This window comes from Salmo trutta, chromosome 11 (genome assembly GCF_901001165.1).
Source record: "Salmo trutta chromosome 11, fSalTru1.1, whole genome shotgun sequence".
NCBI lineage: Eukaryota > Metazoa > Chordata > Actinopteri > Salmoniformes > Salmonidae > Salmo > Salmo trutta.
Window position 1 is genome coordinate 21,473,124 of NC_042967.1, and position 283,714 is coordinate 21,756,837.

General features: G+C 43.2%; 3 protein-coding genes and 2 long non-coding RNA genes across 5 annotated transcripts; 1 reads left to right on the forward strand and 4 right to left on the reverse strand.

Annotated features, from left to right (window-relative positions):
- Nucleotides 1-24,146: 24,146 nt before the first annotated feature.
- Nucleotides 24,147-222,752, reverse strand: LOC115202448 (fibronectin-like). Its single transcript, XM_029766599.1, has 17 exons — nucleotides 222,636-222,752; nucleotides 217,321-217,497; nucleotides 201,764-201,854; nucleotides 196,597-196,866; nucleotides 191,800-192,054; nucleotides 190,976-191,245; nucleotides 92,246-92,515; nucleotides 33,524-33,793; nucleotides 32,731-33,000; nucleotides 31,907-32,176; nucleotides 29,155-29,424; nucleotides 28,437-28,706; nucleotides 27,493-27,576; nucleotides 27,286-27,411; nucleotides 27,055-27,197; nucleotides 26,117-26,211; nucleotides 24,147-24,170 (listed from the first exon to the last, which is right to left on the reverse strand). Exons 2-14 carry the CDS (start codon nucleotides 217,462-217,464, stop codon nucleotides 27,389-27,391), a joined length of 2,757 nt encoding a protein of 918 aa, XP_029622459.1. The 5' UTR covers nucleotides 217,465-217,497; nucleotides 222,636-222,752; the 3' UTR covers nucleotides 24,147-24,170; nucleotides 26,117-26,211; nucleotides 27,055-27,197; nucleotides 27,286-27,388.
- LOC115202459 (CD209 antigen-like protein B) lies at nucleotides 54,842-59,204 on the reverse strand. The gene is made up of 7 exons (XM_029766616.1): nucleotides 58,974-59,204; nucleotides 58,513-58,588; nucleotides 58,294-58,395; nucleotides 57,432-58,208; nucleotides 57,173-57,315; nucleotides 56,215-56,309; nucleotides 54,842-55,534 (listed from the first exon to the last, which is right to left on the reverse strand). The coding sequence occupies exons 2-7, from the start codon at nucleotides 58,571-58,573 to the stop codon at nucleotides 55,387-55,389; spliced, it is 1,326 nt and encodes a 441-aa protein (XP_029622476.1). The 5' UTR covers nucleotides 58,574-58,588; nucleotides 58,974-59,204; the 3' UTR covers nucleotides 54,842-55,386.
- Nucleotides 72,230-168,731, forward strand: LOC115202473 (uncharacterized). The gene is made up of 4 exons (XR_003879992.1): nucleotides 72,230-72,289; nucleotides 72,642-73,026; nucleotides 165,947-166,606; nucleotides 168,669-168,731. It is a non-coding gene; the product is annotated as an uncharacterized LOC115202473 (long non-coding RNA).
- LOC115202472 (uncharacterized) lies at nucleotides 156,888-157,165 on the reverse strand. Its single transcript, XR_003879991.1, has 2 exons — nucleotides 157,073-157,165; nucleotides 156,888-156,987 (listed from the first exon to the last, which is right to left on the reverse strand). It is a non-coding gene; the product is annotated as an uncharacterized LOC115202472 (long non-coding RNA).
- A 25,746-nt stretch (nucleotides 222,753-248,498) lies between the features above and the next one.
- On the reverse strand, nucleotides 248,499-250,505 carry LOC115202477 (C-type lectin domain family 4 member E-like). Its single transcript, XM_029766629.1, has 3 exons — nucleotides 250,278-250,505; nucleotides 248,760-248,899; nucleotides 248,499-248,641 (listed from the first exon to the last, which is right to left on the reverse strand). The coding sequence occupies exons 1-3, from the start codon at nucleotides 250,330-250,332 to the stop codon at nucleotides 248,528-248,530; spliced, it is 309 nt and encodes a 102-aa protein (XP_029622489.1). The 5' UTR covers nucleotides 250,333-250,505; the 3' UTR covers nucleotides 248,499-248,527.
- Between the last annotated feature and the right edge of the window lie 33,209 nt (nucleotides 250,506-283,714).

Here is a 283,714-nt window from a genome sequence, read left to right on the forward strand (position 1 = left end):
ATCTAACAAGTAATCTACCAATTCCACAACAACTACCTTGTACACACAAGTGTAAAGGAATGAATACGAATATGTACATAAAAATATATAAATGAGTGATGGCCGAACGGCATAGGCCAGATGTAATAGATGGTATAGAGTACAGTTTTTACATATGAGATGAGTAATGTAAGTTATGAAAACATTATATAAAGTGGCATTGTTTAAAGTGGCTAGTGATACATCTAATTACATCAAGATGGCAAGATGCAGTAGATGGTATGGTGTACAGTATATACATATGAGATGAATAATGTAGGTTATGTAAACATTATCTAATATAAATAATATAAAGTGGCAGGTGATAAATTGATTTACATACATTTTCCCATTATTAAAGTGGCTTGAGTTGAGTCAGTATGTTGGCAGCAGCCACTCAATGTTAGTGATGGCTGTTTAACAGTCTGATAGCCTTGAGATAGAAGCTGGTTTTCAGTCTCTCGGTTCCAGCTTTGATGCACCTGTACTGACCTCGCCTTCTGGATGTTAGCGGGGTGAACAGGCAGTGGCTCAGGTGGTTGCTGTCCTTGATGATCTTTTTGGCCTTCCTGTGACATCGGGTGGTGTAGGTGTCCTGGAGGGCAGGTAGTTTGCACCCGGTGATGCGTTGTGCAGACCTCACTACCCTCTGGAGAGCCTTCCGGTTATGGGAGGAGCAGCTGCCGTACCAGGCGGTGATACAGCCCGACAGGATGCTCTTGATTGTGCATCTGTAAAAGTTTGTGAGTGTTTTTGGTGACAAGCCGAATTTCTTCAGCCTCCTGAGGTTGATGAGGCGCTGCTACACCTTCTTCACCACGCTGTCTGTGTGGGTGGACCATTTCAGTTTGTCCGTGATGTGTACGCCGAGGAACCTTAAAACTCTCCACCCCCTCCACTACTGTCCCGTCAATGTAGATAGGGGGCTGCTCCCTCTGCTGTTTCCTGAAGTCCACGATCATCTCTTTTGTTTTGTTGACATTGAGTGCGAGGTTATTTTCCTGACACCACACTCCGAGGGCCCTCACCTCCTCCCTGTAGGCCGTCTCGTCGTTGTGGGTAATCAAGCCTACCACTGTAGTGTCGTCTGCAAACTTGATGATTGAGTTAGAGGCGTGCATGGCCACGCAGTCGTGGGTGAACAGGGAGTACAGGAGAGGGCTGAGAACGCACCCTTGTGGGGACCCAGTGTTGAGGATCAGCGGGGTGGAGATGTTGTTACCTACCCTCACCACCTGGGGGCGGCCCGTCAGGAAGTCCAGGACCCAGTTGCACAGGGTCCCAGTTGCCCAGGGTCTCGAGCTTAATGACGAGTTTGGAGGGTGCTATGGTGTTAAATGCTGAGCTGTAATCGATGAACAGCATTCTTACATAGGTATTCCTCTTGTCCAGATGGGTTAGGGCAGTGTGCAGTGTGATGGCGATTGCGTCGTCTGTGGACCTATTGGGTCGGTAAGCAAATTGGAGTGGGTCTAGGGTGTCAGGTAGGGTGGAGGTGATATTGTCCTTGACTAGTCTCTCAAAGCACTTCATGATTACGGAAGTGAGTGCTACGGGGCGGTAGTCATTTAGCTCATTTACCTTAGCTTTCTTGGAACAGGAACAATGGTGGCCCTCTTGAAACATGTGGGGACAGCAGACTGGGATAAGGATTGATTGAATATGTCTGTAAACACACCAACCAGCTGGTCTGCGCATGCTCTGAAGACGCTCTGAGGACGATGTCACAGGAAGGCCCAGACGCGGATGCCGTCTGGGCCTGCAGTCTTGCAAGGGTTAACACGTTTAAATGTTTTACTCACGTTAGCTGCAGTGAAGGAGAGCCCGCAGGTTTTGGCAGCGGGCTGTGTTAGTGGCACTGTATTGTCCTCAAAGCGAGCAAAAAACTTGTTTAGTCTGTCTGGGAGCAAGGCATCATGATCCGCGACGGGGCTGGTTTTTCTTTTGTGATTGACTGTAGACCCTGCCACATACCTCTCGTGTCTGAGCCGTTGAATTGCGACTCCACTTTGTCTCTGTACTGACGCTTAGCTTGTTTGATTGCCTTGACGAGGGAATAGCTACACTGTTTATATTCGGTCATGTTTCCGGTCACTTTGCCCTGATTAAAAGCAGTGGTTCGCGCGTTCAGTTTTGCGCGAATGCTGCCATCAATCCACGGTTTCTGGTTGGGGAATGTTTTAATGGACGCTGTTGGTACGACATCACCGATGCACTTATTAATGAACTCGCACACCGAGTCAGCGTATTCGTCAATGTTGTTGTTCGCAGAAATGCGGAACATATCCCAGTACACGTGATCGAAGCAATCTTGAAGCGTGGAATCCGATTTGTTGGACCAGCGTTGAACAGACCTGAGGGCGGGAGCTTCCTGTTTTAGTTTCTGTCTATAGGCTGGGAGCAACAAAATGGAGTCGTGGTCAGCTTTTCCAAGGGAGGGCGGGGGAGGGCCTTATATGCGTCTCGGAAGTTAAAATAACAGTGGTCTAGGGTTTTGCCCGCCCTGGTAGCACAGTCGATATGCTGATAGAATTTGGGGAGCCTTGTTTTCAGATTAGCCTTGTTAAAATCCCCGGCTACAATAAATGCAGCCTCAGGATATGTGGTTTCCAGTTTACATAGAGTCCAATGAAGTTCTTTCAGGGCTGTCGATGTGTCTGCTTGGGGGGGGGGGATATACACGGCTGTGATTATAATCGAAGAGAATTCTCTTGGTAGATAATGCAGTCGGCATTTGATAGTGAGGAATTCTAAGTCAGGTGAACAAAATGACTTGAGTTTATAAGGCATACACCCCCACCCTTCTTCTTACCAGAGAGATGCTTGTTTCTGTCGGCGCGATGCGTGAAGAAACCAGGTGGCTGTACCGACTCAGATAGCGTGTCTCGAGTGAGCCATGTTTCCGTGAAACAAAGAACATTACAGTCTCGGATGTCTCTCTGGAATGCTACCCTTGCTCGGATTTCATCTACCTTGTTGTCAAGAGACTGGACATTGGCGAGTAGTATGCTCGGGAGCGGTGCGCGATGTGACCGTCTACGGAGCCTGACCAGAAGATCGCTCCGTCTGCCCCTTCTTCTACGGCGTCGTTGTTTTGGGTTGCCGGCTGGGATCCGATCCATTGTCCTGGGTGGTGGGCCAAACAGAGGATCCGCTTCGGGAAAGTTGTATTTCTGGTCGTAATGTTGGTGAGTTGATGTTGCTCTTATATCCAATAGGTCCTCCCGACTCTATGTAGTAAAACCTAAGATTACCTGGGGTAACAATGTAAGAAATAACACATAAAAAAGCAAAATACTGCATAGTTTCCTAGAAATGCGAAGCGAGGCGGCCATCAATTCCTTTCTTAGAAAATAATGTTATCAGCATGTTTCTCTGCTTGTAACCGAACGACCTCCCGCACACAACCCCATGGGGGGGTTGGGGGGGGGTGACATAGGTCATTAGCTCCCCCCCGGATGCTACAGGTCCTTGTCAACACACACACACACACACACACGGAGAGAGAGAGACAGCAATTTCATTCATTGAAGTTAAATCACAATACACCTAAAATTGGTCTAGGAGCCATGTTTTATTTATTTCTTCTTTAGAGTCTCTGTGGTTTATCTCTCAAGGTTTCTTGTCGCTCGTAGTGTTCACAGCTCTTTACTTATACTGACCAATACCCTACCGCCCCAAACCCCCACCCACCCATGGAAATAACTGTTTTATATACAATGTCACCAAACAGCAGAGACATAAGCTCACTACCACAGTGCCCTACTCTTTACATGTTTTCAAACACATTACACATCAATCACCTTGACAACTTTAATGCAAACACATGCTTTACCCTAAACAGATGCACTATCAGGTTACATAAGCACTCACTCCATAGCGTGAAAACGGAAGGACCGGATGTACATATATGGGCATAACCACATGACACAAAAAATAGGTCATCAATCATTTTTTAACACAAACCGTCTACTATATTCTCTCTTACATACTATTTAGAAACGTACTGTTTAGTAAAAATGAATGCAGTAAGTAACAAATATTAACATACTAGGCTCACATTTGGGTACACTGCATCCCCTTATCTGGTAACTAGCTGTCAAATACCTGTGTCTTTAACCTGTCTGGGCAAGTCAACAGCCAGTGGAATCGCGTCGCGCGAAATACAAAACCTCATAAATGCTATAACTTCAATTTCTCAAACATATGACTATTTTACACCATTTTATAGATACACCTCTCCTGAATCGAACCGAAACGTTGTCCGATTTCAAAAAGGTTTTACAGCAAAAACAAAACATTAGATTATGTCAGGAGAGTACCCTGACAAAAAAAATCACACTGCCATTTTCAAAGCAACTAGATGCATCACAAATACCCAAAACACAGCTAAATGCAGCACTAACCTTTGACAATCTTCATCAGATGACACTCTTAGGACATCATGTTACACAATACATGCATTTTTTGTTCGATAAAGTTAATATTTATATATAAAAACAGCATTTTACATCGGCGCGTGACGTTCAGAAAATATTTTCCCTCAAATGCAAACAGCTCTACAATTTACAAAATTACTATTCGAAAACATTGTTAAAATGTAAAATTGTCATTCAAAGAATTATAGATTAACATCTCGTTAATGCAACCGCATTGCCAGATTTAAAAATAACTTTACTGGGAAATCACACTTTGCAATAAACTACGTGGTATGCTCAGAAAAATAGGCTAGGTGATACATGTTAGCGCCATCTTGGAACCATCTAATATCAAAAATACTATCGTAAATATTCCCTTACCTTTGATTATCTTCATCAGAAGGCACTTCCAGGGATCCCAGGTCCACAACAAATGTAGTTTTGTTCGAAAAAGTTAATAATTTATGTCCCAATAGTTCCTTCTTGTTAGCGTGTTCCGAAGGCTACTCATAATGTACTGAAGTGCGCGGGACTTGTCGTCACGAATGTGCAAAAAATATATATTTACGTTCATTCAAACATGTCAAACGTTGTATAACATAAATCTTTAGGCCTTTTTCAACCAGAGCTTCAATAATATTCAAGGCGGACGATTGCATTGTCTTACTTAACGTTTCGAAAGGGGAGGGTAGCCATGGGCGCCCGCGTCATAGTAGTAAATGACCCTCCCCCTGTGACCAACTTCCCAAGCCTCTCTTTGGGTCTGTTTCTACCATAGAAGACTCAAACCACTTTGTAAAGACTGTCGACATCTAGTGGAAGCCTTAGGAAGTGCTAAATGATTAATAAGTCCCTGTGTGTTTCAATGGCAAAGGTTTGAAGTGATTCCACACATCAGATTTCCACTTCCTGCATGGAATCTTCTCAGGTTTTGGCCTGCCATATGAGTTCTGTTATACTCACAGACACCATTCAAACAGTTTTAGAAACTTTAGAGTGTTTTCTATCCAAATCTACTAATTATATGCATATTCTAGTTACTGGGCAGGAGTAGTAACCAGATTAAATTGGGTACGTTTTTTATCCGGCCGTGCAAATACTGCCCCCTATCCCCAACAGGTTAAAGAGGATTATCTTCCTCAAGTGTGGAGCGAAATCTTCCAAAGCCGAAATTCTGCCATTTAAAGCACAACATTTAGGAAATTGTTCATTATTTTCCAAATATCACATAATATAACATTTCCTATTTTAGCATACCTAAAATGCCTACTAATTAAACGCAAGTATGGGTATTCGGCCACGGACACTGTAAAAATGTAACGGAACTCAATTAGGCCAATAGCGCACTCAATGACATGACCGCTTATCAAAGTTGTGAAGAAATAAACTACACAAGATTGACTATTGTTTCTTTCAACATAAGAATATATTATTTTAGGATAAATATATTAATATATCGGCCTAATAGATTACATCTCAGCGTCAGATCGCTGTTTAAAAAAGAACACCTTTCGGAGACTTATTAACCTACCATTTGTCCTGCTGTCGAGTAGCCTAGAGTGAAACCACATGAGATGTCGTATTTACTTTCAGTTTCTTTCAGGAAAGAACTTCGACAAACAACTCCCCCCCCAACCGTTTTCTAAGAGACAGAGTATGTAGTTCTGATATTTTGCGGTGTCAAATATTGATAGTGTCAAATTAATTAAAAACATCTGGAAATAACAACACATTAGATCAGTCTTGCAGTACAACACAAACTCTATTTTAAATATTTATTCTATATGAAAATATTTGATAAAGTTGAAATGCTGTTAACATGCAAACAAACAGACCAGAAAACATACAGTATTCTTCCTAGTTTTTTTGTCATCCCTGTGACAGTTGTAGTAACTCCTTTGTTCCTCCAGGTAGAAGCAGAGGTCTTTGCGGAGCTGATGGTCCTAAAACATTGACAGAAAGCAGACATGATAAGAGTGAAGGAGCTCAGGGATGATTTCAAAGTGGTACAGAGACCCAATAAAATATTCATTATATTCAATGTGTTTATGAAATAAAGAGATTGGTCACAGAGATTAAATGACAGAATTTATTTTCTCACAACCTGCTCTTTCTACACCTTTCTCCCTCTCTCTCTCCCTCCATCCTTTTTCTTTCCATTCCCTCTATTTATGTCATGTCCTGGCCATAGAGAGGTTTTTATTCTCTATTTTGGTTAGGCCAGGGTGTGACTAGGGTGGGCATTCTATGTTCCTTTTTCTATGTTTTTTCTTTTCTATGTTTTGGCCGGGTATGGTTCGCAATCAGGGACAGCTGTCTATCGTTGTCTCTGATTGGGATCCATACTTAGGTAGCCCTTTCCCCTCCTTGTGTTGTGGGAGGTTGACTTTGTTTAGGGCACGTAGCCTTTAGCTTCACGGTAGGTTGGATAGTGTTTATTGTTTTGTTCGGCATCTTTCTAAATAAAAGAATATGTACGCTTACCACGCTGCACCTTGGTCCTCTCCTTGCAACAGCAGTTACAATTTATTCATACTTATTGTAGCTTATTTGGGAACATTCACCACAATTAGAAATAACGTTCATGAGTTGTTTTTATTTTTTATGTGTTCATTTATTTTCCAATAAACAATTGTTATTTTAAAAAGTATTACATTTTAAATCTTGTACATCTTGGTTTGTTTAATGTTTAACAGATGAATCAAGATAGATTTCATGCCCTTTTCTACAATAAAAGAATGCTGAGATTTTGAACAAATAATCAATCCACTGTTCTCTCCCATACTGTATAGTTGTATCATTATGCTTATATGAATCAGAGTCCTTGCAGCAATAATCCGTATATTCAAACAGCTCAGTGATTGCAGTGCTATAATACCAAACACAGTTGAATGTACAGTGCCTTCAGATAGGATTCATAGCCCTTATTCCACATTGTGTTGTGTTACAGTCTGGATTCAAAATGAATAATAAAAATAAATCTCACTAAACTACACACAACACACCATAATGACAAAGTGAAAATATGTTTTTAGAAATGTTTGCAAATGTATTGAACGTACAGAACTATCAATTTGACATACGTATTCACACCTCTGACTCAATACATGTTAGAATCACCTTTGGCAGGGATTACAGCTGTGAGCATTTCGGGGTAAACTGCCAAGAGCTTTGTACACCTGCATTGTACAATATTTGCACATTATTCTTTTTACAATTGTTGACCATTGCTGGAGAGCCATTTTCAAGTCTTGCCATAGATTTTCAAGCCCATTTAAGTCAAAACTGTAACTAGGCCATTCGGGAACATTCAATGTCATCTTGGTAAACAATTACAGTGTATATTTGACCTTGTGTTTTAGGTTATTGTCCTGCTGAAAGGTGTTTGTCTTCCAGTGTCTGTTGGATAGCAGACTCAACCAGGTTTTCCTCTAGGATTTTGCCTGTGCTTATAGCTATATTCCATTTATTTTTATCCTAAAAAACTCAGTAGTTCTTCGCCGATGACAAGGATACCCATGACATGATGCAGCCACCACCATGCTAGAAAATTTTAAGATTGGTATACAGTTGTGTGTTATGTTGGATTTGCCACAAATTTAATGCAGTATCATATCTGATCTTATAAATTACAATATATCTGACCTCATACAGTATCATATCTGATCTCATGAATTACCATATCATATCTGATCTCATAAATTGCCATATCATATCTGATGTCATGTATTACCATATCAGATCTCATACATTACCATATCATATCTAATCTCATAAATGATCATATCATATCTGATCTCATAAATTACCTTTATCTGATCTCATAAAGTAACATATCATATCTGATCTCATACATTACCATATCATATCTGATCTCATAAATTACCATATCTAATCTAATAACAGCTCCTTTTGGAGCTATTACAGCTTCATGACGTCATTGAGCAGCACTTTCTTAGGACATTTCTTTTCATCTTTTTAATGACAGAATGTAGAAATGTACCCAGGAAGGTTGTGGGTGGTGGAGAACAGATCCCCTAATGCCGCGCTCAAAACACCTGGGAACTCGGAAATCTCTGACTTCAGGTCTTGCAAACTATCACAGATTACAAAGGGAAACCCAGCCGCGAGCTGTCCAGTGATGCGAGCCCACCAGACGAGCTAAATTCCGTCTATGCTCGCATCGAGGCTAGTAACACTGATCCATGCAAGCGAGCACTAACTGTTCCGGACGACTGTGTTCAAGCTCTCTGTAGGCAGTGTGAGTAAGACTTTTAAACAAGCTAACATTCACAATGCCGCAGGGCCAGACGGATTACCAGGACATGCGCTGAACAGATGGCAAATGTCTTCACTGACATTTTCAACCTCGACCCTGACCCAGTCTGTACTACCTACGTTTCAAACAGATCACCTTATTCCCTGTGCTCAAGAACACCAAGGCAACGTGGCGGGCTGCCCCAGGTGGTGGGGGTAGGCAACAACACATTCGCCACGCTGACCCTCAACACGGGGGCCCCTCAGGGGTGCGTGCTTAGTTCCCTCCTGTACTCCCTGTTCACCCACGACTGTGTGGCCGTGAACAACTCCAACACTATCATTAAGTTTGCAGTTTGCAGACGACATGACGGTGGTAGGCCTGATCACAGACGACGATGAAACAGGTCAGGTCAGAGACCTGGCTGTGTGGTGCTAGGACAACAAATCTAATCCAAATCAAATCAAATTTAGTGGTCAAATACACATTTTTAGAAGATGTTATTGCGGGTGTAGCGAATTACTTCTGTTTCTGGCTCCAACAGTGCAGTAATATCTAACAATTCACAACAATACACACAATACACACAAATCTAAAAGTAAAATAATGGAATTAAGGAATATACAACAACAACCTCTCCCTCAGCAAGGCAAGGTAGCAGATCTTGGACTACAGGAAACAGAGAGCAGAGCACGCCCCCATCCACATCAACAGGGCTGTAGGGAAACAGGTCGAGAGCTTCAAGTTCCTCGGTGTCCACATCACTAAGGGATTATCGTGGTCCACACACACCAACAGTTGTGAAGAGGGCACGACAATGCCTCTTCCTGCTGAGAAGGATGAAAATATTTGGCATGGGCCTTCAGATCCTCAAGAAGTTCTGCAGATGTACCATTGAGAGCATCTTGACTGGCTGCATCACCGCTTGTTATGGCAACTGCTTGGCATAACCTCAAGGTGCTACAGAAAATCTACAGAAAATCAGCAGACCGTCTTCTGATCTGCATGTGGGGAAAGGCGAAAGCTACTAAGTTGAACAACTGAATGCGTTCTTCCGCTTTTAACCAAACGCCTCTGAATGAGAGAGGTGTGGGGGGCTGCCTTAATCAACGTCCATGTCATCGCCGTCCGGGGAGCAGATGTTGTTGGGGGTTTAACTGCCTTTCGGTTACTGGCCCAATGTTCCTAACCACTAGACTAGCTGTCGTCTCTAGTGTGTTACTGGCCCAATGTTCCTAACCACTAGACTAGCTGTCGTCTCTAGTGTGTTACTGGCCCAACGTTCCTAACCACTAGACTAGCTGTCATCTCTAGTGTGTTACTGGCCCAACGTTCCTAACCACTAGACTAGCTGTCGTCTCTAGTGTGTTACTGGCCCAATGTTCCTAACCAATAGACTAGCTGTCGTCTCTAGTGTGTTACTGGCCCAACGTTCCTAACCGCTAGACTAGCTGTCGTCTCTAGTGTGTTACTGGCCCAACGTTCCTAACCGCTAGACTAGCTGTCGTCTCTAGTGTGTTACTGGCCTAACGTTCCTAACCGCTAGACTAGCTGTCGTCTCTAGTGTGTTACTGGCCCAACGTTCCTAACCGCTAGACTAGCTGTCGTCTCTAGTGTGTTACTGGCCCAACGTTCCTAACCGCTAGACTAGCTGTCGTCTCTAGTGTGTTACTGGCCCAGCGTTCCTAACCGCTAGACTAGCTGTCGTCTCTAGTGTGTTACTGGCCTAACGTTCCTAACCGCTAGACTAGCTGTCGTCCCTAGTGTGTTACTGGCCCAACGTTCCTAACCACTAGACTAGCTGTCGTCTCTAGTGTGTTACTGGCCCAACGTTCCTAACACTAGACTAGCTGTCGTCTCTAGTGTGTTACTGGCCTAACGTTCCTAACACTAGACTAGCTGTCGTCTCTAGTGTGTTAGTGGCCCAATGTTCCTAACCACTAGACTAGCTGTCGTCTCTAGTGTGTTACTGGCCCAACGTTCCTAACTGCTAGACTAGCTGTCGTCTCTAGTGTGTTACTGGCCCAACGTTCCTAACTGCTAGACTAGCTGTCGTCTCTAGTGTGTTACTGGGTAAACGACCAGCCAGGCTTTTGAGTATCCCAAGAGGAGAGTTTCTTTCTACTCTTTGTAACAAAGAGAAAATGGTGCCAATAGTGCAAAGGACATTTAAACACATCTTGACAATGTATTCATGTTGACATTATCCAAATTAAACAGAGTTGACCTTCAAATCAAATCAAATTGTATTTGTCACATACACATGGTTAGCAGATTTGAATGCGATTCTATAATAATCCTTTTTCACACTATCATGCTGACTGACTCACACTCCAACCATACTATGTACAAACTGTCCTTATAATATTCACTAATGAAGTCATCATAATGAATTCTCAAATTAGAATAATTTTTAATTTAGGCAATAATTAAAGCTCATGCTTCTTGCGTATCATGAGTGGTCCTATACTCGCTGTAGGAACGTGTCACGACTTCCTCCTTGTTCGGGCTGCGTTCCCGGTCGACGTCACCGGCTTTCTAGCCACCGCCGCTCCATTTTTCATTTGTCCATTTGTTTTGTCTTGTTCCCTGCACACCTGGTTTTCATTCCCCAATCACACTACATGTATTTAGTCCTCTGTTCCCCCTCATGTCTTTGTGTGTGATTGTTTCGTGTTACGTGTCATTTTTGACATGCTATATTCTGGTGCGCATTTATTCCGTGTTTTATATCACGAGGTATGTTTATTTGATGGTACTTTATTATTGGGACTGTTTGCGCGTTTTTGCACTTTGGCATGTTGGATGGAGGTTTCGACGCAGTGGTGTCCGTCTGTTGGTTTCTCCTGCCTAAATAAAGTGTGCACCTGTTCACAGCTCTCCTGCACCTGACGTCGCTCCCAGTACGCACACCATTGACAGAACGCATACAGAAAATTACAGTCCTTTATAGGACTGTTCCAGCAACTTTGTAAATGCATAACCAGGTCAGCTCAGTGTTTGAAAACGGTTTGAGATACAGTGTCCTCTAATTATTGGGATAGGGAAGCATTTTATATTATTTTGTCTCTATACTCCAAAAGATTGTATTTGAAATCAAACAATGACTATAAGGTTAAAGTGCAGACTGTCATCTTCAATTTGAGGGTATTTTCATCCATTTAGAAATGACAGCACGTTTTGTACATAGTCCCCATTTTTCTATCTATAACACCTAGGGCTCTATTTTAACAAACCTAACACAATGGTAAATCTAAGGGCTTTATTTTAACAAACCTAACACAATGGTAAATCTAAGGGCTCTATTTTAACAAACCTAACACAATGGTAAATCTAAGCGCAGGTGGTAGTGCTATAGATTCAGGGGTCAGAGATATTTGGGCTATTTTCACTATTGCAATTATCGGTGCACTTGCTGGAGTTGGCGCGGAAGGGCTGTTTTTTTTTAATAAACAAGTTGTGGGTGTGACTAGGCTTGGCCCTTCACTGGTCAATCAGAATGTGCTCCGTGACGAAATATGTGGTTTCTTCAGGTTGTGTATTTTCGGTCTTTTATGTATTGCCTTGAAATCAACTCCAATTCCAATGTCAGTCTGTTATAGTTTGTTAAATGGCTTACAGAAACAAATAACTAAATGTAGACCTACGTCACGCCTGCTCCCGCTCCTCTTCCCTGGCACTTGAAGGCGCCAGGCTCCCCAGCATTACGCACTCCTGCCACCATCATTACGCACACCTGCCTTCCCCCATCACACACATCAGATATTATTGGACTCAACTGGACTCAATCACCTGTGTCATACCTCCCCTACAGTATATCTGTCTGTTCCCAAGCTCTGTTCCCGGCTTAAGGATTAATGTTAGTATGTCGTTATGTTACCTGGTGCTGACGCTGTTCCTGTCCTGTTTAATGTCTGTGCTATATTAAATATTGACTCCCCGTACCTGCTTCTCATCTTCAGCGCCGGTCTTTACAACCTATCCAATCTTTGCTAAATAGGTTAACTTGACCCATTTGCAGTCCACATTGTTCTAAGTAATTGCATGGCTTCAATAGTATTCACACTGATATAGGTGCTAGGCCTACTGTAAATTGCATTATGGCTAAGCATGGACATGCCAAACATTGTCAATAAGCAAGAATATTTATATCAAAACCAGCTTTTTACATTAGCATGTGATGTTCAGAACTAGCATACTAGCAGGAAAACTTCCGGTGAATTTACTAAATTACTCACGATAAACGTTCACAAAAAGCATAACAATTATTTTAAGAATTATAGATACAGAACTCCTCTATGCACTCGATATGTCCGATTTTAAAATAGCTTTTCGGTGAAAGCACATTTTGCAATATTCTCAGTAGATGGCCCGGCATCACAGGGCTAGCTATTTAGACACCCAGCAAGATTAGCACTCACCAGTCAGCTTTACTATAAGAAAAATGTTATTACCTTTGCTGTCTTCGTCAGAATGCACTCCCAGGACTTCCACTTCAATAACAAATGTTGGTTTGGTTCAAAATAATCCATAGTTATATCCAAACAGCGGCGTTTTGTTCGTGCGTTCAAGACACTATCCGAAAGGGTAAATAAGGGTGACGAGCATGGCGCAATTTGTGACCAAAAATTTCTAAATATTCCATTACCGTACTTCGAAGCATGTCAACCGCTGTTTAAAATCAATTTTTATGCCATTTTTCTCATAAAAAAGCGATAATATTCCGACCGGGAATCTGCGTTTAGGTAAACAGAGGAAAGAAAATAAAGCATTCGGTCGACTCGGGCACGCGCCTAAGCCCACAGTACTCTGAGCAGCCACTTGCCAAACGCGATAAAGTGTTTCAGCCAGAGCCTGCCTCGATATCCTTCAGCTTTTTCCCGGACTCTGAGAGCCTATGGGAGCAGTAGGAAGTGTCACGTTAGAGCAAAGATCCTAAGTCTTCAATAAAAACAGCCTAGATGAAACACATCTTGTCAGACAGGCCACTTCCTGCATGGAATCTTCTCAGGTTTTGGCCTGCCATTTGAGTTCTGTTATACTCACAGACACCATTCAAACAGTTTTACAAACTTTAGGGTGTTTTCTATCCAAAGCCAATAATTATATGCATATTCTAGTTACTGGGCAGGAGTAGTAACCAGATTAAATCGGGTACGTTTTTTATCCGGCCGTGTCAATACTGCCCCCTAGCCCTAACAGGTTATAGCATTTTTAAGGTTTTTGTATTTTGCGCCACGGTCTTCCACTGGCTGTTGAATAGAGTGGGACGCTCACGTCCCACGTTTCCCATAGAAGTTAACCTCTCTTGGGTATGTGGGACGAAATCGTCCCACCTAGTCAACAGCCAGTGGAATCCCGTGGCATGATATTCAAATACCTTAGAAATGCTATTACAGTTAACCAACTATTCAGAAAATCTCCCTGAAATATGATATATGGTTCTGTGTAGAACCCTTCTTGGCTTCTAAAGAATCATGAAAGAACCCATTCTTCCAAAAACGGTTCTTAGGATGTTAATGCTCTATTTTTGGCTGGCGTTAAGACGGCGCTAGTGTCAAACCCACGTTAGTTTGCAATTTGCTCATTTAAAAACTGGCGGACTGGCATTTTCCAACCGAAGACCAACCAAAAACCAACAAAAAGCTGGTTTTAGCGGTAATGCAGTTAGTTATGTCATTAATTTTGACAGTAGAAACGCAGCCTATCCAGCCGTGACTCAAACTGCCCATATGCACATGGAACAATAGTTGCCTAATGTGCTTTTGGTGCCTGTATACTTCATATTTAGAAACATACAAAAACAAATCCCCATTTCGTTTTATTTGATTAGAAACCAAGCATAGCCTCCCCTCCTTTCAATGAAAGCTTTGTTTTATGTCTGCCCAATGCAATCGTGAAGTAGTCAATACTGTTGTTAACCTCTCTAGGGTAGGGGGCAGTATTTGCACGGCCGGATAAAAAACGTACCCGATTTAATCTGGTTATTACTACTGCCCAGAAACTAGAATATGCATATAATTGTTTGATTTGGATAGAAAACACCCTAAAGTTTCTAAAACTGTTTGAATGGTGTCTGTGAGTATAACAGAACTCATATGGCAGGCAAAAACCTGAGGAGATTCCTTACAGGAAGTGCCCTCTCTGACCATTTCTTGGCCTTCTACACTCTCTTTATTGAAAACTGAGGATCTCTGCTGTAACGTGACACTTCCTACGGCTCCCATAGGCTCTTAGAAGGCGGCAAAACGTTGAATGATGACTTTGCAGGCCATGGCTGAAAAACAGTAGCGCATTTGGATAGTGGTCGATCAGAGAACAATGAGACTGGGGGCGCGTGCACGAGCCGACACCATGTTTTTATTTTTTCGTCTTTGAACGAAAACAGGGTTTCCCGGTCGGAATATTATCACTTTTTTACGAGAAAAATCGCATAAAAATTGATTTTAAACAGTGGTTGACATGCTTCGAACTACGGTAATGGAATATTTAGAATTTTTTTGTCACGAAACGCGTCGGGCCCAATACACCCTTCGTCGCTCTTTGGATAGTGACCTGAACGCACGAACAAAACGGAGCTATTTGAACATAACTATGGATTATTTTGAACCAAACCAACATTTGTTATTGAAGTAGAAGTCCTGGGAGTGCATTCTGACGAAGAACAGCAGAGGTAATCCAATTGTTCTTATAGTAAATCGAAGTTTGGTGAGGGCCAAACTTGGTGGGTGTCAAAATAGCTAGCCCGTGATGGCGAGCTATCTACTCAGAATATTGCAGAACTCCTTTATGCAATCGCTATGTCCGATTTTAAAATAGCTTTTCGGCAAAAGCACATTTTGCAATATTCTGAGTAGATAGCTCGCCATCATGGGCTAGCTATTTTGACACCCACCAAGTTTGGCCCTCAACAAACTCCGATTTACTATAAGAAAAATTGGATTACCTTTGCTGTTCTTCGTCAGAATGCACTCCCAGGACTTCTACTTCAATTACAAATGTTGGTTTGGTTCAAAATAATCCATAGTTATGTTCAAATAGCTCCGTTTTGTTTGTGCGTTCAGGTCACTATCCAAAGAGCGACGAAGGGTGTATTGGGCCCGACGCATTTCGTGACAAAAAAAATCTAAATATTCCATTACCGTAGTTCGAAGCATGTCAACCGCTGTTTAAAATCAATTTTTATGCGATTTTTCTCGTAAAAAAGCGATAATATTCCGACCGGGAAACCCTGTTTTCGTTCAAAGACGAAAAAATAAAAACATGGTGTCGGCTCGTGCACGCGCCCCCAGTCTCATTGTTCTCTGATCGACCACTATCCAAATGCGCTACTGTTTTTCAGCCATGGCCTGCAAAGTCATCATTCAACGTTTTGCCGCCTTCTGAGAGCCTATGGGAGCCGTAGGAAGTGTCACGTTACAGCAGAGATCCTCAGTTTTCAATAAAGAGAGTGTAGAAGGCCAAGAAATGGTCAGAGAGGGCACTTCCTGTAAGGAATCTTCTCAGGTTTTTGCCTGCCATATGAGTTCTGTTATACTCACAGACACCATTCAAACAGTTTTAGAAACTTTAGGGTGTGTTCTATCCAAATCAAACAATTATATGCATATTCTAGTTTCTGGGCAGTAGTAATAACCAGATTAAATCGGGTACGTTTTTTATCCGGCCGTGCAAATACTGCCCCCTACCCTAGAGAGGTTAACAACAGTATTGACTACTTCACGACTGCATTGGGCAGACATAAAACAAAGCTTTCATTGAAAGGAGGGGAGGCTATGCTTGGTTTCTAATCAAATAAAACGAAATGGGGATTTGTTTTTGTATGTTTCTAAATATGAAGTATACAGGCACCAAAAGCACATTAGGCAACTATTGTTCCATGTGCATATGGGCAGTTTGAGTCACGGCTGGATAGGCTGCGTTTCTACTGTCAAAATTCATGACATAACTAACTGCATTACCGCTAAAACCAGCTTTTTGTTGGTTTTTGGTTGGTCTTCGGTTGGAAAATGCCAGTCCGCCAGTTTTTAAATGAGGAAATTGCAAACTAACGTGGGTTTGACACTAGCGCCGTCTTAACGCCAGCCAAAAATAGAGCATTAATATCCTAAGAACCGTTTTTGGAAGAATGGGTTCTTTCATGATTCTTTAGAAGCCAAGAAGGGTTCTACACAGAACCATATATCATATATCAGGGAGATTTTCTGAATAGTTGGTTAACTGTAATATCTGTGTTTTTGCATTGATTGGTTGTGTCACGTCCTGACCAGTAAAGGGGTCATTTGTTATTATAGTTTGGTCAGGACGTGGCAGGGGGTATTTGTTTTATATGGTTTTGAGTGTGGGTTAATGTAGAGGGGTGTTTTATTTATGTTTCCGGGGGGTTTTGGTTTAGTTCTTTGTTGTACAGTTCTATGTCTGTTTCTAGGGTGTTTATTTATATGTTTAGTATTTGGGATTGGGGCCTTCAATTGGAGGCAGCTAGTTATCATTGCCTCTGATTGAAGGTCCTATAATTAGGAGTTTGTTTGTTTTGGGGATTGTGGGAGATTATTCTTTGTACTGCTGTGTGAGCCTACAAGACTGTTTGTCGTCCGTTCATCGTTTTCTTGTTTTGTTTTCGTGTTAAATAAAATGAGCATTCACATACCCGCTGCATTTTGGTCCATCCATTACGACGACCGTGACAGGTTGATTAATTTTATGCTACACAAAGATAAATAACATAATATTTCCTAAACTAATCCAATCTGTTAGTAAATGTATTTATTGTACCTATTACTGAGATGGTTGTTCCAGTTAAGATTATTGAGGTAGTCTCAGTATTCAATCTTCATTACCCTGTCAGTCATTCTGAATGCAGGTTGCGTGTGAATAACAACCCCACTTGTTGGATTTCCTAACTCTGGTTGTATTCCAATTCGAATTACACATCACTTTGCAAGCCAGCATAATGTGACTTGCAGGCCTGATGTGGCTTGTAAACCAGGAGATTCCTAACACCACTGTGTCAGGGTATAACTAGGCCCTCGAAAGGCCTTATATACTGTATGTAATATATTGTCATAAATAATACAAATTGTATGGCTAATATGGATTGTGAGTGCTGTTATCAGTGACTTTCAACGTGGCCATGTGCAATGCCAAGCATCGGGTGGAGTGGTGTAAAGCTTGCCGACATTGGACTCTGGAGCAGTGGAAACGTGTTCTCTGGAGTGATGAATCACGCTTCACCATCTGGCAGTCTGACGGACAAATCTGGGTATGGGGATGCAAGGAGAATGCTACCTGGCCCAATGCATAGTGCCAATTGTAAAGTTTGATGGAGGAGGAACAATTTTCTTTACTGTTTGAGCAAGACAATGCTCCCATGCACAAAGCGAGGTCCATTCAGAAATGTTTTGTCGAGATCGGTGTGGAAGAAATTGACTGGCCTGCACAGATCCCTGACCTCAACCCCATCGAACACCCTTGGGATGAATTGGAACTCCAACTGCGAGCCAGGCCTAATCGCCCAACATCAGTGCCTGACCTCACTAATGCTCTTGTGGCTGAATGGAAGCAAGTCCCTGCAGCAAAGTTCCAACATCTATTGGAAAGCCTTCCCAGAAGTGTCTGACACACAGGAGTTTGGTAGCAAGTCCTCAAAGTATGAGGGAAATCACTGCCCTTTTAACCAAATTCAAGAGGAAATGCACCCCCAACCTGAACAAACATTTCTTAGCACGTTTCTAGTAAAGATAAAAGACAGGAACACACATCCAGATTCTAATCTAATCAATTTGAATGTTATGACCAGACAACAGGGATTTGCCTGATAACCAGTCTACCCAACATACAATTTCAATCCAGTCACTTTAAAAATACATCAACCAGAAAACATACAATTGAATAAATATCCAAATGTGCAGCTCTTTAATAAAAAACCAAACGCAACAATTTGATTCACACTGTAATATACATTTTATCAATTAAAGTTTTCATGACTCATTACACCTCTCCTGGCATCAGTGACCCCAGGACTTCTGTGGAAATGTCTCTTCCCCGAAACCTGGTCTCAGAGCATTTTGTATTATTCTTAATGTAAATCCGTGACATTTAGTATGATATGTTATGTTAGGTATGGATAAGTAATATAGATGGTTACTTAAGGCATAAACTAAAATAGGGTGGTTGGTTAGTGTGGATAGGTAGGCAATCATCTAGCAACCCAAAGGTTTGGATTTGGACAACTTTAGCATTTTCATCATGGACAACATTTGCATTTTAGCTAATTGGCAACTTTTCATCTACTTTCATCTACTTACTACATTTTAGCTACTTTGCAACTACTTAGCATGTTAGCTAACCCTTCCCCTGACCCTAACCTTAAACGTTTTAGCTAACCCTTACCCTAACCTTAACCCTTTTAGCTAACCCTTCTCATAACCCTATCATTAACCTTAATTTCAGCTAACCCTTCCCCTAACCTTAACCCTTTTAGCTAACCCTTCACCTGACCCTAACCTTAACCCTTTTAGCTAAACCTTCCCCTAACCTTAACCCTTTCAGCAAACCATTCACCTAACCTTAACCTTTTAACCCAACATTCTGTAAAAGGGAAAAGTTAATGAAACACTAACTATCACACCATTGAATCTGAGAAATGGTTCAGTCAAAACAAACAGTAACTCACTATTAGTGTATAGCAAACTTGCAGTAGACAAACAAGACTATGACCCCAGTACAGAAACTCCAGAGGGTATCTTCCCCCACAGAAAATGTTCTGAATGACAGAGTATTATAACAACAGATATTTGTGGCTTTTCTCTGGTTGTAAGGGTTTAGTTGCTATATTGATCAGTAAGAAACATTATTTACTGCAGTACTCTCACCTGTTAAAGTGTGTGTTTCCATCTGTGTGCATTGATTGCTAGTTTAATATTTAACACCATCATCCCTTTTCCTGGGCTTGTTGGCATAAAACAAGTTGTATTTATCCATTATTTTACCAGGTCAGTTGACTGAGAACACATTCTCATTTGCAGCAACAACCTGGGGAATAGTTACAGGGGAGAGGGATGAATGAGCCAATTGGAAACTGGGGATTATTAGGTGACCATGATGTTTGAGGGCCAGATTGGGAATTTAGCCAGGACACCAGGGTTAACACACCGACTCTTACAATAAGTATCATGGGATCTTTAATGGCCTCAGAGAGTCAGGACACCCATTCAACGTCCCATCCGAAAGACAGCATCCTACACAGGGCAATGTCCCCAATCACTGTCCCGGGGTATTGGGATATTTTATTTTAGACCAGAGGAAAGAGTGCCACCTACTGGCCCTCCAACACCACTTCCAGCAGCATCTGGTCTCCCATCCAGGGACTGACCAGGACCAACCCTGCTTAGCTTCAGAAACAAGCCAGTAGTGAGATGCAGAGTGGTATGCTCCCGGATATGTATGTGTCATCATCAATATCCAGTCTGCGTTGTTGGATTCTCCACTTCCTCTCCACCTGCATTTGCATAGATCGTCGTTTCTATGTATTTCTTATGTAAATAATTGAGCTTGACTTAGCTTAACCAGTACTAATTGTTAGGTTCTAAAAAGAGTAAAGACTCGACGGACGATTAGTAAATCTCAAACCAAGTTTATTCCACCACTGGGTCAGACAGCTGAACAGACCAAGACATACTATTCCCACAAGCACTGGTATTTAACCCTTCCTCCTATGCTGAGTCTCCTCCGTACACATCTGAACAGCCAATACACCTCTGTTGCTAGACAGGGCTTTAGAATTAACTGTTCTTCCTCACTTCATCTGACCTAACCTCGGCCCAAATTCCTCACTCCTCCCCAACTCACGGTGGCCCTGTTGACCTGTATCAGACTGTGGCTCTTCTCCTTCCAATAGGATTCCTGAAGTCTAACAATAACATTTTCTGACAGAATGTACATGTTCTGCATTTCCCTCTCTCCCTCAGTGATATGAATAAGGATGTTTCATATTTTCAAGTTTAGAACCCATCATAAGAAACCAATGGGATAGTCCCAAAAGTGCAAACTCTGCGCAACTGTCAACACAATACTGTTATTGAGTAAAATATATTTAAACCACTTAGTTCTACATCTCTAAAACCGATTGTCCTGTACATATTCTGCCCCCCAATCAAGCATATTCAGTATTTGACATAGCTATGTACTTTGGCCGTAGCCATGAAGTGCTTTGAAAGGCTGGTAATGGCTCACATCAACACCATTATCCCACAAACCCTGGACCCACTCCAATTTGCATACCTCCCAAATAGATCCACAGATGATGCAATCTCCAATGCACTCCACACTGCCCATCACCAACAAACTATAATGGTCCAAACACACCAAGACAGTCGTGAAGAGGGCACGACAAAGCCTATTCCCCCTCAGGAAACTAAAAAGATTTGGCATGGGTCCTCAGATCCTCAAAAGGTTCTACAGCAGCAACATCGAGAGCATCCTGACTGGTTGCATCACTGCCTGGTACGGCAATTGCTCGGCCTCCGACCGCAAGGCACTACAGAGGGTAGTGTGTACGGCCCAGTACATCACTGGGGCTAAGCTGCCTGCCATCCAGGACCTCTACACCAGGCAGTGTCAGAGGAAGGCCCTAAAAATTGTCAAAGACCCCAGTGATAGACTCATAGACTGTTCTCTCTTCTACCGCATGGAAAGCGGTACCGGAGTGCCAAGTCTAGGACAAAAAGGCTTCTCAACAGTTTTTACCCCCAAGCCATAAGACTCCTGAACAGGTAATCAAATGGCTACCCGGACTATTTGCATTGTGTGCCACCCCCTCCCCCGCCCAACCCCTCTTTTACGCTGCTGCTACTCTCTGTTTATCATATATACATAGTCACTTTAACTATACATTCATGTACCTCAACTGGCCTGACCAACCAGTGCCCCCACACATTGGCTAACCGGGCTACCTGCATTTTGTCCCGCCACCCACCACCCGCCAACCCCTCTTTTATGCTACTGCTACTCTCTATTTGTCATATATGCATAGTCACTTTAACCATATCTACATGTACATACTACTTCAATCAGCCTGACTAACCGGTGCCTGTATGTAGCCTCGCTACTGTTCAACAAATACCTTTTTTGCACTGTTGGTTAGAGCTTGTAAGTAAGCATTTCATTGTAAGGTCTACACCTGTTGTATTTGGCTCACGTGACAAATAAACTTTGATTTGTCCCAGTTGTGGTTCCACCTGCTAAGTCCCCAAGAAATACTAACACATTACAACATAATCAGACAATGCACAACATTATCATATCTGGTGACATGGAGAAAATACATCTTACCAGTCCTTTAGAGTTGGAGAAAAAAAACATACTTTTTTGTATATTGGTGTTTGTCAAAAGGAAGATAAATTGTACTGAGTGAGGAAGAAATGTAATATTGGAGTAAATTGTCTTCTGGGTCAATAGCCTACACTGGGTGTAATATTGGAGTAAGTGTCCTTGTGGGCCAGTAGCCTACACTGGGTGTAATATTGGAGTAAGTGTCCTTGTGGGTCAGTAGCCTACACTGGGTGTAATATTGGAGTAAGTGTCCTTGTGGGCCAGTAGCCTACACTGGGTGTAATATTGGAGTAAGTGTCCTTGTGGGCCAGTAACCTACACTGGGTATAATATTGGAGTAAGTGTCCTTGTGGGCCAGTAGCCTACACTGGGTGTAATATTGGAGTAAGTGTCCTTGTGGGCCAGTAGCCTGCACTGGGTGTAATATTGGAGTAAGTGTCCTTGTGGGCCAGTAGCCTACACTGGGTGTAATATTGGAGTAAGTGTCCTTGTGGGCCAGGAGCCTACACTGGGTGTAATATTGGAGTAAGTGTCCTTGTGGGCCAGGAGCCTACACTGGGTGTAATATTGGAGTAAAGTGTCCTTGTAGGCCAGTAGCCTACATTTTTTATCTCTAAAACCCATTGTCCTGTCCTGTATGTATTCTGTCTGCCCAATCAATCATACTCATTATTTGACATAGCTATGTACTTTGACCCAGTTGTGGATCCATCTGCTCAGTCCCCCAGAACCCCAAACACATTCCAAAATAATCAGATAATGCATTAAATGATCATATCTGGTGAAATTGAGAAAATACATTTTACATTTTATAGTCTTTGAGGGTGGAAACTGGATGAATCCAAATATGGTATATTGGTTTGTAAATAAAACGAGGGTAACAAAATGTACTGAGTGATCACAAAATGTAAGACTGGAGTTGTTTCCTCATGTGTTATTAAAGACCAAACAAGCCCACATTCTGTCAACATCAGTATAGCCATTACCTTATTTGGACAAACAATTATGAACTAATAATAACTAATATACCACTGGACGAAAGGTTCAGATACAAGGTAACATGTGGTTAATTTGGGCTTCTCCAGAAAACGTGTGGGTGGTTGGAATCAGGAAGTATGAGGAACTAAAGTTCAGTCAACTGAAAGTTCATGTTACAGAATATTGCAGATTTTTAAATGTGAATATGTTATCCAACAGGAGTATTGTGTTGCTGGTTGGGCAGTTTGCACTTTTGGGACTATCCCATTGGTTCCTTTGTAATGGGTAAGCTAAGTGAAAAAGATATGCTAACATTACCAGAGAGGTCAAAGACCAAACTGATCCTAGATCAGCATTCTTATTACTCTGGGACGCTTTGTGAATACAGGCTCTGGTCACATGTCCATGCATGACACAACACATCTAGTGGTCAATTCTGGTACTGCTATAACTTTACTGATAAGGACTATTTTCTATCTATTAACTAAAGTGTTTTTACTGTGCTATGTCAACTAGTAACTGACACCATTTAGAAGAAACACACTGGAGTTACTATTAGTACATTACAACACTTAGTAATACAGTATACCTGACGAGTAAATCAGATTCCTGGATCACAGTATATAGATCTATTTAATCAGTAGAATGAACACATGGTACATATGGAACAGAATGGAAGCAAACATAGAACACTGCTGCATTTGAAATGTATTGATAGCTGTAAAAACTTCAATGAAAACAGTATCTTGTTAACTTGTTATGTGCACACCATAATGGTAAAAATTGTAAATATGGTAAAGACATTTTTTTATTAACCAGAGTTAGAGCCAACTAGACCACAGTTCCACTCCCCTGGGCCTGATGAAGGGTGGACAAACCACATAGACATGGTCTCTTTAAAGACATCAAATACATCTTTCAATGTAGTTATACATAGAAACAAAAACAGGTTCAGCCTAACACAGGGAAAACCAGTTCAACTCCATAAGATAGGGAATTACATTTAGCTATTATAATTAGACTACGGGGTGAACGGTTTTTCACACACCCAGTGTTTTGGAGTAGCACATGGTGCAACCTTCCAATTCTTCAATGGGTCTGATGCCGTCTGTGAGATCTCAACACACTCGTCATGCATGTTATTTGGTTCCCCTTCCATCCAATAGCTATAAACAACACAGAGAATCAGAGTTGAAAATCATCCAATACAACATAGAGAATATTAACCTAGTCCCCAGGATCAGTTGTTACCATTCTACATAGAGAATCAGACAGTTAACCTAGTCCCCAGGCTCAGTTGTTACCATTCTACATAGAGAATCAGACAGTTAACCTAGTCCCCAGGATCAGTTGTTATCATTCTACATAGAGAATCAGACAGTTAACCTAGTCCCCAGGATCAGTTGTTACCATTCTAAAGAGAGAATCAGACAGTTAACCTGGTCCCCAGGCTCAGTTGTTACCATTCTACATAGAGAATCAGACAGTTAACTGATCCTGGGGACTAGGTTAACTGTCTGATTCTCTCTGTAGAATGGTAACAACTGATCCTGGGGACTAGGTTGTTACCATTCTACATAGAGAATCAGACAGTTAACCTAGTCCCCAGGCTCAGTTGTTACCATTCTACATAGAGAATCACAGTTAACCTAGTCCCCAGGCTCAGTTGTTACCATTCTACATAGAGAATCAGATAGTTAACCTAGTTCCCAGGCTCAGTTGTTACCATTCTACATAGAGAATCAGACAGTTAACCTAGTCCCCAGGATCAGTTGTTACCATTCTACATAGAGAATCAGACAGTTAACCTAGTCCCCAGGATCAGTTGTTACCATTCTACATAGAGAATCAGACAGTTAACCTAGTCCCCAGGATCAGTTGTAACCATTCTACAGAGAGAATCAGACAGTTAACCTAGTCCCCAGACTCAGTTGTTACCATTCTACAGAGAGAATCAGACAGTTAACCTAGTCCCCAGGATCAGTTGTTACCATTCTACATAGAGAATCAGACAGTTAACCTAGTCCCCAGGCTCAGTTGTTACCATTCTACATAGAGAATCAGACAGTTAACCTAGTCCCCAGGCTCAGTTGTTACCATTCTACATAGAGAATCAGATAGTTAACCTAGTTCCCAGGCTCAGTTGTTACCATTCTACATAGAGAATCAGACAGTTAACCTAGTCCCCAGGATCAGTTGTTACCATTCTACATAGAGAATCAGTCAGTTAACCTAGTCCCCAGGATCAGTTGTTACCATTCTACATAGAGAATCAGACAGTTAACCTAGTCCCCAGACTCAGTTGTTACCATTCTACAGAGAGAATCAGACAGTTAACCTGGTCCCCAGGCTCAGTTGTTACCATTCTACATAGAGAATCAGACAGTTAACTGATCCTGGGGACTAGGTTAACTGTCTGATTCTCTCTGTAGAATGGTAACAACTGATCCTGGGGACTAGGTTGTTACCATTCTACATAGAGAATCAGACAGTTAACCTAGTCCCCAGGCTCAGTTGTTACCATTCTACATAGAGAATCAGACAGTTAACCTAGTCCCCAGGCTCAGTTGTTACCATTCTACATAGAGAATCAGATAGTTAACCTAGTTCCCAGGCTAAGTTGTTACCATTCTACATAGAGAATCAGACAGTTAACCTAGTCCCCAGGATCAGTTGTTACCATTCTACATAGAGAATCAGACAGTTAACCTAGTCCCCAGGATCAGTTGTTACCATTCTACATAGAGAATCAGACAGTTAACCTAGTCCCCAGGATCAGTTGTAACCATTCTACAGAGAGAATCAGACAGTTAACCTAGTCCCCAGACTCAGTTGTTACCATTCTACAGAGAGAATCAGACAGTTAACCTAGTCCCCAGGATCAGTTGTTACCATTCTACATAGAGAATCAGACAGTTAACCTAGTCCCCAGGATCAGTTGTTACCATTCTACATAGAGAATCAGACAGTTAACCTAGTCCCCAGGCTCAGTTGTTACCATTCTACAGAGGGAGAGAGAGAGCTAGCTGAGGATGAGATTATCTGACTGTAAAAAGTCATTTATTACAGCATAAAAAAGAGTGTAAAAGTCCTCCAGAACCTGTTCACTCACGTAGTGTTAAATGGTGTGTTGTCAATCCACTTCCAGATTCCATCTTTTTTATATGTACCAATCCAGACATTCTTCTTAAATCCATGGATAAATATCTATAATATAATTTTAGAAGAAAAACAATGGCCGTTATTTAATCTCCACAGCAGAGAAACACTTTTACATTTTATAAATAATAGTAGTAGTAGTCTAATAGTAGTAGTAGTAGTAGAATGTACTCAGCCTGGTAACTAGAAATACAAGGGGGTTTAGGATGTTTGAAAAGGTCCTAAGTACTTCCCTTTATTCCTTCCTCGGCGCTCACAATGTTTTTATTTACAATTTTGCCGAGCACTGGTGCAAACTCATGATGCTCGAGGGGAAACGTGCTCAGACCAAGCACTCTGCTCTGACGACTGCACCACGGCAGTTCACAATGATCTAGCAAGCTGGGAGAGTACTTGATGGAAACAGCCCATAGCCCTAACCCCGAACCATTTGAGTTGTTTCTGTTTCAACCCTGTTACCACACAGAATTAACCCTGTAACCACACAGAATTAACCCTGTAACCACACAGAATTAACCCTGTAACCACACAGAATTAACCCTGTAACCACACAGAATTAACCCTGTTACCACACAGATATAACACTGTAACCACACAGAATGAATGCGTCAAAACTAGACTTTCATCCAGATTAGGTCGAATTTCAAAGTGAGACTATTAGATCAAGTTTCAGCCTCAGCTACTATACTGTAGTATAATTAGCGATATCACAAGCGCACTTGCTTTGCTGACAGGAAGTATATTTTATAAATTGACAGTGACATGAACATTAGTGATACAATTGGTTACACATGTTGAATACTAGTCAGAGAAGTAGATAATAATAATAATAATAATAATAATAATAATGAAAAAGTAGTATTATAGTATTACTAATGTATTATCTATTACCTGTTCTTCTCTGCTGTTTATAATAACCAACTCTCCACCCATTGCTCTGCACGCCTTCTGACCTCCCCCGCCTGTGTCCATCGTGGAGGAGACAAAGTAACAGCTGGTGCCAAACTTCCACCATCCGTCCAGACAGGGTTTCTCTGAGATAAACACAACAGAGCAGCAGGCATTTAAAAGTATGAATTAAAATTATACTTCTAAAATAAGAAAATTAAAGACTGCACTCACCATAGAACCTAAGCCTGGTCTGTAACTGGTCTCTCTCAGTGGTCCTGGTATTTAGACTATTCTGTAGCTGGTCTCTCTCTTCAGTCAGGGTGTTGTAACTGGTCTATAGCTGGTCTCTTTCTGCATCTGTAAAAGGGAAAAGTCAATCAAAATGTGTAACAGTCAAAACATTGACTACAATTATTTTTAATACATTTTTTCACTTACAGGAATCCCACAGGCCTATGATCACAGCCAGTAGAACACACACTGCAGCAACTCTGGAGGGTCTCTTCCACCACTGAAAATGTACTGAATCAGAAGTTATTAAAATAAGACAATTGGTAATGTGTTAATGTGTTTTACTGTATCAGTGTTTTATTTGAGCTGGATCCTGCAGAAACAGGAACAGCACCTGTTTTGGACTGATGGATTCCAGAACCAATTTGGCCAGATCCTCTACCTTTCATGGCATAAAAAATTATTGTTACTGTTTGCAATGTAAAAATGTAAATTAAGGCGCTCAAAGTTAATTTGAGTTTCCTCAATATTAAGAGGGTACTGTAGGTAGGGGTAAGGTAGAGGCAGGTAGCCTCAATATTAACAGAGGGCACTGTAGGTAGGGGTAAGGTAGAGGCAGGTAGTCTCAATATTAACAGAGGGTACTGTAGGTAGGGGTAAGGTAACAACAGGTAGTCTCAATATTAACAGAGGGTACTGTAGGTAGGGGTAAGGTAGAGGCTGGTAGCCTTGAGGTTACAGTGTTGGGCCAGTAACCGAAAGGTTGCAGGTTTGAATACCGGAGCCCGGAGACAAGGTGAAAAATATGTTGTGCCCTTGAACAAGGCACTTCATCCTAATTGCTCCAGGGGTGCTGTATGTTGAAGCCATTGTGATCATTGTCAAGAAGTCACACCCATCCCACTGGAGTTAGAAGTTCAGAGTGAGAAAGTTTAGACTATATAGAAATAATTACCCTCATATTGAAAATCATGAAATGAGGAGGATTTCTACCCTCTTTAACAGGAGGAAAAGTAGAATAGTAGTCAAAGATAATGTACCTTTACATCCCATGCTGACACATCCATTATGATTACTTCAGTCATTTGATAACTAGTTCAAATTGAATAAACTTTGACACCAAACAATACTTTAGTAGGGTAATTCCTTACTTGTGGTGAGGGTTGTTGACACCAGTTTACTTATCTTTCCATTTTCCAGCACAGTGCAGACAGTGACAGAGTACTGAGTACCACATTGCAGGTCAGACAGAGTGATGCTGTGTGAAGATGTGGTAGTGATGTGTGGTTCTGTCCCTGGACAGTGGTAGGAGATCTGGTAATGATGTTGGGTTTGGTCCAATCCTGGTGGCTGGTTCCAGCTAACAGCAGCTGATGTGGTGTCCACTGAGTCAACATTCAGCTGGTCTGGAGCAGGAAGTACTAAGGGAAAATACATTATTGTCAGTGTTACAGATTAACTCCAGAAATATATTACAGGAGGAAAAGTAGAAAAGGCCAGCTTCCTTTTGATATGGAAAGAAATAAGCAAAAAAAATATAAGTCACACAACAGAAGTTGGATTTGTAAAAGTAACACAAATTTGGAGTTTCTGTATTCATTTAGCAACGTTGCTGCTCCGCTGCTAAATTTTGATGAAACACCAATTTTTTAAATATAAAATAAAAACAATGATTTGATTATAAATCCTCTCCACAATAACACGTGTTAAACACTGTACTACTGATAAAAGTTAAAGCAAGCAGAGACTGTACCTTAACATCCCATACTGAAACATCCATTATGATTAGTTCATAGTTATTTCAATAACTAGTTCAAGTTTAATCAACTTTGACACTAGACATAATAATTAAGTAGGGTACTTCCTTACTTGTGGTGAGGGTTGTTGACACCAGTTTACTTTTCTTTCCATTTTCCAGCACAGTGCAGACAGTGACAGAGTACTGAGTACCACCTTGCAGGTCAGACAGAGTGATGCTGTGTGAAGATGTTGTAGTGATGTGAGGTTTTGTCCCTGGACTGTGGTAGGAGATCTGGTAATGATGTTGGGTTTGGTCCAATCCTGGTGGCTGGTTCCAGCTAACAGCAGCTGATGTGGTGTCCACTGAGTCAACATTCAACTGGTCTGGAGCAGAGGGTACTAAGGGAAAATACATTATTGTTAGTGTTACAGTTTAACTCCAGAAATAAACAACAGGAGGAAAAGTAGAATAGTAGTAATAAAGTAGAAAAGGCTGCTTGCAATTCCTTGAGATATGGGAAGAAATAAGCTAAAAACAGACGTCACAACAGAAGTTGGATTGGAAAAGTAACAAAAATGAAGGGTTTCTGCTATATTCATTTAGTAACGGTGCTGTCCTGCTGCCAGATTGTTGCCGCCACACCAAAAATAAATTAATATAAATGAAAAGAATGTTGTTATTATAAATCCTCTCCACAATAGCAAAGTGTTTATACTGTACTACTGATAAAGTTAAAGCAAGCAGAGGCAGATCAACTCCTTGACATAATGGCTCACAGGAATGGAAGAAAGCCTTGGGTTTATCTATCCATTTCGAGGTTTACTAGGTTGGGTGCTCTGATTGGAGTCACCTCGTTATTCAGTATGTGTTACAACTGTGCTGACCCTTCTGGTGTTTAAAAGCCGCTGGCCCAGCTGGTATTTAAGAGCCGCTGACCCAGCTGGTATTTAAGAGCCGCTGACCCAGCTGGTATTTAAGAGCCGCTGACCCAGCTGGTATTTAAGAGCCGCTGGCCCAGCTGGTATTTAAGAGCCGCTGACCCTGCTGGTATTTAAGAGCCGCTGACCCAGCTGGTATTTAAGAGCCGCTGGCCCAGCTGGTATTTAAGAGCCGCTGGCCCAGCTGGTATTTAAGAGCCGCTGGCCCAGCTGGTATTTAAGAGCCGCTGGCCCAGTTGGTATTTAAGAGCCGCTGGCCCAGCTGGTATTTAAGAGCCGCTGGCCCAGCTGGTATTTAAGAGCTGCTGGTCCAGTGCATCAGATGGAGAGATGTTGGGAGACCTACACCTCATGTTAGGGTTGTCATGGCATTTAGACAGAAACTCCTGTTTATTTAGCTCCATTTCCTTTTTACTCCAGATCCTAAGTTGATGTGGGTTTTTCTTTTAGTTTGTCTTTTCAGAGGTAAACCTTAGTGGGCATCCATGGTAGGTGTCTTTAGAACCCCTTACTAGTGGCTTTGCCATCTTTCAGTGGGAACCCCCATGGTGTCTTTAGAACCCCTTACTAGTGGCTTTGCCATCTTTCAGTGGGAACCCCCATGGTGTCTTTCAGAACTCCTTACTAGTGGCTTTGCCATCTTTCAGTGGGAACCCCCATGGTGTCTTTAGAACCCCTTACTAGTGGCTTTGCCATCTTTCAGTGGGAACCCCCATGGTGTCATTAGAACCCCTTACTAGTGGCTTTGCCATCTTTCAGTGGGAACCCCCATGGTGTCTTTAGAACCCCTTACTAGTGGCTTTGCCATCTTTCAGTGGGAACCCCCATGGTGTCTTTAGAACCCCTTACTAGTGGCTTTGCCATCTTTCAGTGGGAACCCCCATGGTGTCTTTAGAACCCCTTACTAGTGGCTTTGCCATCTTTCAGTGGGAACCCCCATGGTGTCTTTAGAACCCCTTACTAGTGGCTTTGCCATCTTTCAGTGGGAACCCCCATGGTGTCTTTAGAACCCCTTACTAGTGGCTTTGCCATCTTTCAGTGGGAACCCCCATGGTGTCTTCAGAACTCCTTACTAGTGGCTTTGCCATCTTTCAGTGGGAACCCCCATGGTGTCTTTAGAACCCCTTACTAGTGGCTTTGCCATCTTTCAGTGGGAACCCCCATGGTGTCTTTAGAACCCCTTACTAGTGGCTTTGCCATCTTTCAGTGGGAACCCCCATGGTGTCTTTAGAACCCCTTACTAGTGGCTTTGCCATCTTTCAGTGGGAACCCCCATGGTGTCTTTAGAACCCCTTACTAGTGGCTTTGCCATCTTTCAGTGGGAACCCCCATGGTGTCTTTAGAACCCCTTACTAGTGGCTTTGCCATCTTTCAGTGGGAACCCCCATGGTGTCTTTCAGAACTCCTTACTAGTGGCTTTGCCATCTTTCAGTGGGAACCCCCATGGTGTCTTTAGAACCCCTTACTAGTGGCTTTGCCATCTTTCAGTGGGAACCCCCATGGTGTCTTTAGAACCCCTTACTAGTGGCTTTGCCATCTTTCAGTGGGAACCCCCATGGTGTCTTTAGAACCCCTTACTAGTGGCTTTGCCATCTTTCAGTGGGAACCCCCATGGTGTCTTCAGAACCCCTTACTAGTGGCTTTGCCATCTTTCAGTGGGAACCCCCATGGTGTCTTTAGAACCCCTTACTAGTGGCTTTGCCATCTTTCAGTGGGAACCCCCATGGTGTCTTTCAGAACCCTTTTTGAAACCCTTTCTGTATTTGGTTGTTGAAGTGATTATCTTTGTTAGTTCCCTTTTCTGGGAGCGATGACATTGTGTTTGTCTTTTGGGAACGTAAAACTGACACATCCATTATGATTTGTTAATTTGCATTAGTCTTTTTGATAACTAGTCAAAGTTTTGCACTAGACATAATAATTAAGTAGGGTACCTCCTTACCTGTGGTGAGGGTTGTTGACACCAGTTGACTTTTCTTTCCATTTTCCAGCACAGTACAGACAGTGACAGAGTACTGAGTACCACATTGCAGGTCAGAGAGAGTGATGCTGTGTGAAGATGTTGTAGTGATGTGAGGTTTTGTCCCTGGACAGTGGTAGGAGATCTGGTAATTATGTTGGGTTTGGTCCAATCCTGGTGGCTGGCTCCAGCTAACAGCAGCTGATGTGGTCTCCACTGACTCAACAGTCAACTGGTCTGGAACAGGAAGTACTAAGCGAAAATAGATTATTGTGAAGGCTACAGTTTGACTCCAGAAATAAACAACCGGAAGATAAGTAGAATAGTAGTTGTAAATTAGAAAAGGCTGCTTGCAATTCCTTTAGATATGGGAGGAAATAAAAACAGGAGTCACAACAGAAGTTTAGGGGTTTCTGCTGTATTGCGCTGCGCCGCTGCTAAATTGTTGCCGCCACACCAATTCTTTTAAATATAAAAGAAAACAATGGTGTGATTATAAATCCTCTCCACAATAACAAGTGTTTTACACTGTACTACTGATAAAGTTAAAGCAAGCAGAGGCAGATCAACTCCTTGACATAATGACTCACAGGAATTGGGAGCAAGCAGTAATTCAAATATTATGAAAAAGGTTTAATGATTTAAGCATCAAATTGCATGATGAGATCTGGGGAATTCACCATCACATATTTCACACCAGGGAAGATACTGTACCTTTACATCCCATGCTTATACATACATTATGATTAGTTAAATTAAATAAGTATGTTGTCTAGTTATTATAATGATTAAAGCAGGGTACTTACCTGTGGTGAGGGTTGTTGACACCAGTTTACTTTTCTTTCCGTTTTCCAGCACAGTACAGACAGTGACAGAGTACTGAGTACCACATTGCAGGTCAGAGAGAGTGATGCTGTGTGAAGATGTGGTAGTGATGTGTGGTTCTGTCCCTGGACAGCGGTAGGAGATCTGGTAATGATGTTGGGTTTGGTCCAATCCTGGTGGCTGGTTCCAGCTAACAGCAGCTGATGTGGTGTCCACTGAGTCAACATTCAACTGGTCTGGAGCAGAGGGTACTAAGGGAAAATATATTATTGGTAGTGCAGCTACAGTTTTACTCCAGAAATAAATTACAGGAGGAAAAGTAGTCAAAGTAGAACATTCCTTTTGATGTGGGCAGAAGTAAACTAAAAACAGAAGTCATATACATTACAAAACAGCTTCTGTTGTAACAAAAATGAAGATTTTCTGCTATATTCATTAATTAATATAAATTAAAATAATGTAATTATAAATCCTCACCACAACAACAAAGTTAACACTGTAGTACTAATAAAGTTAAAGCAAGCAGAGGCAGATCAACTCCTTGACATAATGACTCACAGGAATTGGGAGCAAGCAGTAATTCAAATATTATGAAAAAGGTTTAATGATTTAAGCATCAAACTGCATGATGAGATCTGGGGAATTCACCATCATATATTTCACACCAGGGAAGATACTGTACCTTTACATCCCATGCTGATACATACATTATGATTAGTTAAATTAAATAAGTATGTTGTCTAGTTATTAACATGATTAAAGCAGGGTACTTACCTGTGGTGAGGGTTGTTGACACCAGTTTACTTTTCTTTCCATTTTCCAGCACAGTACAGACAGTGACAGAGTACTGAGTACCACATTGCAGGTCAGAGAGAGTGATGCTGTGTGAAGATGTGGTAGTGATGTGTGGTTTTGTCCCTGGACAGCGGTAGGAGATCTGGTAATGATGTTGGGTTTGGTTCAATCCTGGTGGCTGGCTCCAGCTAACAGCAGCTGATGTGGTCTCCACTGAGTCAACAGTCAGCTGGTCTGGAACAGGAAGTACTAAGGGAAAATACATTATTGTCAGGGTGTCACGACTCCCACCGAAGGTGGCTCCCCCTCCTGCTCGGGTGGCGCTCGGCGATCGTCGTCACCGGCCTACTAGCTGCCACTGATTCCCTTTTGTTTTCCCCCTTTCCGTTATTGTTTGCACCTGTTCTGTGTTGGGTTGATTAGCGGGGCTATATTAGCCAGTAGGCCCGCCTGCTCTTTGTGCGGGATTGTTTCTCTATTGTATTGCTTGTGTACACGCTGTTGGTGTTTTGCGCTAGTGCATGTTTTTGCGCTAGTGCATGTTTTTGCGCCGACTGTGTTTGTCCCCTGTGTTTGGGGCACTTTGTTTTGTGTGCGCTCATATTGCTATTTGGGGTGGCTTGTGTTTTCGCCGTTGGGCTCATTAAAAGCCATTACCCTATATCGCTGCTTCCTGCGTCTGATTCCTCTCCCACAACGCTCAAGCCTTACACAGGGCTATAGTTTACCTCTAGAAATATATTACAGGAGGTTGAAAAGGCAGGCTTGCAATTTCTTTTGATATGGGAAGAAACAAGCTAAAAAAAATAGAAGTCACACAACAACAAAAAGCAATGTTTAAAATCCAAAAACAAGGAGTGGATACCAAAAGTTGTTTTCAACTGATTTCAGAAGAAATAGGGAATTATTTAACAAAAGTGCAAAGATGCCAATATATCTGGCAGCAACTTTATATCAATTAAAATAATGCTGTGATACATCCTCTGCACAATAATATTATAATTTTAAACAATTTCATGGCATTTTAAGGTATTTCAAGGCACGTTATATTTATACTATAGATGCCATTGTCTAATAAGGAGAGGGCTGCACGGCACAGACAAAAGATTAACGTAGATCCAGTTGCTAGGGAGGAAAGACTAGCCAGAAGAAAAAGAAGGTATTGTTTTCATGGTTTCATGCTACTGTCAGCAACAGAATAGGATATAATAGGATATAAAGCTGGGTGGATAACGCTTAGCTTAACATTAAGTTGCACTATTGCACTGTAGTTAATGTTTTACTGAACTGCAGTTAACGTATAACTAATGGATTATATCAGTTAACATAATATTACACACACACACACACACACACAATTATGGATTAAAAATGGATCATGAATTATATTAGTTAATACCTACTTCACAAATACACTAGATATACAAAAGTATGTAGACACCCCTTCAAATTAGTGGATTTGGCTATTTCAGCCACACCCGTTGCTGACAGATGTATAAAATCAAGCACAAAGCCATGCAATCTCCATAGACAAACATTGTCAGTAGAAAGGCCTTACCGGAGAGCTCAGTGACTTTCAATGTGGCATTGTCATAGGATGCCACCTTTCCAACAAGCCAGTTTGTGGAATTTCTGCTCTGCTAGAGCTGCCCCGGTCAACTGTAAGTGCTGCTATTGTGAAGTGGAAAATTCTATGAGCAACAACAGCTCAGCCACGAAGTGGTAGGCCACTCACTACCGAGTTCCAAACTGCCTCTGGTAGCAACGTCCGCACAAAAACGGTTCATCGGGAGCTTCATGAAATGGGTTTCCATAGCCGAACAGCCGCACACAAGCCTAAGATCACCATGCGCAATGCCAAGCATCGGCTGGAGTGGTGTAAAGCTCGCCGCCATTGGACTCTGGAAGAGTGGAAACACGTTCTCTGAGTGGAAACACGTTCACCATCTGGCAGTCCGACGGACGAATCTGGGTTTAGCAGATGCGAGGAGAACGCTGTTTGCCCCAATGCATCATGCCAACTGTACAGTTTGGTGGAGGAGGAATAATGGTCTGGGGCTGTTTTCATGGTTCAGGCCAGGCCCCTTAGTTACAGTAGTGGGAAATCTTAACGCTAGAGCATACAATGACGTTCTAGACGATTCTGTGCTTCCAACAGTTTGGGGAAGGCCCCTTTTCTGCTTCAGGATGACAATGTCTCCGTGCCAAAGTGAGGTCCATAAAGAAATGGTTTGTCGAGATCTTGTGGAAGAACTTGACTAGCCTGCACAAAGCCATGACCTCAACCCCATTGAACACCTTTGGGATGAATTGGAAAGCGAACCGGGAGCCAGGCCTAATCGCCCAACATCAGGACACGACCTCACAAATTCTCTTGTGGCTGAATGGAAGCAGGTGTCACAAAAAGAGCCGTGTTGAATAGACCAAACTGCAGCGGGAATATGGATGCTCATGTTTTAATTCAAAAAAGGAGTAAAGCATCCACTGGAAAAACAATACACACGACAGGAACAGTCTTACAGGCATACAAAAACGCAGTGCAAGAACAACTACCCACAACCCCAAAGAAAAACACACACCACTATATAGAACTCCCAATCAAAGGCGACTCAACACACCTGCGTTCAATTGGGAGTCTAATCACCAACACAAACCCCTTAACATACAAAAAACCTGCCACATCCTGACCCAAAACTGATACCATACCTCCCTCTGCTGGTCAGGACGTGACAGCAGGTCCCCGCAGCAACATCTAGTGGAAAGCCTTCCTAGAAGAGTGGAGGCTCTTATAGCAGCAAAATGGGGACCAACTCCATATTAATGCCAATGATTTTGGAATGAAATGTTCGATGAGCAGGTGTCCACATACTTTTGGTCATGTAGTGTATATAATACATACATTTGTTTAAGTTAATGATGAATGCAAAAGAGAACCTGATCATTCAGAATTCATGTTCAAAGGGAAGTTTACTGATGTATGTAATGCTGCATTTAAATTCTTAGTCTACTTGCGAGAGCTAAAAAGTTATTTTAGCCAAATATAAAAAGTAGGCAACAACACCAGCCTTGTTTAAAGCACAGGCCTATGATCTGATGGAAAAACATTTCTTATCCCAGACCATTATTGTCCTTGTTTTATTCTCCTTATATCCTCTTGATACATTCATAAAATTATATTTTACGTGTAAAGGCTAATAAGCATACTGTCCTCCTTCACGTCACACACAGGTGAGGCGACGGGCGTTTTCCTTGTCATGGAGTAATAACAAATGTTAGACTTTGACCCTGTTGCAATGTCTGTTGTCATGGTTACCCAACTGCTACAGCATATAGACAGTGCAAAATACATTTCTACTGTGGAATGCCCTGCTTTTATTTCGTCACACAAACCCAAGCCTAACCTATTTTCTGTAATTAGCTCATCATTACCTTGTAAATAATGACATTGTTATCAGTTTCTTTTCCAGTAATAATGAATACAATGAACTTAAACATTGTTTAGAAAGTTGCTTTTAGTTGCCTGGCTTGCTGGATTGACATATATTATACTGAACAAACATATAAATGCAGCACGCAACAATTTCAAAGATTTTACTGCTTAAAAAAAAAGTAGTGGTGTGAATCAGAAAACCTGTCCGTATCTGGTCTGACAACCATTTGCCTCATGCAGCCAACACATCTCCTTTGCATAGAGTTGATCAGGCTGTTGATTGTGGCCTGTGGTATGTTGTGCCACTCCTCTTCAATGGCTGTGTGAAGTTACTGGATATTGGTGGGAACTAGAACACGCTGTCGTACATATCGATCCAGAGCATCCCAAACTGCTCACTGGGTGACATGTCTGGTGAGTATGCAGGCCATGGAACAACTGGGACATTTTCAGCTTCCAGGAATTGTGTTCAGATCCTTGTGACATGGGGCTGTGCATTATCATGATGAAACATGAGGTGATGGTGGCGGATGAATGGCACGACAATGGGCCTCAGAATCCCGTCAGTGTATCACTGTGCATTCAAAATGCCATTGATAAAATGCAGTGGTGTTCATTGTCCATAGCTTATGGCTGCCCATACCATAACCCCACTGCCACCATGCAGATTTTGTTCACGACTTTTACATCAGCAAGCCGTTCTCGCACACAAAACCTACACACTGTCTGCCATCTGCCCGGCACAGTTGAAACCGGGATTCATCCGTGAAGAGCACACTTCTCCAGCATGCCTGTGGCCATTGAAGGTGAGCATTTGCCCACTGAAGTCTATTACGACGGCGAACTGCAGACAGGTCAAGACCCTGGTGAGGACGATGCGCACGCGGATGAGCTTCCCTGAGATGAGAGAAATGATTTAGTTGTGCAAACCCACACGTGGTCTGTGGTTGTGAGGCCGGTTGGATGGACTGCCAAGTTCTCTGAAACAACGTCGGAGGCGTCTTATGGTAGAGGAATGAACATAAAATTCTCTGGCAACAGTTCTGGTGGACATTGCTGCAGTCAGTGTGCCAATTGCACGCTCCTTCAAAACTTGAGACATCTGTGGGATTATGTTGTTTGACACAACTGTACATTTTCGAGTGGCTTTTTATTGTCCCCAGCACACTACATGTTGCATTTATATTTTTGTTCAGTGTAAATTCATTTTTAAAATACAGCAGTTTTTGTGTTTTATACTTTTTCATAACGGCAAGGACAAGTTTAATGTCATATGACAATATAATGTTCATTATGTCACTGTGAAAACTGGCTCCAGACATGTCGATAGACCAACTGTAAACCAGCCTATACTTATAACCTTTAGTTTAGAAATGCTTATTAATAAAACATTTATGACAGTGTTACCAAGTCATATGTTATTAAAAGTGGAGTATGTCGTGGCAACCATTTACATTTTAGTCATTTAGCAGACATGAGGTGTAAGGCCAATGAATGGAGCTGGTATGAAGAACTATAACAGGAGACAATACCTTGGGATGTTTCCCTGTTTCCTCCTGAGAATGCCTCCTCTGGTTTCGACTCATCTCTGACTTGTTTCAGTGGCTTTTCCTCTTTAAAGTTCTATAAAAAGTAGAATTCACAGGTTAACATGTTTAGTACATTATGATGTTGAATTTACAACTCCAGGTCTGTTGAGAATAAAGCACAACAGGTTCAGAATTAGGGATATTGTCACAACTTCCGCCGAAGTCGGCTCCCCTCCTTGTTCGGTCGGCGTTCGGCGGTCGACGTCACCGGCTTTCTAGCCATCGCCGCTCCATGTTTCATTGTTCTATTTGTTTTGCCTTGTTCCCCGCACACCTGGTTTATATTCCCCAATCACACTGCATATATATATTCCTTTGTTCCCCCCGTGTCTTTGTGTGGAATTGTTTTGTGTTACGTGTTTGTGTGACGCGCCAGGCTGATTTCCCAGTTCCGTGTTTAATTCACGAAGTATGTTTATATGGTGAACCATTGCTTTTGGAACTGTTTTCGCACTTTGCACTTATTGCCATTTGGCTGGAGGTTTTGACGCAGAATCCACATTTTAAACTAAAATAAGTGATATTTCCTGGAGACAGAAAACGCAACGCATTGTAGAAATGACCCAGGCCTAGGCTGGACACCAATCCGCCCGTCATGGCTAGATGGGATACAGTTTATGTATAATTGCCATCAAAGATGTATCCCTTCTAGCCCAAACTTCCCAACCTGCCCCAACCATAGAGCATGATAGAGGCCTCTAGTGGCCAAAAATCTGTTAGAATGGCAGTGCCATTTTTATTTATTTAACTAGGAAAGTCAGTTAAGAACAACTTATTTACAATGACAGCCTAGGAATAGTGGGTTAACTGCCTTGTTCAGGGGCAGAACAACAGATTTTTACCTTGTCGGTTTGAGCCACCAACCTCTCAGTTACTGGCCCAACACTCTAACACCTAGGCTACCTGCCATTCCATTGAGGGATGCCATCATATTAATGTAGTTAACTGGGTGGGACTTCCAACTTCACTGGCTGAAGAAGAAAATGTTCTACTTTAAATGGAGATGGCCTTATTGGTGCTGCCCATGATATCAGAGATGATAAATGGCATAGATACGAAGATGAGTCCTCTATCTCCATGGTCCCAACTTAAATATAGATGGCAGTGTTTACCATTTTTTTTCACATCCATTTTGTCCGGGTTGACTGGGAGCACCTGCTACGGGAAGTCATTGTCCATGTCTGAAATCTGTATTGTCAACTAATTACTAAAACTACACAGTGTACTAATCGTACTACATTCTATTTAGAACGTACTGTTTAGTAAAAATGAATGCAGTAAGTAACATTATTAATACTAGGCTCACCATTCATTTGGGTGCACTTCCTCAAGTGTGGAGCTTAATCTACCAAAGCCTAAATTAGTATAAAATCATGGCATTTAAAGCACTCGATTTTTGAAATGTTACATTCTTTTCCAAATTTCACAAAACTCCCTATTTTCACATGCGTTTAATTAGCAGGCATATTAGGTAAGTATGGGTATACGGACAGCACACTGTAAAAATGTCATGAAACTCAATTAGGCCTATAGCGCACTCAATGACATTACCGACTATCAACGTTGGGAAGAAATAAACTGTATACACACGAGTGCCTATTGTTTCTTTCAACATAAGAATGTATTATTTTAGGATAAATATATGAATATATCGGCTTAATAGAATACATCTCAGCGTCAGATCGCTTTGTAAAAGAGAACACCTTTCGTAGACTTGTGCGCCCCCCGCCATACTGGGCCTAGTTAGGTATTTACCTGCCGTTTATTAGAAATAAGTTGAAAATCGGCCTTATTATCTTCACATTTCGTTGGGATAAATAAGAATTGACTCCTAAATTATCTTACACCTGACTTAAATAATGAAAATATGAACTTACCATTTCTCTTGCTGTCGAGCAGACTCACTAGAAGCCACAATAAAGAGTTGTCGAATTTACTTTCAGTTTCTTACCGCAAAGAACTTCGACCCGCCCCCCCTTTTGGCATATGCCGCAAACTGTATTTAAATATATTTTCTCCATTAAAATATTTGATCAAGTTGAAATGTATTCAACTCGTGGTTAAATGCTGGTAACACACAAAAAAACAGAGACCAGAAAACAACATACAGTATTCTTATTAGCTTTTTGTCATCCCCGTGACAATTGTAATCACCCCTTTTTCCTCTAGGTGAAAGCAGAGGACTTTGTGGAGCTGATGGTCCTAAAATGTTTTCAGAAGGTACAGAGACCTACAAATCATTATGTTCATTGCATTTATGATAAAAAGAGATTGGTCACAGAGATTAAATTACAGAATTCATTTTCTCTCAAGCTGCTCTTTCTACACCTTTCTCCTTCTCTCTTTCATCTCTCTCTCTCCCTCATCCTAGTTTCTATTCCCTCTCTATTTGTTCATACTTATTGTAGTTTATTTGGGAACAATCACCACAATTAAAAATAATGTTAATTCAAAGAGTTGTATTTATTTTTTATGTGTTCATTTATTTTCCTATAAACAATTGTTATTTAATGATAACTTGTGTACATCTTTCTTCGTTGAATGTTTAGCAGATGAATCGAGATATGTTTCATGCATTTTTACAGAGGGTAGTGCGTATGGCCCAGTACATCACTTGGGCCAAGCTTCCTGACATCTAGGACCTCGATACAAGGCAATGTCAGAGGAAGGTGGCAGGTAGCCTAGTGGTTAGAGTGTTGGATTAGGAACCAGAAGGTTGCAAGATTGAATCCCTGAGCTGACAAGGTAAAAATCTGTATTTATGTGTAACCAATGTGAAATGGCTAGTTAGTTAGCGGTTCTGCGCGCTAATAGCATTTCAATCAGTGACGTCACTCGCTCTGAGACTTGAAGTAGGGTTTCCCCTTGCGTTGCTGTGGCTTTTGTGGCGTGATGGGTAACGATGCTTCGTGGGTGTCAGTTGTTGATGTGTGCAAGGGTCCCTGGTTCAAGCCCGGGTTGGGGCGAAGAGAGGGACGGAAACTACACTGTTACATTGATGCTGTTGACCCGGATCATTGGTTGCTGCGGAAAAGGAGGAGGTCAAAGGGGGGGTGAGTGTAACCAATGTGAAATGGCTAGTTAGTTAGCGGTGGTGCGCGCTACTAGCGTTTCAATCAGTGACGTCACTCGCTTTGAGACTTGAAGTAGGGTTTCCCCTTGCGTTGCAAGGGCTGTGGCTTTTGTGGCGCGATGGGTAACAATGCTTCGTGGGTGTCAGTTGTTGATGTGTGCAAGGGTCCCTGGTTCGAGCCCGGGTTGGGGCGAAGAGAGGGACGGAACCTACACGGTTACATATGCCCCTGAACGAGGCAGTTAATCCACTCTTCCTAGGCTGTCATTGAAAATAAGAATGTGTTTTTAACTGTCTTGCCTAGTTAAATAAAGGTAAAATGAAATAAAAGGCCCAAAAAATTGCCGAAGACTCCAGCCACCCTAGTCATAGACTGTTCTCTCTGCTACCACACTGCAAGCGGTACTGGAGCACCAAGTCTAGGTCCAAAAGCATTCTTAACAGCTTCTAACCTCAAGCAATAATACCCCTGAACAGCTATTCAAATGGCTACCTGGACTATTTGCATTGTCCCCCCACACCCCCATTTTTACACTGCTGCTACTCTCTGTTTATTATCTATGCATAGTCACTTTTCCTCTACCTACATGTACATATTATCTCAATTACCTCGACTAACCGGTGCCCCCACACATTGAATCTGTACCAAAACCCCCAGTATATAGCCTCGCTGCTGTTATTTTATTGTTGCTCCTTAATTATTTTTTATTTTTCTATTTTTCTTATTTTTTACTTCAGTTTGTTTTAGTAAATACTTGCTTAACATTTTTTGGGGTTAAAACTGCATTGTTGGTCAAGGGCTTGTAAATAAGTTCTACACCTGTTGTATTCGATGCATGTGACAAATAACATTTGATTTAATTTAACCTGTCTAAATTTCTATTGCCCCATACCACTCACACCTGTAGCCATGAAATGCTTTGAAAGACTGGTCATGGCTCACATCAACACCATCATCCCAGAAACCCTGGATCCACTCCAGTTTGCATTCCGCCTCAACAGATCTGCATTGTACTCCACACTGCTCTTTGCCACCTGAACTAAAGGAAAACCTAAATGAGAATGCTGTTCATCGACTACAGCTCATCATTCAACATCATAGGTCATCACTAAACTAAGGACCCTGGGATTAAACACCTCCCTCTGCAACTGGATCCTGGACTTCCTGACGGGTGGTGAGGGTAGGCAACAACACATCCGTCACACTGACCCTCAACATGGGGGCCCCTCAGGGGTGCTTGCTTAGTACCTTCCTGTACTCCCTGTTCACCCACGACTGTGTGGCTGTGCATGACTCCAACACTATCATTAAGTTTGCAGTTTGCAGACGACATGACGGTGGTAGGCCTGATCACAGACGACGATGAAACAGGGAGGAGGTCAGAGACCTGGCTGTGTGGTGCTAGGACAACAAATCAAATCCAAATCAAATCAAATGTAGTGGTCAAATACACATTTTTAGCAGATGTTATTGCAGGTGTAGCATAATTCTTGTGTTTCTGTGCAGTAATATCTAACAACTCACAACAATACACACATTGCACACAAATCTAAAAGTAAAATAATGGAATTAAGGAAAATACGCCCCCATCCACATCAACAGGGCTGTAGGGAAACAGGTCAAGAGCTTCAAGTTCCTCGGTGTCCACATCACTAAGGGATTATCGTGGTCCACACACACCAACAGTTGTGAAGAGGGCACAACAATGCCCCTTCCTGCTGAGGAGGATGAAAATATTTGGCATGGGCCTTCAGATCCTCAAGAAGTTCTGCAGATGTACCATTTAGAGCATATTGACTGGCTGCATCACCACTTGTTATGGCTGCTTGGCATAACCTCAAGGTGCTACAGAAAATCTACAGAAAATCAGCAGACCGTCTTCTGATCTGCATGTGGGGAAAGGGGATAGCTACTAAGTTGAACAACTGAATGCGTTCTTCCGCTTTTAACCAAACGCCTCTGAATCAGAGAGGTGTGGGGGGCTGCCTTATTCAACGTCCATGTCATCGGCATCCGGGGAGCAGATGTTGTTGGGGGGTTAACCTGTTATAGCTAGGGGGCAGTATTTTCACGTCCGGATAAAAAACGTACCCGATTTAATCTGATTATTACTCCTGCCCAGAAACTAGAATATGCATATAATTATTGGCTTTGGATAGAAAACACCCTAAAGTTTCTAAAAATGTTTGAATGGTGTCTGTGAGTATAACAGAACTCATATGGCAGGCAAAAACCTGAGAAGATTCCAAACAAGTAGTACCCTCTCTGACCATTCCTTGAGCTTCTTTGCTATATTTATTGAAAACTTATGATCTTTGCTGTAACGTGACACTTCCTACGGCTCCCATAGGCACTCAGAACCCGGGAAAAAGCTGAATGATGTAATTCCAGCCGCTGGCTGAAAAACATTAGCGCCTTTGGTAAGTGCTCTATCAGGGGACCATCAGACATAGGCTCGTGCACGAGGGGATCCCATGTTTTTATTTTCGCTCTCTTTGAACGTAAACACGCTTTCCCGGTCGGAATATTATCGCTTTTTTACGAGAAAAATGGCATAAAAATTTATTTTAAACAGCGGTTGACATGCTTCGAAGTACGGTAATGGAATATTTAGAATTTTTTTGTCACGAAACGCGTCGGGCGCGTAACCCTTCATCACCCTTGGATAGTGTCTTGAACGCACAAACAAAACGCCGCTATTTGGATATAACTATGGATTATTTGGAACCAAACCAACATTTGTTATTGAAGTAGAAGTCCTGGGAGTGCATTCTGACGAAGAACAGCAAAGGTAATAACATTTTTTTTATAGTAAATCTGACTTTGGTGAGGGCTAAACTTGGTGGGTGTCTAAATGGCTAGCCCTCTGATGCCGGGCTATCTACTTAGAATATTGCAAAATGTGCTTTCACCGAAAAGCTATTTTAAAATCGGACATAGCGTTTATCGTGAGTAATTTAGTAAATTCAGCGGAAGTTTTCGGTGGGAATGCTAGTTCTGAACGTCACATGCTAATGTAAAAAGCTGTTTTTTGATATAAATATGAACTTGATTGAACAAAACATGCATGTATTGTATAACATAATGTCCTAGGCGTGTCATCTGATGAAGATCATCAAAGGTTAGTGCTGCATTTAGCTGTGGTTTTGTTTTTTGTGACATTATATGCTAGATTGAAAAATGGGTGTCTGATTATTTCTGGCTGGGTACTCTGCTGACATAATCTAATGTTTTGCTTTCGCTGTAAAGCCTTTTTGAAATCGGACAGTGTGGTTAGATAAAGGAGAGTCTTGTCTTTAAAATGGTGTAAAATAGTCATATGTTTGAAAAATGGAAGTTTTTGGATTTTTGAGGAATTTGTAATTCGCGCCACGCCTATCATTGGATATTGGAGAAGGTGTTCGCTAGCCTTTCGGTTACTGGCCCAGCGTTCCTAACCACTAGACTAGCTGTCGTCTCTAATGTGTTACTGGCCCAACATTCCTAACCACTAGACTAGCTGTTAGACTAGCTGTCATCTCTAGTGTGTTACTTCCCCAACGTTCCTAACAATTAGACTAGCTGTCATCTCTAGTGTGTTACTGGCCCAACATTCATAACTGCAAGACTAGCTGTCGTCGCTAGTGTATTACTGGCCCAACGTTCCTAACAGCTAGACTAGCTGTCATCTCTAGTGTGTTACTGGCCCAACGTTCCTAACTGCTAGACTAGCTGTCGTTCCTTGTGTGTTACTGGCCCAACGTTCCTAACCGCTAGACTAGCTGTCATCCCTAGTGTGTTACTGGCCCAACGTTCCTAACCACTAGACTAGCTGTCATCCCTAGTGTGTTACTGGCCCAACGTTCCTAACCGCTAGACTAGCTGTCATCCCTAGTGTGTTACTGGCCCAACGTTCCTAACTGCTAGACTAGCTGTCGTCCCTAGTGTGTTACTGGCCCAACGTTCCTAACCGCTAGACTAGCTGTCGTCTCTGGTGTGTTACTTCCCCAACGTTCCTAACAGCTAGCCTCTCTGGGCTAGGTGGGACGTTTGTGTCCCACCCTAGTCAACAGCCAGTGGAATCCCGTGGCGCGATATTCAAATACCTTAGAAATGCTATTACTTCAATTTCTCAAACATATGACTATTTTACACCATTTTACATTTACATTTACATTTAAGTCATTTAGCAGACGCTCTTATCCAGAGGGACTTACAAATTGGTGCATTCACCTTATGATATCCAGTGGAACAACCACTTTACAATAGTGCATCTAAATCTTTTAAGGGGGGGGGGTTAGAAGGATTACTTTATCCTATCACAGGTATTCTTTAAAGAGGTGGGGTTTCAGGTGTCTCCGGAAGGTGGTGATTGACTCCGCTGTCCTGGCGTCGTGAGGGAGCTTGTTCCACCATTGGGGTGCCAGAGCAGCGAACAGTTTTGACTGGGCTGAGCGGGAGCTGTGCTTCCTCAGAGGTAGGGAGGCGAGGAGGCCAGAGGTGGATGAACGCAGTGCCCTTGTTTGGGTGTAGGGCCTGATCAGAGCCTGAAGGTACGGAGGTGCCGTTCCCCTCACAGCTCCATAGGCAAGCACCATGGTCTTGTAGCGGATGCGAGCTTCAACTGGAAGCCAGTGGAGAGAGCAGAGGAGTGGGGTGACGTGAGAGAACTTGGGAAGGTTGAACACCAGACGGGCTGCGGCGTTCTGGATGAGTTGTAGGGGTTTAATGGCACAGGCAGGGACCCCAGCCAACAGCGAGTTGCAGTAATCCAGACGGGAGATGACAAGTGCCTGGATTAGGACCTGCGCTGCTTCCTGTGTGAGGCAGGGTCGTACTCTGCGAATGTTGTAGAGCATGAACCTACAGGATCAGGTCACCGCCTTGATGTTAGTGGAGAATGACAGGGTGTTGTCCAGGGTCACGCCAAGGTTCTTAGCACTCTTGGAGGAGGACACAAGGGAGTTGTCAACCGTGATGTTGAGATCATGGAAAGGGCAGTCCTTCCCTGGGAGGAAGAGCAGCTCCGTCTTGCCGAGGTTCAGCTTGAGGTGGTGATCCGTCATCCACACTGATATGTCTGCCAGACATGCAGAGATGCGATTCACCGCCTGGTTATCAGAAGGGGGAAAGGAGAAGATTAATTGTGTGTCGTCTGCATAGCAATGATAGGAGAGACCATGTGAGGATATGACAGAGCCAAGTGACTTGGTGTATAGCGAGAATAGGAGAGGGCCTAGAACAGAGCCCTGGGGGACACCAAAGGTGAGAGCGCGTGGTGCGGAGACAGATTCTCGCCACGCCACCTGGTAGGAGCGACCTGTCAGGTAGGACGCAATCCAAGCGTGGGCCGCGCCGGAGATGCCCAACTCGGAGAGGGTGGAGAGGAGGATCTGATGGTTCACAGTATCAAAGGCAGCAGATAGGTCTAGAAGGATGAGAGCAGAGGAGAGAGAGTTAGCTTTAGCAGTGCGGAGAGCCTCCGTGACACAGAGAAGAGCAGTCTCAGTTGAATGCCCAGTCTTGAAACCTGACTGATTAGGATCAAGAAGGTCATTCTGAGAGAGATAGCAGGAGAGCTGGCCAAGGACGGCACGTTCAAGAGTTTGAGAGAAAAGAAAGAAGGGATACTGGTCTGTAGTTGTTGACATCGGAGGGATCGAGTGTAGGTTTTTTCAGAAGGGGTGCAACTCTCGCTCTCTTGAAGACGGAAGGGACGTAGCCAGCGGTCAAGGATGAGTTGATGAGCGAGGTGAGGTAGGGGAGAAGGTCTCCGGAAATGGTCTGGAGAAGAGAGGAGGGGATAGGGTCAAGTGGGCAGGTTGTTGGGCGGCCGGCCGTCACAAGACGCGAGATTTCATCTGGAGAGAGAGGGGAGAAAGAGGTCAAAGCACAGGGTAGGGCAGTGTGAGCAGGACCAGCGGTGTCGTTTGACTTAGCAAACGAGGATCGGATATCATCAACCTTCTTTTCAAAATGGTTGACGAAGTCATCCGCAGAGAAGGAGGAGGGGGGGAGGGGGAGGAGGATTCAGGAGGGAGGAGAAGGTAGCAAAGAGCTTCCTAGGGTTAGAGGCAGATGCTTGGAATTTAGAGTGGTAGAAAGTGGCTTTAGCAGCAGAGACAGAAGAGGAGAATGTAGAGAGGAGGGAGTGAAAGGATGCCAGGTCCGCAGGGAGGCGAGTTTTCCTCCATTTCCGCTCGGCTGCACGGAGCCCTGTTCTGTGAGCTCGCAGTGAGTCGTCGAGCCACGGAGCAGGAGGGGAGGACCGAGCAGGCCTGGAGGATAGGGGACAGAGAAAATCAAAGGATGCAGAAAGGGAGGAGAGGAGGGTTGAGGAGGCAGAATCAGGAGATAGGTTGGAGAAGGTTTGAGCAGAGGGAAGAGATGATAGGATGGAAGAGGAGAGAGTAGCGGGAGAGAGAGAGCGAAGGTTGGGACGGCGCAATACCATCCGAGTAGGGGCAGAGTGAGAAGTGTTGGATGAGAGCGAGAGGGAAAAGGATACAAGGTAGTGGTCGGAGACTTGGAGGGGAGTTGCAATGAGATTAGTGGAAGAACAGCATCTAGTAAAGATGAGGTCAAGCGTATTGCCTGCCTTGTGAGTATGGGGGGAAGGTGAGAGGGTGAGGTCAAAAGAGGAGAGGAGTGGAAAGAAGGAGGCAGAGAGGAATGAGTCAAAGGTAGACGTGGGGAGTTTAAAGTCACCCAGAACTGTGAGAGGTGAGCCATCCTCAGGAAAGGAACTTATCAAGGCGTCAAGCTCATTGATGAACTCTCCGAGGGAACCTGGAGGGCGATAAATGATAAGGATGTTAAGCTTGAGAGGGCTGGTAACTGTGACAGCATGGAATTCAAATGAGGAGATAGACAGATGGGTCAGGGGAGAAAGAGAGAATGTCCACTTGGGAGAGATGAGGATTCCAGTGCCACCACCCCGCTGGCTCGATGCTCTAGGGGTATGCGAGAACACGTGGGCAGACGAGGAGAGAGCAGTAGGAGTAGCAGTGTTATCTGTGGTAATCCATGTTTCCGTCAGCGCCAGGAAGTCTAGGGACTGGAGGGTAGCATAGGCTGAGATGAACTCAGCCTTGTTGGCCGCAGACCGGCAGTTCCAGAGGCTGCCGGAGACCTGGAACTCCACGTGGGTCGTGCACGCTGGGACCACCAGGTTAGAGTGGCAGCGACCACGCGGTGTGAAGCGTTTGTATGGCCTGTGCAGAGGGGAGAGAACAGGGATAGACAGACACATAGTTGACAAGCTACAGAAGAGGCTACGCTAATGCAAAGGAGATTGGAATGACAAGTGGACTACACGTCTCGAATGTTCAGAAAGTTAAGCTTACGTTGCAAAAATCTTATTGACTAAAATGACGAAAATGATACAGTACTGCTGGCTGGCGGAGTAGGCTAGCTAGCAGTGGCTGCGTTGTTGACTTTGTTAGAACGTGTAGCTGGCTAGGTAACCACGATAGTTTCAGTACTACACCTTGTCATGATACAAAAGCAACTTTGTAGCTAGCTAACATAACACTAATCAAGATGTTCCTTTGTAATGTATTTCGTTTCTACAGTGCTGCTCGTCGGTAAGAGTTGGCTACTTTTGGAAAAATTTTAAAGACAAGACTCTCGTTAATCTAACCACACTGTCCGATTTCAAAAAGGCTTTACAACGAAAGCAAAACATTAGATTATGTCAGCAGAGTACCCAGCCAGAAATAATCTGACACCCATTTTTCAAGCTAGCATATAATGTCACAAAAACCAAAACCACAGCTAAATGTAGCACTAACCTTTGATGATCTTCATCAGATGACAATCCTAGGACATTATGTTATACAATACATGCATTGTTTGTTCAATCAAGTTCATATTTATATCAAAAACCAGCTTTTTACATTAGCATGTGACTAGCATGTGACTAGCATTCCCACCGAACACTTCCGCTGAATTTACTAAATTACTCACGATAAACGTTCACAAAAAACATAACAATTATTTTAAGAATTATAGATACAGAACTCCTTTATGCAATCGCGGTGTCTGATTTTAAAATAGCTTTTCGGTGAAAGCACATTTTGCAATTTTCTGAGTAGATAGCCCGGCCATCACAGGCTAACTATTTTGACACCCACCAAGTTTGGTATTCACCAATCACAGATTTACTATAAGAAAAATTGGATTTCCTTTGCTGTTCTTCGTCAGAATGCACTCCCAGGACTTCTACTTCAATAACAAATGTTGGTTTGGTTCCAAATAATCCACAGTTATATCCAAATAGCGGCGTTTTGTTCGTGCGTTCAAGACACTATCCGAAGGGAAAAGAAGGGTGACGCGCCCGGCGAGTTTCGTGACAAAATATTTCAAAATATTCCATTACCGTACTTCGAAGCATGTCAAACGCTGTTTAAAATCAATTTTTATGTGATTTTTCTCGTAAAAAAGCGATAATATTCCGACCGGGAGTCGTTGTTTTCGTACAAAGACAGAGAAAGTAAGATGGACTCTTCATGTGCACGCGCACATCCGTCTCATTGTTCTCAGATCGACCACTTACCAAATGCGCTACTGTTTTTCAGCCAGAGACTGGAGAGTCATCATTCAACGTTCTGGCGCCTTCTGAGAGCCTATGGGAGCCGTAGAAAATGTCACGTTACAGCAGAGATCCTCAGTTTTGGATAGAGGTAACAAAGAAGGCCAAGAAATGGTCAGAGAGGGCTCTTCCTGTTTGGAATCTTCTCACGTTTTGGCCTGCCAAATGAGTTCTGTTATACTCACGGACACCATTCAAACAGTTTTAGAAACTTTAGGGTGCTTTCTATCCAAATCGAACAATTATATGCATATTCTAGTTACTGGGCAGGAGTAGTAACCAGATTAAATCGGGTACGTTTTTTATCCGGCCGTGCAAATACTGCCCCCTATCCCCAACAGGCTAGACTAGCTGTCGTCTCTAGAGTGTTACTGGCCCAACGTTCCTAACCACTAGACTAGCTGTCGTCCCTAGTCTGGTAGTGTTACCAGCCCCGCTCATTAGGCTTTCAGTGCGTCAGCTCAGTCTTGAGCTTCCGACGACAGTGTCCAGTCCAGAGTATCCAGCAACAGTGTCCAGTCCAGAGTGTCCGGCAACAGTGTCCAGTCCAGAGTATCCGGCAACAGTGTCCAGTCCAGAGTATCCAGCAACAGTGTCCAGTCCAGAGTATCCAGCAACAGTGTCCAGTCCAGAGTATCCGGCAACAGTGTCCAGTCCGGAACCGAATGAGACGGCCTACAGTCCGGAACCGAGTGAGTCTGCCTACAGTCCGGAGCTCATAGAGTCGTCCTACAGTCCAGAGCTCATAAAGTATAGTACAGGGTCTACAGTGACATGTGTCAGGCCGAAGTACTTGGGAGGAGTGGACTGGTCAGGGGGTGGCCACCGTCACCGACGGTTCTTGTGCTACACCCCCCCCCCCTCCCCAACCTCTTACTACGGAGGTGGCTCAGGCTCCGGCCTTACTCCCCAACCTAACATGTCCACCCCCGCTAAATGCTTATTATATTTTACCTCTCCCGAAGTCTCTGGGCTAAGGCGCGTCGCTGAAGACCTCGGGCCGAGGCGCGTCGCTGGACACCTCGGGCTGAAGAGCGTCGCTGGACACCTCGGGCTGAAGAGCGTCGCTGGACACCTCGGGCTGAAGAGCGTCGCTGGAGACTCAGGGCTGAAGAGCGTCGCTGGAGACTCAGGGCTGAAGAACGTCTCTGGAGACTCAGGGCTGAAGAGCATCTCTGGAGACTCAGGGCTGAAGAGCGTCTCTGGAGACTCAGGGCTGAAGAGCGTCTCTGGAGACTCAGGGCTGAAGAGCGTCTCTGGAGACTCAGGGCTGAAGAGCATCTCTGGAGACTCAGGGCTGAAGAGCGTCTCTGGAGACTCAGGGCTGAAGAGCGTCTCTGGAGACTCAGGGCTGAAGAGCGTCTCTGGAGACTCAGGGCTGAAGAGCGTCTCTGGAGACTCAAGGCTGAAGAGCGTCTCTGGAGACTCAGGGCTGATGAGCGTCGCTGGAGACTCAGGGCTGATGAGCATAGCTGGAGACTCAGGGCTGAAGAGCGTCTCTGGAGACTCAGGGCTGAAGAGCGTCTCTGGAGACTCAGGGCTGAAGAGCGTCTCTGGAGACTCAGGGCTGAAGAGCGTCTCTGGAGACTCAAGGCTGAAGAGCGTCTCTGGAGACTCAGGGCTGATGAGCGTCGCTGGAGACTCAGGGCTGATGAGCATAGCTGAAGGCTCAGGGCTGAGGAGCGTCGCTATCGGCTCCGGACTGTGGACCGTCGCTGTCGGTTCCGGACTGTGGGCCGTCACTGTCGGTTCCGGACTGTGGGCCGTCGCTGTCGGTTCCGGACTGTGGGCCGTCGCTGTCGGCTCCGGACTGTGGGCCGTCTCTGCTGGCTCCGGACTGTGGGCCGTCTCTAGACGGGGAACTGTCGCCGGAAGCTCTGGATGGGGCACTGTCGCCGGACACTCTGGACGGGGCACTGTCGCCGGACACTCTGGACAGGGCACTGTCGCCGGACACTCTGGACGGGCCACTGTCACCGGACACTCTGGACGGGGCACTGTCGCCGGACACTCTGGACGGGCACTGTCGCCGGACACTCTGGACGGGGCACTGTCGTCGGAAGCTCTGGACGGGGACTGCGCACTGAAGGCCTGATGCGTGGGGCTGGCTTAGGAGGCGCCAGACTAGGGACACGCACCACAGGGCTAGTGCGAGGAGCAGGAGCAGGACGAGCTGGACTGGGCTGACGCACTGGAGGCCTGGTGCGTGGGGCTGGTACTGGAGGTACCAGACTGGAGACACGCACCCCAAGGCTAGTGCGAGGAGCGGGAACAGGACGTACTGGACTGGGCAGACAAACTGGAGGCCTGGTGCGTGGTGCTGGCTTTGGAGGCGCCAGACTAGAGACACGCACCTCAGGGCTAGTGCAAGGAGCAGGAACTGGATACACTGGGCCATGAGTAGGCACTGGAGGTCTGGAGCGCACCGCCTGCACAACCCGTCCTGGCTAGATGGCAACAGTAGAGCGGAGTGCTGGCACAGGGCGAACTGGGCTGTGCAGAGGCCTGATGGCTGCCGTGCGTAGAGCAGGCGTAGGGTTGCCTGGGCCTAGGAGGCGCACTGGTGGCCAGAAATGCTGCGCAGGCATCCTCCTTCCAGGCTGGATGCCCACTCTAGCACGGCACTTGCGAGGGGCTGGGATCGCTCCCACCGGACTGTGCATGCGCATGGGCGAGATTGTGCGCACTTCCGGCATAGACCAGCGCTCTTCTGATCCGCTGCTCCCCATAATAAGCACGGGGAGTTGGTTCAGGTCTACTGCCTGCCCTAGCCAATCTCCTCGTGTGCCCCCCCCCAAAAAAAATATTGGGTCTGCCTCTCAGGCTTCCTTGCTAGCCGTGTCCCAGCATAGCGTTTTCTGTCCTCTCCAGCCTTCCTCCATGGTCCCTCTCCCGCTAGTATCTGCTCCCAAGTCCAAAACTCCTTATAGCTCTGCTGCTGCTCCTTCCTCCGCTGCTTGGTCTGTTTGTAGTGGGTAGTTCTGTCACGGGTGTCGTAGGGATTGGACCAAAATGCAGCGGGAACGTATAAACTCATCTTCTTAATTTATTTAAAGAAGGAAAAACACAAGAAACACGTATACAAAAAAAACAAATGACACTAAACAGTCCTGTCAGGGGCACAGACACAATACAGGAGACAACTACCCACAAATCCCATAGAAAAACACCCCTCTTAAATAGGACCTTCAATTAGAAGCAACAAGGAGCAGCTTCTTCCAATTGAAGGTCAACCCAATAAACACCACATAGAAATATACATACTAGAACTAACATAGAAAAACATAACACAGAACATTTCCCAACAAACCCCGAAACACTCTAAACAAACACCCCCTGGACGTGACAATACAGATCCAGACCTGATGGACACCGTTGATACATTCAAACCTGAGGAGCCGGAACTTCATGAGACTATATTCAATGTTTAGAGACTGTTTATTCAATATTTAGAGACTGTTTATTCAATGAAGATCATGATAAAAAATCCTGAACAGAAGAGTTATGATTGTGTAGTATTAAACTGCCATCGATGAGTAGAAGATGTATATACATGTAATGGTTTGATTAAGTATGGTTTTATTTTCTAATAAAAAAGTGAAGCATCAGTGTGTAACATTTAGTTATAGGGTAGATTTGTTAATATTGAAATACTTGGATGTAGGCCTAGGATGGTCATTGATGTGTATCGAAGGAAAATACATGTATTGATTTTGTTTATTTTTATGTAACATTTGTGTTTACCATAGAGTTGGATGAATCAGTGTGAATTATTGAGTCATTAAGGGTGGATTGTTGCATGAGATTTCTGCTTGAGTGTAAATGATAAAATAATTATATCCTGAATTTAGGGAAATGGTCTATATAGCCTGTAGAACGAGTAACTAATAGGGTTAAGCATAAGTCTCAGGAGATTGACAAGGATGAGAGAGGAATTGGGGGCTGTGTGTGCACAAATGTTGAAGCCGTGTTGAAGAGACCAAACTGCATGCGGAATGTGGATACTCATCTTTTAATATAATTAAGTAAGGTATACACAGAAAACAATAAACACTCACGACAGGCTAACAGGCTACTTACGAACAAAACTAATAGCAGTGTTAACTCAACCACCCACAACCCCAAGTGACAAACATACTCCTAATTATATGACTCCCAATCAGGAACAACAAAAACCAGATGTCCCTGATCGGGAGCCACACAGACCCACATAGAAACACAACACCCAGAACACACATACACAGACATACTCTGCCACATCCTGACCAAAAACTACACAACAACACCCTCTGCTGGTCAGGATGTGACAGTGTGTGTCACGACTTCTACCGAAGTTGATGCCCCTCCTTGTTCGGGTGGTGTTCGGCGATCGACGTCACCGGCCTTCTAGCCACCATTGATCAGTTTTTCATTTTCCATTGGTTTTGTCTGGTCTCTTTACACACCTGTTTCATATCCCAGTAATTATATGTTGTGTATTTAACCCTCTGCTTCCCCTCATTTCTCTGTCGGTGATTGTTTGTTTGTTATGTACGTGTTGTTTCTGTATCGGTGTGCGACGGGTTATTGTTTTACCCGGATTATTTTTCTACGTTGGTTTTGGAAATAAATACTCCATTTTTAACCACTCTGTTTTCTCCTGCGCCTGACTTCCCTGCCACCTACATACACGGACTATGACAGTGTGTTTGTGTAAACATCAAGAACTGTTAAACTGTGGTTAACCTGACCTTGCTTGAACCCTCCAGATTTCCCTAATCTCAGAGTACTAAAAATGTCGGCAGGATCAGGAGTTACGGTTTTGAGAGTTCTGAGGAAGAGGACAATTAACTCTTGATGTTAGTGTGTAATGTGTGTGCGTAAGTGAGGAGCCTGGTATATAATGATGTTCTGTAAAATAGACGGCAGAACGTTCTCTGAATAAACTGCACAAGACCTTTTGCAGAAAGCTGAGTCCTTGCCTAATTATTATTAACCCAGTGTCTTACAAAACTTGGGGATTAGTCAAGGCTTATTGATTGGTAATTAATAGCATTGGGAATCGAAAATTCCCGTAACAGACATGAATACATCTTTCAATGTACTTACAAATAGAAACAAAAACAGGTTCAGCCTAACACAGTGAAAACCAGTTCAACTCCATAAGATATGGGGTTACATTAGCTATTATAATTAGACTACGGTGTGAACGGTTTTTCACACACCCAGTAACTTGAAGTACATGGTCCAGCCTTCCAACTCTTCAGTGGGTCTGATGCCGTCTGTGAGATCTCAACACAAGTCACCTTGTCATTCAAGTTATTTGGTTCACCTTCCATCCAATAGCTATAAACAACACAGAGAATCAAAGTTGAAAATCATCCAATACAACATAGAGAATCAGATGGTTAACCTAGTCCGCAGGATCAGTTGTTACCATTCTACAGAGAGAATCAGACAGTTAACCTAGTCCCCAGGCCCAGTTGTTACCATTCTACAGAGATAAACAGACAGTTAACCTAGTCCCCAGGCTCAGTTGTTACCATTCTACATAGAGAATCAGACAGTTAACCTAGTCCCCAGGATCAGTTGTTACCATTCTACATAGAGATCAGACAGTTAAGCTAGTCCCCAGGATCAGTTGTTACCATTCTACAGAGAGAATCAGACAGTTAACCTAGTCCCCAGGCTCAGTTGTTACCATTCTACATAGAGAATCAGACAGTTAACCTAGTCCCCAGGCTCAGTTGTTACCATTCTACAGAGAGAACCAGACAGTTAACCTAGTCCCCAGGATCAGTTGTTACCATTCTACATAGAGATCAGACAGTTAACCTAGTCCCCAGGATCAGTTGTTACCATTCTACAGAGAGAATCAGACAGTTAACCTAGTCCCCAGGATCAGTTGTTACCATTCTACAGAGGGAGAGAGAGAGCTAGCTGAGGACAAGATTATCTGACTGTAAAAAGTCATTTATTACAGCATAAAAAAGAGTGTAAAAGTCCTCCAGAACCTGTTCACTCACGTAGGTTTAAATGGTGTGTTGTCAATCCACTTCCAGATTCCATCTTTTTTAAGTGCACCAATCCAGACATTCTTCTTAAATCCATTGATAAATATCTATAATATAATTGTGGAAGAAAAACAATGGTCAATAGTTAATCTCCACAGCAGAGAAACACTTTTACATTTTATAAATAATAGTAGTAGTAGTCTAATAGTAGTAGTAGTAGTATAATGTACTCAGCCTGGTCACTAGAAATACAAGGGGCTTTAGGATGTTTGAAAAGGTCCCAAGAACTTCCATATATTCCTTCCTCAGTGCTCACTAAAACAATACCAAACTGTTGCAGAACACTGGTTTAAACTCATGATGCCCAGAGGGGAAGCGTGCTCAAACCACACAGACCAAGCACTCTGCTCTGGCGACTGCACCACGGCAGTTCACAATACTCTAGCAAGCTGGGAGAGTACTTGACGGAAACAGACTGTTGTGTTTAATCATTTTTGTTTTAAGCCTTCCCCAACCCATAGCCCAAACCTTAACCCCTAACCGTAACCCTTTGAATTGTTTTGGTTTTAACCCTGTAACCACACAGAATTAAACCTGTTACCACACAGAATTAACCTTGTAACTACACAGAATTAACACTGTAACCACACAGAATTAACACTGTAACCACACAGAATTAACACTGTAACCACACAGATTTAACACTGTAACCACGCAGAATTAACCCTGTAACCACACAGAATTATCACTGTTACCACACAGATTTAACACTGTAACCACGCAGAATTAACCCTGTAACCACACAGAATTAACACTGTAACCACACAGAATTAACACTGTAACCACACAGAATTAACACTGTTACACATTTTGAATACTAGTCAGAGAAGTAGATAATAATAATAATAATAATAATAATAATAATAATGAAAAAGTAGTATTATAGTATTACTAATGTATTATCGATTACCTGTTCTTCTCTGCTGTTTATAATAACATCATCTGCACCCATTGCTCTGCACGCCTTCTGACCTCCCCCGCCTGTGTCCATTGTGGAGGAGACATAATAACAGCTGGTGCCAAACCTCCACCATCCATCCAGACAGGGCTTTTCTGAGATAAACACAACAGAACAGCAGGCATTTAAAAGTCTACAAATATATTGCATCTCTTCTAAGTAAGAAATAAAATTGTACTTTTAAATTAAGAAAATTAAAGACTGCACTCACGATAGAACCTAAGCCTGTTCTGTAGCTGGTCTCTCTCAGAGGCCGTGGTATTTAGACTGTTCTGTAACTGGTCTCTCTCAGTGGTCCTGGTATTTAGACTGTTCTGTAACTGGTCTCTCTCAGTGGTCCTGGTATTTAGATTATTCTGCAACTGGTCTCTCTCCCGAGCTATTGTGGTGAGAGTATTCTGCAACTGGTCTTTCGCCTTAGTTTTGGTTGTGAGACTATTCTGTAGCTGTTTTTTCTCTGTTGTCCTGGTATTTAGACTATTCTGCAACTGGTCTCTCTCTGTAGTCCTGGTATTTAGATTATTCTGTAACTGGTCTCTCTCCCGAGTTATTGTGGTGAGAATATTCTGCAACTGTTCCTTCTCCTTGGTTTTGGTTGTGAGACTATTCTGTAGCAGATTTTTCTCTGTGGTCCTGATATTTAGACTATTCTGCAACTGGTCCCTTTCAGCAGTCATAACTTTAAGACTATTTTGCTGCTGGTCCCTGTCTTTGGTCCTTGTGGTGAGACTATTATGTAGCTGGTCTCTCTCTTTAGTCAGGGTGTTGTAACTGTTCTGTAGCTGGTCTCTCTCTTTAGTCAGGGTGTTGTAACTGTTCTGTAGCTGGTCTCTCTCTTTAGTCAAGGTGTTGTAACTGCTCTGTAGCTGGTCTCCCTCTTTTGTCAAGTTATTATAACTGGTTGGTTGCTGATCTCCTTCTTTAGTCAGAAGGCTGTAACTGGTCTGTTGGTCTCTCTCTGTTGAGCAGTGATGATCAATGACACCGTCTGTAAAAGGGAAAAGTTGATCAATTATTCAAATATGTGTAACTATCACACCATTGAAGTTTACAAAACAACATTATAAACTTACAGTAGACAGACAGGCCTATGATCCCAGCCAATAGGAGAACACACAGCAGCCCCAGACACACGGCAGCAACTCCGGAGGGTCTCTTCCACCACTGAAAATTATCTGAATCACAGGGAAATATCATGTAAGAGATTTGAACTCATTCTGGTGTTGTTAAAATACTTATATCATCCAGGATGTTAAGGAACAAAAGCTGTGTGCTTGTACTTGAATTGATACCTGAAAATGTAACACTGGGCTTGTTGGGAGACGTGTCATCATCAATATCCATGGTCTGCATTGTTGCATTTTCCACCTGTGTTTGTATAGATTGTCTCTTACATTTCTAGAAGTTAAATGCTATATTTTCCTCTGTTACTTCAGCTCTAGTGTAGGTTTGTATCTGTGTCTTATGTATCATCAAGTCAAATACTTGAGGTGAGTTTGACTTAGCTTACCCAGTACAAAGGGAACAATAGGATAGTCCCAAGTGCAAACTCTACCCAACTAGCAACACATGCACAGTGGTCAAGCTAAATCAAGCACACTTCAGTATTTGACATACATAGTTATGTACTTTTGCCCAGTTACGGTTCACCTGCTTAGTCCCCCAGAGACACTAACATAATACATAAGAATCAGACAATAAACACTCCTCATAAAATGATGATATGTGGTGTAAAATGGAAAATAAATCTTACCACAGTCTTTGAGAGTTAAAAACGGATGCATCCAAAATGTTATATTGATTTGTTAAGATGAACTTAACGAGATGTACTGAGTGAGGATGAAATGTAAGATCGGAGGAACGTGTCCACATGTTTTTTTATAGTCTGAATGACCCCACCTTTCGTGTCAACATCAGCATATCCTTTCAATTATTTGTCCAAACAATTATGAACTAATGTACCACTGGCTGGTAAGTTCAGATACAACTTAAGATGTGGTTAACAGGCAGTAAGTAAAGCTCAAGTCAAACTGAAAGTTCAAGCTACAGAATGCTGCATGGTACTGTTTCATTTCCCCTCTCTCTCAAGCACATAAGCTATAGGGGTCAAAGGTAAACTTTAGGTTAAAATGAATGGTTGAATGTTCAGCTACTCCAAAATTCTAAAGCGTAGAACACTTGGAAGGCTGAATATCAAAATGTGTTTTTACCTTATTTAACCTATTGTAGGGTTGATTGCTTAATTTACAGCGACTTGGTAGCCTATTCTAGGGTTGTTAGCTTAATTTAGAGTTGCTCGTTAGCGTAATTTACATTTCTGGTAGGTTGATTTGTATCTAAAAGCGGGAGCCCTGCCAGTAAGGCCGGTGAGCAAGTCTGCTGTCTCACTGTCCAAATCATTTTGGAGAGCCACCTGCCTGCTGATTGCTTGTTGCTAACTAGGTAGCTAGCCTGTTGTAGAGCCACCTGCCTGCTGAATGTTGTTGCTAACTGGTTAGCTAGCCTGTTGTAGAGCCACCTGCCTGCTGAATGTTGTTGCTAACTGGGTAGCTAGCATGTTGTAGAGCCACCTGCCTGCTGAGTGCTTGTTGCCAACTGGGTAGCTAGCCTGTTGTAGAGCCACCTGCCTGCTGAGTGCTTGTTGCTAACTGGGTAGCTAGCCTGTTGTAGAGCCACCTGCCTGCTGAATGTTGTTGCTAACTGAGTAGCTAGCCTGTTGGAGAGCCACCTGCCTGCCGAGTGCTTGTTGCTAACTGGGTAGCTGGCCTGTTGTAGAGCCACCTGCCTGCTGAATGTTGTTGCTAACTAGGTAGCTAGCCTGTTGTAGAGCCACCTGCCTGCTGAATGTTGTTGCTAACTGGGTAGCTAGCCTGTTGTAGAGCCACCTGCCTGTTAAGTGCTTGTTGCTAACTAGGTAGCTAGCCTGTTGTAAGGCCTTGTAGGTCCTACTGTAGGTCAACCAAGATCATGTGGTTTACAATAAACTGTATAGGACTTTAAGAAGTCACATGGTACCACTGTGGAGTGTTGGGTGGATTCCTTCTTAATACCCTGACACAGCTCCTCCACTTCTCCTTTTCTCACACCAAACTTTCATATTTTCATCTTTCACTTTCCGTTCTTTTTGTTTCTAGTTTCTGTAGAATATTTGGACGTATGTAAAATCTAAAGAAAGTGCTGCATCAGCAGACTCAAGTCAGGGCCCATATTTATCAAATATCTCAGTGTAGGAGTGCTGATCTAGGATCTGTTTATCCTTTTTATCATAATGAATAAGGCCATGTGGACAGGGAGGACTTGAACCCAGGTCAGTATTCCTGAGATGGTTCATCTCTAGATCTGCATTTGCTTTGCATTGAGTCCAGGTTTGGGTTTATTTCACTGAAGAAGATTCCCTGCACTGTCATTCACACAGACCACATTATTTCACAAAATATTTATTTGAAAGTACGGTATAGACACATTTTGGCATTGAGCCTTTCAGGTTTTCTAACATTAGGGACTTTTGGAGTAGCAGAATATTCAACCATTCATAACTCCAGGTTTGGTGCTTGAGAGACGGGGTTGTGAAACACTTCTGTGCAGCAGTCTGCAACTTGAACTTTCAGTTGGACTTGAGCTTGACTGTAAACTTTAGTTGTACTTCCTGCCTTTTTCCAACCACCCACACGTTCTGTTGTTGTCACATGTCGTATATGAACCCACCAGACTGTGGTACATCAGTTCATTATTGTTTGGCCAATCTTAATAATGCTCCATCACTACTATTGTGTTGTTTGTCTTAACAACAAGCCAATGTAACATATATGGATGAATGCATTTTCACTCTCAAAGACCTTGATAAGATTTATTTTCTTAATTTCACATGATATGATCATTTAATGGATTGTCTGATTGTAATGTGTTAGTGGTTCTGGGGGACTGAGCAGGGGGTGATAAAATAACATGCCAGTTGGGTTGAAAATAAATAATCCAACTAGAGTGATGAAGACTGTGGATATTGATGATGACACGTATGCTGACAAGTCCAGAAAAATGGATGGTGTTAGTGTTACATTTTCTGGTTTCAATGCAAGTACAGACAGACGTAAAGACAGAAATACACGCACACACACACAGACACTTTCTCATTTCATAAGTGGAATAAACACGTGGTCCATATACAACGGCTGTCATTTAAATGTATTGATATCTGTAAAAACTAAATGAAAACAGTTTTTGGTTAAATTGTTATGACACCATAATGGTAAATATTGATATTTCAACATGCTATACATGACGTCAGAGCTCAGGGTCTCACAGTTCTGTGACAGCCAGGTGTTCTGAAATTGACCCCAACTGCTTATTAAATGGATCTAAATTTCCCATTTGAGTCTTATGTACCATTTCAAAGATAGTTTTTTGTACATTTTATAAAAGTACAGACTCAAAGTTTCAAAATGGTATATCATACACTGCAGTTGAGGGACACATAAGGAAGTTATGCTTGTGATAAACTTATTCCATGTTGTAGACAAGTACCAGAAAATATATATAATTTGATTAAAGATGTATGCTGTACTACTAAGTGTTGTAATGTACTAATGCTATAGTAACATCAGTGTTTCAGTTAAATGTTGACAAAGCACAGTTTGAAAAAAAGGACAGAGTGAACAGATAGATACCAATGATTTATATAAACCCCGAATTACATGTATTTAAGTATTTCTTTGTTGTAGTGGGGACAGTAACATTAGTACTCTCTAAAACATATTTTAAGGAATGTTTTTATACAGATGGGTTAGCTGACAACTTCACTAAAACAATGTGTGTGCCTCCATGGGACAGAAGTCAGACTATAGTCTTCCTAAAGAGCATGAAGAAAGGCCAATACACACTGTTCCTATTGGACGGTTGAGTAACTTAGAGATTCTAGAAAACATTGATGTCTTTTTGGCACACTTGTCTCTGGAGGAAAAAGGCGACATTGTTGCACTGCTTTAAAAATATCAGGGTTTATTCTCAGATGTGCCAACTCAGACAAATATACTAGAGCATGATATTGACGATGTGGACTCTGCCCCAATCAAACAACATGTCTATTGAGTGAACCCTGAAAAGAGAGAGAAGCTCCGCAGTGAGGAAGAGCTCATGCTTGAGCACGGCATTTCACAACATGGCAACGGTCCGTGGAATTCACCCTGTATATATTCGGATGGGTCTCTGCTGTTTTGTTCCGATTTTTGGAAACTCGATGCCGTTAGTAAGTCTGACTCGTACCCTTTTCCCAGGGTCGATGATTGTGTGGACAGTGTTGGCGCGGCTAAATACGTTAGAGAGTTGGATCTGCTGAAGGGATATTAGCAGGTCCTTCTAACTCAAAGATTTGTCTGCTTTTTGGCACTCCTGATGGTTTGTTTTCCTACCTTTGTCTTCTGTTCAGGTTACGAAATGCTAAGACTCTTTTGGTCTCTGCACCGGTGCCAGCTGCTGCAGATTTCATTGTCCATTTGCTTTGTACACCGATGCCAGCAATGTAGGACCAGGGGCTGTGCTCCTACAAAAAGATGATAACAATGTTGAGAACCCTGTGGGGTACTTTTCAAAGAAATGGGCCTCATATCACAAACACTACTAAACTTATGAGAAGGAGATGTTGGCTTTAATACTGGCTCTTCAGCACTTCAACGTTTATGTATCGTCTCTACCACTATGGTGGTCTTACCATCATAACCCTCTACCACTATGGTGGTCTATGCCCATCATAACCCTCTACCACTATGGTTGTCTATACCATCATAACCCTCTACCACTATGGTGGTCTATACCCATCATAACCCTCTACCACTATGGTTGTCTATACCATCATAACCCTCTACCACTATGGTTGTCTATACCATCATAACCCTCTACCACTATGGTTGTCTATACCCATCATAACCCTCTACCACTATGGTGGTCTATACCCATCATAACCCTCTACCACTATGGTTGTCTATACCATCATAACCCTCTACCACTATGGTGGTCTATATCATCATAACCCTCTACCACTATGGTGGTCTATATCATCATAACCCTCTACCACTATGGTGGTCTATATCATCATAACCCTCTACCACTATGGTGGTCTGTACCATCATAACCCTCTACCACTATGGTTGTCTATACCATCATAACCCTCTACCACTATGTTGGTCTATACCCATCATAACCCTCTACCACTATGTTGGTCTATACCCATCATAACCCTCTACCACTATGGTTGTCTATACCATCATAACCCTCTACCATTATGGTGGTCTATACCCATCATAACCCTCTACCCCTATGGTTGTCTATACCATCATAACCCTCTACCACTATGGTGGTCTATACCCATCATAACCCTCTACCACTATGGTGGTCTATACCCATCATAACCCTCTACCCCTATGGTTGTCTATACCCATCATAACCCTCTACCCCTATGGTTGTCTATACCATCATAACCCTCTACCACTATGGTGGTCTATACCCATCATAACCCTCTACCACTATGGTGGTCTATACCCATCATAACCCTCTACCCCTATGGTTGTCTATACCCATCATAACCCTCTACCCCTATGGTTGTCTATACCATCATAACCCTCTACCACTATGGTGGTCTATACTCATCATAACCCTCTACCCCTATGGTTGTCTATACCATCATAACCCTCTACCACTATGGTGGTCTATACCATCATAACCGTCTACCACTATGGTGGTCTATACCCATCATAACCATCTACCCCTATGGTGGTCTATACCATCATAACCCTCTACCACTATGGTGGTCTATACCATAATAACCCTCTACCACTATGGTGGTCTATACCATCATAACCCTCTACCCCTATGGTTGTCTATACCATCATAACCCTCTACCACTATGGTGGTATATACCCATCATAACCCTCTACCACTATGGTGGTCTATACCCATCATAACCCTCTACCCCTATGGTGGTCTATACCATCATAACCCTCTACCACTATGGTGGTCTATACCATCATAACCCTCTACCACTATGGTTGTCTATACCATCATAACCCTCTACCACTATGGTGGTCTATACCATCATAACCCTCTACCACTATGTTGGTCTATACCATCATAACCCTCTACCACTATGGTTGTCTATACCATCATAACCCTCTACCATTATGGTGGTCTATACTCATCATAACCCTCTACCCCTATGGTTGTCTATACCATCATAACCCTCTACCACTATGGTGGTCTATACCATCATAACCCTCTACCACTATGGTGGTCTATACCATCATAACCCTCTACCACTATGGTGGTCTATTCCCATCATAACCCTCTACCCTTATGGTGGTCTATACTCATCATAACCCTCTACCACTATGGTGGTCTATACCCATAATAACCCTCTACAACTATGGTGGTCTATACCATCATAACCCTCTACCACTATGGTGGTCTATACCATCATAACCCTCTACCCCTATGGTTGTCTATACCATCATAACCCTCTACCACTATGGTGGTCTATACCATCATAACCCTCTACCACTATGGTGGTCTATACCATCATAACCCTCTACCCCTATGGTTGTCTATACCATCTTAACCCTCTACCACTATGGTGGTATATACCCATCATAACCCTCTACCACTATGGTGGTCTATACCCATCATAACCCTCTACCCCTATGGTGGTCTATACCATCATAACCCTCTACAACTATGGTGGTCTATACCATCATAACCCTCTACCACTATGGTGGTCTATACCCATCATAACCCTCTACCACTATGGTGGTCTATACCATCATAACCCTCTACCACTATGGTGGTCTATACCATCATAACCCTCTACCACTATGGTGGTCTATACCGATCATAACCCTCTACCACTATGGTGGTCTATACCATCATTACCCTCTACAACTATGGTGGTCTATACCATCATAACCCTCTACCACTATGGTGGTCTATACCATCATAACCCTCTACCACTATGGTGGTCTATGCCATCATAACCCTCTACCACTATGGTGGTCTGTACCCATCATAACCCTCTACCACTATGGTGGTCTTTACTCATAACACTATGGTAGTCTATACTCATCATAACACTATGGTAGTCTATACTCATCATAACACTATGGTGGTCTTTACCCATAATAACCCTCTCGTTTTCCTGAAAAAGACGAGCTCCACGAACCGCTGACTCCTTTGCTGCAGTCTCATATTGCCGGAGTCTCCCCTTGAAATCAGACATGTCAGCAATGAGGACAACTTGGTTGCTGGTTGTCTTTCAAGGGTGTTCAGTCAATATGTTTTGTGTTTTGTGTTTAGCCAGTGTGTAGCCCTGGCTCACTACTTATTTTGACTGCACGTTTTGCTGTTTTGGAGATCAGTTTTGTTTTGATTGAGAGTCATAGAAACATACGTGATTTTACCTCTGTCAAAACGTATGAGTTTTAGACAACTATATATTTACAAAAAAATAAAAGATGATATCAAAAAAAAAATCTGTTTTGTCTTGTATTTAGGCGTTGACAGCCAGTAGACATCATGTTTATATTGAAGGAAGCAACACATTTAAATGCAACACATTTAAATGTATCCTATTGTGAGATGGAAGTTACCTCCAAACTTAAGGGGGAAGATGTTGCAGGCTTTGGTTTTTCAATTTCTATTTTCAGGTTGGACGTTAGCACATTTAGCACTCAGGGCGCACCGATTGGTGTCACCTCATTAGTCAGTATGTGTTACACCTTCTTTGTCTATGGTATATTGCGATCACACAATTTAATGTGCTTCCCGTCACCTACTATGCGGGATGGAAACAGGACTCCTCTGAAAAAAAAGGAACTACCAAAAACTGTATAAATAAAACAACTTTTCTGTTAAAAATAAATAAATAAAACAGATCTGATCCCTACACAGGCTCAAAGGGAACCTGGGAGGGAGGGTCTTCCGGTGTCAGTACCCCTTGCAAGTCTTTCAATGTAAAATCCTTGAGACCCTAAAACTTTTTAAAAACTTTTCCGCTGCAGCCACAATAATGTCTAGTTTCTTCGACTTCTTTAAGACTTGTGCTATACAGTTTATAACTGTGGCAATGAACGCAACAAAGTCCACCTTTTTAACACATGGGGTAGTTTTTGTCTGGCAGCAGACATTTACTACAGGCTGTGGTGTATCCACTACCATCTCTTCACTAGCATCATTTGTTTTCTCAATTATTTTAGTCGCCTCCGCGTAGGAGATTCGATTGACAGCTCTAACTTTTGCCAACTCAATCTCCTTCACCCTTACAGGACACTCCAGGAACCAGGATCATGATCTCCACCATAATTGCAACACTGTTGTTCTTCCACTCACCGTTCTTCAGTATACTCTGTTCATCTGCACACACTAGAAACATGGCCAAATCCTTTACAGTTCTTACTCTGCAGTGGTTTGGGGAGGAAAGCTCTTACAGTGTATCTTTTAACCAAGCTTCACATGAGAACGTATTTGTTCTTTATCAAAAAACAATAGGACCGACAGACCTTCTTTTTCTCCATTCACCCAGCGGGTCAGACACCGGGCACCAACCACACCAGGAATTCTCTTCAGGTATTCAACCTGAACATCCGTCATCACCCCTGAGATGACTCCTTTGACCGAAGTTCAAAACACAAAACTTATTTTGAGGCCCACTGCAATCTTCCTCTGCTCTTCAGAAATACAATTAATCATAATGAGACCCCTCCTGATCACTCTGACAGACTCCACTTTTCGAACTCAGCATCCACTTCCGCCATCTTCCTCTCCACAATCCTCCGCCCGGAGACTTCAGAGAGCCATGTGTTACTCCTGTGCTGGCTGGTCCATCTCATTAGTTGAAGGTGTTGGCCCAGGTGATATTTAAGAGTGACTGGCCCAGTGCTCCAGTTGTGTTGAGATGTGGAGGGTCAACCCCTTTAGTTGCTGCCCACTATTTGATTTTTACAAAACATTCCTTTGTCTGATCTTCCCTGTTTTGCTCCACTTTTTGGTTTGCTTCTTGTCTTTCAGTTTGTTGTGGGGTTTATTTTGTTTTCCTGTTCTTGGGCAAATTTAGTGGTCGCTCATGGTGGGTGTCTTTTAGGTCCCAGTTGTTGTTACTAGTCAACTCCCAGTGGACAACCCCATGAACGTCTTTCAGAACCCCTCCTAAAATCCCACCTGTTTCTTTTTGGTTGTGGTCAGCAACTGGCTGTTATTTCCCCCTTCTGTTTGAGCTACATTATTTGGTTCTTGCTGGAGAAAATAAAAGTGGCTGTGATTCTGGATGGCCAGATTGCTAGCAAGAATGACAAACTGCCATGTGTTTCATCTTGTTATTGATACTGTGTTTTGTTTTGAGGTGTTTTGACTGATATCACATCAATACTAATATGGCTAAAATTCACTAGCTGTCTAATCAACAAATGTAACAGTGTATTTGAGACAACAAGGGCTCATTGTTCAAATATATTTATATTCAAACATTGGAGATTAAATATACCTTACGTGCTGTCAATAATCTAAGCCAACCCTGTCAGTTATGCCCCATTGTTGCTCATAGATTCTTTTGTTAAACAACATACCCATCTGTTTTAATATGTTCATGTTCATTTAATAATGTCACAAGTGTCGAAGAGATGAGACCAAGGCGCAGCGGGTACCGGAATACTCATACTTTAATTTATTATTTAAAGTGAGTAACGAAAAAAACAAGAAACAGAACGACAGCTAACAGATTTGCAGGCTAGACAAACAGCAGTGCAAATAAAACTACCCACAATAACCCAAACCAAACACACACCTATATATAGGACTCTCAATCAGAGGCAACTAGAAACACCTGCCTCCAATTGAGAGTCCAACACCCAAACCTAAACATAGAAAAACTAAACTAGGCAGAACGTAGAAATACATACAAAACACAAACCCTCTGCCACGTCCTGACCAAAACTAATACAATTACTCCCTTTGCTGGTCAGGACGTGACAGTACCCCCCCCCTAAAGGGTCAGACCCCGAATGCACCTAAAAGAAAAGACAAAAATAACCCAAACAACAAAAAATATCCCTAAACTAAAGGGAGGGAAGGGGGGTGGCTGCCGTCAACGACGGCACTGTGCTACACCCCCCCTCCCCAAACCACCTATATTGGAGGCGGCTCAGGTGCGGGACGTGGACCCCGCTCCACCCTCGGCGTCGCCCACTTAGGTGGCGCCCCTGGCCGCGTCGGAGGACTGGTGGGCGACCCTGACTTCGCCGGCTGGCGGGCGGCGATGGCAGCGCCCGGCTGGCGGGTGTCCCTTGCTGCGCCCGGCTGGCAGACGACCCTGGCTGCGCCCGGCTTGCGGGCCACTCTGGCAGATCCGGCACGGCGGGCCACTCTGGCAGATCCGGCACGGTGGGCCACTCTGGCAGATCCGGCACGGCGGGCCACTCTGGCAGATCCGGCACGGAGGGCCACTCTTACAGATCCGGCACGGCGGGCCACTCTGGCAGCTCCGGCACGGCGGGCCACTCTGGCAGCTCCGGCACGGCGGGCCACTCTGGCAGCTCCGGCACGGCGGGCCACTCTGGTAGCTCCGGGCAGACGGGCCACTCTGGCAGCTCCGGCACGGCGGGCCACTCTGGCAGCTCCGGGCAGACGGGCCACTCTGGCAGCTCCGGGCAGACGTGCCACTCTGGCCGCTCCGGGCAGACGGGCCGCTCTGGCAGCTCCGGACTGGCGGGCGGCTCTGACGGCTCCTGACTGGCGGGCGGCTCTGACGGCTCCTGACTGGCGGGCGGCTCTGGCGACTCCTGACTGGCGGGCGGCTCTGGCGGCACCAGACTGGTGAGGCTGGGCTGACGCACTAGATGCCTGATGCGTGGGGCTGGTACAGGATGTGCCAGTCTGGGCACACGCACCTTAGGGCTAGTGCGGGGAGCGGGAACAGGCCGAGTCAGACTGGGCTGACGCACCTCAGGGCTAGTGCGGGGAGCTGGCCTGGGGCTCCATCCTCGCCCCGCCAAACTGCCCTTGTGCCCCCCCCAAAAAAATTATTGGGATGTAACACAGCTTAATATAATATCAAATCAAAGTTTATTTGTCACGTATGCCGAATACAACACCTTACAGTGAAATGCTTACTTACAGGCCCTATCCAACAGTGCAAATGTTAAGTAAAAAATTGTTTTTAGGTGAACAATAGATAAGTAAAAAATTAAAACAACAGTAAAAAGACAGTGAAAATAGCAGTAGCGAGGCTATATACAGTAGCGAGGCTATAACGATAGCGAGGCTATTTCCAGGCACAGGTTAGTCGGGCTAGTTGAGGTATTATGTACCTGCAGGTATGGTAAAGTGACTATGCATATATGATAAACAGAGAGTAGCAGTAGTGTAAAAGAGGGGTTGGTGGGTGGCGGAACACAATGCAGATAGTCTGGGTAGTCAATGTGCGGGGGCACCGGTTAGTCGGGCTAATTGAGGTAGTATGTACATGAATGTATAGTTAAAGTCACTATGCATATATGATAACAGAGAGTAGAAGCAGCATAAAGAGGGTTTGGGGGGGGACACACACAATGCAAATAGTCCAGGTAGCCATTTGATTACCTGTTCAGAAGTCTTATGGCTTGGGGGTAAAAACTGTTGAGAAGCCTTTTGGTCCCAGACTTGGCGCTCCGGTACCGCTTGCCATGCGGTAGTAGAGAGAACAGTCTATGACTGGGGTGGCTGGAGTCTTTGACAATTTTTAGGGCCTTCTTCTGACACCGCCTGGTGTAGAGGTCCTGGATGGCAGGCAGCTTAGCCCCAGTGCCTTGTGGTCGGAGGCCGAGCAGTTGCCATACCATGCAGTGATGCAACCAGTCAGGATGCTCTCGATGTTGCAGCTGTAGAACCTTTTGAGGATCTGAGGACCAATGCCAAATCTTTTTAGTTTCCTGGGGGGAATAGGCTTTGTCGTGCCCTCTTCACGACTGTCTTGGTGTGTTTGGACCATTATAGTTTGTTGGTGATGTGGACACCAAGGAACTTGAAGTTCTCAACCTGCTCCACTACAGCCCCGTCGATGAGAATGGGGGCATGCTCGGTCTTCCTTTTCCTGTAGACCACAATCATCTCCTTAGTCTTGGTTACGTTGAGGGATAGGTTGTTATTCTGGCACCACCCGGCCAGGTCTCTAAACTTGTCAAACGAATGTAGACATTAATAAATGCATTTCTGTATCTTCCAAAGTCTTTAAAATGGAGTAGCACCAAAATGAATGTGCAGAGGCTTTAAAGCAGCCCCCTCTGTTAGTTGTCTAGGGTTAATACATATCATTGATAGAAACTGGTCTTTATCAGGATAGTCACAGCAGTACAATAATTGACCAGTAGATGGTGGTCTTAGTACGTCATCTGTGGACATGTGACCAGACCAAGGGGCCTGTTCAGCAGGATGCAACGTTCAGGAACGTTCAGATAGAAATATGCTGTGTAGTAAAACACATGCCTCTCTGACGTATAGAATAAGGAATCATGTCCGCTTTATAGATGGCATTTCCATCTGCAACTTTTGACCAAGTCTGGCTTCTGAATGTGGCCAGAGGCTCTTTCACTATAGTTTCCCTCTTCCTGTCTCCTCCCCTTCATCTGCACTTATTGGCTTCACAGGTGAAAACAATATGGTGGAAGGAAGCTCATCATTAGGTTGGTTTAACATTGACCTGGTCAGCTCTTTCAGATCAGAGGAGGAGAGGACAGATGTTTAGATGACTGAGAAAGAGCCATAGTGTATTGGGTTAGTGTAGTGATGTTGAATTAGCACAGGCTGTGGCTCTTCTAGACCAGTCATGCTTAGTCACACGGAATGGATGGTTATTGGTGGAACCTTATGTTTGGAGGACCGGCTTGTAATGGCTGGTGCAGAATTTGTGGAATGGAATCAAATACATCAAAGGTGTAACGGTCGTCGTAATGGATGGACCAAGGCGCAGCCAGTTGAGTGCTCATATTTAACTTTTAATAAACACTTAATAAACAAAACAAGAAACGGACGACAAACAGTCTTGCAGGCAACACACAGCTATGCAAAGAACAACCTCCCACAAATCCCATGACAAACACATTCCTATTTATAGGACCTTCAATCAGAGGCAACGAAAGACAGCTGCCTCCAATTGAAGGCCCCAACCCCAATTACCTACACATAGAAATGACTAGACAGAACATAGAAATACACTAACATAGAACAATGACAAAAACCCCGGAATACATAAACCAAACACCCCTCTACATACACACACACCCCGAACCATATAAAAAAAATACCCCCTGCCACGTCCTGACCAAACTATAATAACAAATAACCCTTATACTGGTCAGGACGTGACAAAAGGCATGGTTTCTGTGTATTTGATGCCATTCTATTTGCTCTGTTCCAGCCATTATTACAAGCCATCCCCCCCTCAACAGCCTCAAATGATTTATACGCTTTTACATGAATCTCATGCATTCTGTCAATCCCATGGGGCGGCAGGTAGCCTAGTGGTTAGAGCGTTGGACTAGTAACCGAAAGATGCAAGATTGAATCCCTGAGCTGACAAGGTAAAAATCTGTCGTTCTGCCCCTGAACAATGCAGTTAACCCACTGTTCCATTGAAAATAATTTGTTCTTAACTGACTTGCCTAGTTAAATAAAGGTAAATAAATAAAACATGCACACACACACACACAACTTTGATAACTGGAGGCTTTTACATGAATCATACATGAATCTCATGCATTCTCTGTCTCACACACACCATGCTTAAGGCTGTCTCTCTGATAACTGGAGGTAATTCACCTGTCCTATTGTAGTCAGTGATTAGTCCCACTTGTTAGTTTAGTAAAAAAAAACATAGAGACTGTTTTGATAACTGATGGTTATTTATGATCCAACCCTTAATTCTGGTGTTGTCAGCACAAACAGGAAGTTAAGATATTAGTTAAAATGTAAACAGTAACATTCACTCTCTGTACTTAAGTGGTAGAGAGGTGTCTTGTCCTTCTAGATTCCATGTTAATATTAGATAAAGTATAAAACAGAGAGGTGTTGTCACGCCCTGACCTGAGAGCCTTTTTATGTCTCTATTTAGGTTTGGTCAGGGTGTGATTTGGGTGGGCATTCTATGTCCTTTTTTCTATGTTTTTGTATTTCTTTGTTTTGGCCTGGTATGGCTCTCAATCAGGGACAGCTGTACATCGTTGTCGCTGATTGGGAGCCATACTTAGGCAGCCTGTTTTCCCTTGGGGTTTTGTGGGTAGTTGTTTTCTGTCTTGTGTGTTCACCTGGCAGAACTGTTGACTTTTGTTTTCTTGTGTTATTTAAAGTGATTCATTAAAGTTAATATGAGCACTTACAACGCTGCATCTTGGTCCCCTCTGTCAGACGATCGTTACAGGTGTCTTGTCCTTCTAGATTCCATGTTAATATTAGATAAAGTATAAAACAGAGAGGTGTCTTGTCCTTCTAGATTCCATGTTAATATTAGATAAACTATAAAACAGAGAGGTGTCTTGTCCTTCTAGATTCCATGTTAATATTAGATAAACTATAAAACAGAGAGGTGTCTTGTCCTTCTAGATTCCATGTTAATATTAGATAAACTATAAAACAGAGAGGTGTCTTGTCCTTCTAGATTCCATGTTAATATTAGATAAACTATAAAACAGAGAGGTGTCTTGTCCTTCTAGATTCCATGTTAATATTAGATAAAGTATAAAACAGAGAGGTGTCTTGTCCTTCTAGATTCCATGTTAATATTAGATAAAGTATAAAACAGAGAGGTGTCTTGTCCTTCTAGATTCCATGTTAGATAAAACAGAGTAGAGAACAATAATGTAGAGTACAATAATAGACAGGAAATGTCTTTAATCTCAGTTGAATTATTTATTGAATTAGCAGGAAGTACACATTGTTTATGTTCAGAATAATAAAAGCACAAGAAGCAAACATACTGTATACCTGATAAACATATACAGTCATTTTAAATGTATTTAGATGTGTAAAACTTATCAGTAATTGATTGACAGTGGCTATTGAATGATATTATACCCCTATTTTACACCTCATTGTTTGACATATGAATAAATTATTGTGTGTCAGCTTGTGGAGCGGACATGAGTCGGTCATGATTGGTTACTCATGGTCACGTGATGAGGTAGCCCCGCATGCGACTCAAAATCAGTATGAGCTTTCCTCTCAGCCCAAAATTGAATTTCCTATTTGTCTAATTAAGACTTTGGTTTCTCCTGCGTGAGACTCTAGTTCACATAACTGTCTTTTTATGTGTGTGTGTGTGTGTTTGTATGCGTTTCTCTCCTACCTGTAGTTCAGAGTACAATTCTATCAAATCCCACCAGTCTTCAGACCATCATTAACATACAGTAGAGAGTTAATTAATCAGCAGTGCAGAGAAAGTACTTATGAGAAGCCTATTTCTCACAGATCCATTTTTGTGAAAAGGAACAATCATAATCCCTCCATACTCCATGGTCTGGGGATATGTAAGCAATTTCCCCACAGTTCTGGTCTGTAACACCATCAGGCTCTCCACTCCACCAATACCTGCAGTAAAAACAACACATAGTTAGACTGACCACTCTCTCTGAACCTAGAGTATGAACAACACAGAATCAGTCCTACTCACCTTCCACTGTGGTCAGTGTTATTACGGATCAGTAGTCTCTTACCTTGGGGTGGTCAGTGTTATTAGAGAGCAGTAGTCTCTTACCTTGGGATGGTCAGTGTTATTATAGAGCAGTAGTCTCTTACCTTGGGGTGGTCAGTGTTATTATAGAGCAGTAGTCTCTTACCTTGGGGTGGTTAGTGTTATTATAGAGCAGTAGTCTCTTACCTTGGGGTGGTCAGTGTTATTATAGAGCAGTAGTCTCTTACCTTGGGGTGGTCAGTGTTATTATAGAGCAGTAGTCTCTTACCTTGGGGTGGTCAGTGTTATTATAGAGCAGTAGTCTCTTACCTTGGGGTGGTCAGTGTTATTATAGAGCAGTAGTCTCTTACCTTGGGGTGGTCAGTGTTATTAGAGCAGTACTCTCTTACCTTGGGGTGGTCAGTGTTATTATAGGGCAGTAGTCTCTTACCTTGGGGTGGTCAGTGTTATTATAGAGCAGTAGTCTCTTACCTTGAGGTGGTCAGTGTTATTAGAGCAGTAGTCTCTTACTTTGGGGTGGTCAGTGTTATTAGAGCAGTAGTCTCTTACTTTGGGGTGGTCAGTGTTATTATAGAGCAGTAGTCTCTTACCTTGGGGTGGTCAATATTATTAGAGCAGTAGTCTCTTACCTTGGGGTGGTCAGTGTTATTTTAGAGCAGTAGTCTCTTACTTGGGGTGGTCAGTGTTATTATAGAGCAGTAGTCTCTTACCTTGGGGTGGTCAGTGTTATTATAGAGCAGTAGTCTCTTACCTTGGGGTGGTCAGTGTTATTATAGAGCAGTAGTCTCTTACCTTGGGGTGGTCAGTGTTATTATGGTACAGTAGTCTGTTACCTTGGGGTGGTCAGTGTTATTAGAGCAGTAGTCTCTTACCTTGCGGTGGTCAGTGTTATTATAGTACAGTAGTCTCTTACCTTGTGGTGGTCAGTGTTATAGTACAGTAGTCTCTTATCTTGCGGTGGTCAGTGTTATTAGAGCAGTAGTCTCTTACCTTGTGGTGGTCAGTGTTATTAGAGCAGTAGTCTCTTACTTTGGGGTGGTCAATGTTATTATAGAGCAGTAGTCTCTTACCTTGCGGTGGTCAGTGTTATTATAGAGCAGTAGTCTCTTACCTTGTGGTGGTCAGTGTTATTAGATCAGTAGTCTCTTACCTTGGGGTGGTCAGTGTTATTATAGTACAGTAGTCTCTTACCTTGCGGTGGTCAGTGTTATTATAGTACAGTAGTCTCTTACCTTGCGGTGGTCAGTGTTATTAGAGCAGTAGTCTCTTACCTTGGGGTGGTCAGTGTTATTAGAGCAGTAGTCTCTTACCTTGCGGTGGTCAGTGTTATTATACAGCAGTAGTCTCTTACCTTGGGGTGGTCATTGTTAGAGCAGTAGTGTCTTACCTTGCGGTGGTCAGTGTTATTATACAGCAGTAGTCTCTTACCTTGGGGTGGTCAGTGTTATTACAGCAGTAGTCTCTTACCTTGGGGTGGTCAGTGTTATTATAGTACAGTAGTCTCTTACCTTGGGGTGGTCAGTGTTATTAGAGCAGTAGTCTCTTACCTTGGGATGGTCAGTGTTATTACAGCAGTAGTCTCTTACCTTGGGGTGGTCAGTGTTATTATAGTACAGTAGTCTCTTACCTTGGGGTGGTCAGTGTTATTAGAGCAGTAGTCTCTTACCTTGGGGTGGTCAGTGTTATTATACAGCCGTAGTCTCTTACCTTGGGGTGGTCAGTGTTATTATAGAGCAGTAGTCTCTTACCTTGGGGTGGTCAGTGTTATTATAGAGCAGTAGTCTCTTACCTTGGGGTGGTCAGTGTTATTAGAGCAGTACTCTCTTACCTTGGGGTGGTCAGTGTTATTATAGGGCAGTAGTCTCTTACCTTGGGGTGGTCAGTGTTATTATAGAGCAGTAGTCTCTTACCTTGAGGTGGTCAGTGTTATTAGAGCAGTAGTCTCTTACTTTGGGGTGGTCAGTGTTATTAGAGCAGTAGTCTCTTACTTTGGGGTGGTCAGTGTTATTATAGAGCAGTAGTCTCTTACCTTGGGGTGGTCAATATTATTAGAGCAGTAGTCTCTTACCTTGGGGTGGTCAGTGTTATTTTAGAGCAGTAGTCTCTTACTTGGGGTGGTCAGTGTTATTATAGAGCAGTAGTCTCTTACCTTGGGGTGGTCAGTGTTATTATAGAGCAGTAGTCTCTTACCTTGGGGTGGTCAGTGTTATTATAGAGCAGTAGTCTCTTACCTTGGGGTGGTCAGTGTTATTATAGAGCAGTAGTCTCTTACCTTGGGGTGGTCAGTGTTATTATGGTACAGTAGTCTGTTACCTTGGGGTGGTCAGTGTTATTAGAGCAGTAGTCTCTTACCTTGCGGTGGTCAGTGTTATTATAGTACAGTAGTCTCTTACCTTGGGGTGGTCAGTGTTATTAGAGCAGTAGTCTCTTACCTTGGGGTGGTCAGTGTTATTAGAGCAGTAGTCTCTTACCTTGTGGTGGTCAGTGTTATTAGAGCAGTAGTCTCTTACTTTGGGGTGGTCAATGTTATTATAGAGCAGTAGTCTCTTACCTTGCGGTGGTCAGTGTTATTATAGAGCAGTAGTCTCTTACCTTGTGGTGGTCAGTGTTATTAGATCAGTAGTCTCTTACCTTGGGGTGGTCAGTGTTATTATAGTACAGTAGTCTCTTACCTTGCGGTGGTCAGTGTTATTATAGTACAGTAGTCTCTTACCTTGCGGTGGTCAGTGTTATTAGAGCAGTAGTCTCTTACCTTGGGGTGGTCAGTGTTATTAGAGCAGTAGTCTCTTACCTTGCGGTGGTCAGTGTTATTATACAGCAGTAGTCTCTTACCTTGGGGTGGTCATTGTTAGAGCAGTAGTGTCTTACCTTGCGGTGGTCAGTGTTATTATACAGCAGTAGTCTCTTACCTTGGGGTGGTCAGTGTTATTACAGCAGTAGTCTCTTACCTTGGGGTGGTCAGTGTTATTATAGTACAGTAGTCTCTTACCTTGGGGTGGTCAGTGTTATTAGAGCAGTAGTCTCTTACCTTGGGATGGTCAGTGTTATTACAGCAGTAGTCTCTTACCTTGGGGTGGTCAGTGTTATTATAGTACAGTAGTCTCTTACCTTGGGGTGGTCAGTGTTATTAGAGCAGTAGTCTCTTACCTTGGGGTGGTCAGTGTTATTATACAGCCGTAGTCTCTTACCTTGGGGTGGTCAGTGTTATTATAGAGCAGTAGTCTCTTACCTTGGGGTGGTCAGTGTTATTATAGAGCAGTAGTCTCTTACCTTGGGGTGGTCAGTGTTATTAGAGCAGTAGTCTCTTACCTTGGGATGGTCAGTGGGGTGCCGTCCACCCATTTCCAGGTCCCCTCAGTAGCAGAGTCAGTCAGACCAATCCAGGCATATTTGACTGATTCAAACCCATTGATGAATGTCTGTTGTGGCACAGGAAAAGCATTGTTAATAATACATCATAGACAAATACAAAAAGTAGCTCTCTGTCTCTTTCTCTGTCTGTCTCTCTCTCTCTCACCTGTTCCTTTTCACTGTTAATGATCACCAGATCTGCTCCTCTCTCCAGACAGTCCTGTCTACTCTCCTCCCAGGATTTCCCCTCAGTAGAGAGGTAGTAACAGCTGCAGCCAAACCTTCTCCATCCTTCAGGACAGGACCCTAGAAGTTTGACATTTACCATATTTGACACTTTAATGTAATGAAAAATAAGAAAAACATGACACAGATAAAGCTAATGAACCCTTCCAATGAGCTGATTGAGATTCCACCTTGCAGCTTTAGGAAATAATTAATATGTTCTGGTGATTTCCCACAGCAGTCGTTTGTGTGAATTGCCTGTTTGCCTTTAGCTGTTACACTGAACAAAAATATAAACACAACATGCAACCATTTCAAAGATTTTACTTAGTTTCAGTTCATATAAGGAAATCAGTCAATTTAAATTAATGAATTAGGCCCTAATGTATGGATTTCATATGACTGGGAAAACAGATATGCATCTGTTGGTCTCAGACACCTTAAAACCTGTTAAGGTATAGGGGGCAGTATTTTTACGGCCGGATGAAAAGCGTGCCCAGAGTAAACTGCCTAATACTTGGGCCCAGAGTCAAATATTTGCATATTATTAGTAGATTTGGATAGAAAACACTCTGACGTTTCTAAAACTGTTTGAATGATGTCTGTGTATAACAGAACTCATACGGCAGGCAAAACCTGAGAAATATCCAACCAGGAAGTGGGAGATCTGACACTTGTAATTTTTCAAACCATTGCTTATGAAACTACAGTGTCTGTGGGGTCATTGTGCACTTCCTAAGGCTTCCACTAGATGTCAACAGTCTTTAGAAAGTTGTTTGAGGCTTCTATGGTGAATTTTCAGGGAATAACAGCCGGTTCAAACAGTGGACTGTCCGAGGTCATGTAGTCACTTCATGCGCATTCACGCATTGGCTAGCATTTTTATTTTTCTTCTGTAATGAATACGCTATTGTCCGGTTGGAATATTATCAACTTTTTATGTTAAAAACACCCTAAGGATTGATTGTAAACATCGTTTGACATGTTTCTACAAACGGTAATAGAACTTTTGAGCTTTTCGTCTATTGAATTGCGCTCCCGCATCGTGCCTTTGGAATAGTGTTCTGGATGCGCCAACAAAACGGAGGTATTTGGACATAAATTATGGACTTTATCAAACAAATTAAAATTTATTGTGGAAGTGGGAGTCCTGCGAGTGTATTCCGCCGAAGATCATCAAAGGTAAGAAAAGATTTAACACTAATCTAGAATTTTATTGATGCCATGACTTGACGGGTAGCTGTATAGCTTGCATTGATGGCTGAGTTCTGTACTCAGAATATTGAACAATGTGCTTTCGCTGAAAAGCTATTTTAAAATCTGACACAGCGGTTGCATTAAGGAATAGTATATCTATAATTCTTTAAATAATTGTTATATATTTTGTCAAAGTTTATGATGAGTATTTCTGTAAACGAATGTGCACATTCACCGGAAGTTTTGGGAGGCAAACATTTTCTGAACATCATGTGCCAATGTAAAATGTTTTTTTTTGATATAAATATGAACTTGATCGAACAAAACATACATGTATTGTGTAACATGATGTCCTATGAGTGTCATCTGATGAAGATCGTCAAAGGTTAGTGCTTCATTTTATCTGTATTTCTGGGTTTTGTGACGCCTCTCCTTGCTAGGAAAATGGCTGTGTGGCTTTTCTTGTTTAGGTGGTGTGCTAACATAATCTAATGCTTTGCTTTCGCTGTAAAGCCTTTTTGAAATCGAACAATGTGGTTGCATTAAGGAGAAGTGTATCCTTAAAATGGTGCAAAATAGTCGTATGTTTGAGAAAATTGAATTATGAGATTTCTGATGTTTTGAATTTCGCGCCCTGCTATCCCATTGGCTGTTGGCTAGGGGTCCCGCTGGCGGAATGGGGTTCCGCTAGCGGAACGTCTTAAAGGTAGGGGTGTGGATCAGAATACCACCATTTGTCTCATGCAGCGTGACACATCTCCTTCACATAGAGTTGATCAACCTGATTGTGTCCTGTGGAATGTTGTCCCACTCCACTTCAATGGCTGTGAAAACTTGATGGATATTGGCGGGAACTGGAACACGCTGTTGTACATGTCAATCCAGAGCATCCCAGACATGCTCAATGGGTGACATGTCTGGTGAGTATTCAGGCCATGGAAGAACTGGGACATTTTCAGCTTCCAGGAAATGTGTACAGATCCTTGCTACATGCAGATGAGCTTCCCTGAGACGATTTCTGACAGTTTGTGCAGAAATTCATCGGTTGTACAAACACATAGTTTCCTCAGCTGTCCGGGTGGCAGGTGAATTTGTCAGATGTAGAAGTCCTGAGCTGGCGTGGTTACACATGGTCTGCAGTTGTGAGGCCGGTCGGACGTACTGCCAAATTCTCTAAAATGACGTTGGAGGTGGCTTAATGTAGAGAAATTAACATAAAATTCTCTGGCAGCAGCTCGGGTCGACATTCTTGGATTCACCATAAAAATTGCATGCTTCCTCAACTTGAGACATTGATGGCATTGTGTTGTAGACAAAACTGCACATTTTAGAGTGGTCTCTTATTGTCCCCAGCACAAGGTGCACCTGTGTAATTATCATGCTGTTTAATCAGCTTCTTATGCCACACCTGTCAGGTGGATGAACTATCTTGGCAAAAGAGATATGCTCACTAACAGAGAAGTAAACAAATTTGTGCACAACATTTGAGCTGTTTGTGCATATGTAACATTTCTGGGATATTTTATTTCAGCTCATGAGACCAACACTTTACATGTTGTCTTTTATATTTTTGTTCAGTGACATTTTCAAGTTAAACATAACTTTGCAACTATTATTTATTCCCACATTGAATATGTAGGTAGCTTTGCACGAGCCTTGTCTTGTGAGTGGCCAGAACAGCTCATTGGATCTAGTCTTCTGCTCCTGTTTCTGTAGTGTGAGGCAGCTTGATGTACAAGTAAACACTTCCAATGTATCTGACATCTCTAGTCTCTTCTAAAATTACTAATTATAAAACTGGGTCAATGAATTACATTACACTTCAGATCCCCCCAGTTTCTACACAGATCGGAAAATGCCCCTTACATGTGGAACAATTTACAAAAAACTATTAGAATTGATGGTCAAAAAATAGATTTCTGATCTTTTAAATGTTAACTGTGATTGTTTTTCTTAAGGCGTATATGTATTGTGTCTGTGTAGTTGTGCATACAGTGGCAAGAAAAAGTATGTAAAACCTTTGGAATTACCTGGATATCTACATAAATTGGTCATCAAATTTGATCTGATCTTTATCTAAGTCACAACAATAGACAAACACAGTGTACTTAAACTAATAACACACAAATTATTGTATTGATATTGAATACATAATTTAAACATTCACAGTGCTGGTTGGAACAAGTATATGAACTCCTGAGCTAATAACTTCTCCAAAAGCTAATTGGATTCAGGAGTCAGATAACCTGGAGTCCAATCAATGAGATGAGATTGGAGATGTTGGTTAGAGCTGCCCTGCCCTATAAAAAAAGACTCACAAAATTTGAGTTTGCTATTCACAAGAAGCATTGCCTGATGTGAACCATGCCTCGAACAAAAGAGATCTCAGAAGACCTAAGATTAAGAATTGTTGACTTGCATAAAGCTGGAAAGGGTTACAAAAGTATCTCTAAAAGCCTTGATGTTCATCAGTCCACGTTAAGACAAATTGTCTATAAATGGAGAAATTTCAGTGCTGTTGCTACTCTGCCTAGGAGTGGCCATCCTGCAAAGATGACTGCAAGAGCACAGAGCAGAATGCTCAATGAGGTTAAGAAGAATCCTAGAGTGTCAGCTAAAGACTTACAGAAATCTCTGGAACATGCTAACATCTCTGTTAACGAGTCTACGATACATAAAACACTGAACAAGAATGGTATTCATGGGAGGACACCACGGAAGAGGCCACTGCTGTCCAAAAATAAACATTGCTGCACGTCGGAAGTTTGCAAAAGTGCACCTGGATGTTCCACAGCAAAAATATTCTGTGGACAGATTAAACTAAAGTTGAATTGTTTGGAAGGAACACACACTATGTGTAGAGAAAAAGGCACAGCACCAACATCAAAACCCCATTCCAACTTTAAAGTATGATGGAGGGAACATCATGGTTTGGGGCTGCTTTATCGCCTCAGGGCCTGGACTGCTTGCTATCGCCAACGGAAAAATGAATTCCGAAGTTTATCAAAACATTTTGCAGGAGAATGTAAGGCTATCTGTCCGCCAATTGAAGCTCAACAGAAGTTGATGCAACAAGACAATGACCCAAAACACAGAAGTAAATCAACAACCGAAAGGCTTCAACAGAAAATACGCTTTCTAGAGTGGCCCAGTCAGTCCTGACTTCAACCTGATTGAGATGCTGTGGCATGACCTTGAGCGGTTCACACCAGACATCCCAAGAATATTGCTGAACTAAAACAGTTTTGTAAAGAGGAATGGTCCAAAATTCCTCCTGACCATTGTGCAGGTCTGATCCTCAACTACAGAAAACGTTTGGTTGAGGTTATTGCTGCCAAAGAAGGGTCAACCAGTTATTAAATCCAAGGGTTCACATACTTTTTCCATCCTGCACTGTGAATGTTTACACGGTGTTCAATAAAGACATGAAAACGTATAATTGTGTGTTAAAAGTTTAAGCAGACTGTGTTTGTCTATTGTTGTGACCTAGATGAAGAACAGGTAAAATGTTAGGACCAATTTATGCAGGAAGCCATGTAATTCCGAAGGGTTCACATACTTTTTCTTTCCACTGTATGTGTGTTTTTATTTGTATTGAAAACAGGGCTCTACTGCAAATGAGACCTTGGTCCTAGTTGATCCTGTTTAAATAAAATTATTTTTTATAAAGTACACCCGCTGGACGCTAGTCTATCGTAGGACCTTATCTCCTTAATGCTGAGTGCCAAGCAGACACTCATCGGGTAACATTTTTACAGCCTTTCATATGACTCGGTAGGGGATCGACCTCCCAAACATACAATCTCAGGGTGGACACTAACCACAAGGCCACTGGTGAATTCTAAAAGATGCCACAGTGAATGATAAAAGATGTAGAACTACATTATATATATATATATATATATATATATATATATAACTTCCTTGACTGACAAAACAAAATCTGAGGGAGTTCTAGGTAGGTAGTTCTGATGACCTCCTGTGGCATGTCTTGAGCGCCACAGCAAAACCCAGTTCCTGTAATTTGTTACTGTTCCTAATGGCCACAGTTAGCGCTGACAATACTTCTTGAGTATGATTGGGTGTGCAATAACAGGTCAACTACCAAAACGGTGGGGGGGCTGTCCTTACCGTTGATCTTCCAGTTCAGTCTATCTGTCTCCTTCTGTAGCTGGTCACGTTCCATAGTTGTAGTGTTCAGACTCTTCCTCAACTTGTCTCTCTCTTTAGTCCAGGTATTTAGACTATTCTGCAACTGGTCTCTCTCAGTGGTCCTGGTATTTAGACTATTCTGCAACTGGTCTCTCTCAGTGGTCCTGGTATTTAGACTATTCTGTAACTGGTTTCTCTCAGTGGTCCAGGTATTTAGACTATTCTGTAACTGGTCTCTCTCAGTGGTCCTGGTATTTAGACTATTCTGTAACTGGTCACTCTCAGTGGTCCTGATATTTAGACTATTCAGTAGCTGGTCTCTCTCTTTAGTCCAGGTAATTAGACTATTCTGCAACCGGTCTCTTTCTGCATCTGTAAAAGGGAAAAGTCAATCAAAATGTGTAACAGTCAAAACATTGACTTCAAATTTTTATTTTATTTTTTCACTTACAGGAATCCCACAGGCCTATGATGACAGCCAGTAGAACACACACTACAGCAACACTGGAGGGTCTCTTCCACCACTGAAAATGTACTGAATAACAAGTTATTAAAGTCAGATAATTGGTCATGTGTTTTACTGTATCAATGTTTTATTTGAGCTGGATCCTGCAGAAACAGGAACAGCACCTCTGTTTTGGACTGATGGATTCCAGAACCTATTTGTTTGGATCCGCTACCTTTCTTGGCATGAAAAATAATTGTTACTGTTAGCAATGTAAAAATTTGAATTACAGCGCTCAAAGTTAATTTGAGTTTCCTCAATATTAACAGAGGGTACTGTAGGTAGGGGTAAGGTAGAGGCAGGTAGTCTCAATATTAACAGAGGGTACTGTAGGTAGGGGTAAGGTAGAGGCAGGTAGTCTCAATATTAACAGAGGGTACTGTAGGTAGGGGTAAGGTAGAGGCAGGTAGTCTCAATATTAACAGAGGGTACTGTAGGTAGGGGTAAGGTAACAACAGGTAGTCTCAATATTAACAGAGGGTACTGTAGGTAGGGGTAAGGTAGAGGCAGGTAGTCTCACTATTAACAGAGGGTACTGTAGGCAGGGGTAAGGTAGAGGCAGGTAGTCTCAATATTAACAGAGGGTACTGTAGGTAGGGGTAAGGTAACAACAGGTAGTCTCAATATTAACAGAGGGTACTGTAGGTAGGGGTAAGGTAGAGGCAGGTAGTCTCACTATTAACAGAGGGTACTGTAGGCAGGGGTAAGGTAGAGGCAGGTAGTCTCAATATTAACAGAGGGTACTGTAGGTAGGGGTAAGGTAACAACAGGTAGTCTCAATATTAACAGAGGGTACTGTAGGTAGGGGTAAGGTAGAGGCAGGTAGTCTCAATATTAACAGAGGGTACTGTAGGTAGGGGTAAGGTAACAACAGGTAGTCTCAATATTAACAGAGGGTACTGTAGGTAGGGGTAAGGTAACAACAGGTAGTCTCAATATTAACAGAGGGTACTGTAGGTAGGGGTAAGGTAACAACAGGTAGTCTCAATATTAACAGAGGGTACTGTAGGTAGGGGGAAGGTAGAGGCAGGTAGTCTCAATATTAACAGAGGGTACTGTAGGTAGGGGTAAGGTAACAACAGGTAGTCTCAATATTAACAGAGGGTACTGTAGGTAGGGGTAAGGTAGAGGCAGGTAGTCTCAATATTAACAGAGGGTACTGTAGGTAGGGGTAAGGTAGAGGCAGGTAGTCTCAATATTAACAGAGGGTACTGTAGGTAGGGGTAAGGTAACAACAGGTAGTCTCAATAATAACAGAGGGTACTGTAGGTAGGGGTAAGGTAGAGGCAGGTAGCCTCAATATTAACAGAGGGTACTGTAGGTAGGGGTAAGGTAACAACAGGTAGTCTCAATATTAACAGAGGGTACGTAGGTAGGGGTAAGGTAGAGGCAGGAAGTCTCAATATTAACAGAGGGTACTGTAGGTAGGGGTAAGGTAACAACAGGTAGTCTCAATATTAACAGAGGGTACTGTAGGTAGGGGTAAGGTAACAACAGGTAGTCTCAATATTAACAGAGGGTACTGTAGGTAGGGGTAAGGTAACAACAGGTAGTCTCAATATTAACAGAGGGTACTGTAGGTAGGGGTAAGGTAACAACAGGTAGTCTCAATATTAACAGAGGGTACTGTAGGTAGGGGTAAGGTAACAACAGGTAGTCTCAATATTAACAGAGGGTACTGTAGGTAGGGGTAAGGTAACGACAGGTAGTCTCAATATTAACAGAGGGTACTGTAGGTAGGGGTAAGGTAACAACAGGTAGTCTCAATATTAACAGAGGGTACTGTAGGTAGGGGTAAGGTAACAACAGGTAGTCTCAATATTAACAGAGGGTACTGTAGGTAGGGGTAAGGTAACAACAGGTAGTCTCAATATTACAGAGGGTACTGTAGGTAGGGGTAAGGTAACAACAGGTAGTCTCAATATTAACAGAGGGTACTGTAGGTAGGGGTAAGGTAGAGGCAGGTAGTCTCAATAATAACAGAGGGTACTGTAGGTAGGGGTAAGGTAACAACAGGTAGTCTCAATATTAACAGAGGGTACTGTAGGTAGGGGTAAGGTAGAGGCAGGTAGTCTCAATATTAACAGAGGGTACTGTAGGTAGGGGTAAGGTAGAGGCAGGTAGTCTCAATATTAACAGAGGGTACTGTAGGTAGGGGTAAGGTAACAACAGGTAGTCTCAATATTAACAGAGGGTACTGTAGGTAGGGGTAAGGTAACAACAGGTAGTCTCAATATTAACAGAAGGTACTGTAGGTAGGGGTAAGGTAACAACAGGTAGTCTCAATATTAACAGAGGGCACTGTAGGTAGGGGTAAGGTAGAGGCAGGTAGTCTCAATATTAACAGAGGGTACTGTAGGTAGGGGTAAGGTAACAACAGGTAGTCTCAATATTAACAGAGGGTACTGTAGGTAGGGGTAAGGTAGAGGCAGGTAGTCTCAATATTAACAGAGGGTACTGTAGGTAGGGGTAAGGTAACAACAGGTAGTCTCAATATTAACAGAGGGTACTGTAGGTAGGGGTAAGGTAGAGGCAGGTAGTCTCAATATTAACAGAGGGTACTGTAGGTAGGGGTAAGGTAGAGGCAGGTAGTCTCAATATTAACAGAGGGTACTGTAGGTAGGGGTAAGGTAGAGGCAGGTAGTGTCAATATTAACAGAGGGTACTGTAGGTAGGGGTAAGGTAACAACAGGTAGTCTCAATATTAATAGAGGGTACTGTAGGTAGGGGTAAGGTAGAGGCAGGTAGTCTCAATATTAACAGAGGGTACTGTAGGTAGGGGTAAGGTAGAGGCAGGTAGTCTCAATATTAACAGAGGGTACTGTAGGTAGGGGTAAGGTAGAGGCAGGTAGTCTCAATATTAACAGAGGGTACTGTAGGTAGGGGTAAGGTAACAACAGGTAGTCTCAATATTAACAGAGGGTACTGTAGGTAGGGGTAAGGTAGAGGCAGGTAGTCTCAATATTAACAGAGGGTACTGTAGGTAGGGGTAAGGTAGAGGCAGGTAGTCTCAATATTAACAGAGGGTACTGTAGGTAGGTGTAAGGTAGAGGCAGGTAGTCTCAATATTAACAGAGGGTACTGTAGGTAGGGGTAAGGTAGAGGCAGGTAGTCTCAATATTAACAGAGGGTACTGTAGGTAGGGGTAAGGTAGAGGCAGGTAGTCTCAATATTAACAGAGGGTACTGTGGGTAGGGGTAAGGTAACAACAGGTAGTCTCAATATTAATAGAGGGTACTGTAGGTAGGGGTAAGGTAGAGGCATGTAGTCTCAATATTAACAGAGGGTACTGTAGGTAGGGGTAAGGTAACAACAGGTAGTCTCAATATTAACAGAGGGTACTGTAGGTAGGGGTAAGGTAACAACAGGTAGTCTCAATATTAACAGAGGGTACTGTAGGTAGGGGTAAGGTAGAGGCAGGTAGTCTCAATATTAACAGAGGGTACTGTAGGTAGGGGTAAGGTAGAGGCAGGTAGTCTCAATATTAACAGAGGGTACTGTAGGTAGGGGTAAGGTAGAGGCAGGTAGTCTCAATATTAACAGAGGGTACTGTGGGTAGGGGTAAGGTAACAACAGGTAGTCTCAATATTAATAGAGGGTACTGTAGGTAGGGGTAAGGTAGAGGCATGTAGTCTCAATATTAACAGAGGGTACTGTAGGTAGGGGTAAGGTAACAACAGGTAGTCTCAATATTAACAGAGGGTACTGTAGGTAGGGGTAAGGTAACAACAGGTAGTCTCAATATTAACAGAGGGTACTGTAGGTAGGGGTAAGGTAGAGGCAGGTAGTCTCAATATTAACAGAGGGTACTGTAGGTAGGGGGAAGGTAACAACAGGTAGCCTCAATATTAACAGAGGGTACCGTAGGTAGGGGTAAGGTAACAACAGGTAGTGTCAATATTAACAGAGGGTACTGTAGGTAGGGGTAAGGTAGAGGCAGGTAGTCTCAATATTAACAGAGGGTACTGTAGGTAGGGGTAAGGTAACAACAGGTAGTGTCAATATTAACAGAGGGTACGTAGGTAGGGGTAAGGTAGAGGCAGGTAGTCTCAATATTAACAGAGGGTACTGTAGGTAGGGGTAAGGTAACAACAGGTAGTCTCAATATTAACAGAGGGTACTGTAGGTAGGGGTCAGGTAGAGGCAGGTAGTCTCAATAATAACAGAGGGTACTGTAGGTCGGGGTCAGGTAGAGGCAGGTAGTCTCAATAATAACAGAGGGTACTGTAGGTAGGGGTAAGGTAACAACAGGTAGTCTCAATATTAACAGAGGGTACTGTAGGTAGGGGTAAGGTAACAACAGGTAGTCTCAATATTAACAGAGGGTACTGTAGGTAGGGGTAAGGTAGAGGCAGGTAGTCTCAATATTAACAGAGGGTACTGTAGGTAGGGGTAAGGTAACAACAGGTAGTCTCAATATTAACAGAGGGTACTGTAGGTAGGGGTAAGGTAGAGGCAGGTAGTCTCAATATTAACAGAGGGTACTGTAGGTAGGGGTAAGGTAGAGGCAGGTAGTCTCAATATTAACAGAGGGTACTGTAGGTAGGGGTAAGGTAACAACAGGTAGTCTCAATATTAACAGAGGGTACTGTAGGTAGGGGTAATGTAGTGGCAGGTAGTCTCAATTTTAACAGAGGGTACTGTAGGTAGGGGTAAGGTAGAGGCAGGTAGTCTCAATATTAACAGAGGGTACTGTAGGTAGGGGTAAGGTAACAACAGGTAGTCTCAATATTAACAGAGGGTACTGTAGGTAGGGGTAAGGTAACAACAGGTAGTCTCAATATTAACAGAGGGTACTGTAGGTAGGGGTAAGGTAACAACAGGTAGTCTCAATATTAACAGAGGGTACTGTAGGTAGGGGTAAGGTAACAACAGGTAGTCTCAATATTAACAGAGGGTACTGTAGGTAGGTGTTAAGGTAACAACAGGTAGTCTCAATATTAACAGAGGGTACTGTAGGTAGGGGTAAGGTAGAGGCAGGTAGTCTCAATATTAACAGAGGGTACTGTAGGTAGGGGTAAGGTAGAGGCAGGTAGTCTCAATATTAATAGAGGGTACTGTAGGTAGGGGTAAGGTAACAACAGGTAGTCTCAATATTAACAGAGGGTACTGTAGGTAGAGGTAAGGTAGAGGCAGGTAGTCTCAATATTAACAGAGGGTACTGTAGGTAGCGGTAATGTAACAACAGGTAGTCTCAATATTAACAGAGGGTACTGTAGGTAGGGGTAAGGTAGAGGCAGGTAGTCTCAATATTAACAGAGGGTACTGTAGGTAGGGGTAAGGTAACAACAGGTAGTCTCAATATTAACAGAGGGTACTGTAGGTAGGGGTAAGGTAGAGGCAGGTAGTCTCAATATTAACAGAGGGTACTGTAGGTAGGGGTAAGGTAGAGGCAGGTAGCCTCAATATTAACAGAGGGTACTGTAGGTAGGGGTAAGGTAGAGGCAGGTAGTCTCAATATTAACAGAGGGTACTGTAGGTAGGGGTAAGGTAACAACAGGTAGCCTCAATATTAACAGAGGGTACTGTAGGTAGGGGTAAGGTAGAGGCAGGTAGTCTCAATATTAACAGAGGGTACTGTAGGTAGGGGTAAGGTAGAGGCAGGTAGTCTCAATATTAACAGAGGGTACTGTAGGTAGGGGTAAGGTAGATGCAGGTAGTCTCAATATTAACAGAGGGTACTGTAGGTAGGGGTAAGGTAGAGGCAGGTAGTCTCAATATTAACAGAGGGTACTGTAGGTAGGGGTAAGGTAACAACAGGTAGTCTCAATATTAACAGAGGGTACTGTAGGTAGGGGTAAGGTAACAACAGGTAGTCTCAATATTAATAGAGGGTACTGTAGGTAGGGGTAAGGTAGAGGCAGGTAGTCTCAATATTAACAGAGGGTACTGTAGGTAGGGGTAAGGTAGAGGCAGGTAGTCTCAATATTAATAGAGGGTACTGTAGGTAGGGGTAAGGTAACAACAGGTAGTCTCAATATTAACAGAGGGTACTGTAGGTAGGGGTAAGGTAACAACAGGTAGTCTCAATATTAACAGAGGGTACTGTAGGTAGGGGTAAGGTAGAGGCAGGTAGCCTCAATATTAACAGAGGGTACTGTAGGTAGGGGTAAGGTAACAACAGGTAGTCTCAATATTAACAGAGGGTACTGTAGGTAGGGGTAAGGTAACAACAGGTAGTGTCAATATTAACAGAGGGTACTGTAGGTAGGGGTAAGGTAACAACAGGTAGCCTCAATATTAATAGAGGGTACTGTAGGTAGAGGTAAGGTAGAGGCAGGTAGCCTCAATATTAACAGAGGGTACTGTAGGTAGGGGTAAGGTAACAACAGGTAGTCTCAATATTAACAGAGGGTACTGTAGGTAGGGGTAAGGTAACAACAGGTAGTCTCAATATTAACAGAGGGTACTGTAGGTAGGGGTAAGGTAGAGGCAGGTAGCCTCAATATTAACAGAGGGTACTGTAGGTAGGGGTAAGGTAACAACAGGTAGTCTCAATATTAACAGAGGGTACTGTAGGTAGGGGTAAGGTAGAGGCAGGTAGTCTCAATATTAACAGAGGGTACTGTAGGTAGGGGTAAGGTAACAACAGGTAGCCTCAATATTAACAGAGGGTACTGTAGGTAGGGGTAAGGTAGAGGCAGGTAGTCTCAATATTAACAGAGGGTACTGTAGGTAGGGGTAAGGTAGAGGCAGGTAGTCTCAATATTAACAGAGGGTACTGTAGGTAGGGGTAAGGTAGAGGCAGGTAGTCTCAATATTAACAGAGGGTACTGTAGGTAGGGGTAAGGTAACAACAGGTAGTCTCAATATTAACAGAGGGTACTGTAGGTAGGGGTAAGGTAACAACAGGTAGTCTCAATAATAACAGAGGGTACTGTAGGTAGGGGTAAGGTAACAACAGGTAGTCTCAATATTAACAGAGGGTACTGTAGGTAGGGGTAAGGTAACAACAGGTAGCGTCAATATTAACAGAGGGTACTGTAGGTAGGGGTAAGGTAGAGGCAGGTAGTCTCAATATTAACAGAGGGCACTGTAGGTAGGGGTAAGGTAGAGGCAGGTAGTCTCAATATTAACAGAGGGTACTGTAGGTAGGGGTAAGGTAACAACAGGTAGTCTCAATATTAACAGAGGGCACTGTAGGTAGGGGTAAGGTAGAGGCAGGTAGTCTCAATATTAACAGAGGGTACTGTAGGTAGGGGTAAGGTAACAACAGGTAGTCTCAATATTAACAGAGGGTACTGTAGGTAGGGGTAAGGTAGAGGCAGGTAGCCTCAATAATAACAGAGGGTACTGTAGGTAGGGGTAAGGTAGAGGCAGGTAGTCTCAATATTAACAGAGGGTACTGTAGGTAGGGGTAAGGTAGAGGCAGGTAGTCTCAATATTAACAAAGGATACTGTAGGTAGGGGTAAGGTAACAACAGGTAGTCTCAATATTAACAGAGGGTACTGTAGGTAGGGGTAAGGTAGAGGCAGGTAGTCTCAATATTAACAGAGGGTACTGTAGGTAGGGGTAAGGTAGAGGCAGGTAGTCTCAATATTAACAGAGGGTACTGTAGGTAGGGGTAAGGTAGAGGCAGGCAGTCTCAATATTAACAGAGGGTAATGTAGGTAGGAGTAAGGTAACAACAGGTAGTCTCAATATTAAAAGAGGGTACTGTAGGTAGGGGTAAGGTAACAACAGGTAGTCTCAATATTAACAGAAGGTACTGTAGGTAGGGGTAAGGTAGAGGCAGGTAGTCTCAATAATAACAGAGGGTACTGTAGATAGGGGTAAGGTAGAGGCAGGTAGTCTCAATATTAACAGAGGGTACTGTAGGTAGGGGTAAGGTAGAGGCAGGTAGTCTCAATATTAACAGAGGGTACTGTAGGTAGGGGTAAGGTAGAGGCAGGTAGTCTCAATATTAACAGAGGGTACTGTAGGTAGGGGGAAGGTAGAGGCAGGTAGTCTCAATATTAACAGAGGGTACTGTAGGTAGGGGTAAGGTAGAGGCAGGTAGTCTCAATATTAACAGAGGGTACTGTAGGTAGGGGTAAGGTAACAACAGGTAGTCTCAATATTAACAGAGGGTACTGTAGGTAGGGGTCAGGTAACAACAGGTAGTCTCAATATTAACAGAGGGTACTGTAGGTGGGGGTAAGGTAGAGGCAGGTAGTCTCAATATTAACAGAGGGTACTGTAGGTAGGGGTAAGGTAGAGGCAGGTAGTCTCAATATTAATAGAGGGTACTGTAGGTGGGGGTAAGGTAGAGGCAGGTAGTCTCAATATTAACAGAGGGTACTGTAGGTAGGGGTAAGGTAACAACAGGTAGTCTCAATATTAACAGAGGGTACTGTAGGTAGGGGTAAGGTAGAGGCAGGTAGTCTCACTATTAACAGAGGGTACTGTAGGTAGGGGTAAGGTAACAACAGGTAGTCTCAATATTAACAGAGGGTACTGCAGGTAGGGGTAAGGTAACAACAGGTAGCCTCAATAATAAGAGAGGGTACTGTAGGTAGGGGTAAGGTAGAGGCAGGTAGTCTCAATATTAACAGAGGGTACTGTAGGTAGGGGTAAGGTAACAACAGGTAGTCTCAATATTAACAGAGGGTACTGTAGGTAGGGGTAAGGTAACAACAGGTAGTCTCAATAATAACAGAGGGTACTGTAGGTAGGGGTAAGGTAGAGGCAGGCAGCCTCAATATTAACAGAGGGTACTGTAGGTAGGGTTAAGGTAGAGGCAGGCAGCCTCAATATTAACAGAGGGTACTGTAGGTAGGGGTAAGGTAGAGGCAGGCAGCCTCAATATTAACACAGGGTACTGTAGGTAGGGGTAAGGTAGAGGCAGGTAGCCTCAGTCATTTTGATAACTAAAATTGAATAAACTTTGACACTAAACAATACTTAAATAGGGTAATCCCTTACTTGTGGTGAGGGTTGTTGACACCAGTTGACTTTGCTTTCCATTTTCCAGCACAGTGCAGACAGTAACAGAGTACTGAGTACCACATTGCAGGTCAGAGAGAGTGATGCTGTGTGAAGATGTGGTAGTGATGTGTGGTTCTGTCCCTGGACAGTGGTAGGAGATCTGGTAATGATGTTGGGTTTGGTCCAATCCTGGTGGCTGGCTCCAGCTAACAGCAGCTGATGTGGAGTCCACTGATTTAACAGTCATCTGGTCTGGAGCAGGAAGTACTAAGAGAAAATACTTTATTATCAGTGCTACAATTTAACTCCAGAAATAAACAACAGGAGGAAAAGTAGAATAGTAGTAATAAAGTAGAAAAGGCTGCTTGCAATTCCTTTAGATATGGGAAGAAATAAGCTAAAAACAGACGTCACACAACAGAAGTTGGATTGGTAAAGTAACAAAAATGAAGGGTATCTGCTATATTCATTTAGTAACGGTGCTGTCCTGCTGCCAGATTGTTGCCGCCACACCAAAAATAAATATAAATGAAAAGAATGTTGTCATTCTAAATCCTCTCCACAACAACAAAGTTAACACTGTAGTACTGATAAAGTTAAAGCAAGCAGAGGCAGATCAACTCCTTGACATAATGACTCACAGGAATGGAAGAAAGCATGAATTCAGATATTGTATTATAAACAAAATTCAATGATTTCAGCACCAAACTGCATGATGAGATCTGGGGAATTCACCACCATCATATTGTCATGACGTTGGCCTCTTTGGGTACAGGAAGGACAGTTGACCCCCTCCCCTTTGTACCATCACCCAACCTACCTTCCCCCCCAACCCAGGGTTGTAAAAATTCCAAGAGGAGAATCTACTACAACATGTTTCATAGAGAGACAAAGGAAATTCTTCCAAGTCATAGAATTGGAGAACCGAGAGACAGGTGTGTTCTGGGGAAGATATGGAAGATTGATGAAGACTCCAGCTACGAACTGATCCGCTTGGTACAATTTTGTGATACTCAGAAGAGACAATATAGCCATATTACCCTAAAACGGTCTACCTGATAGCCTCAGCGATGAGACTGAATCTACCAATGGTTGTATAAAATGTATTAATAAGGATAAAGCTATTTGTAATACATTGAGATGCTATGTACTGATGTTAATGTGATAGAATTATATTTCTGTAACCAAGTCTAGCTCAGTCATAGGCACGCCCCCAGGGACACATACAGGACCAGGCGTCATTTGACAAGCCTGTTCTATGACTATAAAACACCCCCTGATTTACATTTCTAGAGACCAGGCCTCCACTCCCTCGTGAGTTTGGCCCAGAGGTTTGACCAGCCAAGTATTCTACTGAAAGTGAACCATACCACGTGGTTAACTTTTAGACTATCGATATCGACAGAATAAGAACAAGTCTTTGATATTAATTATTAGTCTGCAGCTAAGTAAATTATATCATCGAACGCGAAGACCAACCACATCCATTCTATGACGACATTCATGAATGTCGCTCTGACAGATCCATTCTAACTGAGAGAGAGAGAGAGAACACTGACAAACTCTCCATCAGAACAAAACTCTCCAACAAGAATCCCGACGACACATGAGCGTAAATATATATTGATTGCAAATGTTCCCTAATGAGTGAGCCTTCAATTGCCAATTGTTAATATTAATGAACTCTGTGTAACTTCTCAGCTTAACGTTTTATGACCCATTGTCTAACAGACCAGCCATGCTTGTTAGCCATTAGGGCACATTCCTCTACCCATCATTTGTGACGATAATTGCTGTTTGTATGTTTTCTGTTAATTACTTAGTGTAGTAAATAAATGATTTTAAGACAATTGATGTATGGATGATTTTAGTAAAGACTGGGTTCGTGCAGATAACCAAGAATTACAACTTTCATGATGAGACTGAAACAACATACGGGCTAAGATTGACTGCTATCGATGTAAAATATTACTAAGTATTTTAAGAGTTTATTCAGAGGATAACAGCTCTATAAACGTTCTTCTGTGGTGCCCCGACTTTCTAGTTAATTACATTTACATGATTAGCTTAATCAGGTAATATTAATTACAGAGAAATAATTTTATAAGTTAGCATGTCATATCACTTAATCCGGCATAGCCAAAGACACGACATAATGGAGCCCCCGTGCGAGGAATCTAAGATAGAATTGGACTTTGCTGTGAAATTCTATATATCAATTGTGCAAACAGAATTGTACAAACAGCCTGCTATCTAAACAAAGTGATTGTGCATTTTCCATTGAGAGAAGCTATTTAAAATAGCCCCGGTCTTATATCGATAGCAGTGAGGAATAAATTCCAGTTTTAGTCCGTTAGGCCAAACGGTACTATTTCTGTCGGTAAATATTAACTTCTAGAGTAAGGTTAGAATTTAGAAGTTAACTGTCCGGGTCCGGTAACCGAGCTGAATAATTTGCCTACCGCACTAGGACAGTGTGGGCAGACCGTATGCGTATCTGTATTTTAGTACCGTGTCGCTCCGGTCAGCATAAACGCTAGCAGAATATGCTGAATGGGGTTAAGGTGAGACGTCACTAGAAAACCCACCCTTTCCATAAGTGAAAGGATCCTATTTTGGTGCTTGGAAGGATACTTCTGAACCAAGTAGCAATAGCTTAGCATTACGGGCAAGCTAACAGAGAGGGAACATTTCCTCTCTCCGTACCACGTTTAAAATTCCTCCGTAGCGCGACGGAAGTCCGACCTTTGTACTTCCGTTTAAATTTCATCATTCTGCACCCTGGTGGTGAAGAATTGCCAGTACATCTCTAGTGGAAATTCAAACGTGGAGCACGGGATATGACGTCTCATTCAATTTAACTAACAAGTGAAATTGCCAGATTTACCTTTTCAAGTGGATCTTTTTTTTTTTAAATATCCAAAATTGATTGGGCGTCCATAATGAGACATTATTAACTTTTTCCAAACTTAACTTAGATGAAGCAAGGCTCTCAGGTTAATTGAAAGTTAATTCCCAGATAGCCTATACAGGTTTGAGATATCATAAATAGATTAATCAGTCAAATCTGCTTTAGCAAGGCACATTCAGTAAAACCCATTACTGACGGGAGTGAATCCCATGTGGCTTCGGCCTTAAGGGAAAGTATAGTGGCGAATGTACCCTAAACATTTAAACCACATTACTGTTATGATAACTCCGCAATCTGAATTGCTTGGGTATCATTGCCTCATTCAATTTATTTAGTTAAATTGTCGAACATACCTTTCTAGGTTCTTCCAACTAAATGAGACAACTTAAACTTTGCATATTAACCTTGATGAAGCAACCTCTCAGGTAATTCAAAGTTAATTCCCAGATAGCCTATACAGGTTTGATATATCATAAATAGATTAATCAGTAAAATCTGCTTTAGCAAGGCACAGTCAGTAAAACCCCTTTACTGACGCTCAGCCCAGGTAGGAGCGTACCCTAGTGGTGAAGGGTCCCAACATTTGACCTACGGTTTACACTTATGATATCCAATCAATGGAGATTGTAGGAACCAATCGTCTCATTCAATTTAATAAGTTAAATTGTCGAACATACCTTTCTAGGTTCTTCCAATTAAATGAGACAATTAAACTTTGCATATTAACCTGGATGAAGCAAACTCTCAGGTAATTAAAGTTTAATACCCAGACAGCCTACCCAGGTAGGACTAATAATTGGCATTGATTAATTCAATTTGCTTTTGCAAATTAATTCACGCCCAACTTCCACAGTACTGTACAGTACCGATGGTTCATTAACGTCTATAAATAGATTAAAATCGTCTTTGCAGCTCCCCACGTTCCAAAACCAAATTTTGGAAAATTAGGAAAAACATTTTTCCTTTCAAATGTTCTAATAATGTGCAAGCTATCAGAGGGGGTGGTCCCCACTCGCCCGCTAATTAGTGAACCTCCACCCGTAAATGGATTGATCTCTGACCTCAGCAGCGATAACAACCCTAATTATGCCATTAGTGGAAAAGCAGACAACAATGTTTTCCAAAATCAACCATCGGGCGCAGGCCTCGTAAAGGTTCTCTCCAGTCTAGCTCTGATGTCTTGCCATCCGAGATTGCCATCTGTCCAATACCGCAGTGCACAGCTGAAGCACGAGCAGGTAATGGTAGACATAAAGGGACAGGGGGAGAGAACCGGGAAACCAATGACCAAGGCAGACAAGGGAAAAATTCTGCTAGCTATGGAACTGCGTTCGAAAACTGAACAATTAAATGTAATTGCAAAAACGTATGACGATGAACAAGCACAAGCTCTTCAACAAAATCGTTTTCTACAGGAACAAAATCATAGGCTACAGGAACAACTCGATTTAGCCAAAACTAAATACGATGATGTCCACGCCAAACTAGATAAATCTGAAGAGTTATCTACAAACAGGAGCGCTCAACTTGACAACATGCATGCTGTTTTGTTGAATGCTACTCAAAATAACACGGTGCTCCTCAAAGCGCTGCAGACCAAAGACGATCAGTTAATGAACACAATGACAAAGTTGGATGATAAATCAGCAGAACTTATTGAAGTCGCTGACCAAATGAATGATGAGAGAACTCAGGTGATGCGGTTGGAAATATTGATTTCTAAGCAAGCAGAGGAAATCTCATCACTGAATCTCTCGCTCCGTACTCAAGACCTCTATCTGCAAACCATGACAGATAAGTTTGAGACCGAAAGGAGCAGGTGTGACACTCACGTGTCCAAAATCAGTCCTCTAAGCGCTCAAGTGGACTCTGCAATGCAGCAGAATTCCACCCTTAGGTACCATCTGGAGGAAATCCAGAATGGTCACGCTCTACAGCGCGACTTCCCATCCAAGCAACCGGAGCCCTGTACTCACAGGAGTGAAGACAATAGGTTTCAGACCTTGCCTCCCTCATGTGTCCCTCAGTCTTCTCCTCTTTGCCCTTCGGTACTGATTAATATGGCGCCTCTTGGCCAACAACAACAAGGCTTGGCTTCCTCTCTTGGCCTTTCGGCCCCAATCTCTCCACAGGATGAAGCCAACCCTATCCGCCCGCTTGGCGCGGAATACCTTGACAAACTCGTCAAGAATTTCCCCACCTTTGACCCCGTTCCAGGTCAGCCAAACGATACTGAGACGTTCCTAGCTGACATAGAGGACGCGTTGGATGGCTACAAGAACGCTACGGGTTCTGACAGGGTTTACCTGTTGAAGCGAACGTCAAATAGACATGTGACAAGGTTCATTCGTCTACAACAGCAACACGTGCTAAATGACTACACTAAACTTGCCACAGCTTTGAAATTAGAATTCAGTGGTTCTGCGACTCGCAAACACGATAGCTCACTGGCTAACACCGTCAAACAAGCTCGGAACGAACACCCACAAGCTTACTATCATAGGCTTCGTTCAGCTTACTTTGGCCTACTCACAGAAACAGGAATGGAAGAGCTTTTACCATTCAAACAAATGTTTCTGTCGAACATGTATCCCACCTTCATTACCTACTTGGGCCCTGCCGCCCACGTTGGCTTGCCTATCTTACAACTCAGAGAGCTTGCAAGCACAGCTTTTGAGGCATCAAAAGTTCACAACGCTAAGAGCCCTGACCACTCGGTTTTGAAGTTTAACCAGGAGCACTCACTCCAGTTAGAGGGTGCATTATCAGGTATTGGAGCGTCGAGAGATGACGCACAACAACAGTTTCTACCACGAAACCATGATTCCAATAACCTCCGCGGTCGAAATAACTGTAAAGTACGTAGCCATCAACATGACTACCGCTACAATCGACCCGTTCGCTACGTTCCTGCACCCAACCCACAAAAAGTGTCAGAGCACAAGGGTAACAAAGGGTTGAAGGACGATCAAAACGTAGACCAATGTTCTCCAGAAGTCCCACTACGGGAAGAACTTAAGCGAGAACAATTTGAGAAAAGGGTAAAAGATAAGTCACAAGGACTAGACGGGGAATTACCGGACACCAGGTCCGCAGGAATTAACACCCATAGCAAGGACGTTAAAGTTCAAATTTCTCCCGCTCTCATTCAAGACCCTATCCAGGGCCCGCTTGATCAAGAAACAAGCCCCCGGGCTTTGTCTATAGACTCTGATACAAAAGTTGCGAAGATAAAGGTCAAACGCTTCGTTAAAGCCAAGCCCACTCAAAATCGGAAAAGTCAATCTGCTTCCATCTTGAACAGACATGGCACATCACGTCGTTGCGAACGACCACTCCACTTTGTGGGGAATATGTCCACTAACCACGAATCTAAACGGCCATACCTGGAAACAGTCCTGGAGGACTGCTTAACTTGTCATGCGCTAATTGATTCGGGTGCGACAATATCACTCATCTCTCAAACATTGTTTGATGATCTCAAAAGGGCTTTGAAGCCAACTAAATGTTGGTTAAAAGTGGAACGATGCGACACTAAACTTCGAGGGGTCACTCAGACTACCTCGCCTCTCACATTGAGAGTCATGCTGAAACTACACTTCCAGGACGTATCGCTCGTTCACCCTGTGTATGTTACCAGCCTCGAAACTGTAACCCTGCTACTTGGAGCAGACTTGATGGATCGGTTACTCCCATTGATGGATTGGAAAACCAACCAGGTATGGTCACAGGCCGCAGTGCCTTCTCCACTGACCACACTGTCTTCCCCTAACGCTAGCTGCAACGCAGTCCTTCACGAGGGGTATCTGTCGAAAGCACCCCTTGGGAAAAAGACGTTTAGAAACCTCTTGGTGCAGAATCCGATCCATGGAGATATTACGATATCTCGACACATTCCATCAGCCAACCTGATTGACCATTCTTTTCATGATTTCGAGCCAGCTGCCTCTGTGAATAAGCAACTTCCCTCCTCCTTGCAGTCGTGCAATACGATAGTTGATATGAACTTCTCTTGCCCTTTGGACACTTCCGCAAGCACTGCGGCCGTCTCAGCAAGTAAAACATTGATGCACAGAGTATACTCTGCTTCCGTTGATACACCTTCCGCTTTGTTGGGGACTGTCACCCCTTACAATGACACTAATGGTGTCAGTCCAGCAACTGACCCGATGACTCCCACTGGTGAAACACTTTGCGATATCACAGACCGATATCCTTGTCTCAGTTCGCAGGTAATGAAGAGGTTGCCACACGCGGACGCGGTGGGGACTGACATGCCTCGACAGCCACTGAGCGTTTTGAAGCACAAACACCAGGAGATTTGGTTGAAAGGTTACAGCCATTCTCATAACAACGCGGCCGCTGAAAACTCGTACGTAGGGTCCGATCTTCTTGTTTGCGCATCGGACACCAACACCACCCGCTGGTGGGGGGGTCCCGAGGCACAAAGGGGGGGAATAGTAGCCCAGACCCATGATGAGCCTCATCGAGGCCGGTGGGGGGGTCAAGACTACGGACAACACCGTACGAGGCCGCCAGAGCATAAATCAAATCTAGTTGTAAACTCTCCTATGAGAACAGTGAGGAGCAGACAGGCCCCTAGACGGGGATTATCTTAGAACACATCTAAGATAGTAATGAGGTGTACCACACTGGTCGTAAAGGAAGTCCAGTGGACTTGTCCACCTCCAAAACAAATGGCATCAATAATCATTCTTTGCCATGTGTAGGTTCAACTACAATACAACTAGTAAAATGCTCCAATCATGTGTTCCGGTAGATAATATTTCAGAATAAATCGGTAGGATAACTGGTCCCCTTGAGTACCAGTACCAATACTAGCAACAGTCAGTCCAGCTACAATCAGTAAGAAGGTTAGAGATTTAACCAATCAAATTACCATTGACAACAGCGACATAGGAGTCACTCAGAGTGCAACACGTGGAGGGGAATCTCCAGTGCACTCTTCCAATGGTTAACACACGTCACTAATAAATAGGACCCTCCATTCAGGAGGAAAATTATTAGAAGTCATGAACCATGATCACACCACGTATGACTGGTCCAATACTTAAAGAGTACTTCCGTCGTGAGGTTAGCTCCTCCGTGGATAACATAGCTATGAAATAGACTTCATACCTATCGCCACTACAAAAGTGGAAGAAACAGTGACTTGTAGAAAAACTAATACAGACTCCCTTGACACCAATTCTGACTGACCTCCAGGCATTGACCTGAAAATTACCTGACTACGTCAGACTCATTCTGAACAAGTTGTAATCTGCCCGGATACTTGGCTTTCTTCCCTTGACATGCGCGCGTGTGTAAGCATAAGCGCACATGCACAACGGAACATCCAATTAGGATTTATGCTAGGACCACTTAAGGGCCCAAGCAATAGACCAGCCTTAGTAAAGTTGAACATTTACTTCTAGGCCTTTGACTCTACAGCACTCACCAGTTTTCTTCCCAGAAGTCCATAGGTCATCCCTGTAGACTGCCCAAAACTAGTGCATTACAGCTGTAGACTTATAGTTATCAACTTAGGATAGCGCCTAAGCAACACACCAAGTAGGAAAAACCCTAGATATGGCATTAGAGACAATGCCATGATAATCATTTTGCCAGAACATTGGACCTATATAGAATACAGTCCAATTAGATGATTATTTTTTTTGTGTGAGAACTATATTTTGTAGATTTTTTTTGTTTTGTTTATGCTTTCATTCCTTTTCGGTTCAGTTCCTTTGACACATAGGAAGTGATAGAGCCATAAACAAAGTCCCCATACAACCATCACTTAGTGCCACAACGCCGCTCATTGGGGAATGAATGTAATTATATATATTTCATGAGTGTGTGTGCGTTGTTAACATCTGCCTAAGTTACTGCCCAGATCTTCCAGTCTGGACGACGGGTCCGGAACGGCTACCCCAAATCCGGACCCCCACAACCTATCCTTGTGGCGGCATGCCCGCTGTCAGAGAGACTACCAAGGTAAACCACCAGAGGGGGGGACCGCAACGGCGATCAACAACCAGGACATCCCCTGGCCCTCCCTGGGGTACTTTGCAGCTTCCAGGGAACCTACCAAGGTACACCACTAGAGGAGACCGCAACGGCGACCACCAACCGGACATCAACTGCCCATCCTTGTGGTGGACGGCTCCGCTTTCAGAGAGCCTACCAAGTTCAACCACCAGAGAGGACTGCAACGATGATCTACCAATGGGACATCACGTGGTCATGATTTTATGTTGATTTGTAACTTGCAGGATAAACAAGATCCAAACCACCAGGGGGGGTATGTCATGACGTTGGCCTCTTTGGGTACAGGAAGGACAGTTGACCCCCTCCCCTTTGTACCATCACCCAACCTACCTTCCCCCCCAACCCAGGGTTGTAAAAATTCCAAGAGGAGAATCTACTACAACATGTTTCATAGAGAGACAAAGGAAATTCTTCCAAGTCATAGAATTGGAGAACCGAGAGACAGGTGTGTTCTGGAGAAGATATGGAAGATTGATGAAGACTCCAGCTACGAACTGATCCGCTTGGTACAATTTTGTGATACTCAGAAGAGACAATATAGCCATATTACCCTAAAACGGTCTACCTGATAGCCTCAGCGATGAGACTGAATCTACCAATGGTTGTATAAAATGTATTAATAAGGATAAAGCTATTTGTAATACATTGAGATGCTATGTACTGATGTTAATGTGATAGAATTATATTTCTGTAACCAAGTCTAGCTCAGTCATAGGCACGCCCCCAGGTACACATACAGGACCAGGCGTCATTTGACAAGCCTGTTCTATGACTATAAAACACCCCCTGATTTACATTTCTAGAGACCAGGCCTCCACTCCCTCTTGAGTTTGGCCCAGAGGTTTGACCAGCCAAGTATTCTACTGAAAGTGAACCATACCACGTGGTTAACTTTTAGACTATCGATATCGACAGAATAAGAACAAGTCTTTGATATTAATTATTAGTCTGCAGCTAAGTAAATTATATCATCGAACGCGAAGACCAACCACATCCATTCTATGACGACATTCATGAATGTCGCTCTGACAGATCCATTCTAACCGAGAGAGAGAGAGAGAACGCTGACAAACTCTCCATCAGAACAAAACTCTCCAACAAGAATCCCGACGACACATGAGCGTAAATATATAGTGATTGCAAATGTTCCCGAATGAGTGAGCCTTCAATTGCCAATTGTTAATATTAATGAACTCTGTGTAACTTCTCAGCTTACCGTTTTATGACCCATTGTCTAACAGACCAGCCATGCTTGTTAGCCATTAGGGCACATTCCTCTACCCATCATTTGTGACGATAATTGCTGTTTGTATGTTTTCTGTTAATTACTTAGTGTAGTAAATAAATGATTTTAAGACAATTGATGTATGGATGATTTTAGTAAAGACTGGGTTCGCGCAGATAACCAAGAATTACAACTTTCATGATGAGACTGAAACAACATACGGGTTAAGATTGACTGCTATCGATGTAAAATATTACTAAGTATTTTAAGAGTTTATTCAGAGGATAACAGCTCTATAAACGTTCTACTGTGGTGCCCCGACTTTCTAGTTAATTACATTTACATGATTAGCTTAATCAGGTAATATTAATTACAGAGAAATAATTTTATAAGTTAGCATGTCATATCACTTAATCCAGCATAGCCAAAGACACGACAATATATTTCTCATCAGGGAAGATACTGGACCTTTACATCCCATGCGGACTGTTACGGGTTTCGGTTCTGTTAGGGGTTTCGGTTCCTCTATCCATTTAGAGGTTCACTAGGTTTTGCGCTCTGATTGGAGTCACCTAGTTAGTCAGTATGTGTTCCAGCTGGTATTTAAGAGCTGCTGGTCCTGATGGTATTTAAGAGCTACTGGCCCTGATGGTATTTAAGAGCTGCTGGCCCTGATGGTATTTAAGAGCCGCTGGCCCTGATGGTATTTAAGAGCCGCTGGCCCTGCTTATATTTAAGAGCTGCTGGTCCTGATGGTATTTAAGAGCTACTGGCCCTGATGGTATTTAAGAGCTGCTGGCCCTGATGGTATTTAAGAGCCGCTGGCCCTGATGGTATTTAAGAGCTGCTGGCCCTGATGGTATTTAAGAGCCGCTGGTCCTGATGGTATTTAAGAGCTGCTGGCCCTGATGGTATTTAAGAGCTACTGGTCCTGCTTGTATTTAAGAGCTGCTGGCCCTGATGGTATTTAAGAGCCGCTGGCCCTGATGGTATTTAAGAGCCGCTGGCCCTGATGGTATTTAAGAGCCGCTGGCCCTGATGGTATTTAAGAGCCGCTGGCCCTGATGGTATTTAAGAGCCGCTGGCCCTGATGGTATTTAAGAGCCACTGGTCCTGCTGGTATTTAAGAGCTGCTGGCCCTGCTGGTATTTAAGAGCTGCTGGCCCTGCTGGTATTTAAGAGCTGCTGGCCCTGCTGGTATTTAAGAGCTACTGGTCCTGCTGTTATTTAAGAGCTGCTGGCCCTGCTGGAAACACTCAATAATGTTCAGACAACAGAATGACTAACTTGGATATCACGGTCACACTAAGGCCATCAGTGCAAGATGAGCTGTCATGGTGGGGGGGAACAGTTACAGACTGACTGTCTCCACACGATCTCATGCAGGCTCAGTTAAAGGATGCAGCTGTATCGAGAATCTTGGAACTGAAAAGTCAAAAGGACTAAGCCTAAACCAGCAGAATGTCAACAAGAGTCATACAAAGTCAAACAGTTACTGCAAGAGTGGAACAGGCTCCATGTCTCACCAGATGGATTATTACAAAGGAAAACAGCAAAAAGGACACAAGTTGTGGTACCAAGTCAGTATAGAACACTGATTTACAAGTACTTACACACTGAAATGGCCCATCTAGGAACAGAAAGAGTGCTGAACTTAGCAAGAGAACACTTTTATTGGCCGCGCATGCAACATGACATTGAACACTTTATCACCAAAGTGTGTAAGTGTATCAAACAAAATAAACCCAGTGTAATAACTAGGGCTCCAATGCAACATGTACGAGCTACAGCTCCTTTCCAGATGATTTCAATTGACTATGTGCATTTGGAGAACAGCAGAGGGGGCTATGAGTACATTTGAGTTATTTTAGATAACTTTACAAAATTTGCACAAGCCTACCCCACCAGAAATAAGTCATGGAAAACTGCAGCAAAAAAGCTTTTTTATTATTTTTTCCCAAAGTTTGGCTTTGTGTCAAAAATCCATCATGATCAGGGAAGAGAGTTTGAAAACCAGTTATTCAGAGCCTTGCAGAACTGTACGGGAATAGCCAATTCCAGAACCTCTCCATATCATCCACAGGGGAATCCGGTGGAGAGATTTAACTGTACACTGTTTTCAATGTTGCGCACACTAGATGAAGAGAAAAAGGCCAACTGGGGTGATTATCTGAACAAGGTCATCCATGCATATAATTGTACCACCAGTGATGCTACTGGGTTCTCACCGTATTTCCTGCTATTTGGAAGGGCTCCACTGCTACCTGTTGACCTTGTTTTTGGGTTCGAGATGAAGGAACAGGAGAAATCATACCAGGATTATGCTAAGAAGTGGCAGCAACAGATGGCGGACGCCTATGACATGGCCATTAGAAACATGGAGAAATCAACAGCAAACGGAAAAGCCTACTACAATCGGAAGAAAAGGAGTTCTGTTCTGGTCTCAGGGGATCGTGTACTGGTGAGGAACATGTCAGAACGTGGGGGGCTGGGAAAGCTAAGATCACACTGGGAGGACCAAATACATGTGGTGGTAACCAGGAAAGGTGATGACAGCCCTGTCTGAGGTCAAACCCGAGAGGGGCACAGGCAGGGCCCGGTTCTGCATCGCAATATGCTCATGTCATGTAATTCCCTACCATTTGAGGAACCTGTTGAAACACCCAGTAGAGGTCTGTGGAGAAGGGAATCACCCCAGCAAAAGCAGCAAAATGGGGATAGCGCTGAGTCAGAGCTCAGATGAGGATTCTTATCCAGTTTTCATCAATAGGCCATGTGGGGATGAAGAGAGCAGACAGAGTAGCACACAGCTAGTATCAGATAATAGTGAGGAACGGGGTCAGACTGATAGAAACTTCACAGTGAAGGAGTGCCAGCCAGTCCTCAGAGAGAGACCGGAGAGGACGGGGGTAAATATGGAAACAGCTGAGGGCTCAGAGACTCAATCATCTCATGATGAAGTGGACACTGATTCATTGGGGTCACCCATGACCTTGCCCCGCCGTTCAGCCCAGCAGAGGAGGCCCAGAGACATTCTAACCTATAACACTTTATGGCTGCCAAGCTCTTATCAGGATACCAACTAGATATGTTCAGATGTGTATATATTTTCTCGTTTACCTTTACTAATCACAGTGTGATGTTAACTGGGGGTTGCGTTTTGCCCATAAAGGAAGACTGGACATGTCTAGATATTTATATGGCTGTTAGGCCAGTGTTCTCCATTGTTCTCATGACCAGAACTAACATCATCTGTATGTTTTAAAGGCAGTGAAATGTTTGGGACATCATTTAGTTTTGCAGGGGGGTGTTGTAAAGGGCTTAATACAGTTGTATTCCAGCCACTAGGGGGCACTCTGATGAAGCCCAAGGGAAAAAAAGAAATATAGTTTAAGTGAATTGCGGAGAGGAAGAATAAGAAACAAAAAAGGGCTGTAAAACTGCTGTTACATGTGCTGACATGATTAAAAGTGAAGTAAACCGTACCTTTCGCGTTGTAGTTTATATTATCAGCTCATAGAAAGGGTAACATAGGTAGGGGTAAGGTAGAGGCTGGAAGCCTCAATATTAACAGAGGGTACTGTAGGTAGGGGTAAGGTAGAGGCTGGTAGCCTTGAGGTTACAGTGTTGGGCCAGTAACCGAAAGGTTGCAGGTTTGAATACCGGAGCCCGGAGACAAGGTGAAAAATATGTTGTGCCCTTGAACAAGGCACTTCATCCTAATTGCTCCAGGGGTGCTGTATGTTGAAGCCATTGTGATCATTGTCAAGAAGTCACACCCATCCCACTGGAGTTAGAAGTTCAGAGTGAGAAAGTTTAGACTATATAGAAATAATTACCCTCATATTGAAAATCATGAAATGAGGAGGATTTCTACCCTCTTTAACAGGAGGAAAAGTAGAATAGTAGTCAAAGATAATGTACCTTTACATCCCATGCTGACACATCCATTATGATTACTTCAGTCATTTGATAACTAGTTCAAATTGAATAAACTTTGACACCAAACAATACTTTAGTAGGGTAATTCCTTACTTGTGGTGAGGGTTGTTGACACCAGTTTACTTATCTTTCCATTTTCCAGCACAGTGCAGACAGTGACAGTGACAGTGCTATAGTTTAACTCCAGAAATAAACAACAGGAGGAAAAGTAGAATAGTAGTAATAAAGTAGAAAAGGCTGCTTGCAATTCCTTTAGATATGGGAAGAAATAAGCTAAAAACAGACGTCACACAACAGAAGTTGGATTGGTAAAGTAACAAAAATGAAGGGTTTCTGCTATATTCATTTAGTAACGGTGCTGTCCTGCTGCCAGATTGTTGCCGCCACACCAAAAATAAATATAAATGAAAAGAATGTTGTCATTCTAAATCCTCTCCACAACAACAAAGTTAACACTGTAGTACTGATAAAGTTAAAGCAAGCAGAGGCAGATCAACTCCTTGACATAATGACTCACAGGAATGGAAGAAAGCAAGAATTCAGATACTGTATTATAAACAAAGTTGAATAATTTCAGCACCAAACTGCATGATGAGATCTGGGTAATTCACCATCATATATTTCTCATCAGGGAAGATACTGGACCTTTACATCCCATGCTGACTGTTACGGGTTTCGGTTCTGTTAGGGGTTTCGGTTCCTCTTTCCATTTAGAGGTTCACCAGGTTTTGCGCTCTGATTGGAGTCACCTCGTTAGTCAGTATGTGTTCCAGCTGGTATTTAAGAGCCGCTGGTCCTGCTGGTATTTAAGAGCTGCTGGCCCTGATGATATTTAAGAGCCGCTGGCCCTGATGGTATTTAAGAGCCGCTGGCCCTGATGGTATTTAAGAGCCGCTGGCCCTGATGGTATTTAAGAGCCGCTGGCCCTGATGGTATTTAAGAGCCGCTGGCCCTGATGGTATTTAAGAGCTGCTGGTCCTGCTGTTATTTAAGAGCTGCTGGTCCTGCTGTTATTTAAGAGCTGCTGGTCCTGCTGGTATTTAAGAGCCGCTGGTCCTGCTGGTATTTAAGAGCTGCTGGTCCAGTGCATCAGATGGAGGGATGTTGGGAGACCTACACCTCATGTTAGGGTTGTCATGGCATTTAGACAGAAACTCCTGTTTATTTAGCTCCATTTTCTTTTACTCCAGATCCTGAGTTGGTGTAGGTTTTTCTTTTAGTTTGTCATTTCAGAGGTAAACCTTAGTGGGCATCCATGGTAGGTGTCTTTAGAACCCCTTACTAGTGGCTTTGCCATCTTTCAGTGGGAACCCCCATGGTGTCTTTAGAACCCCTTACTAGTGGCTTTGCCATCTTTCAGTGGGAACCCCCATGGTGTCTTTAGAACCCCTTACTAGTGGCTTTGCCATCTTTCAGTGGGAACCCCCATGGTGTCTTTAGAACTCCTTACTAGTGGCTTTGCCATCTTTCAGTGGGAACCCCCATGGTGTCTTTAGAACTCCTTACTAGTGGCTTTGCCATCTTTCAGTGGGAACCCCCATGGTGTCTTTAGAACCCCTTACTAGTGGCTTTGCCATCTTTCAGTGGGAACCCCCATGGTGTCTTTTAGAACCCCTTACTAGTGGCTTTGCCATCTTTCAGTGGGAACCCCCATGGTGTCTTTCAGAACTCCTTACTAGTGGCTTTGCCATCTTTCAGTGGGAACCCCCATGGTGTCTTTCAGAACCCCTTACTAGTGGCTTTGCCATCTTTCAGTGGGAACCCCCATGGTGTCTTTCAGAACCCCTTACTAGTGGCTTTGCCATCTTTCAGTGGGAACCCCCATGGTGTCTTTAGAACCCCTTACTAGTGGCTTTGCCATCTTTCAGTGGGAACCCCCATGGTGTCTTTAGAACCCCTTACTAGTGGCTTTGCCATCTTTCAGTGGGAACCCCCATGGTGTCTTTCAGAACCCCTTACTAGTGGCTTTGCCATCTTTCAGTGGGAACCCCCATGGTGTCTTTAGAACCCCTTACTAGTGGCTTTGCCATCTTTCAGTGGGAACCCCCATGGTGTCTTCAGAACCCCTTACTAGTGGCTTTGCCATCTTTCAGTGGGAACCCCCATGGTGTCTTTAGAACCCCTTACTAGTGGCTTTGCCATCTTTCAGTGGGAACCCCCATGGTGTCTTTAGAACTCCTTACTAGTGGCTTTGCCATCTTTCAGTGGGAACCCCCATGGTGTCTTTAGAACTCCTTACTAGTGGCTTTGCCATCTTTCAGTGGGAACCCCCATGGTGTCTTTAGAACTCCTTACTAGTGGCTTTGCCATCTTTCAGTGGGAACCCCCATGGTGTCTTTCAGAACCCCTTACTAGTGGCTTTGCCATCTTTCAGTGGGAACCCCCATGGTGTCTTTAGAACCCCTTACTAGTGGCTTTGCCATCTTTCAGTGGGAACCCCCATGGTGTCTTTAGAACCCCTTACTAGTGGCTTTGCCATCTTTCAGTGGGAACCCCCATGGTGTCTTTAGAACCCCTTACTAGTGGCTTTGCCATCTTTCAGTGGGAACCCCCATGGTGTCTTTAGAACCCCTTACTAGTGGCTTTGCCATCTTTCAGTGGGAACCCCCATGGTGTCTTTCAGAACCCCTTACTAGTGGCTTTGCCATCTTTCAGTGGGAACCCCCATGGTGTCTTTCAGAACCCCTTACTAGTGGCTTTGCCATCTTTCAGTGGGAACCCCCATGGTGTCTTTAGAACCCCTTACTAGTGGCTTTGCCATCTTTCAGTGGGAACCCCCATGGTGTCTTTAGAATCCCTTACTAGTGGCTTTGCCATCTTTCAGTGGGAACCCCCATGGTGTCTTTCAGAACCCCTTACTAGTGGCTTTGCCATCTTTCAGTGGGAACCCCCATGGTGTCTTTCAGAACCCCTTACTAGTGGCTTTGCCATCTTTCAGTGGGAACCCCCATGGTGTCTTTAGAACCCCTTACTAGTGGCTTTGCCATCTTTCAGTGGGAACCCCCATGGTGTCTTTAGAACTCCTTACTAGTGGCTTTGCCATCTTTCAGTGGGAACCCCCATGGTGTCTTTCAGAACCCCTTACTAGTGGCTTTGCCATCTTTCAGTGGGAACCCCCATGGTGTCTTCAGAACCCCTTACTAGTGGCTTTGCCATCTTTCAGTGGGAACCCCCATGGTGTCTTTAGAACCCCTTACTAGTGGCTTTGCCATCTTTCAGTGGGAACCCCCATGGTGTCTTTCAGAACCCCTTACTAGTGGCTTTGCCATCTTTCAGTGGGAACCCCCATGGTGTCTTTAGAACCCCTTACTAGTGGCTTTGCCATCTTTCAGTGGGAACCCCCATGGTGTCTTTCAGAACCCCTTACTAGTGGCTTTGCCATCTTTCAGTGGGAACCCTTATGGTGTCTTTAGAACCCCTTACTAGTGGCTTTGCCATCTTTCAGTGGGAACCCCCATGGTGTCTTTAGAACCCCTTACTAGTGGCTTTGCCATCTTTCAGTGGGAACCCCCATGGTGTCTTTCAGAACCCTTTTTGAAACCCTTTCTGTATTTGGTTGTTGAAGTGATTATCTTTGTTAGTTCCCTTTTCTGGGAGCGATGACATTGTGTTTGTCTTTTGGGAACGTAAAACTGACACATCCATTATGATTTGTTAATTTACATTAGTCTTTTTGATAACTAGTCAAAGTTTTACACCAGACATAATAATTAAGTAGGGTACCTCCTTACCTGTGGTGAGGGTTGTTGACACCAGTTTACTTATCTTTCCATTTTCCAGCACAGTGCAGACAGTGACAGAGTACTGAGTACCACCTTGCAGGTCAGACAGAGTGATGCTGTGTGAAGATGTGGTAGTGATGTGTGGTTCTGTCCCTGGACAGTGGTAGGAGATCTGGTAATGATGTTGGGTTTGGTCCAATCCTGGTGGCTGGTTCCAGCTAACAGCAGCTGATGTGGTGTCCAATGAGTCAACAGTCAACTGGTCTGGAACAGGAATTACTAAGGGAAAATATATTATTGTGAAGGCTACAGTTTAACTCCAGAAATAAACAACCGGAAGATAAGTAGAATAGTAGTCGAAAATTAGAAAAGGCTGCTTGCAATTCCTTTAGATATGGGAGGAAATAAAAACAGGAGTCACAACAGAAGTTTAGGGGTTTCTGCTGTATTGCGCTGCGCCGCTGCTAAATTGTTGCCGCCACACCAATTCTTTTAAATATAAAAGAAAACAATGGTGTGATTATAAATCCTCTCCACAATAACAAGTGTTTTACACTGTACTACTGATAAAGTTAAAGCAAGCAGAGGCAGATCAACAGCTTGACATAATGACTCACAGGAATTGGGAGCAAGCAGTAATTGAAATATTATGAAAAAGGTTTAATGATTTAAGCATCAAATTGCATGATGAGATCTGGTGAATTCACCATCATATATTTCACACCAGGGAAGATACTGGACCTTTACATCCCATGCTGACACATACATTATGATTAGTTAAATTAAATAAGTATGTTGTCTAGTTATTATAATGATTAAAGCAGGGTACTTACCTGTGGTGAGGGTTGTTGACACCAGTTTACTTTTCTTTCCATTTTCCAGCACAGTACAGACAGTGACAGAGTACTGAGTACCACCTTGCAGGTCAGACAGAGTGATGCTGTGTGAAGATGTGGTAGTGATGTGTGGTTCTGTCCCTGGACAGTGGTAGGAGATCTGGTAAAGATGTTGGGTTTGGTCCAATCCTGGTGGCTGGCTCCAGCTAACAGCAGCTGATGTGGTGTCCACTGAGTCAACATTCAACTGGTCTGGAGCAGAGGGTACTAAGGGAAAATATATTATTGGTAGTGCAGCTACAGTTTTACTCCAGAAATAAATTACAGGAGGAAAAGTAGTCAAAGTAGAACATTCCTTTTGATGTGGGCAGAAGTAAACTAAAAACAGAAGTCATATACATTACAAAACAGCTTCTGTTGTAACAAAAATGAAGATTTTCTGCTATATTCATTAATTAATATAAATTAAAATAATGTAATTATAAATCCTCACCACAACAACAAAGTTAACACTGTAGTACTAATAAAGTTAAAGCAAGCAGAGGCAGAACAACTCCTTGACATAATGACTCACAGGAATGGAAGAAAGCAAGAATTCAGATCCTGTTTTATAAACAATCGTAACCCTCTCACCACAGGCTCAGATAAATCAATCCAGTAAGTATACTCAGTATATAATAAACCTGGTAACTATGATTTAAGGAAAAACCAGAGACCAGGGTTCTTACCTACAGATAATGGTTATATAGAAAATAATGAATAATGAATGATACACTTTCATTCAATCTGCAATACACATGACACCATATAATTTTAAAACAGACTAAACCTAAACCCGGGTGCTAAACTGAAAATGTTCGATCGGCGCCGTTGGAACTAAGCAGTTAATCATGGTTTCACAGAAACCCGTTGAAACCAACAGTTCCAAGGCTGCTACCTATTTATAATCCAATTCAACGAAGCCCTCAAATTCTCTCAGACCAAACCGTCTTCTCCAGCTCCCGATCCGACAAACCCAAACTAGCTGCCGAAGCATCTGGAACCTTTGTTAATCCAGCCAAGCAGCAAGCGAATTGAGATGATTCTCTCGCTAAAATATGAAACTATAAATCTTATTTTGTTAAGGTGAGTAAAGTAGAGTGCAGTTAAACCCAATTCGAGGAAAAAACTATGTTTAGTACACAAAACGTCTTCCCACTTCACATGAGCATCTTCTTCTTCTATGGCATAATGTAGTTTGCAACAATTTCATGTGCATTCTGCCACCTACTGTGCGGGTGAATAACAATTCCCCTAAAAAAGGAAATCACGTGGGTAAAAATAAATCTAATATCATACAAACTATCAAAAAATAGAAATAAATAATAATTTACTAAACAAAATCAACCTGCTTTTCTGTGAAATAATGAATTCTAATCATGTCCCTACACAGGCTCAAAAGACTCCTGTGAAGGCGTTGTAACGGTTGTCGTAAGGAGAGGACCAAAACGCAGCGGGAATATGTATACTCATCTTCTTTTAATAGGACAAAGAAGGAAAACTTAAACAAACACCTATACAAAAACACAACGACGATTAACAGAGGGGGTATTTGAGGGGGTAAGGCATGAAGCTATAAGGCATGAAAACAAGCCCCCTAAATGTGACTCTCAATCAGCAACAACAATGTACAGCTGTTCGTGATAGAGAGCCATACCAGGCCAACACAGAAATACAAAACTAGAACAGCCCCCTAGAAATACAAACACAAGAACATACCCAACACCCCGGAACACATAAATCAAACACCCCTCTACATACATACACACCCCGAACCACTTAAATCAAATACCCCCTCTATATCGACACATACACCAATAAACCCCAGAAACACTCTACACAAACTAACCCTCTATAAACATATACACAAAACCATGAAAAACAAATACCCTCTGCCACGTCCTGACCAAACTACAATAACAAATAGGCCCTTTACTGGTCAGGACGTGACAGTACCCCCCCCAAAAGTGCATACCCCGGATGCACCTCACAAAAAAAAACATCTACAAAATAAATCCCCCCAAACTAAAGGGAGGGTGGCTGCCATCACCGACGGTCCCCGTGCTACAACCCCCCCCCCTCCCCAACCCACCTATACTGGAGGTGGCTCAGGCTCAGGTCTACTTCTCCCACCTAACCTGTCCACCCCCGCTGAATGCTCAGGGCTATGATTCATCACTGGAGACATCGGGCTGATGCCCGTCGCTGGAGACCTCGGGCTGATGAGCGTAGCTGGAGACCTCGGGCTGATGAGCGTAGCTGGAGACCTCGGGCTGATGAGCGTAGCTGAAGGCTCAGGGCTGAAGAGCGTAGCTGAAGGCTCAGGGCTGTAGAGCGTAGCTGAAGGTTCAGGGCTGTAGAGCGTAGCTGAAGGCTCAGGACTGTAGAGCGTAGCTGAAGGCTCAGGACTGTAGGGCGTCTCTGGGAGCTCCGGACTGTAGGGCGTCTCTGGGAGCTCCGGACTGTAGGGCGTCTCTGGGAGCTCCGGACTGTAGGGCGACTCTGGGAGCTCCGGACTGTAGGGCGACTCTGGGAGCTCCGGACTGTAGGGCGACTCTGGGAGCTCCGGACTGTAGGGCGACTCTGGGAGCTCCGGACTGTAGGCCTTCTCACTCGGTTCCGGACTGTAGGCCTTCTCACTCGGTTCCGGTCTGTAGGCCGTCTCACTCGGTTCCGGACTGTAGGCCGTCTCACTCGGTTCCGGACAGTGGGCCGTCTCACTCGGTTCCGGACAGTGGGCCGTCTCACTCGGTTCCGGACTGTGGGCCGTCTCACTCGGTTCCGGACAGTGGGCCGTCTCTCTTGGTTCCGGACTGTGGGCCGTCTCTCTACGGGGCACTATCGCCGGACACTCTGGACGAGGCACTGTTGCCGGACACTCTGGACGAGGCACTGTTGCCGGAAGTTCTTGACGAGGCACTGTTGCCGTGTTTTTGTATACGTGTGTTTGTTTTGGTTTTCCTTCTTTGTCCTAATAAAAGAAGATGAGTGTATATATTCCCGCTGCGTTTTGGTCCACTTCATACGACGACCGTTACAGGCGTGACATTTCCTATCGACAACAGTCCTATTTCGAAGTCCAGCTTCTTGGACTTCTTAGACAATTGTGCTGTACGATTAATCACTGTGGCTATAAATGCAACAAAATTCACTTTCTTCACAATGAGTGTATCCAGATCCCTCGATTGTCTTAATACACTATCAACTGGTTGCATTGCATCCACCGACATATTGTAACATGTTTACCTCTTACCCCTTTGACTCTCTTCACCGCCTCCACATAGCAAATCTGCTGCACATCCCTGACCTTTGACACCTCGGCTTCCTTCACCCTAACAGGGCACGCAAGGAAGTCGGGAGTATGATCCCCACCACAGTTGCAACAGTTTCAATTGCCAGATTCTTCAAAACCATACTTCTCCCGTCTGCAAACATTTGACACGTGACCATTTTCCCACAATGTAATGGTTTGGACACAAATGCCCTCACTGTACACCTCACATATCCAAGCTTCACATGTTCAGGTAGTCTCCTCAAACAACAATAGTATGGATAGGCTTGTCTCCTTCCACCATTTACCATACGGATCAGGTGACATGCACTGTCCACTCCTGTGATTTTCTGACTAAGGTACTCGTCAAATACGCAGTCCAACAAGAAATGCATTATTGGACCAGACCACAAAAACATCTCTCTCCCATCTTCCTTCTCTTATTCAGCGACAACAGAAAAACCTGTGAAACCCTCTGCACACCACCCATAGTCCATCTTGATTGGCCCTAACAATCAGACACCCTTGACACCCTTGTTGCACCCTCAACAACTACTATGATTATTATTATTTGACCATGCTGGTCATTTATGAACATTTTAACATCTTGACCATGTTCTGTTATAATATCCACCCGGCACAGCCAGAAGAGGACTGGCCACCCCTCATAGCCTGGTTCCTCTCTAGGTTTCTTCCTAGGTTTTTGCCTTTCTAGGGAGTTTTTCCTAGGGAGTTTTTCCTAGCCACCGTGCTTCTTTCGCATGTATTGCTTGCTGTTTGGGGTTTTAGGCTGGGTTTCTGTACAGCACTTTGAGATATCAGCTGATGTACGAAGGGCTATATAAATAAATTGGATTTGATTTGATTTGACGTGAACAGAAACTGTTCCAACATATTTCAAGTATAAGTATATAATAATTTAACCAACTTGTGCCCAACAGTGAAGGCTTTAGTAAAACATAGAGTTTATGAAAATAAAACAAATCTGATTAAATGTATATAACGTATACAAACTATACATCCACATTATTACGTAAATCAGATTTCTAAATACATGTTTTAACAGGGTGTTGCACAACCTTTATGGATTTCAACACCAAACTGCATTATGAGATCTAGGGAATTCACCATCATATATTTGTGTACCTTTATATCCCATGCTGACACACATCCATTATGATTAGTTAATTTATATTAGTCATTTTGATAACTAGTCAAAGCTTAATTAACTTTGACACCAGAAATAATACTTAAGTAGGGTACTTCCTTACCTGTGGTGAATGTTGTTAACACCAGTTGACTTTGCTCCCCATTTTCCAGCACAGTGCAGACAGTGACTGAGTATTCAGTAGCAGGTTTCAGGCCAGAGAGAGTGATGCTGTGTGAAGACGTGGTAGTGATGTGTGGTTCTGTCCCTGGACAGCGGTAGGAGATCTGGTAATGATGTTGGATTTGGTTCAATCCTGGTGGCTGGCTCCAGCTAACAGCAGCTGATGTGGTCTCCACGGAATCAACATTCAGCTGGTCTGGAGCAGGAAGTACTAAGGGAAAATACATTATTGTCAGGGCTATAGTTTAACTCTAGAAATATATTACAGGAGGTTGAAAAGGCCAGCTTGCAATTTCTTTTGATATGGTAAGAAACAAGCTAAAAAAAAATAGAAGTCACACAACAACAAGTTGTTCTGAAATGTTTAAAATCCAATAACAAGGTGTGGATACCAAAAGTTGTTTTCAACTTATTTCAGAAGAAATAGGGAATTATTTAAGAAAAGTGCAAAGATGCCAATATATTTGGCAGCAACTTTATATCAATTAAGATAATGCTGTGATACATCCTCTGCACAATAATATTATAATTTTAAACAATGTCATGGTATTTTAAGGTATTTCAAGGCACGTTATCTTTATACTGTAGATGCCGTTGTCTAATAAGGAGAGGGCTGCACGGCACAGACAAAAGATTAACGTAGATCCAGTTGCTAGGGAGGAAAGACTAGCCAGAAGAAAAGGAAGGTATTGTTTTCATGGTTTCATGCTACTGTCAGCAACAGAATAGGATATAATAGGATATAAAGCTGGGTGGATAACACTTAACATTATGTTGCACTATTGCACTGTAGTTAATGTTTTACTGAACTGCAGTTAACGTATAACTAATGGATTATATTAGTTAACAAAATATTACACACACACACACAATTATGGATTAAAAATGGATCATGAATTATATTAGTTAAAACCTACTTCACAAATACACTAGATATACAAAAGTATGTAGACACCCCTTCAAAAAAAGTGGATTTGCCTATTTCAGCCACACCCGTTGCTGACAGATGTATAAAATCAAGCACAAAGCCATGCAATCTCCATAGACAAACATTGGCAGTAGAATGGCCTTACCAGAGAGCTCAGTGACATTCAATGTGGCATTGTCATAGGATGCCACCTTTCCAACAAGCCAGTTTGTGGAATTTCTGCCCTGCTAGAGCTGCCCCGGTCAACTGTAAGTGCTGCTATTGTGAAGTGGAAAGTCTATGAGCAACAACAGCTCAGCCACGAAGTGGTAGGCCACTCACTACCGAGTTCCAAACTGCCTCTGGTAGCAACGTCCGCACAATAACAGTTTGTCGGGAGCTTCATGAAATGGGTTTCCATAGCCGAACAGCCGCACACAAGCCTAAGATCGCCATGTGCAATGCCAAGCACCGGCTGGAGTGGTGTAAAGCTCGCCTCCATTGGACTCTGGAGTGATGAATCACGCTTCACCATCTGGCAGTCTGATGGACGAATCTGGGTTTAGTAGATGCCAGGAGAACGCTACCTGCCTCAATGCATAGTGCCAACTGTACAGTTTGGTGGAGGCTAGGCCCCTGTCGTGTCTTTGGGCACCATTAAACTGAAGACATGTTTATCAAATAACTCCCTGTAAGTATTATTACGCGATTAAACTGATTAATCATTTAACTGTAATTAACTAGGAGATCGGGGCACCAAGGAAAATATTCAGATTACAAAGTTATAATTTTCCTAATTTAACTTTCCTATATTATAACATTATATATTATATTATATTATAGTATCTGACCAATTATCTTCTGGTTTAAATGGTGTATTTTACCTCGCTCCAGTCTCATTCCAAACGTCATAAATTGTTGTTAACTGCACAAACCCAGTCTTCACTAAGTCATCCATACATCAATTGTCTTAAAATCATTTATTTACTAAACTAAGTAATTCACAGAAAGCATACAAACAGTTATTGTTACAAAGAAATGGTAGAGTAATGGTCCCTAGTGGGCTAAACCGGCATGGCGGCTTGTTAAACAAAAGAGTAGTGGGGGTCAGCTGAGAAGACCCTACAGAGTTGATAAATATTAACAATTGATATGCTATCCTTTGCACATGAACGCTCACTCATTTGGGAACAATTGCAATCAGTATATATTTATGCTCAGTGTGTCTTCGGGATCCTTGTTGGAGAGTTTGGTTCTGTTGGAGAGTTTTTGTCCGCGTTCTCTCTCTCTCGGTTAGAATGGATCTTTCAAAGCGACATCCGTTCATGTCGTTATAGAATGGATGTTTCGTCGGTCTTCGCGTTCAATGATACCGAATTTCTAGCTGCAGACTATTAATTAATATCAAAGACTTGTTATTATTCTGTCGGTATCGATAGTCTAAAAGTTTAACCACGTGGTATGGTTAAAGCTCAGTAGAGGAATGCATGGTCAAACCTATTGGCCAACTCGTAATGGAGTGGAGGCCTGGTCTAGAGGAAAGAAATTCTGCGTGGGGGTTTTATGCTGAACATAGAAAAGCTGTCACATGACACCTTGTCCTGTCTGTGTCCCTGGGGGCGTGCCGATGACTGAGTTAAGTTTTGTACAGAAATACAATTCTCTCACATTAACATCAGTACATAGCATCTCAACATATTCCAAATAGCTTTAATCTTATTAAATCATTTTATACAACCATTAGATGTAAGTCTCATCGCTGAGGCTAGTATATAAACCTTAGTATGGTAATATGGCCATATTGTCTCTAATGAGCCTCACAAAATTGTACCAAGCGGACCAGTTCGTAGCTGGATTTTTCACCGATCTTTTTTACCTTCTCCAGAACATAAATGTCGTTCGGTTCTCCAATTTTGTGAGGTGGAAGAATTATTTGTTCTCTCCATGAAAACACTCTGTCTCTTTATACTGGGGCCATGAGGCAGGACATTCTCCTTTGGAATTTTACGACCGCCTTCACACAGCCTTGTGTCAGAAGTATAGAGGTCGGGGGATGGTGCATAGAAAACCCAGAGGGCAACGTCATGACACCCCTTAGTTCCAGTAGTGGGAAATCTTAACGCTACAGCATACAATGACATTCTAGACGATTCTGTGCTTCCAACTTTGTGGCAACAGTTTGGGGAAGGCCTTTTCCAGTTTCAGGATGACAATGTCCCCGTACACAAAGCAAGGTCCATACAGAAATGGATATCGAGAATGTGTTGAAGAACTTGACTGGCCTGAACTTGACTGGCCTGCACAGAGCCCTGACCTCAACCCCATGGAACATCTTTGGGATGAATTGGAAAGCCAACTGCGAGCCAGGCTTAATCACCCAACACCTGGGCCCGACCTCACTTATGCTCTTGTGGCTGAATGAAAGCAAGTCCTCGCAGCAATGTTCCAACATCTAGTGAAAAGCCTTCCTAGAAGAGTGGAGGCTATTTAAGCTGCAAAACATATTAATGCCAATGATTTTGGAATGAGATGTTGGATGAGCAGGTGTCCACATACTGTTGGTCATGTAGCGTTTATAATACATTAGTTTGTTTAAGTTAATGATGAATGCAAAGAGAACCTGATCATTCAGAATTCATGTTCAAAGGGAAGTTTACTGATGTATGTAATGCTGCATTTAAATTCTTAGTCTGCTTGCGAGAGCAAAAAAGTTATTTTAGCCAAATATAAAAAGTAGGCAACAACACCAGCCTTGTTTAAAGCACAGGCCAATGATATGATGGAAAAACATTTCTTATCCCAGACCATTATTGTCCTTGTTTTATTCTCCTTATATCCTCTTGATACATTCATAAAATATAATTTTATGTGTAAAGGCTAATAAGCATACTGTCCTCCTTCACGTCACACACAGGTGAGGCGAAGGGCGTTTTCCTTGTCACAGAGACATAACAAATGTTAGACTTTGACCCTGTTGCAATGTCTGTTGTCATGGTTACCCAACTGCTACAGCAAATAGACAGTGAAAAATACATTTCTACTGTGGAATGCCCTGCTTTTATTTCGTCACACAAACCCAAGCCTAACCTATTTTCTGTAATTAGCTCATCATTACCTTGTAAATAATGACATTGTTATCAGTTTCTTTTCCAGTAATAATGAATACAATGAACTTAAACATTGTTTAGAAAGTTGCTTTTAGTTGCCTGGCTTGCTGGATTGACATATATTATACTGAACAAACATATAAATGCAGCTCACAACAATTTCAAAGATTTTACTGCTTTAAAAAAAAGGTAGCGGTGTGAATCAGAAAACCTGTCCGTATCTGGTCTCACAACCATTTGCCTCATGCAGCCAACACATCTCCTTTGCATAGTGTTAATGAGGCTGTTGATTGTGGCCTGTGGTATCTTGTCCCACTCCTCTTCAATGGCTGTGCGAAGTTACCGGATATTGGTGGGAACTGGAACACACTGTCGTACATGTCAATCTAGACCATCCCAAACATGCTCTTTGGGTGACATGTCTGGTGAGTATAAAGGCCATAGAAGAACGGGGACATTTTCCACTTCCAGGAATTGTGTTCAGATCCTTGTGACATGGGGCCGTGCATTATCATGATGAAACATGAGGTGATAGTGGCGCATGAATGGCACAACAATGGGCCTCAGAATCTCGTCAGTGTATCTCTGTGCATTCAAAATGCCATTGATAAAATGCATTGGTTTCTGTTGTCCATAGCTTATGCCTGCCCATACCATAACCCGACCGCCACCATGCAGATTTTGTTCACAACGTTCACATTGGCAAGCCGTTCTCCCACACAAAACCTACACACTGTCTGCCATCTGCCCGGCACAGTTGAAACCGGGATTCATCCGTGAAGAGCACACTTCTCCAGCATGCCTGTGGCCATCGAAGGTGAGCATTTTCCCACTGAAGTCTATTACGACGGCGAACTGCAGACAGGTCAAGACCCTGGTGAGGATGATTTTCACATGGATGAGCTTCCCTGAGATGGTTTATGAGAGAAATTATTTGGTTGTTCAAACTGTCATGTCTTTGGGCATCATTAACTTGAAGACATGTTTATCAAATAACTCTCTGTAATTATTATTACGCGAGTAACTTATTAATCGTGTAACTGTAATTAACTAAGAGGTCGAGGCACCAAGGAAAATATTCAGATTACACAGTTATAATTTTCCTAATATAACTGTCAGATATTATAACATTATATATTTTATTATAAGATCTGATCTATTATCTTCTTGTTTTAATGATGTGTTATTACCTCGCGTCCAGTCTCATTCCAAATGTCGTAAATTGTTGTTATCTGCACGAACCCAGTCTTCACTAAGTCATCCATACATCAATTGTCTTAACCTCTTGACGGTCGCCTAGGATAGGGGGCGCCACAGCGCATTTTGAAAAAAATTCGTGCCCATTTTAAACGGCCTACTACTCAAATTCAGAAGCTAGGATATGCATATAATTAATACTTGTGGATAGAAAACACCCTAAAGTTTCTAAAACTGTTTGAATGGTGTCTGTGAGTATAACAGAACTCATATGGCAGTCAAAACCCTGAGACAGATCGAAACAGGAAGTGGAATTCTGAATTGCGAACTCAACTTCATCACGTTGCCTATTAATCACACCGTGAGCTATGGTTCATTGAGCACTTCCTATTGCTTCCACTAGATGTCCCCAGTATTTACAAAGTGGTTTGAGTCTCCTACTGTTAAAACTGAATAAATGAGACGCTGTTGAAATTGGTCACATGAGGAGGGCCATCACCATTATGACGCCGGCGGCCCTGGCTTCCCTCCCCTTTCGAAACGTTTTGAAAGACAATGCAATCATCTTCCTTGAATCTTATTGGCTCTCTTGTTGAAAAAGTCCCTGAAGATTTATGTTATACAACGTTTGACATGTTTGAACGAACTTAAATGGAAAAATAATGCATTTTCTCGAAATAGCTGTCCCGCGGCCAACGGAGCATTTGGATCAGCCTTCAGACGCGCTAACAAGAACAAGCTCTTGGAACATAAAGGAGTAATTTTTTCGAACAAAAATACATTTGTTGTGGACCTGGGATTTCTGGAAGTGCTTTCTGATGAAGACAACCAAAGGTAAGGGATTATTGACAATAGTATACAAGACTAGATGTGATATGCTGGCTACGTCCCTTCCGTCTTCAAGAGAGCGAGAGTTGCACCCCTTCTGAAAAAACCTACACTCGATCCCTCCGATGTCAACAACTACAGACCAGTATCCCTTCTTTCTTTTCTCTCCAAAACTCTTGAACGTGCCGTCCTTGGCCAGCTCTCCTGCTATCTCTCTCAGAATGACCTTCTTGATCCAAATTTAGTCAGGTTTCAAGACTGGTCATTCAACTGAGACTGCTCTTCTCTGTGTCACGGAGGCTCTCCGCACTGCTAAAGCTAACTCTTTCTCCTCTGCTCTCATCCTCCTAGACCTATCTGCTGCCTTTGATACTGTGAACCATCAGATCCTCCTCTCCACCCTCTCCGAGTTGGGCATCTCCGGCGCGGCCCACGCTTGGATTGCGTCCTACCTGACAGGTCGCTCCTACCAGGTGGCGTGGCGAGAATCTGTCTCCGCACCACGTGCTCTCACCACTGGTGTCCCCCAGGGCTCTGTTCTAGGCCCTCTCCTATTCTCGCTATACACCAAGTCACTTGGCTCTGTCATATCCTCACATGGTCTCTCCTATCATTGCTATGCAGACGACACACAATTAATCTTCTCCTTTCCCCCTTCTGATAACCAGGCGGTTAATCGCATCTCTGCATGTCTGGCAGACATATCAGTGTGGATGACGGATCACCACCTCAAGCTGAACCTCGGCAAGACGGAGCTGCTCTTCCTCCCGGGGAAGGACTGCCCGTTCCATGATCTCGCCATCACGGTTGACAACTCCATTGTGTTCTCCTCCCAGAGTGCTAAGAACCTTGGCGTGACCCTGGACAACACCCTGTCGTTCTCTACTAACATCAAGGCGGTGACCCGATCCTGTAGGTTCATGCTCTACAACATTCGCAGAGTACGACCCTGCCTCACACAGGAAGCGGCGCAGGTCCTAATCCAGGCACTTGTCATCTCCCGTCTGGATTACTGCAACTCGCTGTTGGCTGGGCTCCCTGCCTGTGCCATTAAACCCCTACAACTCATCCAGAACGCCGCAGCCCGTCTGGTGTTCAACCTTCCCAAGTTCTCTCAGACACCCCGCTCCTCCGCTGTCTCTACTGGCTTCCAGTTGAAGCTCGCATCCGCTACAAGACCATGGTGCTTGCCTACGGAGCTGTGAGGGGAACGGCACCTCCGTACCTTCAGGCTCTGATCAGGCCCTACACCCAAACAAGGGCACAGCGCTCATCCACCTCTGGCCTGCTCGCCTCCCTACCTCTGAGGAAGCACAGTTCCCGCTCAGCCCAGTCAAAACTGTTCGCTGCTCTGGCACCCCAATGGTGGAACAAGCTCCCTCACGACGCCAGGACAGCGGAGTCAATCACCACCTTCCGGAGACACCTGAAACCCCACCTCTTGGTTGTTCCACTGGATATCATAAGGTGAATGCACCAATTTGTATGTCGCTCTGGATAAGAGCGTCTGCTAAATTACTTAAATGTAAATGTAATATGCGATTGTTCCAAGATGGCGCTGACCTGTAACGTTAGCTTATTTTTCAGAGTATCGCATACCCTTTCATCGCAAAGTATGATTACCCAGTAAAGTTATTTTAAAATCTGGCATTACAGGTGCTTTCAAGAGATATTCATCTATAAATCTTAGAATGACAATATTACATTTTAAAAATGTTTTCGAATAGTAATTTAGTAGCGCTGTTTCATCGGATGCATTTGAGGGAAAATAGTTGGTCAACGTTACGCACCGATGTAAAATGCTGTTTTTATATATAAATATGAACTTTATCGAACAAAAGAATGCATGTATTGTGTAACATGATGTCCTAGGTGTGTCATCTGATGAAGATTGTCAAAGGTTAGTGCTGCATTTAGCTGTTTTTTGGTTATTTGTGATGCATGTGGTTGGTCGGAAAATGGCTATGTGGCTACTTTTACGATATACTCCTCTAACATAATCTAATGTTTTGCTTTTGCTGTAAAGCCTTTTTGAAATCGGACAACGTGGTTCGATTCAGGAGAGGTGTATCTATAAAATGATATAATTAGAAAAATAAAAAAAATAAAAAATTATTATTACATTTTGTTATGCTAATGGCGATATGATTTTTCGCTGGAGGCCGCACAGGGGTTAAAATCATTTATTTACAAAACTAAGTAATTCACAGAAAGCATGCAAAACAATAGGTATCATTACAAAGAAATGGTAGAGTAATGGGCCCTAGTGGGCTAAACCGGCATGGTGGCTTGTTAAACAAACAAGGGGGTTGGGGGCAGCGGAGAAGGCACAACAGAGTTGATAAATATTAACAATTGATATGCTAATCCTTTGCACATGAACGCTCACTCATTCGGGAACAATTGCAATCAGTATATATTTATGCTCAGTGTGTCTTCGGGATCCTTGTTGGAGAGTTTGGTTCTGTTGGAGAGTTTTTGTCTGCGTTCTCTCTCTCTCGGTTAGATGGATCTTTCAAAGAGACATTCGTTCATGTCGTTATAGAATGGATGTTTCGTCGGTCTTTGCGTTCAATGATACCGAATTTCTAGCTGCAGACTAGTAATTAATATCAAAGACTTGTTATTATTCTGTCGGTATCGATAGTCTAAAAGTTTAACCATGTGGTATGGTTAAAGCTCAGTAGAGGAATGCATGGTCAAACCTATTGGCCAACTCATAATGGAGTGGAGGCCTGGTCTAAGAAAGAAATTCTGGGTGGGGGTTTATATACTGAACGTAGAAAAGGCTGTCACATGACGCCTTGTCCTGTCTGTGTCCCTGGGGGCGTGCCGATGACTGAGTTAAGCTTTGAACAGAAATACAATTCTCTCACATTAACATCAGTACATAGCATCTCAACATATTCCAAATAGCTTTAATCGTATTAAATCATTTTATACAACCATTTAGATGTAAGTCCCATAGCTGAGGCTATCAAATAAACATTATTATGGTAATATGGCAATATTGTCTCTCACGAGTTTCATAAAATTGTACCAAGCGGACCAGTTCGTAGCTGGATTCTTCACCGATCTTTTATACCTTCTCCAGAACATAAATGTCGTTCGGTTCCCCCGTCCAGTGAGGTGGAAGAATTCCTTTGTCTCTTTATGAAACCATTCTGTCTCAAAACTATGGCCTGTGAGGCAGGACATTCCCTTTGGAATTTACGACCGCATTCTGACCACAGCAGCCTGGGTAGGGGGAGGTAGGTAGGGGGATGGTGCATAGAAAAGGCCTGGTGCAGAGGGAGGCAACTGTGCTCGCTGTACCCAGAGAGAGGGCAACGTCATGACAAAACCCACACGTGGTTTGTGGTTATGAGGCCGGTTGGATGGACTGCCAAATTCTCTGAAACAACATTGGAGGCGTCTTATCCTCTCTGGGCTAGGCGGGACGAATTCGTCCCACCTACGCAACAGCCAGTGTAATCCAGTGGTGCGATTTTCAAATACCTTAAAAATCCTATTACTTCAATTTCTCAAACATATGACTATTTTACAGCTATTTAAAGACAAGACTCTCGTTAATCTAACCACACTGTCCGATTTCAAAAAGGCTTTACAACGAAAGCAAAACATTAGATTATGTCAGCAGAGTACCCAGCCAGAAATAATCAGACACCCATTTTTCAAGCTAGCATATAATGTCACAAAAACCCTGAAGACAGCTAAATGCAGCACTAACCTTTGATGATCTTCATCAGATGACAACCCTAGGACATTATGTTATACAATACATGCATGTTTTGTCCAATCAAGTTCATATTTATATCAAAAAACAGCTTTTTACATTAGCATGTGACGTTCAGAACTAGCATACCCCCCGCAAACTTCCGCCGAATTTACTAACAATTTACTAAATTACTCACGATAAACGTTCACAAAAAGCGTAACAATTATTTTAAGAATTATAGATACAGAACTCCTCTATGCACTCGATATGTCCGATTTTAAAATAGCTTTTTGGTGAAAGCACATTTTGCAATATTCTAAGTACATAGCCCAGCCATCATGGGCTAGCTATTTAGACACCCGGCAAGTTTAGCCTTCACCAAACTCAGATTTACTATAACAAAAATGTTATTACCTTTGTTGTCTTTGTCAGAATGCACTCCCAGGACTTCTACTTCAATAACAAATGTTGGTTTGGTCCCAAATAATCCATCGTTATATCCAAATAGCGGCGTTTTGTTCGTGCGTTCCAGACACTATCCGAAATGGTAAATCAGGGTTTTGAGCATGGCGCAATTCGTGACAAAACATTTCTAAATATTCCATTACCGTACTTCGAAGCATGTCAACCGCTGTTTAAAATCAATTTCTATGCAATTTATCTCGTAAAAAAGCTATAATATTCCGACCGGGAATCTCCTTTTCGGCAAACAGAGGAAAAAACACAAAGACGGGGGCAGCCAGTGCACGCGCCTAATGCCCATTGTCCCTTGATCGGCCACTTGAGAAAGGCGATAATGTGCTGAAATGACGACATTCAGGTTTTTCCCGGGCTCCGAGAGCCTATTGGAGCCGTGGGAAGTGTCACGTTACCGCAGAGATCCTTTGTAATTGAATGAGATGTCAAAGAAAGACAATAAATGGTCAGACAGGCCACTTCCTGAAAAGGAATCTCTCAGGTTTTGACCTGCCATTTGAGTTCTGTTATACTCACAGACACCATTCAAACAGTTTTAGAAACTGGAGTGTTTTCTATCCAAAGCCAATAATTATATGCATATTCTAGTTACTGGGCAGGAGTAGTAACCAGATTAAATCGGGTATGTTTTTTATCCAGCCGTGTCAATACTGCCCCCTAGCCCTAACAGGTAGAGAAATGAACATTAAATTATCTGGCAACAGCTCTGGTGGACTTTGCTGCAGTCAGTGTGCCAATTGCACGCTCCCTCAAAACTTGAGACATCTGTGGGATTATGTTGTTTGACACAACTGTACATTTTCGAGTGGCCTTTTATTGTCCCCGGCACACTACATGTTGCATTTATATTTTTGTTCAGCGTAAATTTGTTTTTAAAATACAGCAGTTTTTGTGTTTTATACTTTTTCATAACGGCAAGGACAAGTTTAATGTCATACGACAATATAATGTTCATTATGTCACTGTGAAAACTGGCTCCAGACATGTCGATAGACCAACTGTAAACCAGCCTATACTTATAACCTTTAGTTTAGAAATGCTTATTTATAAAACATTTATGACAGTGTTACCAAGTCATATGTTATTGAAAGTGGAGTATGTCGTGGTAAATATTTACATTTTAGTCATTTAGCAGACATGAGGTGTAAGGCCAATGAATGGAGCTGGTATGAAGAACTTTAACAGGAGACAATACCTTGGGATGTTTCCGTGTTTCTTCCTGAGAATCCCTCCTCTGGTTTCGACTCATCTCTGACTTGTTTCAGTGGCTTTTCCTCTTCAAAGTTCTATAAAAAGTAGAATTCACAGGTTAACATGTTTAGTACATTATGATGTTGAATTTACAACTCCAGGTCTGTTGAGAATAAAGCACAACAGGTTCAGAATTAGGGATACTGTCACAACTTCCGCCGAAGTCGGCTCCCCTCCTTGTTCGGTCGGCGTTCGGCGGTCGACGTCACCGGCTTTCTAGCCATCGCCGCTCCATGTTTCATTGTTCTATTTGTTTTGCCTTGTTCCCCGCACACCTGGTTTATATTCCCCAATCACACTGCATATATATATTCCTTTGTTCCCCCCGTGTCTTTGTGTGGAATTGTTTTGTGTTACGTGTTTGTGTGACGCGCCAGGCTGATTTCCCAGTTCCGTGTTTAATTCACGAAGTATGTTTATATGGTGAACCATTGCTTTTGGAACTGTTTTCGCGCTTTGCACTTATTGCCATTTGGCTGGAGGTTTTGACGCAGAATCCACATTTTAAACTAAAATAAGTGATATTTCCTGGAGACAGAAAACGCAACGCATTGTAGAAATGACCCAGGCCTAGGCTGGACACCAATCCGCCCGTCATGGCTAGATGGGATACAGTTTATGTATAATTGCCATCAAAGATGTATCCCTTCTAGCCCAAACTTCCCAACCTGCCCCAACCATAGAGCATGATAGAGGCCTCTAGTGGCCAAAAATCTGTTAGAATGGCAGTGCCATTTTTATTTATTTAACTAGGAAAGTCAGTTAAGAACAACTTATTTACAATGACAGCCTAGGAATAGTGGGTTAACTGCCTTGTTCAGGGGCAGAACAACAGATTTTTACCTTGTCGGTTTGAGCCACCAACCTCTCAGTTACTGGCCCAACACTCTAACACCTAGGCTACCTGCCATTCCATTGAGGGATGCCATCATATTAATGTAGTTAACTGGGTGGGACTTCCAACTTCACTGGCTGAAGAAGAAAATGTTCTACTTTAAATGGAGATGGCCTTATTGGTGCTGCCCATGATATCAGAGATGATAAATGGCATAGATACGAAGATGAGTCCTCTATCTCCATGGTCCCAACTTAAATATAGATGGCAGTGTTTACCATTTTTTTCACATCCATTTTGTCCGGGTTGACTGGGAGCACCTGCTACGGGAAGTCATTGTCCATGTCTGAAATCTGTATTGTCAACTAATTACTAAAACTACACAGTGTACTAATCGTACTACATTCTATTTAGAACGTACTGTTAGTAAAAATGAATGCAGTAAGTAACATTATTAATACTAGGCTCACCACTCATTTGGGTGCACTTCCTCAAGTGTGGAGCTTAATCTACCAAAGCCTAAATTAGTATAAAATCATGGCATTTAAAGCACTCGATTTTTGAAATGTTACATTCTTTTCCAAATTTCACAAAACTCCCTATTTTCACATGCGTTTAATTAGCAGGCATATTAGGTAAGTATGGGTATACGGACAGCACACTGTAAAAATGTCATGAAACTCAATTAGGCCTATAGCGCACTCAATGACATTACCGACTATCAACGTTGGGAAGAAATAAACTGTATACACACGAGTGCCTATTGTTTCTTTCAACATAAGAATGTATTATTTTAGGATAAATATATGAATATATCGGCTTAATAGAATACATCTCAGCGTCAGATCGCTTTGTAAAAGAGAACACCTTTCGTAGACTTGTGCGCCCCCCGCCATACTGGGCCTAGTTAGGTATTTACCTGCCGTTTATTAGAAATAAGTTGAAAATCGGCCTTATTATCTTCACATTTCGTTGGGATAAATAAGAATTGACTCCTAAATTATCTTACACCTGACTTAAATAATGAAAATATGAACCTACCATTTCTCTTGCTGTCGAGCAGACTAGAAGCCACAATAAAGAGTTGTCGAATTTACTTTCAGTTTCTTACCGCAAAGAACTTCGACCTGACCCCCCTTTTGGCATATGCCGCAAACTGTATTTAAATATTTATTCTCCTTTAAAATATTTGATCAAGTTGAAATGTATTCAACTCGTGGTTAAATGCTGGTAACACACAAAAAAACAGAGACCAGAAAACAACATACAGTAGTATTCTTATTAGCTTTTTGTCATCCCCGTGACAATTGTAATCACCCCTTTTTCCTCTAGGTGAAAGCAGAGGACTTTGTGGAGCTGATGGTCCTAAAATGTTTTCAGAAGGTACAGAGACCTACAAATCATTATGTTCATTGCATTTATGATAAAAAGAGATTGGTCACAGAGATTAAATTACAGAATTCATTTTCTCTCAAGCTGCTCTTTCTACACCTTTCTCCTTCTCTCTTTCATCTCTCTCTCTCCCTCATCCTAGTTTCTATTCCCTCTCTATTTGTTCATACTTATTGTAGTTTATTTGGGAACAATCACCACAATTAAAAATAATTTTCATTCAAAGAATTGTATTTATTTTTTATGTGTTCATTTATTTTCCTATAAACAATTGTTATTTAATGATAACTTGTGTACATCTTTCTTCGTTGAATGTTTAGCAGATGAATCGAGATATATTTCATGCATTTTTACAGAGGGTAGTGCGTATGGCCCAGTACATCACTTGGGCCAAGCTTCCTGACATCCAGGACCTCGATACAAGGCAATGTCAGAGGAAGGTGGCAGGTAGCCTAGTGGTTAGAGTGTTGGATTAGGAACCAGAAGGTTGCAAGATTGAATCCCTGAGCTGACAAGGTAAAAATCTGTATTTATGTGTAACCGATGTGAAATGGCTAGTTAGTTAGCGGTTCTGCGCGCTAATAGCATTTCAATCAGTGATGTCACTCGCTCTGAGACTTGAAGTAGGGTTTCCCCTTGCGTTGCAAGGGCCGCGGCTTTTGTGGCGTGATGGGTAACGATGCTTCCTGGGGTGTCAGTTGTTGATGTGTGCAAGGGTCCCTGGTTCAAGCCCGGGTTGGGGCGAAGAGAGGGACGGAACCTACACGGTTACATATGCCCCTGAATGAGGCAGTAAATCCACTCTTCCTAGGCTGTCATTGAAAATAAGAATGTGTTTTTAACTGTCTTGCCTAGTTAAATAAAGGTAAAATGAAATAAAAGGCCCCAAAAATTGGTAGATGTACCATTTAGAGCATATTGACTGGCTGCATCACCACTTGTTAAGGCTGCTAGGCATAACCTCAAGGTGCTACAGAAAATCTACAGAAAATCAGCAGACCGTCTTCTGATCTGCATGTGGGGAAAGGGGATAGCTACTAAATTGAACAACTGAATGCGTTCTTCCGCTTTTAACCAAACGCCTCTGAATCAGAGAGGTGTGGGGGGGCTGCCTTATTCAACGTCCATGTCATCGGCATCCGGGGAGCAGATGTTGTTGGGGGGTTAACCTGTTATAGCTAGGGGGCAGTATTTTCACGGCCGGATAAAAAACGTACCCGATTTAATCTGATTATTACTCCTGCCCAGAAACTAGAATATGCATATAATTATTGGCTTTGGATAGAAAACACCCTAAAGTTTCTAAAAATGTTTGAATGGTGTCTGTGAGTATAACAGAACTCATATGGCAGGCAAAAACCTGAGAAGATTCCAAACAAGTAGTACCCTCTCTGACCATTCCTTGAGCTTCTTTGCTATATTTATTGAAAACTTATGATCTTTGCTGTAACGTGACACTTCCTACGGCTCCCATAGGCACTCAGAACCCGGGAAAAAGCTGAATGATGTAATTCCAGCCGCTGGCTGAAAAACATTAGCGCCTTTGGTAAGTGCTCTATCAGGGGACCATCAGACATAGGCTCGTGCACGAGGGGATCCCATGTTTTTATTTTCGCTCTCTTTGAACGTAAACACGCTTTCCCAGTCGGAATATTATCGCTTTTTTACGAGAAAAATGGCATAAAAATTTATTTTAAACAGCGGTTGACATGCTTCGAAGTACGGTAATGGAATATTTAGAATTTTTTTGTCACGAAACGCGTCGGGCGCGTAACCCTTCATCACCCTTGGATAGTGTCTTGAACGCACAAACAAAACGCCGCTATTTGGATATAACTATGGATTATTTGGAACCAAACCAACATTTGTTATTGAAGTAGAAGTCCTGGGAGTGCATTCTGACGAAGAACAGCAAAGGTAATAACATTTTTTTTATAGTAAATCTGACTTTGGTGAGGGCTAAACTTGCTGGGTGTCTAAATGGCTAGCCCTCTGATGCCGGGCTATCTACTTAGAATATTGCAAAATGTGCTTTCACCGAAAAGCTATTTTAAAATCGGACATAGCGTTTATCGTGAGTAATTTAGTAAATTCAGCGGAAGTTTTCGGTGGGAATGCTAGTTCTGAACGTCACATGCTAATGTAAAAAGCTGTTTTTTGATATAAATATGAACTTGATTGAACAAAACATGCATGTATTGTATAACATAATGTCCTAGGCGTGTCATCTGATGAAGATCATCAAAGGTTAGTGCTGCATTTAGCTGTGGTTTTGTTTTTTGTGACATTATATGCTAGATTGAAAAATGGGTGTCTGATTATTTCTGGCTGGGTACTCTGCTGACATAATCTAATGTTTTGCTTTCGCTGTAAAGCCTTTTTGAAATCGGACAGTGTGGTTAGATAAAGGAGAGTCTTGTCTTTAAAATGGTGTAAAATAGTCATATGTTTGAAAAATGGAAGTTTTTGGATTTTTGAGGAATTTGTAATTCGCGCCACGCCTATCATTGGATATTGGAGAAGGTGTTCGCTAGCCTTTCGGTTACTGGCCCAGCGTTCCTAACCACTAGACTAGCTGTCGTCTCTAATGTGTTACTGGCCCAACATTCCTAACCACTAGACTAGCTGTTAGACTAGCTGTCATCTCTAGTGTGTTACTTCCCCAACGTTCCTAACAATTAGACTAGCTGTCATCTCTAGTGTGTTACTGGCCCAACATTCATAACTGCAAGACTAGCTGTCGTCTCTAGTGTATTACTGGCCCAACGTTCCTAACAGCTAGACTAGCTGTCATCTCTAGTGTGTTACTGGCCCAACGTTCCTAACTGCTAGACTAGCTGTCGTTCCTTGTGTGTTACTGGCCCAACGTTCCTAACCGCTAGACTAGCTGTCATCCCTAGTGTGTTACTGGCCCAACGTTCCTAACCGCTAGACTAGCTGTCATCCCTAGTGTGTTACTGGCCCAACGTTCCTAACCGCTAGACTAGCTGTCATCCCTAGTGTGTTACTGGCCCAACGTTCCTAACTGCTAGACTAGCTGTCGTCCCTAGTGTGTTACTGGCCCAACGTTCCTAACCGCTAGACTAGCTGTCATCCCTAGTGTGTTACTGGCCCAACGTTCCTAACCGCTAGACTAGCTGTCGTCTCTGGTGTGTTACTTCCCCAACGTTCCTAACAGCTAGCCTCTCTGGGCTAGGTGGGACGTTTGTGTCCCACCCTAGTCAACAGCCAGTGGAATCCCGTGGCGCGATATTCAAATACCTTAGAAATGCTATTACTTCAATTTCTCAAACATATGACTATTTTACACCATTTTACATTTACATTTACATTTAAGTCATTTAGCAGACGCTCTTATCCAGAGGGACTTACAAATTGGTGCATTCACCTTATGATATCCAGTGGAACAACCACTTTACAATAGTGCATCTAAATCTTTTAAGGGGGGGGGGGGGGGTTAGAAGGATTACTTTATCCTATCACAGGTATTCTTTAAAGAGGTGGGGTTTCAGGTGTCTCCGGAAGGTGGTGATTGACTCCGCTGTCCTGGCGTCGTGAGGGAGCTTGTTCCACCATTGGGGTGCCAGAGCAGCGAACAGTTTTGACTGGGCTGAGCGGGAGCTGTGCTTCCTCAGAGGTAGGGAGGCGAGGAGGCCAGAGGTGGATGAACGCAGTGCCCTTGTTTGGGTGTAGGGCCTGATCAGAGCCTGAAGGTACGGAGGTGCCGTTCCCCTCACAGCTCCATAGGCAAGCACCATGGTCTTGTAGCGGATGCGAGCTTCAACTGGAAGCCAGTGGAGAGAGCAGAGGAGCGGGGTGACGTGAGAGAACTTGGGAAGGTTGAACACCAGACGGGCTGCGGCGTTCTGGATGAGTTGTAGGGGTTTAATGGCACAGGCAGGGACCCCAGCCAACAGCGAGTTGCAGTAATCCAGACGGGAGATGACAAGTGCCTGGATTAGGACCTGCGCTGCTTCCTGTGTGAGGCAGGGTCGTACTCTGCGAATGTTGTAGAGCATGAACCTACAGGATCGGGTCACCGCCTTGATGTTAGTGGAGAACGACAGGGTGTTGTCCAGGGTCACGCCAAGGTTCTTAGCACTCTTGGAGGAGGACACAAGGGAGTTGTCAACCGTGATGTTGAGATCATGGAAAGGGCAGTCCTTCCCTGGGAGGAAGAGCAGCTCCGTCTTGCCGAGGTTCAGCTTGAGGTGGTGATCCGTCATCCACACTGATATGTCTGCCAGACATGCAGAGATGCGATTCACCGCCTGGTTATCAGAAGGGGGAAAGGAGAAGATTAATTGTGTGTCGTCTGCATAGCAATGATAGGAGAGACCATGTGAGGATATGACAGAGCCAAGTGACTTGGTGTATAGCGAGAATAGGAGAGGGCCTAGAACAGAGCCCTGGGGGACACCAGTGGTGAGAGCGCGTGGTGCGGAGACAGATTCTCGCCACGCCACCTGGTAGGAGCGACCTGTCAGGTAGGACGCAATCCAAGCGTGGGCCGCGCCGGAGATGCCCAACTCGGAGAGGGTGGAGAGGAGGATCTGATGGTTCACAGTATCAAAGGCAGCAGATAGGTCTAGAAGGATGAGAGCAGAGGAGAGAGAGTTAGCTTTAGCAGTGCGGAGAGCCTCCGTGACACAGAGAAGAGCAGTCTCAGTTGAATGCCCAGTCTTGAAACCTGACTGATTAGGATCAAGAAGGTCATTCTGAGAGAGATAGCAGGAGAGCTGGCCAAGGACGGCACGTTCAAGAGTTTGAGAGAAAAGAAAGAAGGGATACTGGTCTGTAGTTGTTGACATCGGAGGGATCGAGTGTAGGTTTTTTCAGAAGGGGTGCAACTCTCGCTCTCTTGAAGACGGAAGGGACGTAGCCAGCGGTCAAGGATGAGTTGATGAGCGAGGTGAGGTAGGGGAGAAGGTCTCCGGAAATGGTCTGGAGAAGAGAGGAGGGGATAGGGTCAAGTGGGCAGGTTGTTGGGCGGCCGGCCGTCACAAGACGCGAGATTTCATCTGGAGAGAGAGGGGAGAAAGAGGTCAAAGCACAGGGTAGGGCAGTGTGAGCAGGACCAGCGGTGTCGTTTGACTTAGCAAACGAGGATCGGATATCATCAACCTTCTTTTCAAAATGGTTGACGAAGTCATCCGCAGAGAAGGAGGAGGGGGGGGAGGGGGAGGAGGATTCAGGAGGGAGGAGAAGGTAGCAAAGAGCTTCCTAGGGTTAGAGGCAGATGCTTGGAATTTAGAGTGGTAGAAAGTGGCTTTAGCAGCAGAGACAGAAGAGGAGAATGTAGAGAGGAGGGAGTGAAAGGATGCCAGGTCCGCAGGGAGGCGAGTTTTCCTCCATTTCCGCTCGGCTGCACGGAGCCCTGTTCTGTGAGCTCGCAGTGAGTCGTCGAGCCACGGAGCAGGAGGGGAGGACCGAGCAGGCCTGGAGGATAGGGGACAGAGAAAATCAAAGGATGCAGAAAGGGAGGAGAGGAGGGTTGAGGAGGCAGAATCAGGAGATAGGTTGGAGAAGGTTTGAGCAGAGGGAAGAGATGATAGGATGGAAGAGGAGAGAGTAGCGGGAGAGAGAGAGCGAAGGTTGGGACGGCGCAATACCATCCGAGTAGGGGCAGAGTGAGAAGTGTTGGATGAGAGCGAGAGGGAAAAGGATACAAGGTAGTGGTCGGAGACTTGGAGGGGAGTTGCAATGAGATTAGTGGAAGAACAGCATCTAGTAAAGATGATGTCAAGCGTATTGCCTGCCTTGTGAGTATGGAGGGAAGGTGAGAGGGTGAGGTCAAAAGAGGAGAGGAGTGGAAAGAAGGAGGCAGAGAGGAATGAGTCAAAGGTAGACGTGGGGAGTTTAAAGTCACCCAGAACTGTGAGAGGTGAGCCATCCTCAGGAAAGGAACTTATCAAGGCGTCAAGCTCATTGATGAACTCTCCGAGGGAACCTGGAGGGCGATAAATGATAAGGATGTTAAGCTTGAGAGGGCTGGTAACTGTGACAGCATGGAATTCAAATGAGGAGATAGACAGATGGGTCAGGGGAGAAAGAGAGAATGTCCACTTGGGAGAGATGAGGATTCCAGTGCCACCACCCCGCTGGCTCGATGCTCTAGGGGTATGCGAGAACACGTGGGCAGACGAGGAGAGAGCAGTAGGAGTAGCAGTGTTATCTGTGGTAATCCATGTTTCCGTCAGCGCCAGGAAGTCTAGGGACTGGAGGGTAGCATAGGCTGAGATGAACTCAGCCTTGTTGGCCGCAGACCGGCAGTTCCAGAGGCTGCCGGAGACCTGGAACTCCACGTGGGTCGTGCGCGCTGGGACCACCAGGTTAGAGTGGCAGCGGCCACGCGGTGTGAAGCGTTTGTATGGCCTGTGCAGAGGGGAGAGAACAGGGATAGACAGACACATAGTTGACAAGCTACAGAAGAGGCTACGCTAATGCAAAGGAGATTGGAATGACAAGTGGACTACACGTCTCGAATGTTCAGAAAGTTAAGCTTACGTTGCAAAAATCTTATTGACTAAAATGACGAAAATGATACAGTACTGCTGGCTGGCGGAGTAGGCTAGCTAGCAGTGGCTGCGTTGTTGACTTTGTTAGAACGTGTAGCTGGTTAGGTAACCACGATAGTTTCAGTACTACACTTTGTCATGATACAAAAGCAACTTTGTAGCTAGCTAACATAACACTAATCAAGATGTTCCTTTGTAATGTATTTAGTTTCTACAGTGCTGCTCGTCGGTAAGAGTTGGCTACTTTTGGAAAAATTTTAAAGACAAGACTCTCGTTAATCTAACCACACTGTCCGATTTCAAAAAGGCTTTACAACGAAAGCAAAACATTAGATTATGTCAGCAGAGTACCCAGCCAGAAATAATCAGACACCCATTTTTCAAGCTAGCATATAATGTCACAAAAACCAAAACCACAGCTAAATGTAGCACTAACCTTTGATGATCTTCATCAGATGACAATCCTAGGACATTATGTTATACAATACATGCATTGTTTGTTCAATCAAGTTCATATTTATATCAAAAACCAGCTTTTTACATTAGCATGTGACTAGCATGTGACTTGCATTCCCACCGAACACTTCCGCTGAATTTACTAAATTACTCACGATAAACGTTCACAAAAAACATAACAATTATTTTAAGAATTATAGATACAGAACTCCTTTATGCAATCACGGTGTCTGATTTTAAAATAGCTTTTCGGTGAAAGCACATTTTGCAATTTTCTGAGTAGATAGCCCGGCCATCACAGGCTAGCTATTTTGACACCCACCAAGTTTGGTATTCACCAAGCACAGATTTACTATAAGAAAAATTGGATTTCCTTTGCTGTTCTTCGTCAGAATGCACTCCCAGGACTTCTACTTCAATAACAAATGTTGGTTTGGTTCCAAATAATCCACAGTTATGTCATGACGTTGGCCTCTTTGGGTACAGGAAGGACAGTTGACCCCCTCCCCTTTGTACCATCACCCAACCTACCTTCCCCCCCAACCCAGGGTTGTAAAAATTCCAAGAGGAGAATCTACTACAACATGTTTCATAGAGAGACAAAGGAAATTCTTCCAACTCATAGAATTGGAGAACCTAGCGACATGTGTGTTCTGGAGAAGATATGGAAGATTGATGAAGACTCCAGCTACGAACTGATCCGCTTGGTACAATTTTGTGATACTCAGAAGAGACAATATAGCCATATTACCCTAAAACGGTCTACATGATAGCCTCAGCGATGAGACTGAATCCACATGGGTGTATACAATGTATTATTAAGGATAAAGCTATTTGTAATACATTGAGATGCTATGTACTGATGTTAATGTGATAGAATTATATTTCTGTAACCAAGTCTAGCTCAGTCATAGGCACGCCCCCAGGGACACATACAGGACCAGGCGTCATTTGACAAGCCTGTTCTCTGGGTACTATAAAACACCCCCTGATTTACATTTCTGGAGACCAGGCCTACACTCCATTGCGAGTTGGCTCATAGGTTTGACCATCCAAGTACTCTACTGAAAGTGAACTATACCACGTGGTTAACTTTTACTATCGAGACCGACAGAATAAGAACAAGTCTTTGATATTAATTATTAGTCTGCAGCTAAGTAAATTATATCATCGAACGCAAAGACCAACCACATCCATTCTATGACGACATTCATGAATGTCACTCTGAACGATCCATTCTAACCGAGAGAGAGAGAGAGAACGCTGACAAACTCTCCATCAGAACAAAACTCTCCAACAAGAATCCCGACGACACATGAGCGTAAATATATATTGATATTGCATTTGTTCCCGAATGAGTGAGCCTTCAATTGTCAATTGTTAATATTAATGAACTCTGTGTAACTTCTCAGCTTACCGTTTTATGACCCATTGTCTAACAGACCAGCCATGCTTGTTAGCCAGTAGGGCACATTCCTCTACCCATCATTGGTGACGATAATTACTGTTTGTATGTTTTCTGTTAATTACTTAGTGTAGTAAATAAATGATTTTAAGACAATTGATGTATGGATGATTTTAGTAAAGACTGGGTTCGTGCAGATACAACAATTTACGACGTTTGGAATGAGACTAACGTGAGGTAAAATACACCATTGAAACTAGAAGATAATCGGCCTATACTATAATAGAATATTATAGTACAGGAAAGTTATATTAGGAAAATTATAGCTTTGTAATCTGAATATTCTCCTTGGTGCCCCGATCTCCTTGTTAATTACAGTTAAACGATTAATCAGTTTAATCGCGTGCTAATAATTACAGGGAGCTAATTGATAAACATATCTTCAGTTTAATGGTACCCAAAGACACGACATATATGGTGCCCCCTGTGAGGACTCAAACTAAAATGCACGTTGGCTCATTTTGATAATACATATATGGAGCCCCCGTGCGAGGAATCTAAGATAGAATTGGACTTTGCTGTGAAATTCTATATATCAATTGTGCAAACAGAATTGTACAAACAGCCTGCTATCTAAACAAAGTGATTGTGCATTTTCCATTGAGAGAAGCTATTTAAAATAGCCCCGGTCTAATATCGATAGCAGTGAGGAATAAATTCCAGTTTTAGTCCGTTAGGCCAAACGGTACTATTTCTGTCGGTAAATATTAACTTCTAGAGTAAGGTTAGAATTTAGAAGTTAACTGTCCGGTAACCGAGCCGAATAATTTGCCTACCGCACTAGGACAGTGTGGGCAGACCGTATGCGTATCTGTATTTTAGTACCGTGTCGCTCCGGTCAGCAGAATATGCTGAATGGGGTTAAGGTGAGACGTCACTAGAAAACCCACCCTTTCCATAAGTGAAAGGATCCTATTTTGGTGCTTGGAAGGATACTTCTGAACCAAGTAGCAATAGCTTAGCATTACGGGCAAGCTAACAGAGAGGGAACATTTCCTCTCTCCGTACCACGTTTAAAATTCCTCCGTAGCGCGACGGAAGTCCGACCTTTGTACTTCCGTTTAAATTTCATCATTCTGCACCCTGGTGGTGAAGAATTGCCAGCACATCTCTAGGGGAAATTCAAACGTGGAGCACGGGATATGACGTCTCATTCAATTTAACTAACAAGTGAAATTGCCAGATTTACCTTTTCAAGTGGATCTTTTTAAAAAAAATATCCAAAATTGATTGGGTGTCCATAATGAGACATTATTAACTTTTTCCAAACTTAACTTAGATGAAGCAAACCTCTCGGTTATTCAAAGTTAATTCCCAGATAGCCTATACAGGTTTGATATATCATAAATAGATTAATCAGTAAAATCTGCTTTAGCAAGGCACATTCAGTAAAACCCATTACTGACGGGAGTGAATCCCATGTGGCTTCGGCCTTAAGGGAAAGTATAGTGGTGAATGTACCCTAAACATTTAAACCACATTACTGTTATGATAACTCCGCAATCTGAATTGCTTGGGTATCATTGCCTCATTCAATTTATTTAGTTAAATTGTCGAACATACCTTTCTAGGTTCTTCCAACTAAATGAGACAACTTAAACTTTGCATATTAACCTTGATGAAGCAACCTCTCGGTTATTCAAAGTTAATTCCCAGATAGCCTATACAGGTTTGATATATCATAAATAGATTAATCAGTAAAATCTGCTTTAGCAAGGCAGTCAGTAAAACCCCTTTTACTGACGCTCAGCCCAGGTAGGAGCGTACCCTAGTGGTGAAGGGTCCCAACATTTGACCTACGGTTTACACTTATGATATCCAATCAATGGAGATTGTAGGAACCAATCGTCTCATTCAATTTAATAAGTTAAATTGTCGAACATACCTTTCTAGGTTCTTCCAATTAAATGAGACAACTTAAACTTTGCATATTAACCTGGATGAAGCAAACTCTCAGGTAATTCAAGTTTAATACCCAGACAGCCTACCCAGGTAGGACTAATCATTGGCATTGATTAATTCAATTTGCTTTTGCAAATTCATTCACGCCCAACTTCCACAGTACTGTACAGTACTGATGGTTCATTAACGTCTATAAATAGATTAAAATCGTCTTTGCAGCTCCCCACGTTCCAAAACCAAATTTTGGAAAATTAGGAAAAACATTTTTCCTTTCAAATGTTCTAATAATGTGCAAGCTATCAGAGGGGGTGGTCCCCACTCGCCCGCTAATTAGTGAACCTCCATCCGTAAATGGATTGATCTCTGACCTCAGCAGCGATAACAACCCTAATTATGCCATTAGTGGAAAAGCAGACAACAATGTTTTCCAAAATCAACCATCGGGCGCAGGCCTCGTAAAGGTTCTCTCCAGTCTAGCTCTGATGTCTTGCCATCCGAGATTGCCATCTGTCCAATACCGCAGTGCACAGCTGAAGCACGAGCAGGTAATGGTAGACATAAAGGGACAGGGGGAGAGAACCGGGAAACCAATGACCAAGGCAGACAAGGGAAAAATTCTGCTAGCTATGGAACTGCGTTCGAAAACTGAACAATTAAATGTAATTGCAAAAACGTATGACGATGAACAAGCACAAGCTCTTCAACAAAATCGTTTTCTACAGGAACAAAATCATAGGCTACAGGAACAACTCGATTTAGCCAAAACTAAATACGATGATGTCCACGCCAAACTAGATAAATCTGAAGAGTTATCTACAAACAGGAGCGCTCAACTTGACGACATGCATGCTGTTTTGTTGAATGTTACTCAAAATAACACGGTGCTCCTCAAAGCGCTGCAGACCAAAGACGATCAGTTAATGAACACAATGACAAAGTTGGATGATAAATCAGCAGAACTTATTGAAGTCGCTGACCAAATGAATGATGAGAGAACTCAGGTGATGAGGTTGGAAATATTGATTTCTAAGCAAGCAGAGGAAATCTCATCACTGAATCTCTCGCTCCGTACTCAAGACCTCTATCTGCAAACCATGACAGATAAGTTTGAGACCGAAAGGAGCAGGTGTGACACTCACGTGTCCAAAATCAGTACTCTAAGCGCTCAAGTGGACTCTGCAATGCAGCAGAATTCCACCCTTAGGTACCATCTGGAGGAAATCCAGAATGGTCACGCTCTACAGCGCGACTTCCCATCCAAGCAACCGGAGCCCTGTACTCACAGGAGTGAAGACAATAGGTTTCAGACCTTGCCTCCCTCATGTGTCCCTCCGTCTTCTCCTCTTTGCCCTTCGGCACTGAGTAATATGGCGCCTCTTGGCCAACAACAACAAGGCTTGGCTTCCTCTCTTGGCCTTTCGGCCCCAATCTCTCCACAGGATGAAGCCAACCCTCTCCGCCCGCTTGGCGCGGAATACCTTGACAAACTCGTCAAGAATTTCCCCACCTTTGACCCCATTCCAGGTCAGCCAAACGATACTGAGACGTTCCTAGCTGACATAGAGGATGCGTTGGATGGCTACCCGAACGCTACGGGTTCTGACAGGGTTTACCTGTTGAAGCGAACGTCAAATAGACACGTGACAAGGTTCATTCGTCTACAACAGCAACACGTGCTAAATGACTACACTAAACTTGCCACAGCTTTGAAATTAGAATTCAGTGGTTCTGCGACTCGCAAACACGATAGCTCACTGGCTAACACCGTCAAACAAGCTCGGAACGAACACCCACAAGCTTACTATCATAGGCTTCGTTCAGCTTACTTTGGCCTACTCACAGAAACAGGAATGGAAGAGCTTTTACCATTCAAACAAATGTTTCTGTCGAACATGTATCCCACCTTCATTACCTACTTGGGCCCTGCCGCCCACGTTGGCTTGCCTATCTTACAACTCAGAGAGCTTGCAAGCACAGCTTTTGAGGCATCAAAAGTTCACAACGCTAAGAGCCCTGACCACTCGGTTTTGAAGTTTAACCAGGAGCACTCACTCCAGTTAGAGGGTGCATTATCAGGTATTGGAGCGTCGAGTGATGACGCACAACAACAGTTTCTACCACGAAACCATGATTCCAATAACCTCCGCGGTCGAAATAACTGTAAAGTACGTAGCCATCAACATGACTACCGCTACAATCGACCCGTTCGCTACGTTCCTGCACCCAACCCACAAAAAGTGTCAGAGCACAAGGGTAACAAAGGGTTGAAGGACGATCAAAACGTAGACCAATGTTCTCCAGAAGTCCCACTACGGGAAGAACTTAAGCGAGAACAATTTGAGAAAAGGGTAAAAGATAAGTCACAAGGACTAGACGGGGAATTACCGGACACCAGGTCCGCAGGAATTAACACCCATAGCAAGGACGTTAAAGTTCAAATTTCTCCCGCTCTCATTCAAGACCCTATCCAGGGCCCGCTTGATCAAGAAACAAGCCCCCGGGCTTTGTCTATAGACTCTGATACTAAAGTTGTGAAGATAAAGGTCAAACGCTTCGTTAAAGCCAAGGCCACTCAAAATCGGAAAAGTCAATCTGCTTCCATCTTGAACAGACATGGCACATCACGTCGTTGCGAACGACCACTCCACTTTGTGGGGAATATGTCCACTAACCACGAATCTAAACGGCCATACCTGGAAACAGTCCTGGAGGACTGCTTAGCTTGTCATGCGCTAATTGATTCGGGTGCGACAATATCACTCATCTCTCAAACATTGTTTGATGATCTCAAAAGGGCTTTGAAGCCAACTAAACGTTGGTTAAAAGTGGAACGATGCGACACTAAACTTCGAGGGGTCACTCAGACTACCTCGCCTCTCACATTGAGAGTCATGCTGAAACTTCACTTCCAGGACGTATCGCTCGTTCACCCTGTGTATGTTACCAGCCTCGAAACTGTAACCCTCCTACTTGGAGCAGACTTGATGGATCGGTTACTCCCATTGATGGATTGGAAAACCAACCAGGTATGGTCACAGGCCACCGTGCCTTCTCCACTGACCACACTGTCTTCCCCTAACGCTAGCTGCAACGCAGTCTTTCACGAGGGGTATCTGTCGAAAGCACCCCTTGGGAAAAAGACGTTTAGAAACCTCTTGGTGCAGAATCCGATCCAAGGAGATATTACGATATCTCGACACATTCCATCAGCCAACCTGATTGACCATTCTTTTCATGATTTCGAGCCAGCTGCCTCTGTGAATAAGCAACTTCCCTCCTCCTTGCAGTCGTGCAATACGATAGTTGATATGAACTTCTCTTGCCCTTTGGACACTTCCGCAAGCACTGCGGCCGTCTCAGCAAGTAAAACATTGATGCACAGAGTATACTCTGCTTCCGATGATACACCTTCCGCTTTGTTCGGGACTGTCACCCCTTACAATGACACTAATGGCGTCAGTCCAGCAACTGACCCAATGACCCCCACTGGTGAAACACTTTGCGATATCACAGACCGATATCCTCGTCTCAGTTCGCAGGTAATGAAGAGGTTGCCACACGCGGACGCGGTGGGGACTGACATGCCTCGACAGCCACTGAGCGTTTTGAAGCACAAACACCAGGAGATTTGGTTGAAAGGTTACAGCCATTCTCATAACAACGCGGCCGCTGAAAACTCGTACGTAGGGTCCGATCTTCTTGTTTGCGCATCGGACACCAACACCACCCGCTGGTGGGGGGGTCCCGAGGCACAAAGGGGGGGAATAGTAGCCCAGACCCATGATGAGCCTCATCGAGGCCGGTGGGGGGGTCAAGACTACGGACAACACCGTACGAGGCCGCCAGAGCATAAATCAAATCTAGTTGTAAACTCTCCTATGAGAACAGTGAGGAGCAGACAGGCCCCTAGACGGGGATTATCTTAGAACACATCTAAGATAGTACTGAGGTGTACCACACTGGTCGTAAAGGAAGTCCAGTGGACTTGTCCACCTCCAAAACAAATGGCATCAATAATCATTCTTTGCCATGTGTAGGTTCAACTACAAAACAACTAGTAAAATGCTCCAATCATGTGTTCCGGTAGATAATATTTCAGAATAAATCGGTAGGAGAACTGGTCCCCTTGAGTACCAGTACCAATACTAGCAACAGTCAGTCCAGCTACAATCAGTAAGAAGGTTAGAGATTTAACCAATCAAATTACCATTGACAACAGCGACATAGGAGTCACTCAGAGTGCAACACGTGGAGGGGAATCTCCAGTGCACTCTTCCAATGGTTAACACACATGCCACTAATAAATAGGACCCTCCATTCAGGAGGAAAATTATTAGAAGTCATGAACCATGATCACACCACGTATGACTGGTCCAATACTTAAAGAGTACTTCCGTCGTGAGGTTAGCTCCTCCGTGGATAACATAGCTATGAAATAGACTTCATACCTAACGCCACTACAATAGTGGAAGACACCGTGACTTGTAGAAAACTACTACAGACTCCCTTGACACCAATTCTGACTGACCTCCAGGCATTGACCTGAAAATTACCTGACTACGTCAGACTCATTCTGAACAAGTTGTAATCTGCCCGGATACTTGGTTTTCTTCCCTTGACATGAGCGCTTGTGTAAGCATAAGCGCACATGCACAACGGAACATCCAATTAGGATTTATGCTAGGACCACTTAAGGGCCCAAGCAATATACCAGCCTTAGTAAAGTTGAACATTTACTTCTAGGCCTTTGACTCTACAGCACTCACCAGTTTTCTTCCCAGAAGTCCATAGGTCATCCTTGTAGACTGCCCAAAACTAGTGCATTACAGCTGTAGACTTATCATATAGTTATCAACTTAGGATAGCGCCTAAGCAACACACCAAGTAGGAAAAACCCTAGATATGGTATTAGAGACAATGCCATGATAATCATTTTGCCAGAACATTGGACGTATATAGAATACCGTCCAATTAGATGATTTTTTTTTTGTGTGAGAACTATATATATATATATTTTTTGTTTGTTTATGCTTTCATTCCTTTTCGGTTCAGTTCCTTTGATGCATAGGAAGTGATAGAGCCATAAACAAAGTCCCCATACAACCATCCCTTAGTGCCACAACGCCGCTCATTGGGGAATGAATGTAATCATATATATTTCATGAGTGTGTGTGCGTTGTTAACATCTGCCTAAGTTACTGCCCAGATCTTCCAGTCTGGACGACGGGTCCGGAACGGCGACCCCAAATCCGGACACCCACAACCTATCCTTGGGGCGGCATGCCGCTGTCAGAGAGACTACCAAGGTAAACCACCAGAGGGGGGGACCGCAACGGCGATCAACAACCAGGACATCCCCTGGCCCTCCCTGGGGTACTTTACAGCTTCCAGGGAACCTACCAAGGTACGCCACTAGAGGAGACCGCATCGGCGATCACCAACCGGACCTCAACTGCCCATCCTTGTGGTGGACGGCTCCGCTTTCAGAGAGCCTACCAAGTTCAACCACCAGAGAGGACTGCAACGATGATCTACCAATGGGACATCACGGGGTCATGATTTTATGTTGATTTGTAACTTGCAGGATAAACAAGATCCAAACCACCAGGGGGGGTATGTCATGACGTTGGCCTCTTTGGGTACAGGAAGGACAGTTGACCCCCTCCCCTTTGTACCATCACCCAACCTACCTTCCCCCCCAACCCAGGGTTGTAAAAATTCCAAGAGGAGAATCTACTACAACATGTTTCATAGAGAGACAAAGGAAATTCTTCCAACTCATAGAATTGGAGAACCTAGCGACATGTGTGTTCTGGAGAAGATATGGAAGATTGATGAAGACTCCAGCTACGAACTGATCCGCTTGGTACAATTTTGTGATACTCAGAAGAGACAATATAGCCATATTACCCTAAAACGGTCTACATGATAGCCTCAGCGATGAGACTGAATCCACATGGGTGTATACAATGTATTATTAAGGATAAAGCTATTTGTAATACATTGAGATGCTATGTACTGATGTTAATGTGATAGAATTATATTTCTGTAACCAAGTCTAGCTCAGTCATAGGCACGCCCCCAGGGACACATACAGGACCAGGCGTCATTTGACAAGCCTGTTCTCTGGGTACTATAAAACACCCCCTGATTTACATTTCTGGAGACCAGGCCTACACTCCATTGCGAGTTGGCTCATAGGTTTGACCATCCAAGTACTCTACTGAAAGTGAACTATACCACGTGGTTAACTTTTACTATCGAGACCGACAGAATAAGAACAAGTCTTTGATATTAATTATTAGTCTGCAGCTAAGTAAATTATATCATCGAACGCAAAGACCAACCACATCCATTCTATGACGACATTCATGAATGTCACTCTGAACGATCCATTCTAACCGAGAGAGAGAGAGAGAGAACGCTGACAAACTCTCCATCAGAACAAAACTCTCCAACAAGAATCCCGACGACACATGAGCGTAAATATATATTGATATTGCATTTGTTCCCGAATGAGTGAGCCTTCAATTGTCAATTGTTAATATTAATGAACTCTGTGTAACTTCTCAGCTTACCGTTTTATGACCCATTGTCTAACAGACCAGCCATGCTTGTTAGCCAGTAGGGCACATTCCTCTACCCATCATTGGTGACGATAATTACTGTTTGTATGTTTTCTGTTAATTACTTAGTGTAGTAAATAAATGATTTTAAGACAATTGATGTATGGATGATTTTAGTAAAGACTGGGTTCGTGCAGATACAACAATTTACGACGTTTGGAATGAGACTAACGTGAGGTAAAATACACCATTGAAACTAGAAGATAATCGGCCTATACTATAATAGAATATTATAGTACAGGAAAGTTATATTAGGAAAATTATAGCTTTGTAATCTGAATATTCTCCTTGGTGCCCCGATCTCCTAGTTAATTACAGTTAAACGATTAATCAGTTTAATCGCGTGCTAATAATTACAGGGAGCTAATTGATAAACATATCTTCAGTTTAATGGTACCCAAAGACACGACAGTTATATCCAAATAGCGGCGTTTTGTTTGTGCGTTCAAGACACTATCCGAAGGGAAAAGAAGGGTGACGCGCCCGGCGAGTTTCGTGACAAAATATTTCAAAATATTCCATTACCGTACTTCGAAGCATGTCAAATGCTGTTTAAAATCAATTTTTATGTGATTTTTCTCGTAAAAAAGCGATAATATTCCGACCGGGAGTCGTTGTTTTCGTTCAAAGACAGAGAAAGTAAGATGGACTCTTCATGTGCACGCGTACATCCGTCTCATTGTTCTCAGATCGACCACTTACCAAATGCGCTACTGTTTTTCAGCCAGAGACTGGAGAGTCATCATTCAACGTTCTGGCGCCTTCTGAGAGCCTATGGGAGCCGTAGAAAATGTCACGTTACAGCAGAGATCCTCAGTTTTGGATAGAGGTAACAAAGAAGGCCAAGAAATGGTCAGAGAGGGCTCTTCCTGTTTGGAATCTTCTCACGTTTTGGCCTGCCAAATGAGTTCTGTTATACTCACGGACACCATTCAAACAGTTTTAGAAACTTTAGGGTGCTTTCTATCCAAATCGAACAATTATATGCATATTCTAGTTACTGGGCAGGAGTAGTAACCAGATTAAATCGGGTACGTTTTTTATCCGGCCGTGCAAATACTGCCCCCTATCCCCAACAGGCTAGACTAGCTGTCGTCTCTAGAGTGTTACTGGCCCAACGTTCCTAACCACTAGACTAGCTGTCGTCCCTAGTCTGGTAGTGTTACCAGCCCCGCTCATTAGGCTTTCAGTGCGTCAGCTCAGTCTTGAGCTTCCGACGACAGTGTCCAGTCTAGAGTATCCAGCAACAGTGTCCAGTCCAGAGTGTCCGGCAACAGTGTCCAGTCCAGAGTATCCGGCAACAGTGTCCAGTCCAGAGTATCCAGCAACAGTGTCCAGTCCAGAGTATCCGGCAACAGTGTCCAGTCCGGAACCGAATGAGACGGCCTACAGTCCGGAACCGAGTGAGTCTGCCTACAGTCCGGAACCGAGTGAGTCTGCCTACAGTCCGGAGCTCATAGAGTCGTCCTACAGTCCAGAGCTCATAAAGTATAGTACAGGGTCTACAGTGACATGTGTCAGGCCGAAGTACTTGGGAGGAGTAGACTGGTCAGGGGGTGGCCACCGTCACCGATGGTTCTTGTGCTACACCCCCCCCCCTCCCCAACCTCTTACTACGGAGGTGGCTCAGGCTCCGGCCTTACTCCCCAACCTAACATGTCCACCCCCGCTAAATGCTTATTATATTTTACCCCTCCCGAAGTCTCTGGGCTAAGGCGCGTCGCTGAAGACCTCGGGCCGAGGCGCGTCGCTGGACACCTCGGGCTGAAGAGCGTCGCTGGACACCTCGGGCTGAAGAGCGTCGCTGGACACCTCGGGCTGAAGAGCGTCGCTGGACACCTCGGGCTGAAGAGCGTCGCTGGAGACTCAGGGCTGAAGAGCGTCGCTGGAGACTCAGGGCTGAAGAGCGTCTCTGGAGACTCAGGGCTGAAGAGCGTCTCTGGAGACTCAGGGCTGAAGAGCGTCTCTGGAGACTCAGGGCTGAAGAGCGTCTCTGGAGACTCAGGGCTGAAGAGCGTCTGGAGACTCAGGGCTGAAGAGCATCTCTGGAGACTCAGGGCTGAAGAGCGTCTCTGGAGACTCAGGGCTGAAGAGCGTCTCTGGAGACTCAGGGCTGAAGAGCGTCTCTGGAGACTCAGGGCTGAAGAGCGTCTCTGGAGACTCAGGGCTGAAGAGCGTCTCTGGAGACTCAGGGCTGAAGAGCGTCTCTGGAGACTCAGGGCTGATGAGCATAGCTGGAGACTCAGGGCTGATGAGCATAGCTGGAGACTCAGGGCTGAAGAGCGTCTCTGGAGACTCAGGGCTGAAGAGCGTCTCTGGAGACTCAGGGCTGAAGAGCGTCTCTGGAGACTCAGGGCTGAAGAGCGTCTCTGGAGACTCAGGGCTGAAGAGCGTCTCTGGAGACTCAAGGCTGAAGAGCGTCTCTGGAGACTCAGGGCTGATGAGCGTCGCTGGAGACTCAGGGCTGATGAGCATAGCTGAAGGCTCAGGGCTGAGGAGCGTCGCTATCGGCTCCGGACTGTGGACCGTCGCTGTCGGTTCCGGACTGTGGGCCGTCACTGTCGGTTCCGGACTGTGGGCCGTCGCTGTCGGTTCCGGACTGTGGGCCGTCGCTGTCGGCTCCGGACTGTGGGCCGTCTCTGCTGGCTCCGGACTGTGGGCCGTCTCTAGACGGGGAACTGTCGCCGGAAGCTCTGGATGGGGCACTGTCGCCGGACACTCTGGACGGGGCACTGTCGCCGGACACTCTGGACAGGGCACTGTCGCCGGACACTCTGGACGGGCCACTGTCGCCGGACACTCTGGACGGGGCACTGTCGCCGGACACTCTGGACGGGCACTGTCGCCGGACACTCTGGACGGGCACTGTCGCCGGACACTCTGGACGGGGCACTGTCGTCGGAAGCTCTGGACGGGGACTGCGCACTGAAGGCCTGATGCGTGGGGCTGGCTTAGGAGGCGCCAGACTAGGGACACGCACCACAGGGCTAGTGCGAGGAGCAGGAGCAGGACGAGCTGGACTGGGCTGACACACTGGAGGCCTGGTGCGTGGGGCTGGTACTGGAGGTACCAGACTGGAGACACGCACCCCAAGGCTAGTGCGAGGAGCGGGAACAGGACGTACTGGACTGGGCAGACAAACTGGAGGCCTGGTGCGTGGTGCTGGCTTTGGAGGCGCCAGACTAGAGACACGCACCTCAGGGCTAGTGCAAGGAGCAGGAACTGGATACACTGGGCCATGAGTAGGCACTGGAGGTCTGGAGCGCACCGCCTGCACAACCCGTCCTGGCTGGATGGCAACAGTAGAGCGGAGTGCTGGCACAGGGCGAACTGGGCTGTGCAGAGGCCTGATGGCTGCCGTGCGTAGAGCAGGCGTAGGGTAGCCTGGGCCTAGGAGGCGCACTGGTGGCCAGAAATGCTGCGCAGGCATCCTCCTTCCAGGCTGGATGCCCACTCTAGCACGGCACTTGCGAGGGGCTGGGATCGCTCCCACCGGACTGTGCATGCGCATGGGCGAGATTGTGCGCACTTCCAGCATAGACCAGCGCTCTTCTGATCCGCTGCTCCCCATAATAAGCACGGGGAGTTGGTTCAGGTCTACTGCCTGCCCTAGCCAATCTCCTCGTGTGCCCCCCCCCAAAAAAAATATTGGGTCTGCCTCTCAGGCTTCCTTGCTAGCCGTGTCCCAGCATAGCGTTTTCTGTCCTCTCCAGCCTTCCTCCATGGTCCCTCTCCCGCTAGTATCTGCTCCCAAGTCCAAAACTCCTTATAGCTCTGCTGCTGCTCCTTCCTCCGCTGCTTGGTCTGTTTGTAGTGGGTAGTTCTGTCACGGGTGTCGTAGGGATTGGACCAAAATGCAGCGGGAACGTATAAACTCATCTTCTTAATTTATTTAAAGAAGGAAAAACACAAGAAACACGTATACAAAAAAAACAAATGACACTAAACAGTCCTGTCAGGGGCACAGACACAAAACAGGAGACAACTACCCACAAATCCCATAGAAAAACACCCCTCTTAAATAGGACCTTCAATTAGAAGCAACAAGGAGCAGCTTCTTCCAATTGAAGGTCAACCCAATAAACACCACATAGAAATATACATACTAGAACTAACATAGAAAAACATAACACAGAACATTTCCCAACAAACCCCGAAACACTCTAAACAAACACCCCCTGGACGTGACAATACAGATCCAGACCTGATGGACACCGTTGATACATTCAAACCTGAGGAGCCGGAACTTCATGAGACTATATTCAATGTTTAGAGACTGTTTATTCAATATTTAGAGACTGTTTATTCAATGAAGATCATGATAAAAAATCCTGAACAGAAGAGTTATGATTGTGTAGTATTAAACTGCCATCGATGAGTAGAAGATGTATATACATGTAATGGTTTGATTAAGTATGGTTTTATTTTCTAATAAAAAAGTGAAGCATCAGTGTGTAACATTTAGTTATAGGGTAGATTTGTTAATATTGAAATACTTGGATGTAGGCCTAGGATGGTCATTGATGTGTATCGAAGGAAAATACATGTATTGATTTTGTTTATTTTTATGTAACATTTGTGTTTACCATAGAGTTGGATGAATCAGTGTGAATTATTGAGTCATTAAGGGTGGATTGTTGCATGAGATTTCTGCTTGAGTGTAAATGATAAAATAATTATATCCTGAATTTAGGGAAATGGTCTATATAGCCTGTAGAACGAGTAACTAATAGGGTTAAGCATAAGTCTCAGGAGATTGACAAGGATGAGAGAGGAATTGGGGGCTGTGTGTGCACAAATGTTGAAGCCGTGTTGAAGAGACCAAACTGCATGCGGAATGTGGATACTCATCTTTTAATATAATTAAGTAAGGTATACACAGAAAACAATAAACACTCACGACAGGCTAACAGGCTACTTACGAACAAAACTAATAGCAGTGTTAACTCAACCACCCACAACCCCAAGTGACAAACATACTCCTAATTATATGACTCCCAATCAGGAACAACAAAAACCAGATGTCCCTGATCGGGAGCCACACAGACCCACATAGAAACACAACACCCAGAACACACATACACAGACATACTCTGCCACATCCTGACCAAAAACTACACAACAACACCCTCTGCTGGTCAGGATGTGACAGTGTGTGTCACGACTTCTACCGAAGTTGATGCCCCTCCTTGTTCGGGTGGTGTTCGGCGATCGACGTCACCGGCCTTCTAGCCACCATTGATCAGTTTTTCATTTTCCATTGGTTTTGTCTGGTCTCTTTACACACCTGTTTCATATCCCAGTAATTATATGTTGTGTATTTAACCCTCTGCTTCCCCTCATTTCTCTGTCGGTGATTGTTTGTTTGTTATGTACGTGTTGTTTCTGTATCGGTGTGCGACGGGTTATTGTTTTACCCGGATTATTTTTCTACGTTGGTTTTGGAAATAAATACTCCATTTTTAACCACTCTGTTTTCTCCTGCGCCTGACTTCCCTGCCACCTACATACACGGACTATGACAGTGTGTTTGTGTAAACATCAAGAACTGTTAAACTGTGGTTAACCTGACCTTGCTTGAACCCTCCAGATTTCCCTAATCTCAGAGTACTAAAAATGTCGGCAGGATCAGGAGTTACGGTTTTGAGAGTTCTGAGGAAGAGGACAATTAACTCTTGATGTTAGTGTGTAATGTGTGTGCGTAAGTGAGGAGCCTGGTATATAATGATGTTCTGTAAAATAGACGGCAGAACGTTCTCTGAATAAACTGCACAAGACCTTTTGCAGAAAGCTGAGTCCTTGCCTAATTATTATTAACCCAGTGTCTTACAAAACTTGGGGATTAGTCAAGGCTTATTGATTGGTAATTAATAGCATTGGGATTCGAAAATTCCCGTAACAGACATGAATACATCTTTCAATGTAGTTACAAATAGAAACAAAAACAGGTTCAGCCTTACACAGTGAAAACCAGTTCAACTCCATAAGATATGGGGTTACATTAGCTATTATAATTAGACTATGGGGTGAACGGTTTTTCACACACCCAGTAACTTGAAGTACATGTTGCATCCTTCCAACTCTTCAGTGGGTCTGATGCCGTCTGTGAGATCTCAACACAAGTCACCTTGTCATTCAAGTTATTTGGTTCACCTTCCATCCAATAGCTATAAACAACACAGAGAATCAAAGTTGAAAATCATCCAATACAACATAGAGAATCAGATGGTTAACCTAGTCCCCAGGCTCAGTTGTTACCATTCTACATAGAGAATCAGACAGTTAACCTAGTCCCCAGGATCAGTTGTTACCATTCTACATAGAGAATCAGACAGTTAACCTAGTCCCCAGGCTCAGTTGTTACCATTCTACAGAGAGAATGAGACAGTTAACCTAGTCCCCAGGATCAGTTGTTACCATTCTACAGAGAGAATCAGACAGTTAACCTAGTCCCCAGGATCAGTTGTTACCATTCTACAGAGAGAATCAGACAGTTAACCTAGTCCCCAGGATCAGTTGTTACCATTCTACAGAGAGAATCAGACAGTTAACCTAGTCCCCAGGATCAGTTGTTACCATTCTACAGAGAGAATCAGACAGTTAACCTAGTCCCCAGGATCAGTTGTTACCATTCTACAGAGAGAATCAGACAGTTAACCTAGTCCCCAGGCTCAGTTGTTACCATTCTACAGAGAGAATCAGACAGTTAACCTAGTCCCCAGGATCAGTTGTTACCATTCTACAGAGAGAATCAGACAGTTAACCTAGTCCCCAGGATCAGTTGTTACCATTCTACATAGAGAATCAGACAGTTAACCTAGTCCCCAGGCCCAGTTGTTACCATTCTACAGAGAGAATCAGACAGTTAACCTAGTCCCCAGGATCAGTTGTTACCATTCTACATAGAGAATCAGACAGTTAACCTAGTCCCCAGGCCCAGTTGTTACCATTCTACAGAGAGAATCAGACAGTTAACCTAGTCCCCAGGATCAGTTGTTACCATTCTACAGAGAGAATCAGACAGTTAACCTAGTCCCCAGGCTCAGTTGTTACCATTCTACAGAGAGAATCAGACAGTTAACCTAGTCCCCAGGATCAGTTGTTACCATTCTACATAGAGAATCAGACAGTTAACCTAGTCCCCAGGATCAGTTGTTACCATTCTACAGAGAGAATCAGACAGTTAACCTAGTCCCCAGGATCAGTTGTTACCATTCTACAGAGAGAATCAGACAGTTAACCTAGTCCCCAGGATCAGTTGTTACCATTCTACATAGAGAATCAGACAGTTAACCTAGTCCCCAGGCCCAGTTGTTACCATTCTACAGAGAGAATCAGACAGTTAACCTAGTCCCCAGGATCAGTTGTTACCATTCTACATAGAGAATCAGACAGTTAACCTAGTCCCCAGGCCCAGTTGTTACCATTCTACAGAGAGAATCAGACAGTTAACCTAGTCCCCAGGATCAGTTGTTACCATTCTACAGAGAGAATCAGACAGTTAACCTAGTCCCCAGGCTCAGTTGTTACCATTCTACAGAGAGAATCAGACAGTTAACCTAGTCCCCAGGATCAGTTGTTACCATTCTACATAGAGAATCAGACAGTTAACCTAGTCCCCAGGCCCAGTTGTTACCATTCTACAGAGAGAATCAGACAGTTAACCTAGTCCCCAGGATCAGTTGTTACCATTCTACAGAGAGAATCAGACAGTTAACCTAGTCCCCAGGCTCAGTTGTTACCATTCTACAGAGAGAATCAGACAGTTAACCTAGTCCCCAGGATCAGTTGTTACCATTCTACAGAGAGAATCAGACAGTTAACCTAGTCCCCAGGCCCAGTTGTTACCATTCTACATAGAGAATCAGACAGTTAACCTAGTCCCCAGGATCAGTTGTTACCATTCTACAAAGAGAATCAGACAGTTAACCTAGTCCCCAGGATCAGTTGTTACCATTCTACAGAGAGAAACAGACAGTTAACCTAGTCCCCAGGATCAGTTGTTACCATTCTACAGAGAGAAACAGACAGTTAACCTAGTCCCCAGGCCCAGTTGTTACCATTCTACATAGAGAATCAGACAGTTAACCTAGTCCCCAGGATCAGTTGTTACCATTCTACAGAGAGAAAAAGACAGTTAACCTAGTCCCCAGGCCCAGTTGTTACCATTCTACAGAGAGAAACAGACAGTTAACCTAGTCCCCAGGCTCAGTTGTTACCATTCTACAGAGAGAATCAGACAGTTAACCTAGTCCCCAGGATCAGTTGTTACCATTCTACAGAGAGAAACAGACAGTTAACCTAGTCCCCAGGATCAGTTGTTACCATTCTACATAGAGAATCAGACAGTTAACCTAGTCCCCAGGCTCAGTTGTTACCATTCTACATAGAGAATCAGACAGTTAACCTAGTCCCCAGGATCAGTTGTTACCATTCTACATAGAGAATCAGACAGTTAACCTAGTCCCCAGGCTCAGTTGTTACCATTCTACATAGAGAACCAGACAGTTAACCTAGTCCCCAGGCTCAGTTGTTACCATTCTACAGAGAGAACCAGACAGTTAACCTAGTCCCCAGGCTCAGTAGTTACCATTCTACAGAGGGAGAGAGAGAGCTAGCTGAGGATGAGATTATCTGACTGTAAAAAGTCATTTATTACAGCATAAAAAAGATTGTAAAAGTCCTCCAGAACCTGTTCACTCACGTAGGTTTAAATGGTGTGTTGTCAACCCACTGCCAGATTCCATCTTTTTTAAGTGCACCAATCCAGACATTCTTCTTAAATCCATTGATAAATATCTATAATATAATTATGGAAGAAAAACAATGGCCATTATTTAATCTCCACAGCAGAGAAACACTTTTACACGTTATAAATAATAGTAGTAGTAGTCTAATAGTAGTAGTATAATGTACTCAGCCTGGTCACTAGAAATACAAGGGGATTTAGGATGTTTGAAAAGGTCCTGAGTACTCCCATACATTCCTTCCTCAGTGCTCACTAAAACAATACAAAACTGTTGCAGAACACTGGTGCAAACTCATGATGCCCAGAAGCGTGCTCAAACCACACAGACCAAGCACTCTGCTCTGACGACTGCACCAAGGCATTTCACAATACTCTAGCAAGCAGGGAGAGTACTTGACGGAAACAGAGCGTTGTGTTTAATCATTTTTGTTTTAAGCCTTCCCCAACCCATAGCCCAAACCTTAACCCCTAACCGTAAGCCTTTGAATTGTTTTGGTTTTAACCCTGTAACCACACAGAATTAAACCTGTTACCACACAGAATTAACCCTGTTACCACACAGAATTAACCCTGTAACCACACAGAATTAACACTGTAACCACGCAGAATTAACCCTGTAACCACACAGAATGAACCCTGTTACCACACAGAATTAACACTGTAACCACACAGAATTAACCCTGTAACCACACAGAATTAACCCTGTAGCCACACAGAATTAACCCTGTAACCACGCTGAATGAATGCGTAAAAAATAGACTTTCATCCAGATTAGGTTGAATTTCGAAGTGAAACTATTAGATCAAGTTGCAGCCTTAGCTACTTTACTGTAGTATAATTAGAGATATCTTAAGCACACTTGTTTGCTGACAGGAAGTATTTTTTTTATAAATTGACAGTGACATGAACATTAGTGATACAATTGGTTACACATTTTGAATACTAGTCAGAGAAGTAGATAATAATAATAATAATAATAATAATAATAATGAAAAAGTAGTATTATAGTATTACTAATGTATTATCTATTACCTGTTCTTCTCTGCTGTTTATAATAACATCATCTGCACCCATTGCTCTGCACGCCTTCTGACCTCCCCCGCCTGTGTCCATTGTGGAGGAGACATAATAACAGCTGGTGCCAAACTTCCACCATCCATCCAGACAGGGTTTCTCTGAAATAAACACAACAGAACAGCAGGCATTTAAACGTCTACAAATATATTACATCTCTTCTAAGTATGAAATAAAATTGTACTTTTAAATTAAGAAAATTAAAGACTGCACTCACCATAGACCCTAAGCCTGTTCTGTAGCTGGTCTCTCTCAGAGGCCGTGGTATTTAGACTGTTCTGCAACTGGTCTCTCTCCCGAGCTATTGTGGTGAGAGTATTCTGCAACTGGTCTTTCGCCTTAGTTTTGGTTGTGAGACTATTCTGTAGCTGTTTTTTCTCTGTTGTCCTGGTATTTAGACTATTCTGCAACTGGTCTCTCTCTGTAGTCCTGGTATTTAGATTATTCTGTAACTGGTCTCTCTCCCGAGTTATTGTGGTGAGAATATTCTGCAACTGTTCCTTCTCCTTGGTTTTGGTTGTGAGACTATTCTGTAGCAGATTTTTCTCTGTGGTCCTGATATTTAGACTATTCTGCAACTGGTCTCTCTCTTTGGTCCTTGAGTTAAGACTATTCTGTAATTGCTCCCTTTCAGCAGTCATAACTTTAAGACTATTTTGCTGCTGGTCCCTGTCTTTGGTCCTTGTGGTGAGACTATTATGTAGCTGGTCTCTCTCTTTAGTCAGGGTGTTGTAACTGTTCTGTAGCTGGTCTCTCTCTTTAGTCAAGGTGTTGTAACTGCTCTGTAGCTGGTCTCCCTCTTTTGTCAAGTTATTATAACTGGTTGGTTGCTGATCTCCTTCTTTAGTCAGAAGGGTGTAACTGTCCTGTTGGTCTCTCTCTGTTGAGCAGTGATGATCAATGACACCATCTGTAAAAGGGAAAAGTTGATCAATTATTCAAATATGTGTAACTATCACACCATTGAAGTTTACAAAACAACATTATAAACTTACAGTAGACAGACAGGCCTATGATCCCAGCCAATAGGAGAACACACAGCAGCCCCAGACACACTGCAGCAACTCCAGAGGGTCTCTTCCACCACTGAAAATGATCTGAATCACAGGGAAATATCATGTAAGAGATTTGAACTCATTCTGGTGTTGTTAAAATACTTATATCATCCAGGATGTTAAGGAACAAAAGCTGTGTGCTTGTACTTGAATTGATACCTGAAAATGTAACACTGGGCTTGTTGGGAGACATGTCATCATCAATGTCCATGGTCTGCATTGTTGGATTCTCTACCTGTGTTTGTATAGATTGTCTCTTACATTTCTAGAAGTCAAATGCTATATTTTCCTCTGTTACTTCAGCTCTAGTGTAGGTTTGTATCTGTGTCTTATGTATCATCAAGTCAAATACTTGAGGTCACTTGACTTAGCTTACCCAGTACAAAGGAAACAATAGGATAGTCCCAAACTCTACCCAACTAGCAACACATGCACGGTGGTCAAGCTAAATCAAGCACACTTCAGTATTTGACATAGTTATGTACTTTTGCCCAGTTACAGTTCACCTGCTTCGTCCCCCAGAGACACTAACATAATACATAAGAATGAGACAATAAACACACCTCATAAAATGATGATATCTGGTGTAATGTGGAAAATAAATCTTACCACAGTCTTTGAGAGTTGAAAACGAATGCATCCAAAATGTTATATTGGTTTGTTAAGACGAACTTAACGAGATGTACTGAGTGAGGATGAAATGTAAGATCGGAGTAACGTGTCCACATGTTTTTTATAGTCTGAATGACCCCACCTTTCGTGTCAACATCAGCATATCCTTTAAATTATTTGTCCAAACAATTATGAACTAATGTACAACTGGCTGGTAAGTTCAGATACAACTTAAGATGTGGTTAACAGGCAGTAAGTAGAGCTCAAGTCAAACTGAAAGTTCAAGTTAACGAATGCTGCAAGGAAGTGTTTCATATCCCCTCTCTCTCAAGCACATGAGCTATAGGGGTCAAAGGTAAACTTTAGGTTCAAATGAATGGTTGAATGTTCAGTTACTCCAGAATTCTAAAGCTTGGAACACTTGGAAGGCTGAATATCAAAATGTGTCTATACCTTATTTAACCTATTGTAGGGTTGATTGCTTAATTTATAGCAACTTGGTAGCCTATTCTAGGGTTGTTAGCTTAATTTAGAGTTGCTCGTTAGCGTAATTTACATTTCTGGTGGGTTGATTTGTATCTAAAAGCGGGAGCCCTGCCAGTAAGGCCGGTGAGCAACTCTGCTGTCTCACTGTCCAAATCATTTTGGAGAGCCACCTGCCTGCTGAATATTGTTGCTAACTGGTTAGCTAGCCTGTTGTAGAGCCACCTGCCTGCTGAATGTTATTGCTAACTGGTTAGTTAGCCTGTTGTAGAGCCACCTGCCTGCTGAATATTGTTGCTAACTGGGTAGCTAGCCTGTTGTAGAGCCACCTGCCTGCTGAGTGCTTGTTGCTAACTGGGTAGCTAGCTTGTTGTAGAGCCACCTGCCTGCTGAGTGCTTGTTGCTAACTGGGTAGCTAGCCTGTTGTAGAGCCACCTGCCCTGCTGAGTGCTTGTTGCTAACTGGGTAGCTAGCCTGTTGTAGAGCCACCTGCCCTGCTGAGTGCTTGTTGCTAACTGGGTAGCTAGCCTGTTGTAGAGCCACCTGCCCTGCTGAGTGCCTGTTGCTAACTGGGTAGCTAGCCTGTTGTAGAGCCACCTGCCTGCTGAATATTGTTGCTAACTGGGTAGCTAGCCTGTTGTAGAGCCACCTGCCTACTGAGTGATTGTTGCTAACTGGGTAGCTAGCCTGTTGGAGAGCCACCTGCCTGCTGAGTGCTTGTTGCTAAATGGGTAGCTAGCCTGTTGTAGAGCCACCTGCCTACTGAGTGCTTGTTGCTAAATGGGTAGCTATCCTGTTGTAAGGCCTTGTAGGTCCTACTGTAGGTCAACCAAGATCATGTGGTTTACAATAAACTGTATAGGACTATAAGAAGTCACATGGTACCACTGTGGAGTGTTGGGTGGATTCCTTCTTAATACCCTGACACAGCACCTCTACTTCTCCTTTTCTCACACCAAACTTTCATATTTTCATCTTTCACTTTCCTCTCTTTTTCACTCTAGTTTCTGTAGAATATTTAGACGGATGTAAAACCTGAAGAAAGTGCTGTATCAGCAGACTCAAGCCAGGGCCCATATTTATCAAACGTCTCAGCGCAGGAGTTCTGATCTAGGATCTGTTTATCCATTTTGATCATAATGAATAAGGTCATGTGGACAGGAAGGACTTGATCCCAGGTCAGTATTCCTGAGATGGTTGATCTCTAGGTCTGCATTTGATTTGCATTGAGTCCAGGTTTGGGTTTATTTCACTGAAGAACATTCCCTGCACTGTCATTCACACAGAACACATTATTACACAAAACATCTCTTTGAAAGTACGGTATAGACACATTTTGGCATTGAGCCTTTCAGGTTTTCTAACTTTAGGGAATTTTGGAGTAGCAGAATATTCAACCATTCATAACTCCAGGTTTGGTGCTTGAGAGACGGGGTTGTGAAACACTTCAGTGCCGCAGTCTAAAACTTGATCTTTCAGTTGGACTTGAGCTTGACTGTAAACTTTAGTTGTACTTCCTGCCTGTTCCCAACCACCAACACATGTTGTTGCCACATGATGTATCTGAACCTACCAGACAGTGGTACATTAGTTCATTATTGTTTGGTCTATCTTAATAATGCTCAATCACTACTATTGTGTTGTTTGTCTTAACAACAAGCCAATGTAACATATATGGATGAATGCATTTTCACTCTCAAAGACCTTGATAAGATTTATGTTCCTCATTTCACATGATATGATAATTTAATGGATTGTCTGATTGTTATGTAATGTGTTTGTGGTTCTGGGGGACTGAGCAGGGGGTGATAAAATAACATGCCAGTGGAATTGAAAGAAAGTAATCCAACTAGAGCGATGCAGACCATGGATATTGATGATGACACCTATGCTGACAAGCCCAGAAATTTTTTTCAATGCAAGTCCAGACAAACGTATAGACAGATGTATAGTGTGGTGGTTAATTTCTGTATTACCAAATGAGGAGAGACAAACTTAACACACACCAGCCAGAGTTATACTTAAACTACATCTTTAATGATAAGAGCTTTGCAATAGCAATGACTTTCAACAATTCCCTATTTCTAATGAACCGTTGAGAGTGACAACACAATGGCTACTGAGCTCTTTTATAACCAAGATGCACCCCTTTCAACCTACATGATGAACAGCAGATACATAGAATGGTCACAAGGTTAAGATTTGTATGAAAGATATCTATAATACATAGCAGACAGCATCTGCTATGTCAACAGTTTTCATTGTATAGACCAGTGTCTGGCCCTCCTACTCCAAACTGGAACCGTCTCTTCCTGGTACGGTATAGAACAGAACCATTAGCATGTACTCTGGAATGCTCTTTAGGTTTTATCACCCAAAGACATCGTAAATCTCCTCTGTCAGTGCTATCTCATAGAGGCCCATCCTCAGTAAAACACACACAATAGTTAACAGAATACTCTATTCTGTCGAATAAAACAACCATTATAATGAAATACATGCATTATAACATAAACTTGCAATTTCCATGACAATAGACAGAAACACACACAGACACTTTCTCATTTCATAAGTAGAATGAACACGTGGTCCATATACAACGGCTGTCATTTAAATGTATTGATATCTGTAAAAACTAAATGAAAACAGTTTTTGGTTAAATTGTTATCGCACCATAATGGTAAATATTGATATTTCAACATGCTATACATGACGTCAGAGCTCAGGGTCTCACAGATCTGTATGGATTTTGACAGGCAGCTGTTCTGAAATTGACCCCAATCGTGCATTCTGCTTATTAAATGGATCTGAATTTCCCATTTGAGTCTTATGTACCATTTCCAAGATAGTTTTTTGTACATTTTATAAAAGTACAGCCTCAAAATTTCAAAATGGTATATCATACACTGCAGTTGAGGGAGACATTAGGAAGTTATGCTTATTTGATATGTGATAAACTTGTTATTCCACCTTGTAGACAAGTACCACAAGTACCAGAAAAATATATAATTTGATTAAAGATCTATGTATGCTCTACTACTAAGTGTCCCGTGTGGCTCAGTTGGTAGAGCATGGTGTTTGCAACGCCAGGGTTGTGGGTTCGATTCCCACGGGGGACCAGTATGGAGAACAAAAATGTATGAAATGTATGCATTCACTACTGTAAGTAGCTCTGGATAAGACCGTCTGCTAAATGACGTAAAATGTGTTGTAATGTACTAATACTATAGTAACCAGTGTTTCACTTCAAAATGGTGTCAGTTATACGTTGACAAAGCACAGCTTGAAAAAAGATCAGATTGAACAGATAGAAACTAATGATGTATATAAACCCCGGATTGCTGATTCTATGTATTGGCCAATGAGAGACTTTGAAGCTACCGGTCGGCAATACTGGCACTCCTCAATAGGAGCAGTCTACATAGGAATTAATGGAGTTAAACAGTATTTCTATTTTTTATTTCAAGGACCAAATTACATGTATTTAAGTATTTCTTTGTTGTAGTGGGAACAGTAACATTAGTACTCTCAAATACATTTTAAGGTATGTTTTTATATAGATGGGTTAGCTAACAACTTCACAAAAACAATGTCCATGCTTCCATGGGAAAGAGGTCAGACTATAGTCTTCCTAAAGAGCATGAAGAAAGCCCAATACACACTGTTCCTATTGGACGGTTGAGTAACTTAGAGATTCTAGAAAACATTGATGTCTTTTTGGCACACTTGTCTCTGGAGGAAAAAGGCAACATTGTTGCACTGCTTTAAAAACATCAGGGTTTATTCTCAGATGTACCAACTCAGACACATGTACTGAACCATGACATTGAATTTGTAAGTCGCTCTGGATAAGAGCGTCTGCTAAATGACGTAAATGTAAATGTAAATGTTGTGGACTCTGCCCCAATCAAACAACATGTCTATTGAGTGAACCCTGAAAAGAGAGAGAAGCTCCACAGTGAGGTAGAGTTCATGTTTGAGCACGGCATTGCAGAACACGACAACAGTTCGTGGAATTCACCCTGTATATATTCGGATGGGTCTCTGCTGTTTTGTTCCGATTTTTGGAAACTCAATGCTGTTAGTAAGTCTGACTTGTACCCCTTTCCCAGGGTCGATGATTGTGTGGACAGTGTTGGCGCGGCTAAATACGTTAGAGAGTTGGATCTGCTGAAGGGATATTAGCAGGTCCTTCTAACTCAAAGATTTGTCTGCTTTTTGGCACTCCTGATGGTTTGTTTTCCTACCTTCGTCTTCTGTTCAGGTTACGAAATGCTAAGACTCTTTTGGTCTCTGCACTGGTGCAAGCTGCTGCGGATTTCATCGTCCATTTGCGTTGTACACTGATGCCAGCGACGTAGGAACTGGGGCTGTGTTCCTACAGAAAGACGATAACAATGTTGAGCACACTGTGGGGTACTTTTCAAAGAAATGGGCCTCACATCAAAAACATTACTAGACTATCGAGAAAGAGACATTTATATTGGTACTGGCTCTTCAGCATATCAAGGTTTATGTATTGTTCTCTACCCCTATGGTGGTCTATACCTATCATAACCCTCTACCACTATGGTGGTCTATACCATCATAGCCCTCTACCACTATGGTGGTCTATTCCCATCATAACCCTCTACCACTATGGTGGTCTATACCATCATAACCCTCTACCACTACAGTGGTCTATACCCATCATAACCCTCTACCACTATGGTGGTCTATACCATCATAACCCTTTACCACTATGGTGGTCTATACCATCATAACCCTCTACCACTATGGTGGTCTACACCCATCATAACCCTCTACCCCTATAGTGGTATATTCCCATCATAACCCTCTACCACCTTGGTGGTCTATACCGATCATAACCCTCTACCCCTATAGTGGTATATTCCCATCATAACCCTCTACCACTATGGTGGTCTATTCCCATCATAACCCTCTACCACTATGGTGGTCTACACCTATCATAACCCTCTACCACTATGGTGGTCTACACCCATCATAACCCTCTACCACTATGGTGGTCTATTCCCATCATAACCCTCTACCACTATGGTGGTCTATACCCATCATAACCCTCTACCACTATGGTGGTCTATACCATCATAACCCTCTACCACTATGGTGGTCTATACCATCATAACCCTCTACCACTATGGTGGTCTATACCCATAATAGCCCTCTACCACTATGGTGGTCTATACCCATAATAGCCCTCTACCACTATGGTGGTCTATACCCATCATAACCCTCTACCACTATGGTGGTCTATACCATCATAACCCTCTACCACTATGGTGGTCTATACCATCATAACCCTCTACCACTATGGTGGTCTATACCCATAATAGCCCTCTACCACTATGGTGGTCTATACCCATAATAGCCCTCTACCACTATGGTGGTCTATACGCGTCTTAACCCTCTCGCTTTCCTGTAAAAGATTAGCTCCACGAACCGCTGACTCCTTTGCTGCAGTCTCATATTGCAGGAGTTTCGCCTTGAAGTAATACATGTCTGTGTTAAGGACAAAATGGTTACTGATTGTATTTCAAGGGTGTTCAGTCAATAAGTTTTCTGTTTTGTGTTTAGTCAGTGTGTAGCCCTGGCTCACAATCTCAAAACTTCTGAGTTTAATGCAACTATATCATCTGTTTTGTCTTGTTTTTAAGTGTTGACAGCCAGTAGACACCATGTTTATATTGAAGGAGGTTACGCATTTAAGTTGATCATATTGTGAGATGAAGTAGCTTTCTGTTTGTTCTGAGCAAACTTGTTTTGAGGTGGAAGGTGTTACAGGCTTTGGTTTTTTCAAGTCTGGCTTCTGAATGTGGACAGAGGCTCTTTCACAATTGACTCCCTCTCCTTGTCTCCTCCCCTACATCTGCACTGACTGGCTTCACAGGTGAAAACAAAATGGTGGAAGGAAGCCATTTATTTTGGTATAGGCCTCAGGTAGCCTGTTTCTGGTCTCAGGTTCAGGAATGGCTGAAAATGCATAGCATTGATCTAAAATTGACCCTAGAAATAGTACTGTTAGGAGATATGGAGAGACCGGGTCAGTCAATTACTAATATACTAATACTCTTAGGAAAAGTATTTATCTTCAACTCGCAATCTGTGGATTCTATTCGATTAGATACATTGAAATTTTACATGAAACATCCCAGCATAGTTGAAAGATATGTGTTGGGTAGAAACCCGAAGTGGGTGGCCAGCAGAGAAAGATGGGATGGGCTGAGGGAAGCTGAGGGTTGGTATGTGGAAATGGAGACAAGTGGGAGTGGAGTTGCTGTGTGAGACAGAATGATAAAAGTTAAAACAAGTAAAAGTTAAAAAGATAAAAGTTAAAACAAGTAAAAATAATAAAAAGTACATTTGAATGACACTAAGGGGCAGTGTTTTTACAACTAATGCCGGTTTGCCTGAGGCTGATGCCGTGCAGGTGTTTGTACACATGCTTATACTGTACACACACTCTCATTCAAATAAACACATACAAGAACACACACATACATGTAATAGTGCCAGACATGCACACAAACATATACAGTTGGCATTGCTGTTATGATTTTAGTTGCCCTTGATGACCTTTGTTTAAAATGTATTATTATTAAACAAAAAAGGCATTGTTGTTTGCTGTTTACTTCTGTCGTTTCCTTTTTCTCTTTAGCTCATTCTCTTGATTGTTGGTGCATTGGGGGGTTCTTGGGGGTGGGGAATGGAATTAATTATATTTAAAAATGTTCTTCCTGGGGGATTGTGGGAGGGGTCTCGAATGCTTGAGGGACAGCTATTGGGGAACTGTGGGGGGATCTTGGAGGGTTCGGGTTCACGTTTTTTGGCCTGGTTGTAGATCGGTCAACGTGCCCTTGAGCAGGGCATTGACCCTGGATGCTTCTGTGTGTCGCTCTGAATGGGAGTCTGTTGGATGACTGGTATGATGTAGTTGTTGAGCGGCTTCACTGCAAGTATATTGTATGTTTCGAATATTCAATAAATACATTTTAAAAAAAAATGAAATTAAAAATATGGTGGAAGGAAGCCCATCATTAGACTGGCTTAGCTTTCACCTGGTCAGCTCTTTCAGATCAGTGGAGGAGAGGACTGACAAGAAGAGTGATTTTCAGATTTGAGAAAAAGTGCCTAGTGCATTGGGTTAGTGTTGTGTAATGCTGTTGTTGAATTAGCACAGGCTGTAGCTCTTCTAGGCCAGTCATACATAGTCACACGGAATGGATGTTTATCACAGGAGGTTGGTGGGACCTTAATTGTGGAGGACGGGCTTGTAATGGCTGGTGCAGAATTAGTGGAATGGTATCAAATACATCAAACGCATGGTTTCTATGATTTCTATGTGTTTGATGCCATTCTATTTGCTCTGTTCTAAGCCATTATTACATCCTCCCCTCAGCAGCCTCCAATGATTTATATGCTTTTAGATGAATCTCATGCATTCTGTCAATCACACACACAAAACCCTGCCTAAGGCTGTCTCTCTGATAACTGGAGGTCATTGCCGCCTGTTCTACTGTAGTCAATGATTAGTCCTAGTTGTTAGTTTAGTAACACAACCACAGACACTGTTTTGATAACTAATGGTTATTTATGATCCAACCCTTCATTCTGATGTTGTCACCACATAGAGGAAGTTAACAAGATATAAGTTCAAATGTAAACAGTAACATTCACTCTCTGTACTTAAGTGGCAGAGAGGTGTCTTGTCCTTCTAGATTCCATGTTAATATTAGATAAAGTATAAAACAGAGAGGTGTCTTGTCCTTCTAGATTCCATGTTAATATTAGATAAAGTATAAAACAGAGAGGTGTCTTGTCCTTCTAGATTCCATGTTAATATTAGATAAAGTATAAAACAGAGAGGTGTCTTGTCCTTCTAGATTCCATGTTAATATTAGATAAAGTATAAAACAGAGAGGTGTCTTGTCCTTCTAGATTCCATGTTAATATTAGATAAAGTATAAAACAGAGAGGTGTCTTGTCCTTCTAGATTCCATGTTAATATTAGATAAAGTATAAAACAGAGAGGTGTCTTGTCCTTCTAGATTCCATGTTAATATTAGATAAAGTATAAAACAGAGAGGTGTCTTGTCCTTCTAGATTCCATGTTAATATTAGATAAAGTATAAAACAGAGAGGTGTCTTGTCCTTCTAGATTCCATGTTAATATTAGATAAAGTATAAAACAGAGAGGTGTCTTGTCCTTCTAGATTCCATGTTAATATTAGATAAAGTATAAAACAGAGAGGTGTCTTGTCCTTCTAGATTCCATGTTAATATTAGATAAAGTATAAAACAGAGAGGTGTCTTGTCCTTCTAGATTCCATGTTAATATTAGATAAAGTATAAAACAGAGAGGTGTTGTCACGCCCTGACCAGGTGAACTCTGCTATTTTGGTCAGGGTGTGGCATTTCTATGCTTTATTTTCTATGTTTTGGTTATAGCCTTTCTTTGTGTTTTATTTCTATGTTGGGCTCGGGGGTGATTTCCCAATCAGACAGCTGTTGCTTGTGAAGTCTGATTGGGAATCACATTTAAGTTCCTTTTCCCCCACGATGTTTGGGGGTTGTTGTCTCGTTATTTGAGCACGTAACGTATTGGCAGTTTTTCCTTGATTTTGTGTACATGTTTAATTCTAGTGTGTTGAATAAACATGAATTCGCTCCCAGCTGCGTTTTGGTCCGCTTCCTCGTCTCCCGACGACAATCGTTACAGAACAACCCACCGAACCAGGACCAAGCAGCGGGAGGAAAAGGAGCGCGAGAGATGGGCTCGCGAGGGAAAGGAGTTCTGGACCTGGGAGGAGATCATGTCGGGGAAAGGACCCTGGCGGACGGACTCCCAGGTCGAGGAGGAAAAGCCAGCCGGTAGACGGAGTCGCAGGCGGCGGTCGAGGAGGCCCGGAAAACAGCCCCAAGAAAATTTTGGGGGGGGGCTTCCGGGGTGGTCCGGAAGGGCAGAGGAAGAGCCCAGACCACTGCTCTCGTGGGGGATGACGGCGGAGGAAGAGAAGGAGATGAGGCGTTTGATTGAGGACCTGCAGAGGGAAGATCTGGAGGAGGTGCCATGGTATGCTGAGTTGCGCGCTGTGTCGCCAGTGCGCCCGCACAGCCCGGTGCGTCCGGTGGACATGCCCAGCACATGCCGTGCTAGGATGGGCATCCAGCCAGGACGAGTGGCTAAACCGGCTCCACGCTTCAGGTCACCAGTACGTGTTCACAGTCCTGTCTGGCCCGTCCCTGCTCCCCGCACCAGGTTAGTGGTGCGTGTCCCCAGTCCTGTCCGGCCCGTCCCTGCTCCCCGCACCAGGTTAGTGGTGCGTGTCCCCAGTCCTGTCCGGCCCGTCCCTGCTCCCCGCACCAGGTTAGTGGTGCGTGTCCCCAGTCCTGTCCGGCCCGTCCCTGCTCCCCGCACCAGGTTAGTGGTGCGTGTCCCCAGTCCTGTCCGGCCCGTCCCTGCTCCCCGCACCAGGTTAGTGGTGCGTGTCCCCAGTCCGGCCCGGCCCGTCCCTGCTCCCCGCACCAGGTTAGTGGTGCGTGTCCCCAGTCCTGTCCGGCCCGTCCCTGCTCCCCGCACCAGGTTAGTGGTGCGTGTCCCCAGTCCTGTCCGGCCCATCCCTGTTCCCCGCACCAAGCCCACGGTGCGTGTCCACAGTCCTGTCCGGCCCGTCCCTGTTCCCCGCACCAAGCCCACGGTGCGTGTCCACAGTCCTGTCCGGCCCGTCCCTGTTCCCCGCACCAAGCCCACGGTGCGTGTCCACAGTCCTGTCCGGCCCGTTCCTGTTCCCCGCACCAAGCCCACGGTGCGTGTCCACAGTCCGGCACGGCCCGTGTCTGGTCCACCGGTGCCCAATCATGTTCCGGTCGACGGCTCCGCTCCGGAGCCTGAGCATGCCGCTCCACAGTGGTCCAGTCCGGGCCAGAGGGGTAGGGCTAGGGTGGAGGCAGGGGGAGAAACACGCCCGGGGCCAGAGCCTCCACCGAGGGTGAGGCGCCCACCCGGGTCCCCCCCCTAATAGACTTTAGTTTGGTGCGCCGGGAGTACGCACCGTTGGAGGGGGGGTACTGTCACGCCCTGACCAGGTGAACTCTGCTATTTTGGTCAGGGTGTGGCATTTCTATGCTTTATTTTCTATGTTTTGGTTATAGCCTTTCTTTGTGTTTTATTTCTATGTTGGGCTCGGGGGTGATTTCCCAATCAGACAGCTGTCGCTTGTGAAGTCTGATTGGGAATCACATTTAAGTTCCTTTTCCCCCACGATGTTTGGGGGTTGTTGTCTCGTTATTTGAGCACGTAACGTATTGGCAGTTTTTCCTTGATTTTGTGTACATGTTTAATTCTAGTGTGTTGAATAAACATGTATTCGCTCCCAGCTGCGTTTTGGTCCGCTTCCTCGTCTCCCGACGACAATCGTTACAGGTGTCTTGTCCTTCTAGATTCCATGTTAATATTAGATAAAGTATAAAACAGAGAGGTGTCTTGTCATTCTAGATTCCATGTTAGGTAAAACAGAGTAGAGAACAATAATGTACTAGTCAGGTAATGTCTTTAATCTCGGTTGAATTATTTATTGAATTAGCAGGAAGTACACATTGTTTATGTTCAGTTTAATAAAAGCAGAAGTAAGCATACCTGATAAACATATACAGTCATTTCAAATGTATTTAAAAGTGTAAAACTTAACAGTAATTGACTGACAGCAGCTATTGAATGATATTAAACCCCTATTAAACACCTCATTGTTTGACATATGATTATTGTTTGTCAGCTTGTGTAGCAGACATGAGTCGTTCATGATTGCTCATGGTCAAGTGTTGAGGTAGCCCAACCTGCGACTTCAAAATCAGTGTCAGATCTCTGTCCGAGAGGGAAATACCTCGTCTAATTAAGACGTTGGTTTCTCCTGTGGGAGACTCAGGTTCAGATCAGTGTCTTTGTGTGTGTGTGTTTCTGAATGTGTGCATGTGTTTGTACCATTCTATCAAATCACACCAGTCTTCAGACCATCATTAACGTACAGTAGAGAGTTCATTAATCAGCAGTGCAGAGAAAGTACCTATGAGAAGCCTATTTCTCACAGATCCATTGTTTTGAATAGATACAATCAAAATCCCACAATCCTCCTTGGCCTGACGACTTGTAAATGATTCCCCCACAGTTCTGGTATGTACCACCATTGGGCTGTCCATCATCCCAATACCTGCAGTAGAGCCAACGCAGAGTTAGACTGACCACTCTCTCAGAATCTAGAGTACGAACAACACAGAGTTAAACTGATCACTCTCTCAGAACCTAGAGTATGAACAACACAGAGTTAGACTGACCACTCTCTCAGAACCTCTCTAACCTTGGGGTGGTCAGTGTTGTTAGAGCAGTAATCTCTTACCTTGGGGTGGCCAGTGTTGTTAGAGCAGTAATCTCTTACCTTGGGGTGGTCAGTGTTATTATAGAGCAGTAGTCTCTTACCTTGGGGTGGTCAGTGTTGTTAGAGCAGTAATCTCTTACCTTGGGGTGGTCAGTGTTGTTAGAGCAGTAATCTCTTACCTTGGGGTGGTCAGTGTTACTATACAGCAGTAGTCTCTTACCTTGGGGTGGTCAGTGTTATTATAGAGCAGTAGTCTCTCACCTTGGGGTGGTCAGTGTTATCATAGAGCAGTAGTCTCTTACCTTGGGGTGGTCAGTGTTATTATAGAGCAGTAGTCTCTTACCTTGGGGTGGTCAGTGTTATCATAGAGCAGTAGTCTCTTATCTTGGGGTGGTCAGTGTTATTATAGAGCAGTAGTCTCTTACCTTGGGGTGGTCAGTGTTATTATAGAGCAGTAGTGTCTTACCTTGGGGTGGTCAGTGTTATTAGAGCAGTAGTCTCTTACCTTGGGGTGGTCAGTGTTATTATAGAGTAGTAGTGTCTTACCTTGGGGTGGTCAGTGTTATTATACAGCAGTAGTCTCTTACCTTGGGGTGGTCAGTGGTGTGCCGTCCACCCATTTCCAGGTCCCCTCAGTAACAGAGTCAGTCAGACCAATCCAGACATAACTGACTGATTTAAACCCATTGATGAATGTCTGTTGTGGCACAGAAAAAGCATTATTAATAATACATGATGGACTAATAAATAAAGTAGCTCTCTCTGTCTCTGTCTCTGTCTGTCTCTCTCTCTCTCTCTCACCTGTTCCTCTTCACTGTTAATGATCACCAGATCTGCTCCTCTCTCCAGACAGTCCTGTCTACTCTCCTCCCAGGATTTCCCCTCAGTAGAGACGTAGTAACAGCTGCAGCCAAACCTTCTCCATCCTTCAGGACAGGACCCTAGAAGTTTGACATTTACCATATTTGACACTTTAATGTAATGAAAAATAAGAAAAACATGACACAGATAAAGCTAATGAACCCTTCCAATGAGCTGATTAGGATTTTGCCTTGCAGCTTTAGGAAATAATTAATATGTTCTGGTGATTTCCCACAGCAGTCGTTTGTGTGAATTGCCTGTTTGCCTTTAGCTTTTACACTGAACAAAAATATAAACACAACATGCAACCATTTCAAAGATTCTACTTAGTTTCAGTTCATATAAGGAAATCAGTCAATTTAAATGAATGAATTAGGCCCTAATGTATGGATTTCATATGACTGGGAATACAGATATGCATCTGTTGGTTTCAGACACCTTAAAACCTGTTAAGGTATAGGGGGCAGTATTTTCACGGCCGGATGAAAAGCGTGCCCAGAGTAAACTGCCTAATACTTGGGCCCAGAGTCAAATATTTGCATATTATTAGTAGATTTGTATAGAAAACACTCTGACGTTTCTAAAACTGTTTGAATGATGTCGGTGTATAACAGAACTCATATGGCAGGCAAAACCTGAGAAATATCCAACCAGGAAGTGGGAGATCTGACACTTGTAATCTTTCAAACCATTGCTTATGAAACTGCAGTGTCTGTGGGGTCATTGTGCACTTCCTAAGGCTTCCACTAGATGTCAACAGTCTTTAGAAAGTTGTTTGAGGCTTCTATGGTGAATTTTCAGGGAATAACAGCCGGTTCAAACAGTGGACTGTCTGAGTTCATGTAGTCACTTCATGCGCATTCACGCATTGGCTAGCATTTTTATTTTTCTTCTGTAATGAATACGCTATTGTCCGGTTGGAATATTATCAACTTTTTATGTTAAAAACACCCTAAGGGTTGATTGTAAACATCGTTTGACAAGTTTCTACAAACGGTAATAGAACTTTTGAGCTTTTCGTCTATTGAATTGCGCTCCCGCATCGTGCCTTTGGAATAGTGTTCTGGATGCGCCAACAAAACGGAGGTATTTGGACATAAATTATGGACTTTATCAAACAAATGAAAATTTCTTGTGGAAGTGGGAGTCCTGCGAGTGTATTCCGCCGAAGATCATCAAAGGTAAGGAAAGATTTATAACACTAATCTAGAATTTTATTGATGCCATGACTTGACGGGTAGCTGTATAGCTTGCATTGATGGCTGAGTTCTGTACTCAGAATATTGAACAATGTGCTTTCGCTGAAAAGCTATTTTAAAATCTGACACAGCGGTTGCATTAAGGAATAGTATATCTATAATTCTTAAATAATTGTTATATATTTTGTCAAAGTTTATGATGAGTATTTCTGTAAATGAATGTGCACATTCACCGGAAGTTTTGGGAGGCAAACATTTTCTGAACATCACGCGCCAATGTAAAATGTTTTTTTTTTATATAAATATGAACTTGATCGAACAAAACATACATGTATTGTGTAACATGATGTCCTATGAGTGTCATCTGATGAAGATCGTCAAAGGTTAGTGCTTAATTTTAGCTGTATTTCTGGGTTTTGTGACGCCTCTCCTTGCTAGGAAAATGGCTGTGTGGCTTTTCTTGTTTAGGTGGTGTGCTAACATAATCTAATGCTTTGCTTTCGCTGTAAAGCCTTTTTGAAATTGGACAATGTGGTTGCATTAAGGAGATGTGTATCTTTAAAATGGTGCAAAATAGTCGTATGTTTGAGAAAATTGAATTATGAGATTTCTGATGTTTTGAATTTCGCGCCCTGCTATCCCATTGGCTGTTGGCTAGGGGTCCCGCTGGCGGAATGGGGTTCCGCTAGCGGAACGTCTTAAAGGTAGGGGTGTGGATCAGAATACCACCATTTGTCTCATGCAGCGTGACACATCTCCTTCACATAGAGTTGATCAACCTGATTGTGTCCTGTGGAATGTTGTCCCACTCCACTTCAATGGCTGTGAAAACTTGATGGATATTGGCGGGAACTGGAACACGCTGTTGTACATGTCAATCCAGAGCATCCCAGACATGCTCAATGGATGACATGTCTGAGTATTCAGGCCATGGAAGAACTGGGACATTTTCAGCTTCCAGGAAATGTGTACAGATCCTTGCTACATGCAGATGAGCTTCCCTGAGACGATTTCTGACAGTTTGTGCAGAAATTCATCGGTTGTACAAACACATAGTTTCCTCAGCTGTCCGGGTGGCAGGTGAATTTGTCAGATGTAGAGGTCCTGAGCTGGCGTGGTTACACATGGTCTGCAGTTGTGAGGCCGGTCGGACGTACTGCCAAATTCTCTAAAATGACGTTGGAGGTGGCTTAATGTAGAGAAATTAACATAAAATTCTCTGGCAGCAGCTCGGGTCGACATTATTGGATTCACCATAAAAATTGCATGCTTCCTCAAAACTTGAGACATTGATGGCATTGTGTTGTAGACAAAACTGCACATTTTAGAGTGGTCTCTTATTGTCCCCAGCACAAGGTGCACCTGTGTAATTATCATGCTGTTTAATCAGCTTCTTATGCCACACCTGTCAGGTGGATGGACTATCTTGGCAAAAGAGATATGCTCACTAACAGAGAAGTAAACAAATTTGTGCACAACATTTGAGCTGTTTGTGCATATGTAACATTTCTGGGATATTTTATTTCAGCTCATGAGACCAACACTTTACATGTTGTCTTTTATATTTTTGTTCAGTGACATTTTCAAGTTAAACATAACTTTGCAACTATTATTTATTCCCACATTGAATATGTAGGTAGCTTTGCATGAGCCTTGTCTTGTGAGAGGCCAGAACAGCTCATTGGATCTAGTCTTCTGCTCCTGTTTCTGTAGTGTGAGGCAGCTTGATGTACAAGTAAGCACTTCCAATGTATCTGACATCTCTAATCTCTTCTAGAATTAATAATTATAAAACTGGGTCAATGAATTACATTACACTTCAGATCCCCCCAGTTTCTACACAGATTGGAAAATGCCCCTTACATGTGGAACAATTTACAAAAAACTATTAGAATTTATGGTCAAAAAATAGATTTCTGATCTTTTAAATGTTAACTGTGATTGTTTTTCTTAAGGCGTATATGTATTGTGTCTGTGTAGTTGTGCATACAGTGGCAAGAAAAAGTATGTAAAACCTTTTGAATTACCTGGATATCTACATAAATTGGTCATCAAATTTGATCTGATCTTTATCTAAGTCACAACAATAGACAAACACAGTGTGCTTAAACTAATAACACACAAATTATTGTATTGATATTGAATACATAATTTAAACATTCACAGTGCTGGTTGGAACAAGTATATGAACTCCTGACCTAATAACTTCTCCAAAAGCTAATTGGATTCAGGAGTCAGATAACCTGGAGTCCAATCAATGAGATGAGATTGGAGATGTTGGTTAGAGCTGCCCTGCCCTGCCCTATAAAAAAACTCACAAAATTTGAGTTTGCTATTCACAAGAAGCATTGCCTGATGTGAACCATGCCTCGAACAAAAGAGATCTCAGAAGACCTAAGATTAAGAATTGTTGACTTGCATAAAGCTGGAAAGGGTTACAAAAGTATCTCTAAAAGCCTTGATGTTCATCAGTCCACGTTAAGACAAATTGTCTATAAATGGAGAAATTTCAGTGCTGTTGCTACTCTGCCTAGGAGTGGCCATCCTGCAAAGATGACTGCAAGAGCACAGAGCAGAATGCTCAATGAGGTTAAGAAGAATCCTAGAGTGTCAGCTAAAGACTTACAGAAATCTCTGGAACATGCTAACATCTCTGTTAACGAGTCTACGATACATAAAACACTGAACAAGAATGGTGTTCATGGGAGGACACCACGGAAGAAGCCACTGCTGTCCAAAAATAAACATTGCTGCACGTCGGAAGTTTGCAAAAGTGCACCTGGATGTTCCACAGCAAAAATATTCTGTGGACAGATTAAACTAAAGTTGAATTGTTTGGAAGGAACACACACTATGTGTAGAGAAAAAGGCACAGCACCAACATCAAAACCCCATTCCAACTTTAAAGTATGATGGAGGGAACATCATGGTTTGGGGCTGCTTTATCGCCTCAGGGCCTGGACAGCTTGCTATCGCCAACGGAAAAATGAATTCCCAAGTTTATCAAAACATTTTGCAGGAGAATGTAAGGCTATCTGTCCGCCAATTGAAGCTCAACAGAAGTTGATGCAACAAGACAATGACCCAAAACACAGAAGTAAATCAACAACCGAAAGGCTTCAACAGAAAATACGCTTTCTAGAGTGGCCCAGTCAGAGTCCTGACTTCAACCTGATTGAGATGCTGTGGCATGACCTTGAGCGGTTCACACCAGACATCCCAAGAATATTGCTGAACTAAAACAGTTTTGTAAAGAGGAATGGTCCAAAATTCCTCCTGACCATTGTGCAGGTCTGATCCGCAACTACAGAAAATGTTTGGTTGAGGTTATTGCTGCCAAAGAAGGGTCAACCAGTTATTAAATCCAAGGGTTCACGTACTTTTTCCATCCTGCACTGTGAATGTTTACACGGTGTTCAATAAAGACATGAAAACGTATAATTGTGTGTTAAAAGTTTAAGCAGACTGTGTTTGTCTATTGTTGTGACCTAGATGAAGAACAGGTAAAATGTTAGGTCCAATTTATGCAGGAAGCCATGTAATTCCGAAGGGTTCACATACCTTTTCTTTCCACTGTATGTGTGTTTTTATTTGTATTGAAAACAGGGCTCTACTGCAAATGAGACCTTGGTCCTAGTTGATCCTGTTTAAATAAAATTATTTTTTATAAAGTACACCCGCTGGACACTAGTCTATCGTAGGACCTTACCTCTAATTTATCTCCTTAATGCTGAGTGCCAAGCAGACACTCATTTGGTAACATTTTTACAGCCTTTCATATGACTCGGTAGGGGATCGACCTCCCAAACATCCAATCTCAGGGTGGACACTAACCACAAGGCCACTGGTGAATTCTAAAAGATGCCACAGTGAATGATAAGATGTAGAACTACATTATATATATAAAACTTCCTTGACTGACAAAACAAAATCTGAGGGAGTTCTAGGTAGGTAGTTCTGATGACCTCCTGTGGCATGTCTTGAGCGCCACAGCAAAACACAGTTCCTGTAATTTGTTACTGTTTCTAACGGCCACAGTTAGCGCTGACAATACTTCTTGAGTATGATTGGGTGTGCAATAACAGGTCAACTACCAAAACGGTGGGGGGGGCTGTCCTTACCGTTGATCTTCCAGTTCAGTCTATCTGTCTCCTTCTGTAGCTGGTCACGCTCCATAGTTGTAGTGTTCAGACTCTTCATCAACTTGTCTCTCTCTTTAGTCCAGGTATTTAGACTATTCTGCAACTGGTCTCTCTCAGCGGTCCTGGTATTTAGACTATTCTGTAGCTGGTCTCTCTCAGTGGTCCTGGTATTTAGACTATTCTGCAACTGGTCTCTCTCAGTGGTCCTGGTATTTAGACTATTCTGCAACTGGTCTCTCTCAGTGGTCCTGGTATTTAGACTATTCTGTAGCTGGTCTCTCTCAGTGGTCCAGGTATTTAGACTATTCTGTAACTGGTCTCTCTCAGTGGTCCTGGTATTTAGACTATTCTGTAACTGGTCTCTCTCAGTGGTCCTGGTATTTAGACTATTCTGTAGCTGGTCTCTCTCAGTGGTCCTGGTATTTAGACTGTTCTGTAACTGGTCTCTCTCAGTGGTCCTGGTATTTAGACTATTCTGCAACTGGTCTCTCTCAGTGGTCCTGGTATTTAGACTATTTTGTAACTGGTCTCTCTCAGTGGTCCTGATATTTAGACTATTCAGTGGCTGGTCTCTCTCTTTAGACCAGGTATTTAGACTATTCTGCAACTGGTCTTTCTCAGTGGTCCTGGTATTTAGACTATTCTGCAACCGGTCTCTTTCGGCATCTGTAAAAGGGAAAAGTCAATCAAAATGTGTAACAGTCAAAACATTGGCTTCAAATTTTCATTTTATTTTTTCACTTACAGGAATCCCACAGGCCTATGATGACAGCCAGTAGAACACACACTACAGCAACACTGGAGGGTCTCTTCCACCACTGAAAATGTACTGAATAACAAGTTATTAAAGTCAGATAATTGGTCATGTGTTTTACTGTATCAATGTTTTATTTGAGCTGGATCCTACAGAAACAGGAACAGCACCTCTGTTTTGGACTGATGGATTCCAGAACCTATTTGTTTGGATCCGCTACCTTTCTTGGCATGAAAAATAATTGTTACTGTTTGCAATGTAAAAATTTGAATTACAGCGCTCAAAGTTAATTTGAGTTTCCTCAATATTAACAGAGGGTACTGTAGGTAGGGTAAGGTAGAGGCAGGTAGCCTCAATATTAACAGAGGGTACTGTAGGTAGGGGTAAGGTAACAACAGGTAGTCTCAATATTAACAGAGGGTACTGTAGGTAGGGGTAAGGTAGAGGCAGGTAGCCTCAATATTAACAGAGGGTACTGTAGGTAGGGGTAAGGTAACAACAGGTAGTCTCAATATGAACAGAGGGTACTGTAGGTAGGGGTAAGGTAACAACAGGTAGGCTCAATATTAACAGAGGGTACTGTAGGTAGGGGTAAGGTAGAGGCAGGTAGCCTCAATAATAACAGAGGGCACTGTAGGTAGGGGTAAGGTAACAACAGGTAGGCTCAATATTAACAGAGGGTACTGTAGGTAGGGGGAAGGTAGAGGCAGGTAGTCTCAATATTAACAGAGGGTACTGTAGGTAGGGGGAAGGTAGAGGCAGGTAGTCTCAATATTAACAGAGGGTACTGTAGGTAGGGGTAAGGTAACAACAGGTAGTCTCAATATTAACAGAGGGTACTGTAGGTAGGGGTAAGGTAACAACAGGTAGTCTCAATATTAACAGAGGGTACTGTAGGTAGGGGTAAGGTAGAGGCAGGTAGCCTCAATAATAACAGAGGGCACTGTAGGTAGGGGTAAGGTAGAGGCAGGTAGTCTCAATATTAACAGAGGGTACTGTAGGTAGGGGTAAGGTAACAACAGGTAGTCTCAATATTAACAGAGGATACTGTAGGTAGGGGTAAGGTAACAACAGGTAGTCTCAATATTAACAGAGGGTACTGTAGGTAGGGGTAAGGTAGAGGCAGGTAGTCTCAATATTAACAGAGGGTACTGTAGGTAGGGGTAAGGTAACAACAGGTAGTCTCAATATTAACAGAGGGTACTGTAGGTAGGGGTAAGGTAGAGGCAGGTAGTCTCAATATTAACAGAGGGTACTGTAGGTAGGGGTAAGGTAGAGGCAGGTAGTCTCAATATTAACAGAGGGTACTGTAGGTAGGGGTAAGGTAACAACAGGTAGTCTCAATATTAACAGAGGATACTGTAGGTAGGGGTAAGGTAACAACAGGTAGTCTCAATATTAACAGAGGGTACTGTAGGTAGGGGTAAGGTAGAGGCAGGTAGTCTCAATATTAACAGAGGGCACTGTAGGTAGGGGTAAGGTAGAGGCAGGTAGTCTCAATATTAACAGAGGGTACTGTAGGTAGGGGTAAGGTAGAGGCAGGTAGTCTCAATATTAACAGAGGGTACTGTAGGTAGGGGTAAGGTAGAGGCAGGTAGCCTCAATAATAACAGAGGGTACTGTAGGTAGGGGTAAGGTAGAGGCAGGTAGTCTCAATATTAACAGAGGGTACTCTAGGTAGGGGTAAGGTAGAGGCAGGTAGTCTCAATATTAACAGAGGGTACTGTAGGTAGGGGTAAGGTAACAACAGGTAGTCTCAATATTAACAGAGGGTACTGTAGGTAGGGGTAAGGTAGAGGCAGGTAGTCTCAATATTAACAGAGGATACTGTAGGTAGGGGTAAGGTAACAACAGGTAGTCTCAATATTAACAGAGGATACTGTAGGTAGGGGTAAGGTAACAACAGGTAGTCTCAATATTAACAGAGGGTTCTGTAGGTAGGGGTAAGGTAACAACAGGTAGTCTCAATATTAACAGAGGGTACTGTAGGTAGGGGTAAGGTAACAACAGGTAGTCTCAATATTAACAGAGGGTACTGTAGGTAGGGGTAAGGTAGAGGCAGGTAGTCTCAATATTAACAGAGGGTACTGTAGGTAGGGGTAAGGTAACAACAGGTAGTCTCAATATTAACAGAGGGTACTGTAGGTAGGGGTAAGGTAACAACAGGTAGCCTCAATAATAACAGAGGATACTGTAGGTAGGGGTAAGGTAACAACAGGTAGTCTCAATATTAACAGAGGGTACTGTAGGTAGGGGTAAGGTAACAACAGGTAGTCTCAATATTAACAGAGGGTATTGTAGGTAGGGGTAAGGTAGAGGCAGGTAGTCTCAATATTAACAGAGGGTACTGTAGGTAGGGGTAAGGTAACAACAGGTAGTCTCAATATTAACAGAGGGTACTGTAGGTAGGGGTAAGGTAGAGGCAGGTAGCCTCAATAATAACAGAGGGTACTGTAGGTAAGGGTAAGGTAGAGGCAGGTAGTCTCACTATTAACAGAGGGTACTGTAGGTAGGGGTAAGGTAACAACAGGTAGTCTCAATATTAACAGAGGGTACTGTAGGTAGGGGTAAGGTAGAGGCAGGTAGTCTCAATATTAACAGAGGGTACTGTAGGTAGGGGTAAGGTAGAGGCAGGTAGTCTCAATATGAACAGAGGGTACTGTAGGTAGGGGTAAGGTAACAACAGGTAGTCTCAATAATAACAGAGGATACTGTAGGTAGGGGTAAGGTAACAACAGGTAGTCTCAATATTAACAGAGGGTACTGTAGGTAGGGGTAAGGTAACAACAGGTAGTCACAATATTAACAGAGGGTACTGTAGGTAGGGGTAAGGTAACAACAGGTAGTCTCAATATTAACAGAGGGTACTGTAGGTAGGGGTAAGGTAGAGGCAGGTAGTCTCAATATTAACAGAGGGTACTGTAGGTAGGGGTAAGGTAACAACAGGTAGTCTCAATATTAACAGAGGGTACTGTAGGTAGGGGTAAGGTAACAACAGGTAGCCTCAATAATAACAGAGGATACTGTAGGTAGGGGTAAGGTAACAACAGGTAGTCTCAATATTAACAGAGGGTACTGTAGGTAGGGGTAAGGTAACAACAGGTAGTCTCAATATTAACAGAGGGTACTGTAGGTAGGGGTAAGGTAGAGGCAGGTAGTCTCAATATTAACAGAGGGTACTGTAGGTAGGGGTAAGGTAACAACAGGTAGTCTCAATATTAACAGAGGGTACTGTAGGTAGGGGTGAGGTAGAGGCAGGTAGCCTCAATAATAACAGAGGGTACTGTAGGTAAGGGTAAGGTAGAGGCAGGTAGTCTCACTATTAACAGAGGGTACTGTAGGTAGGGGTAAGGTAACAACAGGTAGTCTCAATATTAACAGAGGGTACTGTAGGTAGGGGTAAGGTAGAGGCAGGTAGTCTCAATATTAACAGAGGGTACTGTAGGTAGGGGTAAGGTAGAGGCAGGTAGTCTCAATATGAACAGAGGGTACTGTAGGTAGGGGTAAGGTAACAACAGGTAGTCTCAATAATAACAGAGGATACTGTAGGTAGGGGTAAGGTAACAACAGGTAGTCTCAATATTAACAGAGGGTACTGTAGGTAGGGGTAAGGTAACAACAGGTAGTCTCAATATTAACAGAGGGTACTGTAGGTAGGGGTAAGGTAACAACAGGTAGTCTCAATATTAACAGAGGGTACTGTAGGTAGGGGTAAGGTAGAGGCAGGTAGTCTCAATATTAACAGAGGGTACTGTAGGTAGGGGTAAGGTAACAACAGGTAGTCTCAATATTAACAGAGGGTACTGTAGGTAGGGGTAAGGTAACAACAGGTAGTCTCAATATTAACAGAGGGTACTGTAGGTAGGGGTAAGGTAACAACAGGTAGTCTCAATATTAACAGAGGGTACTGTAGGTAGGGGTAAGGTAGAGGCAGGTAGTCTCAATATTAACAGAGGGTACTATAGGTAGGGGTAAGGTAACAACAGGTAGTCTCAATATTAACAGAGGGTACTGTAGGTAGGGGTAAGGTAGAGGCAGGTAGTCTCAATATTAACAGAGGGTACTGTAGGTAGGGGTAAGGTAACAACAGGTAGTCTCAATATTAACAGAGGATACTGTAGGTAGGGGTAAGGTAGAGGCAGGTAGCCTCAATATTAACAGAGGGTACTGTAGGTAGGGGTAAGGTAGAGGCAGGTAGTCTCAATATTAACAGAGGGTACTGTAGGTAGGGGTAAGGTAACAACAGGTAGTCTCAATATTAACAGAGGGTACTGTAGGTAGGGGTAAGGTAACAACAGGTAGTCTCAATATTAACAGAGGGTACTGTAGGTAGGGGTAAGGTAGAGGCAGGTAGTCTCAATATTAACAGAGGGTACTGTAGGTAGGGGTAAGGTAGAGGCAGGTAGTCTCAATATTAACAGAGGGTACTGTAGGTAGGGGTAAGGTAACAACAGGTAGTCTCAATATTAACAGAGGGCACTGTAGGTAGGGGTAAGGTAGAGGCAGGTAGTCTCAATATTAACAGAGGGTACTGTAGGTAGGGGTAAGGTAGAGGCAGGTAGTCTCAATATTAACAGAGGGTACTGTAGGTAGGGGTAAGGTAACAACAGGTAGTCTCAATATTAACAGAGGGCACTGTAGGTAGGGGTAAGGTAGAGGCAGGTAGTCTCAATATTAACAGAGGGTACTGTAGGTAGGGGTAAGGTAACAACAGGTAGTCTCAATATTAACAGAGGGTACTGTAGGTAGGGGTAAGGTAACAACAGGTAGTCTCAATATTAACAGAGGGTACTGTAGGTAGGGGGAAGGTAGAGGCAGGTAGTCTCAATATTAACAGAGGGTACTGTAGGTAGGGGTAAGGTAACAACAGGTAGTCTCAATATTAACAGAGGGTACTGTAGGTAGGGGTAAGGTAACAACAGGTAGTCTCAATATTAACAGAGGGTACTGTAGGTAGGGGGAAGGTAGAGGCAGGTAGTCTCAATATTAACAGAGGGTACTGTAGGTAGGGGTAAGGTAGAGGCAGGTAGTCTCAATATTAACAGAGGGTACTGTAGGTAGGGGTAAGGTAGAGGCAGGTAGCCTCAGTCATTTTGATAACTAAAATTGAATAAACTTTGACACTAAACAATACTTAAGTAGGGTAATTCCTTACTTGTGGTGAGGGTTGTTGACACCAGTTTACTTTGCTTCCCATTTTCCAGCACAGTGCAGACAGTAACAGAGTACTGAGTACCACCTTGCAGGTCAGACAGAGTGATGCTGTGTGAAGATGTTGTAGTGATGTGAGGTTCTGTCCCTGGACAGTGGTAGGAGATCTGGTAATGATGTTGGGTTTGGTCCAATCCTGGTGGCTGGCTCCAGCTAACATCAGCTGATGTGGTGTCCACTGAGTCAACATTCAACTGGTCTGGAGCAGGAAGTACTAAGGGAAAATACATTATTATCAGTGCTACAATTTAACTCCAGAAATAAACTACAGGAGGAAAAGTAGAATAGTAGTAATAAAGTAGAAAAGGCTGCTTGCAATTCCTTTAGATATGGGAAGAAATAAGCTAAAAACAGACGTCACACAACAGAAGTTGGATTGGTAAAGTAACAAAAATGAAGGGTTTCTGCTATATTCATTTAGTAACGGTGCTGTCCCGCTGCACGATTGTTGCCGCCACACCAAAAATAAATATAAATGAAAAGAATGTTGTCATTCTAAATCCTCTCCACAACAACAAAGTTAACACTGTAGTACTGATAAAGTTAAAGCAAGCAGAGGCAGATCAACTCCTTGACATAATGACTCACAGGAATGGAAGAAAGGATGAATTCAGATACTGTATTATAAACAAAGTTGAATGATTTCATCACCAAACTGCATGATGAGATCTGGGTAACTCACCATCATTTATTTCTCATCAGGGAAGATACTGGACCTTTACATCCCATGCTGACTGTTACGGGTTTCGGTTCTGTTAGGGGTTTCGGTTCCTCTATCCATTTAGAGGTTCACTAGGTTTTGCGCTCTGATTGGCATCACCTTGTTAGTCAGTATGTGTTCCAGCTGGTATTTAAGAGCTGCTGGCCCTGCTGGCATTTAAGAGCTGCTGGCCCTGCTGGTATTTAAGAGCTACTGGTCCTGCTGGTATTTAAGAGCTACTGGTCCTGCTGGTATTTAAGAGCTACTGGTCCTGCTGGTATTTAAGAGCTACTGGTCCTGCTGGTATTTAAGAGCTACTGGTCCTGCTGGTATTTAAGAGCTACTGGTCATGCTGGTATTTAAGTGCTGCTGGCCCTGCTGGTATTTAAGAGCTACTGGTCCTGCTGGTATTTAAGAGCTACTGGTCCTGCTGGTATTTAAGAGCTGCTGGCCCTGCTGGTATTTAAGAGCTACTGGTCATGCTGGTATTTAAGTGCTGCTGGCCCTGCTGGTATTTAAGAGCTACTGGTCATGCTGGTATTTAAGTGCTGCTGGCCCTGCTGGTATTTAAGAGCTACTGGTCCTGCTGGTATTTAAGAGCTACTGGTCCTGCTGGTATTTAAGAGCTGCTGGCCCTGCTGGTATTTAAGAGCTACTGGTCATGCTGGTATTTAAGTGCTGCTGGCCCTGCTGGTATTTAAGAGCTGCTGGCCCTGCTGGTATTTAAGAGCTGCTGGCCCTGCTGGTATTTAAGAGCTACTGGTCCTGCTGGTATTTAAGAGATGCTGGCCCTGCTGTAAACACTCAATAATATTCAGACAACAGAATGACTAACTTGGATATCCACGGTCACACTAAGGCCATCAGTGCAAGATGAGCTGTCATGGTGGGGGGGGGGGGGGGCAGTTACAGACCGACTGTCTCCACACGATCTCATGCAGGCTCAGTTAAAGGATGCAGCTGTATCGAGAATCTTGGAACTGAAAAGTCAAAGGACTAAGCCTAAACCAGCGGAATGTCAACAAGAGTCATACAAAGTCAAACGGTTACTGCAAGAGTGGAACAGGCTCCATGTCTCACCAGATGGATTATTACATAGGAAAACAGCAAAAAGGACATAAGTTGTGGTACCAAGTCAGTATAGAACACTGATTTACAAGTACTTACACACTGAAATGGCCCATCTAGGAACAGAAAGAGTGTTGAACTTAGCAAGAGAACACTTTTATTGGCCGCGCATGCAACATGACATTGAACACTTTATCACCAAAGTGTGTAAGTGTATCAAACCAAAGAAACCCAGTGTAATAACTAGGGCCCCAATGCAACATGTACGAGCTACAGCTCCTTTCCAGATGATTTCAATTGACTATTTGCATTTGGAGAAAAGCAGAGGGGGCTACGAGTATATTTGAATTATTTTAGATAACTTTACAAAATGTGCACAAGCCTACCCCACCAGAAATAAGTCATGGAAAACTGCAGCAAAAAAGCTTTTGGATTATTTTTTCCCAAAGTTTGGCTTTGTGTCAAAAATCCATCATGATCAGGGAAGAGAGTTTGAAAACCAGTTATTCAGAGCCTTGCAGAACTGTACGGGAATAGCCAATTCCAGAACCTCTCCATATCATCCACAGTGGATTCCGGTGGAGAGATTTAACCGTACACTGTTTTCAATGTTGCGCACACTAGATGAAGAGAAAAAGGCCAACTGGGGTGATTATCTGAACAAGGTCATCCATGCATATAATTGTACCACCAGTGATGCTACTGGGTTCTCACCGTATTTCCTGCTATTTGGAAGGGCTCCACTGCTACCTGTTGACCTTGTTTTTGGGTTCGAGATGAAGGAACAGGAGAAATCATACCAGGATTATGCTAAGAAGTGGCAGCAACAGATGGCGGACGCCTATGACATGGCCATTAGAAACATGGAGAAATCAACAGCAAACGGAAAAGCCTACTACAATCGGAAGAAAAGGAGTTCTGTTCTGGTCTCAGGGGATCGTGTACTGGTGAGGAACATGTCAGAACGTGGGGGGCTGGGAAAGCTAAGATCACACTGGGAGGACCAAATACATGTGGTGGTAACCAGGAAAGGTGATGACAGCCCTGTCTGAGGTCAAACCCGAGAGGGGCACAGGCAGGGCCCGGTTCTGCATCGCAATATGCTCATGTCATGTAATTCCCTACCATTTGAGGAACCTGTTGAAACACCCAGTAGAGGTCTGTGGAGAAGGGAATCACCCCAGCAAAAGCAGCAAAATGGGGATAGCGCTGAGTCAGAGCTCAGATGAGGATTCTTATCCAGTTTTCATCAATAGGCCATGTGGGGATGAAGAGAGCAGACAGAGTAGCACACAGCTAGTATCAGATAATAGTGAGGAACGGGGTCAGACTGATAGAAACTTCACAGTGAAGGAGTGCCAGCCAGTCCTCAGAGAGAGACCGGAGAGGACAGGGGTAAATATGGAAACAGCTGAGGGCTCAGAGACTAAATCATCTCATGATGAAGTGGACACTGATTCATTGGGGTCACCCATGACCTTGCCCCGCCGTTCAGCCCGGCAGAGGAGGCCCAGACACATTCTAACCTATAACACTTTATGGCTGCCAAGCTCTTATCAGGATACCAACTAGATATGTTCAGATGTGTATATATTTTCTCGTTTACCTTTACTAATCACAGTGTGATGTTAACTGGGGGTTGCGTTTTGCCCATAAAGGAAGACTGGACATGTCTAGATATTTATATGGCTGTTAGGCCAGTGTTCTCCATTGTTCTCAAGACCAGAACTAACATCATCTGTATGTTTTAAAGCCAGTGAAATGTTTGGGACATCATTTAGTTTTTGCAGGGGGGTGGTGTAAAGGGCTTAATACAGTTGTATTCCAGCCACTAGGGGGCACTCTGATGAAGCCCAAGGGAAATAAAGAAATATAGTTTAAGTGAATTGGGGAGAGGAAGAATAAGAAACAAAAAAGGGATGTAAACTGCTGTTACATGTGCTGACATGATTAAAAGTGAAGTAAACCGTACCTTTCGCGTTGTAGTTTATATTATCAGCTCATAGAAAGGGTAACATAGGTAGGGGTAAGGTAGAGGCTGGAAGCCTCAATATTAACAGAGGGCACTGTAGGTAGGGGTAAGGTAGAGGCTGGTAGCCTCAATATTAACAGAGGGCACTGTAGGTAGGGGTAAGGTAGAGGCAGGTAGCCTTGAGGTTACAGTGCTTGCAGGTTTGAATACCGGAGCGGACAAGGTGAAAAATATGTTGTGCCCTTGAACAAGGCACTTCATCCTAATTGCTCCAGGGGTGCTGTATGTTGAAGCCATTGTGATCATTGTCAAGAAGTCACACCCATCCCACTGGAGTTAGAAGTTCAGAGTGAGAAAGTTTAGACTATATAGAAATAATTACCCTCAAATTGAAAATCATGAAATGACGAGGATTTCTACCCTCTTTAACAGGAGGAAAAGTAGAATAGTAGTAATAAAGTAGAAAAGGCTGCTTGCAATTCCTTTAGATATGGGAAGAAATAAGCTAAAAACAGACGTCACACAACAGAAGTTGGATTGGTAAAGTAACAAAAATGAAGGGTTTCTGCTATATTCATTTAGTAACGGTGCTGTCCTGCTGCCAGATTGTTGCCGCCACACCAAAAATAAATATAAATGAAAAGAATGTTGTAATTATAAATCCTCTCCACAACAACAAAGTTAACACTGTACTACTGATAAAGTTAAAGCAAGCAGAGGCAGATCAACTCCTTGACATAATGACTCACAGGAATGGAAGAAAGCAAGAATTCAGATACTGTATTATAAACAAAGTTGAATGATTTCAGCACCAAACTGCATGATGAGATCTGGGGAATTCACCACCATCATATATTTCTCATCAGGGAAGATACTGGACCTTTCCATCCCATGCTGACTGTTACGGGTTTCGGTTCTGTTAGGGGTTTCGGTTCCTCTTTCCATTTAGAGGTTCACCAGGTTTTGCGCTCTGATTGGAGTCACCTCGTTAGTCAGTATGTGTTCCAGCTGGTATTTAAGAGCCACTGGTCCTGCTGGTATTTAAGAGCTGCTGGCCCTGATGGTATTTAAGAGCCGCTGGCCCTGATGGTATTTAAGAGCCGCTGGCCCTGATGGTATTTAAGAGCTGCTGGTCCTGCTGTTATTTAAGAGCTGCTGGTCCTGCTGTTATTTAAGAGCTGCTGGTCCTGCTGGTATTTAAGAGCCGCTGGTCCTGCTGGTATTTAAGAGCCGCTGGCCCTGCTGCTATTTAAGAGCCGCTGGCCCTGCTGGTATTTAAGAGCTGCTGGTCCTGCTGGTATTTAAGAGCTGCTGGTCCTGCTGGTATTTAAGAGCTGCTGGTCCAGTGCATCAGATGGAGGGATGTTGGGAGACCTACACCTCATGTTAGGGTTGTCATGGCATTTAGACAGAAACTCCTGTTTATTTAGCTCCATTTTCTTTTACTCCAGATCCTGAGTTGGTGTAGGTTTTTCTTTTAGTTTGTCATTTCAGAGGTAAACCTTAGTGGGCATCCATGGTAGGTGTCTTTAGAACCCCTTACTAGTGGCTTTGCCATCTTTCAGTGGGAACCCCCATGGTGTCTTTAGAACCCCTTACTAGTGGCTTTGCCATCTTTCAGTGGGAACCCCCATGGTGTCTTTAGAACCCCTTACTAGTGGCTTTGCCATCTTTCAGTGGGAACCCCCATGGTGTCTTTAGAACTCCTTACTAGTGGCTTTGCCATCTTTCAGTGGGAACCCCCATGGTGTCTTCAGAACTCCTTACTAGTGGCTTTGCCATCTTTCAGTGGGAACCCCCATGGTGTCTTTTAGAACCCCTTACTAGTGGCTTTGCCATCTTTCAGTGGGAACCCCCATGGTGTCTTTAGAACCCCTTACTAGTGGCTTTGCCATCTTTCAGTGGGAACCCCCATGGTGTCTTTCAGAACCCCTTACTAGTGGCTTTGCCATCTTTCAGTGGGAACCCCCATGGTGTCTTTCAGAACCCCTTACTAGTGGCTTTGCCATCTTTCAGTGGGAACCCCCATGGTGTCTTTCAGAACCCCTTACTAGTGGCTTTGCCATCTTTCAGTGGGAACCCCCATGGTGTCTTTAGAACCCCTTACTAGTGGCTTTGCCATCTTTCAGTGGGAACCCCCATGGTGTCTTTAGAACCCCTTACTAGTGGCTTTGCCATCTTTCAGTGGGAACCCCCATGGTGTCTTTAGAACCCCTTACTAGTGGCTTTGCCATCTTTCAGTGGGAACCCCCATGGTGTCTTCAGAACCCCTTACTAGTGGCTTTGCCATCTTTCAGTGGGAACCCCCATGGTGTCTTCAGAACCCCTTACTAGTGGCTTTGCCATCTTTCAGTGGGAACCCCCATGGTGTCTTCAGAACCCCTTACTAGTGGCTTTGCCATCTTTCAGTGGGAACCCCCATGGTGTCTTTAGAACTCCTTACTAGTGGCTTTGCCATCTTTCAGTGGGAACCCCCATGGTGTCTTTAGAACCCCTTACTAGTGGCTTTGCCATCTTTCAGTGGGAACCCCCATGGTGTCTTTAGAACTCCTTACTAGTGGCTTTGCCATCTTTCAGTGGGAACCCCCATGGTGTCTTTAGAACCCCTTACTAGTGGCTTTGCCATCTTTCAGTGGGAACCCCCATGGTGTCTTTCAGAACCCCTTACTAGTGGCTTTGCCATCTTTCAGTGGGAACCCCCATGGTGTCTTTAGAACCCCTTACTAGTGGCTTTGCCATCTTTCAGTGGGAACCCCCATGGTGTCTTTAGAACCCCTTACTAGTGGCTTTGCCATCTTTCAGTGGGAACCCCCATGGTGTCTTTAGAACCCCTTACTAGTGGCTTTGCCATCTTTCAGTGGGAACCCCCATGGTGTCTTTTAGAACCCCTTACTAGTGGCTTTGCCATCTTTCAGTGGGAACCCCCATGGTGTCTTTAGAACCCCTTACTAGTGGCTTTGCCATCTTTCAGTGGGAACCCCCATGGTGTCTTTCAGAACCCCTTACTAGTGGCTTTGCCATCTTTCAGTGGAAACCCCCATGGTGTCTTTAGAACCCCTTACTAGTGGCTTTGCCATCTTTCAGTGGGAACCCCCATGGTGTCTTTCAGAACTCCTTACTAGTGGCTTTGCCATCTTTCAGTGGGAACCCCCATGGTGTCTTTAGAACCCCTTACTAGTGGCTTTGCCATCTTTCAGTGGGAACCCCCATGGTGTCTTTAGAACCCCTTACTAGTGGCTTTGCCATCTTTCAGTGGGAACCCCCATGGTGTCTTTAGAACCCCTTACTAGTGGCTTTGCCATCTTTCAGTGGGAACCCCCATGGTGTCTTCAGAACTCCTTACTAGTGGCTTTGCCATCTTTCAGTGGGAACCCCCATGGTGTCTTTTAGAACCCCTTACTAGTGGCTTTGCCATCTTTCAGTGGGAACCCCCATGGTGTCTTTAGAACCCCTTACTAGTGGCTTTGCCATCTTTCAGTGGGAACCCCCATGGTGTCTTTTAGAACCCCTTACTAGTGGCTTTGCCATCTTTCAGTGGGAACCCCCATGGTGTCTTTCAGAACCCCTTACTAGTGGCTTTGCCATCTTTCAGTGGGAACCCCCATGGTGTCTTTCAGAACCCCTTACTAGTGGCTTTGCCATCTTTCAGTGGGAACCCCCATGGTGTCTTTAGAACCCCTTACTAGTGGCTTTGCCATCTTTCAGTGGGAACCCCCATGGTGTCTTTTAGAACCCCTTACTAGTGGCTTTGCCATCTTTCAGTGGGAACCCCCATGGTGTCTTCAGAACCCCTTACTAGTGGCTTTGCCATCTTTCAGTGGGAACCCCCATGGTGTCTTCAGAACTCCTTACTAGTGGCTTTGCCATCTTTCAGTGGGAACCCCCATGGTGTCTTTAGAACTCCTTACTAGTGGCTTTGCCATCTTTCAGTGGGAACCCCCATGGTGTCTTTAGAACCCCTTACTAGTGGCTTTGCCATCTTTCAGTGGGAACCCCCATGGTGTCTTTAGAACCCCTTACTAGTGGCTTTGCCATCTTTCAGTGGGAACCCCCATGGTGTCTTTCAGAACCCCTTACTAGTGGCTTTGCCATCTTTCAGTGGGAACCCCCATGGTGTCTTTTAGAACCCCTTACTAGTGGCTTTGCCATCTTTCAGTGGGAACCCCCATGGTGTCTTTCAGAACTCCTTACTAGTGGCTTTGCCATCTTTCAGTGGGAACCCCCATGGTGTCTTTAGAACTCCTTACTAGTGGCTTTGCCATCTTTCAGTGGGAACCCCCATGGTGTCTTTAGAACCCCTTACTAGTGGCTTTGCCATCTTTCAGTGGGAACCCCCATGGTGTCTTTAGAACCCCTTACTAGTGGCTTTGCCATCTTTCAGTGGGAACCCCCATGGTGTCTTTAGAACCCCTTACTAGTGGCTTTGCCATCTTTCAGTGGGAACCCCCATGGTGTCTTTAGAATCCCTTACTAGTGGCTTTGCCATCTTTCAGTGGGAACCCCCATGGTGTCTTTAGAACCCCTTACTAGTGGCTTTGCCATCTTTCAGTGGGAACCCCCATGGTGTCTTTAGAACCCCTTACTAGTGGCTTTGCCATCTTTCAGTGGGAACCCCCATGGTGTCTTTAGAACCCCTTACTAGTGGCTTTGCCATCTTTCAGTGGGAACCCCCATGGTGTCTTTAGAACCCCTTACTAGTGGCTTTGCCATCTTTCAGTGGGAACCCCCATGGTGTCTTTAGAACCCCTTACTAGTGGCTTTGCCATCTTTCAGTGGGAACCCCCATGGTGTCTTTCAGAACCCCTTACTAGTGGCTTTGCCATCTTTCAGTGGGAACCCCCATGGTGTCTTTAGAACTCCTTACTAGTGGCTTTGCCATCTTTCAGTGGGAACCCCCATGGTGTCTTCAGAACTCCTTACTAGTGGCTTTGCCATCTTTCAGTGGGAACCCCCATGGTGTCTTTCAGAACCCCTTACTAGTGGCTTTGCCATCTTTCAGTGGGAACCCCCATGGTGTCTTTCAGAACCCCTTACTAGTGGCTTTGCCATCTTTCAGTGGGAACCCCCATGGTGTCTTTAGAACCCCTTACTAGTGGCTTTGCCATCTTTCAGTGGGAACCCCCATGGTGTCTTTAGAACCCCTTACTAGTGCCTTTGCCATCTTTCAGTGGGAACCCCCATGGTGTCTTTAGAACCCCTTACTAGTGGCTTTGCCATCTTTCAGTGGGAACCCCCATGGTGTCTTTCAGAACCCTTTTTGAAACCCTTTCTGTATTTGGTTGTTGAAGTGATTATCTTTGTTAGTTCCCTTTTCTGGGAGCGATGACATTGTGTTTGTCTTTTGGGAACGTAAAACTGACACATCCATTATGATTTGTTAATTTGCATTAGTCTTTTTGATAACTAGTCAAAGTTTTACACCAGACATAATAATTAAGTAGGGTACTTCCTTACTTGTGGTGAGGGTTGTTGACACCAGTTGACTTTGCTTTCCATTTTCCAGCACAGTGCAGACAGTGACAGAGTACTGAGTACCACCTTGCAGGTCAGACAGAGTGATGCTGTGTGAAGATGTGGTAGTGATGTGTGGTTCTGTCCCTGGACAGTGGTAGGAGATCTGGTAATGATGTTGGGTTTGGTCCAATCCTGGTGGCTGGTTCCAGCTAACAGCAGCTGATGTGGTGTCCACTGAGTCAACAGTCAACTGGTCTGGAACAGGAAGTACTAAGGGAAAATACATTATTGTGAAGGCTACAGTTTAACTCCAGAAATAAACAACCGGAAGATAAGTAGAATAGTAGTCGAAAATTAGAAAAGGCTGCTTGCAATTCCTTTAGATATGGGAGGAAATAAAAACAGGAGTCACAACAGAAGTTTAGGGGTTTCTGCTGTATTGCGCTGCGCCGCTGCTAAATTGTTGCCGCCACACCAATTCTTTTAAATATAAAAGAAAACAATGGTGTGATTATAAATCCTCTCCACAATAACAAGTGTTTTACACTGTACTACTGATAAAGTTAAAGCAAGCAGAGGCAGATCAACAGCTTGACATAATGACTCACAGGAATTGGGAGCAAGCAGTAATTGAAATATTATGAAAAAGGTTTAATGATTTAAGCATCAAATTGCATGATGAGATCTGGGGAATTCACCATCATATATTTCACACCAGGGAAGATACTGTACCTTTACATCCCATGCTTATACATACATTATGATTAGTTAAATTAAATAAGTATGTTGTCTAGTTATTATAATGATTAAAGCAGGGTACTTACCTGTGGTGAGGGTTGTTGACACCAGTTTACTTTTCTTTCCATTTTCCAGCACAGTACAGACAGTGACAGAGTACTGAGTACCACATTGCAGGTCAGAGAGAGTGATGCTGTGTGAAGATGTGGTAGTGATGTGTGGTTCTGTCCCTGGACAGTGGTAGGAGATCTGGTAATGATGTTGGGTTTGGTCCAATCCTGGTGGCTGGCTCCAGCTAACAGCAGCTGATGTGGTGTCCACTGAGTCAACATTCAACTGGTCTGGAGCAGGAAGTACTAAGGGAAAATATATTATTGGTAGTGCAGCTACAGTTTTACTCCAGAAATAAATTACAGGAGGAAAAGTAGTCAAAGTAGAACATTCCTTTTGATGTGGGCAGAAGTAAACTAAAAACAGAAGTCATATACATTACAAAACAGCTTCTGTTGTAACAAAAATGAAGATTTTCTGCTATATTCATTAATTAATATAAATTAAAATAATGTAATTATAAATCCTCACCACAACAACAAAGTTAACACTGTAATACTAATAAAGTTAAAGCAAGCAGAGGCAGAACAACTCCTTGACATAATGACTCACAGGAATGGAAGAAAGCAAGAATTCAGATACTGTATTATAAACAATCGTAACCCTCTCACCACAGGCTCAGATAAATCAATCCAGTAAGTATACTCAGTATATAATAAACCTGGTAACTATGATTTAAGGAAAAACCAGAGACCAGGGTTCTTACCTACAGATAATGGTTATATAGAAAATAATGAATAATGAATGATACACTTTCATTCAATCTGCAATACACATGACACCATATAATTTTAAAACAGACTAAACCTAAACCCGGGTGCTAAACTGAAAATGTTCGATCGGCGCCGTTGGAACTAAGCAGTTAATCATGGTTTCACAGAAACCCGTTGAAACCAACAGTTCCAAGGCTGCTACCTATTTATAATCCAATTCAACGAAGCCCTCAAATTCTCTCAGACCAAACCGTCTTCTCCAGCTCCCGATCCGACAAACCCAAACTAGCTGCCGAAGCATCTGGAACCTTTGTTAATCCAGCCAAGCAGCAAGCGAATTGAGATGATTCTCTCGCTAAAATATGAAACTATAAATCTTATTTTGTTAAGGTGAGTAAAGTAGAGTGCAGTTAAACCCAATTCGAGGAAAAAACTATGTTTAGTACACAAAACGTCTTCCCACTTCACATGAGCATCTTCTTCTTCTATGGCATAATGTAGTTTGCAACAATTTCATGTGCATTCTGCCACCTACTGTGCGGGTGAATAACAATTCCCCTAAAAAAGGAAATCACGTGGGTAAAAATAAATCGAATATCATACAAACTATCAAAAAATAGAAATAAATAATAATTTACTAAACAAAATCAACCTGCTTTTCTGTGAAATAATGAATTCTAATCATGTCCCTACACAGGCTCAAAAGACTCCTGTGAAGGCGTTGTAACGGTTGTCGTAAGGAGAGGACCAAAACGCAGCGGGAATATGTATACTCATCTTCTTTTAATAGGACAAAGAAGGAAAACTAAAACAAACACCTATACAAAGACACAACGACGATTAACAGAGGGGGTATTTGAGGGGGTAAGGCATGAAGCTATAAGGCATGAAAACAAGCTCCCTAAATGTGACTCTCAATCAGCAACAACAATGTACAGCTGTTCGTGATAGAGAGCCATACCAGGCCAACACAGAAATATAAAACTAGAACAGCCCCCTAGAAATACAAACACAAGAACATACCCAACACCCCGGAACACATAAATCAAACACCCCTCTACATACATACACACCCCGAACCACTTAAATCAAATACCCCCTCTATATCGACACATACACCAATAAACCCCAGAAACACTCTACACAAACTAACCCTCTATAAACATATACACAAAACCATGAAAAACAAATACCCTCTGCCACGTCCTGACCAAACTACAATAACAAATAGGCCCTTTACTGGTCAGGACGTGACAGTACCCCCCCCAAAAGTGCATACCCCGGATGTACCTCACAAAAAAAAACATCTACAAAATAAATCCCCCCAAACTAAAGGGAGGGTGGCTGCCATCACCGACGGTCCCCGTGCTACAACCCCCCCCCCTCCCCAACCCACCTATACTGGAGGTGGCTCAGGCTCAGGTCTACTTCTCCCACCTAACCTGTCCACCCCCGCTGAATGCTCAGGGCTATGATTCGTCACTGGAGACATCGGGCTGATGCCCGTCGCTGGAGACCTCGGGCTGATGAGCGTAGCTGGAGACCTCGGGCTGCTGAGCGTAGCTGGAGACCTCGGGCTGATGAGCGTAGCTGGAGACCTCGGGCTGATGAGCGTAGCTGAAGGCTCAGGGCTGAAGAGCGTAGCTGAAGGCTCAGGGCTGTAGAGCGTAGCTGAAGGCTCAGGGCTGTAGAGCGTAGCTGAAGGCTCAGGACTGTAGAGCGTAGCTGAAGGCTCAGGACTGTAGGGTGACTCTGGGAGCTCCGGACTGTAGGGCGTCTCTGGGAGCTCCGGACTGTAGGGCGTCTCTGGGAGCTCCGGACTGTAGGGCGTCTCTGGGAGCTCCGGACTGTAGGGCGTCTCTGGGAGCTCCGGACTGTAGGGCGTCTCTGGGAGCTCCGGACTGTAGGGCGACTCTGGGAGCTCCGGACTGTGGGGCGACTCTGGGAGCTCCGGACTGTAGGGCGACTCTGGGAGCTCCGGACTGTAGGGCGACTCTGGGAGCTCCGGACTGTAGGGCGACTCTGGGAGCTCCGGACTGTAGGGCGACTCTGGGAGCTCCGGACTGTAGGCCTTCTCACTCGGTTCCGGACTGTAGGCCTTCTCACTCGGTTCCGGTCTGTAGGCCGTCTCACTCGGTTCCGGACTGTAGGCCATCTCACTCGGTTCCGGACTGTAGGCCGTCTCACTCGGTTCCGGACAGTGGGCCGTCTCACTCGGTTCCGGACAGTGGGCCGTCTCACTCGGTTCCGGACAGTGGGCCGTCTCACTCGGTTCCGGACAGTGGGCCGTCTCACTTGTTTCCGGACAGTGGGCCGTCTCTCTTGGTTCCGGACTGTGGGCCGTCTCTCTACGGGGCACTATCGCCGGACACTCTGGACGAGGCACTGTTGCCGGACACTCTGGACGAGGCACTGTTGCCGGAAGTTCTTGACGAGGCACTGTTGCCGTGTTTTTGTATACGTGTGTTTGTTTTTTGGTTTTCCTTCTTTGTCCTAATAAAAGAAGATGAGTGTACATATTCCCGCTGCGTTTTGGTCCACTTCATACGACGACCGTTACAGGCGTGACATTTCCTATCGACAACAGTCCTATTTCGAAGTCCAGCTTCTTGGACTTCTTAGACACTTGTGCTGTACGATTAATCACTGTGGCTATAAATGCAACAAAATTCACTTTCTTCACAATGAGTGTATCCAGATCCCTCGATTGTCTTAATACACTATCAACTGGTTGCATTGCATCCACCGACATATTGTAACATGTTTACCTCTTACCCCTTTGACTCTCTTCACCGCCTCCACATAGCAAATCTGCTGCACATCCCTGACCTTTGACACCTCGGCTTCCTTCACCCTAACAGGGCACGCAAGGAAGTCGGGAGTATGATCCCCACCACAGTTGCAACAGTTTCAATTGCCAGATTCTTCAAAACCATACTTCTCCCGTCTGCAAACATTTGACACGTGACCATTTTCCCACAATGTAATGGTTTGGACACAAATGCCCTCACTGTACACCTCACATATCCAAGCTTCACATGTTCAGGTAGTCTCCTCAAACAACAATAGTATGGATAGGCTTGTCTCCTTCCACCATTTACCATACGGATCAGGTGACATGCACTGTCCACTCCTGTGATTTTCTGACTAAGGTACTCGTCAAATACGCAGTCCAACAAGAAATGCATTATTGGATCAGACCACAAAAACATCTCTCTCCCATCTTCCTTCTCTTATTCAGCGACAACAGAAAAACCTGTGAAACCCTCTGCACACCACCCATAGTCCATCTTGATTGGCCCTAACGATCAGACACCCTTGACACCCTTGTTGCAACCTCGACAACTACTATGATTATTATTATTTGACCATGCTGGTCATTTATGAACATTTTAACATCTTGACCATGTTCTGTTATAATATCCACCCGGCACAGCCAGAAGAGGACTGGCCACCCCTCATAGCCTGGTTCCTCTCTAGGTTTCTTCCTAGGTGTTTGCCTTTCTAGGGAGTTTTTCCTAGGGAGTTTTTCCTAGCCACCGTGCTTCTTTCGCATGCATTGCTTGCTGTTTGGGGTTTTAGGCTGGGTTTCTGTACAGCACTTTGAGATATCAGCTGATGTACGAAGGGCTATATAAATAAATTTGATTTGATTTGATGTGAACAGAAACTGTTCCAACATATTTCAAGTAACAGTATATAATAATTTAACCAACTTGTGCCCAACAGTGAAGGCTTTAGTAAAACATAGAGTTTATGAAAATAAAACAAATCTGATTAAATGTATATAACGTATACAAACTATACATCCACATTATTACGTAAATCAGATTTCTAAATATATGTTTTAACAGGGTGTTGCACAACCTTTATGGATTTCAACACCAAACTGCATTATGAGATCTAGGGAATTCACCATCATATATTTGTGTACCTTTATATCCCATGCTGACACACATCCATTATGATTAGTTAATTTATATTAGTCATTTTGATAACTAGTCAAAGCTTAATTAACTTTGACACCAGAAATAATACTTAAGTAGGGTACTTCCTTACCTGTGGTGAATGTTGTTAACACCAGTTGACTTTGCTCCCCATTTTCCAGCACAGTGCAGACAGTGACTGAGTATTCAGTAGCAGGTTTCAGGCCAGAGAGAGTGATGCTGTGTGAAGACGTGGTAGTGATGTGTGGTTCTGTCCCTGGACAGCGGTAGGAGATCTGGTAATGATGTTGGATTTGGTTCAATCCTGGTGGCTGGCTCCAGCTAACAGCAGCTGATGTGGTCTCCACGGAATCAACATTCAGCTGGTCTGGAGCAGGAAGTACTAAGGGAAAATACATTATTGTCAGGGCTATAGTTTAACTCTAGAAATATATTACAGGAGGTTGAAAAGGCCAGCTTGCAATTTCTTTTGATATGGTAAGAAACAAGCTAAAAAAAAATAGAAGTCACACAACAACAAGTTGTTCTGAAATGTTTAAAATCCAATAACAAGGTGTGGATACCAAAAGTTGTTTTCAACTTATTTCAGAAGAAATAGGGAATTATTTAAGAAAAGTGCAAAGATGCCAATATATTTGGCAGCAACTTTATATCAATTAAGATAATGCTGTGATACATCCTCTGCACAATAATATTATAATTTTAAACAATGTCATGGTATTTTAAGGTATTTCAAGGCACGTTATCTTTATACTGTAGATGCCGCTGTCTAATAAGGAGAGGGCTGCACGGCACAGACAAAAGATTAACGTAGATCCAGTTGCTAGGGAGGAAAGACTAGCCAGAAGAAAAGCAAGGTATTGTTTTCATGGTTTCATGCTACTGTCAGCAACAGAATAGGATATAATAGGATATAAAGCTGGGTGGATAACACTTAACATTATGTTGCACTATTGCACTGTAGTTAATGTTTTACTGAACTGCAGTTAACGTTTAACTAATGGATTATATTAGTTAACAAAATATCACACACACACACACACACAATTATGGATTACAAATGGATCATGAATTATATTAGTTAATACCTACTTCACAAATACACTAGATATACAAAAGTATGTAGACACCCCTTCAAAAAAAGTGGATTTGCCTATTTCAGCCACACCCGTTGCTGACAGATGTATAAAATCAAGCACAAAGCCATGCAATCTCCATAGACAAACATTGGCAGTAGAATGGCCTTACCAGAGAGCTCAGTGACATTCAATGTGGCATTGTCATAGGATGCCACCTTTCCAACAAGCCAGTTTGTGGAATTTCTGCCCTGCTAGAGCTGCCCCGGTCAACTGTAAGTGCTGCTATTGTGAAGTGGAAAGTCTATGAGCAACAACAGCTCAGCCACGAAGTGGTAGGCCACTCACTACCGAGTTCCAAACTGCCTCTGGTAGCAACGTCCGCACAATAACAGTTCGTCGGGAGCTACATGAAATGGGTTTCCATAGCCGAACAGCCGCACACAAGCCTAAGATCGCCATGTGCAATGCCAAGCACCGGCTGGAGTGGTGTAAAGCTCGCCTCCATTGGACTCTGGAGTGATGAATCACGCTTCACCATCTGGCAGTCTGATGTACGAATCTGGGTTTAGCAGATGCCAGGAGAACGCTACCTGCCTCAATGCATAGTGCCAACTGTACAGTTTGGTGGAGGCTAGGCCCCTGTCGTGTCTTTGGGCACCATTAAACTGAAGACATGTTTATCAAATAACTCCCTGTAAGTATTATTACGCGATTAAACTGATTAATCGTTTAACTGTAATTAACTAGGAGATCGGGGCACCAAGGAAAATATTCAGATTACAAAGTTATAATTTTCCTAATATAACTTTCCTATATTATAACATTATATATTATATTATATTATAGTATCTGACCAATTATCTTCTGGTTTAAATGGTGTATTTTACCTCGCTCCAGTCTCATTCCAAACGTCATAAATTGTTGTTAACTGCACAAACCCAGTCTTCACTAGGTCATCCATACATCAATGGTCTTAGAAACATTTATTTACTAAACTAAGTAATTCACAGAAAGCATACAAACAGTTATTGTTACAAAGAAATGGTAGAGTAATGTGCCCTAGTGGGCTAAACCGGCATGGCGGCTTGTTAAACAAAGGGTGATACAGGGCAGCTTAGGAGGCACAACAGAGTTGATAAATATTAACAATTGATATGCTAATCCTTTGCACATGAACGCTCACTCATTTGGGAACAATTGCAATCAATATATATATTTACGCTCAGTGTGTCGTCGGGATCCTTGTTGGAGAGTTTTTGTCCTGTTGGAGAGTTTTTGTCCGCGTTCTCTCTCTCTCGGTTAGAATGGATCTTTCAAAGCGACATCCGTTCATGTCGTTATAGAATGGATGTTTCGTCGGTCTTCGCGTTCAATGATACCGAATTTCTAGCTGCAGACTATTAATTAATATCAAAGACTTGTTATTATTCTGTCGGTATCGATAGTCTAAAAGTTTAACCACGTGGTATGGTTAAAGCTCAGTAGAGGAATGCATGGTCAAACCTATTGGCCAACTCGTAATGGAGTGGAGGCCTGGTCTTAAGAAAGAAATTCTGCGTGGGGGTTTTATGCTGAACATAGAAAAGCTGTCACATGACACCTTGTCCTGTCTGTGTCCCTGGGGGCGTGCCGATGACTGAGTTAAGTTTTGTACAGAAATACAATTCTCTCACATTAACATCAGTACATAGCATCTCAACATATTCCAAATAGCTTTAATCTTATTAAATCATTTTATACAACCATTAGATGTAAGTCTCATCGCTGAGGCTATCAAATAAACATTATTATGGTAATATGGCAATATTGTCTCTCACGAGTTTCATAAAATTGTACCAAGCGGACCAGTTCGTAGCTGGATTCTTCACCGATCTTTTATACCTTCTCCAGAACATAAATGTCGTTCGGTTCCCCCGTCCGGTGAGGTGGAAGAATTCCTTTGTCTCTTTATGAAACCATTCTGTCTCAAAACTATGGCCTGTGAGGCAGGACATTCCCTTTGGAATTTACGACCGCATTCTGACCACAGCAGCCAGGGTAGGGGGAGGTAGGTAGGGGGATGGTGCATAGAAAAGGCCTGGTGCAGAGGGAGGCAACTGTGCTCGCTGTACCCAGAGAGAGGGCAACGTCATGACAAAACCCACACGTGGTTTGTGGTTATGAAGCCGGTTGGATGGACTGCCAAATTCTCTGAAACAACATTGGAGGCGTCTTATCCTCTCTGGGCTAGGCGGGACGAATTCGTCCCACCTACGCAACAGCCAGTGTAATCCAGTGGTGCGATTTTCAAATACCTTAAAAATCCTATTACTTCAATTTCTCAAACATATGACTATTTTACAGCTATTTAAAGACAAGACTCTCGTTAATCTAACCACACTGTCCGATTTCAAAAAGGCTTTACAACGAAAGCAAAACATTAGATTATGTCAGCAGAGTACCCAGCCAGAAATAATCAGACACCCATTTTTCAAGCTAGCATATAATGTCACAAAAACCCAGAAGACAGCTAAATGCAGCACTAACCTTTGATGATCTTCATCAGATGACAACCCTAGGACATTATGTTATACAATACATGCATGTTTTGTCCAATCAAGTTCATATTTATATCAAAAAACAGCTTTTTACATTAGCATGTGACGTTCAGAACTAGCATACCCCCCGCAAACTTCCGGCGAATTTACTAACAATTTACTAAATTACTCACGATAAACGTTCACAAAAAGCGTAACAATTATTTTAAGAATTATAGATACAGAACTCCTCTATGCACTCGATATGTCCGATTTTAAAATAGCTTTTTGGTGAAAGCACATTTTGCAATATTCTAAGTACATAGCCCAGCCATCATGGGCTAGCTATTTAGACACCCGGCAAGTTTAGCCTTCACCAAACTCAGATTTACTATAACAAAAATGTTATTACCTTTGTTGTCTTCGTCAGAATGCACTCCCAGGACTTCTACTTCAATAACAAATGTTGGTTTGGTCCCAAATAATCCATCGTTATATCCAAATAGCGGCGTTTTGTTCGTGCGTTCCAGACACTATCCGAAATGGTAAATCAGGGTTACGAGCATGGCGCAATTCGTGACAAAACATTTCTAAATATTCCATTACCGTACTTCGAAGCATGTCAACCGCTGTTTAAAATCAATTTTTATGCAATTTATCTCGTAAAAAAGCGATAATATTCCGACCAGGAATCTCCTTTTCGGTAAACAGAGGAAAAAACAGAAAGACGGGGGCGGCCAGTGCACGCGCCTAAGCCCACTGTCCCTTGAATGGCCACTTGAGAAAGGCGATAATGTGTTTCAGCCTGGGGCTGGAATGACGACATTCAGGTTTTTCCCGGGCTCTGAGAGCCTATTGGAGCCGTGGGAAGTGTCACGTTACCGCAGAGATCCTAAGTTTTGGAAAGAGATGTCAAAGAAAGCCAATAAATGGTCAGACAGGCCACTTCCTGTAAAGGAATCTCTCAGGTTTTGACCTGCCATTTGAGTTCTGTTATACTCACAGACACCATTCAAACAGTTTTAGAAACTTTGGAGTGTTTTCTATCCAAAGCCAATAATTATATGCATATTCTAGTTACTGGGCTGGAGTAGTAACCAGATTAAATCGGGTACGTTTTTTATCCAGCCGTGTCAATACTGCCCCCAAGCCCTAACAGGTAGAGAAATGAACATTAAATTCTCTGGCAACAGCTCTGGTGGACTTTGCTGCAGTCAGTGTGCCAATTGCACGCTCCCTCAAAACTTCAGACATCTGTGGGATTATGTTGTTTGACACAACTGTACATTTTCGAGTGGCCTTTTATTGTCCCCAGCACACTACATGTTGCATTTATATTTTTGTTCAGTGTAAATTTGTTTTTAAAATACAGCAGTTTTTGTGCTTTATACTTTTTCATAACGGCAAGGACAAGTTTAATGTCATACGACAATATAATGTTCATTATGTCACTGTGAAAACTGGCTCCAGACATGTCGATAGACCAACTGTAAACCAGCCTATACTTATAACCTTTAGTTTAGAAATGCTTATTTATAAAACATTTATGACAGTGTTACCAAGTCATATGTTATTGAAAGTGGAGTATGTCGTGGCAACCATTTACATTTTAGTCATTTAGCAGACATGAGGTGTAAGGCCAATGAATGGAGCTGGTATGAAGAACTATAACAGGAGACAATACCTTGGGATGTTTCCCTGTTTCTTCCTGAGAATCCCTCCTCTGGTTTCGACTCATCTCTGACTTGTTTCAGTGGCTTTTCCTCTTTAAAGTTCTATAAAAAGTAGAATTCACAGGTTAACATGTTTAATACATTATGTTGAATCTACACCTCCAGGTCTGTTGAGAATAAAGCACAACAGGTTCAGAATTAGGGATATTTAATGTCGTGTTCAGCATGTATAGTTTCGGTTTAATGCACACTAAGGGTACAGTCAGACTGATCGCATGAACATGGCTGAAATCGTATAGAACATACATCATTATCAGTTTTTGTGTGTCAAAAGTATCACTCACGTCAAATCATTTCTGATGCCTGACGAGTTGCATACATTAAAAGACGGAGCGTTTGTGTGCTTTTTTGTTTTGTTTTACAATCATCTCTTTTGTCATTCATCCAGCAACAGATAACTCACATAAAAAAAGCAGAAGTTCCACACAAAATCCCAATGTGTCTACATTGATAATGTCACATCATAGGGGATAGACAGTACATTTGGAAAAAGTTACTTTATATTTTTTACATAAAATGTCCTACTTTGAGCCCAAACTCTAGTGGTTTACTTGCTACCAACCTGTTTTTGGAAAAGTAAAGTAACGTGATGGCAAGCCATTTTATTTCCATGGCAATTTCCAAACGTCCACTAGGGGCAACGTGCGTGCCTGTTTCCATCTAGTACAGGGGGATTCAAACCTTTCCTTGGAGACCCCCAGACATTTCACAATTTTGCTGTAGACCTGAACTAGCTCACTGATTCATCTAACCAAGGGCTTGATGATTAGTTGACAAGTTGAATCAGGTGTGCTAGTTCTGGAATAGTTCAAATCCATGGAACGGCTGGGGGTCTAAGAGGAGAGGTTAGACTACCTCTGATCTAATAAGCTCGTGACGAGTCAGGGTGATTAGGATGGGTGTGAGGATGGGCTAAAACTGCAAGCTACAGCTCTGAGCATTGTGGGTTCAATCCTAGTGCTAGGCACAATTTTCTTAAATATATATGTTTCTTTTACCCTATCCTAAACCATAAAGCGACAATCTGTGATTGCTACATCCACGTTTTTACTTTTAAATGAATGATAGGTAGCCACTTACTCGTGAGCTTAGTTCGACAGTCGAACCCCGTCAGAACCCATAATATACGCTTTTTTTTACTTCATTCATTGTAAACAAACAATATAGGCTCAGGTTTCTGTTTTTACCAAAACAGAGGTCCGCAGTCGCTTTGTTGTTTCAACTGCTGATTGGCCCTTTAAAAGGTGAAGGTACAATATATTCATTTAAAACAGCAGCCATAACATCACCAAACAGTCCATGATAACTTATTCAACTTTTATAGTGTACCTAAAAGCAGTGCAACAATGTCACCTTTTTCCCCCGGATACAAATGTGCCAAAAATAAATCAAGGCTTTCTAGAATCTCTGAGTTACTCAACCGTTCCACAGGCACAAGGTGTACTGGGCTTTCCTAGTGCTCTCAAGGAAGAGAATAGTCAACAGTGAGAAACACAGGCAGGAGATCACTACCGGTTTCCGGACTTCTTGTAGCAGTAGAAGTATGGTTTCAACATGTTGACATGACACAGCCAGGTTTGTTTTCCTGCGATCCGGCCTGACGTCATCGCTAACGAAACCAGGACATGGTCACTCACATCGAAAGTGCTGGTTCAGGGCTTTCAATCATACCAAACTTTCATTTCGGTTTGGGCCTTCTCCAGATTCTTACTGGCAAACTCACTGGAGCGGGGAAATCTGTATTGAAAAGCGTAAACGTGCTCCAACAAATTTGTTTTTGAGGTGTTGTCCTGCAACAACTTCTCTTTCAGCAAGCACAAAGGACCTCTGACATGATATCCAAACATGATCTCATTCAGACTGAAACTCCCACGCTGTAAATAGCACAAGAGGGACCCCTTCATCCCTGTCTTTCTCGAACTCAAAGCAGTAAGCTCTCAATGTATACTTCAAAGTTTTATTAACTCTCTCAAGAATACCAAAGCACTCTTTTCTTTGGGCAAAGGACCAACACAGTCCACCAGAACCCTGCTGAAAAGTTTGTCAAAATCAGGAATAGGATACAAAGGTGCAACCAAAACAGCTTGATTTGGTTTACCCATCCGCTGGCAAATGTAACAGGCTTTACCGTATGCCACAGCATCCTGTTACTGACCAGATACGATCAGACATACGTCTGCCATAAAACCATTGTGAGCCAACCTCAGTATCTGTTATCGAATTGCTTTTTGGGAAAACCAAAGGGTGTGCAATGTGTGTCCCTCCCCTTTGAACAATACAAAGTTTGAGTGAGGTGTCTAGGTCATGTGACCAAGGAGCTATTGAAATTATAAGTCAGAAATGGAAGGTAAAATGAATAAATGAAGTTCAAAGAAATGTAATCATTTTTGAGAACTCCACAGGGTAGGGGCATACAACACTTTGAACTTTCCAAAGTTGGTTTGAGGAGTTTAGGTCACATGGTCAAGGAGCTATTGAATTTTAAGTGATTTATATATACGTTTGGACATACCTACTCATTCAGCTTTGCACACTCTTGGCATTCTCTCAACTAGCCTTACCTGGAATGCTTTTCCAACAGTCTTGAAGGAGTTCCCACATATGCTGAGCATCTGTTGGCTGCTTTCCCTTCACTCTGTGGTCCAACTCATCCCAAACCATCTCAATTGGGTTGAGGTTTGATATGGTGGAGGCCAGGTAATCTGATGCAGCATTTCATCAATCTCCTTCTTGGTCAAATAGCCCTTACACAGCCTGGGGGTGTGTTGGGTCATTATGCTGTTGAAAACAAGTGATAGTCCATCTAAGCGCAAACCAGATGGGATGACGTATAGCTGCAGAATGCTGTGGTAGCCATGCTTGTTAAGTGTTCCTTGAATTCTAAATAAATCACAGATAGTGTCACCAGCAAAGCACCCCCACATCATCACACCTCCTCCTCCGTGAATCACGGTGGGAACCACACATGCGGAGATCATCCGTTCTCCTACTCTGCGTCTCACAAAGACACGGCGGTTGGAACCAAAAATCTCAAATTTGAACCAAAGGACAGATTTCCACCGGTCTAATGTCCATTGCTCATGTTTCTTGGCCCAAGCAAGTCTCTTCTTCTTATTGGTGTCCTTTAGTAGTGGTGTCTTTGCAGCAATTCGACCATGAAGGCCTGATTCACACAGTCTCCTCTGAACAGTTGATGTTGAGATGAGTCTGTTACTTGAACTCTGTGAAGCATTTATTTGGGATGCAATTTCTGAGGCTTTTAACTCTAATGAACTTATCCTCTGCAGCAGAGGTAACTCTGGGTCTTCCTTTCCTGTTGCAGTCCTCTTGAGAGCCAGTTTCATCATAGCGCTTGATAGTTTTTGCAACTGCACTTGAAATTTTTCAGACTGACTGACCTTCATGTCTTGATGTAATGATGGACTGTCGTTTCTCTTTGCTTATTTGAGCTGTTCTTGCCATAATATGGACTTGGTATAGGTCTATCTTCTGTATACAACCCCTACCTTGTCACAACACACCTGATTGGCTCAAATGCAATAAGAAGGAAAGGCACGGCACACCTGTTAATTGAAATACATTCCAGACAAAGGGTGGCTACTTTGAAAAATCTCTAATATAAAATATATTTTGGATTTGTTTAACACTTTTTTTTGGTTACTACATGATTCCATATGTGTTACTTCATAATTTTGATGTCCTCACTATTATTGTACAATGTAGAAAATAGTACAAATAAAGAAAAACCCTTGAATGAGTAGGTATGTCCAAACTTTTGACTGGTACTGTACGTGCAACTCCTTTTCGTTGACAGGTGGGACAAGCCGGCTGTCTGACCAAGATCAAACTCCGTTGAGGGTGCAGGATAGCCTGCCTGGATTCGGAGTGTTTCCAAATCCAATTCTCTTAATCGAATGGCTGCTCACGTTCTTCTTGTTTTTCAATGTGCTCAAAACTCGTATTTTAGTTGCTCCAACTTTGCCTTTAGTTCTAACTCTCTTAGTTGTACATCTACGGAGTACTCTACCACATGTAGGAACCTTTTCATTATTCTTCCCTCTCTGGGAGGATTTCCTCCTCTACCAAAGCAGTACCAATTAACTGACTACTGCTTTTGGATCGACATGTACCACTTTGATGTCATAATGCCTTGCAATGATGAGCAGTTTCACCTTCGTACATGTATCTCTATAGTAGGATTTACCACAAATGCTTTCCACAAAAACTTAAGGTCCATATTTTTCATTATTAGCCTGTGTGTTTATGCAACTTTCAAAATTATTTCACCAATCTTATAACCCCTCTGAGTGATTGTCAGTAACATAAACTCTACCACAAAATTGTATTTTAAACACTCAAATATCTGGGCACAGTAGAGCTTCAGAGTAGTTGATTAGAGCTCATGGGAAACAAAATCCCGGACAAGCCCCTATTTTGTTACGTTTATGGGGGTGTGCACTGAAAGTTGACTAGCAACAAGAATCTGGGACCGGGAAAGGCGGCGCACAATTGTCCGGGTTAGGGAAGGGTTTGGCCAACCGGGATGTCCTTTGCGCTATATCGACTCCTTGTGGCAGGCAGGGCACATGCACACTGACATCGGTCGCCAGTTGTACGATGTTTCCTCCGACACATTGGTGAGGCTGGCTTCCAGGTTAAGCGAGCAGTTTGTCAAGAAGCAGTGCGGCTTGACAGGGTTGTATTTCGGAGGAGTTTATGAGGCTCTCGACCTTCAGCTCTCCCAAGTTTGTACAGGAGTTGCAGCGATGGGACAAGACTGTAAATACCAATTGGGGAGAAAACTGGGTAACAAAAAAATTTAAATAATAAAAAAGATATATCCACAGTTGCTAATAGTTACTGGTAGCTAGCTAGCTAGCTAGCTACTGTAGCTAGATTTATTGGTCCAGGGAGTAGGTTAGCTAGCCTCTAGCTTCGCTGGTAAAACTCCAATATCACAGCTAAACTCAGCATTCATCCATTATCATTCAATTCCGTTGCAGAAGAGGGAGGAGGAGAGTGGATAGTCTTTGTTATGTAGTAGCTACTGTTAACTGTGCTGTGCTCCATAGCAATTAGCACATGGAGGAAGGTGAAGATGTCCATGCCCGATGAATCAATATTGATAAGGAACCATAGATTTGTGTTCTGAGGGTGGAACTACACAAGCATTTCCACACTACGACAGGAATTAGGTCTAAACAAAGTACCACAGTATGAGTCATAATACCCATAAAACCTAGCAGTCAAACACAGTTTTTCACCATAAATTTTTCCCAAAGGGGATTTTAGAAACACTTCAAATAAGGATTGTGTTTCGTGTAGACTTACTCTGTCGTGGCATTTCGTGTAGACTTACTCTGTCGTGGCATTTTGATAACCGTGTAACCCCCCCACCCCCAAAAAAAATGCAAACAGTAGTTAGCTGCTAATGTGGCTATGACACAGAACTACAAATACCTTTCTCAAGCTGCATGACACTCACCAGTGCCATGATGATCTGGACAAGACCGACAAATCAAGGCATTAACTAACTAATGTTAGCTAAATCTAGTTATTCATTAATTGGCTAAATTTGTTTAAATGTATACTTATGTGAACTGTCTTGGGCATGTTCTAAAATTTACACAATACCTGTTATCTAGCTAGTTAGCTAGTTAGCAACATTAGCCTGGCTACATGGCTATATTAGCCTTCTATTTGTCTAGTCATTTAAATATATAATTCATTAAAAAATGTACGTTTCTTTGGCTTTTATTAAACAGAGGTCTAGCTTGCTAGTTGCAACCCCCTAGAGTCAATTGATGCACCAGTGCATCAATCTAAATTACTTTTTTTTAAAGTCCCCATCAAGTTTAAGGTAGAGATGTTTTTTTTTATTGGATGCATCTCAATCCACTGCATCCATCAGTGTCGCACTTCCACATCTGTGCTGAAGGGTGGCACAGTTAGAGCACTGTTTGTCAGACCATGAGACTTCCCTAAGGGCTTGACTTACAAGCTAATGTGACCCCACTGTGAAAAGGAGAGATTCTCCCGACTACAAAGGTTAAAACATTTTTATGGAAGTATGAAGATAGTTTTGTCCCTACCCAAAAATAGGGGTTAAATGTGTAAAACAAATATATAGATCTATAAAACCTTGTTTCTTATAAGTTTTTATTGATTATCTTTTTTTGCCATTTATGAATATGTTATTCAATGCATTTCTCTGGGCTATAGTAATAAAGACGAAATTCAATATTTTGTCAAATAATTATTTTATTTTATACCTAAAGGGGTCCTAAAATTCAAATAGCTAAATGATTCATAGTATGACAATCTTAAAATATTTCCATATGTCAGTTTATAACCCCCGCCCACCCCCGACTTCTTAGTCTCTAGAGAATGAACTAGCTAGCTAACTTACATGGTGAAGCTAGACGTTCTTGATAATGCTTGTTTGTGTCTGTGGGGAGGGGTTGGTAGCCTACTTTAAGTCCTACTCGACATGTAGCTACCCTAGCCTTTTCCAGTCTGATCGGAATGTTCCACGTCTTGCTGAATCATGACCTGTGCATATATGAAACATTATATATTTTGAAAGCTGAGATGATGACATACAATTGCATCCCATTAATGAAATTGTGATCAGTCAAGAAATAACACCTGTGGAAATGTGTATTTTATATGAAAATCTTTGCTTTTTACCAAACAAGATAGAGAAAAACTATCTTCATTAGAAAGTGGCAGTTGTTTTGTAAGGACTGAAGATCTGAAATCAGAATAGAAATACATTTTACTGTGAACAAATTACAGCTGTCTTAGCAGCCAACAGTATTTGACACTCTTATCTGGATAGTATGTTAAAAACAAATCTGCACCAAAACACATTAAAAATAGCATTGTCTTAAATCTGATAAGGAAAGAAAAACAAGTAATTTAATATCAATAAAACAAGAACTTTATTGAAAGAATGAGGTTAGAGGAATACATTTTCTCCCTCTCCTTCCAGTCATCTACAGGATCACTGACCATGTTAAAATGCCCACAGTATTCCAGATAGTAGCTCATGTGCCCTTTGTAATGTGTTATCTATGACACTGTTATGCAAGCAGACAGTATTTCAACCACATAAAATATGTACCCAAGACCAACTGAAGTCTTATCAGAAACGTGTTTCATTGTTTTCTCAGCTTTTAATTTTCTAAAAAACAGTCAACCTGACAACATTTTGACATTTTGCACAGTAGCAATCTTTCAACTGTATTGGAGTTTTTGCATTTTCTCCCCGGTCCCTAAACAAAACCGACAAATTTATCCTTGTCAAAGTCACGGTTATCGATGGTGAAGGAGGACCAAAATGCAGCAGGACTGTGTTTGTTCATCTTGAACATTTATTAAACTCCAAAATGAACACCAAAACAACAAAATAAACTCACGATCACCGAACAGTCTTCTCAGGCTCATACACGCTAGACAAGAAACAATCTCCCACAAAACCTACACCAAACAATTACCCATATATAGGACTCTCAATCAGAGGCAACGAGGAAACACCTGCCTCCAATTGAGAGTCCCAAACCCCAATCAACCTAACATAGAAATACATAAACCAGACTACACAGAAATACATCAACATAGACCATAAACCAAAAAACCCGGAAATAATAAATCAACTGCCCTTCTACCAAAACACCACCCCGAACCACATAAAACAAATACCCTCTGCCACGTCCTGACCAAACTATAATAACAATTAACCCTTATAGTGGCCAGGACGTGACAGTACCCCCCCCCCCCCCCTAAAGGTGCTAACCCCGGAAGCACCTCAAGACAAACAAAAACCCCAAACAACAACAAAAAATCCCCCTAAACTAAAGGGAGGGAAGGGAGGGTGGCTGCCGTCCCTGATGGCACTTGTGCTACACCCCCCCTCCCCAACCCACCTATGCAGGTGGTGGTTCAGGCTCCAGCCTATTGTCCTCCAGAGTGCCGACCGACCTGATCAGCCTCGGACCGTAGGCAGACTCCCCCTGCTCTGGATCATGGGCAGACCTCCTCCTCTCCACCCTGTATACAGACTTATCAATTAAACCGTTAATTACTTCAAGTTCTGAAATGTCAGGCTTACTCAGTTTAGGGTTGCTGCTAGACTCTCTTGATTCTTGGTCATCGGCAGACTCTGGGCAGATGGGCCAACCTGGCTGAACCTGGCCGATGGGCCACTCTGGCTGATCCTGGCAGTCGGGCCACTCTGGCTGATCCGGGCAGTCGAGCCACTCTGGCTGATCCGGGCAGTCGAGCCACTCTGGCATCTCCGGGCAGTCGAGCCACTCTGGCATCTCCGGGGAGTCGGGCCACTTTGGCATCTCCGGGCAGTCGGGCCACTCTGGCATCTCCGGGCAGTTGGGCCACTCTGGCATCTCCGGGCAGTCGGGCCACTCTGGCATCTCCGGGCAGTCGGGCCACTCTGGCATCTCCGGGCAGTCTGGCCACTCTGGCATCTCCGGGCAGTCTGGCCACTCTGGCATCTCCGGGCAGTCTGGCCACTCTGGCATCTCCGGGCAGTCTGGCCACTCTGGAGGCTCCTGACTAGTGGGTGGCTCTGGCGGCTCCTGACTAGTGGGTGGCTCTGGCGGCTCCTGACTGGCGGGCGGCTCTGGCGACTCCTGACTGGCGGGCGGCTCTGGCGACTCCTGACTGGCGGGCGGCTCTGGCGACTCCTGACTGGCGGGCGGCTCTGGCGACTCCTGACTGGCGGGCGGCTCTGGCGACTCCTGACTGGCGGGCGGCTCTGGCGACTCCTGACTGGCGGGCGGCTCTGGCGACTCCTGACTGGCGGGCGGCTCTGGCGACTCTTGACTGGCGGGCGGCTCTGGCGACTCTTGACTGGCGGGCGGCTCTGGCGACTCTTGACTGGCGGGCGGCTCTGGCGACTCTTGACTGACGGGCTGCGCTGGCGACTCTTGACTGACGGGCGGCTCTGGCGACTCTTGACTGACGGGCAGCTCTGGCGACTCTTGACTGACGGGCTGCTCTGGCGACTCTTGACTGACGGGCTGCTCTGGCGACTCTTGACTGACGGGCAACTCTGGCGACTCTTGACTGTGGGCAGCTCTGGCGACTCTTGACTGACGGGCAGCTCTGGCGACTCTTGACTGACGGGCAGCTCTGGCGACTCCTGACTGAGCCGACGCACTGGAAGCCTGGTGCGTGGTGCCGGTACTGGCCGTGCCAGACTGGGAACACGCCCCTCCAGGCTAGTGCGGGGAGCGGGAACAGGACGAGTCGGACTGGGCTGACGCACTTGAAACCTGGTGCGTGGTGCTGGTACTGGACGTGCCAGACTGGGAACACGCACCTCCAGGCTAGTGCGGGGAGCGGGAACAGGACGAGTCGGACTGGGCTGACGCACTTGAAACCTGGTGCGTGGTGCTGGTACTGGACGTGCCAGACTGGGAACACGCACCTCTAGGCTAGTGCGTGGAGCGGGAACAGGATATATAGGACTGTGGAGCCTTACTGGCGGTCTCGAGCTTAAACCTGGCATCGCCCTTTCTGGCTGAATGCCCACTACCCCCTGGTAAATGCGGGGCGCTGGTATAGCGCGTACTGGCCTAAAAATACTTGGCCTCGCCATAATACTCATTACCCCGAAGCACGAGACCTGTCCATTAACTTGCTTCTGTGACACAGTCCGGGGATTTGGCCTGGGGCTCCAAACTTGCCCCGCCAAACTACCCATTCGCCCCCCCAAAAAAATGTCTTGGGGCTGCCTCTCGGGTTTAATCGCCAGTCGTGTTCCTCGGTAGCATTCCCGGTCTTTGCTCCATTTCTTCCATGGGCCCTCTCCGGCCATAACTTGCTCCCATGTCCATTTCTCCCGTTTGTCCAATTCAAATTCTCTATGCTCCTTCCAGTCCACCTGTCGCTCCTTCCTCTGCTGCTTGGTCCTTTGGTGGTGGGAGATTCTGTCACGGTTATCGATGGTGAAGGAGGACCAAAATGCAGCAGGACTGTGTTTGTTCATCTTGAACATTTATTAAACTCCAAAATGAACACCAAAACAACAAAACAAACTCACGATCACCGAACAGTCTTCTCAGGCTCATACACGCTAGACAAGAAACAATCTCCCACAAAACCTACACCAAACAATTACCCATATATATGACTCTCAATCAGAGGCAACGAGGAAACACCTGCCTCCAATTGAGAGTCCCAAACCCCAATCAACCTAACATATAAATACATAAACCAGACTACACATAGAAATACATAGACCATAAACCAAAAAACCCGGAAATAATAAATCAACCGCCCTTCTGCCAAAACACCACCCCGAACCACATAAAACAAATACCCTCTGCCACGTCCTGACCAAACTATAATAACAATTAACCCTTATACTGCCCAGGACGTGACAGTCAACTAGATTACTAACGCATTAATTCTATCAATGTAAGACATTATTCTGGAAAGCACTACTTTATTTAGTCTTGTGGGGCAACAAATTATGACAGAAGAGAAGCTGCATGTACTGTACAGTGCATTTGGAAAGTATTCTGACCCCTTCACTTTTTCCGAATTTTGTTACGTTACAGCCTTATTCTAAAATTGATTAAAGTATTTTTTTTCTCTCATCAATCTGCACACAATACACCATTATGCCATCACAATACCCCATAATGAAATAGCAAAAACAGGTTTTTAGAAATGTTTGTTAATTTATTACAAATAAAAAAAGGAAATATATAATTTCCATAAGTATTCAGACCCTTTACTCAGAACTTTGTTGAAGCACCTTTGGCAGCGATTACAGCCTTGAGTCTTCTTGGGTAAAACACTACAAGCATGGCACATCTGTATTTGGGGAGTTTCTCCCATTCTTCTCTCCAGATCCTCTCAAGCTCTGTCAGGTTGGATGGGGAGCATCGCTTCACAGATATTTTCAGGTCTCTCCAGAGATGTTCGATCGGGTTCAAGTCCGGGCTCTGGCTGCGCCACTCAAGGACATTCAGAGACTTGTCCCGAAGCCATTCCTGTGTTGTCTTGGCTCTGTGTTTAGGGTCGTTGTCCTGTTGAAGGTGAACCTTCGCCCCAGTCTGAGGCCCTGAGTGCTCTGGAGCAGGTTTTCATCAAGGATCTCTCTGTACTGTACTGTGGGACCTTATATAGACAGGTGTGTGCCTTTCCAAATCATGTCCAATCAATTGAATTTACAACAGGTGGACTCCAATCAAGTTGAAGAAACATCAAGGATGATCAATGGAAACAGGATGCACCTGAGCTGAATTTCGAGTCTCATAGCAAAGGGTCTGAATACTTATGTAAATTCGAAATTTTTGTTTTCATTTTTTATACATTGGCAACATAAAAAAATATTATTTTCACTTTGTAATTATGGGATAGGCAAAATGTTTATTTAATACATTTTAGAATAAGGCTGTAACGAAACAAGATGCTTAAAAAGTGAAAGGGTCTGAATACTTTCCGAATGCATTGTATCTAACTATATTTGACAAACAGATGGCCTGTTATAATATGGCCTAACAAATGTTGGAGGGTATTGTGTCAAGAAGCAGTGTGGCTTGGCTGGGTTGTGTTTCGGAGGATGCATGGCTCTCGACTTTCGCCTCTCCCGAGTCCGTACGGGAGTTGCAGCGATGGGACAAGACTGTAACTACCAATTAGATAACACGAAATTGGGGAGAAAAAGGGGTAAACAAAATAAATACAAATAAATAAAACTGGCCAACTACCCCAGTAGAGGGGGGTCTTTAAAACTTTGGTTAGCCAGCACCTTTGATCTCCATCCAGGAGGGCAAGTCATGACAGCCAGGACCAGCCTTTCAAAGTACTACATGGCTACAGATGTGAGTGCCATGGGTCAGTAGTCATTTAGGCAGGTAGCCTTAGTGTTCTTGGGCACAGGGACTATGGTGGTCTGCTTGAAACATGTTGGTATTACAGACTCAGACAAGGAGAGTTTGAAAATGTCTGTGACGACACTTGCCAGTTGGTCAGCGCATGCTCAGAGTACATGTCCTGGTAATCCGTCTGGCCCTGCGGCCTTGTGAATGTTGACCTGTTTAAAGGTCTTACTCACATCGGCTACGAGAGCGTGATCACACAGTCGTTCGAAACTGATGCTGATGCTCTGATACATGTTTCAGTATTACTCGCCTCGTAATTTAGCTCATCTGGTAGACTCGTGTCACTGGGGAGCTCGCGGCTGTGCTTCCCTTTGTAGTCTGTAATAGTGTGCAAGCCCTGCCACATCCGATGAGCGTCGGTAGCCAGTGTAGTACGATTCGATCTTAGTCCTGTATTGACGCTTTGCCTTTTTGATGGTTCGTCGGAGGGCATAGCAGGATTTCTAATAAGCTTCCGGGTTAGAGACCCACTCCTTGAAAGCGGCAGCTCTACCCTTTAGCTCACTGCAGATGTTGCCTGCAATCCATGGATTCTGGTTAGGGTATGTACAGTCACTGTAGGGACGACGTCATCGATGCACTTATTGACAAAGCCAGTGACTGATATGGTGTACTCCTCAATGCCATTGGAAGAATCCCGGAATATATTCCAGTCTGTGCTAGCAAAACAGTCCTGTAGCTTAGCATCTGCTTCATCTGACCACTTTTTTATTGACCGAGTCTCTGGTACTTCCTGCTTTCATTTTTGATTGTAAGCAGGAATCAAGAGGATAGAATTATGGTCAGATTTTCCAAATGGAGGGCGAGGGAGAGCTTTGTATGCGTCTCTGTGTGTGGAGTAAAGGTGGTCTAGAATTTTTCCCCCTCTGGTTGCACATTTAACACGCCGATAGAAATGAGGTAAAATGGATTTAAGTTTCCCTGCATTAAAGTCACCGGCCACTAGGAGTACCGCCTCTGGATGAGCATTTTCCTGTTTGTTTATGGCTGCATACAGCTCACTGAGTGAGGTCTTAGTGCCAGCATCGGTTTGTGGTGGTAAATAGATAGCTACGAAAAATATAAATGAACACTCTTGGTAGATAGTGTGGTCTACAGCTTATCATGAGATACTCTACCTCAGGCGAGCAAAACCTTGAGACTTCCTCAGATATCATGCACCAGCTGTTGTTTACAAATATACATAGACCGGCACACCTTGTCTTACCAGAGGCTGCTGTTCTATCTAGCCGATACAGTATATAACCCGCCAGCTGTATGTTATTCATGTCGTTGTTCAGCCACGACTCGGTGAAACATAAGATATTATAGTTTTTAATGTCCCGTTGGTAGGATATCCGTGCTTGTAGTTCATCCACTTCATTATCCAGCGATTGTACGTTGGCCAAGAGTACCGATGACAAAGGCAGATTAGCCACTCATCGCCGGATCCTTACAAGGCACCCTGATCTCCTTCTGCGATATCTCCGTCTCTTTCTCCTGCTAATGACGGGGATGAGGGCCTTGTCTGGAGTAAATCCCTCTTGTCTGACTCATTAAAGAAAAATAATTTTTCCAGTTCAAGGTGAGTAATCGATGTTCTGATGTCCAGAAGCTCTTTTTGTTCCTAAGAGACTGTAGCAGCAACATTATTTACAAAATATGTTACAAACAATGCGAAAAAACAAACAAAATAGCACGGTTGGTTAAGAGCCCATAAAACAGCAGCCATCCCCTCCGGTGCCATTAGAACCTTCACCCATTTTCCCCATGTTGCTTCCATCACTTGTTCTTCTCCAGATTTGATAACATCTAGAATCAAAAACAAGTTTTATAAGTGTTGTGGTGTACAGTTGTTTAGGGTTGTGCGTCATACCATTTTGTTTAGGGTTGTGCGTCATACCATTTCTATTCCATACCAGGGTATACGGTATTACCGGAAGTGCACACAAGGGGCAATTAGCATTTTCCAATCTGAGAATAAATAGAGCCGGATAGGGAATAGAGCCAGGGAAAGCCTACATGAAACACAGACCATGTTTGAAGTGGTTCTTAAAATCCCCTATAGGAAAAATTGATGGTGAAAAAACTATTGGAACAATTTCCGTGTTAGACAGCTAGGTTTTAAGGGAATTATGACGCGTCCACTTAGGCATCTCTGCCTCTGACGTAAAAACATTTTTGGCTTCCACACAAAATTACTTCTTTACTTATTTTTTGTGATGGGATGATTGATACTCCAACATCCTGATGCAGTTTTCAAAGCACTACTGATTCAATATAATGTACTGATGCTTATATCAAAGCAACAATACAATGTGATGATGACGTTCGAAGCTTCAGACATCAGTCTACCATGTGACAGATGTTGGAACTGATGCACTTCGACATCTGCTGGAAGCTTTTTGTTTGTATCTAGATATTTTACCTTAGCAGGTGGAAAGATCAACAAGATCTCACAGTCTCACTTTAGAATTAGACGTTTATACATGTTTCACAAACAACACATTTCTAAATTGTTCCAAACGTCAAATTTCTAAGTTTGAAGCTCAGGTCGAGTCAAGTTCTTAATTTTGGCCGCTGGTTCGAACTAGGTGAACAATATGCCAATGTGTCCTTCAGCAAGGCACTTGACCCTAAGAGCGTCCGCTAAATGACTCAAATGTAAATCGGGTCCCTCTCCTATCATTGCCCATATAAAAACATTTTCCAACTAATTAATCACTGTCAGACCCTATAGGGTTCTGGTTTATACCTGGTTAGGTAACCAGATTAAAAAAAAGCTCTGGGCCCCAGGGAAAACAATTTGCTCCACCACTCTGGGACCTGTGGTGCCACCTCTGCATCAGGGCATCATCAGCCCAGAAATCGTTGAATTCGGTTGGGTGGGGGGGATTGTGAAAGGATGCAGTTTGGCATAAAAAAAACAACAACTGATTTGTCGACTCGAAACCCAAAATTAGGGACTTGTGACTTGACTCGACCTGAGCTGTGGAACTTGGCACTTTACTTGAGACTTGCCCATCATTACTTTGGACTTGAAGGTTAAGACTTGAGACTTGCTCATGATTTTTGCAAAATTGTGACTAGGTTCCATCTCTGCGGTGCAGTGCGTGCTTTGCATCGAGCTTTGTGCCTAGCCTGCGCAACCTGTAATTTCCGTGAATATGATTGGTCAAGACACAGAACACAACGCACGGAACCTGCAGCACTCCAATATTGTGAGCGAGATGACAAATCGAGTCATACAGCTCAAGTCCTAGTTAAGTCAAGAGTCATACAGTAGATGCTCAAGTCGAATGGCAAGTCACAAAATGTGCAACTCAAGTAGTACTCAAGTCCAAGTCACATGACTCGAGTCCACATCTCTGCCCATTTGTATGCTTCCCATCCTTAAAGTTTCCTTTTTGCATAATTTTACTTTCATTTTTGAACACCAGCTTCAAAATAGGATATTTTTGGTTATTACAAAGATGGTACACTGATCCTCTACACTATACATTGCTTGTTAGGTCACATAAACAAGTTTTAATGAGCAAAACTAAAATAACATAACACATTACAGGAACATGCTTACCACTGAGGATGTAAATTATGTAAGTGTGTCTTACCATCTCTGCCTCCTTCTCCTTGTCAATGTTTTCACCTAATACTTCCTCTGCTGAGCCTTTCTTGTCAAGGTGTTCACCTAATACCTCCTCTGCTGGGCCTTTCTTGTCAAGGTGTTTATCATCTCTGCAACATCGACTTCCCATGAGATGCCAGATGTTACTCCCTTGAGGGGTGCCCTGTTCCGAAGAGACACATGACATGTAAAACTTCTCAAATCGGCTGAGACGCAACACACATTCCTTCTGATCCTCAGAAGTACAAAAAAATTGAAACAAGCCCGCCTTTCGTGATCCTCACACCCTTCACTTTACCCAGTACTCTCTCCACAATTTTGATATCTGAAATAGATTTTTTAAGATTGGTAATCCGATCAGCTGCTCCTCATTATCAAACTGTACTCCTACAAGATACTGTAAGAAGGGATATTCTCAGCACTGTACTCTACCTTGCTCCGTTTTCCATTCTTTTGGAAAATAGTCCAATTCTCCTTGATTCCACCACCATTAGATTCAAGATCCACATCAGATTCTATTCTATTGAACCTGTACCGGTACAGGTTCAATGTGCGGGGGCACTGGTTACTCGAGGTAATGGAGGTAATGTGTACATGTAGGTCGAGTTATTAAAGTGACTATGCATAGATAATAACAGAGTAGCAGCGGTGTAAAAAAAGGGGGGGGGGGGCAATGCAAATAGTCTGGATAGCCATTTTATTACATGTTCAGGAGTCTTATGGCTTGGGGGTAGAAGCTGTGTAGAAGCCTCTTGGAACTAGTTTTGGCACTCCTGTACAGCTTGCAGTGCGGTAGCAGAGAGAACACTCTATGACTAGGGTGGCTGGAGTCTTTGACAATTTTTAGGGACTTCTTCTGACATCGCCTGGTATATAGAGGTCGTGGATGGCAGGAAGCTTGGCCCCAGTGATGTACTGGGCCATACGCACTACCCTCTGTAGTGCCTTGCGGTCGGAGGCTGAGCAAAGGCAAAGGGTGGCTATTTGAAGAATCTCAAATATAAAATATATTTTTATTTGTTTAACAAACATGAACACCACACAAGGGTTAACACTTTTTTTGTTACTACATAGTTACTAAACTATTTCATAGTTTTGATGTCTTCACTACTATTCTACAATGTAGAAAATAGTAAAAATAAAGAAAAGTCCTTGAATGAGTAGGTGCGTCCAAACTTGTGACTGCTACTGTATATACAGTCGTAGCCAAAAGTTTTGAGAATGACACAAATATACATTTTCACAAAGTCTGCTGCCTCAGTTTGTATGATGGCAATTTGCTTATACTCTAGAATGTTATGAGAGTGATCAGATGAATTGCAATTAACTGCAGAGTCCCTCTTTGCAATGCAAATGAACTGAATCCCCCAAAAACATTTCCACTGCATTTCAGCCCTGCCACAATAGGACCAGCTGACATCATGTCAGGGATTATCTCGTTAACACAGGTGTGGGTGTTGAAGAGGACGTTGCTGGAGATCACTCTGTCATGCAGATTGAATTCAACAAACAGACTGGAAGTGGTGCTTGGAATCATTGTTCTTCCTCTGTCAACCATGGTTACCTGCAAGTAAACATGTGTTGTCATCATTGCTTTGCACAAAAAGGGCTTCACAGGCAAGGATATTGCTGTCAGTAAGATTGCACCTGAATCAACCTTTTATCGAATCATCAAGAACTTCAAGGAGAGCGGTTCAATTGTTGTGAAGAAGGCTTCAGGATGCCCTTCTTGACAAGAAAGTCCAGCATGCGCCAGGACCGTCTCCTAAAGTTGATTCAGCTGCGGGATCGGGGCACCACCAGTACAGAGCTTGCTCAGGAATGGCAGCAGGCAGGTGTGAGTGCATCTGCACGCACAGTGAGGCAAAGACTTTTGGAGAATGGCCTTGTGTCAAGAAGGGCAGCAAAGAAGCCACTTCTCTCCAGGAAAAACATCAGGGACAGATTGATATTCTGCAAAAGGTACAGGGATTGGACTGCTGAGGACTGGGGTAAAGTCATTTTCTCTGATGAATCCCCTTTCCGATTGTTTGGGGAATCCGGAAAAAAGCTTGTCCTGGGAAGACAAGGTGAGTGCTACCATCAGTCCTGTGTCATGCCAACAGTAAAGCATCCTGAGACCATTCATGTGTGGGGTTGCTTCTCAACCAAGGGAGTGGGCTCACTCACAATTTTGCCTAAGAACACAGCCATGAATAAAGAATGGTACCAACACATCCTCTGAGAGCAACTTCTCCCAACCATCCAGGAACAGTTTGGTGACAAACAATGCCTTTTCCAGCATGATGGAGCACCTTGCCATAAGGCAAAAGTGATAACTAAGTGGCTCGGGGAACAAAACATCGATATTTTGGGTCCATGGCCAGGAAACTCCCCAGACCTTAATCCCATTGAGAACTTGTGGTCAAACACCAAGAGGCGGGTGGACAAACAAAAACCCACAAATTCTGTCATAGTCCAAGCATTGATTATGCAAGAAAGGGCTGCCATCAGTCAGGATGTGGCCCAGAAGTCAATTGACAGCATGCCAGGTTGGATTGCAGACGTCTTGAAAATGAATGGTCAACACTGCAAATATTGACTCTTTTCATCAACTTCATGTAATTGTGAATAAAATCCTTTGACACTTATGAAATGCTTGAAATTATACTTCAGTATTCCATAGTAATATCTGACAAATATATCTAAAGACACTGAAGCAGCAAATTTTGTGGAAATTAATATTTGTGTCATTCTCAAAACTTTTGGCCACGGCTGTACATACAGTTGAAGTCGGAAGTTTACATACACTTAGGTTGGAGTCATTGAAACTCGTTTTTCAACAACTCCACAAATTTCTTGTTAACAAAATATCGTTTTGGCAAGTCGGTTAGGACATCTACTTTGTGCATGACACAAGTAATTTTTCCAACAATTGTTTACAGACAAATTATTTCACTTATAATTCACTGTTTCACAATTCCAGTGAGTCAGAAGTTTACAGACACTAAGTTGACTGTATCTTTAAAGAGCTTGGAAAATTCTCAAAAATGATGTCATGGCTTTAGAAGCTTCTGATAGGCTAATTGACATAATTTGAGTCAGTTGGAGGTGTACCTGTGGATGTATTTCAAGGCCCACCTTCAAAACTCAATGCCTCTTTGCTTGACATCATGGGAAAAATCTAAAGAAATCAGCAAGACCTCAGAAAAAAAATTGTAGACCTCCACAAGTCTGGTTCATCCATGGGAGCAATTTACAAACTTCTGAAGGTACCACATTCATCTGTACAAACAATAGAACACAAGTATAAACACCATGGGACCACGCAGCCGTCATACCGCTCAGGAAGGAGACGCGTTCTGTCTCCTAGAGATGAACGTACTTTGGTGCGAAATGTGCAAATCAATCCCAGAACAACAGCAAAGGACCTTGTGAAGATGCTGGAGGAAACAGGTACAAAATTATCTATATCCACAGTAAAACGAGTCCTATATCAACATAACCTGAAAGGGTGCTCAGCAAAGAAGAAGCCACTGCTCCAAAACCGCAACTGCACATGGGGACAAAGATCGTACTTTTTGGAGAAATGTCCTCTAGTCTGATGAAACAAAAAAAGAACTGTTTGGCCATAATGACCATCATTTTGTTTGGAGGAAAAAGGGGGGGGGCTTGCAAGCCGAAGAACACCATCCCAACCGTGAAGCACATGGGTGGCAGCATCATGTTGTGGGGGTGCTTTGCTGCAGGAGGGACTGGTGCACTTCACAAAATAGATGGCATCATGAGGGAGGAAAATGATGTGTATATATTGACGCAACATCTCAAGACATCAGTCAGGAAGTTAAAGCTTGGTCGCGAATGGGTCTTCCAAATGGACAATGACCCCAAGCATACTTCCAAAGTTGTGGCAAAATGGCTTAAGGACAACAAAGTCAAGGTATTGGAGTGGCCATCACAAAGCCCTGACCTCAATCCTATAGAAAATGTGTGTGTCACATCCTGACCATAGTAAGTTGTCATTTTCTATGGTAGTGTAGGTCAGGGCGTGACAGGGGGTGTTTTTGGTTTTGTTCTATGTTTTCTATGTTTAATTCTAGTTTTCTATTTATATGTTGGGTTTTTTGGCATGACCTCCAATTAGAGGCAGCTGGTTGTCGTTGTCTCTAATTGGAGGCCATATTTAGTTGATGTTTGTTTCACTTGTGTTTTGGTGGGTGAGTATTATTTTGAGTAGTGTGTTTCCCTCTCTGCGTCACAGTTTGTTGTTTGTAATTTAAGTTTATTTGTATTCGTTTTCACTATTTTAATAAATTGTGGAACTACGAAAACGCTGCATCTTGGTCCGCTCCTTCGAACAGCCGTGACAGTGTGGGCAGAACTAAAAAAGCGTGTGTGAGCAAGGAGGCCTACAATCCTGACTCAGTTACACCAGCTCTGTCAGGAGGAATGGGCCAAAATTCACCCAACTTATTGTGGGAAGCTTGTGGAAGGCTACCCAAAAAGTTTGACCCAAGTTAAACAATTTAAAGGCAATGCTACCAAATACTAATTGAGTGTATGTAAACCTCTGACCCACTGGGAATGTGATGAAAGAAAGAAAATCTGATATAAATCATTCCCTCTACTATTATTCTGACATTTCACATTCTTAAAATAAAGTGGTGATCCGAACTGACATAAGACAGGGAATTTTTACGAGGATTAAATGTCAGGAATTGTGAGAAACTGAGTTTAAATGTATTTGGCTAAGGTGTATGTAAACTTGCGACTTCAACTGCACATATATAAATGCATAGACACATATATACATACCTTTTTAAAATATATTTTCCTTTATTATTTTCCACTAACCCTTCCACCCCTCCTCTAATTAGAGGAAACTAATGAACAACACTTAGTCTTCTACTTCCAGCTAACACATTCTATATACATTTCACAGACACAGTATATTTTACAATAGTTGTATTTTTTTAGTCCTTTCCTTACTCAACCTCTCCCGTCTATTTCTGATGTCCATCCAGTTTGATTTCTATTTGCCATATATTTTTAACTGTGCTGTTTCACAAAAGTACTGAACCTACATACATTTTACGGACACTGTATATTTTACATTTCTTCTCTTGTTGTTATTAGTCCCACCCTTCTGCTCCATTCAACCCCTCCCATCTATATCTTAACACCATCCAGTTTTGTAAAAAATAAATTGCATATAGCCTTTACAAAAGTCATACTTCATTTCATGTCAGGTTAGAAAGACAAAACACCCATTTATTGTATCAGGCTTGTGTCTTGTAATAGTGACTTTATAGACATCCTTACCTGCCTGTTGAGTTGGGTATCTGGAGTCGTATGTCTGCAAGTGGAGCTACAGCTGATGTTTTATAGTGATGTGAGGCCAAGTTGTACTTCATGAAGTGACAGGTCACCCTTAGTTTGAAGGTTTTCCCTTTCTAGTCAGTCAGGTGATTTCTTGTTAATCACAGAGGTTGTTCCAGTCTGTCTAGTTCAGGTGCAGGAACAGTTGCCCCACCCTTGCATGCCGCATGCCTCACCTGCAACAACTTCAGGGATTCCTGTTTTTCCACAAGGCTGTTGACAACCAAAGCAACCGTGACTGTTGTTGTTTAACAAAGCAGTCAACTTATTTCCTGTAGTCTCAAACTGATTCAACATTTTGTTTAATGTAATAAAGTTTACTTTTAATGTATTCTTCAGATGGAGAACATGTATTAAATCATGTAAAAATAATGCCATTCAAATAAATTGACTCACCCACATACAGTGGGGTCCAGAATTATTGGGTCCCTTGATTAAAATGAGCAGAAAATACTATTTTAAAAAATCATACAAATACTGAGCTATATTGTATGCAACAAAATATATATTTTATACTAGTACAATTTACAATCTAAAAAAGATAGGGGTCCAAATTATTGGATCCCTTGTATAACGACGCAGGGCGAGACACAGATGCAGACACCGGAGGCAGATGGTTCGAGTCGCTGATATTTATTAAGAAGCAGAACGGGAGAAATAAAGGATGTCGTCGAAGTAGACAAGGGGCAGGCAAGAGGCAGGTCGAGGACAAGCAGAAGTTCATAAAGCAGGTGAGAGTCCAAAAGGTACAGGGCGGCAGGCAGGCTCGAGGTCAGGGCAGGCTAATTGTTCAGGCAGGCGACCACAGTCAAAATGTCAGAACCTAGGAGGACTAGAAAAACAGAGATTATGAAATCAAGGAGCCCGGAAAAACACACTGGTTGACTTGACAAGACAAGACGAAATGGTCACAGACAAACAGAAAACACAGGTATAAATACACTGAGGATAATGGGGAAGATGGGTGACACCTGGAGGGGGTTGGAGACAAGCACAAAGACAGGTGAATCAGATCAGGGTGTGACACCCTGTTTTCAATACTCTATCACCCTCCCCTTGCGAGGATAACAACGCTGAGACCTCAAAAAAAGAAAAAATATAAAAGAGATTGGAGAACACATTGGGAGAGAACTTAGACCACTCCTCCATACATAATCTTTCCATATCCTGGACATCCTTCGTCTGTGCTTATGGACTGCCCTCTTCAATTCAAACCACAGGTTTTCAATGGGGTTCAAGTCCGGAGACTGAGATGGCCAAAATGTTGTGGCCCTACAAAGTATAATATGACCCCACCATCGAAAGTTGAGACTCACATGAACACGTACAGGTCGGTTGTTTTACTCTTCGATGAACACAAGCCTCACAAGACTCATCTGAACCCGGTACCAATTAAAAACAATTAATTGAATTACTTTAATGCCATAAAATGGGTTGAAACTTTAGAACCCAGTTCCAACATTTGAATATCAAAATGTATTTTTATCAAACAAAACTATGCTACATTTTCTGTTTTAGGTTTGGGATTGTGCGGGATTATTTCGTGTCATTGTGTTTGTAGGTTGGGGATTTGGGTTTTCCAGGTCCATTCTGTTTTTTCGGCATACGGGGTTTTTGGGCTGCGTCCCGACTCGGTTTATGGTTCTGCCTGTTGCTGGATTGTGTACCCGGCTTTTGTTACGGCATTTTTGCATGGTGTTTATTAAATGTGTTGTCCCACGTACCTACGTCTCCTGCGCCTGACTTCACCCCTCCTGCCTGTTAGAGTTATCGTGACATAACCTATGACCCCTAAAATGCTGATACTGCACTCTGCCATTGTATGACGTTAAACAACTATATGGGTAATGCAGATGCAAAGTGCAGTATCTAAAATCTAAATGTGTAAAAGGGATAGTTCACCCAAATTACAAAATTACATTTTGGTTTCCTTACCCTGTAAGCAGTCTATCGGCAGGTTATGACAGCAATCAATGCTTTGGTTTTGTTTCCTGGCAACAGGGCTGGTGTTATGGGCGGTCCTTAGGAGGCCTAGCCCGCCCTACCATACCTCCTAGCCCGCCCTACCATACCTCCTAGCCTGCCCTATCATATCTCCTTGACCGTCCAAATAAAATATTGATATATTGATCATTTATTTGACCCAGACGAGTGCCGACAGAAAGAAGCATAAATCTCAGATAAAGCGTCCATGCGAGTGAAACAGCACCTCTCTGTCTCAGTATGTGTAGACCATGTATCTGATGCTGTCTGGACAGTGAAACAGCACCTCTCTGTCTCAGTATGTGTAGACCATGTATCTGATGCTGTCTGGACAGTGAAACAGCACCTCTCTGTCTCAGTATGTGTAGACCAAGTATCTGATGCTGTCTGGACAGTGGAACAGCCCCCCTCTGTCTCAGTATGTGTAGACCATGTATCTGATGCTGTCTGGACAGTGAAACAGCACCTCTCTGTCTCAGTATGTGTAGACCATGTATCTGATGATGTCTGGACAGTGAAACAGCACCTCTCTGTCTCAGTATGTGTAGACCAAGTATCTGATGCTGTCTGGACAGTGAAACAGCCCCCCTCTGTCTCAGTATGTGTAGACCATGTATCTGATGCTGTCTGGACAGTGAAACAGCACCTCTCTGTCTCAGTATGTGTAGACCATGTATCTGATGCTGTCTGGACAGCGAAACAGCGCCCCTCTGTCTCAGTATGTGTAGACCATGTATCTGATGCTGCCTGGACAGTGAAACAGCGCCCCTCTGTCTCAGTATGTGTAGACCATGTATCTGATGCTGTCTGGACAGTGAAACAGCACCTCTCTGTCTCAGTATGTGTAGACCATGTATCTGATGCTGTCTGGACAGTGAAACAGCACCTCTGTCTCAGTATGTGTAGACCATGTATCTGATGCTGTCTGGACAGTGAAACTGCACCTCTCTGTCTCAGTATGTGTAGACCATGTATCTGATGCTGTCTGGACAGTGAAACAGCACCTCTCTGTCTCAGTATGTGTAGACCATGTATCAGATGCTGTCTGGACAGTGAAACAGCGCCTCTCTGTCTCAGTATGTGTAGACCATGTATCTGATGTTGTCTGGACAGTGAAACAGTGCCCCTCTGTCTCAGTATGTGTAGACCATGTATCTGATGCTGTCTGGACAGTGAAACAGCACCTCTCTGTCTCAGTATGTGTAGACCATGTATCTGATGCTGTCTGGACAGTGAAACAGCACCTCTTTGTCTCAGTATGTGTAGACCATGTATCTGATGCTGCCTGGACAGTGAAACAGCACTCCTCTGTCTCAGTATGTGTAGACCATGTATCTGATGCTGTCTGGACCAAAAGAGTATGGCATGTCATAAGATTTCTGGCCAGACAGCATCTGATACATGGGCTACATACTGTGTGTTTCTATTGGCATAATATGCAGACCTAAGCTTGTAGCCTGCCTCCCTGCCTTTGGGACGACTAATCCCATTGTTCGGACGGAGCATCACGTCATTATATACAGATCTCTGGTTTCAGCCTCTTGCGAATTGGAAGGGAAAGTTGCCGGGTGCATCCTGTGCACTGTTTGGATGCATGCTTCCCCTAAAGTAAATTGATGTTTTGCCAAAAGTATCTAATTAATCCTGCCTGAATAAAAATCATTCAAATTACTTCACCAGAGAGCATGACAACGCCACAGAGGATCATTAGCTTATTTACAAATATATTTTTGTTGTGGATTGTTACACATCACAAGTGCGTAGGCCAAGGCCTATGTGGGAAGCCTGCAATTTGGGCAGAGCATGTGGCAATAGGCCTAGCTGATTGAGTTGTGGCTGTCAGTGAAAAGCATCTAAAATATGTGTGAAGATAATGTGTCTTGAGTTTAATGGAAAATGTTGCAACAAGAAGAAGGGGAGGGGGGTGTGGCATCTCTCTCCAGAATGGATGCACTTCATCAGGGGGAGGGGGGTGTGGCATCTCTCTCCAGAATGGATGCACTTCATCAGGGGGAGGGGGGTGTGGCATCTCTCTCCAGAATGGATGCACTTCATCAGGGGGAGGGGGGTGTGGCATCTCTCTCCAGAATGGATGCACTTCATCAGGGGGAGGGGGTGTGGCATCTCTCTCCAGAATGGATGCACTTCATCAGGGGTAGGGGGGTGTGGCATCTCTCTCCAGAATGGATGCACTTCATCAGCAATTCCAGAATGCGCTCAGCTGTCGCCCTCCAATTCTTGAGCATTCGTTGTTTAATTGTGTGAATTGTTTGCCCTTTGTTAATTGTTTATCAATTCCCCATTACATATGTCACCAGTAGGCCTTGTAAATATACCTTTAATACCCTGTCATTTGGTTACATTAAATTCTGTTAATGCATGTATTAATTACAGTCAGTTAGCCTACCGTTCTCATTCTCTGAGTGGAAACATTATTTGCAGAGTTCACAAACTGTTTGCACTCTCCCTTTGTATCACCTTAAACAACTATATGGGTAAATGTAAAGTATAGGATCTGAAATATAAATGTGTTAATCCATCTTTCTTGTTGTTTTTCTGTTTGATGGAAACCGTTTGAGAGATCTAACTACATTCTAGATGTATTTAATGGTTTTATGTAGACATGTTTTGATGTTTTGAATGTAACCCTGACACATTTTTTCATTATAAGGTGAGAACTATTTAATCATGGAGAATGTTTAAACTTAAGAATATTTGACATTGTATAAATATAGTTACAATGCTGTCAGTTGCTTAATGTTAGCTAACTTTTACATACTTTGTTTGCTATCTTACCGTTATCTGGTTATTTACATTTCAATGAGAGTTCAACCAAACATTTTCCGTGGGAATGTGCCATCTTTATTCTGGGGATCACTGGATGTCTCATGGTGTGTCTGAGGGTGTCATGATTGGTTTGACCTGAACTCGGAGCCTGACAGAAAACCAAGACAAACCACAGTAACTGCAGTCAAATCACGGTGGAACAAAGACAGAATACAGTAACTGTTTGCTTTGGTTTTTTCTTGGATTGTGTAGCCACTATTTGACACTCCATTTTCTCTGAAACTGAAAATAATTGAACCAGGACACTTTGTGACAAGATAAACCAGATACTACAAAGCTGGATTTCAGTCTTAACTTTTGACCAAAATGTGAACAGTATTACTGCTGTTTGTAATAGTATAGCAGAATAGCTGTTCACATAATCCTAATAGACCTCCCTCTTCATAGACTGCATTGGAACCTTGTCTTATTTTAGGGTGTGAACTAGTATGCTCAGATTGAATAAAAACTGTTATTTTAACAATGCTGGGTATGCATCTTGTTGACACTCATCCAGTGATACATTGACCCCTGAATGCGTTGTCTGCAGCATTCAGTCATGACAGCTCTATCAGTTGTTCGATTTCACTTACAGGCAAGTCAACTGATTTCGGATTGGGAAGTAGGTCCCAAAGTGCTCTTTCAAGCGTTGGAGGTGAGCAGTCATCACTCATGTGGGACACTTACTGACGCTGTTGTTTGTTAGAAAAATGCACAGTCGAGGGAAGGGGGCATGGTTCGTTTTTGAAAGACTCTCTCCAATAATAATCATTTCCTCTGAATCCACTGATTCGGTCACTCATCTGTAGAATGTTTTTGTATTTCCCCTGCATACTTTTGTTCAGTTCGTTCAGTTTCCCAAATATGTCTGTTACCTTCGGCAAGGAGACACATTTTCTTTTCTTTAAACAGAATGCATGCCAGCAAAGCCACTGCACAACTGAACACAACACTGAACAATACATTAACTGTACTATAACGGTGACAAACGGTGCACACAATGCTGTCCCAACAGCAGAGTCCCAACACCTTACCACTGCTACACCTGGCTCTTAGTGAAGCCTTGTCTGGCAGCGAAACAGTTCATTCAGCCTCATTTACTGCCTTTTCAAAAAACAAATCTGATATTGCTGATTTGCTTAAACAAATGTAGTTTCTACTGACAATTGAGATGTACAAACTTCAGCATAAGGGAAAGGTGAGCGGACAAGAGGCATTCTGTAATTTCGATGAAGACACTAATGAGAAGGACGTAGTCAATAAAACTATATGTTCAGCACTTTTGAAATGTACAGTGATAAAATTCAGAACATGGGCCTTTCTTACAGTATTCTCCCTGTACTCCAAGTCAGAACCGTAGGATAAATAAAGGAGGTGTATAAGCAGACAATGAAAGCTCTTACAATATTCGATGATGACGTTTCTCTAAAACAGTTTATAGGCTACATGTGCACCACCAAGTCAGAACAGTAGGCTAAGTTATGAGGGGGAAAGGGATCACATTTTTAGGATGAGGCAGATGGGCTACTAACAGTTTACTACACAACATACACTTAGTATTTTCTTTCTTAGCTACAGTATACATATCTCCCTGGCATAACAATTTATGAAGCAGCATACAATACTTTTTTGGACTCACCTTGTTGTGCAGTGCTCACTTGAACAGTAAGGTGGTGCGGGGGTCCTTCTTGTGGGAATATCTTGGATTTATGGTGCTTTCAAGACAACTGGGAACTCTGGAAAAAACAAGGTTGAATCATGATGTCAGTGATCTTCAGGTCGGAGATCTAGAAAGAGGCCTGAGTTCCCGACTTGAACTTACGAGTTAGATGACCGTTCAAAACGTATTTTCCCAGTCAGAGCTCATTTTTTTCCAATGTCCCATTTCTCTTGAACTCACTCAAGTCTGAGATTTCGCAGTTCCGAGTTTCCAGTTGTTTTGAACTTGGCAGAAGTCATGCTGGATTGACAGAATCGCCAATGTTTTCAACCTTTTCTGGCCCATGTTGTTGCATGTGTGTTTATCCTATTAAGGTTTTAAAAGAGACCCTTAAACCCAGACTTGGACCACACACCCTCTCCACTGAATAGCAGGATAGTGATTGCTATGCAACACTTGCTGTTAGCCACTGATTCCTTCTAAACCACTCATTGTTGAATTTGTTATTTCCAACTTGTTGTGTAATGTTTATGTCCAATGGCCGATGAGCACCGATGTGTTTTATGTATAATTTCTCTTCATATGACAAGGATTGAAAAGGATTTGCCAGTAGATTGTCAACTTGATTCATGATGATGACTGATGACTGCTTGTCTAGCTTGATAGCTAAGATTTTGAAAGTATGATATTGACATGATCAGCCTAATAAAAGCTACGGTAGATGTAAGGGGAATTTGACGTCATTTTATTTGTGGCCAATGACCTTAAGCCTTCTTGGATGGGCACTTCGAATGTAAATCTATGGCAGCAGCAAAGGGGCTTGAATTGTCGAGCTCTCCTTGTAGATTTTGTGGTGACGTAGTGTCCCATGTGTGACAGAACACTGAGCCAATCCCGGCGCAACTAGAGAATGCAGAAAATGATCATATCTGGTGAAGTGGAGAAAATAAGTCTTTGAGAAGTGAAAACATATGCATCCAACTGTGATATATTGGTTTGTAAATAATACAAATGTAGCAAAATGTACCGAATGAAATGTAAGATTGGAGTAACGTGTGTTTTAAAGTTTAAACACCCTGCATTATGTGTTTACATCAGGACATCAGTTACCTTATTTGGCCAAACAATAATGAACTAACGTACCATTGGACGGTGGGTTCAGATACAAGGTAACGTGGTTAATTTGGGTTTATCCTGAAAAGTGGTTGGAAACGGGTAGTATGTGTAGCTGCAGAATACTGCACAGATGTTTTAAATGTGAATATTTTATCCAACAGGAGTATTGTGTTGCTGGTTGGGCAGAGTTTGCAGTTTTGGGACTATCCCATTGGTTCCTTCGTACTGGGTAAGCTAAGTAAAAAATATATTCTAACATTACGAGAGAGAGGTCAATGAAAAAAACTGTTTCTTGATCAGCACTTACTCTGGGACGCTTTGTGAGTACAGGCTCTGATCACATGTCCATGGATGAACCAACACATCTAGTGGTCAATTCTGGTACTGCTTTAACTTTACTGATAAGGACTATTTACTATCTATTAACTAAAGTGTTTTTACTGTGCTATGTCAACTAATAACTGACACCCTTTAGAAGGAAAACACTGGAGTTACTATTAGTACATTACAACACTTAGTAATACAGTATACCTGACAAGTAAATGACATATCTTAATCACAGTATATAGATGTATTTAATCAGGAGAATGAACACATGGTACATATGGAACAGAATGGACACAAATATAGAACACTGCTGCATTTGAAATGGATTGATAACTGTAAAAACTTTAAAAATATATATATATTATGCACACCAGAATGGTACATTTTGTAAAGAAAATAATAGTAAATTATGGTCAAAAATAATAATATATAAACCACAGTTAGAGACTACTAGTCCACAGATCCACTCCCCTGGGCCTGATGAATGGTGGACAAACTCCACATGGACATGGTCTCTTTAAAGACATCAAATACATCTTTCAATGTAGTTACAAATAGAAACAAAAACAGGTTCAGCCTAACACAGTGAAAACCAGTTCAACTCCATAAGATATGGGGTTACATTAGCTATTATAATTAGACTATGGGGTGAACGGTTTTTCACACATCCAGTAACTTGAAGTACATGGTGCAGCCTTCCAACTCTTCAATGGGTCTGATGCCGTCTGTGAGATCTCAACACAAACCCCCTTGTCACTCAAATTATTTGGTTCCCTTCCATCCAATAGCTATAAACAACACACAGAATCAGAGTTGAAAATCATCCAATACAACATAGAGAATCAGACAGTTAACCTAGTCCCCAGGCTCAGTTGTAACCATTCTACATAGAGAATCAGACAGTTAACCTAGTCCCCTGGCTCAGTTGTTACCATTCTACAGAGAGGGAGAGAGAGCTGGTTGAGGACGAGATTATCAGACTGTAAAAAGTTCGAAGTGAAACTATGAGATCAGGTTGCAACCTCAGCTGTTACACTATAGTACAGTCGAGGCCAAACGTTTTGAGAATGACACAAATATTAATTTTCACAAAGTCTGCTGCCTCAGTTTCTATGATGGCAATTTGCATGTACTCCAGAATGTTATGAAGAGTGATCAGATGAATTGCAATTAATTGCAAAGTCCCTCTTTGCCATGCAAATGAACTGAATCCCCCCAAAACATTTCCACTGCATTTCAGCCCTGCCACAAAAGGACCAGCTGATATCATGTCAGTGATTCTCTCGTTAACACAGGTGTGAGTGTTGACGAGGACAAGGCTGGAGATCACTCTGTCATGCTGATTGAGTTTGAATAACAGTCTGGAAGCTTCAAAAGGAGGGTGGTGCTTGGAATCATTGTTCTTCCTCTGTCAACCATGGTTGCCTGCAAGGAAACACGTGCCGTCATCATTGCTTTGCACAAAAAGTGCTTCACAGGCAAGGATATTGCTGCCAGTTGCACCTAAATCAACCATTTATCGGAGAGCGGTTCAATAGTTGTGAAGAAGGCTTCAGGGCGCCCAAGAAAGTCCAGCAAGCGGCAGGACCATCTCCTAAAGTTGATTCAGCTGCGGGATCGGGGCACCACCAGTACAGAGCTAGCTCAGGAATGGCAGCAGAGTGTATCTGCACGCACAGTGAGGCAAATACTTTTGGAGGATGGCCTGGTGTCAAGAAGGGCAGCAAAGAAGCCACTTCTCTCCAGGAAAAACATCAGGGACAGACTGATATTCTGCAAAAGGTACAGGGATTGGACTGCTGAGGACTGGGGTAAAGTCATTTTCTCTGATGAATCATTTGTTTGGGGCATCCGGAAAAAAGCTTGTCCAGAGAAGACAAGGTGAGCACTACCATCAGTCCTGTGTCATGCCAACAGTAAAGCATCCTGAGACCATTCATGTGTGGGGTTGCTTCTCAGCCAAGGGAGTGGGCTCACTCACAATTTTGCCTAAGAACACAGCCATGAATAAAGAATGGTACCTACACATTCTCCAAGAGCAACTACTCCCAACCATCCAGGAACAGTTTGGTGACGAGCACTGCCTTTTCCAGCATGATGGAGCATCTTGCCATAAGGCAAAGTGATAACTAAGTGGCTCGGGGAACAAAACATTGATATTTTGGGTCCATGGCCAGGAAACTCCCCAGACCTTAATCCCATTGAGAATTTGTGGTCAATCCTCAAAATTCTGACAAACTCCAAGCATTGATTATGCAAGAATGGGCTGCCATTAGTCAGGATGTGGCCCAGAAGTTAATTGACAGCATGCCAGGGCGGATTGCAGAGGTCTTGAAAAAGAAGAGTCAACACTGTTGTAACTATTGACTCTTTGCATCAACTTCATGTAATTGTCAATAAAAGCCTTTGACACTTATGAAATGCTTGTAATTATACATTCTCAAAACTTTTGGCCACGACTGTATAGGTCAAGATATTGTCTAATGCAAACTTGCTATTCTGTCAGGAACTATAATTTATAAAATGACAGTGACATGAACATTAGTGATACAATTGGTTACACATGTTGAATACTAATCAGAGAAGTAGATAATAATAATAATAATAATAATAATAATAATGGAAAAGTAGTATTATAGTATTACTAATGTATTATCGATTACCTGTTCTTCTTTGCTGTTTATAATAACCAAGTCAGCACCCATTGCCAGCACGCCTTCTGACCTCCCCCGCCTGTGTCCATCGTGGAGGAGACATAGTAACAGCTGGTGCCAAACTTCCACCATCCATCCAGACAGGGTTTCTCTGAAATAAACACAACAGAACAGCAGGCATTTAAACGTCTACAAATATATTACATCTCTTCTAAGTATGAAATAAAATTATACTTCTAAATTAAGCAAATAAAAGATTGCACTCACCATAGAAACTAAGCCTGTTTTTAACTGATCTCTCTCTGTGGTCATGGTATTTAGACTATTATGTAGCTGTCACGTCCTGACCAGTAAAAGGGGTAATTTTTTATTGTAGTTTGGTAAGGACGTGGCAGGGGGTATTTGTTTTATGTGGTTCGGGCTGGTTGTGTTAGTAGTTGGGTGTTTGATTTATTATTCTGGGTTTTGGGCACTGTTCTATGTTAATGTATTTCTATGTTTAGTCTAGTCATTTGTATTTCTATGTTTAGGTAATTGGGGGTTGGACTCTCAATTGGAGGCAGGTGTTTTCTAGTTGCCTCTGATTGAGGGTCCTATAAATAGGTATGTGTTTGTGTTAGTGTTTTGTGGTAGATTGTTCTTGTTTAGCTATGTGTGCCTTACAAGACTGTCAAGTTCGTTTTGTGTTTTGTATAAGTTTTTTTGTGTTTTTCCTTCTTCACATAATAAAAGAAGATGAGTGTACATTTTCCCGCTGCGTCTTGGTCTCAACCCTGGTCTCTCTCTGTGGTCATGGTATTTAGACTCTTCCGTAGCTGGTCTCTCTCCTGAGTTATTGTGGTGAGAGTATTCTGCAACTGGTCTCTGTCCTTAGTTTTGGTTGTGAGACTATTCTGTAACTGATCTCTCTCTGTGGTCCTGGAGTTAAGGCTATTCTTTAATTGATCATAACTATTTTGCTGCTGGTCCCTGTCTTTGGTACTTGTGGTGAGCATTTTCTGTAGCTGGTCTCTCCCTGTGGTCCTGGAATTTAGTCTATTCTGTAGCTGGTGTCGCTCTGTGGTCATGGTATTTAGGTTATTCTGTAGCTGGTCTCTCTCCTTAGTTTTGGTTGTGAGACTACTCTGTAGCTGGTCTCTCTCTTTAGTCAGGGTTTTGTAACTGGTCTGTATCTGGTTTCTCTCTTCTATCAGGTTGTTGTAACTGGTCTGTAGCTGGTCTCTCTTTTTAGTCAGGTTGTTGTAACTGGTCTGTAACTGGTCTCTCTCTTTAGTCAGGTTGTTGTAGATGGTCTGTAGCTGCTCTCTCTTTGTAGTCAGGTTGTTGTAACTGGTCTGTAGCTGGTCTCCCTCTAAAGTCAGGTTGTTGTAACTGTTCTGTAGCTGGTCTCCCTCTTTAGTCAAGTTATTATAACTGGTGGGTTCCTTTAGTCAGAAAGCTGAAACTGGCCTGTTGGTCTCTCTCTGTTGAGTAGTGATGAGCAATGACTCCATCTTTAAAAGGAAAACGTTTATAAATATGTTTAACTATCACACCATTTTAGTTTACAAATGTTTCTGTCAAAACATTCTAAACTTACAGTGGACAGACAGGCCTATGATCCCAGCCAATAGGAGAACACACAGCAGCCCCAGACACACTGCAGCAACTCCGGATGGTCTCTTCCACCACTGAAAATTAGCTGAATCAAAGGGAAATATCATGTAAGAGCTTTGAACTCTCTCTGGTAATAAAAAAAACGGATATCATCCAGAAATGTAAGAAACTAAAGCTGTGTGTGTTTCTAATTGAATTGATACCTGAAAATGTAACACTGGGCTTCTTGGCATACGTGTCGTCATCAATATTCATGGTCAGCATGGTTGGGTTTTCCACCTGTGTTTTGTATAGATTGTCTCTTACATTTCTAGACTTAAATGCTATATTTTCCTCTGTTACTTCAGCTCTAGTGTAGGTTTGTATCTGTGTCTTATGTATCATCAAGTCAAATATTGGAGGTGAGCTTGACTTAGCTTACCCAGTACAAAGGGAAAAAAGGATAGTCCCAAGTGCAAACTCTACCCAACTAGTGACACAATCTCTACCCAACTAGTGACACAATCTCTACCCAACTAGCGACACAATCTCTACCCAACTAGCGACACAATCTCTACCCAACTAGCGACACAATCTCTACCCAACTATCGACTCAATCTCTACCCAACTAGCGACACAATCTCTACCCAACTAGCGACACAATCTCTACCCAACTAGTGACACAATCTCTACCCAACTAGCGACACAATCTCTACCCAACTAGCGACACAATCTCTACCCAACTAGCGACACAATCTCTACCCAACTAGTGACACAATCTCTACCCAACTAGCGACACAATCTCTACCCAACTAGCGACACAATCTCTACCCAACTAGCGACACAATCTCTACCACAAATAGCGACACAATCTCTACCACAAATAGCGACACAATCTCTACCCCAAATAGCGATACAATCTCTACCCAAATAGCGACACAATCTCTACCCAAATAGCGACACAATCTCTACCCAACTAGCAACACAATCTCTACCCAACTAGCGACACAATCTCTACCCAACTAGCGACACAATCTCTACCCAACTAGCGACACAAACTCTACCCAACTAGCAATACATGCACGGTGGTCAAGCTAAATCAAGCACACTTCAGTATTTGGCATAGCTATGTACTTTGGCCCAGTTACCGTTCACCTGCTTAGTCTTCCAGAGACACAAACATATTACATAAGAATCAGACAATAAAGCCACCTCAAAAAGGATAATTTTTGGTGAAATAAGGAAAGTAAATCTTACCACAGTCTTTGAGAGTTGAATCCAAATATGTTAAGACGAACATAACAAGATGTACTGAGTGAGCATGAAATGTAAGATTGGAGTAACGTGTCCACATGTTTTTTATAGTCTGAACGACCCCACCTTTCGTGTCAATATCAGCATAACCTTTAGGTTATTTGGTCAAACAATTATGAACTAATGTACCACTGGATGGTAGGTTCAGATACAAGGTAACATGTGGTTAACAGGAAGTAAGTAGAGATCACATCAAACTGAAAGTTCAAGTTACAGATGTCAGGGGCGTCGTAAAGGACAGACCAAGGTGCAGTGGGTATCGTGCTCATCTTCTTTTTTTATTACGAGTGAACACTTAAACAAAATAAACCAACGCCAAACAACAGTTTCCATAAGGACACAAGGACTATACGAAAAAACAACCACCCACAAAACCCAAAGGAAAAGAGGCTGCCTAAGTATGGCCTACAATCAGAGACAACAAAACTCACCTGCCTCTGATTGGAAACCCCACTCGGCCAAAACTGGAAAACGGAACATAGAAAATGAAATCTAGAACCAAAATCCCCTAGACCAAAAACCCCAAAACACACAAAACAAACACCCCCTGCCACGCCCTGACCATACCACCATGACAAAAGACCCCTTTACTGGTCAGGACATGACAACAGAATGCTGCATAGAAGTGTTTCATATCCCTTCTCTCTCAAGCACATAAGCTATGGGGGTCAAAGGTACACTTTAGGTTACAATTAATGGTTGAATGTTCAGCTACTTCAAAATGCCAAAACTTGGGATACTTGGAAGGCTGAATGTGACAAGACAACATGTGTCTATACCTTATTTAAAGCCCTGTCAGCTGCCAGTTTATAACAGTGTTCAAAATGGGTTCTGAACTTTCTACCCTGTTCCTGTCCCAACCTACAGTAACTCAGTAACTAGTTCTTGAACCCTCAGTAACTGGTTGTTGAATCACTTTAAGGCATTTGGCATCCTGCAGTCAGCTGGCCTATTATAGAGTACCTAGCTGGCCTGTTGTAGGACTACTAGTTGGCCTATTGTAGGGTCACTAGCTGGCCTATTGTAGGGTCTCTACCCACCAGCAGGTGAGCAGAGATTCCAGTTTATGAATTGATTTGCATTTCTGGTGGGTTGATTTGTATCTGGCATGAGGATTTGCATCTAAAAGCGGGCACCCTGCCAGTAAGGCCGGTGAGCAAGTCTGCTGTCTCACCTCCCAAAGAATTTTGGAGAGCCACCTGCCTGTTCAGTGCTTGTTGCTAACTGGGTAGCTAGCCTGTTGTAAGGCCTTGTTGGTCCTACTGTAGGTCAACCAAGATCATGTGGTTTACAAGAAACTGTATAGGACTTTAAGAAGTCACATGGTACCACTGTGGAGTGTTGGGTGGATTCCTTCTTATTACCCTGACACAGCTCCTCTACTTCTCCTTTTCTCACACCAAACTTTCATATTTTCATCTTTCACTTTCCTCTCTTTCTCTCTCTAGTTTCTGTAGAATATTTAGACAGATGTAAGAAAGTGCTGCATCAGCAGACTCAAGTCAGGGCCCATATTTATCAAACGTCTCAGTGCAGGAGTGCTGATCTAGGATCTGTTTATCCTTTTTGATCATAATGAAGGTCATGTGGACAGGGAGGACTTGGTACCAGGTTAGTATTCCTGAGATGGTTCATCTCTAGACCTGCATTTGCTTTGCATTGAGTCAAGGTTTGGGTTTATTTCACTGAAGAATGTTCCCTGCACTGTCATTCACACAGAAAACACTATTTCACAAAACATATCTTTGAAAGTACGATACAGACACATTTTGGCATTGAGCTTTTCAGGTTTTCTAACTTTAGGGAATTTTGGAGTAGCAGAATATTCGACCATTCATAACCCCAGGTTTGGTGCTTGAGAGACGGGGTTGTGAAACACTTCAGTGCCGCAGTCTAAAACTTGATCTTTCGGTTCGACTTGAGCTTGACTGTAAACTTTAGTTGTACTTCCTGCCTGTTCCCAACCACCAACACATGTTGTTGCCACATGATGTATCTGAACCTACCAGACAGTGGTACATTAGTTCATTATTGTTTGGTCTATCTTAATAATGCTCAATCACTACTATTGTGTTATGTTTGTCTTAACAAACCAATAGAACATATATGGATGAATCCATTTTAACTCTCAAAGACCTTGATAACATTTATTTTCTTCATTTCACATGATATGATCATTTAATGGATTGTCTGATTGTTATGTAATGTGTTAGTGGTTCTGGGGGACTGAGCAGGAGGTGATAAAAAAACCTGCCAGTGGAGTTGAAAGCAAATAATCCAACTAGAGCAATGCAGACTATGGATATTGATGATGACATGTATGCTGACAAGCCCAGAAAAATGGATGGCGTTAATGTTACATTTTCTGGTTTCAAGGCAAGTACAGACAGACGCATAGACAGATGTATAGACAGAAACACATGCACACACACTGTCTCATTTAATAAGTAGAATGAACACGTGGTCCATATACAACGACTGTCATTTAAATACATTGATATCTGTAAAAAACTAAATGGAAACAGTATGTGGTTAAATAGTCATATCCACACCATAATGGTAAATATTGATATTTCAACCACAGTCTACTTGTCCACAGTTCCACTCCCTGATGAATGGTGGATAAACTCCACATAGACATGGTCTCTTTAAATACATCAAAAACATATTTCAATTCAGTTACAAATAGCCTGACTCTTAATTGGATAATGAAAAATGTTGTTATTTAGTCAATACATTTGAGTGTAACCACAGTATTTGTTGTATTATTTGTTCTGTTTACCATTAATGCAGTTTCTGCAAACAGGGAAAATGCCTTTAAAAGACACATTGATGGCTGTATAGCGATCTACACTATAACACGCCATCCATTGAATCCCAGTCTGTAGCCCTTTGCACATGTACCCATATATAGGGGTTGAAAATGGCAGATTTGGACGCTGATAAACGCCAACATTTGAATGCTACGACTGTACATTAACATGCTATACATGAAGTCAGAGCTCAGGGTCTCATAATTCTGTATGGGTTTTGACAGACAGATGTTCTGAAATTGACCCCAATCGTGCATTCTGCATATTAAATGGGTCTACATTTCCCATTTGAGTCTTATGAACCATTTTCAATGACGGCCTAGGAACGGTGGGTTAACTGCCTTGTTCAGGGGCAGAATGACAGATTTTTACCTTGTCAGCTTGGGGATTCAATCTTGCAACCTTACGGTTAACTAGTCCAACGCTCTAACCACCTGCTTTACATTGCACTCCACGAGGAGCCTGCCTGTTACGCGAATGCAATAAGAAGCCAAGGTAAGTTGCTAGCTAGCATTAAACTTATCTTATAAAAAACAATCAATCAATCAATCATAATCACTAGTTAACTACACATGGTTGATGATATTATTAGTTTATCTAGCCTGTCCTGCGTTGCATATAATCGATGCGGTGCGCATTCCCGAAAAAGGACTGTCGTTGCAACGTGTACTTAACCATAAACATCAATGTCTTAAAATCAATACACAAGTATATATTTTAAAACCTGCATATTTAGTTAATATTACCTGCTAACATGAATTTCTTTTAACTAGGGAAAATGTGTCACCTCTGCAACAGAGTCAGGGTATATGCAGCAGTTTGTGCCGCCTGGCTTGTTGCGAATTGTGTGAATACTATTTCTTCCTAACAAAAACAGTCAACTTCGCCAAATTTAAAAAAGCACATTTGCGAAAAAAGCACAATTGTGGCACGACTGTACCTAACCATAAACATCAATGCCTTTCTTAAAATCAATACACAGAAGTATATCTTTTTAAACCTGCATATTTAGCTAAAAGTAATCCAGGTTAGCAGGCAATATTAACCAGGTGAAATTGTGTCATTTCTCTTGCGTTCATTGCACGCAGAGTCAGGGTATATGCAACAGTTTGGGCCGCCTGGCTCGTTGCGAACTAATTTGCCAGAATTTTACGTAATTATGACATAACATTGAAGGTTGTGCAGTGTAACAGGAATATTTAGACTTAGGGATGCCACCCGTTAGATAAAATACGGAACGGTTTGTTTTGTTTTCGAGATGATAGTTTCCAGATTCGACCATATTAATGACCTAAGGCTTGTATTTCTGTGTGTTTATTATATTATAATTAAGTCTATGATTTGATAGAGCAGTCTGACTGAGCGGTGGTAGGCAGCAGCAGGCTCGTAAGCATTCATTCAAACAGCACTTTCGTGCGTTTTGCCAGCAGCTCGTCGCTCTACAGCTTGCACTGTTTATGACTTCAAGCCTATCAACTCCCAAGATTAGGCTGGTGTAACCCATGTGAAATGGCTAGCTAGTTAGCGGGGTCTGCGCTAATAGCTTTTCAAACGTCACTCGCTCTGAGACTTGGAGTAGTTGTTCCCCTTGCTCTGCATGGGTAACGCTGCTTCGAGGGTGGCTGTTGTCGATGTGTTCCTGGTTCGAGCCCAGGTATGAGCGAGGAGAGGGACGGATGCTATACTGTTACACTGGCAATACTAAAGTGCCTATAATAACATCCAATAGTCAAAGGTATATGAAATACAAATCGAGTAGAGAGAAATAGTCCTATAATTTCTTTAATAACTACAACCTAAAACTTCTTACCTGGGAATATTGAAGACTCATGTTAAAAGGAACCACCAGCTGAGCAAGGAACTTAAACGTTAGCTTTCTTACATGGCACATATTGCACTTTTACTTTCTTCAAAACTTTGTTTTTGCATTATTTAAACCAAATTGAACATATTTCATTATTTATTTGAGGCTAAATTGATTTTATTGATGTATTATATTAAGTTAAAATAAGTGTTCATTCAGTATTGTTGTAATTGTCATTATTACACTTTTTTTTAAATTAAATCGGCATCGGCCATTTTGGTCCTCCAATAATCGGTATCGGTATGGGAGTTGAAAAATCATAATCTGTCACGGTTGTCGTAATGGATGGGCCAAGGCGCAGCGGGTACGTGAATGCTCATTTTTATTTATCCAAAACAAACACGAAGAACCGATAAACGGACGACAAACAGTATTTTAGGCAACACACAGCAATACAAGAAACAATCTCCCACAAACCCCAAAACAAACATACTCCTAATTATAGGACCTTCAATCAGAGGCAACGATAGACAGCTGCCTCCAACTGAAGGCCCCAACACCAATTAGAAAAACATAGAAATACAAACGACTAGACAGAACATAGAAATAAACTAACATAGAACAATAACCAAAAACCCCAGAATACATAAATCTAACACCCCTTTACATACACAACCACCCCGAACCATATAAAACAAATACCCCCTGCCACGTCCTGACCAAACTATAAGAACAAATAACCCCTTACTGGTCAGGACGTGACAGTACCCCCCCAAAGGTGCATACCCCGGATGCACCTGACAAAATAAACTACAAAAATAAACCCCTCTACTAAAGCGAGGGAAGGGAGGGTGGCTACCGTCACCGACGGCTCCCGTGCTACACCCCCCCTCCCCAAACCTCCTACAGTGGAGGTGGCTCAGGCTCAGGCCTTAGTCCCATACCTGACCAATCCACCCCCACTGAATACCTCTGCCTGAGGCTATTCACTGCAGACCCTGGACTGTACTCTGGGAGCTCCGGACTGTAGGGCGATTCTGGTAGCTCCGGACGGTTGGGCGATTCTGGTAGCTCCAGACTGTAGGCCGACTCACTCGGTTCTGGACTGTAGGCCGACTCACTTGGTTCCGGACTGTACACTGTTACCGGATACTCTGGACAGGGTACTGTTGCCGGATACTCTGGACGGAGCACTGTAGCCGGACACTCTGGACGGGGGACTGTCGCCGGACACTCTGGACGGGGCACTGTCGCCGGACACTCTGGACGGGGCACTGTCGCCGGACACTCTGGACGGGGCACTGTCACCGGACACTCTGGACGGGGCACTGTCGCCGGACACTCTGGACGGGGCACTGACGCCGGACACTCTGGAAGGGGCACTGACGCCGGACACTCTGGACGGGGCACTGACGCCGGACACTCTGGACGGGGCACTGTCGCCGGACACTCTGGACGGGGCACTGTCGCCGGACACTCTGGACGGGGCACTGTCGCCGGACACTCTGGACGGGGCACTGTCGCCGGACACTCTGGACGGGGCACTGTCGCCGGACACTCTGGACGGGGCACTGTCTTCGGAAGCTCGGGACTGGTCTGACGCACTGGAAGCCTGATGCGTGGGGCTGGTAGTGGAGGTACCAGCCTGGAGACACGCACCTCAGGGCTAGTGCGGGGAGCAGGAACAGGCCGAGTTGGACTGGGCTGACGCACTGGAAGCCTGGTGCGTGTTGCTGGTAGTGGAGGTACCAGACTGGAGACACGCACCTCAAGGCTAGTGCGAGGAGCGGGAACAGGACATACTGGACTGGCTGATGCACTGGAAGCCTGGTGCGTGGTGCTGGCTTGGGATGTGCCAGACTGGAGACACACACCTCAGGGCTAGTGCGAGGAGCGGGAACAGGATACACTGGACCGTGAAGGCGCACTGGCGGTCTGGAGCGCAGTACTAGCTCTACCCTTACTGGCTGGATGCCCACTTCCCCCTGGCAAGTGCGGGGCGCTGGCACTGTGCACACCGGCCTGAAAATACTTGGCCTCGCCACAGTACGCATTACCCCGAAGCACGGGACCTGTCCAGTCATAGGTTGCCTCAAAAAAGCACGGGGATTTGGCTTGGGGCTTAATCCTCGCCCAGCCAAACTACCCGTGTGCCCCCCCCCAAAAAAAATATTGGGGCTGCCTCTCAGGTTTGAACGCCAACCGTGTACCCCTGTAACATTCCCGGTCCTCTTTCACCTTCCTCCATGGGCCCACTCCAGCTTTAATCTCCTCCCAGGTCCACGACTCCCGATAGTCCACATGTTGCTCCTTCCTCCGCTGCTTGGTCCGTGGTTGGTGGGAGATTCTGTCACGGTCGTCGTAATGGATGGACCAAGGCGCAGCGGGTACGTGAATGCTCATTTTTATTTATCCAAAACAAACACGAAAAACAATAAACGGCCGACAAACAGTCTTGTAGGCAATACAACACAATACAAGAAACAATCTCCCACAAACCCCAAAACAAACATACTCCTAATTATAGGACCTTCAATCAGAGGCAACGATAGACAGCTGCCTCCAACTGAAGGCCCCAACACCAATTAGAAAAACATAGAACTAGGCAGAACATAGAAATAAACTAACATAGAATAATAACCAAAAACCCAGGAATACATAAATCTAACACCCCTCTACATACACAACCACCCCGAACCATATAAAACAAATACCCCCCGCCACGTCCTGACCAAACTATAAGAACAAATAACCCATTACTGGTCAGGACGTGACATAATCGGTCGACCTCTAGTACTAATACTATAGTAACACCAGTGTTTCACTTCTAAATGGTGTCAGTTATACGTTGACAAAGCACAGTTTGAAAAAAGGTCAGATTGAACAGATAGAAACCAATGATGTATATAAACCCTGGTTCTACGTATTGGCCAATGAGAGGCTTTGAAGCCACCAGTCAGAAATATTGGCACTCCTCAATAGGAGCAGTCCTCCATAGGAATGAATGGAATTCAACAGTATTTCAATAAAATGTTTCAAGGACCAAATTATATGTATTTAAGGATTTATTTGCTGTAGTGGGGTTAATTACATTAATACTCTCTAAGATATATTTTAAGGAATGTTTTTACATAGATGGGTTAGCTGACAACTTCACTAAAACAATGTACTGTACATGCTTCCATGGGAAAGAGGTCAGACTATAGCCCTCCTAAAGAGCATGAAGAAAGCCCAATACACACTGTTCCTATTGGAGGGTTGAGTATGTCAGAGATTCTAGAAAAACAAGATGTATTTTTGGCACACTTGTCTCCGGAGGAAAATGGCAACATTGTTGCACTGCTTATAGAATATCAGGGTTTATTCTCAGATGTGCCAACTCAGACAAATGTACTACAGCATGACATTGACGTTGTGGACTCTGCCCCAATCAAACAACATGCCTATCGAGTGAACCCTGAAAATAGAGAGATGCTCCGCAGTGAGGTAGAGTTCAGGCTTGAGCACGGCATTGCACAACATGGCAACGGTCCGTGGAATTCACTCTGTCGGATGGGTGGGTTTTGTTCCGATTTTCGTAAACTCAATGTCTTTACTAAGTCTGATTCGTACCCTTTGCCCAGCGTCGACGATTCGGTGTACCGTGTTGGCGCTGCTAAATAGGTTAGCAAGTTTGATCTGCTGAAGGGATATTGGCAGGTCCCTCTAACTCAGAGCGCCAAAGATTTGTCTGCTTTTGTCACTCCTGATGGTTTGTTTTCCTACCTTCGTCTTCCGTTCAGGTTATGAAATGCTAAGACTCTTTTGGTCTCTGCACCGGTGCCAGCTGTTCCAGATTTCCGTCGTCCATTTGCTTTGTACACCGATGCCAGTGATGTAAGACCAGGGGCTGAGCTCCTACAGAAAGATGATAACAACGTTGAGGACCCTGTAGGGTACTTTTCAAAGAAATGGGCCTCATATCAAAAACACTACTAGTATCGATAAAGAGATGCTCGCTTTGGTACTGGCTCTTCAGCACTTCAAGGTTTATGTATCGTCTCTACCCCTATAGGGTTCTATACCGATCATAACCCTCTCGTTTTCCTGCAAAAGACGAGTTCCACAAACCGCTTACTCCTTCGCTGGAGTTTCATATTGCAAGAGTTCCCCTTGAAATCAGACATGTCTGTGGTAAGGACAACTTGGTTGCTGATTGTCTTTCAAAGATAGGCAGTCAATACGTTTTGTATTTAGCCAGTGTGTAGCCCTGGCTCACTATTTATTTTGCCATTTTGGAGATTAGTTTTGTTTTGGTTGAGCGTTATGGAAACGTGCGTGATTTTACCTCTGTTTCTCAAAAGTATTGAGTTTTAGCCAAATATATACAAAAAAGTGTCTGTTTTGTCTTTAAGCGTTGACAGCCAGTAGACACCATGTTTATATTGAAGGAGGCAATGCATTTAAGTTGATCATATTGTGAGATGGAAGTTACTTTCTGTTGGTTGAGAGCAAATTTGTCCAACAAAAATATAGGATATGTTTGTTGTCTTAAGGGGGAAGGTGTTACAGGCTTTGGTTTTTCCATTTCTATTTTCAGGTTGGATGTTAGCACATTTAGCGCGTGGGACGCACCGATTGGTGTCACCTCGTTAGTCAGTATGTGTTACACCTGTGCTGGCTGGTCCATCTCGATAGTCAACGGTGTTGGCCCAGGTGATATTTAAGAGCGTCTGGCCCAGTGTTCCAGTTGTGTTGAGAGATGTGGAGGGTTAACACCTTTAGTTGGTGCTCCCTATATGATTTCTAACAAAAACATTCCTTTGTCTGATCTTCCTTTTTTCATTTTGCTTCCTGTCTTTCAGTTTGGTGTCGGTTTTTCTTTGGTTTGACTTTTCTTGGGCAAATGTACGGGGTGCTCATGATGGGTGTCTTTCAGGTTTCAGTCGTTGTTGCTAGTCAACTTCCAGTAGACAAAGCCCACCTGTTTCTTTTTGGTTGTGGTCAGTGACTCTTTGTTAGTTTCCCCTTCTGTTTGAGCTACATAATTTGGCTTTCTTGCTGGAGAACGTAAATGTGGTTGTGATTCTGGATGAACAGATTGCTAGCAAGAATGACAAACTGGCATGTAGGGAATTGTAAGTTTCATCTTGTTATTGATTCTGTGTCTTGTCTTTAGGTGTTTTGAATGATTTCACAATAATTATAATATGGCAAAAATTTGCTAGCTATCTAACCAACAGCAACCATGTGTTTGTGTCCTTGTTCAAATGTATATGTATTCAAACATTGGAGATTAAATATTGCTTACATGCTGTCAACAATCTAAGCCAACCCTGTCGGTTATGCTATATTGTTAATTGCTATATTGTAATTATTTCGCCACTATGGCCTATTTATTGCCTTACCTCCCTTATCCTACCTCATTTGCACACACTGTATATAGACTATTTTTCTATTGTATTATTGACTGTATGTTTTGTTAATTCCATGTGTAACTCTGCAGTGTTTGTGTCGCACTGCTTTGCTTTATCTTGGCCAGGTCGCAATTGTAAATGAGAACTTTTGTTCTCAACTTGCCTACCTGGTTAAATAAAGGTGAAATAAAAAAATGTATTAAATAAAAAATGACCCATGGTTGCGTACACATTTTGTTTTTAAACAACAAACTTGTCTGTTTTATATTTTAATGTTCATTTAATATAATTGTAAAATATGTTTAAAGTAATATCATTGTCAAATGAATGAAGACATTAATAAATCCCATTCTGTATCTTCCAAAGACTTTACAATAGAGTAGTATCAAAATTAATGTGCAGAGGCTTCAAAAAGTGTGCCTTGTCAGTTGTCTAGGGTTAATACATGTCATTGATATTACATAAACTATAAAACAGAGAGGTGTCTTGTCCTTCTAGATTCCATGTTAGATAAAACAGAGTAGAGAACAATAATGTACTAAACAGGAAATGTCTTTGATCTCGGATGAATGATTTATTGAATAAGCAGAAAGTACACATTGTTTATGTTCAGAATTATAAAAGCACAAGAAGCAAACATACCTGATAAACATATACAGTCATTTTAAATGTATTTAGAATAGTAAAACTTAAAGGTAATTGACAGCAGCTATTAAATGATATTATACACCGATTATACACCTCATTGTTTGACATATGAATAAATTATTGTGTGTCAGCTTGTGTAATGAACATGAGTTGGTCATGATTGGTTGCTCATGGTCATGTGATGAAGTAGCCCTCCCGAGATTTCAAAATCAGTGTCTCTCGAACCAAAAGGGAATTTCCTCTTTGTCTATTAAGAGGTTTGTTTTTCCCGTGGGAGACGCTGGTTCAGATCTGTGTGTCTGTGCGTGTCTGAATGTGTGCATGTGTGTATGTTTCTCTCCTATATGTAGTTCAGAGAACCATTCTATCAAATCACACCAGTCTTCAGACCATCATTAACATACAGTAGAGAGTTCATTCATCAGCAGTGCAGAGAAAGTACTTATGAGAAGCCTATTTCTCACAGATCCATCTTTCTGAAGAGGAACAATTAAAATCCCACCAAACTCCTTGGCCTGACGACATGTGATGGATGAACACACAGTTCTGGAGTGTACCACCATTAGGATCTCCACTCCTCCAATAGCTGCAGTAGAAACAACAGAGTTATACCACTCTCTCAGAACCTAGAGTATGAACAACACAGAGTTAGACTAACCACTCTCTCAGAACCTAGAGTATTAACAACACAGAGAATCAGTCCTACTCCTTCCAATGTGGTCAGTGTTATAATCGAGCAGTATTCTCTTACCTTGGGGTGGCGAGTGTTATTATAGAGCAGTAGTCTCTTACCTTGGGGTGGTCAGTGTTATTATAGAGCAGTAGTCTCTTACCTTGGGGTGGTCAGTGTTATTATAGATCAGTAGTCTCTTACCTTGGGGTGGTCAGTGTTATTAGAGTAGTAGTCTCTTACCTTGGGGTGGTCAGTGTTATTATAGAGCAGTAGTCTCTTATCTTGGGGTGGTCAGTGTTATTATAGAGCAGTAGTCTCTTACCTTGGGGTGGTCAGTGTTGTTAGAGCTGTAGTCTCTTACCTTGGTGTGGTCAGTGTCATTATAGATCAGTAGTCTCTTACCTTGGGGTGGTCAGTGTTATTAGAGCAGTAATCTCTTACCTTGGGGTGGTCAGTGTTATTAGAGCAGTAGTCTCTTACCTTGTGGTGGTCAGTGTTATTATGGAGCAGTAGTCTCTTACCTTGGGGTGGTCAGTGTTATTATAGAGCAGTAGTCTCTTACCTTGGGGTGGTCAGTGTTATTATAGAGTAGTAGTGTCTTACCTTGGGGTGGTCAGTGTTATTATAGAGCAGTAGTCTCTTACCTTGGGGTGGTCAGTGTTGTTAGAGCAGTAGTCTCTTACCTTGGGGTGGTCAGTGTTATTATAGAGTAGTAGTGTCTTACCTTGGGGTGGTCAGTGTTATTATAGAGCAGTAGTCTCTTACCTTGGGGTGGTCAGTGTTGTTAGAGCAGTAGTCTCTTACCTTGGGGTGGTCAGTGTTATTATACAGCAGTAGTCTCTTACCTTGGGGTGGTCAGTGTTATTATAGAGCAGTAGTCTCTTACCTTGGGGTGGTCAGTGTTATTATCGACCAGTAGTCTCTTACCTTGGGGTGGTCAGTGTTATTATAGAGCAGTAGTCTCTTACCTTGGGGTGGTCAGTGTTATTATAGACCAGTAGTCTCTTACCTTGGGGTGGTCAGTGTTATTATAGAGCAGTAGTCTCTTACTTTTGGATGGTCAGTGGGGTTCCGTCCACCCATTTCCAGGTCCCCTCAGTAACAGAGTCAGTCAGACCAATCCAGGAAAAAATGAGTGATTCAAACCCATTGATGAATGTCTGTTGTGGCACAGAAAAAGCATTATTAATAACACATGATGGACTAATCAATAAAGTAGCTCTCTCTGTCTCTGTCTCTGTCTGCCTCTCTCTCTCTCTCTCTCTCTCTCTCTCTCACCTGTTCCTCTTCACTGTTAACGATCACCAGATCTGCTCCTCTCTCCAGACAGTCCTGTCTACTCTCCTCCCAGGATTTCCCCTCAGTAGAGACGTAGTAACAGCTGCAGCCAAACCTTCCCCATCCTTCAGGACAGGACCCTAGAAGTTTGACATTTACCGTATTTGTCACTTGACTGTTATGAATAATAATGTATGAAAAATAAAAAGAACATAACAGACAAAGCACTTCTAATGAACCCTTCCAATGAGCTGATTGAGATTCCACCTTTAGGAAACAATTCAAATGTTCTGGTGATTTCCCACAGCAATCGTTTGTGTGAATTGCCTGTTTGCCTATAGCTTTTACACTGAACAAAAAATGAATAAACACCACATGCAACGATTTCAAAGATTTGACTTAGTTACAGTTCATATAAGGAAATCAGTCCATTTAAATGAATGAATTAGGCCCTAATCTATGGATTTCATATGACTGGGAATACAGATATGCATCTGTTGGTCTCAGACACCTTAATAAAAGGTAGGGGGGTGGATCAGAAAACCACCATTTGTCTCATGCAGCGTGACAAATCTCCTTCACAGATTTGATCAGCCTGTTGATTGTGGACTGTGGAATGATGTCCCACTCCACTTCAATGGCTGGTCAAAGTTGCTGGATATTGGAGGGAACTAAAACACGGTGCTGTACACGTCAATCCAGAGCATGCTCAATCAGTGACATGTCTGTTGAGCATTCAGGCCATGGAAGAACTGGGACGTCTCTTCCCTTAGATGATTTCTGTCAGTTTGCGCAGAGAAAATTCTTCGGTTGTGCAAACCCACAGTTTCATCAGCTGTCCGGGTGGCAGGTGAAGAGACATGCTCACTAACAGAGATGTAAATACATTTGTGAACAACATTTGAGAGAAATATGTTTTTTGTGCATATGGAATATTCTTGGATCTTTTATTTCAGCTCATGAAACATGGGACCAACACTTTACATGTTGCATTTATATTTTTGTTCAGTGTATCTGTGACATTTTCACGTTAAACATAACTTTTGCAGCTATTATTTATTCACACATTGAATAAGTAAGTAGCTTTGCACGAGCCTTGTCTTGTGAGTCCAGAACAGCTCATTGGATCTAGGCTCCTGCTCCTGTTTCTGTAGTGTGAGGCAGCTTGATGTACAAGTGAACACTTCCAATGTATCTGACATCTCTAGTCTCTTCTAGAATTAATAATTATAAAACTGGGTCAATGAATTACATTACACTTCAGATCCCCCCAGTTTCTACACAGATCAGAACATGCCCCTTCAGTTATGCTGCACCTTACATGAGGAACAATTTACATAAAACTCTTAGAATGGATGTTCTGGTGCCCCTTAAACAATGAAAAAATAGATTTTTGATCTTTTAAATGTTATTTATGTTTGTTTTCTTAAGGCTTATATGTCTTGTCTGTGTAGTTGTGCATGTGTGTTTATTTCTTTGTATTGAAAACAGGGCTCTACTGCAAATGACTGTCCTTACCTGTGATATTACAGTTCAGTCTTTCTATCTCCTTCTGTAGCTGGTCACACTCCATAGTTCTATTCTCCACACTCTTCTTCAACGTGTCTATTTCAGTGGTCCTGGTATTTAGACTATTCTGTAGCTGGTCTCTCTCTGTGGTCCTGGTATTTAGACTATTCTGTAGCTGGTCTCTCTCTGTGGTCCTGGTATTTAGACTATTCTGTAGCTGGTCTCTCTCTGTGGTCCTGGTATTTAGACTATTCTGTAGCTGGTCTCTCTCTGTGGTCCTGGTATTTAGACTATTCTGTAGCTGGTCTCTCTCTGTCGTCCTGGAATTTAGACTATTCTGTAGCTGGTCTCTCTCTGTAGTCCTGGTATTTAGACTATTCTGTAACTGGTCTCTCTCTGTAGTCCTGGTATTTAGACTATTCTGTAGCTGGTTTTTCTCTGTGGTCCTGGTATTTAGACTATTCTGTATCTGGTCTCTCTCTTTGGTGCTTGAGTTAAGACTATTCTTTAATTGATCCCTTTCAGCAGTCATAACTTTAAGACTATTTTGTTGCTGGTCCCTATCTTTGGTCCTTGTGGTGAGAATATTTTGTAGCTGGTCTCTCTCCTTAGTTTTGGTTGAGAAACTATTCTGTAGCTGGTCTCTCTCTTCAGTCAGGGTGTTGTAACTGATCCGTATCTGGTCTCTCTCTTCAGTCAGGTTGTTGTATCTGGTCTGTAGCTGGTCTCTCTCTTCAGTCAGGGTGCTGTAACTGGTCTGTAGCTGGTCTCTCTCTTCAGTCAGGGTGCTGTAACTGGTCTGTAGCTGGTCTCTCTCTTTAGTCAGGGTGTTGTAACTGGTCTGTAAGTGGTCTCTCTCTTTAGTCAGGGTGTTGTAACTGGTCTGTAGCAGGTCTTTCTCTTTTTGAAACTGGTCTCTCTCTTTAGTCAGGGTGTTATAACTGCTCTGTAGCTGGTCTCCCTCTTTAGTCAAGTTATGATAGCTGTTGGGTTGCTGATCTCCTTCTTTAGTCAGAAGGCTGTAACTGGCCTGATGGTCTCTCTCTGTTGAGTAGTGATGATCAATGACGCCATCTATAAAAGGGAACATTTTATAAATATGTTTAACTATCACACCATTGAAGTTTACAAATATTTCTGTCAAAACATTATAAACTTACAGTAGAGAGACAGGCCTATGATCCCAGCCAGTAGGAGAACACACAGCAGCCCCAGACACACTGCAGCAACTACAGAGGGTCTCTTCCACCACGGAAAATTAGCTGAATCACAGGGAAATATCATGTAAGAGCTTTGAACTCTCTCTGGTAATGTTAAAATACTTATATCATCTAGGATGTTAAGGAACAAAAGCTGTGTGCTTGTACTTGAATTGATACCTGAAAATGTAACACTGGGCTTGTTGGGAGACGTGTCATCATCAATATCCATGGTCTGCATTGTTGCATTTTCCACCTGTGTTTGTATAGATTGTCTCTTACATTTCTAGAAGTCAAATGCTATATTTTCCTCTGTTACTTCAGCTCTAGTGTAGGTTTGTATAGATTGTCTCTTACATTTCTAGAAGTTAAATGCTATATTTTCCTCTGTTACTTCAGCTCTAGTGTAGGTTTGTATCTGTGTCTTATGTGTCATCAAGTCAAATACTTGAGGTCACTTGACTTAGCTTACCCAGTACAAAGGAAACAATAGGATAGTCCCAAGTGCAAACTCTACCCAACTAGCAACACATGCACCGTGGTCAAGCTAAATCAAGCACACTTCAGTATTTGACATATAGTGCATTCGAAAAGTATTCAGACCCCTTCACTTGTTCATGTTTTGTCATGTTACAGTAGCCTTTTTCTAAAACGTATTTAATACTTTTTGTTCCTCATTAATCTACACACCCTACCCTATAACGACAAAGCAAAAATAGGTTTTAGATTTTTTTGCAAATGCATTAAAAATAAAAAAGTATTCAGACCCTTTGCTATGAGACTCGAAATTGAGCTCAGGTGCATCCTATTTCCATTGATCATTCTTGAGATGTTTCTACAACTTGATTGGAGTCCACCTGCGCTAAATTCAATTGATTGGACATGATTTGGAAAGGCACATACCTGTCTATATAAGGTCCCACAGTTGACAGAGCATGTCAGAGCAAAAGCCATGAGGTTGAAGAAATTGTCCGTAGCTCAGAGACAGGATTGTGTTGAGGCACAGATCTGTGGAAGGGTACCAAAACATTTGGAATCACCAAGACTCTTCCTAGACCTGGCCGCCCGGCCAAACTGAGCAATCGGGGGAGAAGGGCCTTGGTCAGGGAGGTGACCAAGAAACCGATGGTCACTCTAACAGAGCTACAGAGTTTCTCTGTGGAGATGAAAGAACCATCCAGAAGGACAACCATCTCTGCAGCACTACATCAATCAGGCTTTTATGGTAGAATGGCCAGACGGAAGCCACTCCTCAGTAAAAGGCACATAACAGCCTTCTTGGAGTTTGACAAGAGGCACCTTAAGGACTCTCAGACCATGAGACACAAGATTCTTTGGTCTGATGAAAGTAAGATTGAACTCTTTGGCCTGAATGCCAAGTGTCACGTCTGGAAGAAACCTGGCAACATCCCTACGGTGAAGCATGGGGGTGGCAGCATCATGCTGTGTGGCTATTTTTCAGCGACAAGGACTGGGAAACCAGTCAGGATTGAGGGAAAGATGAACGGAGCAAAGTACAGAGAGATTCTTGATGAAAAGCACTCTGGAGCAGGTTAGGACCTCAGACTTGGGTAAAGGTTCACCTTCCAACAGGACATCCACCCTAAGCACACATCCAAGACAACTTAGGAGTGGCTTAGGGACAAGTCTCTGAATGTCCTTGAGTGGTCCAGCCAGGGCCCAGACTTGAACCCGATCGAACATCTCTGGAGAGACCTGAAAATAGCTGTGCAGCGACGCTCCCCATCCAACCTGACAGAGCTCTAAAGGATCTGCAGAGAAGAATGGGAGAAACTCCCCAAATACAGGTGTGCCAAGCTTGCAGCGACATCCCCAAGAAGACTCAAGGCTGTAATCGCTGCCATAGGTGCTTGAACAAAGTTCTGAGTAAAGGGTCTGAATACTTATGTAAATGTAATATTTCAGTATTTTTTTTATTATGGGGTTTTGCATGTAGATTGATGAGGGGAAAAAAACTATTTAATACATTTCAGAATAAGGCTGTACCGTAACAAAATGTGGAAAAGTCAAGGGGTCTGAATACTTTCTGCATGTATTGTAGATATGTACTTTGTCCCAGTTACAGTTCCCCTGCTTAGTCTCCCTGAGGCACTAACATATTACATAAGAATCAGACAATGCATAAAATAATCATATCTGGTGAAATAGAGATAATAAATCTTACCACAGTCTATGAGAGTTGAAAATGGATACATACAAATATGTTAAATGAATGACCATCAATGTAAGATCGGAGGAACGTGTCCACATGTTTTTTATAGTCTGAGAGACCCCACTTTTTGTGTCAACATCAGCATAACCTTTACCTTATTTGGTCAAACAATTATGAACTAATGTACCACTGGATGGTAGGTTCAGATAAAAGCCATCGTCGTTAACAGGAAGTAAGTCAAACTGAAAGTTCAAGTTCCAGAATGCTGCATGGTACTGTTTCATTTCCCCTCTCTCTCAAGCACATAAGCTATAGGGGTCAAAGGTAAACTTTAGGTTAAAATGAATGGTTGAATGTTCAGCTACTCCAAAATTCTAAAGCTTGGAAAACTTGGAAGGCTGAATGTGGCAAGGCAAAATGTGTCTATACCTTATTTAAAGACCTGTCAACTGCCATTTTATAATAATATTCAGTGTTCAAACTGGGTTCTGAACATTCTAACCCTGCTCCTGTCCCGACCTACAGTAACTCAGTAACTGGTTGCTGAACCCTGTTCAGGAGGAGGGGGCTAGAATGGTTTTAGCCAACAACAGATTCACCAAACTGTCCATTACAGGCCTAGCTGGTAACATCATATTAATCACATTGGAGGCAACATTATTTATCCCCCCCAACCCCCTTCACTTTTAATGCATTTGGCATTCTGCAGTCAGCTGGCCTATTATAGAGTACCTAGCAGGCGTATCGTAGGATATCTAGCTGGCCTATAATAGGATCCCTGGCAGGCCTACAGTAGGATATCTAGCTGGCCTATAATAGGATCCCTGGCAGGCCTATAGTAGGATATCTAGCTGGCCTATAATAGGATCCCTGGCAGGCCTATAGTAGGATATCTAGCTGGCCTATAATAGGATCCCTGGCAGGCCTATAGTAGGATATCTAGCTGGCCTATAATAGGATCCCTGGCAGGCCTATAGTTAGATCCCTAGCCGGTCTATAGTAGGATCCCTAGCAGGCCTATAGTAAGATCCCTAGCTGGTCTATAGTAAGATCCCTAGCTGGTCTATAGTTAGATCCCTAGCTGGTCTATAGTTAGATCCCTATCTGGTCTATAGTAAGATCCCTAGCTGGTCTATAGTTAGATCCCTAGATGGTCTATAGTAAGATCCCTAGCTGGTCTATAGTAAGATCCCTAGCTGGTCTATAGTAAGATCCCTAGCTGGTCTATAGTTAGATCCCTAGCTGGTCTATAGTAAGATCCCTAGCTGGTCTATAGTTAGATCCCTAGCTGGTCTATAGTTAGATCCCTAGCTGGTCTATAGTTAGATCCCTAGCTGGCCTATAGTAAGATCCCTAGCTGGTCTATAGTTAGATCCCTAGCTGGTCTATAGTTAGATCCCTAGCTGGTCTATAGTTAGATCCCTAGCTGGTCTATAGTAAGATCCCTAGCTGGTCTATAGTTAGATCCCTAGCTGGTCTATAGTAATATCCCTAGCTGGTCTATAGTTAGATCCCTAGCTGGTCTATAGTAAGATCCCTAGCTGGTCTATAGTTAGATCCCTAGCTGGTCTATAGTAAGATCCCTAGCTGGTCTATAGTTAGATCCCTAGCTGGTCTATAGTAGATCCCTAGCTGGTCTATAGTTAGATCCCTAGCTGGTATATAGTTAGATCCCTAGCCGGTTTATAGTAAGATCCCTAGCCGGTCTATAGTTAGATCCCTAGCTGGTCTATAGTAAGATCCCTAGCTGGTCTATAGTTAGATCCCTAGCTGGTCTATAGTAAGATCACTAGCTGGTCTATAGTTAGATCCCTAGCTGGTCTATAGTTAGATCCCTAGCTGGTCTATAGTTAGATCCCTAGCTGGTCTATAGTTAGATCCCTAGCCGGTCTATAGTTAGATCCCTAGCTGGTCTATAGTAAGATCCCTAGCTGGTCTATAGTTAGATCCCTAGCTGGTCTATAGTAAGATCCCTAGCTGGTCTATAGTTAGATCCCTAGCTGGTCTATAGTTAGATCCCTAGCTGGTCTATAGTTAGATCCCTAGCTGGTCTATAGTTAGATCCCTAGCTGGTCTATAGTTAGATCCCTAGCTGGTCTATAGTTAGATCCCTAGCTGGTCTATAGTTAGATCCCTAGCCGGTCTATAGTTAGATCCCTAGCTGGTCTATAGTAAGATCCCTACCTGGTCTATAGTTAGATCCCTAGCTGGTCTATAGTAAGATCCCTAGCTGGTCTATAGTTAGATCCCTAGCTGGTCTATAGTTAGATCCCTAGCTGGTCTATAGTTAGATCCCTAGCTGGTCTATAGTAGGTTCTGGCCTTTCTAGGGAGTTTTTCCTAGCCACCGTGCTTCTACACCTGCATTGCTTGCTGTTTGAGGTTTTAGGCTGGGTTTCTGTACAGCACTTTGTGACATCAGCTGATGTAAGAAGGGCTTTATAAATAAATTTGATTGATAACACAATAGTAGTGATGGAGCATTATTAAGATAGGCCAAACAATAATGAACTGATGTACCACTGGTTGGTAGGTTCAGATACATCATGTGACAACAACAGAACGTGTGGTTGGTTGGAAACAGGAAGGAAATATAACTAAAGTTCAGTCAAGCTCAAGGCCAACTGAAAGTTACATTTGCAGGCTGCTTCACAGAAGTGTTTCACAACCCTGTCTCTCAAGCACAAAACCTGGGGTTATGAATGGTTGAATATTCTGCTACTCCAAAATCCCCTAAAGTTAGAAAACTTGAAAGACTCAATGCCAAAATGTGTCTATACCGTACTTTCAAATAAATATTTTGTGAAATAATGTGGTCTGTGTGAATGACAGTGCAGGCAATCTTCTTCAGTGAAATAAACCCAAACCTTGACTCAATGCAAGAGCAAATCTAGAGATCAGGGCCCTTATTTATCAAGCATGTCAGGAATACTGACCTGGGATCAAGTCATCCCAGCCAACATGACCTTATTCACTATGATCAAAAATGATAAAAAGATCCTAGATCAGCACTCCTGCACTGAGACATTTGATAAATATGGGCCTTGACTTGAGTCTGCTGATGCAGCACTTTCTTTAGGTTTTACTTACGTCTAAATATGTTACAAAAACTAGAGAGAAAAAGAGAGGAAAGTGAAAGATGAAAATATGAAAGTTTGGTGTGAGAAAAGGAGAAGTAGAGGAGCTGTGTCAGGGTATTAAGAAGGAATCCACCCAACACTCCAAGGTGGTACCATGTGACTTCTTAAAGTCCTATACAGTTTCTTGTAAACCACATGATCTTGGTTGACCTACAGTAGGACCTACAAGGCCTTACAACAGGATAGCTACCCATTTAGCAACAAGCAATCAACAGGCAGGTGGCTCTCCAAAACATTTTGGGTGGTGAGACAGCAGACTTGCTCACCCTACTGGCAGGGTGCCCACTTTTAGATGCAAATCCTCCTGCCAGATACAAATCAACCCACCAGAGATGCAAATCACTTCATAAGTGTGAAACTCTGCTCACCCGCTGGTGGGTAGAGAACCTACAATAGACCAGCTAGTGACCCTACAATAGGCCAACTAGTGACCCTACAATAGGCCAGCTAGTGACCCTGCAATAGACCATCTAGGGATCCAACTATATGCCTGCTAGGGATCCTACAGTAGACCTGCTAGGGATCCTACAATAGGCCAGCTAGTGACCCTACAATAGGCCAGCTAGGGATCCTACAATAGACCAACTAGTGACCCTACAATAGGCCAACTAGAGACCCTACAATAGGCCAGCTAGTGACCCTACAATAGACCATCTAGTGACCCTACAATAGACCAACTAGTGACCCTACAATAGGCCAGCTAGTAACCCTACAATAGGCCAGCTAGTGACCCTACAATAGGCCAACTAGTGACCGTACAATAGGCCAACTAGTGACCCTACAATAGACCAGCTAGTGACCCTACTATAGGCCAACTAGTGACCCTACAATAGGCCAACTAGAGACCCTACAATAGGCCAGCTAGTGACCCTACAATAGGCCAACTAGTGACCCTACAATAGGCCAGCTAGTGACCCTACAATAGGCCAACTAGTGACCCTACAATAGGCCAACTACTGACCCTACAATAGGCCAACTAGTGACCCTAAAATAGACCAGCGAGTGAACCTACAATAGGCCAACTAGTGACCCTACAATAGGCCAACTAGTGACCCTACAATAGGCCAAATAGAGACCCTACAATAGGCCAACTAGAGACCCTACAATAGACCAGGTAGTGACCCTACAATAGGCCAACTAGTGACCCTACAATAGGCCAACTAGTGACCCTACAATAGGCCAACTAGTGACCCTACAATAGCCCAGCTAGTGACCCTACAATAGACCAGCTAGTGACCCTACAATAGACCATCTAGTGACCCTACAATAGGCCAACTAGAGACCCTACAATAGGCCAGCTAGTGACCCTACAATATACCATCTAGTGACCCTACAATAGGCCAACTAGATACCCTACAATAGACCATCTAGTGACCCTACAATAGGCCAACTAGAGACCCTACAATATACCAGCTAGTGACCCTACAATAGACCATCTAGTGACCCTACAATAGACCAGCTAGTGACCCTACAATAGACCATCTAGTGACCCTACAATAGGCCAACTAGAGACCCTACAATAGGCCAGCTAGTGACCCTACAATAGACCATCTAGTGACCCTACAATAGGCCAACTAGAGACCCTACAATAGACCATCTAGTGACCCTACAACAGGCCAACTAGAGACCCTACAATAGGCCAGCTAGTGACCCTACAATAGACCATCTATTGACCCTACAATAGGCCAACTAGAGACCCTACAATAGGCCAAATAGAGACCCTACAATAGGCCAGCTAGTGACCCTACAATAGGCCAAATAGAGACCCTACAATAGGCCAGCTAGTGACCCTACAATAGACCAGCTAGTGACCCTGCAATAGGCCAGCTAGTGACCCTACACTAGACCAGCTAGTGACCCTACAATAGGCCAGCTAGTGACCCTACAATAGGCCAGCTAGTGACCCTACAATAGGCCAGCTAGTGACCCTACAATAGGCCAACTAGAGACCCTACAATAGGCCAGCTAGTGACCCTACAATAGACCATCTAGTGACCCTACAATAGGCCAACTAGAGACCCTACAATAGACCATCTAGTGACCCTACAATAGGCCAACTAGAGACCCTACAATAGGCCAGCTAGTGACCCTACAATAGACCATCTATTGACCCTACAATAGGCCAACTAGAGACCCTACAATAGGCCAAATAGAGACCCTACAATAGGCCAGCTAGTGACCCTACAATAGGCCAGCTAGTGACCCTACAATAGACCATCTAGTGACCCTACAATAGGCCAACTAGAGACCCTACAATAGACCATCTAGTGACCCTAAAATAGGCCAACTAGAGACCCTACAATAGGCCAGCTAGTGACCCTACAATAGACCATCTATTGACCCTACAATAGGCCAACTAGAGACCCTACAATAGGCCAAATAGAGACCCTACAATAGGCCAGCTAGTGACCCTACAATAGACCAGCTAGTGACCCTGCAATAGGCCAGCTAGTGACCCTACACTAGACCAGCTAGTGACCCTACAATAGGCCAGCTAGTGACCCTACAATAGGCCAGCTAGTGACCCTACAATAGGCCAGCTAGTGACCCTACGCTCGACCAGCTAGTGACCCTACAATAGGCCAGCTAGAGATCCTACAATAGGCCAGCTAGTGACCCTACAATAGGCCAGCTAGTGACCCTACAATAGGCCAGCTAGTGACCCTACAATAGACCAGCTAGTGACCCTACAATAGGCCAGCTAGTGACCCTACAACGTTGGGATTAAAGATGTATGCTGTACTACTAAGATATATATAATGTGATTAAAGATGTATGCTGTACTACTAAGATATATATAATTTGATTAAAGATGTATGTTGTACTACTAAGTGTTGTAATGTACTAATACTATAGTAACACCAGTGTTTCACTTCTAAATGGTGTCAGTTAAATGTTGACAAAGCACAGCTTGAAAAAAAGGACACATTGAACAGATAGAAATCAATGATGTATATAAACCCTGTATTGCTGATGCTATGTATTGGCCAATGGCCAATACATAGCATATTGGCCGCCATATTGGCACTCCTCAGTAGGAGCAGTCCTCCACAGGAATGAATTTAAATGTACATTATTTCAATAATGTATTTAAGTAGTTTTGTTGTAGTGGGGACAGTAACATTAGTACTCTCTAAAATATATTTTAAGGAATATGTTTTTATATATTTTTGAAATATAATGTTTATGTTCAGGTCACTTAATATCATCTTTAAGTACACATTAAGGTTTCTGTAGTAGAATATACTTGTCAAAAACAAGTGTAGACGTTAATAAATGGTCTGTGCTCTACAGGAACCTTGGGATCTCCCTAACCCATTGAGGTTGAAATGTATAATTGGAAAGGATTAGGTAAGGGTTATGATAAGGGTAAGGGTTAGGGTTTACAATGAAGGAGTAGTACCAACATTTTTATTTTATTTTTTTATTTCACCTTTATTTAACCAGGTAGGCAAGTTGAGAACAAGTTCTCATTTACAATTGCGACCTGGCCAAGATAAAGCAAAGCAGTTCGACAACATACAACAACACAGAGTTACACATGGAGTAAAACAAACATACAGTCAATAATACAGTAGAAAGATAAGTCTATATACAATGTGAGCAAATTAGGTGAGATAAGGGAGGTAAAGGCAAAAAAGGCCATGGTGGCAAAGTAAATACAATATAGCAAGTAAAACACTGGAATGGTAGATTTGTAGTAGAGGAAAGTGCAAAGTAGAAATAAATAATGGGGTGCAAAGGAGCAAAATAAATAAAATAAATAAATACAGTAGGGGAAGAGGTAGTTGTTTGGGCTAAATTATAGATGGGCTATGTGCAGGTGCAGTGATCTGTGAACATGACCGTGCAGTAGCTTCAAAACAGCGCTCCCTGTCAGTCATCTTGTGTTATTACACATCATTGATAGAAACTGGTCTTTATAAGGAAGGTTATAGCAGTACAATAATTGACCAGTAGATGGTGGTCTTGGTACGTCATCTGTGGACATGTGACCAGACCAAAGGGCCAGTTCAGGAGGATGCAACGTTTAGGAACGTTCAAATAGACATATGCTGTGTAGAAAAAAACTTGCCCATCGGATGTGTAGAATAAGGAATCAAGTCTGCTTAATTCATGGCATTTCTGCAACGTTCGACCACGTTTGGCTACTGAACGTGGCCAGAGGCTATTTCCCAATTGTCTCCTCCTTTTCATCTGCACTGATTGGCTTCACAGCTGAAAAAAATAATGGTGTAAGGAAGCTTAGACTGGCTTAGCTTTCATCTGGTCACTTCTTTCAGATCAGTGCAGGAGAGGACAGAGTTTTAGGTGACTGAGAGACAGCCCAAGTGTACGGGGTTCGTGTTGTGTTGTTGACTGAATCAATTGTGTTATTACTCCGCTGGACTGGAACTGAAGCCTTCCCAGGATGTAGCGCTTCTGGGCCAGATGTGGTGAGCATGGTTATCATGCATGGTCACTGAGCAGTCACACAGAATGGATGTATAGGCTTTTACATGTATCACACATAAATCCCATGCGTTCTCTGTCACACACACACACACAAACGCCATGCCTAAGGCTGTCTGTCTGCCAACATGCTCTAACATACAGGACAACACAACCACAGGGTAAGATTGTGTGTTTGTGTGTCAGTTGGGTTCAGTGTACAGTATGTTTCTATATCCACGCCACAGTATAGTCTTGAAACACAACAGATGTCAACATCTAAAGGCCCACAACCACCACAATGTCCTTGATGGATGTGTCTGAAAAGGCACTGTATTCCCTGTAAAGTGTGCTTCTGTTGACCAGAGCAAGTGCACTCCCAGCAAACCTGGAACGTTCCCACAACATTAGCTAAGATTCCCATTTAAGTTTTAGTTAGGGTTTTATCTAACATTACAACGATAACATCCCAAGATTATGTTCCAATATCCTTGGGAGGAAAAAATGTAATCTTTTTTTAAAAATGAAATATCCTTGGAATGTTCTAACGTTCACTAAAATGTTGTGCACAGCATCTGTAACAACCACCACAGAAACATTCCCCAAACGTTCTCATTAGGTTTCCAGGTAATGTAGTCACACAATGTACCAGTAATGTTTTTTTCCAGCAAACCAAAATTGTTTCTGTGAAAGTCCCCAGAACATTCGTTAGGTTGCGGCTGTCCAGCTGTGCTGTTTTTTTAGTTCTTTGTTTTTGAAAGAAACATGGTTAAAAAACATGTGTGATTGAACCTGTAACCTTCAGATCTACAGCCAGATCATTAACCCTCTGAGCCACCAGTGGATAGCTATGTCCTTGCCAGGGTTTTCCAGTCTAATATCGTCTATCAGGACACGGAACACAATTAGTTATTCAAATGTGCTGTGTACTTGTCACACTTATGATTTTGCCTTTTGCTATTGTGTTTTTCCTTTACCATTTTACTTGAAAACAATCAGTCAGGAACTTAATGATCTGATATTGAGATAAAAACGGCTGCATTGGACCTTTACATCAAGAAGAGATTATTTAATTGATCCTGAATGTATTTTTTGTATTTGTATTATGTATCATAGTGTTTCAGAATGGGTATTGCATGCATTTTCATGTGTTTTGATTGAAATTGAGAAAATGTCAGCATTTCTGATTTAGTTTGAAGGTTCTGAGCCTGTATTTAAGAAGCATAGTAATATACCAAAATACAAGTTCTTTAAAGGAAGCTCAACTACAATCACATTTCAGAAGACATTCAACACATGTGATGAAGAAAGGAAATCATAAAACACAGTGTTACCAGTACACAGCTTATGAAGAGGATGGGAACATTTAATACAGTGTTACCAGTACACAGCTTATGAAGAGGATGGGAACATTTAATACAGTATTACCAGTACACAGCTTATGAAGAGGATGGGAACATTTAATACAGTGTTACCAGTACACAGCTTATAAAGAGGATGGGAACATTTAATACAGTATTACCAGTACACAGCTTATAAAGAGGATGGGAACATTTAATACAGTGTTACCAGTACACAGCTTATAAAGAGGATGGGAACATTTAATACAGTATTACCAGTACACAGCTTATAAAGAGGATGGGAACATTTAATACAGTGTTACCAGTACACAGCTTATAAAGAGGATGGGAACATTTAATACAGTATTACCAGTACACAGCATATGACGAGGATGGGAACATTTAATTCAGTGTTACCAGTGAAGAGGATGGGAACATTTAATACAGTGTTACCAGTACACAGCATATGACGAGGATGGGAATATTTAATACAGTGTTACCAGTACACAGCTTATGAAGAGGATGGGAATATTTAATACAGTGTTACCAGTACACAGCTTATGACGAGGATGGGAATATTTAATACAGTGTTACCAGTACACAGCTTATGACGAGGATGGGAATATTTAATACAGTGTTACCAGTACACAGTTTATGAAGAGGATGGGAACATTTGATCAACTCAGAAATTGTGTTCTGTTTCCTGATTGACATAATTACACTGAAGAAACCTACAGTATAATCCCACAGCTGTCCCTTTAGTGGTACAGATGGTTATTGATCTGGCAGCAGACCTGAAAATGTATGGTTCAAGCCCACATATTTTTCAACCATGTTTCTTTATTTCGTCCAGATTTATAAATCCAGTCAGAAATTGTTATTTTTCAGTATCTAAATATGGCCCCAGAAGTACTCGGCCTATAGCGAGGACGGGTGAAATGATGGTGAATAACCCAGTTACCAGTATTTCCCTGGGTTAGTAATGTCTAAGACCTTACTGAAAACATATAAGATGTAAAAGAGCTTCCCTGGTGCCACAGAGGATAAAAGACCTGGCTTAAACTTCTTCAGGATCGGACCCGTTTTTTACATTTTTGCCTAAAATGACATACCCAAATCTAACTGCCTGTAACTCAAGCCCTGAAGCAAGGATATTCATATTCTTGTTACCATTTGAAAGGAAACACTTTGAAGTTTGTGGAAATGTGAAAGGAATATAGGAGAATATAACACAATAGATCTGGTAAAAGATAATACCAAGAAAAAAACAACTGTTCTTTTGTATTATTTTTGTAACATCAACTTTGAAATGCAAGAGAAAGGCCATCATGTATTATTCCAGCCCAGCTGCAATTTAGAGCTTGGCCACTAGATGGCAGCAGTGTATGCGCAAAGATTTAGACTGATCAAATGAACCATTGCATTTCTGTTCAAAATTTTGTCAAGACTGCCCAAATGTGCCTAATTAGTTTATTAATATATTTTCATGTTAAAAACTGTGCACTCTCCTCAAACTATATATATAAAAACAATTTTCACCTTTTTTTAACCAGGTAGGCTAGTTGAGAACAAGTTTCTCATTTACAACTGCGACCTGGCCAAGATAAAGCAAAGCAGTGCGACACAAACAACAACACAGAGTTACACATGGAATAAACAAGTGTACAGTCAATAACACAATAGAAAATAAGAAAGTCTATATACAGTGTGTGCAAATGGCGTGAGGAGGTAAGGCAATAAATAGGCCATAGTACCAAGTAATTACGATTTAGCAGATTAACACTGGAGTGATAGATAAGCAGATGATGATGTGCAAGTAGTGATACTGGTGTGCAAAAGAGCAGAAAAGTAAATAAAAACAGTATGGGGATGAGGTAGGTGGATTGGGTGGGCTATTTACAGATGGAATATGTGCAGCAGCAGTGATCGGTTAACTGCTCAGATAGCTGATGTTTAAAGTTAGTGAGGGAAATGTAAGTCTCCAGCTTCAGCGATTTTTTTCAATTCATTCCAGTCACTGGCAGCAGAGAACTGGCAGTAAAGGAGGCCAAAGGAGGTGCTGGCTTTGGGGATGACCAGTGAGATATACCTGCTGGAGCGCGTGCTACGGGTGGATGTTGTTATCGTGACCAGTGAGCTGAGGTAAAGCGGAGCTTTACCAAGCATAGATTTATAGATGACCTGGAGCCAGTGGGTCTGACGACGAATATGTAGCGAGGGCCAGCCAACTAGAGCGTACAGGTCGCAGTGGTGGGTGATATAAGGGACTTTGGTAACAAAACGGATGGCACTCTGATAGACTACATCCAGTTTGCTGAGTAGAGTATTGGAATCTGTTTTGTAAACGACATCGCCGAAGTCGAGGATCGGTAGTATAGTCAGTTTTACTAGGGTAAGTTTGGCGGCGTGAGTGAAGGAGGCTTTGTTGCGAAATAGAAAGCCGATTCTAGATTTGATTTTGGATTGGAGATGTTTGATATGAGTCTGGAAGGAGAATTTACAGTCTAGCCAGACACCTAGGTATTTGTAGATGTCCACATATTCTAGGTCAGTACCGTCCAGAGTAGTGATGCTAGTCGGGCAGGCGGGTGGGGGCAGCGAACGGTTGAAAAGCATGCATTTGGTTTTACTAGCATTTAAGTGCAGTTAGAGGCCACGGATAGAGTGTTGTATGGCATTGAAGCTCGTTTGGAGGTTAGTTAACACAGTGTCCAAAGAATGGCCAGATAGAGGTGGTCTGCGTAGAGGTGGATCAGGGAATCACCCGGAGCAAGAGCGATATCGTTGATATATACAGAGAAAAGAGTCGGCCCAAGAATTGAACCCTGCGGTACCCCCATAGAGACTGCTAGAGGTCCGGACAACAGGCCCTCCGATTTGACACACTGCACTCTGTCTGCGAAGTAGCTGGTGAACCAGGCGAGGCAGTCATTTGAGAAACCAAGGCTATTGAGTCTGCCGATAAGAATACGGTGATTGACAGAGTCGAAAGCATTGGCCAGGTCGATGAAGACGGCTGCACAGTACTGTCTTTTATCGATGGCGGTTATGATATTGTTTAGTACCTTGAGCGTGGCTGAGCTGCACCCATGACCAGCTCGGAAACCGGATTGCACAGCGGAGAAGGTACGGTGGGATTCGAAATGGTCAGTGATCTGTTTATTTACCTTGCTTTTAAAGACTTTAGAAAGGCAGGGCAGGATGGATATAGGTCTATAACAGTTTGGGTCTAGAGTGTCACCCCCTTTGAAGAGGGGGATGACCGCGGCAGCTTTCCAATCTTTAGGGATCTCGGACGATACGAAAGAGAGGTTGAACAGACTGGTAATAGGGGTTGCAACAATGGCGGCGGATCATTTTAGAAAGAGAGGGTCCAGATTGTCTATCCCAGCTGATTTGTACGGGTCCAGGTTTTGCAGCTCTTTCAGAACATCTGCTAGCTGGATTTGGGTGAAGGAGAAGCTGGGGGGGCTCAGGCAAGTAGCTGCGGGTGGTACGGAGCTGTTGGCTGGGGTTGGGGTAGCCAGGAGGAAAACATGGCCAGCCGTAGAGAAATGCATATTGAAATTTTCCATGATCATTGATTTATCGATGGTGACCGTGTTACCTAGCCTCATGCAGTGGGCAGCTGGGAGTAGGTGCTCTTGTTCTCCATGGACTTTACAGTGTCCCAAAACTTTTTGGAGTTAGAGCTACAGGATGCAAATTTCTGCTTGAAAAAGCTAGCCTTTGCTTTCCTGACTGACTGTGTGTATTGATTCCTGACTTCCCTGAACAGTTGCATATCGCGGGGACTATTCAATGCTATTGCAGTCCGCCACAGGATATTTTTGTGCTGGTCAAGGGCAGTCAGGTCTGGAGTGAACCAAGGGCTATATCTGTTCTTAGTTCTACATTTTTTGAAAGGGGCATGCTTATTTAAGATGGGGAGGAAATTACTTTTAAAGAACGACCAGGCATCCTCGACTGACAGGATGAGGTCAATATTCTTCCAGGATACGCGGGCCAGGTTGATTAGAAAGGCCTGCTCGCAGAAGTGTTTCAGGGAGCATTTGACAGTGATGAGGAGTGGTCGTTTGACCGCGGACCCATAGCGGATGCAGGCAATGAGGCAGTGATCGCTGAGATCCTGATTGAAAACAGCAGAGGTGTATTTGGAGGGCAAGCAAGTCAGGATAATATCTATGAGGGTGCCCATGTTTATAGATTTAGGGTTGTACCTGGTGGTTGCCTTGATAATTTGTGTGAGATTGAGGGCATCTACGTAGCATAGATTGTAGGACTGCTGGGGTGTTAAGCCTATCCCAGTTTAGGTCACCTAACAGAATGAACTCTGAAGATAGATGGGGTGCAATCAATTCACATATGGTGTCCAGGGCACAGCTGGGAGCTGAGGGGGGTCTATAACAGGTGGCAACAGTGAGAGACTTATTTCTGGAGAGATTCATTTTTTAAATTAGAAGCTCGAACTGTTTGGGCATAGACCTGGAAAGTATGACAGAACTTTGCTAGCTATCTCTGCAGTAGATTGCAACTCCTCCCCCTTTGGCAGTTCTATCTTGACGCAAAATGTTGTAGTTTGGTATGGAAATCTCAGAATGTTTGGTGGCCTTCCTAAGCCAGGATCCAAACACGGCAAGGACATCAATAGCATGGTATTCTTTCACTGTAATTGCTACTGTAAATTGGACAGTGCAGTTAGATTAACAAGAATTTAAGCTTTCTGACAATATCAGATATGTCAATGTCCGGGGAAATTTTCTTGTTACTTACAACCTCATGCTAATCGCATTAGCTCAACGTCCCGCAGGGGACCCATCGATCCTGAAGACGTTTTAAGAACCAGACATTGCAGGTTCAAACTCCACATGTGCAGATTGTTAACATATGAAGTGTAAAATAGGATTGTTTGATAAAATTCTGTTCAAATGTCCTATGAATGAAATTAAAATGTTGTTTGTCTCTGTATCAGCTACATTCTCACCCACCGTGTTCCCACAACCTAATTAAATGTTCTGAGAACCTTTAAATAAATCAGAAAGGATGTTTTGGCAACATCAAAGTAATGTTTTGTGCACCCTGATACAAACATTATCTGGATGTCAGCACAACTGGACTGTTTTTTGTTTTGGGAACCTATCTATTGTCATATCCCCACAATGTTCCCACAACCTAAATAAACATTATTGGAACCTTTAAAGAACTGACTAGGTGTGTTCTAGGAATATTCTTGCAACATCAGGTGAATGTTTTTTGCACCCTAAAAGGAACATTGTAGAATCATCTTCACAACTGGACAGTGTTTGTGTTTTGGGGACATACTATATATGTTGTGATGTCCTCACAATGTTCCCACCAGACTGTTCCCACAACCTAATGAAACATTCTGGGAACCTTTTAAAAGGACAGACAATGTTTTCTGGTCATGTTCTTACAACATCAGGTGAATGTTTTATACAAACATTCTCATATCATCAGCACGACTGGAAAGTTTTTGTGTTATGAGAACATTTTCCGCAACTTAATGTTCTGGGAACTTTCACAGAATCAATTTTGGTTTGCTGGGCTATATAGGGAATTGGTTTAATCCCAAATGGCACTATTGTCAAGGCTCAGGAGAAGACGCAGATGCAGACAGTTTCGTAGTAACAAAAACGTATTACAAAAACAGGGGGGCAGGCAAACAAGTCAAGGGCAGTCAAAGGTCAGTAGTCCAGAGCAGAGTTCGAAAAGTACAGAACGTCAGGCAGGCTCAGGGCAGGCAGAGGTATGCAATCCAGGGTGGTATGACAAGGTACAGAACGACAAGCAGGCTCAGGGCAGGCAGAATGGTTAAAAAACGTGAAAGCTAAAAACGAAATAAAAAATAGGCGCTAGAGCCAGACAGGAGCATGGGAAAAAGAGGAGGTTTGACAAAACAAAACAAACTGTCAGCTATAAATATACTGGGGATAATGAAGAAGATAGGAAACACCTGGAGGGGGGTGGAGACAAGCACAAAGACAGGTGAAACAGATCAGGGTGTGACAACTATATGGAATGGGGTGCCATTATAGACAAAACAAACATTTCTGCATGAAGTTAGGTAGGTGTTACCATGAGCCTGAGGAGTTAGCTAGTGATTAGCATGGCAAGTCATAGATCAAATACTAACTGACTTTTAGGAAAACAGTCTTATAAAAAAGTGCCTCATTTGTCCCAAAGTTGAACTGTTCGTGTGTGTGTGTGTGTGTGTGTGTGTGTGTGTGTGTGTGTGTGTGTGTGTGTGTGTGTGTGTGTGTGTGTGTGTGTGTGTGTGTGTGTGTGTGTGTGTGTGTGTGTGTGTGTGTACCAAAAAATGCAGAGTACATCTGGTAGGGGAGGCCGGTGGGAGAGACTTTCAAAAGAGCTAAATGTGACTTGGCTCCAATTAAAAGGGAATTTAAAAAGAAGAATTTATTAGGTGCTGATAGGTCCTGACAAACTACCCTCTCTTCTTAATCTCTCTCTCGCTCTCTCTTTTCTCTCTCTCCTCTCAACTTAAAATTAGCCTACAAAGGATGGTACTGTACTTGGCACACTGACCAAACTTCATCTAAGCTACTGAGAAGTTTTTAATTAATGAATCAACATTATAAATTAATGATTACTGATAGGTATTGCATAATAATCTTTTAGTCGTTTCTAGAGAGGTCTGGGGTAAAGGTAGGATTGGGGTCTATTCCAGTTTAGAGAACTCCAGTTCGAGGAAATTAAAAATGTTAGTTAATTGTCTTGAAACTAATTTTAATCGTGGTGCGCAAGAAAATGTTAAAAATACAGCGTTTCCATAGTGATGGGGAAAAAGATGAAGGCTCTCTCTTGTCTCTCTACAGCAGACATGGTGAGCAATATGTTTGGTACATTGAATCACAATAAAATTGCAGTATCGAATCTCAATACTCGTAGAATCATAGTACATATAGAATCGCAATGCTTTGATCGTATTGGCACCAAAGTATCGTGATATTATGGTATTGTGAGGTCCCTGGAAATCCCAACTCTGGTGTCCCACTCACAATAGGACGCTCCTACAGAAACTACGGTTTGAAAAGTTCCCTTTTTTCCATGTGTCTCAACACATGGAGGCACCGTGGTACAACAGGGAGCTTGATTTTCTTTTTGAAAGGGTTTTAATATCAACCACAAGCGGTGAGAAATGTACAGTGGAACATCTGGTATTCTAGTCACTTTAATAATGCTTACGTACAGTTGAAGTCAGATGTTTACATAAACTGAGTTTAAATGTATTTGTCTAAGGTCTTTCACAATTCCTGACATTTAATCCTAGTAAAAATTCCCTGTCTTAGGTCACCACTTTATTTTAAGAATGTGAAATGTCAGAATAATAGTACAGAGAATTATTTCTTTCAGCTTTTATTTCTTTCATCACATTCCCAGTGGGTCAGAAGTTTACATACACTAATTAGTATTTGGTAGCATTGCCTTTCAATTGTTTAACTTGGGTCAAAAGTTTTGGGTAGCCTTCCACAAGCTTCACACAATAATTTGGGTGAATTTTGGCCCATTCCTCCTCACAGAGCTGGTGTAACTGAGTCAGGTTTTTAGGCCTCCTTTCTCGCACACGCTTTTTCAGTTCTGCCCACAAATGTTCTATAGGATTGAGGTCAGGGCTTTGTGATGGCCACTCCAATACCTTGACTTTGTTGTCCTTAAGCCATTTTGCCACAACTTTGGAAGTATGCTTGGGGTCATTGTCCATTTGGAAGACCCATTTGCAACCAAGCTTTAACTTCCTGACTGATGTCTTGATGTTGCTTCAATATATCCACATAATTTCCCTACCTCATGATGCCATCTATTTTGTGAAGTGCACCAGTCCCTCCTGCAGCAAAGCACCCCCACAACATGATGCTGCCACCCCCGTGCTGCCTCCCCCTTTTTCCTCCAAACATAACAATGGTCATTATGGCTAAACAGTTCTATTTTTGTTTCATCAGACCAGAGGACATTTCTCCAAAAAGTACGATCTTTGTCCCCATGTGCAGTTGCAAACCGTAGTCTGGCTTTTTTTATGGCGGTTTTAGAGCAGTGGCTTCTTCCTTGCTGAGCGACATTTCAGGTTATGTCGATATAGGTCTCGTTTTACTGTGGATATAGATACTTTTGTACCTATTTCCTCCAGCATCTTCACAAGGTCCTTTGCTGTTGTTCTGGGATTGATTTAGACTTTTTTCACCGAAGTACATTCATCTCTAGGAGACAGAATGCATCTCCTTCCTGAGCGGTATGACGGCTGCGTGGTCCCATGGTGTTTATACTTGCATACTATTGTTTGTACAGATGAACATGGTACCTTCAGGTGTTTAGAAATTGCTCCCAAGGATGAAACATGGAATTGTGGAGGTCTACAATTTTTTTTCTGAGATCTTTGCTGATTTCTTTTGATTTTCCCATGATGTCAAGCAAAGAGGTACTGAGTTTGAAGGTAGGCCTTGAAATACATCCACAGGTACACCTCCAATTGACTCAAATGATATCAATTAGCCTATCAGAAGCTTCTAAAGCCATGACATCATTTTCAGAAATTTTCCAAGCTGTTTAAAGGCACAGTCAACTTAGTGTATGTAAACTTCTGACCCACTGGAATTGTGATACAGTGAATTATAAGTGAAATAATCTGTCTGTAAACAATTGCTGGAAAAATTACTTGTGTCATGCACAAAGTAGATGTCCTAACCGACAAAGACAAAGACCAGAGCCCTATGGGCCGTTGTCAAAAGTAGTATTCTAAATAAGGAATAGGTTGCCATTTGGGGCGTCGACAGAACATGTCGGTAAGCTAACCATTTTTATAACTTTGTGGAAAACGCAGACCCAGATGACGTTGTGGCGGCCCGTGTGTGTGTGTGTGTGTGTGTGTGTGTGTGTGTGTGTGTGTGTGTGTGTGTGTGTTGCTGAGTCAGAAAGCCTGAAGGTATTTCACCTGGCACCTCTCAACTCCTGCCCTCTTGCAACGTCACCTAGTGCTCTCTTTCATCCAAAAATAGGCCTCCTACACCCTCCCTCCCTTCTCTCTCCCCCTCCTTTCTTCCCTCCCTCCTCTGTCCTCCATCCCTCCCCCTCCGTCCCTCCTCAAGGGAAAATGTTACTTCGAAAATAGCTTAGATGGCATGTTTCAGCCTTGGTTGGCTGGACACCCTCATGCTTTCTGAATGTGTCATGGATGGCACCAACATTTTGAGTGTGTGTCAGCGTGCTAAGTGTACTGTGCTCTCTGACGTGCCACCCTATTCTTTACATAGTGCACTGCTTTTGACCAGAGCCCTATGGGTAATATGGTGGCATTTGGGATGCAGTGATGGTTTAACAGATGAGTAGAGACTGCTATGGGGGATGGAAAAACTCCACAGATGTTATCTGGCCACTTTGTTATTTGTTGAATTGATTAATTAACAAATTATATGTTAGTCGGTCGGCCGGCCGTCCGGTTGGCTGATTGATTGATTGAGACATCTTCCAGCTGATGCCATATTTCCCCAGCCCAACCTTTCACTTTGTACTGTCATTCTGAGAACACTCAGACACACCAAGCCAGCGAGACTCTTCACTTAGTACTGTCATTCTGAGAACACTCAGACACACCAAGCCAGCGAGACCCTTCACTTTGTACTGTCATTCTGAGAACACTCAGACACACCAAGCCAGCGAGATCCTTCACTTTGTACTGTCATTCTGAGAACACTCAGACACACCAAGCCAGCGAGATCCTTCACTTTGTACTGTCATTCTGAGAACACTCAGACACACCAAGCCAGCGAGACTCTTCACTTAGTACTGTCATTCTGAGAACACTCAGACACACCAAGCCAGCGAGACCCTTCACTTTGTACTGTCATTCTGAGAACACTCAGACACACCAAGCCAGCGAGACCCTTCACTTTGTACTGTCATTCTGAGAACACTCAGACACACCAAGCCAGCGAGATCCTTCACTTTGTACTGTCATTCTGAGAACACTCAGACACACCAAGCCAGCGAGATCCTTCACTTTGTACTGTCATTCTGAGAACACTCAGACACACCAAGCCAGCGAGACTCTTCACTTAGTACTGTCATTCTGAGAACACTCAGACACACCAAGCAAGCGAGACCCTTCACTTTGTACTGTCATTCTGAGAACACTCAGACACACCAAGCCAGCCAGACCCTTCACTTTGTACTGTCATTCTGAGAACACTCAGACACACCAAGCCAGCCAGACCCTTCACTTTGTACTGTCATTCTGAGAACACTCAGACACACCAAGCCAGCGAGACCCTTCACTTTGTACTGTCATTCTGAGAACACTCAGACACACCAAGCCAGCGAGACCCTTCACTTTGTATTGTCATTCTGAGAACACTCAGACACACCAAGCCAGCGAGACCCTTCACTTTGTACTGTCATTCTGAGAACACTCAGACACACCAAGCCAGCGAGACCCTTCACTTTGTATTGTCATTCTGAGAACACTCAGACACACCAAGCCAGCGAGACCCTTCACTTTGTACTGTCATTCTGAGAACACTCAGACACACCAAGCCAGCCAGACCCTTCACTTTGTACTGTCATTCTGAGAACACTCAGACACACCAAGCCAGCGAGACCCTTCACTTTGTACTGTCATTCTGAGAACACTCAGACACACCAAGCCAGCCAGACCCTTCGCTTTGTACTGTCATTCTGAGAACACTCAGACACACCAAGCCAGCGAGACCCTTCACTTTGTACTGTCATTCTGAGAACACTCAGACACACCAAGCCAGCCAGACCCTGAGAAGACCTCCTTGAGGCTGATTAGAATGCTGTCTGATGTGTTCTACTATAGAACAGTAGAACTCCAGAAGAGTTTCTATCTACCCTTCTGTTCTACCCTTCAGTGTGTTCCATCTATCCACATAGATCACAGTCAACCTTCCTATATACGCCCTGAGATACCCTCATTAGTTCAGTAACTACAACATGGACTGTGTCCATCCTATTCACTATATAATGCACTATATTTAACCAGACCTATTTGGGGCCCTGATCAACAGTAGTGCATCATTTGGGATATAACCATGACAATGGGGATAGACGTGTTCCTGTGTCCTATCAGATGAGCTCCACACATCATAATATAACAAATACACTGAACTTTACAGATAGAAATAATACATAGACACTGAACTTTACAGATAGATATATAACATAGACGTATAGACAGAAATACCATAAATAGAGCTGACAGGATTCCTTACTTTACATATCAGATTTTGCTTTCTCCTGCCCTGTCTCACCCCTCCTCTCTCTCTTTCTGCCCCATCTCCGTCTTTCGCTTTCCCCCCTCTCTCTCGCTCCCCCCATCTCTCTCTGCTACCTGGTCTAACCCTGGTCACCACTCATGCTCTGTCTGATGGTCTTCTGGCTGGCTGGCTGGCTGCGGGGACGATCCGATTGGACACACACCTGCTTCCAGAGCTAGTGTTCCGTAGCGTTCCATGGTGTTCCGGAGGGTTCTGTGATGTTTCGTACATCTTGTCCCCACTGCCAAGAGGTCACAGCTGTAGCTTTGCCCTCTTCCTCTCCTCTCCTCCTCTCCTCTCCTCCTCTCATTCTCTACTAATTTCTGTTTCAATTGCACTTGTCTGTCTCTCTCTCTCTCTCCTCTCCTCCTCTCCTCTGTCTCTATCTATGTGACTGTTTTGGGCCCCAGCTTCCTTCCTGTATGAATCTAATATTCCTTAATGTATGAATCTAATAATGATTTATCCTGACTCCCAGTCAGGGCTGGACCACAAGAGGAGGAGTGGAGGAATAGTTGGAGGAGAGGAGAATGAGGGGTAACAGACACAGAGGAGTGTAGCTGACAGTCTGAGTGGACAATGAGACAGGAAGTGGCCTCAGTCTGAACTTTGACCCTGGAGCTGTGAGATGGGACGCAAGCATGCGCGCATCTTGACTGGGGTGTTTGGGCTAAGAGACCCCACAGACTAAGATTTTAGTCGTCCTATGCCACCTCAGACAAAATGTCCTGGTTGTGAGCATATTCTTAGGTCGTAAACGATTGTCGGACATTTTGGCTCGTCCAGTGTGACCGGGTCTGAGTCTGCAGATGAAGTACCACAGAATGCAGTCGTAGAATCTGACAAAATTCTGGCCGCGTCACAATGTTTTTGCTTTATCGTGTTGTGTGGCTGTGTTACAAGCCGATCCCTCGACCGGCACTAAGTATGCACAAAATAATATGATTATTGTGAATAGTCAGATTAATTAATAGTTTGATTTAAACGTTTACATGCTGTACAGGAAGAACGATTTCCCTAATAATCTTGTTTACATGACCCATGTGAAATCAGGGTACCTGATGCGATTTTGATAAATGCACAAAATCGCTAAACAAAATAGATGTTCTACCATAGCGACCATGTTATTTTGGGGAAGATAGATGTTCTACCATAGCGACCATGTTATTTTGGGGAAGATAGATGTTCTGCCATAGCGACCATGTTATTTTGGGGAAGATAGATGTTCTACCATAGCGACCATGTTATTTTGGGGAAGCCGATTTGATTCTGATTTCAGACATATAAAGTTAATATGTGAAAACTATTTCTAAGATGCATACTGTCAGTTTTTCCCATCTCACTTCACTCACGCATCAGCGTAGACAGAGGCTGGCGCTGCTGCTGTTGACACATGCGCATATCAAATACAACGCTGCAGTTAACATAGCCTCGCAAGCCAATCGCTAAACATGACAAATCTGAAGCAAATCGTACAATCTTGCCACATTCATATCAATATTTTTTTTTCTAACATCGCACAGTGTGACGTGATAATCGTATCTGGGTTTGGCGGATGCCAGGAGACGCTACCTGTCCCAATGCAGTGCCAACTGTCAAGTAATAATGGTCTGGGGCTGTTTTTCATGGTTCGGGCCCCTTAGTTCCAGTGAAGGGAAATCTTAAAGCTACAGCATACAATGACATTATAGACGATTCTGTGTCTACAACTTTGTGGCAAAAGTTTGGGGTGTCTGCCCATGTGCAGAAAGCGAGGTCCATACAGAAATGGTTTTGTCGAGATCGGTGTGGAAGAGCTTGACTGGCCTGCACAGAGCCATAAACTCAACCCCATTGAACACCTTTAGGATGAACTGGAACGCCGACTGTGAGCCAGGCCTAATCGCCCAACATCAGTGCCTGACCTCACTAATGCTCTTGTGGCTGAATGGAAGCAAGTCCCCGCAGCAATGTTCCAACATCTAGTGGAAAGCCTTCCCAGAAGAGTGGAGGCTGTTATAGCAGCAAAGGGGAACCAAGTCCATATTAATGCCCATGATTTTGGAATGAGACGTTCGATGAGCAGGTGTCCACATACTTTAGGTCATGCAGTGTATGTTGCTCACTCTCTGACTGGAGCAGGAAGAAATAGGGGCAGTACTTTCAGCTGTGATCCTCACTATATGGGAACTCCATGTAACGTAAAACATAGGCTCTGGTTAGAAGTAATGCACTATATAGAGGGAATAGTCTTTTTTTTGGCTTTGTGACTCTTATTAAAAGTTGTGCACTACCTAGGGAATAGGGTGTGATTTAAGCCATAGCATCTGGTCAAATGTAAGTGAGGGAATAGCGTTTTTTCAGCTTTGTGGCTTTCATCAAAAGTTGTGCACTACCTAGGGAATAGGGTGTGATTTAAGCCATAGCCTCTGGTCAAAGGTAGTGAACTATGGAGTGAATAGGATGTCATTTAGGATTTACACACTTTCATTCATTCCAGGAAGCACAGGGAGCTGTTCCTATAAACTACAGTCCAAAATATGAGGGAAGGGAATTAACATAACCCCACATACACACACACACGAAGGCACAAACACATGGAGCCAAGGAGCTCAGGTGTAACATGACAGTCACCAAACCCTTGGGTTGCTCTCCTGCACCTGCTCTCCTCTGCGTGTGTGTGTGTGTGTGTGTGTGTGGTCCAGGATAAAGGTGGGTGGTCCAGGGTAAAAGGTGGGTGGTCCAGGGTAAAGGGTATTGGTCCAGGATAAAGGGGGGTAGTCCAGGATAAAGGGTAGTGGTCCAGGGTAAAGGGTGGTGGTCCAGGGTAAAGGGTGGTGGTCCAGGGTAAAGGGTGGTGGTCCAGGGTAAAGGGTGGTGGTCCAGGGTAAAGGGTGGTGGTCCAGGGTAAAGGGTGGTGGTCCAGGGTAAAGGGTAGTGGTCCAGGGTAAAGGGTGGTGGTCCAGGGTAAAGGGGGGTGGTCCAGGGTAAAGGGTAGTGGTTCAGGGTAAAGGGTAGTGGTCCAGGGTAAAGGGGGGTGGTCCAGGGTAAAGGGGGGTGGTCCAGGGTAAAGGGTAGTGATCCAGGGTAAAGGGTGGTGGTCCAGGGTAAAGGGGGGTGGTCCAGGGTAAAGGGGGGTGGTCCAGGGTAAAGGGGGGTGATCCAGGGTAAAGGGTGGTGGTCCAGGGTAAAGGGTCGTGGTCCAGGGTAAAGGGTCGTGGTCCAGGGTAAAGGGTAGTGGTCCAGGGTAAAGGGGGGTGGTCCAGGGTAAAGGGTAGTGGTCCAGGGTAAAGGGTAGTGGTCCAGGATAAAGGGGGGTGGTCCAGGATAAAGGGTAGTGGTCCAGGGTAAAGGGGGGTGGTCCAGGGTAAAGGGTAGTGGTCCAGGGTAAAGGGGGGTGGTCCAGGGTAAAGGGTAGTGATCCAGGGTAAAGGGTGGTGGTCCAGGGTAAAGGGGGGTGGTCCAGGGTAAAGGGGGGTGGTCCAGGGTAAAGGGGGGTGATCCAGGGTAAAGGGTGGTGGTCCAGGGTAAAAGGTGGGTGGTCCAGGGTAAAGGGTAGTGGTCCAGGATAAAGGGGGGTGGTCCAGGGTAAAGGGTAGTGGTCCAGGGTAAAGGGGGGTGGTCCAGGGTAAAGGGGGGTGATCCAGGGTAAAGGGTGGTGGTCCAGGGTAAAAGGTGGGTGGTCCAGGGTAAAGGGTAGTGGTCCAGGATAAAGGGGGGTGGTCCAGGGTAAAGGGTAGTGGTCCAGGGTAAAGGGGGGTGGTCCAGGGTAAAGGGTGGTGGTCCAGGGTAAAGGGTAGTGGTCCAGGGTAAAGGGGGGTGATCCAGGGTAAAGGGTAGTGATCCAGGGTAAAGGGTAGTGGTCCAGGGTAAAGGGTGGTGGTCCAGGGTAAAGGGTGGTGGTCCAGGGTAAAAGGTGGGTGGTCCAAGGTAAAGGGTAGTGATCCAGGGTAAAGGGTGGTGGTTCAGGGTAAAGGGTAGTGGTCCAGGGTAAAGGGGGGTGGTCCAGGGTAAAGGGGGGTGGTCCAGGGTAAAGGGTGGTGGTCCAGGGTAAAGGGTAGTGGTCCAGGGTAAAGGGTAGTGATCCAGGGTAAAGGGTAGTGGTCCAGGGTAAAGGGTAGTGGTCCAGGGTAAAGGGTGGTGGTCCAGGGTAAAGGGTAGTGGTCCAGGGTAAAGGGTGGTGGTCCAGGGTAAAGGGTAGTGGTCCAGGGTAAAGGGGGGTGATCCAGGGTAAAGGGTAGTGGTCCAGGGTAAAGGGTAGTGGTCCAGGGTAAAGGGTGGTGGTCCAGGGTAAAGGGTAGTGGTCCAGGGTAAAGGGTAGTGGTCCAGGGTAAAGGGTAGTGGTCCAGGGTAAAGGGGGGTGGTCCAGGGTAAAGGGTAGTGGTCCAGGGTAAAGGGTAGTGGTCCAGGGTAAAGGGGGGTGGTCCAGGGTAAAGGGTGGTAGGTGGTGGTCCAGGGTAAAGGTGGGTGGTCCAAGGTAAAGGGTAGTGGTCCAGGGTAAAGGGTGGTGACCCAGGGTAAAGGGTGGTGGTCCAGGGTAAAGGGTGGTAGGTGGTGGTCCAGGGTAAAGGGTGGTGACCCAGGGTAAAGGGTAGTGGTCCAGGGTAAAGGGTAGTGGTCCAGGGTAAAGGGTGGTGATCCAGGGTAAAGGGTGGTGGTCCAGGGTAAAGGGTGGTAGGTGGTGGTCCAGGGTAAAGGGTGGTGACCCAGGGTAAAGGGTGGTGGTCCAGGGTAAAGGGTAGTGATCCAGGGTAAAGGGTGGTGGTTCAGGGTAAAGGGTAGTGGTCCAGGGTAAAGGGGGGTGGTCCAGGGTAAAGGGTGGTGGTCCAGGGTAAAGGGTGGTGGTCCAGGGTAAAGGGTAGTGATCCAGGGTAAAGGGTAGTGGTCCAGGGTAAAGGGTAGTGGTCCAGGGTAAAGGGTGGTGGTCCAGGGTAAAGGGTGGTGGTCCAGGGTAAAAGGTTGATAATCACTATACTTAGAAGAGCTCGCCAGCACCCTATTCCCTAGGTAGGGCACTATTGTTGACCAGATCCCTATCACCTCTAGTCAAAAGTAATGCACTTTATAGGGAATAGGGTGCCATTTGGGATGCAGCCTTCATATATATTTTAACCCACACGTCTCAGCGTCCTGGCCACCGCCTGAACACATTTAGCTACACCCGCAATAACATCTACTAAATATGTGTATGCTACCAATACAATTTGATTTGAGTTGATTTTATGGCCCCCTGTCACTCTTATTTAGTGGCGTAATGGGGTGTGTGTGTGTGTGTGTGTGTGTGTGTCAGTGACTAAATACGTGACACACACACAGACACCTCTATTACATGAGATTAAAATATCCAGTGAGCTTGGAAGAGTGAGTCATGTGTGAGTGATTTATTGTCATGCTCTGCCGTTCACTAGTCACAGCTCTAAATCCTAGGAATGATCACGTTTTGTTATGGTGTGATGATTTGTATTTTGGAGGACTAGTGGAGTCACAACATATGTTTCTACTTCTCAGTTCCACTTCAAAATATTACAATATTGGATGTATTACTGACTGTTTTAATGTATTATGTCTTCATTAGGATATTGAGGGGTTTGATTGAATTGATCCTTCAAATGAAATCGTCTGTGTAAAGCCTATGATCCCCATATGTGTATCTACATGTTGACTTCGCTTGAGCCCCAAATGGCATCCTATTCCCTATTTAGTGCACTCCTTTTGAGCAGAGCCCATAGAAAAGTAGTGCACTTAAATAGGGTGCCATTTGAGTATTGTCCTTCCAGTGACACTATCAAAGGAAAGTAGGTGAGGAGAAATATCTATTCTCTATGAAGGTGCAATCTGGGATTTGAAAGACAACACTGGAGAAATGTTAAAGCTGCAATATGTAGAAAATAAGGGAAAGCCGCACACTCTAAGAGCTCAGATGCAAAAATGTAATAACCAACGTTTCGACAGCAAAGCTGTCTTCATCAGGGTATCATCACAAACACTGCGAGATGAGTCATTTATATAGTGTCAAGAGACACACAGGTGTTTGTAATCATGGCCAAGTATGGCCTAATATCATTGGTTAACTCAAATATTTAAAAAAATGGCATACAAAGAACATACAAAAAGACAAACAAATGGATAGCATACGATCATACATTTTAGACTACAAATGCTATCTAACAAACAATTACAATGGCAAAATCACAATAATCACAAGAATGGCTGCAATATGTCACTTTTTGGATGACCCAACAAAATGCACATAGAAATGTGAGTTATAGATCTGTCATTTTCATTGAAAGCCAGTCTAAGAAGCTGTAGATCTGTTCTATGTGCTCCTTTTCTATACTTCCCACTTTATAAGTTTTGTTTTTGCATATTTTACTTTCAGTTTCGTACACAAGTTTCAAACAGCTGAAAATACAATATTTTTGGTTATGGAAAATATATTTCCCAGTGGTTTAGATGGTACAATGATTCTCTACTCTATACAAGTTTGTTTTGTCATGTAAACTGAGATTAGGCAAACTATTAGAATTTCAAAAACCAGGAAATGGCAGAGGGATTTCTTCATAGAGCATCTTTAACACTCTCAAATGTATAGACGGGACAGTGGATGCAAGGACTGACCATCCATGAAATAAAAAAAAAATCATGTATTGAGTCTTTATAATGTTTGTTAACATTTACTTTGTTTACAAACATTGGAGTGAAACAAGCTTCTATTTTAGGTTCTGATGGGTTAAGACGGTTGAACTAAGCTCATAGGGCATCTATAAGCTGTATTCTTTAAGAATCAATGGCTATGAAAAATGTATTAAGCAACTGCAGAGTGTCTTAGAAAAGAACCTGTCATGTCAGCAGCAGGAAAATCCAAGCTTTTAAGACTCTATAGTTGGAGTCCATCCATGCTTTATTCATGAATGACAAGCTGAATGTTAAAAGGTAAAATTGTCTCCTCTGTGTCTTTCTCTCCCCTTCCCTCTTCCTCTGTCTTTGGTGCGTGCGCCAGGCGCTACTGTAGCTACAGTGAGGGAAAAAAGTATTTGATCCCCTGCTGATTTTGTATGTTTGCCCACTGACAAAGAAATGATCAGTCTATAATTTTAATGGTAGGTTTATTTGAAAAGTGAGAGACAGGATAACAACAAAAAAATACAGAAAAACGCATGTCAAAAATGTTATAAATTGATTTGCATTTTAATGAGGGAAATAAGTATTTGACCCCCTCTCAATCAGAAAGATTTCTGGCTGCCAGGTGTCTTTTATACAGGTAACGAGCTGAGATTAGGAGCACACTCTTAAAGGGAGTGCTCCTAATCTCAGCTTGTTACCTGTACAAAAAACATCTGTCCACAGAAGCAATCAATCAATCAGATTCCAAACTCTCCACCATGGCCAAGACCAAAGAGCTCTCCAAAGATGTCAAGGACAAGATTGTAGACCTACACAAGGCTGGAATGGGCTACAAGACCATCGCCAAGCAGCTTGGTGAGAAGGTGACAACAGTTGGTGCGATTATTCGCAAATGGAAGAAACACAAAAGAACTGTCAATCTCCCTCGGCCTGGGGCTCCATGCAAGATCTCACCTCGTGGAGTTGCAATGATCATGAGAACGGTGAGGAATCAGCCCAGAACTACACAGGAGGATCTTGTCAATGATCTCAAGGCAGCTGGGACCATAGTCACCAAGAAAACAATTAGTAATACATTACACCGTGAAGGACTGAAATCCTGCAGCGCCGGGAAGGTCCCCCTGCTCAAGAAAGCACATATACATGCCCGTCTGAAGTTTGCCAATGAACATCTGAATGATTCAGAGGACAACTGGTGAAAGTGTTGTGGTCAGATGAGACCAAAATGGAGCTCTTTGGCATCAACTCAACTCGCCGTGTTTGGAGGAGGAGGAATGCTGCCTATGACCCCAAGAACACCATCTCCACCGTCAAACATGGAGGAGGAAACATTATGCTTTGGGGGTGTTTTTCTGCTAAGGGGACAGGAAACCTTCACCGCATCAAAGGGCGATGGACGGGGCCGTGTACAGTCAAATCTTGGGAGAGAACCTCCTTCCTTCAGCCAGGGCATTGAAAATGGGTCGTAGATGGGTATTCCAGCATGACAATGACCCAAAACACACGGCCAAGGCAACAAAGGAATGTCTCAAGAAGAAGCACATTAAGGTCCTGGAGTGGCCTAGCCAGTCTCCAGACCTTAATCCCATAGAAAATCTGTGGAGGGAGCGGAAGGTTCAAGTTGCCAAACGTCAGCCTCAAAACCTTAATGACTTGGAGAAGATCTGCAAAGAGGAGTGGGACAAAATCCCTCCTGAGATGTGTGCAAACCTGGTGGCCAACTACAAGAAACATCTGACCTTTGTGATTGCCAACAAGTACAAAGTCATGTTTTGCAGAGGGGTCAAATACTTATTTACATGTACATTACAGTCATTTAGCAGACGCTTTTATCCAGAGCAACTTACAGTAGTGAATGTATACATTTCATTAAAAAAAAATCCGTACTGGTCCCCCTTGGGAATCAAACCCACAACCCTGGTGTTGCAAACACCATGCTCTACGAACTGAGCCACACGAAACTACAAATCATTTTATAACATTTTTGAAATGCGTTTTTCTTGATTTTTTTGTTCTTATTCTGTCTCTCACTGTTCAAATAAACCAACCATTAAAATTATAGACTGATCATTTCTTTGTCAGTGGGCAAACGTGCAAAATCAGCAGGGGATCAAATACTTTTTTCCCCCACTGTACGGCGGTCCTGCTCTGACCGTCCGACAGCTCGTGTCCTTATCACCGACACCACCACTCAGACCCGTAAAAATACCCCCACACGTACACACGCACACACACATACACACACACCACTTTCACTGCACATCATCATTCAATGTAAATGTGGGGTAAAGACAAACCTAGAAAATCTATGTGTATCCAGTCTTGATAGGCTAGGCTACTACACTAGGTCCAGGGCTGCATCCCAAATGATTCCCCATTCCCTACACTATATAGTCCACTACTTTTGACCAGGGCCCTGGTTAAAAAGAAGTGAACTAAATAGGGAAGAGGGTCAAAACTATATAGGGAATATATAGGCCTATATGGGGAATATGGAATGATTTGGGACACAGTCCAGAACCTAGTGTAGTAGCCTAGTCTTTACTCCACATTTAAATTGAATGATGATGTGCAGCGAAAGCGGATAATACAACCTAAGTGCCCTCTTACTTCGAAGGCTTTCCAAAGTCTTCTGGGAAGTAAGGGTAGCAGGTGTGTGTGAGAGAGAGAAAGAGTGAGGGAGAGAGTGGGGAGAAAGAGAGGGGGAGAGAGTGATAGAGAAAGGGTTTGTGTGACGTGTGAGTTCCAGTACTTTCCTTCCTCTTATCATGAAGTCGTGACTATCAGACAGATTTCATCCAGGAGAAAAAGTTCGACATCACACCGAGAGCAGCAGGAGCCTCCAACTGCCTCGAGGCACTGATCAAATACACCATCACGCTGGGGAGGCCGCGGGCAGGCCACGTGCAGTTAGTGGTCCCAAAACACTTTCTTCAAACAACGCAATTAAACGCTAGCTAAACAATCCTCACAGTTTGCGTGAATACAGTCCTGCAGCAATTGTTAAACAATTCTGCTGAAAATATGAAAAATAATGTAGACTAGGTTTATTTATTTAGGATATATATTAATTTATCCATGTATTAGCCTACATCTGGCAGGCTATACCGTGCGTGTGAGGGGTCAGTCTAGCTGTCAATGCAAGTCGAATATTGGGGAATAATTCCAGGCGCAATTTCGAAATCTGGTTCTGTGTTGAGTTGAGTTTTGTAACAGAGCAGCGCGGGGATCCGTCCTCTCAGGCTTCCACCGGGT

Excerpts from the sequence above, each read along its gene's own strand:
- LOC115202459 (XM_029766616.1), bottom strand. The coding sequence starts at position 58,573 with ATGCAGACCATGGATATTGATGATGACACGTCTCCCAACAAGCCCAGT. Across the intron at positions 56,310-57,172 it reads TAAACAGCAGAGAAGAACAG|ATATTTATCAATGGATTTAA; the intron begins GTAATCGATAAT and ends ATTATATTATAG. Across the intron at positions 55,535-56,214 it reads AACACACCATTTAAACCTAC|CTATTGGATGGAAGGTGAAC; the intron begins GTGAGTGAACAG and ends TGTTGTTTATAG.
- LOC115202448 (XM_029766599.1), bottom strand. The coding sequence starts at position 217,464 with ATGGGAAGTCGATGTTGCAGAGATGATAAACACCTTGACAAGAAAGGC. Across the intron at positions 29,425-31,906 it reads GTCAACAACCCTCACCACAG|TACCCTCTGCTCCAGACCAG; the intron begins GTAAGGAGGTAC and ends ATTTTCCCTTAG. Across the intron at positions 27,577-28,436 it reads GTCAACAACCCTCACCACAA|TACATTTTCAGTGGTGGAAG; the intron begins GTAAGGAATTAC and ends CTTCTGATTCAG.
- LOC115202477 (XM_029766629.1), bottom strand. The coding sequence starts at position 250,332 with ATGGAGTGTGACCAGCTACAGAAGGAGATAGAAAGACTGAACTGTAAT. Across the intron at positions 248,900-250,277 it reads ACTGAACTGTAATATCACAG|GGTCCTGTCCTGAAGGATGG; the intron begins GTAAGGACAGTC and ends TCAAACTTCTAG. Across the intron at positions 248,642-248,759 it reads TTAACAGTGAAGAGGAACAG|ACATTCATCAATGGGTTTGA; the intron begins GTGAGAGAGAGA and ends GTGCCACAACAG.